The sequence below is a fragment of the Amblyomma mixtum genome, chromosome 1 (assembly GCF_055824585.1).
Source record: "Amblyomma mixtum isolate Tamu chromosome 1, ASM5582458v1, whole genome shotgun sequence".
Classification (NCBI taxonomy): Eukaryota; Metazoa; Arthropoda; class Arachnida; order Ixodida; family Ixodidae; genus Amblyomma; species Amblyomma mixtum.
Window position 1 is genome coordinate 297,578,965 of NC_143012.1, and position 288,358 is coordinate 297,867,322.

Sequence of the window (288,358 nt, forward strand, 5' to 3'; positions counted from 1 at the left end):
GTGCGCGCTTGTGCAAGCTCCTCACGGACCTCGGGGACCTTTTGCATTCGCGATGCGCGCGCTCAGTGAAAGAACGCGCGGTGGAGAAATGTCGTGCGTACCTTTCACCGTCTTCTCTTCCGACACGCGAAATGAGGTAGTAAAGAAAATACCTAGAATTTACAACTGCGTTTCCTGTGGGACTTGAACTGGTAATTACACTTCGCTGCATCAGTGGAAGGGGTCGGCAGGTAGAGCGTCGTTCTAAGCGAACGATAGAAATGATAGAGAGGCCTGGGTCGTTAGAAGCTGCTGGCAATTCGTTCCGGCAGTTGCCACTCAGTGAGAGTGGTTCGCGAGGTATAGAGATTTTAAGAAGCCGAAGACCAATAGCCTGTCCAGCTATACTCTCCTTTCCGAGACAGGGGAGAGGGACGGAAGAACGGAAAGGTATGAAGGTTAACCCACTTGGCTACCCTACACGTAGAGAAGGAAAACTCTCCTACACAGATGACTGCAGTCGCAAGGCTGCATCAATTAGAGTCTGTATAATGTGACGGATGAAGCTTTGCCGCATATTGCGTGCATAGATGCATGAGTTTGGCCTTGCGGTTCTCTTCAAGCCATACTTCACCGTTATTTACTGGAAGAACAATCGTGCTCCACTCCGTATATATTTGCGGCTCCGTTTTTTTTTTTTTTTTGTTGGATCACCTATGCAGCACAGTTTCAAAAACTGCAGCACATTTTTATGACAGTATCATGATCCCAATGCCACGACCACAGTACTACCAACGGCGGCTTCAAGCACATAATTATATCAATTTTTGTAATTTCACCCCACCGAGTTGTTATGAACAAAAGCCCAAAGCATAGACAGTTCACTTTACGCAAATGTCCCGCTCACTCATCCACTCGGCGTATTCAGCGAGTGGTGTGTGTGAAAATGGTAATGGACGTTCCAACCGTATGCACGCACAAGAGGAATAAATAGTGATGCCGTTATTCGCGTCCACCGTGTTCGCGTCATATGCACCCCGTCTTTATGAAGGCAGGCACATTCAGCACGAATAACACGGTACGGTTCGCCGCCATTATCGTGTGCATTCGGACATCTTTCCTTTTCCTTCATTCGGTTATCATGATTGCTGAGCCGAAAGCCCGCAAGCCAGTCTCTTTTCAAGATAACAGCGCACGTCATTCCTGCTACAGGAACGACTTGACCGCACCCTACCTGGAGGATGGCCTATAATTTGGCTTATTTGTCTTGCCTCGCCCACCAAGCTCTCTAATTCCTTGGAATGAAGTCCGAATAGAGCTGCCGCGCTCCTTCTGATGATCTCGGCCATTATGAGTACCGTCAGCGTCATTTAGCGTACCCAGAAAGGCGCTGCAAAAGAACCGTTTTTCTTGTGTGGTGTTTAATGAAATTAATTAATTTGCTTACAAAGAAACACATGTCGTGGGTTACCGTTTTTGAAATGTACAACTTTCCTAAAGCTACAAGTATTGTGTTTATTTTGTCTGCTCATTCAACAAAGAGCCGCAGCGTTTACAACTGCCAACGTGTCGTTTTACTCTGAATTCAGTAGACAACGTACAAACAAATGAAAACAAATAGCAGGAAATAATAAACGCTTCCTCCTTGTCGCCATTCATGAAATCTAGATTAGTATCTGTAGGGTTGCGTCGTACGGTGTTAGGTGTCGCGCTAGCTGCATGTATACGGGCGTCGTTCGAACCTCTGACTTCAAAAGATACCGCGCCTACGGGGTGACCGTATAACCTTCCAGGAGTTATGCGCTTCCCCCGGGGCCCGGCTCCCACAGTCGCGTCATGACCGCGGGCGGCGGTCGTGGTTGGCATGACCCGACAAATTGTTTCTCTCGGTTAGGTAATGATCCGAGGAAATCACGTTCGTCAAAGAATATAGGACGCCGCCCGGCGCGTTCGCCCTTGCTCTTCTCACCGGCTTGTTTTGTGTTTCCCGTTTCGCGCAACGTCAAAAACTGTGCCAAAACCATCGCTACCCGTGCGTCGCGGCCGGCGGTCGTCGGTCTGACTCATCACGAGCAGTTAGGCGCGTCGTGTTATAAACGCGGCAATTAAAGCGCATCGGCCTGGAGCGCGTAGCCCGAGCAACGCCCGTCTTCGCGAGAGGCGCTGCCCTAGATGGAAGATTAAGACCGCGTTTCGACGCCCGTGACCTGAATGAAGAAGCTTTCGGAAAAGTTGTTGCACTCTCTCAGCATGTCGTGCGCAAGCGGGGCAGGGTACGGTTCATTTGATTTGATTTATACGCGCCGCGCGCTGTCAGGGAGCGGGGCCTCTGTCTGAGCTGATGCTGCTGTGTGTATACATACAGAGTGAGTGGGCTGGCGGTATACGGGCCCATAAACCGGCGGAAACTACGGTTTTCGGCTGTGTCCTCATACGTGGGGTCTTGATATGATATGGCAGGTTACGAAAGGTTAGTAGAACGGGCAGTTACAGGCAGACACGTATGCTCTTTGCGAGAAAGCACGCCAGTGCAGCAAAGGCGTACGTACGATTGTGGGCTGCGCATGAGAAAAGTGTACCAGGCGCAGTAATATGCAAGAATACATTAGATCGACGAATTCGTTCTTATTTTAAACTCAGGAACGATTGAATGGTGGAGTTCGTACAGTTAAGTTATAAAAAACGGAATGAAAATAATTCGTGTTTACTGTGAACCATTACATTCAATGATACGGGCGGCCATAGAGCCATAGAGCGTTGACTTATTGCGGATGCACTTTCAAGAAGGCAGTATTTTCTTTCTTTGCGTTTAATCAATTGTCTGATTGATTAGCCATTATTAATGATAGAAAGATGGTCTTTTATATTCCATTGTGGACGGGAAAAATTCCCGTCTTAAGTTCACTATGGCTACGAGGAGCAACAAGGGACAAACCTGTGGCATAGCTCATGTCTGTCTGTACAGCGTAACATATAGAAAAGAAAAGGTCAATGAGCATGACCGCTACTTATCTGAGCTTCAGAAACAGAAGTACGAATGCTGTATTGCTACCATAGCAGTATTAGCGGTGTGTTATTGTGTGGCGTTTTACGACGCATAAGCGGCTATCATACGCCAAACGCAAGTTCTAAGTACGCTGCAAAAAAATTTGCACCCTTAAGGGTGCATTTCCGTGTATATAACTCACACCTTTGCACCCTCACAAGAGGGTGCAAGGTATGCTCGACGCACCCATAGTAAGGGTGGGATCGTAACAGTTGCACCCTTTTTTCGACGATCCAAAAGGGGGCAAAGCATGCTTGTAGCGCCCATAATAAAGGCGTAATCGTTATAGTTGCACACTTTTTCCGACTGCTTCACAGTTTCATAGGTTTTGATAGCTTTAAAAGGCGCTGATCAATTTTTTTCTTATTGGGTAGGGGGCTGCACTCTTGAAGGGAAGCTAAACCTGCTGACGGCCTGTCTAAATTTCCACTACAGTTATCTCATCTCCAACAATAATTATAATACCCAGATATGCCTTTCACGGTTTTTGTGAGCCTCCTTGATGTGAAGTCCCATTTATGATGTCTGCATGATGCTAACGGCGTGATTTTGCTGAATATATTTTAAAAAATGAAGATGGGTGTGCTAATAGGAGGTAAACTGTCAGCAACCCACTCGCATACTAACACGATGCTATAATGTGCCACATTTTTTTTTTGCCAAAGGGACATAGACAGGTATCACCTCAACTAAAACGAGTCATAAAAAGCTACTGAGCGGGCAGAGTTCAACACAACAGACACCACTGCTGCGCGCAATACTTACGCGCATACTTGCCATAACGCGCATGCTTTCTCCAGCGAGCCCGTATTTGGAGTCAGTGACGCTTATCACTTCAGTTAATTATCACCTTATGGGGGCGCAAATCGCAGTCATAGCTGCTCGCATCAAGGCTGCAGTTGTCATTTAATGGAATGCACGAATAACTCACATCATTTTAAAAGCAGGCTTGATTGATCTACTGCTATGTTGATCAACAAGTCAAAGAACACCCGTACACCCTTACGCACCCTTGCACCCGAAGGATCTAAAACACCCTTGCACCTGTGAACCTTTTAAGGGTGCATGGGTGCATTAAAGGTGCTAACGTGCTCAGCGCACCCTTTTTCAGAAAAACAAGAAAAAATAGGGGTGTGGAAAGGGTGCAGTCATTAGCGTGGCACCTTTAAGGGTGAAACATTTTTTTTTACTGTGTACTGGCTGTAGGGCTGGCAACAGTTGTAATAGTAGTTGTTGCTAATTAGTTGTAACGAAGAATTAGAAGTTGCACTCGAGTATGTGGCGAACGTGTCAAGTTCTAAATTATCCTACTGCTTGTTTGAGATACAAATGACAGTCCGGGTTGAGAGATGCGTCGTAACACGCTTCCCCGGAGCGTTCATGATATGTTCTCTCTTTTCGCGCATAAGTAATATGCACCAGGTCACCGAGGGCAAGAACTTTCATACGCCCACCCCTTGCAACGTCTCCTGCGGAGGGATCTCTATTTTTCTGCGTCAAGCTCGCGCTCAATTAGAACGACCACATTCTATTCCATAATACCACGACTCATCTCAATCCCTCGGGAACAAGCCGAATGGCTGGCCGTGACGTTTACTGCTCCGTCACTCGGGGCAGACGCTGGGGCGTAAGGGCGCTTCTAATTCCGTCCCCGGACACGTATCCCTGCCTCGGCGACCAAGGAACAGCGTGGTTCAGACGGCGGGAGGATGGATCACGCGAAGCCAAGACGGCAACGAGCCTGTCATTTGGTCGCCGCAACCGTCGGCGGTTCAGTTTGGGGCGGAGAGGGAACTGTTTATGCCTTCCGGGCTGCCGATGGCGGATCCGAAGACGAAGAGTGACGTCTTAAATAAGCGTCGTCTCCCCACTGCGGACGATGTGGGGAGGCCCGAAATTGCGCCACGGGTTACGCCGTATACCCCTGCCATTCTGCAATCGTCCCCTGTAGTTATGTGCAGCCAGCGTTGAAGCTGAGTAACACCAGGGCGTGCTTATCTATTTGTCTGCGCAGCCTCCGGATTCGAACGACACAGCACAACTGACGCTTAGGAAACCGTGTAGGCCCCATTCGGTTATCAGATGGCTCAACGTTTCTAAGAAAGACTTTCGTTGTTAGCGTTCTTCTCTTGAGAACGTGACATCGGTGCAGATGACCCCAAGGGCTTCTTGCCTGTTGCACCATCGTGGCGACAAACATGGTTTGCGCGAAGCTGAACATTCGAATCAGTAGCTCCAGCCGCGCTGCACGTAACTTGAATGGCGTTGAAGGGCCCGCGCCACATGCTGACTGCATGCCAGCAAGTGTTCTAGCCCCTCCCCAAAGGGGGGTCTCGGCGGTCCAAATCGGAGAGGGTTTATACGGTGGCTTTATGGGTGTCACCGTCTCGTTGATGCTGGTGAATTCTGTATCGTAAGTCGTCGCTGGGGGAGACGCTTTCTTTTCGGTTTGAGTACATCCGGGGGGCGTCGCAGTAGAGTCGCTGACCTCTCGAGAGATTTCAAGGTCACCATATGTGGGCTGACTTATGTACGCTCATGCATGACTTCGATGACCTTGATATGTAAATACCAATGAATGTACGTTTGTGCGTGTTAATGTATACGCCTCTTGGTATAAGAAGGGGCGGGTGTAGTGTAGATAGGAGAAGGCGGCTTATAAAATGAGCCGTGGGCGGCCTTAGGAATTTCATAAAGTTTAAAAGCGGGGAACGCAATGTCACGTCTATTAATGTTGCAGCAATTAAAACTCAGGACGAACTGGCGGGCTAGTTGGTTACACATCTCAAAATTTCCGAGCGGCGCTTTGTGGTGTGTGTGCTTTCTATCAGTCCTCGTTTCATTCTCGTGCGCTCGGAAATTTTGAAATTAAAACTATTTTAATTATCTTTCATGTGTGAAATGTAATGGAAATGTAAGTTTTTACGCTGAGCGCAAACCTACAATTTATTTTAAGCTAGCTGGAATAGTTCTTGTGTATCTACAATTAACATCCTCACAAAGACATCCCCGATGCGTTAAACAATTAAAAAGAAAGCGCACAAGCTTTTATATCATCATGTTCACAAAACACTGTTATGTGCAGTAAAGTTATTAGTTCTTTTTATAGTCCTTAGGCCTCGTGGAAATTGAAATTCAACTCCAGCGTGAATATTTCCAAGAAAATGTTTCTTACAAAAATAACTTTCGGAATATACCCATAAAAAGTTGGAGGATACGCTTAAGCCCCGCGTTAAGGCAGCGTTTATGGGTCAATGGCCACATATGCGGAATGGCTCATTGTGTACTTTACATTCATAAATCGCTGGGAATCCTCATACCACTCCCGACATCGTGGTGCAGCGGTTAAGCGATGCGCCACTGCCCTGCGATGGCAGGTGCTGCCATAGGATGGGGCTTATTCGATTCAAATTGCTCTTCCCGAGCAACCTCTCGGGACCAATCATTAATTTAACTGGATAACTGAATTGGATAGGTTCTGATGACGGCACAAGGTCACGTGATATACGTAGCCCACCTATGCTGTATGAATTTTTCGTGGATTTTTTTTTTTTTCTCACGGTCAACGACGCCGACGGCGACGCCGGCTTTTCTGCGACAAGCGTTCCTTAACGCCATCGCGTTAGCATTGAGAGCATTAGTGCACTCCTCAACCTATCAGAATTCATGCGCAAAAAAAGAGAATCGCTACACTAGCTGTCATTCTTTAAGAAATGCCGAAGGAATGGGTTATACCAATTGCAGAAAAGTGAAAGCTGAGAAGATAAACATTAAAGTTTATAATCCCTCGTTTGCATCGTTTATCGCCTCGTATAGTTTTGCTTTGTAGGGTAGCCTACTAGGCACCCCCTGGTTAACCTCCCTGCCTTTCGGTCCATTTCTCTCGCTATGTTTTTGCTTTTCGTCAGTGAAATGCGTAATTGCAACAATCGCAAACTCCGATCTTCACATCTCTCCTCTTCATGGTAGTACAAAGATAGTGCTGCTCTGTCGTCTGACACTCGCGGAATTTTCGATGCGATGGGACCACCAGAAGAGCGATTTGCTCACAATTTACGTTGACTACACAGGATAGAGAAAACTCCATTTTTTGAAATTTACACGACATATTTCGCTATATTTTTTCCTCACGACATAGATGTAGCCCCTTGGGTTACGTAAAAATAAATTCAGAAGTCGAAAAATTTTCACCAAATTGGCCATTTCATTTTCGATGTCCCCCCTTAACGCAAGTTTCGTGTTGCGGGCGTAAAAGTTCGCCGTCAATTAGGCAGATGAGTACATTAAATTAAGCACTTGCAAACTAAGAAACATCGTCGCGTAAAACGTACGGCACATATCAACAGGGACAGATTTCCGCAGCAGTAAATGTCTCCCGCCGTACGCTTATCCTGGCAGGCTGTACTGAACATAGTACCTTTTCACAGCGGTAGCCCCAGCGATATAGTAACCTGACGAAAGGCAGAAAAAGCTCGCATGATTGTATTTTATTCTGGCGGCGGTAACCGCTTCCGTTATCTCTGCTGTCCAGAGTTACAGCAGCATTTGTAATTGTGCCAATAACAAACAGGTGCAAACACTGTAGCACAATGTTGCACATTGACGCAAGAGCACAGCGTGAGGTGACTAATAGGGACGGCTGGAACCGGAATTCATCATGCGTTCTTTTGGTTTCACTGTGACTTTAACATAATGAGCTTCCCACTCGTTTACTTTCGATTTCACCATGGCCTTGCTTGTATGCACTTGCACACATGCCGGCGAAACATAGCAACGCTTTCTCTGAAGTGTTCTGTTTCTACATACTTTCTTGTTTAACTGCGACCTTGACGATAACGAGCTTTCCGCACACTTTGTCTCGCTTTCACCGCAGCTGACTTGTTCAGTAGGCAGGCGCTTGCCAACGTAACGTACAAGGGTGGACGAAAATTGCGAGGACAGTTTGGCAACTAAAGTGTTGAGAGGCGAAAACCGAGGACACTATGCCGTGACGACTTCCGGTGGATATGACGTCACACCGTTCCCGTGGCTATATCGATACCCAAATTTTACATCTTTCGGGGCCCTTATGTGTTAATTACGCTTAATTGCACATTTTCTATCTAATTTGACACAAATCCGACGTTTCTCCGACAATTCTGTGATAATTTTCACTATGCCGTGACGACTTCCGGTGGATGTGACGTCACATCGTTCCCGTGGCTATATCGACGTCCGCGCTATTTCGACGCCATTTCGACATTTTTGCGTATAATTAATTAACTAATTAGTCTACAGTAATAAAACTTGGCTTCTAAGTTAATTTTTTCCTCCTCTATCTCAAGCAACCATTAGTTTCTTCATTTCCGATAGACAAGGCGTGATTACACTTTGAAAGGAATAACGGCCGCCGTTTAGTTATGTCCGCACTGTACGTAGATTTTATATCAAATGGGCCGATTCTCCTATCAAATCGAGAATGTTGGTTGTATTCTTCCGAGCTGCTATTTGAGCAATATTTTGGCGTTATTGACGTGAAACATTAGCAGCACAACTGCGAAGAAGCTCAGAAACAGGAAAAGTTTAATAATGAAAAGCTTACTTGAAGAAAACATTGTTGGAAGCGTTTGTTCGCAAGATTTAAATTCGATCCGTTTCTGCGTTGATTTTTCTTTTAAGAAACACATACCTGCCGTAAGCGTTTCAACGTGTTATGTTTTCAACGCGTTTTTCTTTTGAAAACATCGTTCTTCGAAGCCGCCAAGGCGGCTACTAAGTGAATCTCTACGACTAACACCACAACGTCCATTCTATGCGAATATTGAACTCGACAAGCAAGGAAACATACTCAACAATTGCTTCTTGGCAAGCCCCGAGCATTTATCGCTAACGCTAATACATCGCCAACAATTCATTCCTGCTACCCGGCACAGTCTTGTAATCACGCGGGCTGCTACTCGTGCAAAAACAGCGCAGAGGTGAGAGAAATTGGAATGAGGCGTACGTGACCGGTGTTGGAAGCAGCGCGGACATTATAGAAGCCGTCCAAGGCGAGCAGTGGAAGGGCCCGAACAATGACCGGTCAGGACAGGCCGTTCCACGGGGCCTACCCGTTTCGGAGGGAGGGAGGCTGCTTAGGAGCGAACTAACTCAATAATCCGCATCAACAGCTGCACTTCTCGAGTAGTGGGCCGCTCCTTTTCCACTCTCCTCGCTGTGAATGAGAAGGAGAAGCCGCCGAATCTGTTCGCGGGGAGAAGACGGTAACGCACTACGATAATTGAACGTGGGCGGCGTGGGGAAACCCGACCTCTTGCCACCTCATCCGGGTTCTCCATGAATCTTCCGCTCGGCTTCGCCACGCCGAGAATGTACTTCATGCGAGCGAGCGCCTACTCCCACGCCTTCGCGCGCGTTATCCCGTTACGGCCTCTTGACTCGGAACGTGGGACACGTGTCCGGAATGATGCCGCACAGGTGCTCAGCTGTGCTCTCCTTCACTGATCCCATGCATCGTCCAGGATGGCACGCACTTTTCTCGGCGCTGATGTGCCAGCTCCTGATATCAGCTGATCAGGATTGGTAGAGGAGCAAAGTGGCAAAAGCTTATCCCGTGTCAGAACACAGTGCGATTGGCTGTGCCTCTGTTTTCATTGAGCTGGTGCAGCGAAATCCCAAACCGCTTCCATGTATTATATTAAGCAAGTGAATTAGGTCTCTCATTAGGAAACTCCGGTCCTCTACTTTCCGCACACTGCACGCACGCTTTAAGTAAGGCACAGGGCTTATAGTGGCTTCGCAAAAACGAAACATATACGCCGTTTGGCGGCGCCGGATGATTTGATTAGCGATTCCGGCCAAAGCGCGTGTGCTGCTGTCTCAGTTTTTTTTTTTTTTTCCGGCTCCGGAGTACGCGTCAGAAGAAAGCGCACTTTTTCCACCTTCCGTCCACGCATCGACGCCTCGCCCTGGGCTTCGCGTCTCGACACAGTTACACAATAACAACGACGCGATCGCGTGCCCCGTTGCGGCCAGCAGCTCCCCCACTGGTTGAGGGCCGGGACCTCCTCGGAGATCGGCGCCGTGGGTGACCGCGCACATCACGTCCGCAGCGGGGAACCGCCATTAGCACCGCTGGTGCCGCCCGTGCGAAATCTGACGGGAGCGTGTTGGGTGTACACGAGTGCAAGGCAACCGCCCAGTTGATTCATGTACGGGGCGAGCTTTTATATCGCGCGCATTCCTCCATATCGCGTCCAGCGTATGCGGTGCGTTGCTCTTATTTGGGGCAGGCGTTGGCTACGCGCATGCGTGGCCTTCGCAAACGGACCAGCTTCATTGACGGAAAGACGGAAGTAGTCGTCCATGCCGATGCATGTGACGCATAGACATGACTTTTGGGGGCTGTGACGTGAGCCGGTTTGTTATTCTCGAAGCTAAAAATAAAATATTTCCTTGTTATTTCCCATTTTTCTGCCCGGTATGCGTTCTTCGATGTGAGTTGCGCTCTCGGAAACATGGAACGGAAGAGAAACCAGCTCTGGTCAGTGCATCAGGTAGGCATGACTGCTGCATATGCAGCAGCCGTCAGGTTAGAGGCAGGCGATTTGAAGCACTGCAGCGACGTTAGACAGGTATACGTATCGTGCAGCGCTCGAGGAAAGCTACCTGCCAGAGATCTCCCACGCATACCATATGCGTGTGTCCCGGAGAAAGCGTAGTTTTCTCTCCAACTAGGTCTGCTAACAAGCACGGCGCATACAGATTGGCCGTATAGAAGGCGCGCAGGCTTCAGAGTCAAGACAGAAGCTGTAAGCGCAAACCTCTATACTGGCAGCAGCAATAAGAAAGAACGTCAGAGAGGAAACATGCACACTGGCGGGCACTGTTTCTCGGCTCTGCTGTAGGTATACGCGGCTGTGCGTTCTTCTTAACCGGTGTGTATTTCGGTCGGTGTTCACTGCAGGACGGCTGTCTGGACGCCCGAAGAAGAAACAGTGTATACCGTCTGCGTGCACGCGCGCTTGCTCCCTCGCATTTAAAGCGTCGTCCAGCTCGTGCCGCTTGTAATACGCATATTTCGATACAAGAGACGCGGCCAGTCCCGCTACATCGATGGCGGCGATGGTGGTGGTCGGTTGGCCGCATTCGCAGCGAGCGTCGGTGTCTCATTCCGAAATCATGCGGTGGTTCTTCCCGAGACTATAGGTCACGCCAGCACGGACGGGCCTACATCGCCGAGATGGGAGCGCCGTCATGACTCTCCCGAGGAGGCGCGCGGGTCGGAGAGGGGGAACGTAGCGAGCCAGCAAAGCATGAAAAATGCATGGCTTCTTCGTCGTCGTCTTGTAACTTGCTCCCGCGCTGCTGCTACTGCTGCTGCTGCTGCCGTGGCGGCAACTGGGTCTGCCTCCTTCGCCCTGCAACGTTAGCATCGCGGCCTGGCTCCGCGAACCCACGTGGCGACGGCGGCGACGACAGGATCGCATTTCATGAGCACGCCGCCGCTCGCTTCCTCGATAAAGAATCGACCACCCCGTGTACACTCCTCCTCCTCCGCTACCACCATCCTTAACCTCCTCGCCCTCGTCTGGAGACCGTCGCCCCGCCGTCTCGTGCTGCTGAGCCGAGGTGGAGACCCATATTTTCATGTTGAGCTATCGTGTACGGTGGTCCCCCTGGGATGGGAGGGCGAAAAGGAAAATGGTCGGCCTCTTTCATAGCCGTGGACACCGCTACCACCACCATCACCAAGACGGAACGAGTAGAGAAATAAGAGAGTGAACGAGCAGCGTTGGAGATTGGGGGGGGATAGGTTGCGGTGCCACAGGCGATGAAATGGGAGGAGGAGGACGAGGAGGAGGGGAGGACGCTAATGATTTTCCAGGAGGCCCGGCCCACCCCTTCGGGCACTACCGCCAAATCTGTTTCTAGGAGGCCTAATGTTTCAGCACCCCCGCCCTGTTTGAAGGAAGCGGAGCTATACCAGCCGCTGGGCCTCATGCAGCGCCTGGCGGCGGTGCTCGCTTGCTTTCCTCGCTTAATGCGCGGGACTGTCCTCATCGCGAACAAGGGGAATCTGTGTTTCATTGATGGGGTATACATATTGGTGCGAGCCAGTGCGGTGCGCGCTTTGTGAATGGCGTTACGGCTTGCGCATACAAATGTCGGGCACGAGAGCGGCACGCGTGCGCTCGTTCTGTTATGTACACGTTCGTTCTCTTTCGAGATCTGTGTCGAGTTGGGTGTTATCGGCCCGTGGAACCACCCTCCCCGCTACCCCAGACAGACCCAGCAAATTTCCTGTCTACAGAGAGCGAAAGCAAATCACCCGAACTCGGCATTCCCCGCTAATGTAAGTCCTGCTAATGAGTCCTTAACTGATCTACAAGCGAGCGACATGGCTGAAGGCGGTTCCTACCAGCTCTCAACGCTCACCCCGAGTTATTCGTCATTGTACGCGGTTTGTTTCTTTTATTTTCTCTCTTGCTCGCGTATTAAAGGCGGTGAGAGCGCGCACTTTTGCCTCCGCCTTCAGTCATCGCGTATATATCATGAGCTCGTGAGCGCTTTTCACCGCGTCCGATCTGGTCGCGTCCTTATTTTAGTGCCGCCTATAATCGCTCCTGCGTCTTTAACCCTTGGGACAATGTCTATTTTGGCTTCGCGCAAGCGCGCGCACTTGAATACTAACGTTTCATTTCGGGGCATTGATTTTTTTTATTCGTGTATATATATTTATATGTGCACGCACAACGGGCGGGTATCCATGTCTTGCGGGAGCACGTATATCCACTCAGCCTGCAGCATAGTCGTCCCAGCATAATAGCGAAACGCGATACGGCTCTAATTTGAGCGTTCCGTGCGGCATGTAAGCCGCCGAGCTTACGGCGCGTATTTTTAATCTCTCTCCGAGACATTGAGCGAGGGTATGCAGGAAACACCGGCAGAGGGTGCGCGGATCTCAGCGCGCTAGTGAGCGCGTGCGTGTGTCCTGGGCGCTCGCGACGGCGCGGCTGTAGCGCGGCCAACAATAGCTCGCAAATAGGTGGAGATTGATGGGGCGACGCACGCTTCTGAATGAATTTACCGGGCAGGGTCCCTGTTTACCCACTGGTCGAGGAACGGCCCGGCGGGCCGACGGTGGGCGGTTCGCGATGATTTACGATTAGCCACGATTCCACCGACCGCCGGCCGAGAGCGCGAGCGCGTGAGGGAAGACACGCGCTGGGCAGGCCAACCACTCGGCAACTTCTCACATAGCGATGCGTAAGGGAGTGGGGGCGAGTCCGCTGCTGTCGTCCTCTTCTTAGTAGCTTTCCCGTTCTCTCAGCCTCCCACTTTTTCTTATCGTTCAGGGCGCCCCGTTAGTGCTTCTTGTTTTTGTTCTCCATTTATCACCGGCAAACCACGTGTCTGGCGGTGGCTAATTCGCAACAGAGAATTCGTTCGGATCATTGAGGCTCGCGGATTTATTGAATCGGCATTCGCGTGGAAGCGGGCATTCTATTTTGGTAGTGTGTGCGGCGGTGTCGGCGGCGCAAGACCGTTCGATCCGGCCAGGCGGTACGCGCGTTTGAACGGTGTCTTGTTTCCTACACGCTTTCTTGTAACGATCATCCACTATACGTGCCCGCATTATATATACTACGTGCTCCAAAGGAGGGATGGCAAGGGTGGTAGCACTTTGCAGGCCTTGCAGCATGCAAGGCTTGCTGTTCTTTTCACGGTTGAACGACCAGTCGAGCAGGAGGGGGAGCTGGCTAAGCAGCGAGAGCGATTATCCCCCCCAGAAGCAGGGCTCTCGCCGCATCTTTTTCTTTCCCCGATGTTCTTTTTATTTTCTTCGTCCGTTTCAGGTCGGCGGCGCGAAGCTCCTGAGAGAGCTGTGCGGCGGTGGTCGAGGCGTGGCGCGTGCGTGAGCTGATCTAGCGCGGCAGTTCAATTGCGCGACAGTTTCGTTTGCATGGACAGCCGTGAGCCCGATCGGGACCGTCGGGTTATGCTCGCGTGTCTATGCCGCAGGGGCCACGACGTGGCTTGCTGTGACGAATGAAGAAACGCACACCCATCGCTCCCAGCCACAGAAGAATCAGTGGGTAGTTCTCAGTGAGCTAATCGTTGGACTGGGCTAGTTTGTGTCACATCTTGAAGGCTGTCTCTTCTTCCATCTTTTGTTCTCTTTCCGCCTGTGTTGTTCGCACTGTGATGTTGAAGATGGTCCCAGATTCTGAAACTGATGTGTGGTTCTGATGATTACGTACTTGAACTCGAGCAAAAAATAATTGCGGGAAGCTTTCATGCACCATCGGGCACAAAAGTAACTGAGCCCCGCTCCAGTTCCGAACCGTGCCGCACTGCATGCGGGCACCACCTGACGATGCCTTCGTTCAGATCTTTCGTGCTTTCGTGCAGCATCTTACAGCACGCCTCTTTAAATACTGCGCCCATAGTGGGGCTTGACGTTTCAATGGATAGACTAGTTCATAGTTGGAAATACTACGACGTCATCCTGGTAATAAAGCGTTTCGCTATAGATGTACAATCTTACGGCTACCATTGTTCTCTGGTACACGCTTGCAGAGTGCACACTGCGCACATACTCCTGTAACCCGGCGTAAACGGTAACAGCATATGGTAACGGTATTGCTAAAATATTCTGGCGGACTGGAAGACGACGAACTGTGCAGTGGCTCGGTCGTGAGGTGCTGGGTACCTTCACCATCCCGGTCCCAGAGCTTCAGATCAATGCTGCCCACCGATGTCTTCTGTGGAGTGCTCGTGGTTTCGCACCTCCCGGCATTGTCCCAGCCTGCCAGGTATGGCCCGACGCCGCCGCTCTCCTCCGCCCCGCCCCAAGCTCCGACCTGAAGACACGACGACTTGGCTACGACCACATTGATCCAAAACCGCCGCCAATGATGTGAGACCCCACTGATCGACGAGACATGAGAACACAGATGACTCGACAACCTACGCCGCCACTAATCCCAGACCGCCGCCACTGACCAGAGACGCCACTAACCAACCACCCACCCATGAGAACACAGCACCCTAGCCCTGCCGTTGGGTGCGTCCATGGGCGTCGGTGTTGGCTTCCGGTTACTGGTGGCTCTTCAGTCTTCGTGGACCTGGCTTCATCCGCTCATCATCTGCTGATCTCTTTCTTCGTGACCGCGAGCCCTTCATTTTCTCTTTCATCCATCGCCATGTGCTGTGTTCCATCGCCCGTGCAATTCTTCTAGTTCGCAAAGGGGAGAATCGTTCGGTGGCCCCGAGTCGTGTAGCGGACTAGAAGACGACGAACTGTGCAGGGGCCAGGCCGTCACCGCCATTAAAGTCATGTCATAACAATCCTTCATGTTACGTCTTCATCTGCTTGCCGTCACGTCACAATATTGTAATTACACGCGAACTAACTTACTTCATACTCTCGACTCCTTTCGCCTATCGATTTCTGTCTCCTGCGCGAGGTGGTTAAGGGTATACTCTACACAACTCTATCCACGTTCTGATCTAAGTAAAAATAGATTCTAAGGCTTTTTCTGGCTATGTTGACGTCTGCCCGGCAGCAAAAGACGCATTTCTCGCTGAGAAAATTGAATTCAAAAACTTTCCCGCCACTGAATTCAAATTGTGACGTCAACACCAAAAAAGACCCTTTGACGACAGTTTGGAACTAAATGGCGATGTAGCGTAGCCTCTGGGATTCGCACTTGAAGTTTACTTGCGAAATCGACCGATGATGGCAACACCTGTATCTTGTTCTTTGATCTTTTATAGCTTGTGTAAGTTGCGTTTCGGTGAGAGTGGCCGCTTTGCGATTAGAACGCAGTGTTGTACCGTTACACACTCTAAACACAAAAACGCCTATATGGGAATAAAAATTAAGTAAGCTGCGCGCACTCCTTTTTATAAAAGGGTAGTGCACTAGAGGAGAGCTTACTCTATTTTTACTCCTTTCTGATTAGAGTGCAAGCAAAATGCAGTTTGTCCTCAGTGTACCTTTAAGTGAAGGCAGACTACTGCAGCATATGAGCTGGGTTTCTGCCCTAATAAGTCGCCAGACGATTATGCCGGAGGTTGTGCATTCATGAACGCTCGTTAAGCATTATGCGGCATGCGTACCAATGAAGAGGAGGAAATGGAAATGGGCGGGGCGCTTAATGAAGCAAGCAGATAACCAGCGCTGTTAGGACAGCATGTTTGTCCGAAGGGAAGGAAAAACATAACGGGGACTGCAGACAATCATGTGGAGAGGGGAGATTAGGAAATTCGCTGGAAAAAAAAAGAGCTATAAATGGCTACCGTTGGGCGAGGCCTCCGTCCTGCAGCGCATGTAACCTGGTTGTTGATGATGGTTATACTAAAGTTTCTTCGTTAAGTGCCCGCAATGTTCTTGAAGCGCTTTTTCTGAGCGCAGACAAAGAAACGAATAGGTTATGCTTTCAAGACAACGCAAACGTATACAAGGGTCAGGTGTTGTAAGTGATTTGCACTTTACTGCAAAGCTTGGCTGGTGGGTGATAATTTTAGATACGCACGAATTAGAAGCACTGTTCCAAACTCTTCCGCCCTCTTGGAAAAGGAGCACGCACTAACAAGTTAGATTTCGTCCGCAGCACGTAACCTCAGCCTTTGGTTTAGTTTATGGAGGTTTAACGTCCCAAAGCGACACACGCTAGGAGGGGCGCTGCCGAAATTCCGGCCACCTAGGTACTTTAACGTGCACTGGCATTGCACAGTACGCGGGCCTCTAGCATTTCGCCTCTGTCGAAATGCGACCGGCACGGCCGGGACCGAACCCGCGTCTTTCGGGTCAGCATGCAGGTAGCACCATAACCACTGAACCACCGGGACGCCTATCTCAGCCTTCAGTGCCGTTTCTCTGAGCAAAACGTTTCGGACTTACGGCCACTTCTTGGTAGAGCTCACTAAAAAGTGTTTTCGTAGAGGAGGCTGAACGCAGCCAGCCACCATGAGTACAGTAAACTTGTCGGAAAAAGCTGCACTGTCTTCCTCTCTATTTGCTTCTCGTGGTCTCAGCAGCGTTCGCCGCGGCCTTTGAGAACTGTGACCTCTGGCAAAAGCGGAGTCATCATCGGTGCTGAGTCACGCTTCTGAAGCACTGCGTCAGCCCAGTCGAAGGGTGAAGCGACGCTGACAGCGCTCGCCCACCTGTCTCAGCTCCGTCGACAGAAGATCGAAAGGGAGAGACGTATGATGGCGTGATTATGACTTTGCGCAAGCTAGGCCTAGCCAACCACCTACCTTCACGAACCAATCAACCAAGCAATTTTGGCCATCTGAAATAATACTCTGTGATGCGGCTTCTAATTATACAAATGTATTTGGCCCTTTAATGTCCCGAAGTTGCGCATGCGCTGAGAGAGACCGAAGTGGCGGGCTCCGAATTATTTTCGACCATCTGAGGTTCTTTAACGAGCCGCAGCACACGGGTTCTTACGCATTTCACCGCCATCGAAATTCAGTTGTCGCGGCAGTGTTCGATCCCCGTTACCTTGGGCTTAGAAGATGAAAGCCACAGCCACCGCAGGCGGGATTCTCATAAATGTATATGCGACCGCTCTTAATGTAGTTTTTTTTTTCTCTGTAGTTTCTGGCTTACACGTACTGGTTGGCATCCGTCATGGTACTCTATCTTAGCCCAAAAAATATGCTGCTTTAAATTTAAATGAACAGTACTTAGCTTTATTATAACCCTTTACCTCTCAACCGCTGCGGTGTCTCAGTGGTTATGGCGCTTGCCTGATGGCCTGAAAGGCGTCGGTGCGATCCCTGCCACGGCGGTCCAATTTCGATGGAGGCGAAATTCTAGAGCCCCGAGTACTGTGCGATGTCAGTGCACGTTAAAGAACCCCAGGTGATCGAAATTTCCGGAGCCCTTCACTACGGCTTCACTCATAGCCTGAGTCGCTTCAGGACGTTAAACCCCAATAAACCGTAAACCTTTCCCTCTCCTTCTTTTTGGAGTGTACTTAGTGCCTCCTTGGGTTCTCTTGAACCGCATAATAGAATTTTTTGCCATATTGAAGGAAAAAAAGCAACAATGGAATTTCAATGAGAACTTTCTTACCGCAGTTCTGATTTCACTTGCTGCGTAAGGTTGATGATCCTCCAGTATGCTGGAGACGGGATTAAATTAACCGCTGAATACATTAGGTGGCACAAGAAAAAAAAAGACAAGGCGATGACACCGTGAGAGAGAAAGTGTGCCATAAAGAGATCAGCGCCTCAGGCAAGCGACCAGGCGAAGATACGATCTCGTCAAGAGGAAAAGAAAAGGCTGCTGACGAGAATGCACTGACGAAGCATCGGTCGATCAACGATGGAGACCACCGCACCAGGCCGAGGAAAGAAGGCCCGATCACGTCTCCCTTACTAATCCCGCGCCTCGTCACCTGCTTGGCCAGCCTTCGGCGCCGACGGCGGACGCGAGGCAGCGAAGCCGTACTGCGGGGGCAGCTCAGGCACCCGCGTTTTAGTTCGCCCAGCCTCCGCCGCCGTCGGACAAGGCGCCACCGACGCTCGTCGCACGCGCCGTCGGCCGCCCGCCGGCACATGCCGCCGCTCTTTGCTGCCTCTCCGGCACACACGCGCACACCGAACGCGCACCGCGCCGGCACCACAGGGATCGTGCAGTGTGCGTGCGTGAGTGGCGGTGAGCGGAGTACACCTCCTTTGAGAGGCGCGCGCTCGGAGACTTCTGGCCGCCTCATCCCGCGTGAGTCGCGCACGAGTTGCTCCCGCTGCTCTCTCTCCCGACAATCGACGAGTTGCACGCCGCCGCCGGAAATGTTCGAGCAGCGCCGGCGCCTCGCTCGCTCCACGTGAGCTGGGCACGTCTCGCGTGACGCTCGGACGCGGTTGTAGGATGCCGATGCCTGGACCGACAGCGGCAGCGCCGTCGCAGAGACCGGAGGAGCGACGCCGGCGTGGACGGTTGGTGCCCGGGTGGCACGCCTAAGCGCGCGAGTGGCCGAACAGCAACTTTGCTTTTTTTTTTGACCCTGCTTTCCCACGCGTCGAGTGAGTGCAGAGTGAAGCGGTGTTTGGAAACAGGTGGTGACACACGACGGAGGCGACCATGGTGCGACGACGACTGGAGTGGCTCGTCTGGTGGTGCGCGCTGGTGACTGTCTGCATCGGATATGTCCACGGACACTTGCTGGTCGACAGGAGCGCCAAGCAGCGGGTGCAGGCGCTGCTAGCGCACCAGAATCCCATCAGTGCGCTGCGGACGTCGGCACCGGTGTCTCCGGTGAGGCTCTTCGATACGCTGCTCGTCTCGAAACGCAGCCCTGTCTGAGTACTTGATAGTATTTGGACGATAGCGCGGTGCCAACTTAGCGCGGCGATAACGTGGCAGTGACATTAGGAGGTGCGCGGAATCGCGTAGGACCCGTAGTTTTTGCGCATTTCGAGCGCTGTGCGTGCAAGCGCAGTATATTTTTTCCAGCGAAACCGTGTTTTCGAGGTTTTATGATGAGCTCTCATTGGTATACCTTCTACTGGTGTTGGGTCTGGCCTGGGAAAATTTTTATTCGATTTGAGCATGGTCTGCGGAGAGCAGTGGCCGCGTGACCTTTAAGAGATAGCGATCTTGATTTTCCTGGAACTGTTATGCGTATTGCGCGGTTTACTCGATAAAAGCAGTTCCCGCGGCTATTTTGCGTATATGAGGGAGAAAAACCCTGACACGCCCTACGTTTCCTGCTACCACTGGAATCTGCAGCAAGGTGTCTTAGCGTATTTATGCTAATCGAAGAAAAAAGAAGAACTACATGGTTCTGACTTACGAATTCACGTTACACGCGGTTGACAAGCCGAATTTTAAAACTTCCTCGTTTTCTTTTCTTGTTTTTTCCCCAAAACCAAATGTCCCTTGGTCGGCATCACGTCACCGCGTTCGAACAACCCCCGGCAATCAGACAGGCGCACATTGCAAATTCCTTTGTGCGCCTGTTGTCGCACGACCTCCGGTCATGACAGCTTTAGATCATTTTTGATAGGCGCGGGGCGTATCCCACGTTCCGGTTCGGCTGTCAGCAATTGTATTGTTTTCATCGCGGCAAATATTTGACAACGCCACCGGTTAACAGCGCAGTGCAACTGCAGTTATAAATGGGCTGGGTGGAGGCAGAATTCATCGTAATCGACCATGACCCTTCCCCCCCCCCCCCCTTCCCTTCCTATTTTCTTGTAGAAAGGCGGTGGCATGTAGCGGCCCTCATCACAAATTAAGCCGGAATGGCAAAACAAGCAGGTGCTCGCTCTTATGTGCATACAGCTTTCTGTCTTTTTTTTTTACGCGGGCCCGTTCGCTTTTTTTTTTCCTTCGCTCTTTTTTCCCTCTACCTGTTTGCGGCGGAGAAACTTTCTCGCGTGCTGCATTTATTAGCGACGAATGGGCTTTCCGTTCACGTAACTCTGCTACGATCACCTGCAGTTCGCACGTTACGCGGACGCATTGAGGGAACATATCGTTAGGCCCTCAGGCCTGCAAGTCGTAAAATTTCCGGTTCGAGATTATCGACTTATCTCTAACTGGAGGCAAAAACCAGCCGATGTTTCTTTTTTTTATTATTGTTTTTCAGTCGTTTTTAGGGTAATCGGAGCACGAAAGGGTTGGGCCGAGAATGAGTAGCGGCGCCCGAGTCGGCAGCCGATGAGCAGCCGTGTCGACACTGTTTCTCCCACGATTCTCGGCTCAGATTGGAGCGCGTCGACGACGTTCGCTCCTCTTTCATCGCGAACGCCGCGCGATGGCGAGATTTCCCACCGCGTTGCGTTTCAGCGGCGCATCCTTGGTGCGCGCGAGAGAGGGAGAAGAGCCCGCCGGCAACAACTCCTTCAAAGCGTTGCCGCCGCCCGGAGCTTGCGTGTCGCGCGAGTTTAGGCGCGAAATCGGATGATGCGTCGGCGGCGTGAAAGCGGCGGGGTTTCTGCTGCAGCCATGCGCGTCGGCGACAAGATTGCACGCGCGCAGAAAAACATCGAACCGTCTGTGTTGTTTGTGCGGTACTCGTTGTTTTTGCGTGTGTGTGTGTGTAAACGACACTCGTGCTCGCTCCTTTCGTTGCAGGAGCACGGTAGTGATGAGTAGATCCGTGTCGGTACATCTGTATACTGATGTGTGCCCCTACTTCTTCCGCTGCTTGAAGACTACTCTCCGCAATTCTTTACCATATACCTTTTCGGCTTATGAATATGTTTCGATTGGTTGCTTCTGATGCGACACGGGAAACTGTATAGCGAACACGACAGGTCGGGTTGAATATGAAAGTCACTGCGGAACCACACCTTGCCATGATGATGAAAGAAAATGGCGCCGACATTGCTAGGTATTTAGACGAGTTTAAGCGATGCATAAAGTGTTGCTATTAGGGTCTACCATGCCTGAGAAACTTGTATTAAGTACGAAGTTGAGCTTACCTTACGCGACACGCGTGTTTTGTCTAAGAAGTGGTACTCATTCTACCATCAGGAAAATTTGGGATGTCGCTGGCTCTTTACTGCGTCATCTCCGAGCCAGTTAATACTGGTGTTTGCAAGATGAAAAACAACTTACGCCGAGAACATTTTTTCATGTTTGAAATGTCAGGTTAATGAGCAAAATCAGCTGATAAAGAGCCATTTTGGGGGGTAGTTCGTGAGGATCCGCTCCTGTAGCGTGTAGACGGCGTCCTGCTTTAGCGCAAGTTTATTTTTCGAGCTTTCTTTTGACGTATAACTAATTTTTCACCGTAATGCTGTCATGTATCAACTCTAGAATAGCTGCGAAGTATTATATGCGCTGTAGCATGTTAGGGTCTTTATGATATATGCATTCTGTCTTCAGTGCTGAACATATTCTGTTAATTAGGAATGCGTAAGCGGCTTACAATGGCAGGAAATTGTACGTACTTTTAACCAGGAAAGCTAGTGACTCGCCGGTGTATGTCTCCTACGATCCTCACCACTTGGTCACGCTGATAACACAGAACAATGCAAGTAGATAAAAGAGCATTCATTACCCAACAAAACGCCTTTCATCGCGCACATTTCTTCTTATTGCTGTTTTGTTTTGCATGAACTTTTCATTCCGTTTCAAATTATTTTGTACTGTTGTTTCTTAAGAAAAAGAGGGAGCTAAGGATGGCAATATTTTTTTTTTATGAAAACCTTACGAGGAAGGCTTTTGAAACAGAAGGCGATGTCTTTGCAGAAAAATGCACCCTCTAAGACTGCCTGTTCGCCAGAGAAACGGACTTTATGAGCAGCTCATTCCATGCAGTTATTGTTACACTCGGCCTTTCTGGTGACATTTCAATGGCGTTTAAGTCTAATGTATTTTAGGGGATTCCCAAGGCTGCGTAAATTTCTAATAAGGGAGCAGTTACGCACTGGCATCCACACAAGCGCAGTCATACTGCTACGAAGGAAAACTGTACAGCTTCCTAGAGGTTTCGGAGTTAAAGAAAAATTCGTCCTCATCGGGGGGGGGGGGGGTGTTCAAACCCGGAAATATCTCCTCTCCGGGCAGTTGCTCTACCAACCAACCACGAAGGCTAGCAGATGGTGAGGCCAGGTTGGTCTCGAATCAGGAACTATGCAAGTCCGATGTGTTTCAGGGGAATCCCCCCAAGGCGAAGTACGTTTGTACTAAGAGAGCAGTTACTCATTAACTTTCCTTTGTAGCCGCACGAAGGCGCTTGGATCGATGCGAGTAATTGCTCCCTTATTCATATATCAGTTGTCACATATTCTAAGCAAGTTGACTTATCAGTAGGGGTGTGCGAATATCAAATTTTTCGAATACGAATCGAATACGAATACTTAGCTCCGAATATCGAATCGAATATCGAATAATCGAAGACAGACGCATTTAATCACTACAAAACATTTATTTGGGCACCCAAGAACATCACAGTTCAACTATCGATGATTAAATCAACACAAAAGGTGTGTGTGGCTGCACAAAAAGTATCAAAGTCTCGAACATTATTCTTAGAAGAATGGGAATATCAGAGAAGATGGCTAGTACACAGCATTGATTAATTAAGGCTAACTTGCCATTAGCACAAAAGCGCGTTGCTGGGATGACGTAAAAGGTTGTCGTGAAGGAAAACCAGCTGCACCACATGGTCAGACAGAAGTAGTTCTTTTCTAACTGAAACGACTCCTCTAGTCACAGAAAATGCCCTCTCACTTGGCACTGACCTGGCACGTATTGCGAGGTACTTCGTGCACAGCTCTGACCACACCAGCTTCGCAGGTATAGCCACAAAAAAGCTCACCAGCGCAGTCAGCTACGGCATGGCCCTTGGAGGAAGAATTTTCCTTCCGTGTAGGCGCCGCCATGTTGTTATATATCTGTCGATAGGGCTTGCGGACCGAAATGAACGCCGGTGCTCACAATGAATATTCGGCTAGATACGAATATTCGCGTCGGGTCGAATATTCAACCAACACGAATACTTGGATTTCGAATCGAATTCGAATACTAAAAATATAATATTCGAAATATATTCGAAACTTTCGAATATTCGCACACCCCTACTTATCAGTGTGCGTCTCTTTTCCCTCGTGTAGAAAAAAAAGGACGCTATATATATATATATATATATATATATATATATATATATATATATATAGCACAATAAGGTAAACGTACTTGGTGGCTAGTTCAAAATAAGATGCGAAATTGAGAAACGCTTCGTTTATTGGGAGTCGACGTTTCGGACAGAGCCTGTCCTTTTTCAAGACTATATATATATATGGCTTTTAACTGTCAGAGGATCGGCTGTGTGGCGCGGGCAGCTCCGAGTGCGTACATCTACCGACCCGAAAGAAGGTCTGAAACAAAGAAACCTAGGAATATGGTTAAGCACTTCGGCGGTTATTTGGTGTTCTGATGCGGAGCACATGAATTCAGTTGTTTGAACCCAGTGCTGCTGCGAGCGCATATAGGATGGGGAGGAACCGATATCCCACTACCGAGGCCCGCTACCGCGCCTAACAGCCGATATCTTCGCATTGGCGTGCACTTGGGGTTATGTTAAAAACAACAACAAAAAAAACTGCGAAATTGACGGTGATGTTGACTTGGGGCCGCTTTTACAAGGAAGAACCGCAGCATACCTTGCATGCACACAGCCGTGAATCCAAGCTTATGACAAATTGTCGTACCAATTTCGACTTTTGTCTCATTGCAAGTATTGAACAAAGCGCTCGTTGAATCCCTGAGCCGAACTTCTCAGCATATCACAGATATCCAGAGAGGTTGTCTCGTCAACGCACACCACAACCGTCGTGCTAGTTGTTGCGAAGTCTGGAAGTTCTGCGCTAGGCAGCTGGTGCACTTCTGAGGTGTGCAAGTATCACAGAAGGGGGGGAGGGAACGCGCCGTGAACAGCGACCTAGTCGAGGGGCTAATGTGCAGGGGCTAATGTCTCGTAGAACCCCTTCCTCTTCCGCCTGCTTGCTATGTCTGTTCCTCTGAACAAATGCGTTTTGAGAGTGAACACTGTATGCTCATTACCTTGGTTTAATAAAAACAATGCTGTACCGCTTGCCCATTAACCGCTGGTAGCACTGTGTCCATTAACTAAAACTGTCTAGTTCCTTGCTTGCCTAACGTGGCTCTCGATCTCACCAAAAGTGCAGATGTAGTTAATGAATTTTCTTCGCAGGGCAGAAAATGTGGTGGAAGGCCACAGCAAGGAGTCTAACCTGTAGCTATTCCCCATTGGTCCTCTCCTAACTCACACTTTCAGAGTCCGCACAGAAGGATGCAATGTTCTTACAGGAACGCCAAATTAAGTTGTTAGAGGGCGTCGTCGTTTTGCAGATAATGAATGAATGAATGAATGAATGAATGAATGAATGAATGAATGAATGAATGAATGAATGAATGAATGAATGAATGAATGAATGAATGAATGGTTATTTTTTTCCAGTGAAATACAAGAAATAACCCGCGGAGAAAGTGAAAGCAGGTCCTGAAATAAAAATGCTTTACGAGCGTGGTATTTTCACTGCCTCGCAAACACTTGTGCAAAGATTTGCTGGAGTGCACCGAGGCATCTCCACGAAGACAAAAACTTGCCTGTACAGTGCGCGCCTTGCATTCCGACGGAGACGTATTTCGCTGCTTGATGTCCTCCTGTGCCCGCGATGACCTAGTGTCTAGGCCATCCGGCAGGACGCGCTTCAATGGGCGCAAAGCGTTACGAAGTCGCTTCCCTCAGTCTTCTCCGTTGCCCTGACTTTAGAAACGAGGGAAATTTACACCACGCAGTCAGATAGTCGTGACAGCGAATTCAACTAGACGGCGCAAAACTTCGACAAGAACAATATTCAAGCGGAAGCGCTGCTGCAGACCTAGTAATAGCGGGATTATCATTGCTTGACGACGGGATTTCGTCACAGCGAGCGTTCGCCGCATGCAGTGCTGAACTCAAAGTTTCCGGTTTCTCTGGACGTCTACTCTAAGCACCGCAGGAGGTGCAGATCCTATTTTCCCGTCGAGAGGTGTGAGGGTGTTTGTAGCAGGAACTAAGAAGTCGGCCTTATTAGCATCAGTGGGGCTCGGTTCTTGCGGTGCATTCCGGAGTCACTCTTCCAAGCACTCGCTCGTTGCTTCCGTTCCGTCACCCTTTGCTCCCCGTCGCACGGCACTCTAGTTCACTGTGTCTCGTCCAGGGGGAGCGGGAGCTATATTTTCGTCTGTCAGCGGCGCGGCCGCGACGCCGGCGGCGCCGACGGACCCGCCTCGAAGCGCGCCTTGACGTCTTGCCAAGGCGAGAGCGCTCGCGTAACATCGAGCGATTGCGCGAGATGCACGCGGCTATTTCAAGAGGGACGCGCTCGCGGCGCCGCGGCGACTTCCTAAGAGGCCTTCCTTTTGTTGCTCTTTATTCCTTTCGAGGGCCGCTTTTCTTCCTGCGCGTATTATATTCTTCAAAAGCATCCTCGACGACTCGAAGACGCCGCGGTCGCTTTTCTGCATGATTGCGTGCTCCGGCTCCGAGCGCGTGCATATACATACACGCGCACGCGTTCTCCTCGCGCTCGCTTAGGTCTGCCGCCGCCGCTGCCCGTGACACGCGATGCGTGCTACGCAAGATGGCGTCGCTCCTCTCTCCGTACCGGCGCATCGCTCACCTGGAAAGTGGGTAGCAATCGTTTCTGTAGTCCGTGTGGCCGCCCTCGTGTTATGTTTTTTCTTCTTAAAGCCTCGTGGCCCTGCAGGTGAACTGCGAGAGATTGTGCTACATTTTGCGCGAAAACGCGAACCGTCGTTACGCAGGTGGGTCGAAAACTGAACTCCCTCTGTGCGCAGACAAGCGTGCATGAGCTTGCACGTTTACCCTGGCACGCACGTACGTAAGCGCCTGCACAAAGAAAGCGCAGCATTGGAGACAGCTGTCCAAAAAAAACAAAAATTATTCAGATAAAAGTAATCGTGGCGCTTCTACGCAGCAGGAAAAGATACAAACTCATTTGGAGAGCTGTCACACGCCGACCTACTTTCCGTTTGCGCGCTCAATTTGCCTTGACGTGACGAAGCGAGCGTCGTTTGCCCAACGGGAGCCGGCGCGGAGATGGAAATATGCGACCCCACGTTTCGATTCCGACCGTTCCTCATCCTTCTCTCCCCCACGACCCATCCCCTCACCACCCTGGTTCCTTCGCTCCCAGCGTTGCGTGGTCAGACCGCAGCTCACGAGAGAGACGCTGGATAAACAAGACGCAAGAGCTGTGTTGTATGTAGGGGCACCGGCGTGCAGAGCGTCGACATCACGGCGCGCAACCTTGAAACGATGACGAAGCAAATGAAAAAGAAAAATAGAGAACGGAGAGAGGAATATACCGGAGCCTCAACAAAAGCTGCTCAGGACCGCAGCAGCTGTCAAAACGTTGAGCCGCTCTCGGGCTTCCCTTCTCCATTTGCCCTCCCTCTCTATCTCGTCTTGCATGCGTGCCTCGTGCACTCCGCTGTTGTGGTGGTCTCGCCGTCACCGTAACGGACCACTGCCCGCTTTCATTTCGACCTCCTGGCCTCCTCGAGGAGAGCTCTTCCACGAGCCCTGTTTTGCTGCTCGAAATGCTAATTCGCCCGGCTGTATATACGCAGAGGCCTTTCTCGAGGAATGGCTGATCCCTTTGCCCGCGAGCTTTCCCAAGCCCCCGCTTACTTATACGGCGGACAAAAGAAGGAATATAGACGGACGAGCTTTCTCTTCGCGTCTTTAGGGTAGCTTCCTCGGAAATTGGGGGCGAGGAGGGGGTCAGGATGAAAGGAAGGAAGGAATCGGGCCTCGGGTTCCGCCGAAATGCTGCTGTCCCTGAGGTCAGCTCATACCACGCACCAGCGCGTCTGCCGGGGCGAGCGAGCCAGCGCAGCTCTCCTCGTCGTATGGGATGACGCGGTATTTGTTTTGGCTCTCCGGAAGTCTCCCGGAATTTGTTATGTAACTCTGACTGCCCCCTTACGCTCGCACATGTGCACACATACAGCCGGGCATCCACGCGCGCGCCCTGTTTGCTTCTCTGGCCCTGGCCTCGCTTTCTTCCATACGGTGTCCGCCTAGCCCCTGCCTAGGCCTCGGATGCCTGCGGAGGCCACGTCAGTGTCTTCAACGCGAGGCTGGCGCGTATCGCGTTTGTTTGTATGTAGTAGGTGTACGTCCCGCGCCACCTCCGAGGCCCGCCAGCCCTCGCTGCCGGTCTTCTTCTCCGTCGCTACTTCTCTACAGGACGTGCTTCTCTATATAAACACAGTGCGCCTGTGCGCGCGCCCCCACCGAAGCGGCTGCGTATACGTGAAATAGAAAGTCTCGGTCGGAGCGAGCAGTTGTAATTTATTTTGCTGCTTATCTCTGTTGGTAGACACGTAATTCCATGCAGATTGCGGTCGTTACGTGAGTGGCCTCTGAATGTGGGTGAGGCGGCTTTCCAAGGTGCACGTGTATAGTATATGCGGGGAGATTGTGGCGCGAGTTGGCGAGGTGAAGCATGGCTCCTGTATCTCTGGCATGTGAATTCCTTCGTCTTGGCAACCTGGAGATTGCGCCGCGTGTTCAGCGCACTGCTCGGCCTCACAGCGCCGATAACTGGTTGGCGGCCTTATGCTTGGGTTCTCTTGCTCCTAAGCTTGTTTCTCGTTAACTTTTGAAAGCGGGAAAGCGAACCTGATCGAATTTTTTTCGTGCCAAAGCAACAGTGTCGGCTGAGAGGCACAGCGTAGTTGATGGCTCTGGATTAGTATCGACCACATGGCGTTCTCTAACGAGCACTGAAATCTAAGCGCACGTTTGTTTTTTGCATTTCTTATCTATCGAAGTTTAACTTCGGCAACTGGAACCGAAGCCATGGCATAGCGAACAGCAAGTGAATGCCATAGCTACGTTGACGGTCAAACTGTGACGTGATAGTGCGCTGAAATTATGGACCTGATTATTTCGCTTCGAGAACTGAACAGACGCTTACAGCAACAAGGGTGTGTAGTGTCCGACATTAGAATGCTGTGTAAACCCCTCCGCCTTCAACTTTTCCATTACTGTTTTACCTAATGTCGACTTTTCTTAAATGCAGCGACGTGCGGGAGCAGGCACAATCGAATCCAATAGGAAACTGTGTTTTTGTTTCTACAACAAAAGCTGTTAAGCGCCGGTTCCTGGGTTTCGCTTTGTCGTCGTCGTAGTAGTATAGTATTAGTAGTTGTACTCCTCGTCGGTGACGGTGGGGAAAACCATGCTGGCAGTTCCTTTTGCAAAGATAGCATCACCAGGACGCCAGGGTCTGAGGTCGACAAGTGGGAACAAGAACGCAACGAATGAAAAGAAAAGTACATGAGCATGTCACCTCGGTGCGAAGCGATTATAGTATTTCAGCGATTGATTAAGGAAGAACACAGACGGTAGCAGTGGCGTCCTAGTAGTAGTAGCCGCCGCGGTGGCTCAGTGGTTATGGCGCTCGGCTGCTGAACCGAATGACACGGGTTCGATCCCGGCCGCGGCAGCCGAATTTCTATGGAGGCGAAATTCTAGAGGCCTGTGTACTGTGCGATATCGGTGCACGTTAAAGAACCCCAGGTGGTCGAAATTTCCGGAGCCCTACAGTACGGCGTCACTCACACCCTGAGTCGCTTTGGGACGTTAAACCCCCGTAAACCATTAAACAAAACCGGTATTAGTGGTGGTGGTAGTAGTGGTAGCTGTAGTAGTAGGGGTAGCAGTAGTGGTAGTAGTGTCGACATGGGCACCATCCTTAGGGGGTTTACCGTAGAAGCAGGAGGTTATGAACTGTGTGGAGGAATCCACAACCGGTTGAGTGTTACCAAGGGAACCATCCGGTAGGTGGTCACCGTTGAAGGAAAAGGGTGGGGCGAGAGCTGAGGAGTCGCCAATCGGAGGCTGATTACAGTGGAAGGAGGGAGGTATGGCGAAAGAGGGAGAGAGAAAAATTTATAGGCTATTTAAATGTTGGACGAGTCAGATGGGCGGACTCCTTACTTCAGGACTACAGCGGCTGGCACTGATGTCTAGACTCGTCGGATGGTCTGACGTTGTTCCTAAAGATCATTGCTCATCAGGGCTGGCTCCAACTGCTCGTATGATGCCTGTGGTGTTCTTACGGGCGATGGATTTCACCTAACTCCACTAAATGTGGAACAGCGTGGGCTTACCGCCGCACCAGGGACAATGGTAGGGTGGTGTCTAGAAAGGTGGATGAGACTCTACAAGTAGAGACTAGGGAAGGCGTTTGTATTCATCCCCAAAATGTGGCCTCTGCTGTGGTGATTTTAAGATGGGGCGGGGGCGGGGGGGATATTTGTTCATATGAAGCATATGGAAGCTTAACCGGAGAGTGCGGAGTGTGGTTACTGTGGCAGGAAGAAAGTATGGCGAGAGCGTAAGGTGTAAGCGAAGGGTGGTTGCCACGGGAACCACCCTGGGGATGGTGAGGGTACAGCGAGAGCGTAGTAATCCATAAAATGATGATGGTTACCAGGGTGACCATCCGGAGGGGGCTTACCGTGGATTGAGGGTATCACAGGAACGGAGAGATGTAGCACGGTCCATTTGCAGCAGCTGTCGCGAAACACGCCGCCCGAGGAGGGGGTCATCGGTGGCCACACAGCGGAGGACTGCAGAGGACAGCTAGTCAGAAAGCTAATATGTGGGGGAAACTAAAAAGAGCGCTGTAGAACTATATGCAGGTATCAAGTCGCTCTCATATTCTCTACCTCAACACGTCGTAAAATGTAAAATACCTCAACAGCTGCCGCTGAATCTCGCTTTAAAGAGTGGCAAATTAACCGCCCTGTAAAGTTTTTAATCAATTGTTACCGTTAACAGTGATAGCAAATATTCTGGCTGCCTGGATTTTTAACCTGAGCTATAATGCTCGCACATAACACTAACGGGAGTCATGTTGAATAGAATAAAATCTTAACAAACCGTATGATGTGAAGTCTGCTTGGAAGTCGTAAGAAAGTGGTCGGAAGTTAGTATATCTGCGCATTAAAAGAAGATACGCCTTGCCGGCGTCTCGCATTCTGTCAATGTCCCGCAGCGCAAAAAAGCATTCACGCTCCAGGTCCAGCCTGTACGGTCATTGTTCAAGCACCGTTATGGTGGTTAAGCAAACGAGGCGATAGACCGGCTCCCTGAACAGCCGCGCTCTTTAGCCACCGACTTCCTGCCCGACGCGTTCGCCCATAATTCATAGGCGGGGGGCATAAAATCACCCCCGGTGGGGAGGCTTCTTGCGTTAGGTCAGCGACGCCTTTAACGCGCGCTCCTAAAACTGGGCCTCACGCGGTGACGCAACGGCGGGGCAAAGGTACGCGCTTTTACACGCACACACCAAGCCTGTGGCCACCGCGCCCACCGGGGTCGTGAAAAGCTCGAGACGGCGACGATCAGGCGTCGATGTCTTCGGGCGCTGCCCACCGTAAGAAGACGGTGCTTCCCGGGAACCCCCCTTCCCTCCCCGTTTTCATTCCCCCGTACACGATGCCGACGCCGCAACGACAGGTGTCCCTCCCACCCCTCCGTCCTAACGTGGCTGCTCGCGTGCGTCACGTCCTGAGTGGGAAAGAAGGAAGGAGTGAAGGAGAGCATACTGCGCGCCTTCTTTCAGCGTCTCATGAATGGCGCGAACTTGCTCCTCTGCAGTGGCCTTAAATACCGGGTTCAGCCGATCGCGTCATCGGCGCTCTTTATGCCTGGCGCATTAGCATGCCGCCTTTATAACCCGTCTGCCTGTCGCTGAAGTATTTTTTATTTTGCTTTATCTTTTACACCCCCCTGCGCCGGCCGAGCACTGCAGTTTACAAGGCTGCCCCCGGACGACCCGCGCTGGAGCTGAGAAGCACCACCGGTGGCTGGAGGCGGTGGCGGCTTTCGGTCAAAAGCACATCGATGCCCGAAGGCTCCTTCCGATCCTTCCGAGATCAAAGAGCTCGCGCTGTGTTCGTCTTGGCGGCCTGTCTGGTTCCTGGTCTCCGCTACAGGTGATCTGAAAAGATATCGGCAGTCCGTTCTTTTTATATTACTGTTTTTTTTCGTCGTCATAGCCCAGGGATGGAGGGGGGATTGGTTCTGGCTTACGTTTCTGTTTGTTTGCTTGGAAACGCAGAGTAATTGGATATTGCCTTGGGGACAACACCTTCACCTTTATCCAATTTGACGTAATTGGCATCATGTTTCCCCACAGAAGAACGCTGGCAGCACGGAGCTTTGATGCCTCGCTTAATAAGCTCCATAACGCTTGATTACTGCGTAATAAGGCCTTAACCAACCGGCCGCGATTACTCCTGCCGCAGTGGCTTCATGAACCGGAAATTGAAGTGGCGGTGCGTGTTTCTCCAAATTGTCTCGTCGCGGGAACTTATATATATGGTATATATATATATATATATATATATATATATATATATATATATATATATATATCGACGGGAGTCGAACTTCCTACTCCGCATCGCTGCACGGACTGCGCTGATCAGAACTAGCGCGAGAAGGGCTTCGCCACAGCTTTTCATCGAGCGCCGATAAAAAGTCTGGTGAGCCGGATTAGTTGGCGCGCGAGCGGGAATGCGGAGGTATGAAAAAAAGATAAATAACAACAACAAAAAAAGCAAGCGAACGTGGCGTGCGGTCTCCTTTTGGAGCTAAATTGCTTCCGCTGTCTGGGTTTCGCAGCCACTTTACTAGGCAGACATAGTTATTGCTCCTGTTTGCGCTTCGGGTAAACGTTGCCTGTGTCCATAGCGATAACGCGGAAACGGTATTAATGAAAGCGGACCGCAGTATTTCCGTTTTGAGGCGTGCTCGACCCACAGTGTCCAAACAGATTCGGGTCACGAGCTTTGTTAAACAAAGGACAAGAGAAAGAGGTTGGATTTATTATGGGTTGAAACAGGCACGCAACAAGCCCGGACACTGTGCAGCGAGATCTTACATCAAGCGCCGCTAATTTGCATACGCGTGGAGTGTGGACTTTTAGGCAGATGTGATCAGTCATAAATACCGGCGCCTGCGTTTGCTGTAGCAGCTAAAGCAGAGTGGGCTGAATAACAAATTTCGCAACCCCCGCAAGCACCCGCCGTCCCGACCGCGAACGAGCCTGGGGAGCGCGTTTTTGCTCAGCGCGAGGTGACAAGATGGGACGCTGGAAGGCGCAGCCCTGGCCTTGGAAAAGTTTTTGATGTACGAGTCTACTCCCGGCTTCTGTCAATAGCGGGCGCGGCGGCTAAGTGCGCCGGGCAAGGTAAACTTCAATTACCATCCGCGACGGGAGCGCCTCGCTACGTCCTCCTCTCGAATGCTCTTCTTTCTATCCTATTTGTTTTCCCGCGTGCAAGCGCCGGACAGTATCTTTCTATTTTTAACGCTCGCCTCGAGGACCCTGTAATGGAAGGAGACAAGTGATAAGGAGCCCTTCCTAATGTGTTCAAGCGAATGGGAAGGATCACGAAGAAAACACTCGTGTCCAATTCTCCGGAGTCGTTTTGTCTTCCGCGCACACTTCAAAAGAGGTGTTACCTGGGCGCCGTGGACTCCTGCAAACGGGGACGAACAAAAACGGGCACAAGGTTACGACATGCGCGAGCCCACGACTCCAACTCGGCCAAACAAACCGAAAAAGTAACCGGCCACTGGCCAGTTTGGTTTCGGAGACAAACGAGAAACAACGTCCACTACTAGCCACAGCAGGAGGCCGGTTCGCTGAAAGATAAGGAAAGAAATTAAAATAAAATGGTCGAAACGAAGGTCCTTCGTTAAAGAGACAACTTCTGAGCGCGCTCGAGGTATGCGGGGAGGTCGACCGGCCAGTTCGTTGGCGCGCACTAATTTGGCCCGCGTTCCTTCGGCATCGCCCGCCCTGCCCATGTGGCGGGTTCAAAGGAGTTGAGAAGCAATGCGTACGTCCGCATCGAAGGCTTCGCTCCTGTTTCTTAATTATTCCCGTTAATTTTTTTCTTCCTCGCCTCAACCGCGGGTGGCCTTTTTTTCTTTCTTTTCGCGGAAATGGTCGCGACAGTCGCTGCGCGGCGACGCTTGGGGCGTTGCGCGAGCAGCCAGCCAGCCGACCACACGTGCGCGGACGCGCCCGGCTTCTGGAAGCCGCCGAGCGGCCCCGAACGTTGCGGCGACGGGCGACGATGGCTGCGAGACCGCTTGCGCCGACCTTCCTGCTCTCCGCGCGGCACGAGGCGACCGCTCCCTATTAATTAACGGCCAATTAGGCAACGCACGCACAGCGGTGCGGCCCGGTTTTGGGGGCTGCATCGGCCCCCTGCCTCTCTCGCAGATAGGACGCGGAGGCGACGACCACTGTGCGACGACTATGCGCACGGCGCTTCTCTCGGGCCTCCCCCATTTTAAACGAATGGCTTCCTTCGAAACGAGCTCTCACGCGGGGTGAGCCTGCGCGCGGCGGTGCCTAAATAAATCACCGCCCGCTTCTGTCTTCACCGAGTGTGTGTGTTGTGTGCTAGATTGAAGAGATTGGGGCGACTAGAGTGTGACTGAGTTCCCCCGTAAACCTGAGATGGTTCGTCTCATCATGTTAATCGAGTGGGCGTTGTGGTTTCCTTTCAGGACCTCACGCGTGCTCTCGGGCTCGCTGGAAAGCGCCCCTGGTGAGGAGACGGCGTTCCGGGAGCTTTGTGTTTGCGGGGGCGCCGATATAGGTGAATGAGGCAACGGAATGGAGGGCTTGCATTATATAGGCCCTGGCTCGTACGGAGAAGGTGGGTATTAGAGGCGGAGGCAGTGTAGGGGGTGCTGCCGATGCTGGAAGTCGCCGGTCACGAAGTGGGGTGTTCTGTTTGGCATGCAGGGTGTCGGAACCCATAGTGGCGTGCCCGTACCCGGTGGAGCGATGCGGCGGGCTAATGATAGTTTTAAGGGGAATGGCGGCTCGTTGCCTTATTTATATATGAACTGTTCCGTGTCGATGGGCCGTGCTCTTTCTGCCCTACCTTGTACTTTCAGTGCTCTGAATTGTGTCTGAGGTTAATGAGCACCGCTTTCGTTTCATTTGTGCATAGCATCTTCCCGGGTGAACTTGCCTGCCTTTCTTCGGAAGGAAGGGTGTCTGTTGACCTCGGCGTCGTTGTACGCTGTTTGTTCGGTCGAGCCAAAGGTCGGACTTCCATGACCGCACTTGCAATTGGTGCTGGTAGTAAGTCCTTTAGCAGTGTCTTTACTCGTCCCACTACACTGGTGCTTATTACTGAAATTCCCGAAGCTCAGATCCGCTAGCTGTCCTCTCCGCAGGGTAATTAATTCCTCTGTCGTAAACTTCTTTGTGCTGTTATATGATTGCACGCGCATAACTTCGCCTAGCAAAGCAAGACGCAACCTTCCGTACATGTTTACTGATCTGTTGTTACGAATTAAACGCATTGCATAAGAACAGACGGCGCGATTTCGCGTCTGAGTATCTTAGCCGTGGGAAAAGAAATCCGGTCTGAATGGATCGATCTTTAATCGGCCGCAGAGACACCTCGCATAAGTTACGAATGCGATCGCTGCCGACTTCTCAGCGGTAATCGAGCGACTGGCCTCTTGCCAGGAACTGGAATAAGGGAACCCAAGTGTCGCCACGTCGATTGCTGGCGACAGCCGCTCTTGCGCAAGGATCGTCGAGACCACCACTCGCACAAACGTTCGCTTTCGTATCCAATAACGACAGCTGCTTTGCAAACGATCATCTGAGAAGACACAGCGGTACCGTTGTTCCAGTCAGCGACGACGTCGGTCTTCGAAAGGCGAGAACGCTGCTATCGCCTACGCGTCTCGAGGCTGTATGCAATCCGAACGGTGAAGCCCCGACAACGGAAGCTCGTTCTTCTCTAACCGCGCCGAAAGCGCTGGCTCCTGCTTCTCCGGCTACCGAGCGCTCCGCTATACAGCGCTTCCGACTGCTGGGGCATGAACATTGAGATTACTGCTTGCTCCGGTTCACGCTTTCCGAGAGCTTACAGGGATGATATTAAGGGACGCCCTCGAGCTCTGCACGAGCTTGCCCTCAAAAGGAAGTGACGCCCCCCGACGTCGCTGCACCCGATATTGTATCATGCGTCCCGTATTATCTTTCGCTCTAGCAACGATATGCTAGCTGAAGCTCGCGCTCGTTGCGTGGTCCTCGGGAGATAAGCCGTGTCTTGTGGCGTTTCGCTCGTCACGGCCGAGCCTTGCGGTCAAGGCGTCGCCCTCGCGAGCGACGACTCCTCTGGTTACACGGGCTGTGGAGAGAATGCACGCTGAACTCGTTTAGCACAGCGATTTCTTAAGAGTCTCGACTCGCTGCTTTGGACTGCAGCAAACGTCGCTTCTTCAATGTACTACGCACTGAATCCCTTTGGCCGTGATCTCTGGCCACGGATACGCGGGGAGAGGTTTCACTGAAGGCCCCAGACGTGGCGCAGTTTTGATAAGGGAAAACAGCAGCTCGCGACTGTGGGTGGAAGTTGGTTCGCGGAGTGAAACTGCTAGACAAATCGCGCCTTGTTCTCTGAACGCTCAACGCGGCATCCGTTATGATTGCCAGGAGCCTTTGGAAGTTTCTTTTCCTCTTTCCTCTAGCGTGCATGCTGCGCGTAAGACTCATCTCGGTTCGTGGTAGAGAATGGCATGACCGTCGTTGTCACTGACTATAGGGTTACACGGCGCTACAGGAGAATATCGTAATGTTTGTCATGTCAAAGAAAGGCAGGGTTCCGCCGCAGCGTTTCTTGCACAGACTTCTCACGCGGTATTTTTCCTGCGTCACCGCAAAAACTCCAGACATGCACTCTAAACACGAATACGCCTGCATAGGAGTAGAAAGTGAGTGAGCTGCTCGTGTTCGCGGAATCTTGTTATCAACCGCGGTGCATGACAGCTGAAAGTTGTAGACCTATTACTAAGGTGGTACGCTCTGTACAGAAAAAGTTAAGAAGGGAGTAATAACAGGATTCTTTTTTTTCAACAAGATTTCAACACGATTTCAACAACAAGGTTTTCAACAAGAATCCGCGAACATAAACTCCAGCATAGCGCATAGACTCAAGAATAACTACAGATGCGACAAAAAGAAATAGAGATGAGGACACACTTATAGGTCTTTCTTATTCAGCTATTTCGCTTCATTTAACTCATTGGATGCTAGATGGGTTGAGATCAAATGGCGGAATAGAAAGTAGCAAAACAGGAAGGAGATTTAGTATGATTACACAGTACGCGGGATATGACCCCGATTTCGTGTCTTTCTTCCCTCGTATCTTCTGCTATCTGCTACTGATGCCGCTGTTTCGGTACAGTACGGCTTCTCGAATTGTCGTTCTCAAAGCGGAAGTACGATTCCACCAAAAGGGTTATAAAGAAGAAACACGCTCGCGTAGAGGAGCGGAGAGAACAGAGCTAGGCACCGAAGAAGATTGGTTTCTTGGCCCTCAGCGTAACATGGTGGCCACTCTCCTTACAGCGTTGCAGGCTATAAACGTAAAAGCATCGTGTAAGCAGAAGAACACACAAAAAAAATATGGCGAGACGACGCGCAGGCGGTTCCTGACTGGGAGCTCGGCTTTCTCTTCTTGCACTGGGTCACGTCGGTCGGAGTGCAGTGCTCCGCGGACGAGGAAGTTTCTCTGGCGGGACGTCCGAGATGGGTCCGTATCGATCGCGGCGCGAAGTGGTGTTAGCAGCAGCGGCAGCAGCAACGTGGGAGGCCGCTACTGGGCCGCCCGTCGCCGGAGAATGCGAAAGTTTTGCCCGCGTCAGTGCAGGGTTGCCGCCCGTGGTGCGACCTCGGTCGCGCTCAGGGTTCGTCGCCCCCGCCTCTGGCGTCAAGCGTTCTTTAATGCATGAGCGAAGTGAACTTTGAGACGCGTCTTGAAGCAAATATTTCTGCTGACGTCCGCGCTCTTCTTTTCACAGAGATGTACACGCGTGAGCAGCGTATAATGTGATGTGTACTGCGGAAGAAGAGAGTTTAGGGACAAAGGTACAGAAAATTGATATTTTTGTTGATTTCAAAATGCAGCAAAGAGGGCGCTGTCAACACGCTTAGACTTGGAACAAATGAAAAAGGAAGTAGAAGTAATACTGAACGTGTGGCATTACCGGTGGCAGTACCGGTAGAGTAATAAAATTATTCTATACATTACTCTTCTCACATGCTGTCAGGTCATTTCACTATTTATACGCCACCATATGTTGCAAATCTGATGCGAAGAAAGTTGAAAAGCAGTTTTTCAGGAAAAAAAAAAAAACGAACACGACCGTCTATTCGGCATCGACAGACAAAGAGGATGCACTCAAGTTTGTGTTTATTGTTACCGGTATGTCTGGCATTAGCTGTCAAAGATCACGGTAGGCTTGCTTAGTGGATGAAAGGCGGGACTTGTTTGCGAAGGCAACACAGGACCGATTAAACTTAGGCTTCCCTCGGATTTCAAGATGGGACCGTGGTTTCAACTTTCATCAGCCCAGAATTCTACTAAACCGCTACTTATAAATTCAAAAGCTACATACTTGAGAGCCCGCCTTTACAGAAACGGACTGTCGGCGTTTCTTCTCTTCATTGGCTGCTATGATCCCACAACGATGACGAACGGACGGGTCGAGCTTTCCTTTCCACCTTCTCTTTTGTTCCCTTTGACCGCCCGTATACGTATAGGGCTGCCAGTTGGGAAATGAACTGCGTGGTGGTGGTGGTAGTGGTTTATTAAAAGAAAAAAAAATAAAACGGAAAAAAGGTCAAGGAACAAAGTGTTGCCGGCCGCGGCAATTGCATCTTAAGCACCCGAGCTGCAGCTGGCGGAGGTGAAAGGGAAAGGATAGCGAGGAGAAGTATAGAGGGGAGCGATAGCAAGAACGGACAGGCGGTCATTGTGCACAGTCACTTACAAATACAGTTTACTTCATAAACTGCGTGGCGTTGCTTTATTCGGACCGTTTTCTTCCTTGCTCCTAGCCATTCAAAAAAATAAATAAATAAAGCAGTGGCCAGTACGTGTTCAGCTGTATGCCTCTATTTACATCGTTAAGCCGTGATTTATGGCGCTATGCTCGGGCACTTCGGCAGATGTCTCGTATACTCGATTCCCTTGCTTTCTCTGTTGCTGTGGTTTCGAGTCCTCGTCCTATCTTCGGCCGCGTTCTCCGAAATTTGTCTCAGCCCTGGAAAGCCGCACATTCCCGTGCCGGTGTCTCACTCCACGCAGAAGCCTCTGAAACGCGAGTGCGCACTTTTCGGTCGTCGGCGGGGTCTCGTTTCAAAGTTGCCACCGGATGGGCGCCGTCGAGACGGAGTAGTCGCGAGACACGAGGCAGGGAGCGGCGACAGCGGCGCGCGAGCTGCTGCTTGTGTCGCGCTGTTCGCTGACGTGTAAACTCGGCGCGATGAATAATCGCCTCTGTCTTGACGGGCAGGCGGCGTCGCGCAGGAGAGCGTGTGTGTATGCGCGGGCTCCCCGCGCCGCGGGCTTGTGTATCGTCTGTCGCCTTGAAACCGATTCCTGGCCGGATTAAATTGCGCGTTTCCATTAATTATGGCCGTTTTGTCTCCTATGCTCGACGACGTCGCACTTGGTGACGAACAGCCTTGTTTTCGCGCTCTTCGTTGCTCCCGAGTATGCAAGATTCAGTGTCACGAGTTTGAAGGGCACTCTCGTGCGCTAAGAGGCAGGCGTCTCTGTTGCGCATTATGTCTGGAGTGATAGATGCCGTTGCTTTCCCCAGCCCTTGCTCTACCGCTGCGTAGATAGAAGTTATATAACAGAGCGCCGGTGTTGTCTAATTTACGTTGAAGTAATTACCGGGAATACATCATGGCTCTTGGATATATTAGGAAGCGAAAGGTGCAGGTACTGCCCCACCAATGGTGGAAATTCGATACGCGGCGTAAGGGAAGGGAGGGAGAGAGCTACAGTGTTTGTCAAAAATACATACCCCAAGTGCTTTGTTTCCAATACGTGTAGCAGGACTCTTAAGCACATTCTAGAGTTCCAAGTATGGGAGGGTTGAGGTCTTATGTTACTCCAGCGTTCGTGAGATTGGGGTCCTTGAATATGCAAAAGGAGCCGCGCTGGAGGGCTCAGAAACAGACATCCTTTGGGCTGTATACTTTTAACAAAGACTGTACAAAAAGAGGGAGTCGCAGTAGTCGAGGACTACAAATAAGTTTTCACCACCCGAGGCTCTTAAACGTGCGCTGGTATTTCAGTACACGCAGCCGCCTTTGAAATTTCGCTTCCATCAAAATGCGGCCGATACTAAATTCCGCGACTATGTACTCAGTAACCGGACGTCGTATACCAGCTCAGCCACCGAGGCCAGTCCGGAATGCATGCAGTGTACTTGAGACTAGCCACCAGAAATCCCCTAATTTACACGTGAGCCTTTGGGTAAATTACTTCAGAATTCCTTTCTGGTCGGAATAACTCATGAGTTTTTAATTGGAAAGCGTACGGTAAAAAGCCGTAGAGTTGTGTAGGCTCCGGTGCGCCAGGGTGCTTTACCTGGATGACCTGGTTTCAAGATTTACGCTAACTAGAGGGAGCAAGCGAAACACTATGATGGAAGCCACAGGTCCATGCACCAACGTACAGTGGTGAGCAGCTTGTCTAGAGCGCTTGGGCGGTGCACTTCCTTGCAAACAAATCCAGATTTTGTGGCAGCCTCTAGGGTCCAGCTGCAACGCTTGCACGGAAGTAGCCTCGTAAACAAAGCAGGCACGAAAACTTTGCCCTGTAATCAGGGGCTGCTCTCTAATTTCGGTTTTTGTTACCAAGTGCGCACTGCTCAAGCGCTCTAGACGAGGCTGCTCACCACTGTACGTAAAATGGCTCGTGATGCAAGTTCTGGTAACGTAGCGTGCAGTGACAAGGTTACATATAGTTCTTGCGGAGCGTAAAGACACGGGCTGGCAGAAAAAGAAAAAAAAACGAAAGAGAAAAACGCCAACATTACTGTCGGTCCTTGTCTTTGTGCGCTAAAACAACTATAAGAACGAAAACTAAAAATAGATTCTATCCGAGAGAGGCGGATTTATGGCCACTTTCGCAGAAGGCGGCTGAAGAGGATGGTTCTATTTGCACTATGCAGTGCGTCGTGAACTGTCTGCGTTCATTAAAAACTACGGAAAACGCGATTTTTCCATTAAAATTTTACCTCTGCCGCACCTATATTCATATCTAAGTTAAACAGCGCTAGACACGGGACGAAGGAAGAACAACACAGCACAAGGCGCTTCCTTTGTCCCTTGTCTATAGCGCTGTATTACTTAGATATGATGTACCAACTTGCCCAAGCCTCCGCCTTAGCACCTATATTCGCCCTTGTGCAATGTGCAAAAGGCGGTCTGCAAAGCATTCTACGCGAAAAAAAAAACTTCCAAGTTCGTCCTGAATCCGCTCACGTGTAACCCGTTAACGTCAACTGGAGCGGGTCCTTGATGCCTCTACTAAGCCACTTCAAGTCGCTTCAGAAAGCCATATACCGCCTTGAAAAATTAGGATGAACGTGCCCAAGGCCTTGGGGGTTCAGCAGTTGCTGTACGCGCTCCACTTCATCATCGTTATTGTAATCACATGTGTGCACTGGCGTAGTGCATCCATCATTCCTTTCTCGAACGAGTCCCTTCAAAATGAGCATTTGGGTATGGTTGATAGGCCGTTTATAACTGCACGGATGGTCTTTACTAACAGCTAATTTTCCGGCAGTACCAGGCAGCGTGTCCGCCTGCCATGATATTGTAGCATCTTCAAGGGGTACCGCCCATCACTAACCCGGCTATCTACGCAAGTGTGATTGAACGCATGCTAGGGGCTTGGGAAAACAGCGGCCGAGTCGTCCACTCCGCTGATCTCAATGTCACAGGCATCAGTCAGTTCATTGCGGCGGTCACTTTATTCCAAGGCAGCTACGTATTCCGGCATCGGTGTGCTGTTCAACGTCTTCAGGTGGCATATAAATCATTTTGGCACCCGCTTTTGCCGTGCTTTTTTTGCCGGCACCGCAATTTTGGACGAAGAACACCTTCTATTAGCCGGACATGACGAAACCCGACGTAACCGTGTAATAGGCACAGCTAAAGTACCATGATTTGCCCTCTGTAGCCGGGAAATAAATATAAATGTATGGTGAAAGCGAATTAACGGTTACAGGACGTTGATACTTCTTCAGTGTCGGCGTGCCTCTAGGGCGTCCTCATTTGCTTCCAGTTCAGCGACCCCACTTTCGAGGGCAAATATTGCATTGTGCATATTCGAGCTCTTTTAGACGCAGGAGATTATTTGGCGACTTTTCTTTTTGTGTCAGAAAGACGAACAACGGCTAGCTATAAGTGCTGATTGCAGAAAAGAGTCATTAGAAGTGGTGAGGGATCCGTCGGGTAGCGAACACGTTTGGAGCGTCATGAACGTGCACTCAACCTTTCGAACTAATTTACGCGGGACATTGACGATCCAAACGGAAAAAAAAAAAAAAACTTCATTTGTGGCAGAAGTCCTATGTAATTTTTCTTGTCTTACTGTATAGTTCAAAAAGTTGCAGAGTTATAGGCAAATTTCTCCTGGCACTCTTGGACCAAATCGCCCTTGCGCGATTAGAATTTTCATTTAAAGCATCAGATGTAAATCTCATTCATGCACTGCACCAGGCTCCTATTGTACCCCGCCATTGCTATGTCGCAGTAGTGCAAACAGCGAGCCTTTAGCTGTGGCGCTTTGTTAAGCCTGACGGGTCGTTAGCCGATTCCCAGCCATAAATGTCAGTTGGGCAGATCTTGAGCGAGTCCTGAACGAACGCAACGCGCAGAAGCTTGAGCAACGACTTACTTTCCCAAGCAACTGTTCACACGATATCTATGCTCGCTGCTAGCTCACTGCACGAGCTGAAAAGAGGTCCTAACTCGTGACGCGACTGCCGACACCGCCACCACCGCCGCTCGCATGGGATGCTGCTCGTCACGACGCGTCTTCGTGGTCCCGACAGAGCAAACGTTGACTCCGCGAGGCGTCCTTGGAGACAGCTGAACCCCGCTGCGCGCAGTGACAAGCGAGTGGGGAGCGGCTTGAAGGCAGGCAGGGGGGTGTGGGGGGGGGGAGGCGTAGTCTTGTCTCTACTGACCGCTCTGTACTCCAACTAAAACTATGCAGTGTTGTGGAAGCCACCACTGGTCCAAAGCAGTCGCGTACCGACTTTCAGAAACCCCTCCACAAGCGTGAAGAACGCCGTTCTTGATTTGACGAACTTGCACTCACCCGCCAATCGCATGAGCAAGCGAGACGGTGTCCAAGCCACGAACCAATCGCGGAGCGTCCTAGCGAGCCATGCCAGAATTCGCTTCCTGGTTAGCTGGATGCCACTTCCGGCTTCCGCAGCACTGCACGGTTTTAGCTCAGAAGGAATGTAGGCGCATTTGCATCCTCGGTGCTGTTCCCCTTGGGAAACCACTGGCGCCTGGCATCGCCGCGCGTTGCGGGCACGGCGCCTTGCCGCCGGGCTTCCCGTGAACGTCGGCAAAACGCAGCCACAGCGAGCTTTTTACCTCGTCCAGCGAGGTTTTGTTTATGCGCACTGCCGTGTTCACCTTGCCTGTGGCCGAAGTCTTAGCCAGGCGGGCAGGGCTACAGCGGGGAACGGAAGGTAGCAGTAAAAAGTGAAAGTTGGCGACCAGGCAATAATTAGGGTTATTATATGTGTTATTGTCGCCGTAAGGCGACGAGAGAAACCTGCGAAGTGTATTCACTTGGCCAGAAACTGAAGTTGCGTTTTGCTTATATTGGCCACGACTGGCCCATGAACAGGCCATGCCCCGTGGGCACGAAGGACTTAATTTTTCTTCTCTTTCTCCATATCTTTGTCGTCCCGCTCTCCATGTGTGGGTTAAACACATTAAGGTCTCCGGACCAGCCTCATGGCCCCGAACTGGAGTACGCATGCACAGATTGGGACCCTCATCGGTCAAATCTTTCCCTCAAATACATCCACAATCGTGCATGCAGCAAGGTTCATTCCTTCCGACTGCTACTTTCATTCAAGTATCACTAATCTGAATTCAACATCTGATATTGCATTCCTCGGATAAAATTTACCTCTCACCACTTGAAAACTGTGTCATCGTGCCTGCTCCCCGCGTTTTGATCGTATTAATCTCAGTAAAACAGTCTGTATACCATGTGCACACACCGCTGCACGTCTAAACGCTTTTTCGTCTGGACAGCAAAGGTCTGAAATCGCCTTGCTTCCGGCGCAGTTCATCACACTCATCCAGCATATTTCTAGGCATTCATTGAAAGACTCATGGAAGGTCTGTAAAATAGCCCAGCCCACAAGTAATACTCAAATGGGGGCATTTGAGGAATAAATAAATAAATAAATAAATAAATAAATAAATAAATAAATAAATAAATAAATAAATAAATAAATAAATCCCCTATTCTTTTTCACCATCACCCTTACGGGGCGCCGATGCGGTGATCCCTTTCTCAGGGGACACTTTCAGCGCCACGTAACTCCCAATCCTTCTCTAACCATCGCCCGTACCAATTTATTTTATTTTATTGTAATAACCTCTCAACGCACACAACACATTAGGGCCCACTGCGGTGTCTCAGTTAGCGCTCTGGAGTGTTGAGCCCGAGGACGTGGGTTCAGTACCGGCCGCGGAGGACGCATTTAGATGGAGGCGAAATGTAAGGAACACGCCGCGGTGGCTCAGTGGGTAGGGCGCTCGTCTACTGAGCTGGAGTTCCCGGGTTCGAACCCGGCCGCGTCGGCCGCGTTTCGATGGAGGCGGAACGCGAAGGCGCCCGTGTGCTGTGCGATGTCAGTGCACGTTAGAGATCGCCAGGTGATCGAAATTCAAATTCAAATTCACTTTATTTCTGGTAGAAATTATTCCGGAGACCACCACTACGGCATACCTCCCTCTATTTCTTGTTTCACTCCCTCCTCTATCCCTTCCCTTCTGTGTTCGGGTGTCCATTTAGATGTGAGACAGTTACTGCGCCATTTGCTTCCCCCCAAAAATTGGCAATGGCTTAGCTCTGGTTAAACCTGGTGGATGGCGAAAGCAACGAGGAGAGAGAGAGGCGATGGAGAGCGCGCGGCGGCGGCCCCGGTACGCTAGCGGGACCTCCACCTAGTATTTGTAAGGGCTGGCCCCCTCTGGGTCAGTTCATGCATAACCTCCTGCGGTATACCTGTACATAAATGTTTTCCACCGCCACTGCGCATGCGCAACTGTCGAGCGCGGCGGCGGCACCTCTGAGTCACCCGCGCCGCGGCGGCGCGCCAGCTGTGCGTCGTGTGACGTCACTGCTCCTCGCCCATGCGCAGTATGGCCTTTCCTCGGCTCCGCGGAATGGCTCGGCGACTAGCGTAGTGTTACTTTCACAACAAAAACCATTTTTATTTTAATTACAAGGCGCCCTTGCGCTTTGCAATGTCACCGCACGTTAAAAAACCGCAGGTGGTCGAAATTACTCCGGAGCCCTCACTACTGCAGCTCCTTCGCTCTTCACTGCAAGCGTCCCTCTTCCCTCCCGGCGCAAGTGAGGTGTCCACCGAGAAGCGAGACACCTGCAACGCCTTCCCTATACTCAACCGAATTAAGCTAGCATTTCCCTGTCTTTACTTTTAGTGCTCTCTCTTCATATCGCTACATATTTCAGCGCTAATTATTCCCTCTTTACAGGAACATACTACTCCACCATCGTGGTTACCCTATAAATACGTCGAACTCAAACACTGCAAGTCGGGCAACCGTCGGGCGCTGATAAGCGACGCGTCGCATGAGCACCCGGGAGAAAAAGGGGCGCACTTCTGCGTCGCCTATAATGCATGCGTCCCGCGTTGCGCGCAGCAGTGCGCAGACAGGCTAGAGCTCGCGAATCGCCGCCTCGCGCGAAGAACGCATCAAAACCAAAGTTCGTATATATACATACTCGCTCCCCGGCGCCTCCCTATGCGCGGTGCACCGCTTTCATCGGAACTTTCATCGGAGCCACCCCGCCCGAAAACTCGTTGTCTAGACGATATCGGCGGCTGCGGCGCACACGGCCGCGTCAGCCTGAGCGGCTGCGGCGGGCGCCTTTGAATTCTGCGCGCTCGGTCGGACCCAGGCGAGAAAAACCTGATCGGCGTCGGCGATCGATGTTCGTAATGGCTGCAACGCCTGAGCGCCGAGGAGCAGCGGGACGAGCAACTTTGCTGAGCCAGCTTTTCAACCACGGCAAACAAGTCGGTTTGTCTTGTTTTTCAACGCCACGGGACCTTGTAAACTGGGCGAGGCCATGGCGCAGCAAAGGCACGGATCCCGCGTAAGCGGGCTATAATCGTCCGCACATCATTGTGACGTGGCCGTGTAGGGATTTCACAACTTGCTTGATGGATTTACCGATTTTCGTGTCCTCAGACAAAACGCGCTCATGAACTGTTGTCACAATTGTCAGTGACAACGCTCGGTCGACAGCCCTTGGGCGTCGCTTTCACACTGCGGAGGCACGGGCTCTCCAAGCTGCCCTTTTACCCCATCCCTGAGTGTGAATCACGTAATAGTGGCTTGCAGGGACTTCTGTGAAATGCTATTAGCAGCGCTTTAGCCCGATGCTCGTTCGTTATTACATTTTGTGAAGTCTGTGGAGGCGTATCTCCTGAACGAGCGGCAAAGTAAACACTTGGGCAAACGACTGCTTCATGGGGTTCCGGTCGTGGGAAATTGAAATGAGGGACAGCAACGCTTTTAGTTGGGGCATCGAAAATTTAACGCTGTCTTTGCCGTTACACATGGCCTTCCAAAAACTTGAAGCGCACAAATGTACAGGACGTAGAAAGAAGACGTTACACACACGAGCGCTAACTTGCAACAAGTTTATTGTGAAATGAAGGAGGAATATAAGCTAATCGTTGCCGGATAATATACCGAGTTCCGGCCAAAGTGCAGATCCCTGTGAAAACTTGGAATGCCATTTTATAAAGAATGCACCACTGTCGCGAGAAACAAATGCCAAATAACCCGCGAGAGTATCGAGGCAGAGAGAGAGAGAGAAAAGGACGGAAAGGCAGGGAGGTTAACCAGGCGATGCCCAGTTGGCTACAGAGGCTACAGTTGGCTACAGGCAGAGTTAATAGATAGGTTAGGGGATGACTGTGCGTCCAAGCCGTCGATCGCTTTACCATCAAAGGAACTGAAATATTTGCGTTGCCATTGATTGGTTCACCTGATGCGCCTGCGTGATGTCCGGCAACGATTAGCTTATATTCAGCTTTCCTTTCACAATAAACTTTCACAATAAACATGCTTAACATCTTCTTTCTACGTCCTGTCTGTTTGTGCACTTCAAGTTTTTGGAATGTTTCGCCAACACGCCCAAACAATCACTTTGCGGAATTATACACGACGGCTACACGATTCAATCTTCTGCTGCCCTATTCCTTAGCCGTTACTTTTTCGATACCACACGCGATCTCCAGCTGCTTTACTGAGTGCCAGCAAACGTGCTCTGCGTACGTATGGTAAATGTGCCCTGCTGTAAACAAGTGCGTCGTGTTTTTCTCGCAACGAAGAGTGGTTTAGTTACGTGGGTATTTGGAACAGCCGGCTTTCGGTTAACAGAAAATTCCGTTCCTTCACTAGAGCAAATGGACAGCAGTGACAGCGTTTTTTGATAGTTGCGAAGAGTCCGGGAGTATAGGACAACGCCCTTCGTGCTCAATCGCTCAAGAGTCTGTGCGAAGGCGCCGAGACATAAGGCATGTTGGAGAGCCATTTTGCCAGGGAACTGGGTGACGCGGCTTCGATCACAGTCACGTCGGCGGCGGCGTCGCCATTACGGTGGAGACGAAGTGGAAAAACACCGCCGTAATGAGTTCGGCGCACGTCAAAGCAACTCGTTAGAGGCTAGAAATAAATCGGGAGCACCCACGGGCCGACACGTTGCGGTGGGCTCAGCATCCTACTTTCGCAATAAACTCTAGTTATGCAATGGAATAGCTGCACTAAAGGTTGATACTTGACTGAGGTGCCTTCTGTACTAACAGCGCACACTCCTCCCGTGTAGTCCTATCAAAGCCGAGCTTAAGAAAAATCACTTTCTACTTTTTCGCTTTCTTACAGCCCGGGGCCAACTGCATTAACGCAATGCGTCCGTACTAAGATGCATGTACAGAGTCGATCACACTTGTCTAGAGCGCTCGAGCGGGGAGCAAATAAAGTTAAATATTATTGCAGCTCGGACAGCAGCTTGGGCATGTTGGTTATTCATTTGTGACGGAACAGCGCAAAACACGGAACAGCGCAAGTTAGTCAGGGAAATAATCGAGGCAGCTTCGATAGCGAGTCTGCGCGACGATTGTGTCAGCACGCCGTCTGTTGCTTTGACTAAGAAAGAATTTGAAATGTTAAAAATGTGATTATAAATCTCTGTGATTATGTATCTTATGTTTTTTTGGACGCTTGAACGATATGGTTGTGACGCATTTGTTGTGTTTTCTTTGAGGGGGAAGAAGGTATAAGAAGCAGTGTTTCTTCGAAATAAAAACCAGTTGTAAGTCAGCGCTTGTCTCTTGTCCCGGTGTTTTGCGCTGTTCCGTCACAAATTATCGCAGCTGCTTTCTTGGGGGTAAGGCGCTGGGCCTGCGTGGTGCACATGTCTATTAGGCTTCTCTCCAGCGTAATTATTATCGGTGAAATTCAGTGCCTACTTTAGAATTTCACTTCATTTTCACCGTACGACACCACCCGAGCGCTCAAGACAAGTGTGATCGACTCTGCACTTAAAAAAAGCCCGCCACCAGGGCTGGGTTTATGAATATAATGCTCAATTAATGGTTCTTTTAGGGCTCCTATGTTCAATCAGCTGGTTCTAAACTGAAATTTCTAGTTCTAGTTTGTAGTCGAGGTTCTAGTTAGGGTAAAAAAATGTGCTTTGGTAACGCTCCCGTGGCTGGCGCAGGACTCGGCCGATTGGAGATGATGAGGGGGGGGGGGGGGGGGGGGGGTCTTGTGACTAGGATTCTAGGCGGGAGTTTGAAATCGTGAATTTTTTTTTATCTCGTATGTTTTGTACTTTTTACTTCTCTAATATTGAATGATTGATTGGTATAACAACATTGGGCTTTAGGGCACGATGTACTGGAGGGCCACCGTGCCAATTTAGACTATATCAGGTTAGCTAATTAGAGAGACATGGGAGAGGCCTTTGCCCTGCAGTGGGTGTAGTCGGGCTGCTGCTGCTGCTGCTGATGATGATGATGATGGAGGTTAGTTAACGTGACAGGAACATCACCCCATAGACATTTCTGTACTTCGCCTTCCTCGAAATGGAGCTGTCGAGGCCGTAATCGAACCCGCGACCGTTGGGGCTACTGAGCCACCACGGTGGGAGCTTTACCTTCTTTTTTTTTTTTTTTAGTTTAGAATTTGGATGCACTGCGTGCGCAAACTGCTTACACTCATCTTCTGGAGACACCATGGCCTGCAGCATTGTTCAAATAAGATGTTAAAGGTTTAGCGAGCGAAAGGCGTGTACGTTCTGAGGGAGACGGATTTATTATCGTTTCCAACGTCGCGCTAGATTAATAGGCAAAAGGTGCAAGGGTCGGCTGGAGGCTCTTCCACGTGATTGGAATTTTCCTTGGGGATGGATAGTAAACACGGGCTTCCTTCTACTCGTGTGGAACGTTAAGCGGTCCTCCGGCGTGGCCCGACCCTCCAGCAAGGCTTTCTCCTGGCGCCACGGGAGCGATTATCGGCGAGACCGAGTGGCGACAGCGCCGCTTGTTTCTGCATAAGATGTGTTTCTGCCGGTTCGAGGTTTTCTGAGTTGAGAAAGCGATTTCGAATGTTAATTAGCCCCCGCTGTTCGCGCTTTGGGGCATTCCCGACACCTGCGCTAATTGGTTCCTGGGAGATGGCGGGCGCGGTGCCCAGAGGATTGAATGAGCTTATGTTTCGCGCTACCTGGTGTAATAAACATGATAGAAACTGATCGCATATTTTTAATTTCCTGGCAGGTGATGATGGAGGAGCATGCCATCCTTTCCGTGCGTGATAGGCCTCTGGCGACGCAGAGCGCGTGCTGCTCTTGAAGGATATGTGTCGTGCCGAGCCTTGGCGTGTGAAGTAAAACCTTTCAAAAAATAATTTGATCGTGCGCCGCTCATGTGTTGGCGTTTTCATTTTTCAATAAAATTTTACTGCTTACGTCTAATCACAAAAAAAAAAAGAGATGGGCTGCTATGAAGACAAAGGAAACTGAGCCAATATTAAATGCGCAGGTCGCCGCTCTGCTCTTTATATCAGCATTCAACTTTATTCCATCGTCACACTGGTCAAGTTGTTCATCTACTGGAAAATTCTGTTACCCATTCAGTGCAGATGACCGAGTCGGTTTGATATAGATATGCATTTTCAACTACTATTTTGTTTTTTGTTCGAGAGGCCGTGCATTTGCATTGCAGTATTAGCGTTATGGTTGTCATCACATTGTCGTCAGTTATCCTCTGCTCAACTCACTGCACGCTTCCCCTTCCTGCAATTGCCGCCGCGGTGGCTCAGTGGTTACGGCGCTCGGCTGCTGACCCGAAAGACACGGGTTCGATCCCTGCCGCGGTGGTCGAATTTCGATGCAGGCGATATTCTAGAGACCCGTGTACTGTGCGATGGCAGTTCACGTTGAACCTCAGCTGGTCGAAATTTCCGAAGCCCTTCACTGCGGCGTCCCTCAGCCTGAGTCACTTTGGGACGTTAAACCACCATAAACCTGAACCTAAACTTCCTGCATTTACTTCCTTTCTGAGGTTGCTTCCCGCAATTTCAATCCAATTTGTTCCCCTTTCCCCCGAAACTTGGTTAGTGTGGCATAGCAGCGCATAAAAGATGGACTCCCATTACAGTTCACTGCGGGGCTAAACGCTACTCTAAGCACGCTGCGATGGTGAAGCTTATCGACTCATTCGACGCTATAAAGGGCTGTGGAATTGCTCGGACTATTGCCGGAAGTATATAAAAGGAGTAAAAAATCCGACCAGTACGACAAAGTCTGGGTCTCCTTTGTGCCGGGCGAAGCGGCGCACAACTCGCCTCTGCGACGAGATTCCTGCGATTTCTTTCTTAACCGTTTCGTTATCTCATTTTTTTTTTTCAACTTCATTTTAAAGCTTACCAGACGCATTGACGCAATTGTTCGCGGGCGCCGGGCGCCTCCATTATATTATATCTAACCATGGCGCGACGGCGGAGGGGGCCATCTTTGTAGCGCGCAAAATAAAAGATGATCCGCTCGCGTCGATGCCGACGCGCGGAGTCGAGCGTTCCGGAACTCATCCCTTTCTCGGTGAATCGGTTTCTGTACCCGGTCTTTGCAGTACAGTGCAGTGTTGTCGAAACTACGTATCTAGGTTTAGCGGCACACTATAGGTTAGCGCAGCCGCAGAAAGCAGGGCCGCCTAGTTTAGGCAGACTTTCGAAGGACGTTCGTCGACTAACGTGGAGAGCTTAGTTCTCGTATTCGGTCCACGCTGTGCCTCCATTTCTTTTATTGAGGTGCCGAGACGACAAAAGCGCGCGGAGTTCCTCCGGTACATGTGCGCACACACACACCACACTGGTTCTTCTGTTCAGCTGATGCGAGCTGCAGCGTCCACAGCGTTGCATGGGTTTAGAGAGGCAACGTTTCAGAGCCTTGCGGGCGCGAGCCTTTCGCGACGACGGGCTTTCCTTCGAGCTTTTCAGCGCGAGCGACGTCGGCGGTGCCTTTGCATTAGCGGCCGGCGCTGCGTCGTCGGCCGAGGCGGTAAAGGCAAGATAAACTGGCCGGGCATTTCGACGGGAGCGCGCCGGGAAGGGAGGGGGGGGGGAAGCGGAGAGGGCTGATGGCGCCGTGTAGTGGCGTTTGGGTGCCCGAAAAACGAGGGCATGCAACGGAGGAAAAGAAAGCCTGTCATCGCTTCTCTTCCACACCGCTGGTCGTCGATGTCTGGTGTTCGCGGGCACGCTTTTTTTACTTTCGTTCTTCTTTGTTGTACCCGCTTGTTTCCCCCGTTTATTCTGTCGGCATTTGCCTTTTGTCCGCTCGGAGTGATGGATCCTGCTGCGCTGTCGAGGGAACAAAGAAAATATGAAAGAATGCGCGTGAAATATAGAAAAGAAAAGAAGTAAAGGTCTCTCTGACGCACTCGTTCATATGTGTTGCATATAGATTGTGCAAGAGACGAGTTTGAAGCGTCGTTTCCGGAGGAACTTGTTCGAATGATCGAAGGGGAACGAAACTGCGCCAGAAGTATATATTTTCTGAGCGCCCGACTTGGCTTGTGTTCAGTTCCAACTGTGTTTATTTGCAAGAAGAAGCGGTCTTTCACTCGCGGAATCAGAGAGAGACGGGCGCAAATCTTGAAAGTGGGCGTTCTTTAGTGGCCAAAATAAACTTGCAAGAACGAAATACGCTACTTGCCGCTGGTGTTTCTTTCTCGATAAACAGTGGCGGCGGGAGTACACCTTCAAAGACCGTTCGAAAAAATGTTACGGGTGTTTAGACCTCGCGAGTGTTCGTGGGAGTTCGGACCCTACCGATTGAATGTCACGGGCGTTCGGTCCCTGCCGATGGATTGTCGTGGGTGTTCGGGCCCTACGGGTCGGTAACGGTCGACCCTACCTCTGGTCCTCGGTGTTCGGTTCGAACGGAAGGAATGTCAGGGGTGTTTAGTCCCCGCCGATGAAAAATCATTCATGTCATGGGTGGGTTATTGTCACCGAGTGATTGTCGTCGAGTGGTTGTTCCTCCTAGTTGGTCACCGGTGTTTGGTCGGTATCGAATGATTGTCACAGGTATATTGATCCCTGCTGACTGAATGCCACGAGTGTTCGATCCGTGCTGGTTGGTCATCGGTTGTTGATCTCTACCGATTGAATGTTGCGGCTGGTCGGTCTGTACTGACTGAACGTCACGGATGTTCGGTCTCTACCTGTTGGCCGTTGCTGTTCGGTCCTTAAAGAATGGCCGCCGCGGTAGCTCAGTGGTTATGGCGCTCGGCTGATGACCCGAAAGACGTGATTTCGATTCCGGTCGCGGTGGTTGAATTTCGATGGAGGCGAAATTCTAGACGCCCGAGTACTGTGCGATGTCAATGCACGTTTAAGAACCCTAGGTGGCAGAAATTTCCGGAGCCCTTCACTACGGCGTCCCTCATAGCCCGAGTCGCTTTGGGACGTTAAACCCCAATAAACCCACCTTAAAGAATGAATACGGTCTGTTATCGGATCTTACAACATTTCTGCTGCTTTATTTCTTAGTTCCCTTCTGTCTAAACATCTTAATTTCGCAACTCATTTGAACTGCATAGTTCCCCTGAGCATTTCTTTGTAGCAATAATTGTTGCCATTGTTGATTCATAAGCTAAAGGAGCTTTGCCGCACGCTTCATAGCTACCGTGAAAGGCACACACGTTTTACAGGGTAATTTACTTCGCACCTCGACACACCCTGTCGGGCCCATGCTGTAAGAGGGCTGATATCCCGGCCTGTATGTTTTCAGCGGCACGTAATAAAGCCTGCACGGTTCCCGCGCTTCAACGCGCCAATTCTTGGTCGCATACTTTCTCTCTTTTTGCGGCTGCCTTTCAGTCACCGTTGGTGCCTTCGTTTGCAACATTACGCAAGACCGTATGATTACGCGCTCCGAGCGAGCATTAAAAAAGCCCTCCTGTCAAGCAGCTAGATTGATGACAGAGCGAGCTCTCCGTTGTTATTTCCCTCCTAGCTCTGTTGCTCTTTCGGCCCTGTCCGGATTCTAGACCAGGCCGTTGTTAAATACGGGTTCTGAGCGATGGGCGCACTTCCGAGTAAGCCGCGTACGAATAGATCGCGTCCGCTATAACGTTGTTGTCGCGCGTCCACACCCCTTATAACGTAATCGCGGAGAAGTGTATGTATAACACCGGAAAACGGAAGGAAGACGACGCCTGTTCCGAGCGGGCCGGCCAGAGGCGTTGTTGGTGTCGCGGGCGGTTTTAAGGCGCAGCGATGCCTCGTAATTCCGTGCGACCCCGTTTCGTGCTCTCCGGGGATGAGTGAACGACGAGTGTTCGAGTTTGGCTCCCTCGTGTAGGTACGAACGCGCGCTCGCACGTCGTCGTGCGCGCACCGGCCAATTACAATCGGAATCTCGTCGCACGCGTCGCTCCGTCCGTGCGCCCGGTCTGAGACGCGCGAGAGCGGAAGAAGCTAAATTGCATTAAGTATACAAGAAATAGCTGAGGAAGAAGGCAGTAGGCAAAGCAGCCCATTACGAATGCAAGCCGTATTCGAATGAGGCTCATTAGACGAGGCCCGCTTCCGGGAGTTCCATCATGGCGGCTCTGTTGGGGGGAAAAAAAAAGAAGGGAGAGGAGGTCTACATATTTTATTTCTTTTTTTTTTTTTTCACCAGCGTGCTCGAGGGATGCGTTGGCCCCGGAGGCAGTGATGAACGCGCTCGTTTTGTTTGATAAACGCCGAGTGAAACGTGGCGGCGGAACCAGTGTGTGCCACGCGGGGCACGAGAGACGGAAAAGGGGTTCCTCGAAAAAGATCGGCCTGGCTCTGGCCGCCGTGTGTAGTGGCGTACTTCGCTGTCTGAGAAGGCTCGGGATGTGCGTGCCTTGCATCCTGTGTCCTCCCTCTAAGAGCCGGCGACCGCGCACGCAAGCACTACACGCAGCGAAGGCTCTGACATATAGGGCCTGTTTCTCGTGTACTACCACTACTCGGCTCGCCAGCTCTAGAGACCGGTCTCTCCCCACTTCTATATTTCTCCTGAGCTTTAACCGCTGAGACATTTTATTTTTATCGCACAGGACGTGATTATACCCCTTCGCAAGCGATGCGGCCAACCTGCTGTGATCTTCTGTCGACCATATTTCTTCGGCACAATTTAGTTAACAGCCGTTATGTCCTTCTACACGATTATATGGTCGGGAGCGAGCGAGGGGTCAGAGCTGCAGCGGATTTTTGAGGCGGGATCCGCGTTGCCCGCTCGCCGGCTCTGAAAAGCGCGTCTAGGGGAAAACGGTGACGCAGCGCGCTGTGCTGTTATTGGACGTTGCTTGGCGGAACCACGAACCGTGGTTAGCGAGCTATCTGCACAAGCCATGATTTTGCTTGGTTTGCTTTCAAAAGAACCCCGATTAGTAGCAGCATGAAGCACCACCCATAAAGGGCTTGTGCTTTGAGACTGGACCGATTTAGGCGATCCGCACGTGTTATTCAGGTATCCAGCAATCAGGTGCTCGTCAACAGCTTCGGGCGATTTGTCCCGCGATGAAAGAAAAGCAGAAGCCAAGGAGATAAGCAAGTTAAGCCAAATCTTTCGATATTGACGCAAACCGGGCGACGGATCATTTAGGGCGACGTCCCCTTCGGTGCGGGAGCTGCTGCACCGCCCGAAGGGTTTCATATGCATAACGACTCGCTTCCATGAACTGCCGGTAACGGGTAAGAGCTTATGCTGGGCGGGTAATTCGCGTTGTCGGTGCTCGCCGCTGCTACACAGTTGCGTTCCCATACCAGACGCGGGGCACGTCAATATGCATATATGCGCGACCGGACTGTCCCGTGAATGCGCAGTCTCCGTCGCCTGGCTTCGAGACGGGCGGTGGAAGGGGGTGGACGGGGGGACGACGTCTCGTTTTTGCCTGTCGGCATCATCCGCACTCCCCAGGTCGCCCACATTGTGCGACAACTCTCCGAGCAGTCGCGGGGACGCCACCGGCGGCGCGCTCTTCTCATGTGCACCGATTGCGCCCTGATCAAAGGCGGGGCGTTATTAAAACGCCGTTATTTCTCGGTGTCTGTGCGTGCGTGTGTGCGATCGCGCGCTCCCTGTATAGACGCTTTACAGCGGCGTATCATGGGGGCTGCCATCTTTGATCACGTGATCACGCCGCCATTACTCGCCTCCTGACCGCTCGGCGCGCGCCTCGTCGCGAAGGCTGCTGCGTCTGACGGTTCGGTTCCGGCAGGCAGTGTTCCGGCTGATACGGTTGTAAAGGAGTGGGAAGATGAAACTATGGTTTGGCCAAAGCTTGGAAGGACATGTGAGAACCCTAATTTGATCACTTCAAGCGTGAAAACACGATCGGACTTCATGTCGCGGAGAGCCGCTGAGCTCTCCGCCTGTTCGAGGCAACGGACGGATCGCCTGAATGCTTGTCTTTGCATGCGCTGAAGACTCTGCTTAATGTTTTTTTGTTGTTAATATATAAAACGGCAATGTTTAATGTTCTTGCGGCCTTACAGGTTGTTGTCCTATTCTGTACATGCATGCAGACACTGGTCTGAAACGCTCACATGCACATCGTATGCATTTGTTTACACCCTGTTAACGGTGCTTAGGAAACCTGAAATATTTCTTACTGGTTGATTAAACATAGAAAAGCGACAAAAATAAATAGACACACAAAGGTTGACTATCATGGTAGCAGTACCATGCATCAAGCAGCCTTCACAAGCTGGCGTGCAACCGTTTCGAAGGATTCCGCGATATAATTGTTATAACGCGCGCATGGCCACGCGTTCATGCTGGACGAATTTTACAAACGTCAGCCTCATATAAAAAATTTTGGTACGCTCGACGCTCGATATGCGGACATGGAAATGCTCGTGGTCTCGTTGGTTGTAATTAATCAGCTTCACTCTGAGCGTACGGAGTCACTTTTAGTGACTGTCTCGCATGGACCGCGAGCAAGTGACAACCGTCCGGCACAGCAGCCGTAAACCAAATGCTGTAATCCGAACACGGTCCACGAAAACCGCGCTACTTGGAGCGAAATTGAACAGTAGCACCAAGACGGCGTGTAATACACGGACTGACGGTAAGCGTTGTCGGCTCGCACGGCTGTGCAGTGCATAACAAACAGCAGGCGTATGAAGGAGCGTAAGTAGTCTTATTTTTTTTCGTTTCTAATTCGGCCTCGGGCGCTCGTTTTACTAATGGTCACAGACCACAACTTACGATCAATGCGGTCTGAGCACAGTGCACAATAACTGAAAGCACGCCGTCATGGTTTCGGTGGCGGAACAGCTTCTTCATGCGGCTGTGTTGTGCACTTACCCTCGACGATTTTCCAAGATCGAAACCTTTCTTAGCTATCTAGCGCTGGCGAACGTGTTTGTTGCATTCGCCAGTTCGGAAAGGGTGCGTGGCGAACGGGCGCGAACATTGGCATTACCTACTTGTGCAGTTCGGTTTCGTGAAGCTCGCAAGCGATCACATCCTGAACCTTTAACTCTCTGTCGCAATTCTTGCAATCCACAACAGAGCATGTGTTTCTTCTGCCTTTTCACATCGTAGAAAGAACACATTCGGCAACCACCCGCGAAATTTCCACTGCTGCGTCGAGGCGTACACGCCGGCGACTTAAGAGGCAAGTAATGGTGCCGTGTTCGGAGCGCACGTGTGGCGCCATCTGGTCTCAAACGGAAGAACTGCGCGCTGTAAACGGTCTATACACGGCGCGATGCGCCTGCTTCTCCCGCCGCACTTCGGACGAAGTGAGCGCGCGGTCTCCGCGAACGGCTGTGGATGCGGGAGAGGAGGGTTCAAGGGGGTGAGGGAGAGACCCCCATTAAGACTTATCAGGCGGGTGTATCTCGCAGCAGCCACAGCAGCGGCGCGTCTGCGCGCATCTAGCCTTCTAATTGGTCTTTGCGGCAATCTGCGCACCGCTGCTGCCTCGATGCCCAACCGTATATATATCTCTTGCTTCGAGTACCCCCCTCCTCTCTGCCTCCCGCTTGGTTCACTTTTTTTTTTTTTTTCAGTTTATCTACTTCGCCTCCTTCTTCTTCTTCTTCAACCGCGATGCTGCTGCGGGCAATTCATCATCCACGCTTCAACGAGGAAGTTGCTTGTGTTGTCGCTGTGGGTAAATGACCAGCTCGCCTCTCCTCCCCGAAGCGGGAGGCGGCGGGCCTTCCTGATGAGAGGTGAGGCCGGCTGCTGGGACTGCACGCAGACGCGACTGGTCTCTGCTGCAGTGTTAATACCGGGGAAAGGGCAGATCGCCGAGGTTCGGTGGAGGGAGGGGAGTTAAGGGGAATGGAAGGGGCACCTCTCGCGGTGGTCTCCCGCTGCCGAGTGCCGCACACGGGAACTCTGTACAGACATGAGCTTTGAGAATCGAATCTGAACACACACACACATACACTTTCGTCCGCGCGGCACTCAATTGCCCGGCTTATCGCATTAAGGGAAGGGCTGCGATATCGGGTCTTGTAATCTGTGTTCTGCACGCGTGCCCCGCACACACCTATGGCCGGCCATACGCGCTGGAGAGCCCAGGCAGGAAACATGGAGCGGCGTTTATTTGAGTTCTCGGCGGGGCTCACTTTGTGCTACCCGGGTGGTTTCGAGCCTCGGATAGCCCGACTGCGCCTACTCATTTATTCCCCTTCGCTCACGTGCGGCTTAGCGTGGCGGTAGCCGCTTTTCTGGATTGGCTGGGCCCTTGTTCCTCAGAGGGATCGACTTCCTCGCCACCGTTTCGAGGATTGATTGCAGTTTCTCTCGTACACGGTGTACGACGTACGCTTTGTGGTGGATGTATAGAGGGCTGCTCGCGCGATCAGCGCGCATCCGTGCACCCTGAAGATCACGTGCTGGCCTTTGCGCTGCGGATATGTACTGAAAGTTGAGAGTGGCATTAAAGTTGTTAGCTGGGCTAGTTGACGACCATGCACTGCATTGAAGTAGTACTGCGCTTCCTACAATGCATGTTCACCATCTAGCTCTAGGTTCGTTCCGTATGCTTCCTTTTCTCTTGCTGCCGCGTCTGTAAGCGCAGTACCGCTTCCTACAAAGCGAGTCGAAAGTTCGTGTGCCCCAGTTAAACTAGGCATTCTTCTCGTTGCGACGAGAACAAGTGCGCAGATAATATGTGACAGCTCGTCATCCCTGGTATTCTCCTTGTCGCTGGGATTGCACTTTCTCCTGCGCGCGTGAGTGATAGCTATCCAAAGAAATAAAAACAAGGAGACCAGTTGAGAGTAGCCAGGGAACGTTCCGCCTGATAATTTTTTTTATTACCCTGTTGTCCTTGCCATGTAACCCTACCCAAGACCAGGATGCACTGTGTTTTCATATCAGTTCTCGTTGCGCCCTGGGACAAGTTTAATTTAGAAGTGGATCACGTAACATATGGCGCGGAGCGCTGCAGAGGTGGCTGACCTCCACAACAGCTGACCAGAATCGCGAAATGAGCGCCTCCGCTCGCAGCATGTGGGTTGCTTTCATAGAGAAATGAAGAAAGAAAGCTCAGCTGCCAGTGCGCGACGCAGCGATAGCACGTTGCGGCGTTGTCCGAAGCAGATGTTGGCGTGACAGAGGCGAGGTTAGAGTGGCTTTGGAAGGGGCTTTGATATTAAAGTTACGGTATGACCAGGATGTTAAAGGGCGCGGCTTGGTGAATATTCTCCAGCAAAATTTTTTTAATACGCTTAGTAAAAGCTGAGCTATCTGTAGTCAAAATTTGAATTTAACATCTTTGCGCCTTTCCCTCTTCTCTCGTCACTTTTTGCACGCTGGAAGGTCGGCGCTCCTCCGTCGGCCCCACGGCCGGGGGGGGGGGGGCGGACTTGCCTGAACTACGCGGCTTACTAACCGCGGCCATGGTAGCTGCCTGGTGTCTGAAAGGATCTGACCAATAGCCATCTCTGAACTGGTGTACGCAGGAGCGTGCGACGGAGGAGGGTGCTAGCATGAAAAAAAAATTCAGCGGGGCACGTTGTTGACCTAAACTGCAGTGAGGCGAAAGCCTTTAGCGCGGTGTTGCTGCCTGTGTCACTGATATGTGGTTAAGATGTTAATTAAGTACACAATTGTTTGTGAATCTTAAATGCTGGAGACACTGGAGGACGTTTGGGAGGCATCCGTCTGATTCGAAGCCTTTCTGCAAACCCTCTCCAGCCTCCTAGACAAGAAGAACTGCATATGAGTTGGGAGGAAGTAGCGTAGATGCATGATAAAGGACTCTTTGTCCCTTGGTCAACAGATTGTTTTCTATGTAAAAAACCTGAAACAATAGATCACGTGTTTTTAGATTGTTGGGATGCGTTTTTCTTCTGGGATGTGCTTCAAAGAACCTTAACGAAAGATTTTCCGCTACACCCGCATGGCATCAGGTTCTTACCGGTAGGAAACAGGAAACAGGACATCCCTTATGACACTATTAATTATGCTCCTTGGCCTCCATAGTTTACGGAAAACAAGGACAAAATTCAACAATGCAGAAGTAGTTGTGAGATCTCCACGCGAGCATTTCATTGAAGGTGTCATACGTCTGAGGGAAGTGTATCAGGCACTGCCTGATCAGCCAACTTGGTTAAATATGTTGGATGACTTGGTTGAACTAAAAAAAATTTAACCTGCCGTGTTAGGGCAACTGTTGCTGACATGTTTTACTTCCTTGTACCCGTTATGAAAATGCAATAAAGAAAGAAAAAGAGGAAGTAGCGTAGCCATTAGCACGCTCGGCTGCGGAACGGAAGGATGGTGGTTCGAATCCTATCGTGCACAAAGATTTTTTTTCTGGTTTGACTAGAAAGGCGTGCCACCTCTGCTGACAACCTTCTGTCAACAACGATGAAGCATTAAAAGCTTTCGCCTTAAAAGTCGCCGGAAAGGGCTTGCCAACTTTCGTGCGTGGTTGCGGGTTTTCGGCTGCACGTAGAAGCGTATAATTCGGCTCAGGTGTTCGTGACAACACAATGCAGTGATTAAGCAAGTTGATGTGCTCTCCTCGGAAGGTGTTTCAGAGCCCCTTTAAAGCGCGCCTGCAATCAAGGAAGCACCCCGTGCATGACACGAGAAAGTCGATTTTGCGTCGCTCCCGGCACATGCGTTTAGTGTACATGTGAGCTCTTTGAATTACACCCTTTACTGGCCTTCTACGCCTTTGCTGCTTAATTTTGATTTCGTAATTGCCAGTAATTATTCTTTGACGGCGTAACGAAAAAAGCAATAAAAATGACGGAGCAAAGTATCTTTAACTGCGCACGTAACTTTATTATATGCCTTGAGCCAAATGCATGCTTCGGCAAGCGGCCCTTCTATAACGCAGCAGCTTTAGCAGCATGCGGGCCGATGTTTCTTCTATTTATTAAATATGTATCTACCATCGTATGAGAAAATTACGAATACCTGCAAGAAATGCAGTTTTCTGAGCCATGGCTTCCCTTATGCTTGCTTTTGATATTACGTCTCGAGTGCCTTCATGGAAGTTCTTGCGTGAAAAGAAATGCTCATGTATGCTTGAGGGGCCGTTCGAGGGGAAGTGCCTGACGAGCACTTGCTCACTTGCCGAGGCGCCAGCGCGCTCAGCGTTGCATTAAAGGGGCTGTGAAAAGGGTTCTCAACAAAGATGCGATATGCCTATAGGATGCTATAGGACGCAGCGTCACAATATCCTCCAGTAAAAAAAATTTGGTGCGTTTCGTGGACGCTGAGTTATTTGTTGACATAATTTGAACTTCCGCGTCTTCGCGCTTTTTTCTCTCTCGTCACTTTTTGCACGCAATGTCGGTCCGCCGGCTCCACGCACTCGGCCCTCCGCCGACCGCCGATGCACGTGGGAATTCCCCAGGGGGCGGAGCCAACGCCTCCTAAACTGGTTTGGCGTCGACGGCGCTAGCCAACACCACCTAGAAGACTTCTAGGTGGTGTTGCGCTAGCGCGGCGAACCAATGATCTGCTGACGTAAAGAGCGAATGCGCGAGGATTCGGGCAAAAGATCACCACCGCTGGTCGCCGCGAGGCGCGGAAGCGGGAGCTCTTGAAATTGTATCGTAAATTATCGGCTCGCTTTTGAGGTCTTGTACGCTGCATGAACGCTCGCAAGCATTTTATAGCCAATCTCCGACACCCTTTTCAGGGACCCTTTAAGAGACCCGTAGGCGTGAGTCGCGCTTCATATTGCGTCAGAAGCGGCCTTGGCCCAGCACCCTGGGCAACACAATCACGAACCACTTGAGCTTGGCCTCAGGGATGAAAATTTGATGCGAACATGTGTCTTGGAACGACTTCAACTTTGATAACGATAGCGGCGAAGTTGGGAAACCTTCTTGTCTTCTGAACAAGTCCCTGCATGTTTTTCTCAGGGAGGAAGCTGCGTATAAAGTACACGCGAGTCGTTCTTAGCACCTGCAATTATTTTTAAAAGCGTTTGTACTGAGTATAAATCCGTTGACTGAGCACCGCGGCGGCCGCCGTCTCGGGATGCGCAGTGAAGGAGAACTGACGAGGATCGTGAAGGCAGAGAATGACGAGAATGTTTAACGCGTGAGCAGAAGGCAGACGCGCAAAATCACTTACGAAAGCGGTAGAACTAGATACGCGGCTGTCTTTCTTGACTGGCCTGAACATCGGGCATTCTCTGTCAGGCCTGATGCAATGGCGGCCTCTGTACCGTGCTCTGTGCGTGGCTTCGCTGAGGGAGTATATACTAGCCAGTAAAACGAACATTGGCAGTGTGACGAACGCGTTGCGACAGCACAGAGCTAGCTGTCAGCAACCGATTTGCAACTAGCGCTATAGCCAATACCAAAAAGCGGCCTTGTTGTTGATCGCTTCTCAAATGTGCGCAAGCGGAACAGATCGGCGGGACAAGTTTTGCTTGCCGAGGTTATGCCATTCCACAACCCCCCCCCCCCCCCCTCCCCTCCTTGCTCTCAGTTACTGCATTTTTCTGTTGTGTGCCTAGCTGTGCAATATGGATGGATCTTTTTACTTGCCTCTGCTCTATTCTGGAAAGATCGGCCATTGAAACTTGTCATGCATCGAAGATAGCTAACGCGTTCACTGCATCGTTGGTCACAATTGGGTCACGTCGTGTATTCCTATACTGTGCCGCACAAATTGTGAGTAGTGCGATGAAGCCGAGGGACAGTTCAGATTTTTCAAAGACCCTGCTAAAAGCACACATGCCAGGCCCCTACTGCCATTCTATTGCGGTTCCAAGAAGTTGGCTTCTCCGATGGCTCACCGGTACGTGGGCCACGACGCACAGAGGTTAGGGCTCGGAAAATCGCAGCCGCAATGAACCTTTTAATGTGGTCGTTCCTTCGCATCCAGCTATATTAAATACCTAGTGCAAAAAAAAAAAAACAACATATATTTGGATCTCATTAGAATCGCGAAACCGACAGAAATACTCGTTTGACGAAAGTATCGATTGAGCTGATACTTAAGTAGGGGAGCGATTGACTCGCCTACACGTATGGATGGGGACGCGCAGCGCGGCGTACCGGTTGATTCACAATAAGCTACAGATGTAAAAATAGGCTTGCCTTGCCTCCTGGAGGCTTGCCTCCTGGGAGTATTGCATGCAAGGCAAACGCAACGCCGAAAGGACGATGCCCAAGTTATAACGAGCGCTTATATCTGTCCTTGATGGACTTCGTTGCCCACGTCCTGTTCGCGTGTGCTTCCCTGTAGACACTCTCGCCGTCGCCCTTTTATTGGTCCTCTCAAAAAAGAGGTAAAAAAACATAAAAGCTTTGTGAAAGACCTGCGTTACGCCATGTTCTGTTCCCGTATTCAAGAAGCCGTCCGTGGCACGCGCTTGTCCCGCCATGTTTCGAAACGACGAACAGCCGGACTAAAGCACGGCGGTGTAAACAGGTCGTGATCTACACCCAGACGCTTTTCAAAAATATACCGCTTGTGCAACCCACGTTACTGAGTGGGTGTGCGACGTATCTCGAAAATGTATAAGCAACTTCTACCGAAAGCGCGCTAGCTTCAAGGCTACACATCTTCATTTCTTTGCTGAAGCCACGCGCCCCCGTGACCATGACAGCGCTATAAACGAAGCCAGCAGTCATGCGCTGTCTCATAGCCTGGTCCAAACTTCATTAAAACCATGCAGGGTTGTAGACGCTGCTCCTGGCGACCGTTATTCACAGGCCGAATCCCGCGAGGCTATTCTCGCCTAAGCACGGTTCATGATAAGCCGACGTCGTGGCGCTAAGCAATCACGTCTTGCTTATATTCGGCTATCATGATTGGTCGGCCTTCGGCGCCGACCTATCACGACCCGGTTTTACACGTGCAAAATCTTTGTTGATTTGACCTCCCATTGAATGGCACTGTCCCTCACTTTCTTTTGTGCGGCAACCAGTTTCGGCAGGAATAGCGGTTTGAGTCAAGGTGCCGGAAACGACAAACGATCTTTACTTGGGACCCGTTATCTTTCTTTATGCGGCCTCTGATCCTTTGGGCGCAATTCGCCTCGAACTGAGACGAACACGTAGTGCGGAACATCGCGATACGCGTGTCATTTCTCGCCCGCCAGGACCATACTCCTCCAGGACCAAACCGTGCCCGCCAGTAACTACCAGCTAGGCCAGCAACGAGTTTTTATACGGGTCTCTTATTGCCAACCCTACCGCCGTTGCAGCCTTCGCATTGCTGCGCGGTATTAGGCGAGTCGGGAAGCGCGGTGAGGCCTGGTATAGAGCGCACGCGCTGCTTACGTAACCGGGCAACGACGACGCCCTCCCGCTGTCCGCGGCGCGAATGGTGCGTGTACGAGACGGCGCGGCGGCGGCAGAGGCGGCGGCTGCCGCGGAAACGGCTCCGAGGGTCATGGTGCCACCCGGCGGCGCGGAACTTGTCTTCCCAACGTCGCTCGAAGCAGCCCTTCGCGGCGGCGGATTTTTAAAGGAGGGGGGCCGTTAAACGCGCGGCACCCGAGGCCTCCGTGGACTGCATCGAAATCGGAGGGAGTTGCCGCCGACGGCTCCTACCGCGACTCCTTTACCTCCTCCTCCTCCAACTCGGCCCGTGCATCGAAGTAGATTTCACACATCGCGCAGCATCTGCGGCGGGGCTAGTGGGATGATGAATGAATGAACGAAGAATAGGAAGCGAGGGAGAAATAATGTAGAAAGAAGTGATATTCAGGCAAACGCCGTTTCCTGACAGCTTGACCTCCGGGCGTATTGCACGTGTATACGGCGGGTGCATTTGGGTCACGCCGTACGAGCAAACGCGTGCGCGAGTTTTCTTGCGTAAAAGTAACAGGAACGAACGACCGGCGAGCACGCGTCGGAGACCACTGTTATCGCCTCGGTTCCCGGAAACGTACGAAGAAAAAAAAAAAAAAAGAAAGGCGCTGAGTTATGTTGCGTAATCGTGTCAGTTTTACCTTTGCTGCGAGCCTTTGACGTAATGGTTACGGACATTCCACAAGCTGGTCTTAGTTTGCTTCGTTGTTTGCCGTCGACGGGAAAAACACTGTGTTGAGCAACCGGCGTAATATTACCTTTTCGAAGCGGCCGCGGCGAAAGTGGATTTTTCTGTCATGGTGTATGCTGCACCCGGGGGTCTTAGGTCGACTCGTTCCTTGGGTGAAAAAATAAATAAAGATACCAGAGGTAAGGAAGTAGTCGGGTCAGTTGAAGTCGAAACTGTGGCAAAACCGTTCTTAGCAATAAAGAAGGCAAACAAAACAAATATGTGAAGAAAACAGGGAAGGCGAAAGACAAAAAGACGACGAAGACGAAGGAAACGAGGGACACGACGCAACGAACTAGAAAACTACTGAATATTGCGTTAGGTGAGTCTATGTTCGACGTGTTTGTGACGTTAATAGCGGCTCTCGTATGCAATGTCCTAATGCTCATTGCCTCTCACAAACACAAGGAAGTTCTCTCGTTGCGGAAACGCTCTTGCTGCTCAAGGAAGCAATAAGGGAAAACAAATGGTAACGTGGAAGTATTAAAATTATTATTATTAATAGTAATTTCTGCAGCTACAGTTGCTGCAACTTTTCTATGAAACTTTGAATTTTAACCAGTGTAGGTTTTGAACTCGATTCTGGACTTCTTTATTGATAAGGCTTATTACTGCACAGAGGAAAACTTGCAGTTTGAGGCGAGCTGAAGCGTATCACCGGGCCTGGCGCCGCTTTTAGACTTTAGGCACGCTGAGCTTATACTGATATCAGTAGCTGCGCTCTTCTCTGTTCTTTACCTAATTACGCACAACTGTGTCGGGATGAAGTGAGACCTCTTTCATTTAGCTTACGAGACCGCTCACTTTCCTTGTTTTGGGACACCCTCAGTGTAAACAAACAGAGGCCGGCTTCTTGGACCTCCCCGAAAAAGCCGGCTCCCCACGGCGCCCGGTTTTCCCAGATAAACACCTTTACGCTCTATCTGGCCCTCGATCGTTGAACTCTTAATTTGACCGCGAGCCAACATCGCGGCTGGCTACCGGATTAAGGTCAGTCGATCTGTCTACCCGTTTCGCTCTTTCCCTCTTCTCTCTCACGCTGCACCGTTCAGCTCCCCGCCTGCGTGATTCACTTGGAGAGAGCTCTTCGCGGAACGCTTCGACGCGCTCTTTGCCGACAAGACCACCGCCGCGGTTAGAAAGCGTTCAGACCGAGTACTTCCTGGCCTCCCCCTCTCGGAGCACGCTACTCTCCATAGTCGTCGGGGCTGGTGGCAGCGGTGGTCGCGGTGGTTTTCGCCGCGGTCCTTGTGAACTGAAAATAAACGGACACCTACTGCCGGCGCTGGGCCGAGTCCTCGAGAGAGAGAGAGTGTGTGTCGAGCGCTCCTGTGGTGAAGCGTTGCTTGGCACTATTTTCGTACCCTCCACCCCCCAGCGCGCGCTTGCGCGGGTCCGCGGAGTGAAACATTCACGCACTGGCGTCTGCTGTGTTTGCCGGGCTGAAGGAACGTAGACACTAGTTGCTGTGCTCCAGTTACCGGTGGCAGGCAGTTTACGCGGCGCCCGCCAAGAAGGATGACAACGGATCGCGAGACCCAGACAGATTCATTTCCTGCTGTCTGGTCGTCGTTCGTCGCCGCCGCCTATATTTAAGGGGCGCGGTGTCTCAGCTCGGCGGATCGGGCCAGTGCATCTTGTTGATGCTTTCACGGCACCCTGTCGCTGCCGGGCGAATGCCTTGTCTCTTAGGTTGTTCATTCGGGCGGTGCTTGTTGGTGGGTGCGCGGCAGGGTCTCACCGCCTGCCCGCCTTCCTGCCTAGATGCTTGCCTGCATGACGGCGTGCAGAGGTGTCCCTACCTCGTGTACACGTGGGACAGGCCTATAGTCCGTGGTACCCCATATATTTGCTTGTGTGCCGAATGCCCCTGCGCGCTCGCGTGATGTTTCCATCAGAGGTGGCTCAGTAAGAGGTCGAGAGCTCTTACGCGGTGGTCTTGCTTGCTTGGAGTGGTTTGCGAGGAGCATATGCCTGTGTCGCGCGACTGCAGATTGGTTTCGCTTCCGCCGTCCGTATCCCCGCTGTGTCACGCTGTGTAGGCATACATACGGGGGCGTGGTTAGACCAGCTTCTTGTGATCGATGCGTTCGCTTTCCTTCGAGTAATGGTCCGCGGAGGGGCGCATTTTTTTACGTTTATTGCGTAATTTATTGCGAGGGAATAGCTCGTGTTTCGATTGCAGCAGAAAGCGAAGAGGTGTTTGCGCCGGGGGTCTTTCTGGGCGGCTTTCAGCATACCCGGTGCATACAGGACCGTTTATCTTCCGATAGCTAGCCCACTCCTGAGAATGGTAGGAGTCCACTCGACATTCCCAAGCTGTCAAGTGGCTTTCTGCTCTGATCTTTAGTTTTTGTCTATTCTGCCTAGCTTAGCTAAAGCGGTGACGTCATAGTTCGTGGCTATATGGGGATTATCTTAGTCGTCTAACCAACGTAGTGCCCCGGAAGTTCCTCAGTGCTTTCTTAACACTTTGCATGCATTCCTGAAGGAACAGAGGATACGTTCATTAATGCATATTGTGCGCTAATGGGAGCATTCCCACGAAGGAGAAAAGCCGCATGTGGTGATGGGGCCTCGATAATGTGCATCCTAACTTGGTATACCTGTGTGGTGCTTAGGTAGTCATGATCTACTAACTGCTATTGTGTTGCAGTCACTTCCAAAGTGAACAAAGCGTAGCACCGTCATCTGATTATTCATCCGTCCACGATAATCAGAATTTAGAGACGTATTATATAGATGTGCAAATGTTGCTCTGATATGCTCGCACGTAGTGAACAGTCTACGTCAAAACTCTTTACGCCAAAGGCTTTTCGTTTGAGCATCATAATGGAGCCACCACGGCATCATTCAAAACCAAATGGGCTTGAAATACTAGGAGAAATTTTCTCGCGGTGTTGAAGTTTGCTATTTTCATTGTGGTTTGAAGGCTTCGCTACACGGAGCAATCAGAGGACCTTCGTTCTTCTACAAGTGAACTCTCTGGTCTGAAGACTTTTTGAGGCGGTGCACGTGTCAAATTACACAAGATCATGCTTCAGTGCACTTCGATGCTGCAATGGGGTTCCGCCGCCTATTGATGTGATTTGTGCATAAGCGTCTGTGGGTGATCATTTCCTTATCACACCGTGCTTTCATTTTTGTTTCTTCAAAGTCTTCGCTGCGCTGTTAATTTTTCGGCTTTAACGGATAGTGGACCAGTCGGCAACCAGTATGCGTTTTTGTTTTGCTTGCTTAACGAACAGAGTCAACCAGCTGACCCCAGCGCTGCGATCAAATTTTGTCTTGTAAATGGCTGTCCTTGCCTTGCTTTTCGTTCCTAGCTTGCCAAGTGTTGTACTTTCTGTGCTTTGACGACAGGAAACGTTCCTTGCGCTACCAGCTGGCTGCAGGATACTGATGCAGAGTAGGTATCTGGAGTATTGAGGAATAATCCTGTTCAGTATGCCCGATACGTATAGCCGCCGCCGCGGCTTCTTTTTCGTCTTTTGCCCTCATACTTCCTTACTTCGCTTTCATCCTTTCCGCCGACTGTGATCTGTGCGCCCGCGCGAACTGCAAAGCGTATTGCTCACGTAGAGATATCTCGTCCATCGCAGGTCGGTTACCTAACGGCCGTGTGCGAACAGAAGTGGGCGGTGTTTTCTTCTCCCATTTGCATTCCTGTGCCCAGTCTTGAACGCTTTTTTTCTTACTTTTTGCATTTGTCGCCGTTATCTAACGTTTTCGCCCACGGATGCGCAAAATGCTCTTGGTGACAGACACTGGAATGAAAACAGGTGCCCTTTTTTTTCCTCCTTTTATTTTTTTCCTACGTGTTGTAGTAGTGGAAGTACGCGGAAGCGACCAAGCGGGGTTTTTCACCGTAGTGTAGTTCAGCCGCTCTTCTTCGCGAAGCGTAGGTGGATAGGCCGAGGCGGCCCACGACCACACTCGCTGGCGCGGTTTCCGAGGCACTTGGGTTGCCCGCTCAGGCGTCCCCATCTCTTTCCCTCCCCCTCTATCTGCGCTTCGGCGCGCGAGGCACGACCTATCGCGTCTGAACGCGCACGACAGCACGCGATATTGCTGCGCTGGCGGTGGCCCATAACGCGACCGCGTGTAGGCGAACACCGGGACCTCGAACTCTTGACAGCCGATTTTCGCGATGGCCTCGGGTGCAATGTCCGCCCGATGCCAGCTGCTGTGTGTTCGCGATTAGCCGCCCCTTGAATCGATCCGTATGGCGCGCGTGTGTCTCTGAATTGATGAAAAGAAGGGTCAAGGAACGGTTAATTTATCTTGGGGTGAGGAAGAAAAGACAAAAAATGCAGGCTCGACGTCGCTCTCAACGTTCGGTACGCTAGGAGAAAGCTTGCCGAGTGCCTTCTGAGTGGCGTTCGTAGGCCGACTGCCAGACCTTGACGAGTTTGAGGTGGCGATGAGCAGCAGGACTGAACGTGGATTTTTCGCTTAGGAGAGATTCCTTTTCGTTTCCTCGGGGATCAAAGAAAGGAGGAGGTGCACGATGTGAAATTAATCTTAAATGTGCGATCGGATTTCTTTTTATGAAAGGTCGACCACTCGTACGAAGCACCTCCGTTCTCTTTAGTGGCTTTACTGTGGATGGTGGATGTAAAATGTAGAAGGACATCTTATTGTGGCGACTCATGAAGCAAAATTTTGAGCCACATCTTTTTCTAATGACGCTTCGTAAATGTTTCACTGTTGTTCTTTGTTTGGGACAGGCATGAAAATACGAGAAATGGAACGTCATTAGCTGAAGGTGACGACATATGGACGCTCGAAAATAATCAGTGGTGCCCTTATAGTATGATCAGCGTGTTGCCATGACAAAGTGCAATGTACAGAACTGCGGGTGCCACGAGCGCCACCTTTCCTGGTAAATTGAATGGGCTCTTGTATTTATTTTGTACTTTTTCTTTTTTTTTTTACTTTGAATTATGTTTACTTCACTCTTTGTATTCTAAGCTGTATTATTTTTATTTCTGCGTTATTCCGGCAATATTTCTGTCCGGCTTTTTCGCCACCAGTACTCGGTCTTCGGTTGCTAGTCCTTGTTTTTAGTGTTTTATTCCTGCTTTCCCTGTCGCTAAAACCTAAAGCTACTGGGGTTCGCTACCGTGTTCGCTTTGATATCTGGGTGCTAGCTTTACAGTCTACCATAGCATATTTAATGCTTTCTGAACTGCTCCCGCATGCTACACAAATATCACCTCCCTGTTCATATTTGGTTCTATATTACCTATTTCTAAGACAACCTGATCTAGCCTCACATAAAAAAGGCGCTGCGAATAACATAAATAAATTATCATATCGGATTTCGCTCTTCCCAGTTCTGTTTTCACGCAATGATTCTTTTGTTTTCATTTTCGTTTGTCTCTTCCAGTTAGCGGTCTATCATTTTCGCGGGCCTTCTTTTGATGTTCGTGATAGCTCGCTTGCCCCTGTTGTCTGCGTAGCCTGTCGTATAAGCTTTCTTCTAATTTTCCTCCATCACGCGTCCGCGTTTTTACTGATAGCTGAAGACTTTGGCTGCTCACCTCTTCTAATTCATTTTTCATAGCCTCTCCTTAAAGGATGTTTGTCTCTGTGCTTCCCGTACCTCAAAGGACGACCAGGCCATATCCCCCTGTACAGCTTCTCTTAATGTCTTTCACGAGCCCTTATAGAGCTAACCTGCCCACTACGCAATGCTGAAGCGCCGCGCATTAAAGGCACCCTGAAATTATTTCGATGGGCACATTCTGGTGCAACTGATCTGTAGAGGTGGTCTTTGCGGGTATTCGAGTAAAAAAAAATTTCACTCGAATACCCGCAAAGACCACTTCTGCAGATCAGTTGCACTGGAATATGCCCATCGAAGTCATTTCAGGGTCCCTTTAAGCATTATAAGAACGGCCGCTAAGAATGTACCACGTGGAACCCTGGAACCGATAGAAAGACACCCGGTCATAAAGGGTCTCTCAGCTCGATCTGCTATATAATGCTTTGTGCAATGCTGCACAGCAACTTAGTGCGGCTGGGAGCTTTGCGCTGAATGTTGCGAGTTGTGCAAGAGTGAACTCTAGTTTAATTGTGCTCTCTTTGCACACAGCATTATGGGTCGCTATGCGAGTTACACGTGTGGGTTCAAAATGAAAATTGACTATACTGTCGAGCCTGTAAACTTTGATGCAGAGTGCGTTTTATTTTACGTAGAACGTGAATGGATTATTCCACCAGCATACGTTTTCTCCCGTTTTTACCACATCCATTTTTTTCTTACTATTTTTTTATACCCACCGTATGAACGCACCCCTCACATCTGTAGAAATTTCTCAGGAAAAATATTATGTTTTTACGAGAGTAGATCGGGTACTGGGAAGCACAAACGTACGGTATCTCTGAAATTGTGAACGCATATGCCTGCACGGCCGGTATTTTCAAAAATCTCTAACCATAATATATGCGCTCGTAACTGCTGCGTTCCTTGTGCCAACGGGCAGAGGCACACACAAGTATAAAAAAAAAGCTGAGGGGAAGCAGGCGCGCGTTCGATGAGGAGCCTCTGCCGACCCCTGTGCGCAGTACTGTCCCGGCAGCAGTCGGTGCGGTCGCGTCGCTCGAAATACTCCGCGGACCCACCGGGTTCGGCGCCACCGCGGGGTGTGCAAGGTGGCCCGCTTTTAGGGCGCACCCAAACAACAAACTTGGCAAAGGAAGACGAAGGCGACGGGGGCCACCCTGAAAAAAGAAACAACAACAAAAAAAGAGACCGAGCTGTTCCGCTTTTGCGCGAAGCTGATCTTTCCGGGGGCTCCCTCGGCAGGAAAAAAAAAAAAAAAAACAGTAGCTTTGGCGTGGTTCTGGGGTGTTTCTGTAGGCAGCGTGAGCTGGTGCTGCTACTGATGAATGGCTGTAAAAAAAACTTGCGAAATAACACAAGACTGGTTGGTTGGTTTATGGGTTTTAACGTTCCAAAGCGACTCAGGCTATGAGAGACCCCGTAGTGAAGGGCTCCGGAAACACTGACCTCCCACAGTACACGTGCCTCTAGAATTTCGCCTCTGTCGAAATTCGACCGCCGCGGCCGGGATCGAACCCGCGTCTTTTCGGGTCAGCAGCCGAGCACCATGACCACTGAGCCACCGCGGCGGCAGAACACAAGACTGGCTATGTGGTGGCGCAGCTCATGTTGCTGTAAGCCCGAATAGTAAAAAAATGTGGTTGCGTAGCACGATTCTCTTTTAATGAGTTGTCATTAGCAGTCAAGCGATGGGTTTGGTCTTGTTGTTTCTTCTCTTACATACGGCGACACGAGGAACGAAAACAGATGCAGCGAGCTGCATTTCAGACGCCTCTCTTGGCATCTGCGGTCAGCTGTCGGCTAGAATAAAACTAAAAGCGGCAGCTCACCGGACGTCTTACCCACCCTCCCAGTTTTATATCGGTCGTATTTCAAAAATGCAAATGCATGGCACGCAAGTCTGACCAGCAGTCGTCTGACCCCTAGCTTCGGGCACTGGCTAGGGACACGCCGGTGCCACCTGCAAACAACCATCAGAGAAGCGGCAGCAAAATAGTCACAAGAAATGATGCCCTGAGCAACGGTGCAGGAATTCCGGAGATAATTGCCACCCGTCGCGAGACCCGCTTTTTCAATTCCTTTTTTATTTTTCTGTGTCCTTCTCATTTCCTCGTCTCTCCCAGCCCTGCGCTTATTTGCTTGTTTTTTTTTTTTGCGCCGTCCAAATTCTTCGCCGCCTCTCATTCCTCCGCTATCTATGGGCTAATCTGAAGCGAGTAATCCGGAGGATTACTTGAAATGCAGGTGCGAACTTACGGGGCAAAAGTGGTGCTTGGGTCCTCTCCCGAAAGCGCTTTAGAAAGCGATAACGGCCCGGCGAGGCGATGTCCAGAGGAGGCCTGCTTCGATTGCACCCCGCCACTTAGCTTTATCTGAACCGAAAACGGCGGATAAGGGTAAAGACGCGCTACGCCGAGGCATGTCAGCGCATAAAACGGGTTTAGTCTTGTGTTCGTTATCTTTGCACGGTGTACGAATTCATTTCGCTTGTTGCGCTCCGGCGGGCTAACGAGTTCTCTCAGTGGGCCACTTCGAGTCTCTAAACTTCGGGCCCGAGCAGCGGATCGCTAAACAAAAAAAAAAAAAAAAAATCGACAGGACGCTCGCGGTGTTTAATGCGCGCGGTGCATTTCAGCCTGTCTGTGGGAGAGTGTAGGCAACCAGCCTCCACATGTTCTTTGGCTTCTCGTTTTGCTTGCTATACATCCAACCCTTCGGGTGCAATTATCTTAATTAAATGAGCAATTATAGTTGGCGAACTTGCTGATAGCATTAGCATTAGGTATACTATAAGGCACGGTAAGTATAATGGCCGTTCTAACCGATCGGCACGGCACTCTTTTAGCGCTGCAGTAATTGGCTCGGCAGCCTTGTGATGAACAAACTGGGCGCTCCCGAAGTGCTGTCAAGGTACCCACCGTTTTCAGCCATTAGAACTCTTTTTGCCTGTCGGAGGCGCCCTGGCAGTGATCATAGAGGACGTGTAACTTCGCACCTGCTTGCCGCGTTAACACCGTCGCTGCGTACGGTAACGCCTGAAACATCATTTATAATCAAGCAAGGGGCACAAGCACATGAAAGCTCGCACTCAAGGAACGAATTTTGTTTTCTTACTTCAGGATGAAATCTGAAAAGCCATTAAAGCGTTCGCGCACTGTATCAATAACTACCTTGGAAAACGTACAGTAATACGACACAAAAGATGGCTCTCGGTCGTACTTGGAGGCTAATCCCTGATATGCTATTGAAGTGTCTCGTTTCGTAATGCCTTGACCTTTATGCTAACGGTGCCTGGGAGCTGCGGTGACCGTTACGAGTTGGTGATGGTGTACCAGAATGTTTGAGTGCTTGCCGTGCCTTCCACTAAAGGTGCCGAATAATCCTTCCTATTAAAGTATGTCATAAATAATGCCCCTACCAATCCTAGTCGATGCTTTTTCGGTTTCCTTCCCTTCGTTTTTTTTTGCCTTTTCTATTTTAGATGGTGGTTATTTGTTTCCTGTATTGCGTAGGTTGGATATGAACTGGTTGCAGTGACCTGAAGTGGTTAATGTAACGCGGCACTTAACTAAGCCAGAGGTAGGAATAGAACCATCTCTGCTAACTACGCATCGCTCGCTCTGCGTGTGCGCGAGACGCATTAAGGCATTCCAACCCTTGTCAGGCGTTATCTGGCGGGAAGTGATTTTCAGTTTATGTGCCATCACATCAACGATACTTACGCGCGTATACACCACTTATACTGCTTCCCTGTATTTATGCAAGTTCAGTCGAGCATCGTTGGCGATACTTGGCAAACTTGAGGTAGAACATAAAGCTAAACAATGAAACCGAACTTATCCGAAAATTTCCGAACATCCGTCCAAATGACATCCAGCAAAAATAAAACATATTCAGCTACGGGAGCGATTTGAGTAACCGCCAGTAGTGGTATGAGGACTCGCCGCGATCTGTGAATGTGACACGTTTTGCGTAGTTACTTAGTCGGAATTGGAATTAGAATTGGGATAGATTGTGGAGGGAAAAACAATGAACTCAGAACTGGAATTGGTTCAGAAACGGAATGAATTGGCGAGTGAAAAAAAAAAAAAAGCACGTTAACGTATTTCCTCCGCATGAGTCTATTTGGTCTGTCCCCTTTTTTGCCTTATTCCCCATTCGTTTCTTTGTTTTTCTTTCGTTCCGATATGCTTGGTTTTCCAGTCCAATATTCTTTTCTTCGTCTCTCCGGGGCGCTCGTCTACTGAGCCGGAGCACCCGGGTTTGAACCCGGCTGCGGCGGCCGCGTTTCGATGGAGGCGATACGGAAATGGTGCTCGTGTGCTGTGCGATGTCGTTGCACTTTCATCATCATCATCATAATCAGCAGTACACTGACTACTCCCTTTTCAGGGCAAAGGCCTCTCCCATGTCTCTCCAATTAACCCTGTCCTTTGCCAGCTGCGGCCAAAACATCCCCGCGAACTTCTTAATCTCATCCTCCCACCTAACTTTCCGCCGCCACCTGCTACGCTTGCCATCTCTTGGAATCCAGTCCACTACCCTTAAGGACCAGAGGTTATCCTGCCTTCGCATTACGTGCCCTGCCCAAGCCCATTTCTTCCTTTTGATTACGACTAGGATGTCATTAACCCGCGTTTGTTCCCTCATCCACTCCGCCCGCTTCTGATCTCTTAACGTTACACCTACCATTTTTCTCTCCATAGCTCGCTGCGTTGTCCTTAATTTAAGCTGAACCCTCTCCGTTAGCCTCCACGTTTCTGCCCCATAGGTGGGTACAACTAAGATACAAATGTTGTATCATTACACTCTAAAGATCCCCATGTGATCGAAATTATTCCGGAGCCCTCCTTTACGGCACCTCTTTCTCTCATTGTTCTTTATTTCCCGCGTATCATTGCACTCTAAATATCCTCGTGTGATCGATATTATTCCGGAGCCCTTCACTACGGCACCTCTTTCTCTCTTTGTTCTTTATTTCCCGCGTATCATTGCACTCTAAAGATCCTCGTGTGATCGAAATTATTCCGGAGCCCTCCACTACGACACCTCTTTCTCTCTTTGTTCTTTATTTCCCGCGTATCATTGCACTCTAAAGATCCTCGTGTGATCGAAATTATTCCGGAGCCCTCCGCTATGGCACCTCTTTCTCTCTTTGTTCTTTATTTCCCGCGTATCATTGCACTCTAAAGATCCTCGTGTGATCGAAATTATTACGGAGCCCTCCACTACGGCACCTCTTTCTCTCGTTATTCTTTTATTCCTGTCTTCCCATCCTTCCCTCATGGCGCTGTTGATGTGTACACCCAGAAGTGCGACAATTGCAGCGCTTTTTCATTTCTTTAAAAACCACTAACCACCAATAATCTCCGTTTTCTCTCGCGTTTCCCTCTCGCTTAATTTTTTTATTTCAGCTTATTAAGGAACACTATAAGATTTGCACATCGCGCATCCTCACTTTTTCCACTGGTTATGCTACACGAAAACGACACTCACTGACTGTAACACCACTAACTACGAGAAAGAATTGCATCAAGTTTTGAAAGAATTGCTGCAAGTTTTCGTTTTTTCCTCGGAAGTATTAATGAATGGAATCATCTTACTAACGACTTCGTAACCCAAGGTTCATTGACGATATTTCAGTAGTATTTGTCTTTAAATAGTGAGTGATTTTATTATGTGCTCTCATCGTTGCCATTTGTGCGTTGTGTCGCATTTCAGCTATTGCTTACCTTTGCATGCAGCGGGTGACTTCATGTGTCTTAAGTTATGTAGCGTCTTTTGCACACTTCGTTTTTTGCTTGATATTTGTATTCACCCTGCTATGGTCTTGGAAAGAAGACCACAAAGTCATTAAATGAATGAATGAATGAATGAATGAATGAATGAATGAATGAATGAATGAATGAAAAGTTATCTCTTCCCTCTTCCTTGCTCTTATCTTTCTTAGATTTTTTTTTCTCTGGCAGTCGCACAACAGTTTGGTTGCCGAAACAGGCTTCGACATCGATATTAAGCGGCGACACAGGTGCATGGATGTGCTTTTCGTCGTCCGCCGTTCAAGGAGACGCACCGGCGTGCGAGTAGCAAGAGGGAACGCACGGCGCCCCCGACGAGCATCGGCGGAGCCTCGCGCGACTTCCTGAAACGACGCCGACCTTGGGAGTCATTGCAGCCTAAAACCCGGCCGTTGCAGAGTTGTAATACTCGTACCTGCACGCCGAAGAGAGGATCCGCTAGGCGCTGAACAGCTACACCGTGTTTGCGCCCCCACGCGTGCCGCGTATGATGCATGACCGGCTAATCATTGTTCTTCCATCCGACACGATTTCCTCTGTCCTGTTTGCGGAATCCCTCACTATACGTGCTACGGCATCGTTAGCTCCAGCCTATACAATGCGTATAAATAGAAAGAGACTCCACCGCGTTCTTTTTTTTCCCCCTACTCGTGTGAGCTCGTGTGAGCGTAATGGTTAGTTATGCATGCAGCGCGGCGCTCAACGAATTGTGCGTACGCGCGCTTTTGTGTGCGTCGCTTACTGATGTCGCTATGTCGACAGGTTGTTCGTTAAGTTATAGGCGCTTGCGTCGGCTTAACGCTTGCGAGATCTTCTTTATCGCTCTAAGTGGCGGCGCACCTCGGCAGATCGAATATGTGTGCTGCGAATGGTGGTGCTGGTAATGGTAAAAGCTATCCTCTGCCACATTCGCTAAATTTAACCCTCGATAGGCAGACGCTTTCTCGGATCTGGCCTTGTGATTCTTCCTCTGTTAGCGCGCCCACTTCCTTTTTCGTTTTTTTTTTCTTTCGGCACTTTCGATGTCGCTTCATAGAACCACTTACCATGAACACACGTGCGCATAAACCTTCGGAATAATTGGAAGGAATAATTGCACAGTCAGGTTATGCATTTTTCACGTTTATCTCGCTTGGATTTGCTTCCCAGTGGTGAACATTTTCATTGACGACGGCAAACGTTGAGTGCGCTAGCGGCCTTGGTTAAGGCGTCCTTACGGCGCATGTAACTTCGCGGACGTGATGATTTCCGATAAGCACCAGCGATCATCACCGATTTATGATGATTGCGAAGTGATTCCTATTGTTTTTTTTTTTCAGGTTTGCAGTGTTCCTTGGCCAGAAAAAAAAACACCGAAGTTGCGTTTACTCAGCTCGAGTAACACTGTAGAGCGGAAAGACGTAATGGGATGTTACTCCGTGTTTTTAGGAAAAACGAACACCACATACGCGTGCTTCCGCACCCACATACGCAAACACATACGCATGAACATGCGCATACACATACCCATACATACACATACGCATGCTTCAACGCGCATCCATACATAATGTTGACAGCATTCCGGAAGGAAGGCTGACTGAGGATCGCCGCGCGTTCCTTCGTTATTGGCGAGCGCCGCAGGTCCGGCTGTTCGTGAGCACCAGTTCAATCACTGCGTTATTGTTGTCCCGGAGGAAAGACGCAGCCATAAGTCATTATTGACGGGAGCACACGCATGCATACTGTGTGCAACATTCAGCGCACCGGTTTGTCCGGGTCGAGGCGGTTGCTCGTCGTCGCACTGATTCGGAGGAGAGTAAGAGAGGGAGAGAAAAGTTACGGTCAGTGGCATAACAAACGGGTCTGGCGGCAGCCAAACACCAAACGCAACCAGAGGTTAACACGACAGGGCAAAACTCGCCGCACTGTTTTGGATGGGCTCGGAGCCCAAGGGCGCAGCAAGTTCCGGCCACTACGCGGCGCGCATGCACGCGTTCGGTTACAGCGGTGTGGGTTGGGAACAGGAGGAGGAGGAGGAAATGGAAGGGGGGGAGGAGGGACGGCCATTCATCACCGGCGACAGGAGAAGAACCACATGCCGCCGTGAGACAAACGCGAGGGAGTTTTGCGTACGACGCGCACGATGCTGTAGCCGCATCTACGTACACTCTGCGGCTAAAAAAAACCGTGCACTGTGGCGGAAGACTGTAGAGGTGGCTCGAAATAGTCAGAGACCGCGCTAGCCTCCAAGCAGTTCACACGCAGTAAATGTTCATGAATGCCTGGGAACTGGTCACACGCACGTGGCAACCACGGTCATTGCCACACAGGGTTGTTGATCGGGGACTATGGTTGTTCATGGTTTAGCGGGGCTTTCCTAATGAATATTCCTCTGCACTCCCTGCTTACTGAGTCTGCGTCTGTCGTCCTGGAATTGCTGTATCCAAACAAAAATCTTGGCAAAAATGAAGATGTACTTACACCACTGGTTAAAGCGGTTTACCATTAGCCGTTGCCTCAGCTGCCGAGTCGTTAGCCGCTCTGAGAATAGCAGTTACGTGCACGAAAAGCTTTATACATTCTTTTCAAGATTACAGCCGACGCCTGCCCATCTAATGTGAACACAGCTGCACGGTTTTACCGAGACGGCGTATAGTTGGCTTCTCCCAAAACAAAAGCCGAGGCGGACAGGAAGCTCGCAGGAAGGCTGAGAGATTGGACGCGTCTCACTATAGCTTCACGCAAAGAACGCTGCCTGCCGGTGATCGCACTGTGCCGCTTATATGCGTGCCTACGTGAGCCCATGCGCGTGCTCCTCGGGGGTACACTTGTTTGCAAGCGGCACTCGTTCCTCGGCGTTTCAGAATGAAGGCGGCTGAGGGAGGGGGAGGAGGGGTCGGCTGTGTACTGGAAGGGAGTGTTCGCGGAATATGCGGGGCCTCGCGTGTCGTAAGCGCCGGAGGACAAAAAGAACCGATTTGCACTTGCATATGTACGCAGCTGCTGCTCGCGGCGTAGGCTCTGTGCTGAGTGAGTAAGAAGTTGGAGAGAGAGAGAGGGGGAGCGTGCGTGGCGGCCTAAGATCGACGACCTCGCCGGTAAAGGTCGAATGCGATTCATTGAACGTCGAGATAGGCTCCATCCATACGAGGGCTTAGCGCTGGCGCAAGCGAGCGAGCGAGCCGGAGACGCGAGCGCCAGCCTTTTATGCCTGCCCTGCCCCGTGCACTGCAGGTCTGTCTGGTGCTGGTCTTCCCATCCGTTTACTTCTTTTTTGGCCATTTTTTTTCTCTAGCGTGCGCTGCTGTTGTTCCGGCTCGTTCTTGTTGTTTGGGGCTGCTGCTGCTGCTGTGGCGGCGTGCCGAAAGCCATTACCCGTGAGCCGAGGCTCAGCCTATACCCGCGTAGCTTGGCTTCGAGCAACGCTGCATGCTGTACAGAGCCGTCCCCTGTCTGAATCGACGCCGCGAAACATTTCCGCGCCGTTTTTTTTCCCGCGCGGCTGCAGTGCAGATTGGTCGCGGCCGTGCACAGGAAAAACAACAATAACAAAAAAAAAATAATGCGACCGAAGAACCTCGGAGCACAGAGAAGTTCCTTCGGGCGGCGGTGGGCTGTCAATACCCGCCAATGCCATGTCAGAGCCAACGGGCTGCCTTCGCGCTGGCATTCGGCGGGACACTCGAGGAAAGTCTGTGGTGGTGGACGGTGCGAGATTGAGTCGTCAGGGCGGAGGAGGGAATCCGATCGACTCTCTCTCTTTCTCTCCGACGCTGTTAATTGCCGTACGCCGGCCGGCCGCTATATGCGCGCGTATCCAAGGACGGGCTCTCTCGAGTCGTGAGCAAGGCCGGCGCGCTGTCAGTTCCGACTGTTTTCGTCGGGCCGTCGTCGAATCGAAGGCTTAAGTGCGGTTTTGTGCGCAAATGGGTTGCGAGGACGCGGCGGGGAAAAGGTGCGCTGTTGACGGTCCGGTGGCGACAGGCGCACTGCTTGACATATTCATTGGTGGCTGGCTGCGTGACGTGTATTTGTTCGACTGTCCTTTGTTGTTTCGGTGAAGTCTCACGGTACCGTAGAAGAGGTCACCTGGAGAGGGCGGAAGTTTAAAGGGAAACTGCATAGGTTTTAGAAATCAACGACCTTGAAAGGGTCGAATGTGTGAAGCTTGCAGGTAAAGCATGCGGAGTGTTTTTGGGCTTGCGCTTGAAATAGTGAAGTAAACGCCGATTAAAATCCGGACACCCTTCAAGCTTCTCTGCAGCGCACAACGCCAAGTGGGGCGCATAGTGACGTTATCGAAGGCATCGGTACATTTCCAACGCACAAACGCCTGCTTTGAAGGAAAAAACCAACGCCACCGAAGGCAAACCCTGCCGAGAGTTGTTTGGCAGCGTCTAACGAGTCAGGGCAGGGTATGGCTGACGACAGCTGTAATTTTAAATCATACTTTCCGTGACGTCACGCTAAATTTTTCTGCACTTCTCCGCTGCATTGAGGAGAAGCGCAAAATTAAATCGTCGATTACGTCACTATTTTAAATTCTAGTGAAAAAACACTTGGCATGCTTTACCTACAGCCTATATAGATGTGAATCCTTGAATATCGCAAAATTCTCAAAAATGTGCTGCAGTTGCCCTTTAAGGCATGAAAATAAGAAAACTGAGAAAATTTGTCATGCAAGTGCAGTGAGCATACAAAAGCTCTGCTCCGTGTCCGTCAAATTGGGGTATCGTTCAGTGTTATCTATATTAGAACGTTTCCGTGTCACTGCACTGTTCCGAAAAAAAAAAAAAATCTTTTCTGTCTAGCACTTCAGCGAGCCCTTAGACGTTGAGAGAAACGCTCTGTCGATCGCCTGCTATCTCCTCCTGGCTGGTAAACGACTTCATGAGTAAAAAAAAGAAAAGATAGTCCTTTCAGGTACGTGCTTTTTTTCCGCCTGAACACATTTAATCTCACCCGACTTTTAATTTAGCGAACTGAGCCAAAACCAATACAGTTTGAAGAGTTTTAAAGGAATACGAAAAGCTTTGCCCGGCCTAGCTCGCACCACTAATGTATCACAGGTTGCGTGAAAAGACAACAAAATTGAAACATAATCGAGAATAATAAACCACACACGGCAAAAGGTGCTTTAGGAAAGTAGTGACAACGCTTGCGCATTTGCAGTTTCTTCTCGGCAAGTCGAAGAAAGGTCACTAATTTGAAAAATGCTTGATTATTCCTGATATCTACTTATTTCACGTTTCTTCAGGCACCCGCGTTCAGTATTTCGTTCTTTTTTTTAGTCTTGCAGCTAGACTTTTTAGTCTAGCAGCTAGACAGAAGTCTAGCAGCTAGACTTTGGTTCACACCAAAGAGAGCTTTGCTTGTTCTGCATGCAGACACCTGTTCCACCTTGCAATATTTTGGTTGCTCCTAGAAGTGCTTCGTTCATGAAACCACTGATGATGCCTTTTTGTTTTCCGCTAATGAGGTTGAAACTCCGAGCTTTAGTGGTTGTACATAAGAAAATCCCCGACAACAGGCTAGACGAAGTAAACTGTTTCTGCTTATGGCCACACGCTAAGAGCATTTCCGAAGAGTTTTTATTTTGCACCTGCCGAGTTCACACAATTTTCTACCTTTCTGTACTTTTATGGTATTAGCTACGTTTTAACTATATGCTTCCGAAAACCTGAATAGATTTGCTTTTTTTTTAATGGCGCAAATGTGCCCTTTGCGATAAAACAGTGTCCGCATCGCGCCAAAATACATGAGCTTTCGAGAAGCTTGCAGGCGAAGAAGCCTCTCTAGAGCATTTAACTTGTCGAAATTACCAAAATTTGTTGGGTCACAGTGGCGAGGGTAACCGCGTTTTCGAAATTATAAAAACTAATTTAGATATTACCTACAGTGGGCTACACGCCTCTCAATAATTAAGGAGCCTATGATATATTTGTCGATGCTAGAAGCGTGTCCCACCAGGCATCGGGTCCAGGAGCACCGCCGCAGTGCCGAAGGAGGAAGGAAACGTGGGCCGGAGACGGGGAGTAGGGGAAGTGAAGGAAAAACTGTATTTACATTATTTACATAGAGCGGGACTGAGAATGGCTCTCAGTGGAAGGGGAACGTCTTCGTCAACCGTAGTCGACTGGAGCTAGCAGGCTTTTCTCGGCCACACTCACGGCCGAGTTAAATATCGTCCGGTTTCCCCAGATCCCTGGCTGGGGAAAAATGGTCGACGAGCACTGTCCAATCGGATGGACCGAAGGGGACCTCCTTGTTACCGCCCACGGCTGGGCAGGTGCGAGCTTGTCCACTCTGTCGCAGCTGGGTCGAAGAGAGGGGAAGATTGCTGACTCATCCAGCCCCGCGGGGAAAGGAATCTCCTGAAGTCTTTCAGCAGGGGAATGAACTTGCCTCCCCGCCGATTGCCCAGAACGCGAGTCGGGGACACAGAATTCTTCAATTATCCGCCAGCGTGACGGCGCCGCCAGGTCGCCTCCGCATTCACGGTGGTTGCTCGGACAATAGCTCCTGGGCCTCGCCTGCCTTCGTCGCCGCTGCACTCCGTTCAAGGAATTTCGCTGGGGTTTTGCTGACAATGGCCCTCGACATTCTTGCTACACTAATCCGCTGAGGCTCGGAGGGGCATTCCAAACATCCCACTTCCCATGGTCGTCGCGGGGTTGTCGACCTTGGTGATTGTTCACGGTAGCTGTTTGATCGGGCCACGTGGTCCGAAGTACGGCTACAACAGCAGGCCTCGATGAATGTTCACGATAGCGGCTTGATCGGGCCCACGTGGTCCGAATTACGGTTACAACAGCAGGCCTCGATGAATGTTCACGGTAGCGGCTTGATCGGGCCCACGTGGTCCGAAGTACGGTTACAACAGCACGTCCGCCGCCCGAAGAGGTCTCGTAGTGGTTGCAGCCAACGCTGCTGCGCGCAGAGACCTGGAGTTGTGTCCGTTCGGCTTTTGGTCACAGCTGGGCCCAAAGGTTCTTCCTGCTTCGTTGACAGCTGTAACGATCTCAACCAGCAAGGTACACAGCCCAACAAGCAGAAAGCGCCAAACCGACTTCAAGAACTGCCAAGCTGTTTTCGGTCAACAAAACCTCTTTAGAGAAAATGAGCTGTAGCGTGAAATTTACGTCCTCCTCCGAAAGTTGACATGTTTGACCAAACCAGAATACCCAGAGCTTGTTTAGTCAAAAGGGAGGAAAACTTTCTAAAATTTTGGGGGGGTGCCGTAGCACAGTTTTTGTCACAGAAAGCCACCGCCCGTGAGAGCACAAAGGGAAGGTGGAGCTGCTGAACACACATACAAAACAGACAAAAAAAAATGATTCCCGCTAAAGCAAAAAAAAAAAAAAACAAAATACAAATTTGCATAGCGGATTAACGTCCGGGGAGTCAGGAAAGGGCATTACACGGGAAAGCTTCGGCTGAGGCCATCAGCGTTGCCATTACTCGCACCTTTCGGCAACGCATGTGAACTGAGTCCCGCAATGCCAAGCTCCGAAATTTCGCTCTCATTTCGCATAGGAGAGTGTAATGAACAAAAGACAAAAAACAAGCATTAAACTCAATATGAGATTATGCGTCATATCCGCCCCTTGCGCGGCCGCGGTCCGACAGCTGCTTTAGCAGATGATACATTGCATAATGCTAGGAATTCCAGCTTGCCTTTCTGTACAGGAGAGTTAAATGAACAAAAGAAACAAGCATTCAACTCAAGACGGGATTATTCCTCGAATCCGTCTGCAAACAGCGTTGCGATCAGAGGAATTTACTGCTTCCTATTCTTCAGCCGCCCCCTGCGCGGCCGCGGTCCGATAGCTGCTCTAGCAGGTGCAACAGGACACAAGGCTAGGAATTTCAGCTTAGGACCCTTAACTGTTCCTCGTCCAAGTCTCGTGGTTCTGAAGTTTGGCTGACGCTCAGAAAGCAGAACGCGAGAAGGGAACGGACGAGTGCGAATACCGTGCCAGCGTATCCGTCTCTCTCGGATCGGGTTCGCGCGTTGTGTTCTCATGGCTTGTGTTCCCACGGGGCGGGTGCGAACTCTTGAGCACCGAGGTGCCAAATTGGGGCGGCTACGCGGTTCGGATTTCAGTCGAGCAGTTAACAAGGGCCGCACTTTCCCCTTCATTAACATTCCCCGTTTGGCCACCTCTATACGCTGCCGCTCTGTGGAAACCCTCGCTGTTGGTTTGCGGGGCGCGTCACTAGCCATCGCGGAACCGTCACACGTTAAGTCGTCGGTGTTCGCCTCATTTCCAATTTGTGATCCAGCCTGCTCTGGCTCACTACCGTGAGAGTTTATAAGGGTTACAGGGTCACGTTTGCACTCTTCACCCGCGTGCTCTGCTGGCGCTGCGAATTCCGGAGCCTTCGAACTGGTAAGGACCTGCGCAGCATTATCTCCAAAACAAAGGCCTTTTTCTTTGGGCAGCATATCCAAGCGATTTGATAAAATCGAGGGATACTGCATAGGCAGGTTTTGGGAGACGGCTGCCTTGGTCAGACGCAGCTCGAGCGGGCTCTCGTTCGCGACGCGGGCAGTAAGTTGGTCGTGTTGGATACCTTTCCTATCCTTATACTGGCGGTACAGCAGGCCAGAACGGAGCTGGAAAGGTATGTTCTTCCGTGACACACCTATGCCACTTTGGTGACTCAAGTTTTGTACGGTTTGGTCTTTCTCTTGCTCAGCGGCGAACGTTTCCCTGTCCACACGAAGGAGTTCGAGAAAGCCATCTGAGTGGGGCAACACTAGATTGGTATTCAATTCCTCACCTAGTCCCAGCTCATCACTTGCGCCTGATTCGGAAGACTCACTATAGCTTGCACTACTATCGGTGCTCTTTAGCCCTGTGCTAGAAGTGAGTAAGTCCTGGGCTGGCTCGCCCTTAGGTAACGCGGAGCCGTCACAGTTTAAGTCGCCGGCGTCCGTTTCATCGCCAGTCTTTACTAGAGCCGGCTCTGGCTCACCACTGTGAGAATTTATAGGCTTCGGGCTTACAGGTTCAGGTTTGCCCTTTTCAACCACGTGCTCTGCTGGCGCCGCGACCTCACGAGCCTTCGAAATGGTAAGGACCTTCGCAGCGTTATCTCCAAAACAAAGGCCTTTTTCTTGGGGCAGCATATCCAAGCGATTAGGGAAAATCGAGGGATGCTGCTTAGGCAGGTTTTGGGAGATGGCTGCCTCGGTCAGACGCACCCCGAGCGGGCTCTCGATCGCGACGCAGGCAATTGGCAAAGACACGCAGTTTTCATTCATGATTTTAATTTCACTTCGCGCCGGAACCTCCTGATTTAATGTCGAATTCCTCTCGGCGCGCTTCGCCAGTAAAGTTTGCAACTCCAAACGCATTAAAGCAAGTTGCTTTTCATCGGCTTCCTTGAGACGAAGACGCTCCTTTTCCATCCTGTCAGCCTCCTTCTTAGCGGCTTCCTTGCGGCAAAGGCGTTCCTTTTCAATCCTGTCAGCCTCCTTCTTAGCGGCTTCCTTGCGGCAAAGGCGTTCTTTTTCAATCCTGACGAACTTCTCCTTACGTTCCTTTTCAACCCTGTCGGCCTCCTCCTTAGCGTTCCTGATTCCCTCCTGAATGACCTCCCAGGTCTCCCAAATTTTGTCACCCTCCTCCTTAGCACCACATTCCTTGATAGCCTCAATCAGCTGCGGCTTTCTGTGACTTTTCCTGGCCTCAATACCCAGCTTTTCACACAGCAACATCAACTCTGGCTTCTTTAGCTTGCTCAAATCCATGGCAACTTCCGAACGAGGACTTTCATAAAATAAGCTGCTACGTGAAATGCTTAAGCGAGCACGTGCAGAAAAACAATCTACAGGTAGTGATAAATTTCCAGAGTTATCAAGCCTGGCAGATTCTTAAAGAAAGTCAAGCGCTCACCACTGCTGAAGCCAGGACCAAGCGTGGAAGATCCCGCCGCTGCCAACCAGTTGATATATTTGTCGATGCTAGAAGCGTGTCCCACCAGGCATCGGGTCCAGGAGCACCGCCGCAGTGCCGAAGGAGGAAGGAAACGTGGGCCGGAGACGGGGAGTAGGGGAAGTGAAGGAAAAACTGTATTTACATTATTTACATAGAGCGGGACTGAGAATGGCTCTCAGTGGAAGGGGAACGTCTTCGTCAACCGTAGTCGACTGGAGCTAGCAGGCTTTTCTCGGCCACACTCACGGCCGAGTTAAATATCGTCCGGTTTCCCCAGATCCCTGGCTGGGGAAAAATGGTCGACGAGCACTGTCCAATCGGATGGACCGAAGGGGACCTCCTTGTTACCGCCCACGGCTGGGCAGGTGCGAGCTTGTCCACTCTGTCGCAGCTGGGTCGAAGAGAGGGGAAGATTGCTGACTCATCCAGCCCCGCGGGGAAAGGAATCTCCTGAAGTCTTTCAGCAGGGGAATGAACTTGCCTCCCCGCCGATTGCCCAGAACGCGAGTCGGGGACACAGAATTCTTCAATTATCCGCCAGCGTGACGGCGCCGCCAGGTCGCCTCCGCATTCACGGTGGTTGCTCGGACAATAGCTCCTGGGCCTCGCCTGCCTTCGTCGCCGCTGCACTCCGTTCAAGGAATTTCGCTGGGGTTTTGCTGACAATGGCCCTCGACATTCTTGCTACACTAATCCGCTGAGGCTCGGAGGGGCATTCCAAACATCCCACTTCCCATGGTCGTCGCGGGGTTGTCGACCTTGGTGATTGTTCACGGTAGCTGTTTGATCGGGCCACGTGGTCCGAAGTACGGCTACAACAGCAGGCCTCGATGAATGTTCACGATAGCGGCTTGATCGGGCCCACGTGGTCCGAATTACGGTTACAACAGCAGGCCTCGATGAATGTTCACGGTAGCGGCTTGATCGGGCCCACGTGGTCCGAAGTACGGTTACAACACCTAGCAGTGATAATTAAAAAGGTAACTATTCAATATTAGTTAAACAGCTTGCTAGTTAGGAAACCCTAGCAGTATTCGTATGCACGACACTGACAATGCTATGCCAAAAAAGCGCTCTTGTAACTAAAAGCATATTTTCAAAAATTGTTAAAAGTCATAGGTGAAACAACCTGTATACATGTGGAGACCTGTGTCTGCTATAAATGCCGACAAGGCCCGGTGTTGCAACGGTGTTGCAACAGGTATGCAACAGCCGTGTTTTCACACTACCCCGTTTCCGCCAATGCCTCGACTGTAACCGTGCTCTATATTTTATTTTATAACGAAGAGCACTGCTGTGCCCACTTTCTTTTACATCTTGACGTAATAGTTGCTGCTGTTTTTCCTCAGAAGCCATATCGTCCCAGAAGACGCCATTATGCGTCATGAAATTGTTTGGCAATCCGACGTGGGCAGGCCCCAAACGGAGAAAATGACGCATCAGGTACGCCACCACCGGCTTATGCATGCGGTGGTCCGTGTGTGACGCTTCTCCGAGTCTTAAAATAGAGGGTGAAGGCCTGCTGCACCACCACGGCACTTCGTCGCACGACGGGAAAGCTTAGCAGATGCGCCCCATCAGTATTCTGCGGCGAAAAAGAGGGGAGTGCGCAGAACGATAAAAAATATCGCCGTCACCGTGGCACAGCGCTACCGACATCGTGCGTTTGTGGACCCCCCCCCTCTTGCCCCGTCTGACTAGCTGCATGTGGCATTCAGGAATCTGGGTGACGTAACTCGCCAGCAGCTTCTTATACTTCGATGTATCGCCGCTCTTTATATAGGTACACCCGTCTCGTGCCGCGTTCATCGGCTTTGCACAACGGTGCTTGGACTCGCTTGGCTTGAACCAAGTACGTCGCGAGGACCTTTCGACGGCAGAAAAATGCGGACAGCTCCTACGTGCCGTTAACACTGGCGGGTAGAGATGGTGGGGGAAAGCGAGAACGAGCATTCTTTACTATGCCATCACTAGGATTCCGCTGAATGCAATGTCAGTAGAGAGAGGAACGTTCTCTTGGCGTATCACTAAATGCTGAAACACGCAAGAAGAGGCTCATATCAGAAGCAGCGCAGATAATCGGCCCAAAATGGGAAATGGGTGAGTTGAGTTGAGTTCTTGTATGCTACAGGTGGGATTAGCCTTGCTTATTCTGCCGGCAATTGCTCCACCGTAGCGACACTTATATGTTAATAATATCCTATAACCGGTCAGATCTGTACCGCTATGCACACAGTCGCTTATAATAGAACATAGGCCACTCCCGCAGTCACCATCTATGCACACATTCACTCACAGCACAACATTATCCACTCCAGAAGCCATCATCTATACACATATTCAGTCACAGTTGAACATAGTCCATTGCAGAGCCACCATCCATGCACAAATTCACTCACAGAATAACATAGACCACTCCAGAAGGCACCATCTGCGCACAAATCAATTCACAGAAGGCCATAGACCGTCCTTGCTTTCACCATTTAGAGTCAAGATCAGTGTCCTGCAGGAATGTTAAAAGAAGGCGTGAAGCCTCTCTTCTGCATGGCTGGTTTCCACTCAGGTAGAGAATGTCCTAAACTGTACTGTGAAGGGCTCCGGATGGATGACTTCACTCTGGTCCTGTGTAGGACCGGTTTATTGGGGTTTAACGTCCCAAAGCTATGAGAGACGCCGTAGAGAAGGGCTCCGGAAATTTCGACCGTCTGGGGATCTTTAGCGTGCACTGACATCGGACTGTATACGGGCCTCTAGAATTCCGCTGAGAGCGGTTCAGTGTAGCCGCCTTTCTTTGTCTTTGGTTGGGGTGTCCCGTGGTGCAGCCAGTGTGCATGCTGCTTCTTATTTCGGCGCACGTAAATTATGCGCCTTAAAACTGTTCGTTGCTCTGATCCATAATGAATTATATATCGTTTGTCATTATCATAATTTGATTTGAAGAGATGTACAAATACATTCAAGCAGTTGTTGGGCCAATAGCGAAGCTAGTTGAGGCCCGTTTTGCAGATATAATCTGCAGTGAAAAGAGGCATGAAATGGAGGCGTGAAATATATCGCATGAACCGCAAAATCTCCCGAGTCAGTCCGTAAACAAGCGGCAACGAAAAAAATATATATTAAGAAACATTAAAAATATAAAACAGCACCTGAAGAAGGGATTTATACAAAAAAAAAGGGATATATAGGATTCAAATACAACACCAGTGTATATCTTAGCTTCCTAAATCAGAAAGAAACAAGAACACATGTAAGAACAGAGCCGGAAATGTGACAATTTTAATAAATTTTTTATGCGTTATTATTGTGAAACAAGTTTCTCGAAAAAGAATCTCCTTACAGAAAATACAAACCTGTCAGTTTAATTTCAAGAAGTATTGTATTCGTTGCACTACTTGGCCAGTTGCGACAGAAATACAAGAAAAGTAATAAATCTCTCAGTTCCGTACCTAGCATAAACATGAAATTTTATGAATAAATAATTGACACAGAAACTGTTTGCTGATCTGGTGATGCACTGCCAGTTCTTTATTGCCCCCAATGTAATACTTTACCAACTTTGACAGAAAAGTATGAGATGTAGTGAATTTGTGCTTTCCAAACTTAAGTCTGCCATTTTGAGCGCCTTAGCATAGTTATTTGGATTAATTTAGACCATATGGATACTTTGGTCAAAATTTGAGAGAAAAATGAACATGGGAAAGACATGTAACGTGAAGAACGGGCGACCGGTTTTCTATTAGATTGTCAGAGTGCACACCGAGGAAAGGAAATCATCAGTAGGATGGAGTGATCGGTTATTTCCCTTAGGGATTGACATGGCCACGGCTGGGCAATAACAGGAGCCCTTGGAGGTCGTGGTAAGAGGTCCTCGTCCTTGAGGGGACTCAATTCGGGCGATGATGATGGTCGTGATCGTGAGGCCGATGACGTTGATCATGGCGATTATGATGGAGCTCTCTAACGTGTACGTACACCTTGGCACTCTGGAATTCTTGCATTCTGTCTTCATCCAAATGCAAGTACCGTCGCCAGGTACCGGCCCTGTGACCGTGCGCTCTGTAGCACACGTGGACCTCTCATCCATCGCATTAAACAGGCCAACCACCGCAGCTCATGGACGACCGCGGGTGATGGAGGACTTGTAAATGCTTTTAGTCCATGATTCAGAATTTATCGGTGGAGTGATATCATAACCAAGGCGCCTGTTCCACTATTCAACTTGCTAAATATACCCAGCAGAGGAGAGAAAAGAGACTGCCGTGGCCTCGTGGTGAATGAATCAGCCGGGACTTGGCTGCCGCTGAGCTGCGCGAAATACCCTCCGACCTGCGCGTAAGGAAAAGAAAGTGCTGTTTATCGCGCGACAGGGCGTAGGCGATCTTTCGGACCGAAGCCTGCGCCGGGCGAGAACGTGTAACCGCGTAAAGTGGCGCGAATTCCGACGAGCAAAAAAGGGGAAGCACCTTCCTCCTCTTTCCGTCGTTGGCATCCGCGCCCTCTTCGCCTTGGCCTCGTTTACCCGGGAGGTGAAAAGAAACAGAGGGGAAGACGGACTCCAGCAAGGGGCACGAAGCGGCCGCGATTCAGCTGTAGCTGCAATAAAAACATGACCGACGCGTATACGTACGCTGGGCACGGCGACGCTCCGGACATAACATCGAGCTGCATGAAGTTGTCATCCTTGGAGACGAACCAAGCGGTTCGGCTCGTGTTTCAGGGCTTAGCGAGCACGCTACGCGTGTGGGAGGATGACTAGGACTAGTGCGTGCGTGCGTTTGTTTTTGTGCGTGCGCGTGCGCGTGAGTCGAAGAGGAGGGGAAGTCAGGGGCAACAGGTGAACGCGACGGCCCCGTGGCGAGAGCATTAGGATCCCCACTCCCTTAATGGGGGCATAATGCACGGCAGAAAAAAGAGGGGGGGGGGGGGGGGGCAAAAGAAAGAAAACGAGTCTCGGGGAAAGCGTCAGCGCACAGAATGGTTGGCGCGTGCTCGAGGAGAAGGCCTGCTCGAATGGATACATCTCTGGTGGTGGTCGGCTTTCTTCTCAATGTCATTTCGGGGAAATGACTCACGCGACTCTCTTGTCTGTGCGGCTGCTTCCTGAGAAAAAGGGTGCGTGCTGGTAGTAAGTAGAGAGATCTTTACGCTATGTCTGTGAGTCAGGAGGTGGAGAGGCGTACGGACAACGCCGCAATTTCACACTCCGTGAATGCACTGGGAGGGAAGCGAAAGGAGTATGGGGGGGAGGGGGGGAGTGGCTGTAAGTGGTGGCGCGCGGGGCCAGCCAACGGCGTGTCATTAGTAGCTGTGCCCTCTTCCTCCGCAGCAGCTGCGTACGCGGTCTCGCAAGGTCTGCGTAGATGCTCGCCTCCGATAGAGCCGAGAAGATTACACGGTACCTGTCCCGCGTTTCGCACCCGCTTGACGGAAGCCGCCGCGCTGCTGGCTGTCCCGTGACGAGCGGGCACTGCAGACGGACGGCGCGCCCCGGTTTTTCTCGAGAATCGGGGGATGCCCTGCGTGGTCTGCGTAAGCGAAAGAGAAAGCGAGCCTCGGTCCTCGCATTTCGCGGAAATAAAACTTGAACGCTGGCTGGCGCTCTCGGTAGGTGGCCGCCGGGGCTGTTCACTTGCAGTCCTCCAAGGCCAAACAAGTCGTTTGCCTCCTAAGAGAGTGATGCCCGGCCCAGCGCCATCAGCGGCTTGACGTTGTCTACCAGGCAGTGTGGATACGGGAAAGAAATTAGGAATGCAAGCCGGCAGGCATGTTTCGGGCGGTAATTATTCGTGCACTCGATTCGTGCAGTACATTTCCCAGCCGATGTCTGCCTGTTCTCTGTTCTGATGCGGCCATGGTGTCTTTGCTCCCCCCCGAGGATTCCTGCAGTTTTCGGACGATGAACTCTCGTCTTTCATCATGCACTTGCGGGTCAGTGCGCCGAGCATTGCATCAGCACATTGCATGCGCACATTAACGGGGCTCAGTTTTGCTAATGTTTTCTTCGCTGAATCTGGTTTAGTTTATGGGGTTTAACGCCCCAAAAGCGACTCAGGCTATGAGGGGCGCCGTAGTGGAGGGCTTCGGATAACTTCGACTTCCTGGGGTTGATTAAAGTGCACCGACATCGCGCAGTACATGGGCCTGCAGCATTCGCATCCATCGAAGTGTGACCGCCGTGGCCGGGATCGAACTCGCGTCTTTCGTGTCAGTAGCCGAGCCCGATAACCACTGAGCCACCGCGGCGACTCTTCTGTGAATATGTCTCAACAAATTGATGATGGCGATGAATTTTTATGGCGCGAGGGCATCTGTAGCCAAAGAGCGCCACAAAGATGGCACAAGGTTTCTATTTGACTCAAAGTGGGCTCCACGAGCCAATTCTTAAGCATTTCATCCTAAAGAAGCCGAGCACCACGAAGGAGAAAGCTTGTACCCATTGTGTCACCGGGGGGTACCCGGCGGTAATGGGTACCGAACCCCGCACCTCCCGTATGCAAGGCTGATGCTCAAACCAATAGGCCACCGCTGCGGTTGAACAAAACTGTTTACCGTATGTAAAACACGATGAGGATTCCCTCTTTGTTAGACGTCAGGTGCAAAAAGTAGTTCTTCTAGCGTAAAGTTTTGTATTATCACCCCACAAAAGTAATGCAGACGAACTGATCTCAGTGGCCCACTGTGCTTTTGTTCGTAGAAGGAGGTATAGAACGGGTAGCTGGGGCAGAAATGCAGTCCGTGACTGCGCGTAGCCATCCATATCACTGAGCCCGTCAGGTTAATACTGTGTTATCCGCGCGACCTCTCGCTCGGTGGGCGGGATCACAGCTGTCCCATTATTTTAACAACCTCTGATCCGCTTTTATGCTTTTTCCGCCTCGCAGCTGCCTCCTGTCGTTTTTCTTCTCCTGAGTAATCGCCGCTCCGAATACCGCGCGCGCGATTTAGGTAACTTGATTTACATCGCCATAGACGTGACTGCAGCAAACTCGGCGATCGTTATTAATTTCTCGGCGCCGCATATCTGAGAAACCGATCGCATAGCTTCGCGCGCCGAACTTCGACGCGGGTCTCGGCTGTTAATTGAAAACTGGACGGTGCTGGCGCGCCTTCCATGCTGCCATTATATATATAAAAAAAAAATGCGATGGGCGCCGTCCTGAATCAGTGAAAAATGAAAGACAAACAGGGCTTGAAAGAACGAATAACAGAAAATGAAATGTGAGGAAGATGGCGACGGGGCTCCCTGCGGAGCTAATAGAGGAATAACGGGGCGTTTGAAAAACTCCTTGACACATCTGGAACGCCCTAATTGAACGGTCCCGACACCGATTTTACACGCTCGCTTGCCGCATCACGTTTCGTTTCCTCGAGAGGCGGAACGCCGCCTCCCCAAATGCGTGCAGCGTTACGAATGGCCTTAGAAGGGCGGCAGCTCCACTCGCGAGAGTCACGAACGCGTTCACCGCACAATTCCGAGTTCGTTCAAGTCTACCTGCCACGCGGTTCCTTTCTTTGGAAGTGCTGTCTACAACTGTCGTTTTTTCGAAAGGGGTTGTTGGCACAGGACTCGTTGTTGCTGTCTCTTTTTGTCCACATTCTCCGTGTCTAATTTAGCGAGAACGAATGGAGCCGCCGTCGTAATTGTTACGGAGATGCGTAGACCAGGAGCGCGGTGCCTGTTTTCACGGATCCAGCTTGCACGCGCGCAGAATGTGAAATGATGTGCGAACTGCCGCCGATATTTTTCTCTAGGCCTAGTTCTTCGCTTCAGGTGCTCTAAAGTGCTTAGACAGTAAAAAGAGGAGGAGGCTTCGGGGCCGACTTCGATGAGGAAAGTCTTCATTCAAGCCTTGAAAGATATGCTAGCGCCGCGAGTTATTGACTACTGCGGTTAGACGCGAATTGCGAAATCTTGGAACCACACAATGTACACACAATGACGCAATCAACGAACGTAACTAACCCCGTAAGAGGAAAAGAGGTCATTGCTAGGTGGTACAGTTTCACATCGTCATAACGAAGTTGAAAGGGCCCGGCGATTGCTTCGTTATAACCGTAGTTTCGTTATAGCTCGCGCTAACCGTGCTTCCAAGGGGGAATCGTCATTTCTTCGTTATATCCGTAATTTCGTTATAAACCGTTTCGTCGTAACGAGGTTCGACTGTTATCTCGTTTTTTCATTTCAGCAACCTTCAAGCTCAACCCCACACGAGCATGAAAAACGCCTACCATCCTAGTTCAATACGCGCTACAATACAGCACGCCTGTTCTGTGGCGAGCAGAGCAAGACGCGCTGATTTAACCCCCGGGTTCAAAAAGCGCTGCATGGAACTAGTGGAGCGCTGTATAACAGTGCCGTGTCTTCACCGGCTATTGTTCGAGCTCACGCCGCGCGTGCTTAAAGGGGCGACGACGCGTCCGAAGGCTGCCTTTCCGCGCGCTCCTTTAGAGCGAGCCGCGAGACTCTCGAGGCTAAGCGAGCGACGCGCTTCTTTCTTCGCCGCCTTGTGTCAACAGGAACGGCACGACAGCTTCGCGGAATGTTGACCGTTGCGCAAGCCGGTCGCGCGCGATCGTGTTGGGCGAGCCGACTTGGCGCGCGGGATGGTTGACTTTGTAGTCTTTTCGAGTGTTGCAAACACGGGCGGCCGCTACTCGTGCCTCGAGCTTTGAAACTGCGCGGAACAAGCATGTGAATCAAGGGGGATTATGTACAGGCGCCTCTTTTACGAGTCCTCCTGGTCTTTCGATCTAAACGGGCGTAGCTAAAGTGCATTCCGTGCTGCTTTCTCGGTACATACAGCACCGGAAGAGTGAATGTATACGTTGTGGGAATCTGGCTTTCCGCCGTCGCCTTTGCGCGGCTAGCCGGCCTCCCGCGTTGTTTCTCCTCTTTCCCTTGCTCCCGCCTCAGGCGGTGGAGAGGCGGCTGGGTGACTAATCACTGTCATTTAGCCACAGCTCCGCCCCAGCTCCCCAAGGGCCTTTGCCATTGGCGCCTTTTGGCGGGAATCCGGGACCCGTTTTGGCGGCCGCGGATCCCGCGACCGTCCGAGCGGGGCCCAGAGAGAGAGATCCCTCCGAGACAGCGTAAGGTGCGTACGTTACTGTTTGTCCGTGCCGGCCTTTGCCGTTCGGACCAGTGCTTACTCGAGCTCGCCCGCACGTGTCCTCTGACCTGCAGCGGCTCGAGCCTGTCCAGCGGGGTCCAGCGACCTCAGACAGGCGTACCTTGCGTTGATTGCCCACTCTCTCTCGCAACCGGCCCAACGGTCGACAAGAGAGAGAGATCACAGCACTGCCGCGGGGACATTCTCCTGCAGCGGCGTGCTAGCGTCGCGCATTGCTCGAGTCGCTTCGTGCGCGCAGCGGAGCCTTGCTCCTCGCGCGCCCCCGGGACGGGGTGACGATTGAGTGTGTGTGTACTGCTGAAGGACGACGTGAATAAACGTCTCCTTTGTGAACTTGGAGGCCTATTTCTTTGCGGCGACTCGCTCTCCTCCCAGCGGAGGTTGAGTGCGCTGCATCGGTGTCCCAGTGTGTGTGTGGTGACGGCTGATCGGGGCCCTTGGCTCGCGCGAAGCTCGAACCCGCGGTGGGTGGTGGCCTGTGTCCACGTAGGAACCCACAACTGGCGCCCAACGTGCTAAGTCATTGGCGCTTACGCCTTTGATGGCACATTAGCCGAGCAGGTCGCCTTGACGATCACGCTTGCGCACCGTGTCTACCACCCCCAGCGCGGCACTCGGCAGCTACATGTCGGCTCCCTACGGAGTTGTAGCGTCGTTTGATCCGCTGGCTGCTGTTCCTTCGAATAGCTAGACACCGTGGTTGGCCGCGGCCCCCATTGGGGTTTACGGCGGCACAACCCAAAATGTTGACCACGTGGCTCCCATTGGAGCTGTATCGGAAGCACCCTGCGGTGCATCCGCGGGTCACATGCCTCAGCTGTGCATGCTTTCCGCCCAGTGCGAAAGCAGTTCGTGTCACGCTGCCGCAACCGGCAGTTTCGAACAGCAGCAGCCGTGCCCGCGAGCAGTCAATTCTGCTCTGGGAACGGCGAGGCGCTGGCCCGGTTCCCTGTGGAAACCACGCCGCTCATCGAACTAGGAGCCTTGCCTCCCTCGTTCGTGCAGCCCACCCAAGCCTCCACTGAGGCAGGGGTGCAGTGCGCTTAGTTGGCTGATGCGGCTCCGCGAGCCTGCGGGTCGGCTGGCGCGCTGGGCTCTCCTGATACAGCATTACGACTTTTCCGTGCAGTATCGAAAGGGGAGCACAAACGTGGTAGCTGACGCGCTATCCCGTGCCCCACTCGCCAGCGGCGCCTTGACGCCTGTAGGCGGAGGGGGCGAAACAGCGGACGAGCCGCCGGGCGGCAAGGAGGGGGAACCCGCAAACGGGTTAACCCATTCCGCTAACCAGGCGAGCAGCGCTTCGCAAAGCGGACGAGAGGCAAAGCTCTTCGTGAGCGCCTCGGAGGTGCCGACGCGAACGGAAATTTTGGCTGCAAACCTGAGTGGGGACGAGACCATGCTCCCCTCTGGGATGACTGGAATCGTTTTCAGCCGTAAGAGCTACTGAAAGCCCAGCAAAATGACCCCTTTTGTCGCGAGGTGAGCGACGGTCTCAGGGAGACGGAGCGCCGTGACGCTACTTGTATTGTAGCGGGCGCAGGGGGGCAGAAGCCAGCGTGTGTCGCGGCGAACCCCGGGGGTTCATATTTGCTGGACAATGACGGGCTCGTGCTGAAGTACATAGCCACCGATGACGAGTCCATCGACCCGTTCAAGGTGGTTATCCCCAAAAGTCTGAGAGGTGCACTGTTGAGATTCTCTCATGACGAACCACTGGCCGGTCATCTGAGTGGCTCCAAAGTTTTTGCAAAACTGAGTCATTCGGTGACGTGGCCCGGCATGAAGCGTGACATTTTCCGCTATTGCCGTTCCTGCCATGTCTGTCAAGCGGTGAAGTCACGGGGCGGCAAGCCGCCTGGAATGATGAAACCGATTGACAGTGTGCGTCCGTGGCAGATGGCCACCTGCGATTTGATGGGGCCTTTCCCCAGGAGCAAGCAGGGGTTCATAGACCTGAAGGCCTACGCGTCACGGTCTGACGAGCTTGCGCCGGTACCCATTGGTATCAAAGGCAAGCGCAAAGGCACAACTGGTGCTGCGGAACGCAAGCGTACGGAGCACCGGTACAATCTGAGGCAACGGTCACCGGTGTGATTGATGCCGGACGGCGGACTTTTCCGCACCGAAGGCACGCAGCCTCAGCTAGCTGGCGAGCTTTCTCGTCAGGCCCTACCCAGGTGAAGCACGGTGTGTTTTTTTTCTGTTGTTGTTTTGGCAGCATGCTCAGTTCCAGCCTTGTGTGTTTTTCAGTTTATTTATTTGTTTGCTTGAGTCAGTTTCTAGCCACTTTCGTTTCCTGCTTCTCTCGTCTGTTTTTGTTCTAACGTACCGAGATTGTACATAGGCAACATGCGTCAGCATTGGCGTTCAGTTTTTTTTACCAGACTTGTACATAGGCAAACTTCAGCCCGCTCGTGCTTGCTCTTATCTTCTAGAAGGAATAGATTGGATTAGGTGTCGTTTGTACAGCGCGCCTTTTCTCATTTCCGGCCCGACTGTGGGTGGTTGGCTCGTTAAGGAGCCGTGTGTCGCGTTGCGAGTTTTGTGCGGCCCGTATGGACGGGAAGTTGGCGGGGCGTTTGGGGCGATGGGGGGGCGGAAAGTGCACCCTTTGACCCTCGCCGCGGCGCCTCTGGACGCTTCTGATGGGGGGGTCGTTGCCGCCGACCAGCGTCCGCGCACTTGCCGGTGTATGCGTGGTTGTGGCTGTGACTGTGTGCGCGCGTAACCATGAGGCAAGGCGACGCCTGTGAGTTGTGCCGTTGTGTGCGTCTGCGTGAGCGCGAGGATGAGAAGGACCCCTCGCTGTGGCCAAGGTTACACACCTGGACGCCGCCGAACGTCCTCGCCCGTTTCAGCCGGCGTGAAGGGGGGTGTCTTGTGCCCGAACGTGATGTCGTGTCCAAGGGCGCGAGGTCAGTGCTCTGCCGCGGCCCCGTCGTCATCAACGCACCATACATCAACGGAAAGAAGACCGCCATCAGTCGTCGGCCCTCCCAAACCGCTCAACTTGAAGTCTGCGAGCGGTGAGTCGCCGACCGGCCCACTGGGCCGCGCCATCGAACTTTGAGGCTGGCATCCACCTGTAACATAGCTGTACAGTTGTATTCACATCTTCTTGGGTACCGTGTATATTATCTGCAAGCTGTTTTGATTTACTGAAGCGTATGCAAGTGTTGTTTGCCTTGTTTTCCCTTTGTTTTCTTACGTTGTTCTGGCTGGAACTGAAGTGTATATAGTTTTTTTTGTGTATTCATTTCTTTATTTTGGAACTGAAGTGTAGCTTATTTTTTTGTGTATTGATTTCTTTATTTTGGCCGCGTGCTTTGCCGATGGGTAGGAGGGCATTTAAGGAGAGGGGGATGTGGGAATCTGGCTTTCCGCCGTCGCCTTTGCGCGGCTAGCCGGCCTCCCGCGTTGTTTCTCCTCTTTCCCTTGCTCCCGCCTCAGGCGGTGGAGAGGCGGCTGGGTGACTAATCACTGTCATTTAGCCACAGCTCCGCCCCGGCTCCCCAAGGGCCTTTGCCATTGGCGCCTTTTGGCGGGAATCCGGGACCCGTTTTGGCGGCCGCGGATCCCGCGACCGTCCGAGCGGGGCCCAGAGAGAGAGATCCCTCCGAGACAGCGTAAGGTGCGTACGTTACTGTTTGTCCGTGCCGGCCTTTGCCGTTCGGACCAGTGCTTACTCGAGCTCGCCCGCACGTGTCCTCTGACCTGCAGCGGCTCGAGCCTGTCCAGCGGGGTCCAGCGACCTCAGACAGGCGTACCTTGCGTTGATTGCCCACTCTCTCTCGCAACCGGCCCAACGGTCGACAAGAGAGAGAGATCACAGCACTGCCGCGGGGACATTCTCCTGCAGCGGCGTGCTAGCGTCGCGCATTGCTCGAGTCGCTTCGTGCGCGCAGCGGAGCCTTGCTCCTCGCGCGCCCCCGGGACGGGGTGACGATTGAGTGTGTGTGTACTGCTGAAGGACGACGTGAATAAACGTCTCCTTTGTGAACTTGGAGGCCTATTTCTTTGCGGCGACTCGCTCTCCTCCCAGCGGAGGTTGAGTGCGCTGCATCGGTGTCCCAGTGTGTGTGTGGTGACGGCTGATCGGGGCCCTTGGTTCGCGCGAAGCTCGAACCCGCGGTGGGTGGTGGCCTGTGTCCACTTAGAAACCCACAACGTTCATTGCATAGGTTGTTTTATTTCCGGTTTGAAGCCGCAGATTTTTTTCCCTGAATGTGAAGAACAAACCCGAGGCCATCATCATCATCATCATCATCAGCCCGACTACTCTCACTACAGGGCAAATGCTTCTCCCATATGTCTCTCCAATTAATCCTGTCCTTTGCCAGTCGCGGCCACTGTATCCCCGCAAACTTCATTCCTAATCTCATCCGCCCACCTAACTTTATGCCGCCCCCTGCTACGCTTGCCTTCTCTTCGAATCCAATCCGGTACTCTTGGGGACCACCGTTTACCTTGCCTTCGCATTACATGCCCTGCCCAAGCCCATTTTTTCCCCTTGATTTCGACTAGGATGTCATTAACCCGCGTTTGTTCCCTCGCCCACTCCTCCCGCTTCCGATCTCTTAACGTTACATCTATCATTTCTCTTTCCATAGCTCGCTGCGTTGTCCTTAACTTATTCTGAACCTTCTTTGTTAGCCTCCACGTTTCTGATAGGTAATGATGTCCTAGTTGAAATTATGAAGAAAAAGGAATGAACAGAAAATTAAAGGTGAGGGCAAGATAAACGACAGTTCTTTTGGACAACGGAGTGGATTCTAAGAGAGGGCAAGCGTAGTAGGGGATGGTAGAAATTCAGGAGGGTGTCTGAAATTAGAAAGTTTGCGAGGGTATGTTGGCCGCAGGTGGAATATAACATGACAAATTGGAGGGATATGGAAGCAGTATTCGTCCTACAGTGGACGTAATTAGATTGGTAATGATCGTGATGAATTTGAAGGCACGCAGAGTGAAGTCATAGTTCTCGCCTCAAATCTGTTAGTAATAGAAGCAACAGCTATTTCTCATAGTAGCTTACAAGGTGCTACTTTTTATTGAAGCTTGTTATATTTAAATGAAATCGTTCATTCCCTCTATTTGTTTCGGGGAATACACTGCAAGATGAGAAGCACAACATGGGCTGAAGGTCAGGCACTTTAGAAACGAGCTGCAGAGCAGAAAACGTTAATCCTGTTAAATACAAGGTGTACAGGAACTAACTGACTGACGGCCGCGGCCTGGTTTAATTGAACAGCGGCGTTGACAGGGTCTCGCGAGAACCCCGATATTACGCGTTATTATATTTTAAGTTACCCTGGGACACAAGATTATCTTCGCTACTTTGTCCCAGCGAAATATGCAGGCGGCCGTCCGCCTTGTACAGCAACACGTAAGCGACAGATTTTATTGGAACGAGATAAGAGCGCGCACTTCCTTGAAAGTTGTCCACACTACGTCACTATCGATTCGTTTTGAACTCCACCCTCTGTATAGCCCAACGTGGCTGCCTAATGCTGCCATACAATTGAGCCTTATTCTTACAGTTCTGGAAAAAAGCAAGGCGACGCTATCCGCCCTTTAATTAGGCCACCGCCTTATTCTGAAAAAAACAAAAACTTATATTCTTCTCTGCTTTATTCTAGCACGTTGCTGCGTTGTGGGCGACGCTTACTACATGACAGAAAGGGAGCACTGACATGCTTCGTTTCATCCTCCCATTAGTCTCGTTCTGAGCAAGGCCAAAACAGTTAGCACGTTTAATTGAAGCACGGCCCGTAATTGGTCGCACATTGCTTCTTAACATTCTAAAGCGGGTTTAATTCTCACGACTAAACCTGCGTTTACTGCCCCATTGCATCTTTTTTCGTTTTCTCATTGCAGCGCATTCTTGAACTACCTTCTTTTCATTACTACTCTTGCTTTCGCAAAATCTCTTGGCCTGATTTTTTGGGGTGCCCGCCGCCACCCTAAAGGAGACTTCCGCCCGCTACTTAATCACTTTGCTCTCTATCCATCTGCACCCTCCAGTATCCAGCACCCACCACTAAACAACCCAACTTTACACTCGAGAGTCCTGCACCCACCACTAAACAATTCTTCTTACACTCAAGAATATTGCACTCACCACCATGGGCGTCCGGAGGGGGGGGCAAGGGGGGGCGGCTGCACCCCCCTGGAAAATCACTCACTCGAACCGTGAGTGATGGCCGCATGCCAGGGGCGGTGGTGCGCTCAGCCAAAAGGGTAAAAGCAGCCCTGCTTCCACGCGTTGGGTCACATCTGCGAAATGCCGCGTCCGGGGGCGCGTCGTTTCGCCGTTTTCAAACCACGCCATCGTTAGCTCTACAAAAGGGCGACCAGTTGCAGACACAGCGGCACCGGCGAGCATGTGTTTCGAGCCGTCTTGAGATGGGTGTCTTTCTTTGATCTTTAGAGAGATAGCGACACGGAGGCGTTCGTACGCCGGCCACCGGTGAATTCTTCAGGAGGGAAGGACAAATCAGCCGTGTCCACCCCCGCTTTGTCGGGGTGCTCAGGGGCAAGCGGGCGATCAGACGACGCCGCCGCCGCCGCCGCTCGCTGTCTCCTCCGATCCTCGGGAGAGCGCAGTGCGGTAGAAGCACCGCTTTCAGAATCTTCGGCAAAGGGGATTAGCTGCTTTTGTTCACGGCGACGCAGTCTCCAGAGGCGCCCCACACCAGCGTTCTTTACGTCTTCTCCGAAAACCAGCGCCTTTGGTCAACGCAGCCCGATGGCGCCTGCCTGGCTCGCCTGTCCCCTCTGGCTGGGCCTCAAATCACAACAGCGCCCATGTACTGTGCGATGTCAGTGCGTGGTAAACAGACCCAGGTGGTCGACATTATCCGGAACTCTGTACTACTCCGTCCCTCATAGCCTGAGTCGTTTTGGGGCTCTGAACCCCATAAAAACACAAAAACAAATTTTCCGACCGGAGTGACGAGTGTCCCTTACCCTCGGAAGTGGTGGTGGTGGTAGTGGTTTATTTAAAAAATAAAAAGTGAAGCAAAAGAGTGTTGCCGGCCGCGGCAATTGCTATCTAATATCTTAAGCACCCGAGCTGCAGCCGGCGGAAACGAAAGGGAAAGGAAGTGGATAGTGAGGAGAAGTATAGAGGGGAGCGACAGCGAGAAAGGACAGGGGAGAGCTTTGTACACTATTTACAAAATACAAAAGTAATCGAGTTCGCGCCGCTCGCGCGCTAATGTCCAAGCATTGTCCGAAAATAAGTGCGCGCGAGCGGCCACTGCGCACAATCACTTACGCGCGGCGTTCCTTTCACCCCCAAAGTGCGCATTCGGGGATATTGCGGCAAGTAAGCCCTTGCACGTGCGCGCGCCTCTGTGTTTGTGCTTCGGTGTTTTTAGTGGCCGGTTGTCAACGAAGCTGAGAACAACCAAGACAGCGGACGAGAAAACGACGAGCGGCAAGCAGTGTGTGTGCGGTTGCTCGACTGTGCTGATGCGCGAGCAAGATGGAAGCGAGGTGTATGAAGCTGCGAGCGTGCATTTATCTTGTAAACAAGTTCTCGTTGTATATATAGTCATCTTTTGTTTTCAACGTACGCGTCCAACCGTTTTTCCAATCAATGTGTATGATGAGTGTGCACCGAGAACGTGTAATGAAGCACAGAAATGAATTTATCACCCGTGTAATCACGCAATTCGCCCAGAAAAATCCGAGGCGCCTACAGTTGCTGTTCAAGGATGACTGACTGAGTGACTGTAGTTGCGTGTTTGTGAACATATTGTGTTGTGTGCTGGTCATCAATCCGGGTGAGTCGAGAACCCGTATGCAGCAAGACTGAGCACTCTTCTCAACGAAGTGACAATATCTTTTTCCATTTTTATTAATTTTAATTGTTTCTTCGTTGATAAACTCCAATGTATCTCTCCTAGCCACGCTTTAATTTGCTGTTTATAATTTTTCTTTCATGTGTGTATTTCAATTATTTTTATTTATATATAAGTAAATAAATTTACTCCGCAAATAGTGCCTTTTTGCTACAACATACCCCCCCCCCCCCCTTCCGGCGCAACAACCAATGGGCCCCCCCCTCCCCCCCCCCCTGCAAAAAATTCTGCGGACGCCCTTGCTCACCACCAAACAACTCACCTTTGGCCTCCACCCACCTTCATCGTCCAGAAGCCTCCACCCACTCATCCACCACTCATATACCCTACAGAATTACAAGCAAACATCCACCTTCACCCTTCAGAAGGCCCTGCCCACCATCCATCCACTCACTTCCACCTTACAGACGGCTCCACTCACGAGTAGTCCCATCACTAGGACAAAAGAGCCGCGGCGATATACAATTCACCCCCCCCCCCCCCCCCCCCCCCCCCCCGCTCGGAGGTGAATATTAGAAGCGAAATTTACAACCAGTACTGCTAATGCACATTTCTGGCATCACGTTGTATGATAGCGTGTCCATTTATTTTTTATTTGCTTGTGTATATGATGTTGCAACAAGGTTATAGAACACAATGCACCCTGCGCAATTTTGTTTCCAGTTTGTAGCCATGCAAAAATGTGCGCGACGAGTTATATGTATACTAATCTTGCAGCTTCCGCATTACACGCGAGCCCTCCTACTTTAATTAAAAACTGCGGGTCAGAGGGCGTGAGAATGAACTGTGCGGAAGCGCTCGCTAAGCGCAGCTTGACGAATGTCTCTGTCAGCGTCCCACGCCGGAGCGCGGTCTCCGCTGACGAGCGATAACGACATCGCCTCGCCGCTGCAACTGGTGACGATCGCGGCGAGAAACAAAACTTGGCAAGTATACAACACTCGCGCTCGCTTCGGCAGGAGTAGCGGCGCGTCACGTTCGCAATTAATTAAATGTAGTACAGCACGCTTTCCGAGCGGCCCTAGCTAGCGGATGCGGGCACCCTAAGGAGCTCGGGCGGCGACGAGCTGCTCCCAACCTCTCTCCAGCTTCGGGAGACAAAGTTTCTCTCGTCCTCTGGCGCGGAAGGGACGTCAGGAGACCGGCGTTTGAGGCCCGGGTCGGCCCCGCGCTAATGACGGAGGGGCCCCGCCAGCTCCCTATGCGGTCCCGGTCCCTTCGTCACGAGCGTAATGGCCGACGCAGATTGAGAGCAAGTGAGCGTGGCTAACGTCACCGCCGGCGCATCTCCGTCGCCCCGCACAAGGAGCACCCTTTCATCTTGGGCGGCGTGCTTCGAGTGTCGACAGAGCGAGCAGGCCACTCGCGCGGCGACGCATGCCGCAAAAGGCGACCGCGCGGACTTTGAGCAGGCCGCTCGTTCCCTTGTTGCTTTGGGAGCGACCGGAAGAGAGGCGGAAAGCAAGAGTGGGACGCGCTAAGGTTTAAGATGGGGCATAGCACAACGATCCGCTATAAGCAGGCTTCGAATATGCGTCGTCATTGTAATCATCGTCTTAATTCGTCAGCAACGAAATCATACAGGCTACCAATCTCTTCTTTGGCTGCTGCGACACATCAGCATTCTTTCCCCTGTCACAGCAACTACATTGCACTGGCCAGACAGTGCGGAGGACGGCTGTGCCTCTGTCTCAAGTCTCAAGCTAGACGGGCGGATGAGATTAAGAAATTTGCGGGAATACGGTGGCTGCAACTGGCGAAGGACAGGGTTAATTGGAGAGACATGGTAGAGGCCTTTTCTCTGCAGTGGGCGTAGTCAGGCTGATGATAATGATGCAAGCTCTAAGGGAGTTATGAGTTGCTCGGCCACCGTTCCACACAAAGGCCTGGAAACTTTTGACGTCACTTGTGCGACATAAGGACGTGACGTGTGCGACCTAAGGACGTGCTTCGGAGTGGTGCATTTCTTGTTGCGGAGTCGAGCTTCGTCGTGTTTTGGAACACTTATCTACTTTTTGATAAGGGTCTCGTTCGGACACCTTATGGACACTGACAGGGTTTGCTTGGACGACTGCATTGAAGCCTCTGTGTTTTTTTTTTTTCCTTTTTTCCTGGACGTGCACGCAGCTTGTCTTATTATCAGCATCTGCTGCTGAAAGAGATGTACTTCTCCCGTTTTGGCGCGGGTGCCAAGGAAGAAAAACTGCCTCGCAGCTCTCGCTTCCTTGCGCACGATTTCCCGCATCCGCAAGCTCGCCAGTGCACGAACCCTTCGTCGCTGGTGGGGGCTGCCTCGGAAGGAAGCCCCTGGCGAGCTTCGTGCCCAGCGGCGGTAATGAAATCCACGCCGTTGGTTTGCGCGCGGCTTGGTTCAACGAAAGCGGCGCTCGCACGGAGGGGGTTATCGAACGCATCGGAGCCAGCGTAGAACGTGCGTGCGGGTAATGCGATCTATCAGCGGGTCGGGCCGCCGTGTGCGGCGCCTGGTTAGGATCAGGCTTTCCTGTATAGGAAACGAGAGGTCAACAACCATCTCCTGCGCGTGTCGTTTCTGGAAGGCGAAGGTTAGGCGCTCGTTTAGGGCGCCGCGTCTGTCGGATGCCTGGTTTCGAAGCGTAGAAATAACTTCTCCAGCCACCGAGCGCGCATCAAGGCGCTCGTTTGTCCCTCTGTTATCTTGGGGTCGGGTTAGTTTGGTTACGGTCTATTTTTTTCTCGACAGCGGGGCTCTTTTCATGCTAGCCGCCTGGCCGGCTTTAACTCGTCAAGACTATTTGATGGCTAATTATTAATTACATTTCGTTGTTTCTAGTCGATTTTGTTAGCGTTAAAGGAGAGGGCTTCATTGCAGACATTTCCGGGCCCGTCGGCGTCATGATTTGTTCAGGAAGGAAGTGCGAAGGCTCCAACCCCTGGGCAATAAACATTTTGTAAAGTGATGGCATAGAGGCTCATGGTAGAACAACAGCGCAAACGTAGAGAACACAGAACAAGAGGGGAGACACTACAAGCGCTTGTAGTCTCTCCCCTCTTGTTCTGTATTCTCTGTCTAAGTTTGCGCTGTTGTTCCACCATGAATTCACACCAACTAGCCCGAATCTCTGCTCTGCTATGGCATAGAGAGGCGTTACCGAGAAAGGCTGGAATATCTCCCTTCCCACGATCATATCCCGAGTTGATAACTAATCAGGACTGGTACACTATAGTCGGATGCAAGTCAAGAACGAAGCAGTGGATGCCCCCTCCAGCCAATATAGTCGACCAATTTTCATGACGTCACGGTTAATATGTTTAAGCCGTGGTTAATCCCTTTTCATCGGCAACCCCCTGCGATGCCACGCTAGCAGGTCCAATGGGTTTAACCATGACGTCATGAGAGTCGGTCGACGCCATTGGCCGCAGTGCATCCTTCGAGGGGCAATCTGCCCCTCATGCCTTGGCAAAATAATGAGGGGCGGCTGTCTCGCGGCAACCACCTGGCTATAACCGGACTTCGCGCCGTGCTTCTTTACCAAAACGGCCTTTGTTTTTATTTCCCTTTGAGTTCTCATTGCCAGAGGTGAAAGAAAATTCGAAAGCTTTGAGCTTTGCTTCCGACGAGGAGGACACCAATGCAATGCGTCGTTGGTAGCTTTGTATCCGACTGTTCTTCTGCAGTAGCACCCAGAGACCGCTGCACCAATGGCGGAAGTTCTTGGCCTATGCTGGGGGTTGTATCGGAAAGTTATGTGCTCTTGAAGGCAGGGGAGGAGCACTTATTTGAACGTCTAATCGTTCAGTTCTACCGCATATAAAAAGGTTGCCGTGCCGGAGACACCGCTTACTGAACAACCATCTATTATTACCACGTATGAAGGAAGCTAACAGTCATCGAAACCAAGGAAATTATGGGGGAATGTTTCTATTTTTTTACTTGCGGTGCATATCAATGGGAAATTAATAGTGTAGTTTAAATAACTGATTGAGAAGTAGAAGCAAAAAAAGAAAACGACCACATGCCGCCGGTGGAATCCGAACCCACGACCTCCGACCTTCGCGTCCGGTGATCTACCAATTCAGCTACGGTGGCGGCTGTCCGACCTTGTATTTTCGGGGGTATTCATGTTGCGCGTAACCTAGCCTTAAGAGTGTTCACCTTGAGCGTGTTCACCAGCGTCACTCTCTTGCACAGCGGTGGACGTCATAACAAGCCCCTTATTTCATTAGCCTTGCTGTTAAAAATTATAATTGTGGTGGTTCTGACAGGACGAGGAAGCAAAATGCTAGTTCCCACCTTAGTTGCGGTTGAAGTGGAGTTTAGTCACCCGTAGTTACTACGGAAAAATATAAAGAGAACAAGCCACTGGCCGCAGCAGTTTCCTGGATGGATTATCACGCCTACTATTTGCAACCAGGACGGACGTTCGGGACGAGGTGCGAAATTGCAAGTGAAAGCGGATAGCAAATCTGGCACCATCGGAAAGCTCGAACTGGGCCTCGCCGATAAGGAGTTTTAAGTAGCCCGCACTGAACGGGACACAGGGCAGTGAGTGGCTGAGAAGCAACTGTGATTAGTACCCCAGTCCGTGTTGCGTCGTCGCAGAAAAGATGTCGTCTTTATTGCGGTGAATGATCTTCTGTTTATGAACTATATTTTTATTTTATTAATTTGCTTTCTGATTAGTGAATCGGCAGATGTCACCATAGAAGCTGGGTCATCGATCACTGGTTGCGCAAGATCGGGTAAGGTGTCTGCAGATGATAGTAGCTCGCTCAAGTGACCGTACATTTTGGTTGTTCGGAGCCATAAGCCAGACACGAATGGATTAAATTTAATTTGTTTGCTTTCGCTATTTCCAGGCTTTGATGTCTTTCTCAGCTGCGTGGAATGACCTTTAGTATATGATGAAGCTACTAAAGTGACGTCAAGCAGCTGAGAGCAGGTATGCTTCTAGATTAACAGAAATCCACTTGTCTTCATGAGTTGAGAGTGAATTTCTCCGGCGGTTGAATTTCTTTGGAGGAGAAATTCGAGGCCCGTGTACTGTGCGATGTTAGTGCACGTTAAAGAACCCCAGGTGGTCGAAATTTCCGGAGCCCTCCACTACGGCGTCTCTCATAGCCTTAGTCGCTTTGGGACGTTAAACCCAATAAACCAACCAACCAACCAAAATCTTAAGCGTACAGGCTTGCTTCTGTTTGACACTAACGAACTACAAAGGACTGTCGGCCACTTTCGCGCAGAGCGATCAGTATATGTTGCGTATTTTAGACTTATTTCATGTACATACAAGCAGAATGTGAGTCATTCAGTATAGTTTTCAGTTCTGATGTTGAGAATGGTTCGAGACTGACGACGTGCGTTAAGGGCACTCATCCTCTAACTCGCTGACGCAGTACGGTTTGTGTCCTTGCACATAGAACGATCACTTTTTACTGGTGGCAGAGCTCTCACCTTTCCAACAGCACAAGTTCGCGCTCGTCCTCTATGATATGGTCACCGCTGCCAAACTTGCTGAGGGAATTGCCTGTCAGATAATCCACTTTTTTTGTGGAACAACAAAAGTTTCTTGAAAGTTTCGGTTTTTGCATTCAGCGATCTTTTCAGCTCGTTGATACGAAGAAGTCGAAGGCACCAACTCCTCAGTATATTACTCAGGCAAGGAACTAATGTAGTTAAGGCAAATCTATCGCCGGGAGGGTAGAGGTCGCAAAAAAAAAAAACAAAAACATACGGAGCCCGGAGGAACGCTCTGCGAAGGCTTGCTCAGTCCATCGAACAGCGTACGCTGCCAGAAGGGCAGCCAATCGAGGAAATGGCCCCGCGCGGTCTCGCGGGCTGCGTTTCCTTCCTCGTTCCGGTCTTTCCTACGTCTTATTTCGCCATGTAGGGATGTGGAGAAGATAAGATATCGCTTGTGGTACTTTTGACAGCGCATAAATTGCATCGTTGGAGGCCTTTTTCATTTTCTTTCTTTTCTTTCTTTCCTTTTTCCAGCCGCACGGTTCATTCGATTTGCGACGACTGACGCAAGGCCTGTAGCGATAATTCAGCTGCCCGATGGCCACAGTCGGTGGGGACGGTATCTTTATCGAAACCCGCCTGAACACACACACAAATGGTTGTTACTCTTAATCGTATCTCCCAGTCGGTGCGATATCTGATCTCACTGTTTAATTTATCTTTGCTTGTCTTTTCTGTCTCCCGGTGTAATTCCTTGTTTTTACAGCGACGACTTCGTTACGTCCGAGTCTTGCTAGACGCTTCGCCCGCAGGCATCTTCCGCTATGGGGCGCAGCTCGCCAAGTGTTCATTATCTCCGCAGGACGAGCAGAACTGCCGATTGTAAAATGTTGCATTCGAAGATGCCTGGTGATGAAAGCTATCACTTGTTTATTTTCTTTATATATTTATTTAATTATTAATTAATTAATTATACCCTAAGACCCAGTACGGCATCACAGAGGGGAGTGGTTACAAAAAAAAATGAAATCAGTTTAACAACTGGAGTTCATGAAACAGAGACAAGGTACAAACATGACACCCTACGCATACATTATTAGCTAAGGTGTTCAGGAGAGAGAGAGAGAAAAAAACTACCCAGTATAAAATTCATCCTAGTTAAACAACGTTAGCTATAACGTTCTTGAATAATTGATGGTCGGTGATGCTGGCCGTCGAAGAAGGAAGGTGATTACACTCATTCGATGTGCGTGGTACGAATGACTGGAAAAAAGTTTTTGATGTGCAGAAAGGGATACCAATCTTATGAATGTGATGTTGTCTTGGCGATACGTACTGATGTGGTGAGATAAGTTCGGCACGAAACTGCGGGTAATAGAGTAATTTGAAAAAAAGTGAGAGGCGAAAAATTTTGCGACGTGTTGTCAAGGATGGTAAGTTAAGGCTAGATTTCATGGCACTGATGCTTGCTGTTCTGGTATAGTTAGAAAGGATGAAGCGAGTAGAATTATTCTGAACCATTTCTAAAGCCTGTGTTAGGTTTGTTTGACCTGGATCCAAAACTGACGCGATCAAATCCATTCGATCGCGCTGAATGTGTACACGTGAAACAAGGATAAGTGCGCGTGTATATTCTAATGGTTTCAGGGTGCTGTTAAGTGTGTGGGGTTAACGTCCCGAAACTGCACAGCTGCACATGAGGCTGGGAGGGACGCTGTGGTTGCAGAGCTCAGGATTTATTTCGATCAATTGCGGTTTTTCAACATGCGCTGACATCGCGCAGCAAACGGTCGCCTTGTTATTCGCGTAGTAATGAAGCTTTAAATCGTAACATGCAACTCGTACCTATGTTTGCGACCAAAGATTTTGCAGCTTTCAGTTCGATGCTCCAAGTGATGCGCACACATTTTTTTTTTTAGCTGAAGAAAATGAAAATAAAAGGAATGTGAGAGGATGGGTCCAAATATTAGTGTGCCAACTACCATAATCTCCCGTGCTCACTTTCACGATTGTTACCCTCTTTTCACAATGCCAGGAAACAGAATTTAATGCGCTTGATTTAAACGACTCGCGTAGTTTCCAGGTTAGGCTGCCGTTGACATGCAGGTACTGGCTGAAGTAGTCGCAGTACTCTGAGGTCAGAATCCACTGCCACACTGTAGCACAAAATGGCCAGTACGACATGCACATGGATGACAGCATACTTGCGCCGACATAGACGCACTCAAACACATTGCGGCTCTTAATATTTGAGGGAAAAAAGCAACTGAATGCAATCAGAACTGATTCACGCGTATTTCATGGGCATTGGGCGGCCTCCAAGCTGTGTGCAACAAAGTCCTATTTGATATTCCTTATAGATGCGGGACGTATGTCCTCTCTGAGAGGAATCTTAAGCATGCAAGTGTGTGCACTACATCTATGTGAGTATACGTCATTGCGTGTTACATCATTATCATCCAGAGTAGCTTTCCTGGTACATTACCGGGAAAGCATTCCTTTTACTGCTAAAAATAGTACTCCTTAGAACTACTGCAACAGCGGTGAACACTCCGTTTGCTTGCTTTCCCGCTCGTGTCTGCGCATAAAGATTTGCCATTGCGGCAACGCGTGAAACGTGACAACTGGTCTACTGTCTCCGCGGGCCCACCCAAGGTCGACGTGACTCGCGTGCTGGTACCGAAAGAAAAGCGGGCAGTGGGGGTGTAAGGGAGGGGGGGGGGGGGGGGGGGGGGACGCTGGAAGAAGCCAAAACGTGATCGGCGCCCGCCTTTGGCGCACGCTGGGCCTCTGGGCCAATGTCGGCTGTGTTTTCGCAGCGGCAGCAGCAGCAGCGGCCTTTGGCGAAAAGGGAAGACGCACCCCACGGCGCCCAGCTGCTTTTCTGCGCCGCGCCTCCGCTATTTTGGACCCGGAGAGTGAGCGGCACGTCGGCTCGTAATGAACGTCACTATGGTGCTTGCGGTGAATCACTGCTCTCCGCCACCTCCCGCATAGGCCCCTTCCTTCCTCATTCTCCCACGCGTTTTTGTTTTCTTGTTCACTGGGCCGGGGCTAAACGCCCTTAACAATATAGGACTGTCGTTCTTGACACTTGTGGCTTTTGTTTCGTTTATAAATGTATGCACGTATTTTTGAAAGGAACAGGCGCTAACAAGGGAGTGCTTTGAGGACAGTGATGTGTCGATAAACGATATTAATGAGAAGCTTCCGGGTGGACTTTTTTTAAAACGAAATGGTGGGAAAAAGAAAACGTGAGCAAAAGAATATCACCGAGCTGCCGCTTTCGGAGACAACTCGCAGAAGTATATGGTTGCTTATGAGTGAATGGTTTTTTGAGTGCACTTATCTCCTTCGTTTCTCGTTTCTGTTCTTGCTTGGCCTGAAACAACGCTGGGACAGTTGATTAATGTTTCGGCATGTGTGGCGGCCAGATCGACGAGTGTCTTTTCAGAGAAAGCCCGCCCTAAGCTAAGCTTCGAAACGGTTCGTCTCGCGCTTTACATACAGCCTGCGCTAAGGATTATAGAGCGCTACAGGCGGCAGGAATTTGCGGAAATTTCAGCGAGTTCCTGGCATGCATATCCGAGCCCTCGACACGGGGCAAACGCTGTGATGTAAATGCGGTTTTGTTGTTTTAATAGCATCGCCTCAGCCATATGGGTGAGTGCCGTGGAATGCACGAATAGAAATGCCTTTGCTTTTGTTATAAACGACGGTTGCAGTGCTTAGTGGGAAGGGGAACCGCGGAAGTCGTGCTTGCTCGCGATAAGCCCGGCATTTTCATGTAGCCCACTTTCTCAGAAACGAAAGCTTTAACTGCATTGGAAGCGGGTTGTTATCAACAACTTCCGGGGCGTTCTGTGACTCGCTATAGGGCCGGACTCAAGAAATCCCCGCTTGTGTTGCTAGTTTCAGCGGGGAATTACGATGGTATATTTCCTCTGCCCTAAAGAGCACGCAATCTATACTTTCGCTACTTATAGCGTGAATTTGTTGAACCAACACTACCTACCGTCACTTGGCATGCTGTCTCATTACTCCCCGTTGTAGTCACGTGTTTAATATGTTTGGTTTAGGGTAGGGCGCCGTGATTTGAAATAGGCTAATAGCATCAAACACTTCTCACGAGAGCTCGCGCCTCTGTCGCCCGCAAACGCGGCGTCGCTGAATAGGACATTCAGATTCCTTAAAATACAGTGATGAATTTTGTTCACTCATTTGCATACGAATCAAAGACGCCCGGTGGTTCACCTGCGCTAGCCATAGCACAGCGCTTGTGGAGTAACTTCTGCAGTCTTATATATTGCACTGGTATCTCTTCAATGGTTGTTTGCTGCCGCCACTCGGTTACGTTCGCTACGTAAAATTGGGTAAATTTCAGAGAGTTCTTTCCAATTAAGCATTGCTGTCACATTGCGCGATGGTTCAACAGGCAAAATGCCCTCATAGCATCTGCTTCTTTGCCGTCAACGCAACTGAAATGCACCGGCAGTGCTCGTGGTCTTAGTTCGCGCGTTGCATACTAAATTGAAAACCTCGCTTCCCTCGTCCCTCACGCCCGCGATGGAGGTCGATGGCTCGTAAAACGCAGGCAACTTTTGTGACAGCACCTTCTTAAACTCCCTCCACCCCTCGCCTGTGTTTTTCGTATACCCGCGCTAAGCCCACTGTGACGCTCGACCTGCCTGTTATCACCGAATGCTTGCGTTCGATAGCCTACTTATTTGTGTTCTTTCTCAGGTTACCCTTTCACGTTGTTCTATCTCCGAAACCGCGTTCTGCGCGACCCCCAGCGAGGGTTATGAGGGCGGCTTGCCTTTTTTGCATGAATGCAGTCGTCGTTGTCGTCGTGTCCCGTTCACGCATTCAGGTGCCAAGATAGCAGCCGCCGCGTGTGAGGCGCGTGGGCTTCTCGCTGGTTGCGCAACATGACGAGGCGGAGGAGGAGGGGAGGCGGTGCTAACGACGCCCATGTGGTCGGCAGGGCGCTGTACAGCTGGCTCCGGGGCGGACAAGAAGAAAAACGTCTCCTTAATGAGGTCGCGCGCGCGGTGAACCCACGAGGCTATAACCTCCCGTGCCGATTGCGTCCGGGTGGCGCATCCATATTCACGGCTGCGGCCGCGCACGGTGGTGTACCGCAGGTAAGAGGGTTCGGAAAACGAGAAAAGAAAGTAAATATAGGTGCAAAAAAGAAGGTGGGGGTGGTTCTGGTGGGCGGAGGTGTTTGAATTTTTAATTAGGTTATGAGGCTCAGCATTCACGGCAGCTTTCGTAGCTATAGCCGGGCCTTTTTATCTTGCCGAAAGCAGCAATGGTGGGAACGAACACGGCGGCAGCAATCCTTCAGGTCTCGTGAGTCGAGATACCATGAGAAGAAGAACAGCTATAGCAAGTAGTTCTGCAATAATTACTGGAGGAAAGGTTGGGAAACTAAGTGATAATTTCGCAATTTTGTGCAATGACTCTGGGTCGAAACGGTGCTCGAGATAATTACCTGAAATCGCAAGACCCACGAGGCTTTTTAAGACTGGTCGGTAGTAACTGAAAAAAAAAAGAGAAAAATTCTGGAATGATCCTGTTTCCATGCATTAACCCAAACATATCCTAATTTACCAGTGACGGAGGTTTAGCGGAGTGCTCCGAACGATAGTGTGTGCAAAAAATTTGCCTCGTACTTCCTTCAGGAAGGTAGATTCGATGGGCCGCATTTGAGAAAGGTAGAGGTAAGAAAACTGCGACGGCTTAACAGCTTCCTTTGTTTGCATGCGTAAAACGTTGGGTGAAGGCGGAACATTTGCTGACGTATAAGCTTTGAACGACTGAAATGGGACGGTTTCTGTCTGATTTTAAAAGAAAACAGTGACTCGTAGTAAGGACTCGCTGCCGGATAATAAACACAGTGTTCACACGGGGCTTCACAAATCGGATGCAGTGAACTGAGGCAAGATGCGCCGGAACCGCGGAATCAGAAAATGAAGTTTCAGGCAATGGCGTTATCTTTAAGACGCTCAGTCATCCGAGACTCGAGGAGAGCAGAGGAAAATGTGACAGTCCAGACGCGAGTACAAATAGAGTGTCATACTTATTTGACGCTCATTCATCTTTAGTTGGAAGCAAAGAAAGGGAATCCTGAACCGCCTATAACGAGGACTGCATCATGAGTGGCTATGTAAAAGGAACCAGGAACCATCGGGCACTCATCGCCGCTGAAATCTTTGCATGCTCCAAAAACCATAAATGAAAACCAGGAATAAGCCCTCGGCCGCGGTGTTATGTGTGTACAGTTATGTGTGTACAGTTATGTGTGTACAGTTATGTGTGTACAGTTATGTGTGTACATTTACGTGTGTACAGTTGTGTGTGATTAATAATTGTTAAAAGTCAGTGTTTAAGGTGTCGCAAATATCTTCTATACTTTTATGCGCATTTTCTCTGTGTCGTTTGGTGTGCGATAGCGTGATCGATGTGCACTGCCAAGCCATCTCGATATTGGAGGTGAGCTGTACTAATTTTCACCTTCGTTCGTCGCCTCCCCAAAATTAGAGTAAACAAAAAAATTCATTGGCGAAGGTAAATGTCAGTTGTATAGCTTGTGGAGGGGATGGGGGGGGGGGAGGGGGGATCAGCGGTTATGGTGTTTGTCTGTTGACTCGCATTTCGATGGAGACGAAATGCTAGAGACCCGTGTACTGGACGATGTCGGTGCACGTGTCGACATGATCCGGAGCCTTCTACTACGGCGTCGCTCATAGCCTGAGTCCCTTTGGGACGTTAAACCCCATAAACCAAAGCATACGCTGGGATCGCAGTTTGTCTTAACTTGTTCCGCTTTTTTTCTTTGCAGTTACGTTCCGCTCAGATTGCATTAAGAATGAATTTTGCGCAGATTATATGTAGAGCACGTCAGGCAGAAACGCTGCTTGTGATTTATTCGTTGCAGCGGTAAAAGCTGTTTATAAACACCACCTTCGTCTTATGAAATGGGAGCGCCCGCACCACCCTGTTAGACCCGAGCGCATTTTATTTTACTTCAGTGAATAATGGAAACATTATCATAAGACCGCGCAGGGCTTGTCCAAGCATTGAGCTCAATTATCTTCGCATGTAAGTTACGACACGCCTTACAGAACCAAAAAAAAAAAAAGGGGCGCACAGCGTTCAAAGGTTACACCCTAACTCGTTGAGGTAATGCAAGTGAGGCAGGGCATAAGAGCGCATGAAAAACTGAAAGGGCGCTTGTTGGGCGCTACATTGTTCGGGCTAGTCTGTGATTCACACCCTAAAACCCACACGCTGCTGAGTTACATAAGTGAACTCCCTAAACAAACGGTGCTACTATAGGCGTGCATAATGGCTGCGATGCCGGGGTTTCGGGCAGCTGTGGGGTGAAAAGAAAGTCAAAGAAAACAGAGGTGACGGCTCGAAAGCCGCTTCTCGAGTCCTTGGAAAACGGAGTGGCAGGCGAGCAGGACTCGAACAGGAAGACTGAGTCAGCGAGTCCTTTAAAAAACAAACAAACATCGCTGTGCCGCATGGCGGCGGGACCATCGCGGGTGGTCTCGCACCCTAGTACGTGATAGGCTGTCTCGACGCCGTGGGCGAGAAAAAAGAAAAAAAAAAATGATCGTTGAGAAACAACGAAGAAGCGGTCCGTTCGCACGGCTTTGGTGTCGTCGCGAATTGGAGAAGGTATACTCTGCTGAGATTTACGCTCGTTGTAGGGAATTCTTCGCGACTGTTCTCAAGAGTAGAGCACGGGACAGCGTGAAACCCTCGCTGTCGCTCTTCTGGCTCGAGGCCCCGACGTGCTGATGGTTCCAGGGCCATACAGCACGCACCAACGCGCGAGGCGGTCGAGTCGCACAGACTTTGATCGACAGATAGTTGTGTCAACGTCGGGGTGTCCCGGAGGACCCCCTCCGCTCCCTCCCTCGCTCCTGTTACGAGACACGAGAAGATCGATCGTGAAAGAGGTCGCCTGACGTCATCTAATCTGCCTGGGATTTCTCGGCTCCTCTCTTCTTCAGCTTCGTGGTTGCCGCTCGCCGGACGAGTCGGCGGCGGGGCATCTTGTATAGCCTGCGGACGCTGAAGGAGGCGCAGAGGCAGTAACGGAAACCCTAGAAGGTTGGGCCTCGGAGGAACAGCGGTTCATCGACCTTCGTCCTCCGGCGTGTACGAAGACCGAATGCCGGGAAAAGAAGAAGAAAAGGCGGCCTAACGGAAAGAAGAGGCACTGGGACGCCCACACACGCACACGCGCACTCAGCCCCAAAGCGCGCGCTCGCGCAGACACGGGCAGACGGGTGGTCTTCGCTGTGGTGCCAGCCCGCTTCTTCTCTGTATGGCGTTTTACGGCTCTGTAAGCCTCCTTCTTACACCCCTTTTCTTTTGTTTTCCCGTTCTTTGAGCAGGAAATGCGAGAACAACAACACACGCGGGGGAAAGAAGACGGGCGCGTGCGCGCTCCTTCTCAGATGCGACGATCAAGATATACGCCAGTCATTACAGAGCGGCGCGCGTGTGCCCCGAGCGACAGAGGCTGTACCCTATAAAAGGGGCCACACGGTTCTTTAGCGTCTTCGTCTCGGTGCTGTGACGGCGACAACGCCTCGGTGCACGCGCGAGAGAGGGCATACTGCAGCGACTGCTCGTAGAGGGCGCAGACGCTGGTGGCGCCATCTTCCGACGCTTCGTTCGTGTTCCATGACAGTGTTTTCATTTTCTCCGATGCACCTTTTACGGGCCTGTTGGGTCGAAGGCGTCGCTCTAATGCTGCCGGTTTGCTAAGAGGCAGAGGGTGCGCGCTTGTCGCGTATACGCCAACCACGCGGTGACTCCGCGTCGTAGTAAAGACGGCAGTTTATGAAGCCGGCTCGGAGCGAGCGCATAACGACTATGCAAATCCGACTCGACTAGGAAGGGCGGTTTCTCCCCTCTCCTTGCTCAGTCGTCGAGCACCGGTGTGTGGTGGGGGTTGGCGCAATCGTTTGCCCCTGAACACCTCTTCTTCTCCACTGCTTTATTTTTTTTTATTTGGATGTGTCTTCTAAAAAGCCGACCCGTGGGACAGATGTCGGATTTGTGAAGGCGCCAGTGCTTGCCGACGCAGCGATCCCCCTCGACCAGATAACGCGGCTGGCGTTCCTGTAGGCGCGGTGCGAGGACGGTTTCTCGGGAAGACGCCGTGCGAAATCTTGATAGTTTTGCAGCAATGTGCGAGCAGTGCTTCTTTCCCTTCTGTTGAGCGCCTTTTTTTGACGGCGGGACGATGATGACGTGGGCGTAAGCGACGCACACTCGCAAACAGGCCGCGCTTGGGTTTTGGTGAGCGAGTGCACCGTACCGGGCCTGTTGCCCGGGATTTTTTCTCAAGCAGGCTGCCCCTCGCATTGAAGGAAAAAGTGCACAGATGTATACGTTGTATTTGAGTGGAACGCGGAAAGCTCATACAAAAGGAATGCGCAGCGCTTTAGCGAAATTGCAAGTCCAACTCTAGCCGATAGAAATAGTCGTTGAGTCTTGCGATGGATATGTTGTTTCACTCTTGACGGAGAGAACAGGTATCGTTCCTGGCCATGAGATTGAGGCGGTTAAATAGGTAGCGCATCTCACCCTACGGAGCTCTTGGTTTAAGCATCGGAAGCGTGATAGAAACTCGACTACACGACCTAGCAGATGTTCTGGCCACAAGCTTGGTAATCTAGATGCTTTTGAGAGCCGGGAGAGCAAGAATGTTTTGAAATTCATTTTCCAGCCTCTCTCAAGTTAAGCGAAGCTTACCGATGTCCTTAAAAGTTAAGTTCCTTTTACATGCCGGAGCCATGAGCGACGCCATAGTTGGGGGCCTCGAAAAAATTTCTAACGTTCAGGGGTTCATTGACCTGCTCCGAAACCTCCGTACACTGAGGTAATTTGCCTTTCGCCTCTGCAAAAGACCAGCGCCAGCACGCGAAAATGGAAGCCGCGACCGTGTGGCCTAGAACGCCACAGCTGCTAGGACACAGCTGAGGAGAAAAAAAGTTCCAAACAAATCTGCCACTGCTTCCCAGTGAAGTCCAAACTTGGAGGTGAACGTGGCTACAGGGTGGGTATCAAAGTAAAGGGAGCTTGGCGGCGGAGGTAGTTAGCCATGTGGTGAGATCTGGCTGGGAAATGCTCTTCGCTGCGCCAGTCGCCGCCTGCGTAGTACAGGGCTATAACTAGCCATCAGTTGGGTTTTTGTCGTGCGTCGGACGTGACTTGGCTGCTGACGACGATTATCATTTCCCAAAACCAATGTAAGGAGAGAAAACTATATCGGCTGATCGAAAAATAAAGGTTGTTTTTCTGTAGGGCCCTTGGGCGCTTGGTGAACGTAATTTCTCTACCAGGAAAAGCCCCGTGATGAATTTTCTAAGATCAGTGTCGGACGGTCCACCTGAGGCGCACGCGACGGAATCAGCGAAGGCTCGCTGTCATCGCGATGCGGCTTCAACGACTGCAGCGCTCGGTTCTAGTGAGTAGGTGGGTGGGCCAGTTTTACTGCTGGCCTGTTTTTCTCGCCCTAACCTCTCCGCCGTGGCCTAACCAACCGAGAATAGCGCAAAACAGTCCTCATTCGCAAGGACGATGCGCCATAACCAAGCAGCGCACACAGGCGAGAACCCATGCAGGCCAACGAATCACGCAGCCCTAAGCGAGGCCCACCCGACGTCTCTGTTGAATTGTCTCGCTCGCCCGGTCCGCCCCGACCAGGGAGCACGTCGTACCGTTTGTCAACCAGCGTTGTCCGCCCTCTGACCTGAACTTTCCCCCCACGCTCGCGGTTCTTGCCTCGGCCAAAAAGCTTTTTCCTTCATCTGCAGCTTATTGGGGTTGATCGGTCAGTGGTCCAGGAAGAAAACAGGCTGGACGCACAAACAGTATTTTCCTTCCATCGGCTTGCTCGGTTTGTTCTCGTCTGGCAGGCGGCGTTTTTTACGGCAGCCCCGTGATTTTGAGGCAGGATAGTGAAGATGCCCCCCCCCCCCCCCCCCCCCCCCCCGGGGAAAGCTAACCGCGCCGCTGGGGACCATCCTGCCCCGTTTCTCCTCCGGTGTACTATCGGGCTCAGTATGAGCTCGACCGCGCGAGCACCTGGAGGGCGCCTTGGCAGGCGCTACGCTGTGTAGCTCATACTGAGCCCGATAGTATGTCCTTTTTTACGACATTAAATTACCTTCGTCGCGTGAGCGCCAAACCGAAGTTCTTTCTTCTTTTCGTTCATGCATGCGTCGAGGCTACAAATTAGTGCATTAGCTAGGGAATTCACACTCTGATTAATAATGCAGGCTGATAACTATAATACATCTGCAGCACACCAGGATGAACGTACTTTATGTACGCAGATTCTAGAGAGAGGGCAGGCAGTTGTTTTTTGATAAACACAAAGCGAACAAGGGAAAGGAAAGCCTTGGGTGCTTGCCAACGTTTCGACAAGAAACGCTGGCAAGAACTCTGAGGCTTGACAAATACTCATGTCGAAAAGTTGGCAAACACCCTGAAGCTTCCACCCCTTCGTGAAGACAAGTCCTCTTGTCGAAACGCTGGCAAGCACCCTGAGGCTTGACAAGTGCTCTTGTCGAAAAGTTGGCAAGCACCCTGAAGCTTCCACCCCTTCGTGAAGACAAGTCCTCTTGTCGAAACGCTGACAAACACCCTGAGGCTTGACAAGTACTCTTGTCGAAAAATTGGCAAGCCCCCTGAAGCTTTCCCCTCCCTTCGTGAAGACAAGTCCTCTTGTCGAAACGCTGGAAAGCACCCTGAGGCTTGACAAGTACTCTTGTCGAAAAGTTGGCAAGCACCCTGAAGCTTCCACCCCTTCGTGAAGACAAGTCCTCTTGTCGAAACGCTGGCAAGCACCCTGAGGCTTGACAAGTGCTCTTGTCGAAAAGTTGGCAAGCACCCTGAAGCTTCCACCCCTTCGTGAAGACAAGTCCTCTTGTCGAAACGCTGACAAACACCCTGAGGCTTGACAAGTACTCTTGTCGAAAAATTGGCAAGCCCCCTGAAGCTTTCCCCTCCCTTCGTGAAGACAAGTCCTCTTGTCGAAACGCTGGAAAGCACCCTGAGGCTTGACAAGTACTCTTGTCGAAAAGTTGGCAAGCACCCTGAAGCTTCCACCCCTTCGTGAAGACAAGTCCTCTTGTCGAAACGCTGGCAAGCACCCTGAGGCTTGACAAGTGCTCTTGTCGAAAAGTTGGCAAGCACCCTGAAGCTTCCACCCCTTCGTGAAGACAAGTCCTCTTGTCGAAACGCTGACAAACACCCTGAGGCTTGACAAGTACTCTTGTCGAAAAATTGGCAAGCCCCCTGAAGCTTTCCCCTCCCTTCGTGAAGACAAGTCCTCTTGTCGAAACGCTGGAAAGCACCCTGAGGCTTGGCTTGACAAGTACTCTTGTCGAAAAGTTGGCAAGCACCCTGAAGCTTTCCCCTCCCTTCGTGAAGACAAGTCCTCTTGTCGAAACGCTGGAAAGCACCCTGAGGCTTGACAAGTCCTCTTGTCGAAACGCTGGAAAGCACCCTGAGGCTTGGCTTGACAAGTACTCTTGTCGAAAAGTTGGCAAGCACCCTGAAGCTTTCCCCTCCCTTCGTGAAGACAAGTCCTCTTGTCGAAACGCTGGAAAGCACCCTGAGGCTTGACAAGTACTCTTGTCGAAAAGTTGGCAAGCACCCTGAAGCTTTCCCCTCCCTTCGTGAAGACAAGTCCTCTTGTCGAAACGCTGGCAAGCACCTTGAGGCTTGACAAGTACTCTTGTCGAAAAGTTGGCAAGCACCCTGAAGCTTTCCCCTCCGTTCGTGAAGACAAGTCCTCTTGTCGAAACGCTGGCAAGCACCTTGAGGCTTGACAAGTACTTTTGTCGAAAAATTGGCAAGCCCCCTGAAGCTTTCCCCTCCCTTCGTGAAGACAAGTCCTCTTGTCGAAACGCTGGAAAGCACCCTGAGGCTTGACAAGTACTCTTGTCGAAAAGTTGGCAAGCACCCTGAAGCTTTCCCCTCCGTTCGTGAAGACAAGTCCTCTTGTCGAAACCCTGGCAAGCGCCCTGAGGCTTGACAAGGACTCTTGTCGAAAAGTTGGCAAGCCCACTGAAGCTTTCCCCTCCCTTCGTGAAGGCAAGTCCTCTTGTCGAAACGCTGACAAGCACCCTGAGCCTTGACAAGTACTCTTGTCGAAACGCTGTCAGGCACCCCGTGGCTTTCCCCTCTCTTGTTCACTTTGCGTGCATACGCATAGTTGTGCGAAGTTGTCTGTAGTCTTAGTTTTCTGTTCAGGTATTCATGAAATAAGAAAGAAAAGTTTGATACGGACACAAAATATCAATGGACATTGTGTGCGTCCAGGAGTTAATAACGCGGGTAGAACTTCGGGCGAGTTGGTTGTTCATGATAAGGGTAGTCACTGCACGAAAAGAACACAGCGAATAGACAGCACGAACTATGCATGGCCGGTTCTTAGGTTCGTGTTGTCTGTTTCGCACTGTGGGTACCCTTATAATAAAATATCTTTAATGGGCTGAGAGGACATGCAAAAGCAGTAGCCACATCGCTTATTTTGTTTGCCGCAGTGTCCTTTGTGCGTTAGTGATATCCTATGCATGAATATAATGGCCATTTTAGAGTAACCAACGCAGGTTTGCCCCTTCGGTTTTTGGTAGTCTCAGACAAGATGCACGAATACTTGTGTCACGAATGTTTACAACAATTCTATGGCTTTTTCATGAAACAAAAGGAGCGTTTACTCCTTTATTGACCTTGATGTCCACTTCTGCTGTACTCCCATTTTATGAAACAAACTGGGGAGTTTTATTCGGACATTGATCAGCACTTTGTGTAATAGCCGTTATGTACGTTCAATCCTAAGCTCTCCGCCGGACGGCAGTAATGGTGACGACAGGCAGACAAATCGAGGCATGTCATGGGATGGAAAGATGACACCAAAAAAGACAAGACACGGAAAGACTTGGCTCAGAATGGCATAACAGCGCAAAGCGGACAACGACAAAGACCGAACCTCTCATTCCGAGAACTTGTGTCCAAGAAAAGAGTAGAGATTGACGACGGTGATAGCGGCATGCATGCTAGGCAGTTATGTGGATCAGATTGTCCTCGGCAGGGAGCTGCGTTCTATTTAAAAATGACTCCGAGCTTTCCACATAACACGCGTACAAGGCAGCGAACTGTTCTGAACATTGTAGAACTACCCAGACGTCATCTTGATTATTCGAGACGATGCACTACGTCCACGAAACATGCAATGAATAACCCGCCGCGCGTTTCGAGCACTGAGTGATGAGAACGTGATTCGGCCGCGTTAAACATAGAACTTGGCGAAAATGAACATACCAGAATATCGTGAGAATGCACGCATCACCGAAAAATTCGCCCGTCCGCGTACCTATAGGACCACGTATGAACCATAGCAGAGCCCATATTACACGTGACTCGGAACGCGGCGACGTAATTTAGTGCTTTGTTCAGCTTATCCCGACGCTATTTATTTCGCCTCCGCCGTACAAGCTCGAGAACTCCGCGCCCCTGAAAGCCTTCTCTTGTCTACGCGCGATCACTGACCGCAGTAAATCAAAGCTGGGGCAGTTTCCGCTTTGATCTTCCTCGTCCCCCCTCTCTCTCTTTCTTTCCTCGTGCATTCTGCGAGAAATGGCCAACGGATGTGCCGCGTGATTTCTCTCTCTGTTTTTTTTTTCTTCGTGCCCTTGCTTCGCTAGGCAGCCAGGTCGCGCGTGTAAAGGATCCCACGATTTGTTTACATCGCGGTGCCGACGCGAAGAGGAAAGCGGCTCCCGGGCTTAGCTTTAGCTGGCACTGTTTGCGTGCGCGTCCGCACTGCGGAGCGCGCTTCGAAGCCCCGCCGTAAACACCGCCGGCTGCTATGTTTGGCCGCCTCTCCCGCCGACCGCCGCTTTGTCCCGAGCGGCGGCGCGCGTCGGGCCAGATTCCAGGGTCGTTATACGCGCGCACGGGGCTTCGGCCCGTCGCGCCAGATTTCAATCTTCGCTTCCCACGAGAGAGGGTGCATAGCGTCGTTCCCGCCGTTGTTATGATTCGGTGGCGGCGGCTGCCGCGCGTGCGGTCCTTACTTCTTTTTTTTTTTTTTCTTTTTTTCGGCGCTGCTGGTGCACCATGCTTGCCGAACACGGACGCGAGAAGAGCGCAGTTTTAATGACGCGCTTGTACAAACGCCCCTTAAAGCCTGTTATGGCTTTCGAACTCTTCCATAGGGGCTGCTTTCGCATCGATTATTTAGCTGTATGTTTGCCTTTGCACGCTGCATAAGGGCGGAACGCCGGTAAACGAAAGCGGTGAAAGTGTTGAAGCCGCGCTGCTTCTTTAAAACGTGCAGCGATGAAGGAAATGTGCTTTCATTGTAGCGTTGCTTTAATGGCTTGTAAAGAAGGGAGCGGAACCCGCTTAACGCCGTGCGCTATTTTTAGACTGCTCACAGTCTGCTACTTCTATCTTCGAAGCGACGCCGGGCTTTGAGTTTTTGTCTTGAAACGCTTTGTCCGAAACTCAGGTCCGCAAGCAAAAAAACGTTTGCCTGTGATTTAATTCATTGAATTTAGTATCGTGGCCAACTTTGTTAGTGGAGGTTGATGGCTTCTCTGGACCAACGATACCAGCACTGAAAAAGCCTTCGGTGGGGTTAATACATTTTTTAAGCATTCACTGCGCTTAACGAGCAAAGAAATTCCCCTCCAGTACTTTCATTTTAACCGTGTTGACTCTCTGAGCTTTTCTCTTTTACAAAACCACGAATTGAACGATCATTGCAAGAATGCCCCGATTCTTAGTTCATTTTGATGGTTTTATCATCTTCTCTGCTTGTCCGTGTTAAGCGGACATAGATAAAAGACATATTGATTAATATCTTCGATAATGTACTCTGACTTTGAACATTCGCTGCTCTTTATAAGCAATGGTTGGTTGGTTGGTTTATGGGGTTTAACGTCCCAAAGCGACTGAGGCTATGAGAGACGCCGTAGTGGAGGGCTCCGGAAATTTCTACCACCTGGGGTTCTTTAACGCGCACTGACATCGCACAGTACACGGGCCTCGAATTTCTCCTCCAAAGAAATTCAACCGCCGCGTCCGGGATCGAACCCGCGTCTTTCGGGCCAGCAGCCGAGCACCATAGCCACTGAGCCACCGCGGCGGCCTCTTTATAAGCAATGAAGCAAAACGAAAAACTGAGCAGAAGGCGAAAAATGGCTCCTCGAAAAAAAAAAAGTGAAAAGATTCAAAATAACTTATATGCGCACCTCTTGTTGAAATTTTTCACACAGTGGTTGTTCTTTTAATGATGAACACTTTATTTCTGCGATGTCCTTCGTATGTGAAGATTCTTTGGCTCACTATTTTATAGCATTTCATTTTGTACCACCGCTCCTGTCTGGGCTTACCAAAATAGAAAAAAAAACACAATCAATAATGAATACTGCTGAAATAATCATTCAATTGCACTATGAAGACTGCTGAAATAATCGTTCAGTTCTACTGTGGTTGTACTTTAATACACTGCACGGCGACTTAAGAAGGGCTTTTTTGCAGAACAAGCTGGCACAGTGGCGAAGCCTTACAACAGTTGCTGGGTAAATTTTTTGTATGTAGCTTCCAGGTTTCGGAGATTCACTGCAAAGCGCGACCCAGTTAAGCACTGCTAAATGGCGTCATTGAAAAATCTTTATAACACATATTGTTATGGAAGGGGTGATGCAGCTTGAGCAAGGTCTTCGTATAATCTGGTTAGCAGTGTCGTTTTGTCGTTAGGTGGAGGATGAGCCTGCTTGATGAGGTAATTTGTGTTCAAGAGGATGTCTTAAGTGTTTATATGTCTTGGGCTAGCCTAAGATTCTTTTAAGATAATAACAATTCTACCACAAGGGAAAAAATGTTGTCTCTACTGTGGTGCCGATTTACTATCGTCAGCGCCACGATTTGAGAAGGGCTGTGAGTAGTTAATGATTCTTGGCTTAAATACAAATATCTTTGAGTAGTATATATTTCGCCGCAGGTGCTATTCGTAATGTGGCTACATTTCGTGCTTTTCTCGTGTCTTATTTCGCCCGCTCTTTTTTTTTACATGTACTCTTCTCTATTTTTTGAATCCATTATTGTCACCGGACAATGGTCTTCACTTCAATTCGCGTCACAATTCCCCTGTGATTAAAATTGCCATTCGGACACCCTAACGTTTAATTTTTGCAGGCCCGAAAGCTGCGCTTGAAGAGAAATAATTGCATTTTCAATTTTAAAATATTCATCCAGGCTTAGAGTAAATATGCGGGCGTATTTATTGGCCAACGCGATTGTTTTGTACACTTCTCGTATTCAACGGCAGAACTCACGCCCCAAGAAACAACTCTTCTCACGCTTTCGCGCACTCAAACTTCGCAAGTGCATAGCTGTCACAGATGCGCGACGCTGTGATCTGTCGTCCTTTGCTGCGCGTTCCGGTGTCGTCCGAATCTGTCTTGCACCTGAGCCTTCTGCGCTTACAAAATTTTTTTTAGACAGTCCATAGACTGTCCTTAGAGTTCTTTCTATAAAGTCTATAGTATAGAGTCTTTGCAGACAAATCCTATAGACTAGTCTATATGCAATACAAATGCTATAGCTATAGATTTATGGCCATGCACTTTTAGTAGACTTTTATCTATAGACAGTCTATAGACTCTCTATAGACAAATCCTGTAGACTAGTCTGCCCCGCCGCGGTGGCTCGGTGGTGACGACGCTCAGCTGCTGGCCCGAAAGACGCGGGTTCGATCCCGGCCGCGGCGGCTGAATTTCGATGGAGGCGAAATTCTAGAGGCCCGTGTACTGTGCGATGTCAGTGCACGTTAAAGAACCCCAGGAGGTCGAAATTTCCGGAGCCCTTCACTACGGCGTCTCTCATAGCCTGAGTCGATTTGGGACTTTAAACCCCAATAAACCAAACCAACCTATAGACTAGTCTATAGGCAATACAAATGCTATAGCTATAGATTTATGACCATACACTTTCAGTAGACTTTTGTCTATAGACTACGAATAGCCAAAAAGAAATATCTATAGGAAGGCAGTAAATTTTACAAGAAGTCTATGGACTGTCTATAGACAACTTTTATAAGGGGCGAGTGAGAGAACTCTCAAGGCGGCTGTCAGGCGACCGCCCCGTCAGTGTGGCGTGAGCGTTCCTAACCTCTTTCTTTCCGATGCAGCTGGGGGTGACGCGGAACGGACCAGCGCCGTCGCCCGCGGGCAGCGCACCGTCCTTCCGGTCTGGCGAGGCACGCAGCGGCGGCGGCAGCAGCAGCAGCAGCGCCGGCGGAAGCAGCTCTGGCAGTTACGCCGACACCGTGCGGCTTCTGTACAACGCCAGGGACGCCCGCGAGGCCAGGACACGGGAGCCCCGTGTCACGCCCGTACTCTCGCAAGGTACGCACATATGGCGAGGGTTAATGCGCGTGGAATGAGAATTTGTGTTCAAAACGTGGAAACGCATTCTCGCACTTGCACACCACATTAACCGCATTTTTGTGTCCGTTGTGGAGAATCCACGAACAGTGCTGGATAACACATGGATAACAACGCAGATCACCCGTGTTTTTTTAAACATCGTACACAAGGCGGCGTACAGCGTACACTGCGTACATGACCGTGTGAGCATGAAACAGGATGATGAAGGAATAGTAAACGAAGTAGTAGGTGGTCCTGATGGAATACATGGTCTTCTGTGTGAGCTTCCGTGAGAATAAAAGCAGAGGAGAGGTTCAGTGCACCGAGACCAATTTCAAAACACTATCGGTGGCAATGAGCAGCTTTTGGACGGTAAGTCCCACGTAACACACACGACTACCTGAACAGGGCGTTCATGCCGTCTAATACTAGCTGGTAGCGTCATAGCAAGATTAAAAACGCTAATCCCTTATGCGGATGTCGTGAAATTCTTCGAAGCGTAACTGTAGCTCTGTAACGGTCAGCGTAGTCGTTTGGGCATAACCGGAGCCACAATTCCAAGACAGTCAGAAGTGGGTGTGCTGCTTTGGAGTGCCGTAGTAGGTGTCTTTTTTTGCTGGCTACCTAGCCGTACCCATGATCCGGTTCCGAGATGGTGTTCTGTTTTCAGCCGGGATCTCGTTATCGTCCCATGAAACCTTTGTCTGCTTTTGCTTTCTACGGAGAGCCTTCAAGAAATCTCAAACGTTCGCTCTCTTCCTGATAAGATGACCCATATATGGGTCACGTCGAAGTTAATAACAATATCGCGAACGTCCACTGTTTGGCCCAGGCGAACGCGAGAGTTTTTCGTCACGCCATACTACGATGGCTGGGCAGAATTTGACGCGGTCTACTCTTGAGAGCCTCTTCCTTACACAGCTGTTCCCGTGAAAGGTGTTGGAATGCAAGCAGTCGCGGGCAACAACACATGCAGCGTCTTGCAACACGCAGCAGCCATGTTACTGGGCTGGATCTGGTTGACGCGCATTTGGAAATCGGCTCATTGGCATTGCGTGGCTACTGCGCATGCGTGCTGCAGACCGGCTGTGCATTTGCCCTCGGCTGCTTTATGCCTAGCTCATTGATTTCTGTGGGACATCCTTCGCATTGCTGATGGGCTGGGCACTTTTCCTCGAGCGATGATCGGCTCGGCTTCGGCTCTGCAAGTCGTTTCGGTGGCCACGATAATGGCGCGCGGCATTACGCCGCGCGCATCGTATGCATTACGAATTATGCGCCAAATTCCGCCCGCGTACGTGACACGGTTGAGAAGCGAAGGGTGCCTTTGCTGCGAAGAGCTCAGATATCTCTAGCCGAAGGCATTTGAGTTTGTCGTCGAGCAGATGCGCCGTCTGATAGCAACGTGCTGCGAACGGCTCATATATGTTTACAAGGAGAATTCGAATTCCTACAAAGCCGGAAAATACGATCAAAAATGATGCTATGTAATAGGGAAATATTAGCAATATTGCCAACTTCTCTGAGGCTGTACACCGTCGTGTTGTTATGCTATAAAAATCTTTCTTTCTCAGTTGTCGTTACGTAAGCTCACCACGAGGAACATAATTGCGCTCAACAATTATCGCACCTTGTTCATGCACATACGTTTTAATGACTTTATTTAGCCCGTCTTCGCTTTGATCTTTCGGCTTCAGATCTCTGCGGCTGTCAAGCAATGTAGGCCACTAAGAGGTTGTAAAATAGCGGCTCAGTGACTCAATGCGGTGCATTGTCTGCATAGCGGGCGGATCGGTTTAGTTTGGTTCATACTGCAGCTGACGCTGCAGTGCTCGTGCGCGTTGGCCGCGACCTCGAAAGGAACCCGCCGTGTAATCTGGGATTAAAGGTCAACGTTTCATACAGAAAGAAAAGCTTGTTCAAAAGCCGGTTTTTCGGCTAGTGCGACGGTTGATGGCGAGGATATCAATTTGGTTCTTCCAGTCAGGTTATCTTCATTTTAGTTTCGTGTTTTCGGAATACTTCGCGTACGCCAAGCCCAGCGATGCGACGAGGTCTTGCAGCGCTGTGGCGTGCGTGGTACGAGATATCGGCCTCTTTGCTCGCTCGACCAAACGAAATAACTTTGAGCTCCTGAATTACTTGGGGAGTAAGGTGGAAATGGGATCATAACCCAGCACCTCCACCGAATGTAAAGGGGTGTTTATTCGGAGAAGCTTCGAAGCAGGAGCGGGGCCAGCAGCAGTCCGAGATCAGTCAGTCCAACCCGGAGCGTGCACTAGGCGATGGCCATGCGGCTCGCGCGTATGCATGCTCGTCTTCTTTACAGGGGTTGTGGTCCTCCGCTCTAAGCGTTAAAGGAAAAATATTGTTTAATAGACTGAGTACTTGCTTCAGCTTTTAAGTCTGTTTAAACTTGGTATACTCACCGCACACATGTTGGAAACTTGCACACAAGGTCGCAGCTCTTTGGTCTTTGCAGTATTTCTGCATCCAACCTTTAGGAAGAAATTATATCAGAGGCATTAAGATTTGATGTGAATTCGTGGTGTGGCCCAGATAAATAAGCTGCAGCCTGAAAGTTATCAAGAAGCCCGATGCACTTCAAATGCTTTTAAATTTCGCTTACGCAGAGCTACTGCTTTCTGCTCAGTACTAGGGGCATAAAATCGCTTGCGTAAGCGAAGCTGCGTGAAGACAAAAGTGCATTGGTGCAAAGGGCTTTTAATTAGAAATGTGCGCCGTAGCTTTATGATGTACTCCTTGTATATGTAGCGGCAGCGGTTTTATGAAACACTATGTTGCAGCTTTTTCCAGTCTAATTAACTTGGCTTAACGGCGACCTGTAGCCGTTTTTCTTGGAAATCGCTTTGTGCAGCGGCGACTGCGTCTCATGTTTGTCACATCTGCCATTGTCGCTTTTGCTTTTTTCGGAATGCAAAGGCCCCTGGCTACGCTGTGACGGCAGACGGCTCTCTACTTTCTGCCAGTGCTTTCTCGTGCCTCGGTGTGGAAACAAGATAAGCCGGGTGAAGTAAACAAATGCGTCTACTCCAACTCTCGCAGCAGACGCCCGCCAGACAGTGATCTGTATCTTTTTCCACCGATCCATCACTCTGTGTCTGCTCTTTCGTCGTTTGGGGCCCTTGACACCGTTGGTCGTAACCCTGGACGTCCAACCAGAAAAAAAATAAGAGGGGTAAGAGCGATCGGTGTGGTTACAGCTGGTGTGCCGAGCGGTTAGGCGCCGACAACTTTCGTGGAACAGAGTTGCCAGCTGGAATGCGAAACGGCCGGGTAGTTTGGTGGTATAGCCGCTGCGCAGACTCTACGCCACGAGTTGTCAATCTAGGCAAAGCTTGTGGGAAAAGGGTTGATTGAGCAAGACACGTGAGAACGGGCGAACGGTTGTGTATGCGCGACGCCTGGCGGTCACCGACACGGCGGGCTCTAACGGGTGCTCTTCGCGCGATGTCGGCCTTTCCATGTCGGAGGTTACCGTGCCTTGTTTTTTTTTTTTTCTTTCCTAATAACTCGACACAAACCACCCACTAATGTGAACTGTGCACGCCCAAACATGTTTTATTGAACGTTGTTCTTATAAAAGGCGAGTGTTTGAAGATCGGCGTTGAAAGCAGGGACAGAGACACTGGTCCTGAAGGAAAAGAGAAGCCTTAGTTAACGACACTTGGATGAAACCAAACCTCTATGCAAGCCGAGCTTGCGTTCTGCCTAACATGACGTCCAACAAATATGCAGACTGAAATGGCTCCGGGCCGCCGCGGTGGCTCAGTGGTTATGGTGCTTGGCTGCTGACCCGAAAGACCGGGGTGCGTTGCCGGCCGCGGCGTTCGCTTTTCGGTGGAGGCGAAATTCTCGAGGCCCGTGTACTGTGCGATGGCAGTGCAGGTTAAAGAACCCCAGACCGAAATTATCCGGATCCGGAGTCCCTCGCTACGGCGCCCCTCATAGACTGAGTCGCTCATTTGGGATGTTAAACCACGTAAATCAAACCAAAGCTAAAATGGCTCCCGGATTTTTCACACTGTATTGAAAATTTAAAAAAAAAAAAATTTTGAGGATAGGAATCGGCGCAGTATGTCTCTTATCTTGGTGGGCATCGGCATTTCCTTAAAATGCTTCCCACAGTTCGTGACTCGTCCCTCTTGTCGGATCCCCTGTGATATCTTCATTCGCCGACAGTCTCGGTGTCCATCCTTGGAGCCCACTCAGGGGTTCCCATCAATCACACGCCCCGAGTGATTGCGCAGGGAGATGCACGTGTAAGTGGAGATCTCAAAGCGGCTGATAAGAAACCTGATACCTCTGGCCTCAATTCGCCCAAAGTCCGGTTATAGCGAGCTCTCGATCTGGGTTATCAGCAGAAGCCAGGCAGTCATTCTTTCATTTCACTGAGTGCCGAAGCAGCTCAGTAGAAATTAAAGAGAACAAACAAGCAAAAACGAGCATACTCGCAAGGCGCAACGTTTCCAGGTGTTTTACGACGCTTTCAGCACAAATGCGTACCTTAAAAAGAAGCCGTATACGACGGCTGATAGCCGGGCGAGAGGTATCTACTTCGAAGCCCGCTTTTCCGAGTTGTCGATTTCGGCATCAACGATACAAAGAGCACGAGCCAGGAGTGAGGGGAATCCTATCTCCCTGGATCGCCGCTTCTGGGGGAAAGGGACGACCAAGCTAAAAACGATACTCGAATTTTCTTTCAAGGCTTGCCGCCATCGTCTTGCTTGCTTACAGAGTAGGGACGAACTTATACGCAAGCTCAAGAAGCATACCCGCTGAAATAGTCTCCGTTGCACGGACGTCGAGTGTGTTTATTGGCTGCGGGAGCTCCCGTCGTGCGCGGGCAGTTTATAGTAACTTTCTGGGACAGCGGGTTTCGATAAACCGCAGGTGCCGCGCAGATGGAGCAATCTTTTTTTTTTTTTTGTTTACCAGGAACGTATTCTTCTTGTTCTGTGCACGGAGCACACTGAAACCGCAGTTTGAAACTGAAGCTGAAAGCCCTGTTCACGCGAAGGCTGTATTTTCTTCTTATCGTCGGGCCTGCAGGGCAATACCTGATTGGCGAAGATGTCTCAGCGAGACAAGCCAGGAAGTGCGCGTCGCTCGATCCTGAACGGCCTGCGCGAGGCACTTTTCCTGCAGTATCAATCGAACGAGCGGTGCACCGTCTATACCCGTGCTCGTAACTACGCCCTGATCGAGATGATTTCAAGGACATTTCGTTGCTGCTGCCCGCTGTTTTCTTTGTTGCGGACGGGTACGAAAATAGCCACTACTGTGCCCTCAAAGTGGTTCTGTTTCTGTCCTGCAGGAAATTTTGCGCCTGGTTCGTTACTGTCGAGGTTTTTCAGGCTTTCGCGGTGACGTGAGAAGTAATAAGTACTTCTGTCGGAACAGCGCTGTATAGTGTCTACTACCAGCGCTCTTGAGCACTCCGCCGCAGTTTAAAAATAAACAAGCGGCGACTAAAACTTCGGAGAGAGGCATACTGATAGACCAGGTGTGTGACAGGGGATTGATGAAATGAAGCTTTAACGCTGACTTGAGGGAAAATTCGTGCTACGGGTTGTATGAGATACCTTTGGAAGGATGGTTGCGTGTCATCTCTCGTCTATCGCATGCGCATGGGGCGGTGGAAGAGCAGTGACGAGAGTTACCAAAATTTTGTCTAAAACCAGAAGAAAACGCAGGTGGTTAGTTATCTGCGAGTATCTCTTCCTAGTTGGAAATCGACTTCAGAACGCTAAGAGTAGTTAGCGAAAACGCCCAATTTATACTTCTCACGTGCCCTATATATGTCTTGGAGCTTATATCTACTGACATTGCTTTCATAGTGGGAGCAGTCTCCGTAGGTGGCATGTTCCGCCGCACCACGCTGTTAGCAGCCCAGTGTTGTACCTACCACAGTAGTCACGCATGCACCGATTTTGTAGACTGAGAGGTATTTATTAAAAAAAGAAAAACAGAAGCCAAAGGGGATGAGGAGATGTATAGCTTAGGTATGTGAAATAGCTCCTATTGCGATGAGCTTGCAGCTGAAGGCTGCAACATAAGCGAAAATCGAACAGAGAAAGAATGAAATGCTGTATTGCGCCTTTAAGGCGAAAGCCTTCAATGTGTTATCGTTGTCGACAGAAGGCTGTCAGCAGAAGGTTGTCAGCAGAGGTGTCACGCTTTTCCTAGTCAGATCAGAAAAAAAAAAAAATCTTAGTGCACGTTGGGATTCGAGCCACCATCCGTCCGCTCCGCAGCTGAGCGTGCCAATGGCTACGCTACTTCCTGCCGTCTCATATATAGTTCATACGATTTCAGCAGCGCGAACACGGTTAGGAAAAGACAGAAGGCGGACAGGACAGAGCGCTGACAGGTCAGCGCTCTGTCCTGTCCGCCTTCTGTCTTTTCCTAACCGTGTTCGCGCAGCTGTAATCGTATGGATTCCCACCAACTAGCCCGCCAGATTGTGTTATTCATATATAGTTATTGTCTAGGACGCTGGAGAGTGTTTGCAGAAAGACGTCGAATCAGACTGATGCCTCCCGAACGCCCTCCAGTGTCTCCAGCATTTAAGATTCACAAACAATTGTGTACTTCATTAACATCTCAATCACTCGTCAGTGGCACAAGCAGCAACACCGCGCAAAAGGCTTTCGCCTCACTGCACTTTAGGTCAACAAAGTACCCCCCTGAATTTTTACAAATATCCTTAGGTCGGATAGAATTACACTGCTTATCGAAGCTTCTCGGGGGACACTGCCGTTGGCAGCGAGTACCGAATTCCTGCTACTTTGATTTCTTGCAAAGAACTGATCTTCTCCTTTCCTTGTTTTTTGCCTGCAGAGCTGGAGGACGTTCGGAGCGCCAACGAGCACTTCCTGCGCATTCGGACGACGGCTCGGTGTCGGGTGCCCCGCACGCGCGTAGTGCATGTCAAGGAGTTCTACCAGGACCCGAGCAAGGAGTACCTGCCCCGCTGCACCATCCTGCACCGGTGCGGAGACGACGCCGGCTGCTGCGACAGCGATCAGTACCAGTGCGTGCCGCGAGCCATGCAGGAGGTCACCCTGTACTTCTACGTGAGTGCACGGCTGTAGCCGGCGACGGCGAGATGGGTAGGGTAGGGTCAAGGTGTTAGGCACTACATAACAGGGTGTCTTTTGGCTTCTCAAGTACGATGTTTTGAAGACGCTACATGGTGCTAAGCGAGCCCAGTGCCTACGTAGGGTGCAACGATAAAGTGTGAAGAGCAGAAACATTGTTTCTATTCCACGTTCTATTCCGCGAGCTGTTCCACGTTGCACGCTATTTTGGAATGAAATGCTATTGGACGGTGCACGTGAATGTACTGGTAGTCTTCGCGAGGCTGATATTCGGTAGCTTTTGTTGGCTCCTGTCTCAGTGAAACTATGGAAAATTCGCGAATTATGAGCAATAAACATCCTCTTCAGATCATGGCCGCCTGATTTCTGAGTCCGCATCGACGCAGCGGTAGTGCGTGCGAAGTACGTTCTACGGACGCAGATTTTATGTTCCCATTTTCCAGTTTATTGGATGGGGTGAGACGAGATTATTGCAGTGTCGTGTTCGGGTACAGATAGCTAGAACCACTGAACGGAGGTCATGCCGCCGAGATATAGTCAACTGTGCGTACCGTTGCCGTCGACCTGCCGCATACGTTCCACATACAAGCGCCTTCCTTCTTTTAAGTTTCATTTCTTCAATGGTACGCTCTTCAGTTACAACTAAAATGTTTATTGTGTTTAGTTTAAAGAACATAACTAAAGTGCATTGAAAGTTGGCGGTAGTTTCTGTTAGGGACAGAAGTCACAATTCGCTGATGTTGCTCACGGTTCTAAAGCAGCGAAAGTTGTGTGACGAACGTACCCAACCGATCGTTATACCTAGTTATCTTCGTGCCGTTTCTATATTCTTCATTGTATACCTTGCTAACGGTGCCTTTAGAAGAAGCAACCAATTATGTATTCTACCCGTGCGGAAGACAGCACTGCAAGAATCGACACTGTGCTCTCGAAGCTCTTTCCAGGACGCGACGTCTATGCAAAAGATTAAAGATAACTCCTGCGCGCATCGATGATTAAGTACATGTTAGAGACCCAAGTGTTCTTTCCAAATGTATTCGCTGTCCCCCCCTGTGGCCTGCGGCCGCTTCAGGTAGAACGATTGCCGTTCTTCCTCCATTGCTTCGGCAGACGATCCACCTGCACAACCAGAACAGTGGCGAGGTTGGCCTGCGCAACTCGGTGACCAAGCTGCTCTTCACCAACCACACCGAGTGCGAGTGCCAGCCGGTGAACGACATTCCGCGCATGGCGGCGCGGCCCTCCCGGCTGGCCCACTCGGGCGAGCACAACAAGGTGTCGCTGCACGCGCCGTCGTCCGAGGACCCGGACATAGCCGCCGGCTCAGGCATGCACGAGGAGCTGCCCGCCGGCCCACTCAAGTGAGTCGCTCCGCCCGCGGGGTTTCTGCAGGGTGGCCGAACGGAGACACGTGCTCCTTGCAACTGTTGTTCCTACTATAAATGGCGGGCCCAGAGCGTGTCATGTATGATTAATGGCGCTTTTGTTTTGTTCACTGTTTTCGCCTACATTTGTGTTTGCCGCTGTGAGTCCAAAGAAATGCAATAGAATTTTTTGATCGAAAGCGAGAAAATTTTACCAACTAGTGGGTAGTCTGGAGTGTCTTGTACGGATCAGAAAAGGTGGAGGAGGAGACTGTGTGGCCATGTGATCGGCCACACATGGGAGAGATGTGGAAACAAGGCGAAAATTGAAGTAGACTCGGTTTGCTGATCGCTAGCTATGCCGCTTACGCACAGGTGCACATCTGAGCTTTTCTTGAGGTTTGGCGAAGACGTGGCCGTGTATGAGTAGACGGACTGCACGTTCAGAAATAAAGGAAGGGAGCAGGCGCAGGAATTCTCGACGGATATTACGACACTATCTGATTTGCTCGATTTAATTTGCCGGGAAACGTAAGCAGCAGCGTCAGTTGTACGGAGGAACGCGTGCTGTCTTTTGGAATCGCGCCGCTACCTTCGTCAAGGGACCGAACCGATCGGCCTTCTTTGTGCGTAACGATGGCCATCCGTTACACAGTGAGTGCGTGGGGCCGGCGTAATCGGCTCCGCGTGGCCATAATAGGAAGCGGAAACGAACACGTGTACGCGAGGCGATCGTTGCTCCCAGTGTCGAAACGAATCGCTGAGACAAGTGAAAAAGGAGCGCGCCATCCCGCACCACATCGTCATTGTTCAGGGCATACTCCCGAGGCAGGCTAAGGCGCACGCGACCTTTTCGTTTTCGCGGTCATTCTCGCCGAGCGATGGGTGTTTAATAAATGGACCTCAATTACACGGACTAATGCGGACTCCGGCGAGGGCTACCCCCGCCGTCCGCCTACTCGCGTTGTCCGGGCCACGCCGCTAGCCAGGCGCGCCGGTGCTCGCGTTGTTGCTGCTCTGCGGCCGCGCGCGCGTCTGTGTGCATTGCCCGCGCGCATACATGCAGGCACGATGCGTGCGGGAGGTGCACGCGCGCTCGATCAGCGCTGGTGGCGGGTCGTTGCACCGCAGATTGCTCGTGTCCTAACGGTTCCCAACTCTATTTTCCCAAACAGGGGTGGCCCACCGAATTTAGAACGGCCACTTAGGGGGTCTGCCCCTCTCCCCACCCCTCACCACCCCGAACGGCGCTTGGGCGCAGAGCACAGCAGCCTGCGGGAAGAGCAACAACAACAACAAGAGCCGCAAAAGAGCCGTCGCCGATTAGGTATTCTGGGCGAGGCTCGGACGCGAAGGAAGAGCCGGGAGACGCGGGGGTGAGTTGGAGAGGCTGGCTGGCTGCGACAAGATAGATGGCGTCAATATGATCGGGACCGTGCATCTGCGGCGGCTTTTTTCGGAAGGATGTGGTTCCGGCGCGCGCTGCGCGTTGGGACGGTGGCGGCGCATTGGGGTCCGGTGGCGGTGCGCTCGGCGCGCGCTTGCGTGTCGGAGCTTCGTGAAAGGTAGTTACTAACTGCCTGCGCCGGGAGCCTGCAGAATTAGCACCGGGAAGCTTGTTTTTTTGGTGGTGACGTCTTGCAAAGCACTCGGCTGTCGCGCAGCGGTTTGACACGATGGCTTCGAGGCGTTTTCAGAAAAGCCTTGGAATAGAAGATTTTTGTGAGCCGAATGGAAGCGATATGCCGAGAGGGACGGAAATAGACCTGTCTTCGGGAAAGTAGAGGGGCTGACCTTGTCATACTCACACTCCGGTTTCAGCGACTACATCGATAGCCATTGGACCGCAACCAAATGACTCATCTGGATTGCGCCACCGAGTTTCTGTAGCTTTTGCCTCTATCTTCAGAAATTTTCCATGCAAGGCGTAACACCTGTTATCAGCCGCTTGCTACGAAGGAAGAGTGGTTGTATCGCACAGTTCGTATTGGCACAACTTGAACCAGGAGCAGTTTTTAGCCCAGCAGAGCATCCGTTTACCTGAGCGACATGACGAAGCGTTAATCAACCTAGAAACCATTAAGCCTGCCTCTGTCTCGGCGATGCCATACGGTAACGGGAGCGCTTAGTTGGTCAGGCGTACTCCCTGGAGCTTACTTCTGTTTTAGTTACGCTAGTGCTGTGCAAAAAACGCATGCCTGCTCCATGGGCTTCGTATAGTTCGTAATCTGAGTTAAATTTCGTTATAACGAAGTTGAAGAGACCCGGTGATTACTTCGTTATATCCGTAGCTTCGTTATAGCCCTTGTTGACCGAGCTTCCAACTTGAACCGTCATTACTTCGTTATATCCATTATTTCGTTGTAAACCATTTCATTAAAACGAGATTCGTCTATAAAACTTGCTACTGTCATATGCATATTGCTGCTCGGTGGATGACGACTGTCGTTCTCCTGCACATGACACGTTCATATTGCGGAAGGCGCGCTAGACGCGTAAGATTAGAAGCTCGCGGTCGACCTCTCTATCTGTAACTAGCCCAGATCAGATGTCCGGGTAAACGCGCTCACTGAAAGCCAACTTTACACCATGACCGCTTAAAACCACCCTATTATGTCAGCTCTCAGCGGGGGATATAGGGAAATTGTACAGGATATTGAAGTAGACTAAAAAAAAAACAACAACGGTTGTTTGCTTCTGAATCAAACAGTGAAGCTTTATGCAGTTAGCTCTAACGAGTATAAAAGTCAGCGTCATTGTGCAGGTGCTCTCTGGTACACGTACTCGCTGCTGGCACTTAGCAGTCAAAGTATGGGAGTTTGTATGTGGATAGAAGTTTTGTTGACTTAAAAGGCCATTCAGCGCTTTGATAGTGGCTCCTCAGTTGTATGTACAGCACAGAAAACTGTCTGGTTGAAATAATCGGATGTGAGTCAACTGTTATGCACTATATGACTGGCTTCTCTGTTAAGTGGACTACACTCTTCGTAACTGCAACGTCCCCGTTCTCTTTTATTACCTTGTGGCTTATGACGAACTCCTCAAAAAAAGGGCAAACACGAGATAGCGAGCAACCTTCGTAAGGTTATCCGCATTCCGCTTCCTTGTGAGTGTTCTTGGATGTGGGCTCCAAAACCCTGCCTCCTTCTTCACGCAGGTGCCATAACTGCCCGGAGCCCTTCTCAAGACGGCTGTACGAAGACGGGCGCTGCAGCTGCGACTGCTTCGAGAAGCAGAGGCGTTGCTTGAAGATCAAGAGGGGAAGAGAACCGCTGGGAGATCTGGCCAGAAGGCACGTGACGCCTTCCTTTTATTCCTTGTTCGTCGAACTTCCTTTGAGAGCGTTAGCTCTACTGGTCGCGTTTCGAGCCTCCGAGTTATGCTGATTTCATGGATAGAACCCAAGATGGCGGCCACCGTAGCAACGCCATTCTATCACAGTGGTTTCTATGGTAAACGAAGTTGTTACATAGTGGAATAAATAGTCACAGGTGGCAGCGTGTTGCGCGAGCACCACAATTCGAAATTGAACTGCGTCGATCTGATATATATATATATATATATATATATACACATACACCCTTTTCTCGCAGGTGTCAAAGTAGGGCTACTTAGTCCCATGGTTAAAGAATGCAGCGCTGAAATACAGGACTGGCGCTGAATACCAACACATTTATTCAGAGAAACGAGCAGCTTTTATAATGCCATCCAAGACCCACGTGGCCAGATAACGCAGCAGGCGTGGGAAAACTATCTGCTCGTTTCTCTGAATAAATGTGTTGGTAGTCAGCGCCAGTCCTGTCCACTTCTTCGTTTGTCCTTGTCTTTTCGCGCTGCATTCTTTAACCACAATCACTGACCAACAAGCCCAAGGAACCACTTTAGTTCACTTAGTTCTGTTGTTCGTGTAAAATTTGTAGACCAATCGTTTGCCGCAGAATGTTCCGGATGGTGTCATACGATTCAGCATTTAGTGCAGCACAAACGTATTTGTTAAGTTAGTCTATCTCACGGCAGGGATTTGAACCGGCGACCTATGTTAGATGTGTTAACGCGCGATTTTCGGTCGCTGCCTTCTCGTCGGCTCATTTTTTTTCGCCCTGAAGGCTGCGGGATGCGGAAAACGGCGCTGCCTCCTAATAAGTACCGTAGAAGTTCCGGCGAATTGGTCAGGCTTGCTTCAAAAGCGACAACTGGCGTAACCGAAAACGACAGAGACGAAGACAACACACACAGACTACCGAAACACCGAACGACACACATGGCGCTCATTGTGTGTGTGTGTAGTGTCGTCATCGTGCACTCGTCGTCTTCTGTTGTGCCAGATGTTGATGGTATTGGCAAGTTCTTCATGTACTATTATTCCCGCAGAGGTCTTGGAAGTGCTCGCACACGCAAACAGGGAACCACAAGTACAAAAATGCATCTTATTTATTTTCAAAGCTGCTTCGTAGCGACATTATGCAAGCCGGTATCAACCAGCATGAAAGCACTTCAAAAATTCGCCCATCAGTTAAGGACGGCTTTGTGATGAAGGGCAGGTTTCTTGAAACTCCAGCATCCTATGTGCCATCATGTGCATATATAACCAATTTTGAACTGTATGCCCCCCCCCCCCCCCCCCCTATGTAATGCCCGAAAGGGCCCTTAGGGTAAATAAATGAAATAAATGAAATAAAATCAACCCTCCCACACAGACGCACGCATGAAGCACATACACACACATGCGTCCGTGTGATAAACGATGAATTCATAGTTCATAGTTAATAGTGCGCTTTGTTTACGTCATGGCTGCAAAACCATCTGCACATTCAACCTATAAAGGAAAGGGATTATTCCTGTAAACCCCAATTCTTCCTCTAGAGTCACAATAGAGCCAAGGCTTGGTTAATTGGGGTTTAACGTCCCAAAGCAACTCAGGCTATGAGGGACACCGTAGGGAAGGGCTCCGGAAATTTAGACCACCTGGGGTTCTTTAACGTGCACTGACTTCGCACAGCACACGGGCCGCCGGGATCGAACCCGCGTCTTTCGGGCCAGCAGCCGAGCGCCGTAACCACTGAGCCACCGCGGCGGGGCATAAAAAAAATAGAGCCAAGGCATCTGTGAGTTTAAGTATTAGTTACCGCGTCTGTGGCTTGCGACGTCGAGATGGTTGGGCGTTCCTTCTGTGTCTCAACGCTTAGCTTTCGACTTTTCAGCTTGAGAGACATGGTGCCATACTGGAAGCAGTGCTGTGCAAGCCATCGACAGACCGGCTTCCGCGGTGCAGTAGCTTCCGTCCGCTCGGATTGGGAACCAGACCGGTCGGGTGGCGCTCTCACTGTTTGTGTGCTCTGGCATGATTGAAGAGGAAGATCGTTATCGTGGCAAGGCGACAGACGGTTGTATATTTGCGATGTCGAGGGGGCAACGCCTTTCAAGGCTGGCTGTGAGCGGCCCTCCCAGAAAGGCGTTCGGTGTCGTCCGCCTGCCTGGCGGCGGCGTGCAGTCGGTCGGAGCTGGCGGCGGGAAAAGCGCGGCCAGCTGTTAGCGCTCTCGACACAGGCTTCGGAGGGAGCAAGGAACTCTTCTAGATTACTAATGAGTTGTGTGTCGCTGACTTGAGGCCCCGCTGCTGTAATCGAATCGGCAAACTTTACATTAAGTTTTATGCCCAACCACCGTCGCGGATGGCATCCTATGCTTTTAAGCAGCAGTTATAAAAGGTCTTCACTGAAGGGAGACATGGCTGCGAAACAGAAATGACTGACTCAAAAGTACATGAAGTCCTCCTCACTGACCAAGAGTAGCTCAGTATTCTTGCAGGGTGAACCACTGGAGCGATTTTATTGAAACTTTCAGGGCTAGTTTACAATGCCACTAGGACCATCTCTCCCGAATATCATATTTCTAGATTAAGTATGAAGAATGTTATGCAACATATACGATAGGGATGGCTATGCTTGCTTAGGAAAACTATCGTACGGAAAAGAAAGACCACTTCCTAACCTTTTTTGTGTAATGTGGGCTTAGTAATGTCCAGAGCACACAACTGGGAAAATATTTTGCTTAGTTTCGCTATCTTTTTTAATAAGAATGCCACTATGTAAAGAATGGCACGGCTGTTTAATTTCCACCATGTTATTATTAACTAATTTTTTAGCATGCAAAAAAGTCAAACACCGATAAACTTAGCAAACATTCGTGTTCCTCGCAAATTGTCGCCCCAGAAAATCCGCTACAATTCTAACATTATGAACTAATATTAGAACGACAGGTTTCCTTTACTGAGAAACATCAAATGGGTAAAATGGACTCACAAGATTGAAAATCACCCCACTTTATTTTCAGAGTTCCAGTGTTATTTATTTATTTTATTTATTTATTTATCAGTTAACTGCATCGCCCCGTAACACCCCAGCAGTAAGTAAACCCCCAGCAGAGTAACGAAATTTGGCAGAGGTGGTCCTAGCAGTAATATAAACTAACCCCGCAAGTTTCAATGAAATCGAGCGAGCGGTTCAAAATTTCGCTCTTCGGGGTAGTGTCGCTCCTTAAATACTATATATTGCGCATCAGAAATGTACGCACACAGAAGCTAGTCAGCATGATGAGTTTATGGCTTTAGCAGTTCATTCGACTCTGTTATAAATAGGCAAATACCTTATTTTAGTTTATATTGTTTTATCTCTATTTAAGCTTTAGACTAAAGTATTTGCTTTTCACCGTGTAGAAACCATGCACAACATAACCTTCAACCCGTCGAACACGTTGCTGTCGCACAGACTTACCCGATATTTATGTACAACTATATGCTTAGTTTAGTTTTAATGTATTTACCTCTGTGGTGCTTTAATTTTCCGCGGAAACAAGTAAAAAAAATCTCTGCCTCTCCCGTAACCGAGAGTAGAGTAAGCATGAAATGTTTACGGGCATAACACATTGGTTGCAGATGGTACTAGTCAAAATCTTGAAATGGGTCTATTGTTCAACACACCACACCACATCACACTATTCTTGTTGCGTCGAAGCGATCGCCTGCAATAGTGCGGGCTTAGGTAGGCAGCCGCGAAGCGCGGCGGCCTTGTCGCTTTCGGGAACGGCCGCATAATCATGGCGTTGTCGGCAGGGGCGAGCAGTCTGCTGCTGTGTCGTATCACTCGCAAAGCGGTCGCTTTCCGCAAGACGCGTGAGTGTGGGACCGCAGCGCCATCCTTGGGATGACGCGGAAGCAGTTTTTCAGCCCAAGGCCCATCTCGCCCTGGAGCTCCCCTCTTGCTCTAAGCGGCCCTCTCTCAAAGCCCCTAACAGATCACGTATAAGTCTCGTTAAATCGGGTACGGTGCCCGGATGTTCATGTTTCAGTGCCCGGATGAGTGGAATTCAGTGCCCGGATGTTGGCTCTCGGTCTCGGCGTGACGCCACCACACTGCCGACAACAGGAGCTAAAAGCATTTCATGCTTAAAACGACCATAAGCGTACGGTGATTAGTTTTGCAAGTGCAAATCTTTATGCAGCAATTTTTCCGCAGGCACAAACTTACAATTAATCTTGGCAGTTGGACACCTGTTGTTCGAAAGACAGGCGAATTGTTGTATTGACTCAGGGCTGCGGATATAGACATCGCACAGCAGCACTGGAAGGGCCACATAAAGCACCTGTTCTCGGCTTGTGACCGTCACCCCATAAGAGAAACACGAATAAACATACAGGCAACAGTAGGGTGCACGTGCTTTGGACAGCAGCGGCGTTCTGGTTGGACTGCGCAATTTGGGCATCGCGATCTGAACGCGGAAGTTTCATGAAATGTCACGACCGACAGCATACCATCTGTCCTGAAATTGCAAGATGTTTGCAACGTGGTAAGGTATTATTCTGATTTTCGTCTCTTTTTGGAGAAAGTAAGCCGCATTACCAGAACGCGGAACTGCGGTTTACGCGTTTACAAATACATTACTGATACGATGCTCTTGCCAATGTTTTAGCGTTTCCCAATTTCCGTTGTGATTACAACACTAATAAAAAACACACATTTGATAGAATTTAGTTCAAATTTTTAGGCGCCATTGTGGCTGCAGCCTATGCCACGATATAAAAGTAATGTTGAAGCAAAGTTGGCTCGCACTGGGCGAAAGAAGAAAGTTCACAACAACCTACTGGTAGGTTAGTTGGTGTTGCACACTTGGAGAATATGCCGGAGAATATGTATGGCAAATACGAAGATATAGCCTGTGTTCTGTCTTCGTCTCTTAAGTTTTAATCCATTCGGGTATCAGAAAAGTGTTTATTTTTCTAAATTATATCGAACATCATCTTGCGGGCCCCTTTTTCTTTCCTGCGAGGTTTTTTGTCATTTTGCATATAAATTGCAGAAAGCACTTGTCCTTGTGACTGACAAAACTGTTGCGTGAGGGCGGTCATGCCTGGCACTTGGGACAGTGTCTATTTCTTCAACAAAGAGGCCAAAGACCGCTGGCAGTCACTGTTGCCTTATCTGGAACGAAATCTAGTAAATTTTGTATTATGTAAGGCGAAATTATCGTTTTACGAAGTTGGGGCACTCGCAGGCCATGAATAAACGCCCTGAGAAAACTGGGAAAGAAATGTGTGAAGCAAAGTATGGCGTAGTATGGAGTTGCTGAAATGAACTGAGCAGGAAAGTGATTTTTTTTTATATATAGGATATTTCGGGAATATAAAACCAGGAAGATAAACAAGCAGGAAGGCAACTACATCTTGAAGAACAATTTCAAGCAGTATTTTTTAGGCACGAAAAATTACCTTTGAACCGGTAACGACTTTAGACCTCAGCCGCAACATTTTTTTTTGTGGTGTACGGAATCTACATGCTTAAAAGCTGAAATATTTCGTGGTATATAACGTACTACTTAAGGTTTATTAGCAATACCCCGATTATACGAAATATACAGCGGCTTGAAGTAAGTGAATGCGTTTTTTTTTTTTTTTTTGCAGTCGTGGTTGGCCCTTGGCGACTGTACTGTCCGCGTAGATTGCATGAAAGAAAAAAAAATACGGTTTCGTGGTCGTGCGGTGACATTTGCTTGCTGTATAATTTGTTGCTTATCCCTAGCGGCTGGTAGCGGAACCATTCGTGGGGTGGAAACAGAGGACACGTGCCTGGTTGGCAGCTGGCATTTGACCGACTAATTAAAGTGAGCTGAAAATAAATGAAGCCCTGAAACTTATTTTCTTTTTGTTCTTCAGTTCATGCGAACGCAGCGAATGAGACAGGGCTCTCCCTGAGCGCTTGAAAGATGGGGGACAGTTTACGCGCGGAGTACGGAGGTTTAACGTGCCGCCAATCCGTGCTGTGTTCAATGCTCGCAGGTGCGTCGAGATACAAGACTGTCACGTGCCCGAATGCGAGTACGGGTTGTACGACGTGGACTCGGGCCGCTGCCCCAAGAGACCGGACTACTGGCCCAAGCACGTCGCCGACCGGAGGGTTCACCCGCATTCCCACAGAGGGCAGTTCTTCGAGCGCGACTGAGCACCGGCCGAGGACGACGAAGACCATGTCTCCGCTGCCATTGTTGTTTCGTTCGTTCATTTTTGTTTCCCCCCTCGCTCCGTCTCGTCTGCCGGCAACAGCGCAAGCATGCGGTAGCCCCGCGACCACCGGGCATTCCAGTCTGACCAAAACCGAGCCCCGCGTCGTGTTCGGCCCAGCTTTTGGTCCGCTCAGCGGACGAGTCCTTCTCGTGAACTTTGAACTGCCGGTAGGCGAAGGAAACGAGCACGTCAGGGGTTGCGAGAGATGGAGGAGGTGAAGACGACACACCGCGAATATCGAAAATGTTGTGGACTTCTGTATGTGTTTTTGTGTGTGCAAGCTGGCGACTTCGACGATGCCATCGCCCGTTGCGGCGTTTGTTTTGTTTTGTGTTCGTACGTTTTTTGTGTGTCCTTTCGTTATTTAAAGTTCGGCTCTGTGCAGAGTCTCCGCACAGATCCCTCGCGTCGCCAACGCGCTCCTACACCAGTGTATAAATCTGCACACATCGAGAAACACATGCACACACACTCACGGAGTACTTTTTCTATGTAACCTCGGAGCTTTTACGTTATTTTTGTGTTTACATAAGTGTTCACACTTGCTGCACATGGACCTTTGGAAGAGTAATGGCACAAGCCAGTGTTTTCAGTTCTGCTCGTTTTTAAAACGATAATGAGCGACACAGATTTTGACGCCAAGTTGTTATTACCAAACTGTGCAAGCGAGAGGTTGTCTCCAATTTTCGAGGAAGGAGCCCGTCGACCTGCTTTTTTTGTGTTCTAAGTTAATTGTGCTTCACTAGAATGTATGTTTTTCTTGTGGATACTTTTTATAGCTCACTTCCGATTTCTTCGATAAAAATAAAGAACGATTTTTTTTTAACTGCGGCTTTGCCGTGGTAAGGAAAGACATAGCTCTCTCTACAGAAAGAGAAGAAATGAAGTGTTGCTGAGTTCATGCAATATATTTAACGGCTGCTGCTTACAGTTGTCTGTTAAAATGTTAAGAACAATTACAGTCATGGAAGTTGACGAAGACTTGCGTAAACTGTTACACACCTGAGCTTGTTACGAGTCGTTTCTGCCTTCGGTCTGTTAGCATTGTAGACCCTGTTCTGAACCTTGCAGTGCTCCATGCCAGCTAAATACGCCTTTTCATTCGTCATATCGTTGTCTGTGTGTTCGTGCACAGCCTAGATATTTGCCCTCGTACAAAAAGGGTGTTCCTTTGCCTGACATTTTAACTTAAGCTCTCTCACTGCCTGACTTTTGTACTTTTCATACCTCGTAAAACAACAAAAAAAGCGCAAGTATCTCTCCGGTGTCCAATAGTAGCAAATGAGAAATAGACACGAAGGTTTCGCCTTTCCTCCCAACTGTAGATGCTTTAGTGAGTCACTTCAGCAAAGCCTTTAGTAGTGTAATAATATCTTATTCAAGACGTACTCCCTTTCACCATCTACTATCTTCACTGTCGTTAGCTAAATTGTAGTAGCTTATCATTATAGTGTTACCTAATAGCCTTTTGTAGCTATACTGTGATGCTGGTCAGCCTTTAATAAAATATGCTAAGGTGTCTGGTTAGAGGCGATTCCTGTAGGCAGCCTGTAGGCTGCGAAGTATCCGTTTGAGAATAACTTTCTAAACTAACATGCTATGAAGCCTACAATTACAGCTCGATCCATTTGGCTATGAGAATACATGTTCGTCAGCACCAAGTACACTGCGAATACGCTGCGCTAAAAACCTCCCTGCCAATTTCGAACGTTTAGCTAGCTACCAGTTACGGTGCGCATATTCAATTCCCAACTTCAGCGTTAGAGAGAAGATGCTTCGCAGTTGCCCTGAGCAAAATGTCATAGTTACTTAGGCAACTGAATTTTTATTTTGCCTTTCAGTTCCAGCTCAAGCGCTGCAGCGTTTTTCTGCGAACTCTGGAGCCAAGAGTCTCCCGAAGACTATTTCCATTTCCACAGTGTGCCGCTGTCGGAGACACTGGCTAAGCGTGCCATGTTTGGCTGCTAGTGCGCTTTTACGTGCGAAAATGTAACGCGCACTTTTAGAGTCTGGAATAAAGACGTTCTGCTTGTGTTTACGAGAAACTTGTGTCGCTTTCGACGCGCTTTATCTTCCAAGTCCGATATGTTATTGGCGAGGCGGCTGGCTTCGCACAGGCGCGAATGCTAAAGAGTTGAGATTAGAAAACTGCGTACGCAATTTCTTGCGGCGAATTGAGCAAGGACAAAACTTGGGAAAAACATCGGCTCCTTGCGTACTTCGGATGCCAGAAGTGTGCCAAGACTGTTAATTGCGTTCTCAGCTTGATGTTATAGACGAAAATTGTCGCAGAGAAAAGTAATGAAACGATCTAAAGAAGATTCCGAACTGCCACCACACGAGAATCGGCCGCACAGTGCACTTCGCGATAAAAAAACTGGAACCATAATAAAACGTATACTAAAAGAATAAATTTCGAAATGCGTTCTGACTGCGAGGATTCGGAGAGCTCTACCGCACATCTATATTTTATTTGTACTAAAGAATAAACTTGCAGGCACGTGATTCGGCAAATTAACAGCGCTGCGAAGTTCTGTTCTCATCAGTCGTACTCGAGCTTCGTGGGAAGTGTTCCTACGCACACGAGGAGGCAAGTTTAGATATGCGTTTTAAAAATCTCCAGAAGAAGTGCCCTTTCGGTATTCTGTTGGGCTATTCTGTGTGCACAACAGCCATACGGACTGATTTGAGAATACTGCGTCTTATTATTGAAGTAAAGGGGCATACTACACAGTTTTCTCCTGGCGACGCACTGCGGCGATTCAGTTTTTGCTTTTTTAACTTCCGCTGAGCCTCCAAATGTTTGAGGTTGTAGCTGATGGCACGGGCTCTAGCTGCATCCCCTCCACGGTTCTTCCATGTTTTGCTCTGGAATGATCCCCACTCCTCGAGCCACAGCGGTGGCTCAGTGGTTACGGCGCTCGGCTGCTGATCCGAAAGACGCGGGTTCGATCCCGGCCGCGGCGGTCGCATTTACAGGCGAAATTCGAGAGGCCCGTGTACTGTGCGATGTCAGTGCACGTTAAAGAAACCCAGGTGGTCGAAATCATCCGGAGCCCTCCACTACGACGTCGCTCATAGATTGAATCGCTTTGGGTGGTTAAACTCAGTAAAACCAATAAACAAAACCACCTTTCTCGGTCTCTGGTAGGGCCGCTGAAGGCGCTCTATGGTATGTGAGCACGAGGACACGGTGTCAGTTAAAATCAGGTGAGTGCAATGGTGTTGCATGCATTAGCTCTGTTCTACTGTAAAACGTTGTCGGTTTTGTAGCTTGCTTCTTTTTCGTGTTTTTTTATTAGAACTACATGCTTTCAGAATTCGCGGGTCTCGTCGTGCGGATAATTGTCGCATTTCTGTGCGAGTTTTATATATGTTTAATTATTTAGCGCATGTTACTGTAACTTTTCGCGAAATATAATTTTTTATACGCAGTTACGTAGGTTTATACTTTATCTTTAACAAAAATGGCATTAAAGGCGTCTGTATTAACATTCTACTAAAAGAAGTACGGTTTTTCCGTTTCGATGCTGTCTAGGGTTGAACTACGAGGACAACTGTACCTTGACTTTCGAAGCTGTTTATTGCAATTAATAGTAACCTTAGTTGCAATTAACTACTCTCGAATGCGAGAGACAACTGCCATTGTTGCTCAGCTGGCCGAGTACCGCACGGGACATGCGGAAGTCGTGGGTTCTTTTCCCATCGATGGCGTCATTTCTTATACTTTACGTAAAATTATTGTTGTACTTCCCGAAACCTGGAAAACATTCATATTGTTTTGTATTGGTTTTAATGACTGCATGCTTCTTTCATACATGATCTAAAATAATGCGCTTGTTTCATTACTTTTAAACTTTTCTCTAACTTTGAATGCTTCCATTATTAAGCGGTGCATTCCCACTAAAAGATGTGATGATTTTAAAGAAAGTTCTATATTTTTCCCATTTTTCGGAAACACCTGAGAGCTCCAATGCATTTTCTCTACAGAGCGTTTCGAAATGTTTTCACACCAATTCTGTTTACAACCCTTGCAGTTTTAACGTATAAAAGCATACCACCGCGGAGATCGATGCAAGAAGCGTTTTTTACACTTCTTCCTGCATTTAGGATGCTTGAATACAAAGTGAAAATGTTCGAAAAACCTAGTGAGATAAACTGAACATGCCGGAAAGTCTTGTATCCCGCTTTGGTGGATAAATAATGCATTGATTGCACAAGTAAAGTTTATTGGGAGAGCCAAAGCTATCGACTTTCTGACCCCTTACACAGCTCGCCCATCTCGACCGAGGTCGCTATAATCGCCGTCGCCTCGGCACGCCACTTATCCTCCGCCGTAAAACGCTTCACTTGTTGCTTGCGCAGGACGTTTTAGACATGGCACGTCCGACTGCTCAGCGGATTTTATCTTCGCATGCACCTTGCATACTAACAAGGGCAGCAGGCGTCCGTTGTATGTAGCTACAAACCTGTTTTTACCTTTGTACAAGCCTTTTACAAACAAAAAAGAAATTCAAGGTCAAAGTTGACCCCTTCTGCCACGCGTACGACTCAGCCATCAGCCAGGTTGAGTCGGACGTGGAGTGGAAAAGAACTGGTCGCCTGGAGAACGCCTGCGTGGCCATACGCCACTGGTCCCAGCAGAAAGCCAACGTGCACATGTCACGAAGCTGAGTGTCGAACGCAGAAGGCTCATTGAAAAAAGACGCGATGAATGATAGCGCGGGCTCTCTCGGCTCACTGGTATCAATTTATATATGATGTATGCCCCTATAAAACAGTATATTGAGGGGTTGTTGAACTGGGAGTGCGCTGACGGGGAATGGCGCTGTCCGCGTGGACTGCGAAATTTTTAAACATGTTTGAAGCAGATGAAGTTTTGCTCGTTATCACCCAGACACTTGCCATTTGTTCTGCTCTGCCACACTTTTTAGATGGGCACCGAAACCAACCGAGCGCCCGCGCGCGCGCGCTCGCACGCACGCACGCACGCGCGCACGCGCGCACGCGCACGCACATGCGCACGCACGCACACGCACACGAATTCGGAGGTCGCGGGTTCGAATTCCACTGGCAGCATGTGGTTAATTTTTTGCTGCTTCTAATTATTTTTAAAGTGATAGATAACTACACACTCAATCTCCCATTGATCAACGTCACAAATATACCGGGTGTCCCAGCTAAATTTAACCAACCTTTTAAAAAAGACGAAGTATCCTAGTCCAGTGAAACCAACTAAAGGTTGTTCAGAGTCGCATGGCCTAGTCTAGAGTTTTTTTTTTTCATTCGTCACAGTTAATTAACTGGTGAAGCTTAATTAGCAAACTTTTTAATTATTGACTTGAGGAAAAAAGTGTCAAGGAAAATGTTTTAGATCGCCTCGAAAAACCGCTAGTAGTGCTGTTTTCATCACGGTACGATTTACGTAGCTTTATTTATCGGCCTTAAAAGAAAGTTATCACGTGACCAGCTGCTCGCTCGCATCTCTACCCCAGTGTGCACCCAAAGTCTCATTGAGGAGAGAACTTTAGAAAAAACGGATTTTATTCTTTAAGGCGCATCTTGGGACTTTGAAGTGGCACCGTTGAAGTTTTTTCTTATTGCCCGAATTACGGTTAAAGGCCGGTAAAAAAACTACTTTACGTAAATAGTACGTTGCTGCAAATGTTTCATTCAGCTGTTTTTCAAAGCGTTCTACAACTTTTCCATTGACACTTTGTTCATCAAGTCAATAATTAAAAAGTTAACTAATTAAGCTTAACAAATTACTTAACCTTGAAGAACGAAAAAAATACTGCAGACTAGGTCACGCTACTCTAAAGAACCCTCAGTTGGTTTCAGACAGCTACGGTATCCCGTGTTTTTTAAAAGCTTGGTTACATTTAGCTGGGACACCTGGTATATGGAAACGTTCCATTATGCTCCTTGGTTTCGGTTTCTGTTGGCTTCCTTCATATGCACTCTCTTAATGTATGATATAGGCACTGCAAGAAGAAAGGAGTAAAAAAATCACCCAATGCTTATTCTTGCGTTAATGCGAATTTTAGCGATAGACGAGGAGGGAGGGGGGGGGGGGGGGGGCAGCAGTTTACGATTCATATAATGCGCTTGTTGGGTAGCTTACATTTTTTTTATAGAAGCTGCATTAAAAGAGGTTCCGTCGTTTTACCTTTACCGCCCTTTAATACAATTCGAAGGGTCCCTCATGCACACCGAGACTAGTGCAAAAAGAAAGAGGAAAACAGGCACCTGCGAACGAATACTCTTCCACTTATAAAACCCTAAAAAAATATGTTCATTCAAAGATGGATATTCATAGTAATTCAAGCGCCCATTTCATTCACCCAGCGAAGGAAATGACTGCTACTGACCAGTACCATGCTTTGCACACAGGCAGCGGAACCTGAACCTAGTGTGCCACATGAATTGACTGCCTTGCCGTGCCAGCCCGCAGCCCAAGCCACAGGCCGTGCCCTTCGACGGCGGCGTCGGTCCGACCCTGGTCGTGCAGGTTCTGGAGGCTGGGCTGGTTGGAACGCAATGGGGCTTCCCGATCCTTGCTTATAATCCTTTTTGTGCGAGTAGTGTACTGGTACCTTGGAAAATTCTCTTCCCCACAATATTTAGTTTTTCCATTTGTTTCATTCCTTTTCTTTCTGGCCACGTGGTTAGCCCACTGCTCTATATATTTAAAACTCAGGCCTTCGCAACGAAGATTCTTGGCAGCACATTTCGCGCACAAAATTTTCAATGATGTCCGCACTTTGAATGATCGTAAGGAAAGGAAAAGATGCACCCAAGAAGATGTATTTGATGCATCCGTAAAGTTGTAGCTTATCACTCTCTAATGAAGTAGTTTGCCGCAAATTGGTATAAGGAAATTTTATTTTGAAGAACTCATTAAGACGGGATGGCAATAGTGAAATGATACTGCACACTTTCTCCTCTCACATCCTCCTCCCACTCCTGTCCAACTCTGTCTTTCCGGTTGCGGTGGTTTAGTTGGTGTTTTTCTCGCTGTGGCGAACATACTGTTGCAGCGGTCTTGTGTTGGGCCTAAACCGAGCCACAGCCACTGTGTCGCGGCGCACTCGCTTCCTCCTCGTTCTCCTTTTATTTCCTCCTCTCCGATCTCTTCCTCGTTCAATTCTTCTCGGAGCGGCCACCGAGGGACAGATAAATTTTCTTTGCTCGAGGTAATCTCAAGTGACAAAGGCCACTGGGATGCTACTGGTTGTGCTTTTCCTGTTATAGTTGCGTGATCACCTTAGCTGGATTAAACGTACTCCCCAGGGCCGCATACTGCCAGTGAATTTCCTCATGTAATGGCTGTACCTAACCTCTGGTTTCCATGACGGTATTCACACTTTCTTGATATCCCTTCTGATACTCTAGCCGAACACTGGTCATCTGTTGTATGCATCATATGATCTTCCTTACTCCACTACCTTTCCTTAAACTCCATGACAGCCCACTATTGTATGTTGCTCTCTTCCGTCAGTTAACATTACACTTATTAGTTTCTTTTCAACTACTTTTAACTAATATTAACCAGCTACATTCATCACATGAAAATATCTGACAAATATGCTCTAGCTAATTCTTGTTCGTCTTCTAATCTGTTACGATCCGTGTCTCCAGTCAATACTTGGTCATGTAGACACGCGAAATCTACTTCGGGCATCTTCCGAACTATGAAAAAAATTAGTTTACAGGAATTACCGCAACTTTAGTACATTAGTTTATATATATTACAATTTTCAAACTGTCTGCAGTGCCTCTTCAGCTCCTGGAATATTTGCTGCAAGCCATGAACAAAAATTTCTATACCCTGATTAATGTCGTAGACATGATGTATGGTCGACACTAATATGTAACGATATATGCTGCACTTCACTACTTTCGAGATTAACTCAAGCAGGTTAGAAAATTACCGTTTAAGAGAAATCAATCCACCGTTATTCACGATTACAAAAAGCTGCGCTCAGCTGTACTTGTAAACATTACAATGAGCAAATAAGAGCACTCTAGTCCACTGATCTACTAATACTCGTTAACATTTCCCGGTCATAAATACATTATGTGAAGCAGTCATGGCCTAGTCGGTCTGACGTGGTCATTTTTCTCACATTTATCTCAAGCGGCGAAAGCGTTCTACGCGTGAACATTACCGTTGTGTGGTGAAGTCTACATAACAGGCGTGTAGTTGCGAATTTTTGCGCAAAGAACATTCCACTGCCTACAAAGTTCATCTGGCGACATACAATCTGGTAGACATATGCGCGCTAAACGAAATTTAATGCTCTCCAATTATCAACTATTTCGTGCGCAGAGTTGTTTAACTTTTTTTCACATGCCTGACCGGGTTCCTGGGCTTTTAATATAGAGGGATGCCATGCAGCTAGCTTTCTCAACTTCTACCTTCCCTACTCAACACGTGCATTAGCATGAGAACAGGGCTACACGCTCAATTCTGCGGGGCTGTAGCATCACTGAGTTGGGCGCTGGGCACAATTGTGGCGGCACGAGTTTCGAACATTTCAGCTGCGTGATCCCCGCGAAAAACAAACTACGTTGTGTAGCGCTTCTGTTCATCAAAAAGGATTGACAACGCCACTTAATTAACTCTGTTCAGACGTTGTTTCCCAAGGAAAGCGTTCAGAAAGGAAAGCTAAGTACGACATATCGCTGCGATCACTGCATGCACTGCTCTAAGCTGCACTGGTACCTGCAGATGTGGCTTTCCTCGATCTTAAGAATGCTCACAATTTTCTCTATAACCACTGACTTCAAATAGCATGTCGTAGTGTTATCTTTCACCCATCGATACGATACGATACGCTCTTTAAAGTTTACCTCCAGCAAGAAGAGAAGCAATGCTAGGATTTTTGCGCCGACTTTTTGCGCCGCATTTTTGCGCGGATGTTTGCGCAAGGCATGCACTTTGCCGGCGACGGAGGCAACACAGCGAGGAGATCCACGCAAACAATAAAGAAGAAATTGTGCTGTTTCACGTCACGAAACAAGTGGTCTATGAGGGAAAAAAAATACCTGCGATGGGTCTCCGTCTTATAACGTAACCAGCACAAAAACGACTCTGGGGAGTTTGTTTCTCCATGCAAATGACATACGCGAACACAGCCCTGTGTAAAACCGAAACTGAAACTTTCCGGAGTCACTTTACGAAGGCTTCACAACACTACAACCAGCGGAATAGATGTCATGTCATGTGATTCCATTCTGGGCTTCATCTGCCCGAGTGCGCCTAGGGGATAAGTTTTAGCAGTACGCAGCCAGGACCCAGCATGAACGGCAAAGGGACGGGGAGGGAGGGTTGGAGAAATGGGTTTGAATAACATGTAGAAAATACGAGGAGAGGCGGTAGTGAGTTTGGAGACGTCCGATGGCCGCTGTCTGAACTTCCGAGGCGTCTATGAGTGGGGGAGGAGAGTCACGCCCTTCGCTTGATTTGGCACTTCGAGGCTTCATGAATGAAATCCTGAGGAGAAAGCGCGTACGGGGCTTGAGGGTCTACGTCCTGCGACCACCTCGGGATATAAAATTGGTCGTCAAGGTGGGCCTCTTAGTGTCCCGGGATAAGGCGGCCCCCAGGGGTCCAATGCAACTTCACAGATGTACCTCGTTGTGCAAGTTCTGGCCGGGCGTTAATGACGGCCTGAGCGACAACGGAATGTTGAGCAATTCGTCTGAGTCTGTTGATGAGGTCAGTACAGTCAGTGAAGATGTGGACGGTACTAGACGGTGTGGGTGGGTCAGTGGTATTCCGCAGATGAAGCACTGCCAGAGCCTTGGGTTGAGTGGGCGCTCGCGCATGTGATAGGAGGAACGCTCCGGTGTGTAAGGAGGTGAGAGAGTGGAAAGCACCCGTAGCACGTTGGTCGTTGATCGAGGCGGCTGTCTACTCTGCCTAAGTGAGGCTAAGGTCAGCTTTCCTCACCTTTGCGACACCTTTCTTTCGCCATCATGAACCAACTTGCCCAACAAGGTATGCTGCTTAACTGAGAGGTGACGTTTTGTAATGGCTTGATGGTGACCGCGATCACGATCGGCATGCGCGTATTTGGGGCACGGGCGCTAAACTACAAGCGGCGTGATGTCCCCAGGGCGTGGAGGTACCACGGCGGGTTCGACGGGATTGTCAGGGATGCAGATGCTGTCCAGGATACGAAGCCCAGCAGAGGAGGTTTGAAGCCGCGAGAGTTGATTCTGGTTGCGCTGCTCAATTAACTTGTCAAACGTTGGAAGTAGATTAATTTGACGGAGGGTTGTGATTTGCGTGAAGAAAGGACTGCCTGTGATCAGACTCCGGCCTGCATCATATATAGATTCTAGGCTGGCAAGCTGATTGGGCGTGATGTTCGCATAATGAAGGAAGTGCACTATTTTGAACGTGAGGAGGGAGGGCTGTAATCGTGTTGCGTATACTATCCTTCGAAGGGCCATGTGTGTGACCTGCGAAGCGACTGGCATCCGCTGATGAGCGCTGCGCTGTCTTCATCATGGTCAACAGCTGATTCCGGCCTGGAAGTAGCTTTACGCACACTTCAAAACTTAAAAAGTGGGCCCGCGCATCGAGACACCCAAGCGTGCGAAAGCACATTAAGCCGCCTGGCGGCAGCCTTCGAGTCAGGTCGTGCAAGTTTGGATGTTGCAGCAACAGATGGCGCACCAAGGCTGAAACGAGTCAAATTCCTTTATGGGCTCCTAGTACCTACTTTACCTGCGCCGCTCGCGCCTCTGTTGCCCGAACGCTATCACGTGGTAGAAAATCATCCATGCATTGCGGAGAAGCCAACTCCTTTGCATCGTTTAGCACAAGTTCATTGCTGACAGTCCTTTCGCACCTGCACTGTTCGCGTGCTTTGCGGCATTTTAGTGCGAAAACACTATTCCGATGGGTAAACCCTGGGAAAGATCTTGCGATGTTTGTGGGTTTGTGCCAAGTGGAAGAAATAAATACAAAATCGAATAAATATCCGCGACTGGTATTCGGACCCATGGCGGAGCAAACAGATCAGCTTCGCTGGCTGCTACACGAGAGCACCAGGCTATCGCCGCAGCCAAGCACACCTCGCGTTAAACTGCAACATACCCTCGCGTTGTGCGTTGCACGTCAACAATTAATACTGTAAAAACAATATTAGCTCTTTGAGCTATGTGGCGATGGTGACAGAGAGCTGTGCGCTGCATGCGTTGCCGTAGACAACGTTGTGGCAGAAACACGGCACTAGAGCAATACGCGTCGGTGTTGACAACATTGCTGCAGAAAGGAGGCACTGGAGCATTTAATTGCAGCCGGCATACATTGGGTAACTTAGCATTGACGATGAAAAAGTTGAAGACGTGCATACCTGGCTCCTTTGTGCAGTGGACACCTAAATGGTGCTTTGAGGCACTTGCGGTGGCGTCCACCTGCATGCAACTGTGGACGGGGGTTTAGCAATGATAAACCACCAGCCATTTTCACGCGATAGCGTTAAAGGCCCCCTTCCCAGAAAATCCGGTGTCGACGTTACGACCAAAAAATCACTAGCATGGCTCTATCAGGTGGTCCCCAGGGAGCAACCTTTTCCTATTGCTTAGTGTATCTCGTTAAAGACTAGTCGAAAACTCATTTCATGGAATTTACCACACCCCACAAGCATATTCGTAGCATAATTTGTCCACACACGGCATCGCTTGACTTTGCGCCCACTGATCGCATTGCATTGTATTCTTAGGAGTAGATGCTCGATGCTCCCCTGGAATTTACGCATCATGTTTCTTTAATTTCTAAAAAGATCGCATTCGGAATTAGAGCGTTGCTTCGGGCTCGCCTTTATTCTGACTGCCAGACTTATCTCTCGCTATATTATTTATTTATTTATTTATTTATTGATACTATTAGCCCTTTTTGGGCCGATACAGGGTGGGAATTCAATGACTTTTTTTTTATATATACAACACAAACACAATGCAGTAAATACGACATAAGTGCACAATTCAAGCCAGCGCCAGTTTTCTATATACACAATTTTCTTGATGGATACACTTCCAGTCAGCTCGCCGTACAAGAACACAATGGTAGAAAGGTAGCATCAAAAATTGGGGTTACAGGGCTATCAAAGGTGCTACATTTCAGGTTACAGCGCACTTCGTAAATAAAAATAACAATAAAGGGGAGGAAGGGGTATCTGTCTGACTGCTATACTGTTAATGTATCAGCAGCGAAGTGGTGGAGGATAGAGTGTTCAGATTGCTCAAGGGAATTGATTTCTATTATGTCGTATGGTATGGAATTCCAAAGTTCAATTGTTCTTGGAAAAAACGAAAACTTAAACGTATCTGTTCTTACCTGTAGAGGAAGGAACTGCCTAGGATGGCTACCGCGTACTGGACGTGATGATTCTTTTATAGACAGTCACTTCTCTTGCTGCAGTCGTCCTGGGGTAGAAAATTCACATCACACCTTTGGCCGTTGATTGGAATTCATAAGCACTCCGTTCTTATTCTCACCTTTTCGCATTTCACCGCACCTTCATCCCCACTTTCTGTTCGTCATAGCGTTCTACCTGTCGAGAAGATCGATATGTTTCTGTCGCCTGTTTATTGTTTTCAATATTTAACAAACAACTTCATAACCTGCTCCTTCCAGCTGTGAAAACAAATTACAGCAAACAGATGTTGGTTTTTGCCGGCAAATCTGTTTGGAATAGTCTTAGTTATGGAATAAGAACTGACACTAGTTTATCTAGCTTCAAAAAAGAGCTTGAGGAATTTCTTTTTGCAAGCGTACTCTAATTTATTCATTAAGAGCGGTTATTTGCGGTGCCGTTTTCTACATCAATTGAAACGCGTTTTTTTTTTTTTGTGCGCAATAGGCATTCAGTTTAGTGGTAGTTTGCGGAAACCAATTGTTTTGTTCTCCTCTTTGTGCGGTTGGTTGTTTATTCGATTTGTAGTATAACGAGCTTGAACTGTGTAACATATTATGTGTATGTTCGCTCTGTGTAATGTACTTTCTCACATTCAATTTATAGAGGAGTTCCTCCCGCACTTCCACTCTGGGACTTCTTGCAGAATGTTATCGTTAAATGTGTTTCAGGGTAAGCAACAATAAACAACCGATTGATTTATTGAAACAAAAAATCCGTGTGAGTCTCACGAAGAAAGCCCCCTCTTCTCCCTATTCTACGGAGTTTGCTTCATGTGTTTATCTTCCCACTGCTGAATAGACACTGCTCTGCCTCACAGCTGTTGTGCGCGTGGAGTGGTAACCACAGCGCCGTTCATGTTTCGTAAACAGGAAGCTGGGTTAGCCTACGGGGCAGACTGATGAAAGAAGGCCAGCTGTAGTTTCCAAACGCGTTGTATAAGCTGTAAAATGTCAAGAGTTTACGCACAGATAGCGAGAGCGATAGGCCTGCTCTGCACTGCCCGCAAAGGAAGCGAATCTGCGCCGAAGGAAACAGCTGGGTGTGTTCTTTACCTGCCAGGCCCGTTCAGACATTTGATAAAAAAAAAAAAAGCCCTGGAAAAGCTAAACCCATTTTAGCGCCAGTAGTAATGACCTCAATACAATGTTAACTTGAAGCAGTGGATGTTCTTGCACTATAGTTGGCTATGCGGGACTGAAAAAAATAGTGCTCTCTATATAGCAGGGATAATGCCGTTTGACGAGAAAGCGCCTGAAAAAAGAGCTGGCACGCACAACAACGCATAACGTGACTTCTGGAGACGTTGCTACGATCCCTACGGAGCGGACCACAGCATCGTTCTCCACACGGAACGTCTCCTTAAGTGGGGAGGCGCCGACCGCAACATAAATGAACGAACTCGGGATATATCGACAAATCGGTGCTGAATTCATGTAAATATCTTGCTGCACAATTTCTTAGACCATTATAAATTCTGTCCGACAGTTGACCTGCAGTGTCGTCGCGGTTTCCATGATGGCGAACCACGCTGGGCTCCCAAAATGCTTTGCATGATATCTATATGCTACGAAGGCTAGACTTAGGGCGATTCGTTTAGTGTAAAACCTGGTTGTTCCCATTTTGTGCATCTTAGGAGAGTGTCCGAAAAATGCGATAAGCCTGATTTATTCTCGAAAACTGCTTTTCAGAAATCTATTTTACCTCTGTAAACAGATGAAGTCAGCGAAAATTAGGAACTAGCAAGAAACTAAGACTATTCATAAAGGTTGAAATTCTGCAGAAAACAATTTCCTTATGCCTTGTGATTGGCACATGATGGCTTTAGTTGCCTATGTGCGATAAAACTTCTGAACCAGATTTTTGGACCTTCTCTTTTACATGTAAACAACAGTACAACATTTTGGGCGAGTTGGTTACCTACATTCATTATTACAGCGCAACGACAGCACAAAACAAGAGCGGGACACAACAGCGTTGACTGTCAACTAAATTTTATTCGAGACCAGTAGGGTTTTTATACCACCTGACGATCAGAACAGGAAAAAAACATACATGAATAGCTACGGGCATGCGCAAGGGTACAAGAACGGCGGTTAGCCGGCACGTGTCAGATTTCACATTCTAGATATTTGATCTCTTTCTAGGACAACGCCACTGATGGTGCTCTTATGCACTCGTCCTGCAATCTTATAATCACACAAGCTTCTATTATCTCTCTTGTTAATGCGTGTCGGTGTTTCACTATGACACTGCATTGCCTGTACATAGGTTCACATTTATCGTCGCTGCCATCTTCTGCGCTGTAGACCCTACAATGTTTGGCTACGTGGCCTGAGGTAGCAACACGTGCGACATTGTCACTGTGCTCTTTTAGCCTTTTGTTTAGACAGCGGCCAGTCTGCCCGATGTATTTTTTCCCACAGGACATGGGCAGTGAATACACCACACCACGGGACACGGACAAAACATTTTGAATCGGGACAAAACGATCGCCGTGTTTAACTTTAAACCTGCGCGATTTGTAGTCGTGCAGTTAACTTTTTTGCACAACCTGCAAAGTTTTTCCGGCGCTGAAAATACTACATCAACCCCTGCCCTACTTCCAATTTTCCGGAGGTTGTGCGACACCTGATGGAGGTGATAATGATGATGATGATGTCCTCGGGCTGAATGGCAAAACAACAACCTTTCTTCTTTCCCTTTGCCTAACCGGTTCGCTAGTGTAGCGAGGTCTTAGCTAAAATTTTCAGCTGCTTTTCTGCCACTAACACTAGGACATCGGACGGATAACCAGCCATCGTAAGGCGATCAACTTGTTTCGCAAAGCTTTGTCCCATACTATACTGGTAACACTTCTTAAAAACATTATTAAACACAGAATGAATAATGACCCTTTTTACAAGTTTTAAATGAGTGGTGCATATGGCAGGATGGGTTTTTTTTTGCTCGAGGCTCGAGCTATGAACACACATGGGACGGAGTGAAATGAAGGGCGAGATCTAAGAACCTGATAGAGTCATTAAGTGGGGTTTCATGTGTTAAAACCAGTGGTTCAAGACACTCTGTGAACACTGAATGAATCTTTAGGAACTGCTGCTCAAAACTGAGGTTGTCGTTCTGTACCAACACAAAGTAATCGTCAACAAATCTAAAAGTGCGGCACACTTTTTGTTGACGATTTTTTGTTAAACACGGGGATCATTTTGTCCCGTGTCAAGAAGGTGTGGTGTATTCACTGCCCATGTCCTGTGGGAAAAAATACATCGGGCAGACTGGCCGCTGTCTCAATAAAAGGCTAAAAGAGCACAGTGACAATGTCGCACGTGTTGCTACCTCAGGCCACGTAGCCAAACATTGCAGGGACTGCAGCGCCGAAGATGGCAGCGACGATAAATGTGAACCTATGTACAGGCAATGCAGTGTCACAGAGAAACACCGAGACGCAGTAACAAGAGAGATAATAGAAGCTTGTATGATTATAAGATTGCAGGACGAGTGCATAAGCGCACCATCAATGGCATTGTCCCAGAAAGAGATCAAATATCTAGAATGTGAAATCTGACACGTGCCGGCTAACCACCGTTCTTGTACCCTTGCGCATGCCCGTAGCTATTCTTGTATGCTTTTTCCTGTTCTGATCGCCAGGTGGTATAAAAACCCTACTGGTCTCGAATAAAATTTAGTTGACAGTCAGCGCTGTTTGTTCCCCTCTTGATTTGTGCCGTTGTTGCGCTGTAATAATGAATGTAAACAAGAGCTTGACTGCTAAAATTGATAAATGCGACAAGCATAGGGAAAAAAAAGGCGGAAAGCACGTTTTTATCGCGATTTATTGCCCTATCGTTGCACCTGGCGGCTGCCTGGGAAGCTGCGACTAGACGTCGTAACACTCGCGCACCCTCTGTTCCCGCAGGAGCACGATTGGCATCACTTCTCGCGGGTTTTCCAGTTTTGCTTCGTCCGCTCGTCGTCTGTGTGTCGTCTGCTCACGGAGTACACAGATATGGCAAGATGTTAATCGGTGCTGTCTACATACCGTAACCGTATTCACGCTTACGTACACTAAATGCAGAATTTTTTTTTCCGGACCTTACGCCATTTCTAGCATTCTCACTTTTAAAACAGAGGCGCGACGATGTTTAGGGCGCCATCCGGTGGTTAGGAGGGGAACCATTGCTGTCAACAAACCGACGCTCCTCTGAAGCCTAAAGTGGGTCGAACCATCACTCTAAATAAAAATGGAAGGAAATTTATTACTCGTACGTTTTCTTATGGGCGGCAGGAGATGAAGTGAGAGACCGGTGGCACATTTATGGCCATTGACCGCGCTGAAGAAGGCAGTAACGACGACGAATCCAGTCCGAAGCGAGGCGTCATTCATCGATAGGCGCCGCCATATTTGTTGCCACGGGAATGCAACTTGGTACTCGCGGAAATTTTTTTCTGCGGCAGAAATCGGTCTCGATGGGGCTTTCCGCTGGATATTTCGGCGGAATCTTTGCCGCGGTGGCGGATTCCGCTCGCTCTCGCCGACCAAAACTGCAGTGCGACATCGCGCTTCGAGTGACGCGACCGGTTGCCTGTCGGACGAGGGTGACATGACGTCACGCCATTCACCTCGCGCCGGCCGGGAGGGCTTGGCGCGCGCTCATAATACATCGAAAATAAAACCATCCGCTGAAAAATAGGCGCAGTGACGACTAGATTTCGGTGTAATCACATTTCGAGAATCCATTTTCAGCGTTTTTGTTCAGTTTTAAGATTTTGCTTTTTAATATTTATATCACTTTTCAGAGCACCAAAAACTCGATTGCGTTGCAGCTCAGCAAATTTTGGCCTTCGCTCACGCGTTTCAGATATCGTGCGTCTTTGCTGCGCGCGCTCTGTATAATACGCACCGATTCATGTTATTCCGTTAAGCCACGCGACCTTCTATTTCCTGCTCCATAGCGGGGCTCACCTCTGCTCCAGAGCGTACGATAGAGTGAAGATCACGTGACACGTACTATCGCGCTCAATATGAGTTGCAACGCGCGGTCATCGACCGGGGCTCGTTCCGTGGTGTGCCTCCTCCAAACAGTCGCTCGGAATTCTGGGAGAAACTGCTGTTCCAGGTAACAACAGCACCCCCGCTCTGGAAAAAGTTTCTTCCAGAATTCCGAGCGACTGTTTGGAGGAGGCACACCACGGAACAATCCCCGGTCGATGACCGCGCGTTGCAACTCATATTGAGCGCGATAGTACATGCGCCATGGAGTGACGGGAACTGGTCGGCGTTACAGCGTGCGCGCCAAACGCACGATGTTTGGAACGCGGGAGCGACGACCCGAAATCTGTTGAGCCACTGGCGTTTTAGAAATTCTGGAAAGTGACATCACAATTGCTAATGGCTAACTGGATATCTCTAATTGCAGTTCTCTAACCGCAACAGTTAAAAGTTTACTGCTAGGAATTCACTCTGTTGCTAGTTAACATGACGCCCGTTTTATGACGTCCGTTGACACTGGCATTACAAAGCCCCAAAAGCCATGTCTATACCTCAGAATTCCTATTCCTAAATACTCTCGTTCACTTCGCTGCAACTTCCTCTATAATAATAGAACCACAGAACTCTGGGACATTTACAAGATGAACCGGCGCCCAGTTTTCACCCCTTGAGTTAATATATATATATATATATATATATATATATATATATATATATATATATATATATATATATATATATATATAGAACTCGAAATGGAAAGACCTAAACTTTACTAACATTGCGCAGGGATTTTTTCCCGAAAAGAAACCGCAAATTTTTTTCTAGTTAGTGCCTCGCTTATTTATTTGCGCGCTGGCGCAACGTGGTTTCTGCTTGGTTGCAGTTGGCGTGCGCCGGTTTTTTTCCTTTCCACGTGGCCGCAGCTGCCGCGAGACCGGTTTACATCCTTCTCCAGGAAACCGCCACCTTCCACAGGACGTATAACGGCTTTTTCGTTAGTGACCCACCTAGCCTACCGCGTCTCACCTGATAACCATGGCAGGTGGCAGCTGGTAGGCGGAGACTTCATCCGCAGACAGGACGGCTTTTTCGCTGTAGCGAGGCATCTGGTGCCAGCGCAGTACAAAGTTTCATGTTTCAAAATTTTCACAGAAATGATACAAATGGGAGGTTAATAATAAAAAAAATTGGCAGTGGTTTAGCTCTGGTTAAACCTGGAGGATTGCGAAAGCAACGTGGAGAGAGAGAGAGGCGATGGAGAGCGCGTGGCGGCGGCCCCGGCACGCTGGCTATGCGCCGCTAAAACGCCGCTAAAACGCCGGTAAAACAGACGAATAAAATTTTGATTTGATTTGATTTACTGCGCATGTGCAATTGGCGAGCGCGGCGGCGACGCCTCTGAGTCACCCGCACGGCGACGGTGGCGGCGCGCCAACTGTGCGCCCTGTGACTTCACTGCTCTTCGCGCATGCGCACTATGGCCGTTCCTCAGCTTCGCGAAATGGTTCGGCGACTCGCGTAGTGTTGCTTTCGCAACAAAAATTTTCGAAATCGCATGTCCTCCTGATCATGGGCGTCCGGAAGGGGGGCAAGAGGGGGAGGATGCCCCCCCCCCCCCCCTCCCCCCCTGGAATTACGGATATTATTTATGCACTAGCAGAAAACAACCACACAGCTTGATTAGCACGCTTAGGTGATATTAAGTTATCGGATTTTGCTTACTGAGTTCAATTCTTTGTTCATTAATAAATTCTAATGTTTGTTCTCCAAGCCTAGCACTAATTTGCTGCTTCTAATTTTTGTTTCATGTGCGCAGTTTAGACCACAAATAGTTTCTTTTTGGTGCTAACCTACCGCCTACCCCATACCCGGCCATCGGGTGCACCCCCTTGTAAAAAGTTCTGCGGACGCCCTTGCTCCTGATATTCTGTTTTTGTGATGCAAATATTGTTCTCGCATATTGTCTGATCAATAGCTTAACGAGGGCCTCTGTTATGGCAGTCTTGACTCCATATATAGGTAGCATAAGAGGTTTATAGCATAGCTTCAGCTCTCTCCGTTCGATCACGTTCCATGTCATGTTCGCGGTAATACGGGACGTGCAGTCGTCCACGCACTTGTCAAGAGCGCTCGACCTATTTCTGTGGCATTCATGAACGAATGAAACGTATGACTGTTTTTTTGTTCTGGCTCACGTCATGCTTTTGATACCTGCGGGTTTTTTTCATCGTTTGCTCGGACTCGTTTTTCGCTCTTTGTTTCGACCACTGTGTCATTGCGCTGTGCTGCAAGTTTTAGCCGCGTGGTATGGAAGGAGTGCTTTCATATGTTATATTGAAAGTGAGCAAGAGTATGTGTTATAGATGCTTCTGAGCACAGAAGGCATCGGCTGATGTTCAAAAAAACTTTTCTTGAACAAACACCACTATAATACCCCCCCTTTTATGGATCTTTTCACTGTTTGCAGCTTGACTGAGCGCGCGTGCGTGTTTAACTGTGCGGCGGATGCGTAGTAGATGCCTGTATAAAATCCGTCAATCACGCTACTGGCACAGCCTAGTGGAAATATGGCTGCGCTGAAAAAGGCAAACGTGAAAAGGCATATAGGTGCAGCAAGTTTCCAAGCTCACTGTCTCTGAGTAGGTCAGCAAGCTGAAAATTTTGGCAGCGACTGCTTAGACCTTCTTGCTTTGTGGGGCCTAAAAAATATAGGCACGATTTTGAGAAGCTAATTCACTTGCAAGTCGTCATGATCAACGGTGGACACAGATAAAGTGGAAGAAAAGAGAGCTAACAGTGCACAGCACCGACGTGGGCTGGGGCAGAAGCGAGACAGGACGTGAAACAAACCAGACCGGATCCTGGAGACGCCAGACGGTATAGGGGCGTTACAGATGGCAGATTTTGTCAAACAGGCTCAGCCAAGGCCCTGTCCATGAACCGCACTTGAATTGTGAAGAGAAGAATGGCATAGTGATGGCTGCGCTTTGAAAAAAAAAAAGCAAAGGACGGTCGATTTAGTGTGGTTAGTTCAAATGCGAATTAGGGGAGCTAGCACTTCAATTTTCACTTTGGTTTCATTTCGAGGCTCAGTTTTGAAGATCAAGCAGGCTTTGCACCTGCATAGCGTGTTGGGTTAACTCCCATATATGCAGAACTGGTCATTCTCTACTTTAAATTCGTTGATCTCTGGGAGTCCTCTTACCCCTCCTGCGGCGCAGTGGTGCAGCATTTAAGCGATGCGCCATTGCCGTGCAATGAATGGTGCTGCCACTGGTGGGCTTGCGCGAACCCGGTTGCTCTTCCCAAGCAACTTCAAGGTCGCGGAGAGAGGCACGTTTACATGGTAATAAAGGCTGCTGGCAGGTTGCCCACAACGCGGTGGAGAGGCTTCTGGCAAACACTGGCGAAATCTGTGATTGGGGGTTTTAACGCTAGCGGACTGAAAGAGCGAAAAAAAAAAGATGTAAAAAAAAGGAGCCGTTACGGGCAGCCCAAGGGGAAAAGGTAGAGAGTATAAGCAGTGCCGAAGGGGCAAATAACATGGATCAATGGCTTGCAGAGGAGCAGCCTTATGCTGTCCAGAAAGGAACGGCAGGCCAACTCGAGGCCCGCGAAAGTTAAACCGCGCGCGTAACGGTAGACTGGTGGAAAAGAAGACAAATCAGCCACCGCACCCGATGGTCCATCCGTGCAACCTTACGGGGAACCAGCCGATCTGCGGTGAGGGCTTGAGCGCTTCGCGAAGAGAGTGAGGCCACTACCCTCTTGAATCGGGAGTCTTCGACCCATCTCTCTGGAAGCGTGAGTGGTGTTTTCAGAAACCTGCAGTTCACAAAAGGCGTATGCCAGAGGACGCAGGACTGGATGACGTTCTTGATGCGACAAAGTCAAGGAGCCCGTGTAGCAGAGAAGCAGGCGTCATTGTTGGCGTCGTTGACCGTGAGTCAAAAATCCACGAAAAAAATCCCCAGAGAAGCAACCTACAAGCCAGGTGGGCCACCTAGGTGGAAGAGGTACTTCACCTTGTGGAGTAATGAAAACCTGCCACCTGATTCTCAGCAAACTGCCCACCGTGCCAGGTGGCAATGATATTAGTCATTGGTCGCGAGAGGTTGCTGGGGAAGAGCCACCTTTGTCGCACAAGCCCCACAGGTGGCAGCACCTGCCACCGCAGGTCAATGGCTCATCGGTTAACCGCTGTGCCAGTGCGCCCGGAGTGGTGCGAGGAATGCCAGTGATCTATGAGTGTAAAGTTGAGAATGACGAATTTCGCATGTACGGGCAATAACCAATTAACGTTGTCAAGTCATATCCTTAAGGCGGAACGCAAGTATCCCCTCCATTCTTTTCTTAGTCTGCTGTAGAGATGCAGACATACAGTCGGAACCTGCTGCCCGGCCAGCTGCTTTTGGTGGCAGCGATAATATCGTGGACTGAGTTTTGGCTTTACGAGATTATATTGCATTAACCGTGCATTCACCTCAGTAGCGCAGTGACAGCGGCTTCTGATTAAAAAATCATGGAATCGGATCCTGACCTTGGTGGCTGCACTTCTGCGTCTCATCATGAGAGAAAAAAAAATGAAAATTGGTTTTTGAGGCAAGCAAATGACGCAGTAATTGTCTCACATATCTCGGTGGACAATGGAACCGCGCCATAAGGGACGGGAGGAAGGTGGAAATAAAAGAAGAAAGGAAGGAAGAGATGCCGCAGTGCAGGTCTCCGGAATAATTTCTGCCGCATGGGGATCTTTAACGGGCACTGACGTCGGCGCCTTTTGCGTTTCGCCATCATCGATATACGCGGCATCATGGCATCGGTCATAACCGATACATACCTAGAAATTCTAGACAAGTGCATTTTTCAAGGGGAAACATTTTTTAACGCAACTTTTTGATATATCGTAAGCTTCCACTGTATTGATCAACATTTCCGCCAAAAACGTTCCTGATTGGTTTACATTACCGATGACCTTGATTGGTAATGTCATTGTGGATTGATAAGAGGTAACGCTGATTGGTAACCGGTGATTAGTGATTGCTGACCAATAATTGGGATTTGTACTTGTTGATTAAATGCGCTTTATGATTGGTAATGAATACCTGCGATTTCGGAAGCCACTATCGCGCCTACTCTTAAGGCGAAGCTCAAGCGCCCGCCTATTTTATCGCTTCGTTTGAACCATGGAAATATGCTGCTCCATCCCTGCACAAAAACCTTCCAAAACTACACATTGGCTCATACTACACTGATCTCATCCAACAAATTTTGAGTGCGTAGTGTCGTTATTGCACCGCAGACTGCCCAAAGGCTACCTTCTGCGGCAAGGGCAGCGGCCCAATGCAGATGTAGACTCTGAGCTATTTTTGTACCTGGTAGCTCTTTTCCTTCCTGGAAGGAAAAAAACTAGTTGGTTCTCTGCGAAACTTTCGCCACAAACCATCAACCCAATGGTAAGCAGATGGCGTTCTTGCCGCTGCAGGCTGCGCCACCGACTACCTAAAGCGGTGGAGGTTTCGTTTGACGACGTATAGGGCGTGGGGGTCGGTGTCGTACAGTAACAGCAAAAGCCCATAAAATGGCTATGATTTAAACGTGTACATAGCGCCGTGTCCCAGCACAGTTGTGAAACTTGGCATGACGCAAAAACATGCATGAAAGCAGCCGCCAATTGCTGCAGCGAAAAGAGGGGAACAACCGGAGAGCAAAAAGAAAGAGCATTCGCCAAGCTTGGAGGCAATGTCGCCGGATTCAGCGCTTTGCACACGTCACACTTCGTCCTCCTGCCCCTTATCTCTGCGTAGTTGAGTGTTTTTTATACTGTGGTTACTTACCCTCTACCTACTGATCGCATTCAACTGCAGCAGACGACATAAATAGTCCCCTGACATCGTTCACCACGAGCCCAGCGAACGACACATCTGCGTTTGACTTTCTAATTTTGCGAGTTGAACGTACGCCGGAGCGCACCTGCTCTAAAACCTTCCCTCCCACGGGCCAGTAGCTTGGTGCACAAAAAGAACCGCAATGTGAAAGACACAAATTTTCCTACCAAAAGGTGTCTATTCTCTTTAGTCATAATAAATGACTTTTAGCGCAACGGGGTCACAACACAGGAAAGCGGACAACACGGGCGCTTACGGGTGTCCCCGTTGCGCTAAAAATCATTTGTTATGTCTGAAAACCAGCTAGCTCAGCAGTTAACCCTATTGAAGTGTATTTTCTCTTTAGTCTTTTCGTATTTTCAGATTTTTTTCTTCCATTGTCCCGGTAGCACCTCTCATGTTGTATAGTAAAAAGTCAAAATAAATAAATAAATAAATAAATAAAAAGACGCGGTACGTTGCATTTCTTTAGAGATGAGCACGCGCTACTCTTGCAAGATACTATGGAAGCAGGCAAAGACGAGGGTCCTTGGTTCGGAACCGAGCTGGCGTACGTGCCTATATGCCGGAAAAAGCACTCTTCTAACTGAAAAGTCTATTTTTAGAAATTGTGTACAACAAAATGAAGAGTTATCGCATGAGAAAGCTATGGAATGTATCACTTTAAGACTCGCGGGATAAGCGTCGCTTAAGTAAGAGCGGTTTTACCTTGAAAGAACTCTGATATTTAGACGTCGCGTTTACGAACTTGCTCAAAAATGAAGTCAACTTTGGACTAGTCGGCACACTGGCATTAACTTGCTGATAGGGATACTGGATTGGAAGAAATGCCTTGCCATTCGGGCCCCTCAGTTATACTGTTGTCGATTTTGAGTGAGAGAAAGTACATCCATCAGCTGAGTAAAGACAGCTACGTAAATCCTCAAAAGCCAATTTACCAATAAAGGCCTCCAGCTTGCGCGTTCTTAGCTTCGCTATCTCTGTCAAGTTTTCTGTAACTTGGCGGAATTTTCGCATTTACTCAACTTTACTTTGCTGTTAACAATAGGGACTCTGAAAGAATGCAAATGGAAAAAATATGACGAGGTGTGCGTTAGATAATTTATTAGAGCACTGTTTCTCGCCCTAGAATTCCAGTTCCGTGTTCAGCGGCATGAGACGTCAAAGTTCAGCCGACACAACAGCCGAAAGTCACTTGGCCTCGCAGTACAGTGACCCATTCACTGCACGGTCGTCTCCTGCGATTCGCACAAGTGCCACCAGTCCCGTGCGCTTGCAGCGCACAACGGAGTTGCAAAAGCGTCACTGTCTTGCGAGCTCACGTGTACCGATACTGACGTCACAGCCCGAGCAAGCTGAAATTAGGGAAGAAAAACCACCCTGTTATAATATTTACAACCCGCTATGGCACACATTATGCAGTTATTTATTTGTTCCTTATAGGCCCTGCGCGCGGTTGTCAGCAAAAATAAAAAAAAAAAACAAACAGAAAACATGTTTATTTTACCTTGAGTGAATGACCGAGAAAATGTGCTCGAACCATGATACTTCTATTGTCTTTCTAGGTGGATCGCGAATGCTCTTGAGAAGCTAAAGCCCAAGCACGACCAGCACCTTGCCGCTTACGATACCGGGAAGATGAAGCCAAACGATGAGCCGCTAAACGGCTCTCTGCTGGCTACCCCGACTGCGGAATTCGTAGCTGACTTCAGCTCAAAGTTGGTGTGCTGCCCGTGCCTAGACAGACGAAGCTGGATGGCAGAGGATTCTTCGAGGACCGCAGACCGGGCGCTAACGTTGAGCCATACAAGGCCATCTATGCAAGCGCTCGTCGAAACGCTGTGCTTGTCCAATTAAGGGTTAGTGAAAAATGTTTCGATAGTACCGAATTGGAGTTTTTTATAGTCTGCCAGGCTTGAAAGGGCCCTTTGATGTTGGCAGAACAATGCCCACGAACCTTTAGACAAAAAGCTTTTAAAACTGGAGGCCCTCCAGGGGAATTTTACTGTCCCCTCCAACACGCGCTAATGCACAGTTTGCTCTCTGAGTGAGTTTCGAAAATGCGTTCCTCATGTTCTTCTGGATGTTAGAGCACAATGTCGCTCAAGTGTACTTTGCCAACTGCGCTTGGCTATAGGTAAGCGTACTACCAGCCATAGCAACACTGCTAAAGCAAAGGGATGAAGCACTGGGTGTACGGAGAGATTGAGAGATAAGGTTCAGGATGGGCAGGGAATAATGCGCTGCGAATTCCAGTGAACCTACCAACTGAGGCTACACGCTGCCCTTGTCGTTTGCCACTCTTTGTAATTCTGGGCACCTGGGGCGCTTAGGAGCCAGCAATAAGAGAGAAAGAGAACAAACTTATAACAGCTATAACAAGTGGCGAAGTAAAACCACACATGGTATCGGACCTAATAAAAAATTGACGGTATATTTGCGTAGTTAGGCCAAATTTGCGTAGTTAGGATTTCATTTCGGTTTTCACTTCGGCTTTCACTTCGTCTCCGGTGTTCGGATCCACTGTTCACGGATGGTTGTTGTTCGGATAGCGATATTGGGGTTGATGCCTACATGTTCGGAACTGCTCATTCTGCGGTCAGTACCGCCGCAATATGCTTTCACAGTATGCTTTCAGTGCGCCAAGCGATGCTGCCTTCGAAACCAACTCGCGTATGCGAGTATTTCAAAGCATGCGTCTCGCTTGTGGCTAAAGACATGTTTGTTGATGCCCGGAGAGTAGTTCTGCACCTTTTCGACCTGTTTACCAGAAGGAAGTACCTGGCGCAGCTCTGCATCACTTTCATTCTACGCTCTACAGTGGGCAGCAAATAACAAGGCGGGTACGGCGGCGACTGCACGTTGGCCTATTAAATGGAACCGAGAAAGCACGCGGTATAAAGGGAAACTAATCGTCTACACTCTCAATTTCTGGGGCGATAAAGCATACCCGATTGCTAAGTAGAAGAAGCATACGACGAGGCGATACACGTGAAGTAGGTTCTTCACATGATGAACATTATGATGTGCTACCTGTTTTGCCGAGCCACTTAACCCCGGAAAACGCGGAACATGGCTGGACACTGAAATCATACGCTTACTATGTATAAGGTAAATACGATCTCTCTGTTCTCTAGAACTTTGTAGAGTGCGCAGCGAACCTAAATGCTTTATTCTGCTTGATAAAATCGACATATGCGGTCGGAGTCGAGGTTTCGCTCCATCCGTAGTGTCCGCAAGAATGCTCTTTTTTCTCTTGGCTTTGGGAGAGCTGCCCAAGCGCATACATGGACCTTTTCCTCGAGCTTCCTCTCAAGTCATTCTGCTTCTTATTTCAGAATTTGCATTCAAATGGGCGCCTTATTTCGCTTTCAGAGTGACCTTTGGTATGGTACTTGCTGTTTTCGCCACGTTCTGATCGATCTGCAACGGGAAAATTCTAGGTAATCTTGAAAATAAAACTGTGCGTCTTTGCCGAGATTCTAGCGACGTTTAATTTTTCAACTTAAAACAGTGCGCAGGGACAGGACACAGTCAAGAAACACACAGACACAGCACTGTGTCTGTGTGTTTCTTGACTGTGTCCTGTCCCTGCGCACTGTTTTAAGTTGAAAAATGAGCCAACTCGCCCCGCTACTTCCCAAGACGTTTAATTGCTTTCCTAAAACCGGTGTTGAAAAGAAACGCCTGCAGAAGCTCGCGAAAGTAAAAATAGAGAAAAACTACTCGTCGTTCAGGCTACTACCCCAGCCCAGTGCTGTTTCAAACGTCGCGTTTTGTCGCTCGCTATGAACGACGAAGGCGACTGGCAGCAGCTGTTCTTTTCTTTTTTTTTTGCGTGAAGAGATGCCTGGCACGTGGTCCGGGTGATTGGCATCTCAAAAGGGCCCCCTGAGTCTAATTTACGGTCACACGCACGTGGAGTATCGCGTCTAAACACGTCACAAAGAGAGCCCGACAGAACGCGAATGAGTTGCACGCGTTGATTCTTGCCCTGTTTGCGGCGCGACTGAAGGGCACCTATATGCATTAAGATGCGCAAATTATATCAGATTTCGATGCAGAAATGCAATACTAGCCGCGAAGACAATCCATCGCTGAACTTTTCCCGCTCCATAGCCGGCTATCGCTCTCGCCTCTATCTGACCACAATAAACTTGTGGAAACTTATGCCGCTTCCTTTCTTCTGCCTTTCGGCTCAAGCATCCCTCACCACAATTGTCGGCATGTCGCGAATTATGTTCAAGAACACGCAAGCGTCGCACACCGAATGCGCCTGGTCTCGCCTTTTGCCTACACAACAAAAGTCACTGCTCACATCAGCGTAACCGCATCTCCGTGACGTCACATCCTGGCACTTGTCTAAAGCCAGCACAAAGAGAAGAGGTTCCTTTCGTGTGGCTCCTGCCGCACGAGAAGGGGATTTCCCGCAGAGATTGTAATTTAATGGCGGACTTGGGAGCAACTGCGCCCCTTGCGGGAGTATACATCGGAACTCGAGGTTAAAGGGTGTTCCAAGCGACCTCTCGTGGTGGCTACAACGTTGGGCTTCTGACCTCGACTTCTCAAGCTGAACGCCGGCCGGCGGATTTCGATGAAGGCGAAATGCAGTAACTCTCGCGTACTGAGATTCAGGTGCGTGTTAAACGACTCCACTTCGCGGAATAACCCAGAGCCCTCTACTACATCCTGTCCGCGAAAATAAAAGAACTTTCTTAATTAACGGCATGCTGTAGCAGCACCATAGATATTAAACTTTTCATCGTATATCCAAAAACCTTCGTGAAGACTCGCTTAGGGGGCATCGTCTGGTCTGTGGCTGACAGAGCACAGTATGATTTATTAACAGCGGACACTGCAAGGGACCCTTTTGTCGACTTGACAGCTCCGCCGCATCGCTTTACCGCGTACAGGGACGATCTGGTTTATTGGTTTATCGGGGTTTAACGTCGTAGTGAAGGGGTCCGGAAATTTCGACCACCTGGTATTCTTTGACGTGCACTGACATCGCACAGCACACGTGCCTCTAGAATTTCGCCTTCATCGAAATTCGTCCGCCGCGGCCGGTATCGAACCCGCGTCTTTCGGGTCAGCAGCCGAGCGCCGTAACCACTGAGTCACCGCGGCGGGTTGGGGACGATCTCGTATTCGCGTAGAATTGTGCAAGGTTGACCTGGACAACAGCTGTTTGGCGGCAGAGTTCCTAGCCAAAAGGCAAAATAAATTCATAAGCTTCGAAAGCGCTCGCCTATGTTCAACAAAATGGACAGGTTGAACAAACAAGTTGTCATACAATTTGAGCTCTCTTCGCGCAGCTGTGGCTGTGCATGGCCCGCCTATGTTCATGGACGAAGTGATGCAGTACTCGACTGCAGCTGTTGCAAGTAACATTTTGCGGTATATAAGAGCAGGATGTTGGTTCGTGCGTGATAAAACACTGCATTCGTTCACTGCAGCGCAAACTTCCCTACTGCTGCTTTCTGCAGATCTACATGGTTCTACATCGAAGCCCTCCCTCAGCTTTCTAAAAGTACAGGGAAGGCGAACGCCTATAATACTCCGTGGGTTTTTTCGTTCCATAACGTTCACTACATTACAAATTAGAGATGGCAGCGCCGAGGCCAGATATCCTCAAGATGTACCTGGACCTAGAGCAGCCCAGTGACCAAGTGTTCTGCACGTACGTATTCGTCGATGGATCGCTGGAGACTCTTCGGTCCAAGATGCTGGTGCTGGGCTACGAACCATCGTCTCCTGCAGGTAATATTTTCGGTCACTTAGTTTTATAACTTTAATACCATTACGACCAATTTGGGTGCATATTATGAAACCCGTCATTTGCTTTTGCTCATTCTGGAAGAGCCGAGACGGTACGTAGCTTTTATTTCCGACGATCCAACGGCATCTAATGCAATTCTATTCAACAGATGTCTATGGGCGAGTTTGCTGTTGACACTGTTTTGTTCACTTGGTTTACTTACTTATTTACCTCTTAATCTCTGGCTCCAGGTTGTGTATTTGTTCCAGGTATGCTTAATTCGGCAATTTTGTTTTTGAAATTAGTCTTGGGAACTATCAAAGCGTTGTTAAACTGGGTCGTGCGGCAAGCACCTGAATCAGTGGTAGATTAATTTAATGTGAAATGGATGTGCAAAAAGACACGTCACGAAAAATTACAATTTTTGCCACAATACAGGAAACAAAACACGCGCAAGGTTTAAGCAGGTTCTTGCGTTTCATCATTTGCTACTAAAAAAGAAAATAAATATTCTTACAAATGTACTTAAGCCGGGAAGTTGCGTGGGGTTTGGTTTCTGTAATTTTTATTTCGGCGCAAAATGAGATAAGAGCCACCCTGAACAGGCTAGAAGGGATTATAATAGACCTCTAAATGGTGCTGATTTTGCCCCCCTTTTTATCTCGCTTCCAATTTTATTCATGGTTATGCAGAATGCTGAAAAGAGAGCGCACAGGAAAATTGTAGAGGACACTTAAGATCCGCCTTCAGGTTATGACGAGATAACGTTAATAGTTAATATGTGCGGAATACGTCATCCTCTATCTGAAATTGATAGATCGCTGGGGGTCCTCACACCACTCCTGGTGCAGTGGTGCAGAGGTTAAGCGATGCTTCACTGCCCTGGAATGGTAGGTGCTGCACCCATGGGGCTTGTGAGAGCCATGCTGCTCTTCCCGAGCCAGCTCTCGCGAACAATCGTTTATAATACTGCCACCTCTCATGATGGACACTTTTCTCACAACTCGGTGGACAGGTTGTGATGACTTTACAAGGTCATTTGACCTAAGTGGCCCACTTGCCACTGGGTTGCTCACCTGGAAATTTTTCGAGAATTTTTCGCTCACTGCGAACAACGCCGACGTTAAAATTCACAGTGGCCTACATTTTGAAAGTCTACAAGCAACCCATCCTAATTGAAACGTTGCTATAACTCTCCAACATTGAGTAGGGGGTCGCCGGCTCCATGTGGGCCGCAGCGTGCTCATTTGTGCTGAGATCAAATGCGAACGTTTTCGAGGGCTAAGATTTAAACGCTCGTTAAGAACCTACTATCGTCAGAATTGATTCTGAGTGTACGGGTGGACCGAGATTTAGTTGTGCGCAAAACTGCAGTAATTTAATTTAACTGCTACTAAAATACGCTGGACGGAAATTCAATGAATGGTAGGAGTATGCGGCTGTTGCACTGTTTCTTTAAACTATCCGGCATCTCTTAGATTTCGTCTGGCAGCTAACAACGTGCAACCTGTAGATTAGCAGACTTCTGATTGTTAGTCGCACATTGTTGTCGACTTTAGTAGCTCATACGCGTGCGAAATATACTTAACGCGAGTACTGAGAAACGCACCGACGGAACTCGCATTGACGTCAAGCACCCGCAAAAAACAAACAAACAAACACATTTATCGATAGGATTTGGTCGGAATGAGCAAAATTTGCCGGTTCCCTTTCACTTTGAGTGCATGGATAAACCTTATCTGCAATTACTCCAACATTACTACAGCTTCACAAGTCACACCCTAATCATCTTTTCCTTCAGCTTACACAATCTACTAGTTTACTTTTATTTCATTTCTTTATTTCTTTATTTCAAAGTACACATGTAATTACACAAAAACACTCAAGGATCCTTTGCCAGAGGCTAGTCTAGGATCCCAAAAAGAATACAAATAACTCTACTGACGATTCAGGAGAAAAAAAAAACATACATATTTGTCGGTGTAGAATGAAACATTTGCAATACAAAACAACATTATACAAACTGAAACACTATCGTATGGCATACATATAACCAAAGAAAAAATAAAATCATTCTACATTCAGACTGCCACATTTTGTGGTCGAAAATATAGATAAGCCATCAAAAAATTTCAAGTCACCGGCTGTTCCAGTTACTATTACATACCTCCAGGTATTGAACCTGGTTCCATGAAAGCAGGTGCCTGTTCAGAATTCTGCCTTTTAGATTTTGTCTTAGTGTAAGGTGATAGGCATCGAGGCGCAGAGATGAATCGCCCTAAAACTATTTTGTTGATCCCAAACTGGTTACAACAATTACGTTACATTTTTTGAGATTGTCTAACTACCATTGATTACTGTTTAATTTTCTTTTTATTTCATGTCAGAGTGCCCGAAAGCTACCTTCTGCGGTCTAGGGTCTGATCAGTGGCCGGACGCAGACGACAAATCGGAGCTCTCTCTGGTCCCAGTAGCTCTGTTTCGGGATCCCTTCCTCAAGGGACGCAACAAGTTGGTTCTGTGCGAAGTTTTCAACGCGGACCACCAACCAAACGGTAAAAAGAAATCTTTCTTAGCCTCCTTGGTTGAGTGAACGGGAGAACAGATTTAGACGAGTGGGTGTTGAAGATTAATAGTAGCAGCCCACAGTACAGAAAGAAAGTTGTAGAGTGCATTGTCTGCTGCACTGGCGGATATCTGCAGCAAGTATGCCTTAAAGACCACTACATATGTGACTCCTTCGACGGATGCATCAAAGTGCACCTCGAAGTTAAAGCTTACGCTGCAGTTAAGTTGTGCTGATAATAACTGTAGCACACTCCTTCTTCCAGTCTCCCCACCATCCCCCATAATCCTTCACGACACTCATGCCATTTGAGTCCGTCTACTGCCAGGAAGGCGTAGGCCATAGTACCGCACCCCACCACGGAGGGGGGGGGGGGGGGGGGGGGACCGCAAAAAAAAAAGAAAAATGTCTAAAGCCGCTAAAGATGAAGCGACGCCGTATGAGCCCAGTCCCGATGTGCACCTGCGTATTACGTACGTGTCGCGATGGTAGAAATAGTCACTAGCTGCCTTTGTAGATGCAACTAAGCGGCCGTAAACGTGAAAGAGCCGCAGATTAAAAAAGCTTCGTCGTAACGCGATGCTGCGAAAGTGAGCGCTATGTTTGCGTATCCTTCGTCCTCGTCCCCATAATTGGGCATGGTCGCGTTTTCTACTGACAACGTTAAAATGGCGTTAGAAAAGTGTGTCGTTGTTAGAGCGTTTGCCGCTGCGTACAATGGAAATTCCAATTTTTGTACCCCCGACTCGTTCGAAACGAAGTTTTATACTAATGACAGAACTAGTTCTGTTAAAATGACCGGAGATGATGGCGAACTGCGGGAAAAAAAGAAAACGTCGTGAACAAGCAATTCTGAAGCTGACCGGTGAGTGTATTTAGTTTAACTGCGATATTTAGTGGAGCATCTGCGAGGGTGCGTGCTCGGATCTCGGCCGAATGGATGGCTTTCAATCAAGCCACACTCTGTGTTTATATAAGTAAAATAAAATGAGAAAACTATCAATTTTTCCTACTTTTTAAAGACTCAAACACAATTCATTAGCAAGGAATGGGTAGCGCAGCTGCAAATAAAGATTCATTTTTATTGAAACGGAATACCACGGAGACACAGTGCTTTTAATTATGGGAGTAGCCACTCCTTACCATCAACTTTAGCGCTGCCGCGAGGCTACGGACGAAGGCTACACCACTTTCTTAGAAATTTATGTAGCTTTTTTTTTTTTGAGCCGTATATATGACTCAGGTGTGGTAATGAGCTGCTGTTCTCTTTCTAACTGAAACCTGTGGCACTCTGGAAGGTAAAGTGGAAGGAGAAAATAGCCAAGGGAGGAATTAGCCGGGCCGGTTAGTACATGACGTAAAATTAGCTGCGCAGCAACTCTGTTCCGTTTGCTGCGTTGATAATTTTACCAGACAAGAGAGCTGAATTGAAAATGAGTGCCAGGAAAGGAAATTCAGGGTACAAACCAGGTACTTTGTCTTGGTTAATCTATCTGCCTTTCCTTCTCTGCTCTGTCTCTCTTGCTCCTTGTACTCCTACTTGGCAAGTTTACCCTAATACATGGTCATATTTTTGCAGAAACAAACACCCGGCACCCTTGCAAGGAAGCAATGGAAGCAGCGAAAGACCAAGAACCTTGGTTTGGCATCGAGCAGGAGTACGTGCTTCTTGGGCGAGATGGCGTTCCCATCGGTTGGTCTGGAAAGGACCATGTTCTGAAGCGCTGTCGTGAGTCCACATTCTGTTCTTTAAAGCATGCGCAAATAATAGATCTTGACAAGCCGAGACAGAAGCGATTCAAGATGAAGCTCACTGCGTTTGCGCTCAGTAGAGTGAAAAATTTAGTCTCGAGGGAGATGAAAATAAGTCACAACTGCACATCATATAAGTAACTTGAAGACTGATACCATGAGTGTCCCTGGAACGGAAAACTCGCTGCTGCGACTATACTGTTATGGCGTAAACGTAATACTAAAAGACCACGGTCACAAATATACGCGTACGTCACCGTAACTGGCGTCTTGCATATAACCTATTATCCTAGGTATCGTGATAGACAAATGCTCGAGGCACTAACAATACCGGTACTAAATGCTGCGTCGCTGGCACTATATTTGGCTAGGGAGGCCAAAAACGGAACATCTTGCGTACCTAGTCCTTCACTTTGCAGCCTAAATCATGCGTATCTCGTTAAGCATTTTAAGAGCTCTCCTTATTCACGTATTTTCACTACTCAGAAACCTACTTCTATGCCGTTGGAGCCGAGAACATCGCTGGCCGACAAGTCGTTGACGCGCATGCCAAGGCATGCGCTTACGCCGGCGTCAAGCTCCATGGAACGAATGCTGAAGCCACCATCTCTCAGGTAAAACGCAGACCATTTTCAACTGACGCGTGAATATATCTCGTGAATGAGGACCTTCACTGACAGGCGCCTTCTCTAACACGCGCGCCATGAGAGGACTTCAGGGAGGCTGATTTCGGGAGGACGCCGTCATACGATATTGAAGACTAGCACCAAAGGAGTAGTGTTCAGCCAAGTCCCACATATTGGGGCCGCTTGTTGGGATTAAGTACCTACACAGACAGTTGTGTTGACGTAATAGGCGTACAACAAATCACGCAGTGCGGAAAAATATTCATGATCACAGACATTTGAGGGACGCCATGAAAGTGCGTCTGTTTTGTTCTGTACTATAGATTGGCATATATTGGTATCTGTATATTTACGCAACAATGGTATATATTGTTATATATACCATTGGCCGCGTCCTTACTGCTTCTTTTGTACTACAGTGTACTTTAACTGCTTCTTCCATTACTTCCACTGTCCTTTAGAGAGTGGTAAAAAATACAACTATGAGGAAGTAAAATTATGTGCACCTCGAAATACACATATGTCAACAAACGGTAACCCAGTAAGTGAATTAGGCGCCAAATTGACGAATGGGCAACCAGGGCCGGATTCAGAAAAATGGGGGCCCTGTGCTAATGCGCATGTAGGCCCCCTCTCCCTTTCCCTCCACTGACCCCCCTTACCCCTGCTACGCTACTGGAATATATCCCATGTTTCATGGCAATTCCATCTAATTAAAAAGAACGAAGTGCGATCAATAGTATTCATGCAACAGTAACACAGTAGCATTAGTCTTACAGCGCACAAAACACAACGGGACTCTTGGAACGCGCGACACGTGTCCGTCTGTGGCCGAGCGCCGAACTCCACAGAAGAGCCACGTGAGCCGACCGACAACTTGCGGGGCTGCATTGCAGCGCGCTGCAATGCCTACTCTACTCTTTCAATGACACCGTACACAAGCCGACAGACGGGTTTTTGTTCGCAGCACTGTTTTTAATGCTAACGCATCAAAGAAAAGCAGGCTGAGCTAGCTTCCTACAGTTGAGCTGGGTGCTCCGGCAGCGACTAGGAAATAGAAACACTCGTTAATTAGTGCCCCGAGAACGTATTATTAAAAGTTATTAAAATTAATTTGATTACACGATGAACATTTACTACTGCCCTTATGGGGCACATTTAAATAGCAGAATTTCAGTACTGGATCACTGGTGAGTACCCGGATTCAAACCCAGCCGCACGGCGGCCGCGTTTTGATGGAGGCGAAATGCAAAAAGGCGCCCGTGTGCTGTGCGATTTCAGAGCACGTTAAAGATACCCAGGTGGTCAAAATAATTCTTGAGCGCTCCACAACGGCACCTCTTTTTTTTTCCGCCGCGGTGGATCAGTGGTTAGGGTGCTCGGCTGCTGACCCGAAAGATGCGGGTTCGATCCAAGCCACTGTGGTTCAATTTCGATGGAGGCGAAATTCTAGAGGACCGTGTGCTGTGCGACGTCAGTGCACGTTAAAGAACCCCAGGTGGTCGAAATTTCCGGAGCCCTTCTCTAAGGCGTCTCTCGTAGCCTGAGTTGCTTTAGGACGTTATACCCCCATAAACCAATAAACCAACAGCACCTCTTTCTCTCCTTTCATTCACACGTTCCTCCCTCCTCTCAAGACACGGTTGAGGTGTCCACCTAGAAGTGGGGCAGTTACTGCGCCTTTTATTTCCTCAAAAATTAAATTTCACCTGGCTCTAGAAAACCAATCCCCCAATAAAAGAACGAACAAAATAAATTGCCGCGGCGGTCACATTGGAAACGAAATGCTAGAGACCCGTGCACTATGCGATATCAGTGCACTTTAAAGAAACCGAGGTAGTCGAAATTATCCGGAGCCTTCCAATACGCCGTCCCGCATAGCCGGAGTTGGTTTGGGATGTTAAACAACATAAACCTAAACATAAACCCATAAACGAGTGTTTCGCCTTCCTAATGGCTGCCGGAGCACAAAGTGAAATTGTAGGGCTTCCAAGAAGCTAGCATAGCCTGATTTGTTTTTCAATTTTGTAAAGCTAAAGAAGAAAGCCTGGTGTTGTATAAAATAATTCTGACGACCAAATGCTGTGCGAAATTCGAACTCGAACAAAACACCCGTGTAGCATTCTACTGTGCGCGTTTATTTTCTCATCAGTCTGTATATTTATGAGCCATGCAGAGGGCGCAAAGCAAGTATTTTTTACATCTTGCACCGCACTGCATACTAGCGGATATATGTGTGGTATTAAAATTAATTAGTGGATTTTTAACGGATTATGAAAGCAGTTCCAGCAGAATGCTTGGCGGCGAGGCGGGATGTCCTGCCTGTTATGCCGACGCCAGGATTCTCAAACACACTACACCTTCAGACGCCACTGGACGGGGGGATTGACACAGAACCACAAAAACCTTTCCGCAATCCGTAAGCAAGCGCATATATTGCTTCGTAAGAAAGGCGGCCCCCTCGGGGTGGCGGGGAATATTCCTGTTTTTGCAGCTCGACAAGCTCTCCCCAACTGATTAGGCTAAGCGAAGTTACATAAGGTGGGGGCCCAACTCCTCATTCTGGTTTTCTTGCTTCATACGTGCCGCTCAAAGTTTCATTGCCCACGATTCCAAGTACTACGCAAGTTGGAATAAATGGGCCTCTTCTCCTGCTGTCGGAGCTGAGGCCCTGGGCTGCAGCCCCCTTAGAGCCCCCCTTAATCGAGCGCTGTGGGCAACAGCCCTTATTATGCATTCATGTCTTGCTTTGGTCTGCGGCTCGAAACTGAAACGCTTTTTCCTGTCTTTTGTAATGTGCTATGTAAACCTGTTTATTCCCGAGTATGACGCATTAAATAATTCGTTTTCTAAGCCTATCTTACGTACCTGCTCTTCTAGTGGGAGTACCAGGTTGGACCACTACCCGGTGTCGAAGCGGGCGACCACCTCTGGATCTCTCGCTACATCCTGCAACGGGTGGCCGAAGACTTCGACGTCGTGGTTAGCTTCGAACCGTGCCCTTTCTGGCACCACCAAGTGCCTGGCTCTGCGGGCCACATCAACTTCAGCACCAAGGCTTCGCGCGATGAAGGTGGCCTCGGGTAAGACTTGAGATATAAACCATGATAGGCAGGTAGTGGCCGCTGGCATGTGGGGATAGTAGAGACCGGGAGCACGAGAGTGGAGCAGCTAGGAGAATAAAAATTGCGTGCAGTGCATTTGGAAGGTACTCACAGATCACGAAGAGCCGCTTCCTGGTATTTCTGGAGAGGAAATTGCCTAGTAGTTCATTTTGGTGTCACTCCCCTACACCACCGAAACCTAGAAGCTAACAAAAAGGCTTGATAACATCCAAAGGATGTTAGTATTTCTCTTTTTGTTTTCGTAGGAATGAAGTGTTCAATGCAGGAGGGGACAACAGCTTCAAAATACCTCACAAAAGCATTCGTGTCATTCGTTATGATTCGTGTTTCAAAAGTGTCGAAGCGATCAACCAATGCATCAATGACAGAGGTATCATCAGCATGACTGACATCGCGAAATATGGTAAGAACGAAGGATTGTTCAGGAACAGTCCCCTCAGCAAGTTACCCATTTTTATTTCCTTTTGTCTCTTTACTTACGCACCCCTTTATTCATTCGTTAACTAATTTAGTGAATGAGTGAGAGAGACGCCGAGCGAGGGAATTAAGTACTAACAAGTAAAAGTGATTTTCTTTATTATTTCAGGTGGATCATGGAAGCGCTGGAGAAGCTAAAGCTCAAGAACGACGAGCACCTTGCCGCCTACGACCCCAGGAAAAGCAAGCCGAACCAAGAGCGGCTGAAAGCAGACACGCTGGCGACCCCGACTCCCGAGTTTGTTTCTGGCTTCAGCAAATTGGTGTGCGTGCGCGTACCCAGACGGACTGTTGAAGACGGCAGAGGATTCTTCGAAGACCGCAGGCCGGGAGCAAATGTAGAGCCATACAGGGCCATGCAAGCACTTGTCGAGACGCTGTGCTTGGCGAGTTGAGGATGCAGAACTCCTCCGCCGCTTTTCACATGTTCAGAACGGCTTCAGTGCATCGAATACTGAAGAGCCAGTAAGATACAGACTCAGTAAGATACGGGGAGAAACACTTGTCTTTACAACCCCCTTTAAAGAAAAATAAAAACTGTGGAGAGAAAAAATTGTGACTCCGCATGTATCACTTTACTGCTGTGTGCTGTCTGTGCCGTTAGCTCCCCCCCCCCCTCCCCCTTCTCCACTCTGCTTTTATGCTGACGGCTTTTCTCGGGCAATGAGGCGTCAGAGGGATGAAAGGGCAGGCTAATAAGTAGACGAGCGTTTTTCGGAACTTACCTTATTTCTGAAAATACCCATTGCGGAAAACAACAATTTGTGACTGAACAAATAATGCTACTGCTGTGTGCTACCCGTACAGATAACTTCAGGGTGCTCACTCTTTATTATCCCCTCTCGTGTTGTCCGGGTTTGTCTCGCACAATGAAGGGCGATGGCGTACAGGCTAAATGTGTGCCAAAACTTCCGATGCTAACTTTCTCCGTGAATGTGCACGTAGCAAATAGAGGAATTTGATACTGAGCAATGCTCACCTTTCAACTTTCAACTTCAACTTCAACTACTGCTGTATGCTAACTATATACCACCGGCTTAACGAAGGGTCCGAGGTGAGGCCATCTCGTGGGCTGGAACCGAACACCGGACTGGTGAGAGAAACGCATCCGCTGACCGCGCGCCCAAGCTCCTGCACCCGGTGACAGAGTCACGTCGGAAGCCGTCGTTGATGACGATGATGTACTAAGGCTTAATGGCACATACCCACGGCGGGGGATGAGACAGATCAGAGAGCCGGGCTCGTCGTCGGTACTTTGAGTCGAGGTCGAGCAGAAAGTCGGAGACACCTACACCGGAGACCGGAACAGGCTGGCGCCGTGGTTGAAAATCTGGCTAACCCAGCCCTGGCCAAACAAGGTTTTGTGCATCCATGGATTCGGCGTCGTGAAATTGGCAACCTCCGCTTTCTGGCACCAGCCGCGTCCAAGGAGTATCGGCCAGATTGGACTGTTCGCCCCGACGATGAAACGACAACGAAGTTGGACCACGCCGTGACGATGATGACGAAGTGCAGGCGTGAGGTATAGAGGGCTGCAAAACACACTCCAACAGAGGCCACCAGCAACGACAAAACGCAGACAGTCGCGTCTACCCTGCGCTTCTGTTCACTCATCATCATCATCATCATCAACCTGACTACGTCCACTGCAGGGCAAAGGCCTCTCCCATGTCTCTCCAATTAACCCTGTCCCTCGCCAGCAGCGGCCACCGTATCCCCGCAAACTTCTTGATCTCATCCGCCCACCTAACTTTATGCCGCCCCCTGCTACGCTTGCCTTCTCTTGGAATCCACTCCGTTACCCTTAAGGACCAGCGGTTATCTTGCCTTCGCATTACATGCCCTTCAAGCCCATTTCTTTCTCTTGATTTCGACTAGGATGTTACTATCCCGCGTTAACGTTACAGCTATCATTTTGCTTTCTGTAGCTCGCTGCGTTGTCCTTAACTTAAAGCTGAACCCTCTTCGTTAGCCTCCGCGTTTCTGTCCCATAGGTGAGTACCGGTAAGATACCGCTGTTGCATAATTTTCTCTTAAGAGTGGCCTTCTACTCCGTAACACTATTAGAAAGGCAAGGGCATAAGAACGCAACAATGAGCTAGGACCTAAGTCTATCAAGGAAACATCAAAACGAAGCTCAAAATTGGTTGTGAGATAGCCATCGCACTCTTGAATTGGTAACGCAGATACTGTAAATACAAGCGAACACTGTAAATACAGCGGAGACAGTCACGAGGCTCAATCGAAGAGAGGCAGTGACTCTAAGATTTAATAATTCAAATAACATCTAGCGGTTCCTAGGGACGCCGCTGTCCTCGAGAAATGCATTAACTTTCTACTATTGCTGCTATGAAAGCAACTGGAGATATATCGGTAATTGTACTAGAGTTTACAGCTTGGCTTACAACCTTTAACTCATCATCATCATCATCATCATCAGCCATACTACGCCCACTGCAGGGCAAAGGCCTCTCCCATGTCTCTCCAATTAACCCTGTCCTTCGCCAGGCGCGGACAGGGTTAATTGAAGAGACATGGGAGAGGCCTTCGCCCTGCAGTGGGCGTAGTCAGGCTGATGATGAAATGATGATGAAGAAATGCGATTTTACCATCTCCTACACATATAAGGACACCCGAGGTCTCGTTCTTTATTATTGAAATTTCTGAAGTGAAGCCTATGGGGCAAGATTGATTTCAACAATGTGTGATAATTTACTACACTGATGAACGTTGACGCAGTTATTGCTTCTAAAGTCGTTAGAGCAGTATTGCCTCAGATTTCGACTGTGATTTGATTACAGATAGCGCCCTATTTTCTACGTCAATATATTTATTTTGTTCCGGAGTGCGAACAAAAACAAAGAGGACAGCGTATCAGGTACAACTGTGAGCGCAATAATTCGTAGCGCATAACAAAATGCAACAGGTAGTCTTCTGAGGGCGAGATAAAGCGTACATTTTGAATTTCCAGCCGGGGTCGGCTGTTTGCAGGTCTGTGAATAGTATAATATTCCAGCAAAAAGAAGAGCCCAAATTAATAGCAACCTGTGCACTGGCCTTCATAATGCTATTTCATTATACATGTAAAAACAGAAAGGCCGCCAGAAGGAAGAAAAAAAGTTTCTCTTTTTTTTTTTTGAAGTGAGATAGCATTAGGAGGAACACGAAGGCAAGAACTGTCCTCTGGCGTCGGCACCTGTGTGAAGCCTTCACCTGGCAACTGTGACAGGTGGTTGTTAATTAGGGGGATTTCTCTCACTTCACCTGCCGCAACAGCAAGCCGAGGGCTTTTATTTCGAGTTTGCGAAGGTCCGCGTCTGCAAAAGGCGTGTTGCATTGTGAATGGCAGCATTCGCATAGTACCAGTTATCTCCATGTCGGAGCGCGATAGCAGCCCAAGTTCGCTGCCCCTCTCGGAACCCGAGGCAGGTAAATGAATGCTTCTGCGCTTTCACGCCCGGTCACGTCTTTACGAGCATAGCGCGACCATCACCCCGCCGGCTTGTCAGCGCCTTATCACTGCGCAGAGCGGCAAAACAAGCGACAGTAAGCGCACTTGTTTCAGATGCGCTTATTCTCACTTGTTTCGCCGCTGCGTGCCGTGGCGATGATGATGATGAGCGTGAAAGTAAAACGTCCACGTACTATATCGAGGTCCGTGGCTGTTGTGACGTCCATGTACTATATCGACGTCCATGGCTATTTCGACATCTATGTGTATTTTTAGTGTTTCTTCGCGTTGTATTAGTTAACTAACTAAACCTCATCAACCCAATTTTTCCCACGGCAACATTTTATCGCACACTATCTGTCACAATCCCACTTTCACACATTTTTTTAAGAGAAAGACGTAACTGCGCGGACAAATTGAGGACACATTTTGCTGACGCGACAGAGCCATATGATGCTCTCCCATAATAATAATAATAATAATAATAATAATAATAATAATAATAATAATAATAATAATAATAATAATAATAATAATAATAATAATAATAATAATAATAATAATAATAATAATAATAATAATAATAATAATAATAATAATAATAATAATAATAATAATAATAATAATAATAAAGCGCTGACAAGATGGTCGCGTGGTACTATTAAAGAATTGGACGAGTATACATTCGACGGCCTCCCGGCGTGTTGGTCGAAGTAGTACTTCAACAGCTGGCACGGCAGCAACCCAAAAAACACATTCAAAGCCGTCATATCGTCACTATGCAACAGAAATCTGCGCTTTTCTCACGTGGGATCGTCACCAACACAGCAGGTATGAACAACAGCTAACAGCAGGGCAGCCGCAACTACACGCTTCGTTACCTGCTCGACAATTTAACTATTACGAGTAGTAATGCGCCCTTGACTCGCATGATGGGCTTCGGCTTTGGCCTTTACTGTTCCGAAGGCGCACACATGGGTGTAAACAGAGATGTAGATGGGGCGTGCAGATGGAGAAAACATAGCTCCTTCACCAAGAGCGACTTCACCACTGCAGTTTAATTCTAAATAACATTTATAAAAAGCACACTAACAAAGAGCGCGCCTATCGCCGCCACATACACGCCCTGGCAGAAAAGCGACGAGCCTGCGCTTTTATTTTTTTTTATCTGTGACCATATACAGTAGTTTTCAGGATGGAGGTTCGCGGAAAAATAATTATTTCTGTACGGTCAGGCAGCTTAGGTAGTTTAACGAAACTAGTTCGACTTCAGCGCATGGGAATCTGAGAACCGCATCGACAGTTATCGGCACGCCTGCGCACAAGCTACGCCTGGATAAGCTGTGACGTCAACGCATTTGCATCTATAAAACGTGACGACTGACCGGACGACTTTTTACAAGGCGGCTGTGGCGTGAGTAGCACGGACGGCACTCCCACTTACCTGGCTATCCCGGCTCTTTCTTCTGCAGGTTGGTGCTTTGAAAATTGTGACATAACCGCTCGTTCTGTACTTTAAAGCTGCTACGCCACTGCTGCGATTTTTTTAATGCCACTGTGTCATTGAAACCGCGTTCCTCGTGCAATCATGCCAAATAAGGATTTGCTAAGTGCGTTTGAAGATCTGAAGAATGAAATTAAAGGTGACTGGAAAGCTTTCAAAGAATCCCTTGAGCGGGACATCCGCTCGGAACTCAGAGACATAAAAAGCAGCCTGAACTTCATAAGCGAGAAGTACGATGAAATGAAAGATGACCTTAAGATATCACTTGATGAAAATGAGCATCTGCGAAAGACGAATGAAGCATTACAAGAGCGATGTGACTGGCTAACAACTCAGACTAGAATCTGCGAGGCACGCTTGGTGCAATGTGAACAATATTCAAGAAATGCTAACATAGAAATCAAAGGTATACCCGTTGAACCGGAGGAGGATCTAGCTGAAATCATGGGAAAAATCGGTAACGTTATTGGCGAAGAAATCTCGGCCTCAGACCTTGATGCATGCCATCGCGTTCCTGTGTATGGAAACCCTTCTGCATTTAACGTTGTTGCCCAGTTCGTCCTCCGCAAAAAACGCGATGCAGTCCTTCTAAAAGCGAGAAGCAATAAGAGCCTTTCCTGCAAAGAACTTGGGTTCAAGGAAAAGACAGAGGTGTATATAAATGAGCCTTTATGCCCTGATCGCGAGCGTTTGCTAGCACTGGCAATCACCAAGAAAAGTGAGGCAGGCTGGAAATTTGTCTGGGTCCGTGGAGGTCAAATCTACGCACGGAAAATGGAAAAGAGCAAAGTGCTAAAGATTATGACCACTGAGGACGTGAACAAAATGACCTAAGTCAGTCCACTAAATCGATGGCTCCTCTTGAAAATGGAGAGTTATCATTTGCTTGCTCCGGTAGCTTTAAACAAGGTTGCCGAGGAACCAAGTCTGAAGATTTTTCATTTGAATTGCCGATCGGTGAACAACATGAACGATGAAATACAGTCACTTTTCGACTCTTTTAAATTTTCCTTTGAAGTCGTAATGTTCACAGAAACCTGGTATCATGACGAATCGAACTATTTAATTTTAGAGGGCTACACGCATTTTGCCCTCAATAGATCTGACCGCAAAGGCGGTGGGGTTTCAATCCAAGTTTTGAATACTCGCGCAGTTACAGAGGTAAAGCAGTTCACTTTATCTACTGCTGACTACGAAATGCAAACTGTTGAGCATGATCGCGAAGTTTACACTGTTTTATATCGCCCTCCAGACGGTAGTTTCGAGAAATGCCTTGATATGCTTGAAAGCCTTTTTGATTATGTGTCCACCAATCGACAATCACTGGTTTTAGCGGGTGACGTGAACGTTGACATGCAAAGCATCTCGACCAGACAAACAGAAATTATGTCCCTTTTTGATGCTTACGGGCTTTCGAACCTTATCAATACTCCCACTCGCATAACCTGCTCTACATCTTCCTCTCTAGATATCATCGTTACTAACTCGAAAATTTCTAATGCAAAGGCTGGCACACTTCTATCAGACGTAAGTGACCACATTCCAACTTTCGCTTTCATTCCTGCTGCAAGGTCCAATTCTGCCCGACAAAAAGTTTGCAATAGCTATCAGCGCCTAGATAGGATAACCCTGGAACGCTTCCGAACGGATATGTGTGCAGCTAGGTGGGATGATGTGATGCGCTCAAATGATGCGAATGACGCATACATCACCCTGGTTGAGAAACTAAAGGCTGTGTACGATAAATGCTTCTTGGTTGATCGTCCTCGCAAACAAAACGCTAAAAAGCCGTGGTTAACGCAAGACCTACTGCGCAAAATAAAGGTTAAAGAAAAGCTGTTCGCACAGTTTATTAAATACCGCGACCCGTCAAAGCGAGAGAAATACAAGAAATACCGCAATTCTTTTAACCGAGAGCTGAAATCCGCGAAGTTTAATTACTACAACAGCACTTTCTCATCCATGCCTGGTAAAAATGTGAGTGCGAAATGGTTCCAACTAAATAAACTCTTAAACCTAAATCCCAAATCTCCTGTTACCTCAGTAATGAAAGACGGCATCGTTATTACCGGAGACGATCGCTCAAATGCATATAATGAACATTTTCGAGTATCACGAAAACCCTACTCTCTTCCACCGCACCGAATCCCGGTTACGCTTTGCAAACACCAATTGTTGCCGAGTCTATATTCCTTTTTCCCACAACTGAAGCTGAAGTCGTAACAGTTTTTAGCAACCTAAAATATAGCAGTGCAGAGGACAAAGATGGATTCCGCATAAAACCTTTTAAGTTTATTATTGACTTACTTGCTGCACCGTTAACTCACATTTACAACACTGCTCTCGCTACAGGGATCTTTCCGACAGAAATGCAAGTCGCAAAAGTTATTGCCATTCATAAAGGAGGCGACACATCAGAATTATCAAATTACCGGCCGATCTCGATCCTGCCTGTGTTATCAAAGGGTTTAGAAAAAATGTGTTCCAGAATAACTAAATTTTTAGATAAGCATGGTGTCCTATCTGACCAACAGTTTGCAGCTTTGATTAAACAAAAAGAACTAATAGTTGAAGTCCTTGAGAAGAAATGCCTGGTCCTTGGCATTTATGTCGATTTTTCAAAAGCATTCGATTTGCTCAACCATAATCTGCTGCTGCAAAAACTGGAACACTACGGAATTAGGGGAGTCACTTTGTCTCTGCTCAAATCATACTTAGCTTATCGCAGACAAATGGTTTCTCATAATAACAAGTTATCTAGCCTTGAGCCACTTCTCTCTGGTGTTCCCCAGCGCAGCACAATGGGGCCCTTACTATTTCTTGTTTACATTAATGACATCTTTTCTACCCCTGCCGTTGACCTTGTGGGCTTTGCTGATGATATTACAGCACTGTTGTCGGGTAGCACAGAAGCCGAATTATTTTCGCGAGGAAATAAGTTTCTGGAATATCTTCACAAGTTGTCAAGTAATAATCATCTAAAAGTTAATTCTGAAAAAATGAAGGCCGTCTTATACCGAACAAGAGACAAAACTGTTCACACCAATTTCACCCTATGATTAGGAGGCAAGCCAATTGCAATCGTGAAAAACATAAAATGCTTAGGAGTTATCTTCTCAGAGTGTCTCACCTGGGATGAACAGGTCAATCATGTTCGGAAAAAACTGAATCGCTTCAACGGTCTTATTTGCCAACATAGGGACACACTTCCGTCTTGAGTAAAGGTCCTCATTTATCAAGCATTCTTTCACCCATCACTGACTTACTGTCTCACAGTTTGGGGAACGACGACCCAGCACAACATATCCAAGCTAATAACCGTACAAAAGCGGGCAATTAGACTCATAGCAAACGTATCGTGGCAGACCCACACACATCCATACTTCATTAAATTTGGCATTCTAAAGTTCACTTCTTTGTTTCCTTTCAGATTGCGATCAATGTACAAAACTGCGGTTTTTACTAACAATGAAACCACTCTCTCGCTTCTAAAAATGTCTCGCTATTCAACCGTCTACGATACCCGCTCTCATTTTCCTTGGTCACTGCCTCTTTGTCGGACCAAATACGGTATCCAATCTTTATCTTTTATTCTGTCAAAATACCTAAACATTTTAGAAAATAACAACATATCGCTAAAAGACATCACGGTAAAGAGCCTAAAAACCATTTTGTATCTTTTTGAAGACGTTTAATTACAACTTGTTCTGAACTGTGACTAAAGCTGTAACACGTGTGAATTCTGCTTATGTTGTACACCTGGTTGATGTGATGCTTTTGGTTTTTGAGTATTTATGACGCTTTTTGTTGTGATTGTGATACTAATGTTGAAGTGCCACTGTAATTATTCCATTCATGTTGATACTTTATTTATTGTTTTCGAGTGCCTCACCTGTAGCTGTCTTGTAAACTAACAACTGAGGCAATACGTTGCCTCAGCAGTGCGGGCGCAGGGTGCCTCTCAAGCTGCGTTCAAGCAGCTTTTTTCCCTGCGTCCTCTCTCTCCCAGTGATACTTGTACCACTAAGAGCGACAAATAAACTTCAACTTCAACTTCAGGTTAACGTAAAACTTGGAAGCATGAAGAGGCATGCATGCTATACATCGGCTCACTCAGATTCGAGCTGAATGGGTATCGGGACAAACAAAAAATGAGTATATTTTTACCCCTAACCTATATTCCATAAATTTTGTCTATTACTGCGCACGTGTTTATTCCTCTGAACGCTGAAAATAATTGATTTATTGGCGTTTTGTGCAAGCGTGCTTTTTAAAGCGATATATCGTTAAAGGCCCCGCTGTCCAGAAAATCCGGTGTCGGCTTTGTCGACGTCGAGAGCATGACTCTGGAACGTGGCTCCCAGAGAGCAACCTAGGAGGCAGGTGGGCCACCTACGTCACGTGACCTTGTGACGTCATCACAACCTGCCCACTGGATAGTGAGACAACTGCCCACACTGGCAGCCCTTGATTGGATTGTCATAGTCCCACTTAAGTGAAGGAAACTTTAACGAGGAAAATAGGGGCTGCAATCAAGTGAGCAACTTGAATAAGTAGATCGGGATGTCACACGTCTTGAGAAAGCGGAAAAGATTTCAGAAATGCAGTGACTGGCAGATATTTTGCGACGACGAAAAAAAGAATGCGATATAAATATATCGCGATTGAAACTTGCATAATAGCAGGCGAACTCTAAACCTTAAAACAGCAATCGTAGTTTATGTTTCATTAATATGAAGACTGCATCGCACGATTTCTGACATCTTATTCTTGGAAACAAGAATTCCAACATGCTTCAGCTGAATTAATGTTTTGGGCTCTAATAAAGGTTGAAAAGTCTGGCGAAATATTTACTTCCAACGCGCTTCGCACAGTGTTGGAGCCTACTGTCAATCAATACCGTCAATCAATAAAGACTGCAAGAGAGTATCGATAGGCTTATCATGAGGCGCTTAGGAGATGACTGGACGATGTCCGAACACACGCTTTCGCGAGCGCAAAAAGAATTTCGAAAACAACCTCTCTGATCCACACGTTGCAGCCCACTGTCCTACGTGCAAGGGGTGCTCGCCAAGATGTAGCTCAGCAACTGTTGTACAAACACCTGGATAAGACAAGGCGGCAGATAGTAGAATCGTATCATATCATCAAAAGCCGGAACACGCGCATGAGAAGTAAACATGCAATTGTTCAAAAAAAGATAACGAGATAGCATGCTGATTTCACTATGGACAGTTTTTCATCTTTATTCGTTCATACTAATGGAACTTTTGGTTTCCTTTCTTCTCCTGCGATTCGAGTCTCTCATGCTTATAAGCATTGAGAACGATGGCGAATAAAATTAGAGTCAGCGTTCATCGTGTGCCTTCGTATGTTTGGTGCTTGGATTTTGTCGGGCTGTTTTTCATAATAGATCGTTACCAACTCGTGAAACTCACTTTTATTATACAAGCAAACATCCAAACGGAAATCTAGAGCAAAGAGAAGACGCATTCGGTGCCAAAAAATTGGACGTTTAGCTAGGTATAGAAAGCCAGAAATTCTTCGGCTTAGTTCACCTTGTTCACAGCGAAGCTTGAGGACAATAAAGTTTTATTTCGAAGCACAATTCGGGCATTGTTTATGGCTTTGCGCCAGGGATTATATATATATATATATATATATATATATATATATATATATATATATATATATATATATATATATATATATATATATATATATATATATATATATATATATATATAGACTGCTTATAAGAATATATAGCGAAGTATACGCTTCGTTAAAGGAAACATATTTATTAAACTCGACGTTTCGATCGGAAGACCGATCTTCTTCAGGAGTGATTTTACATAGTGAATGCATCCCCTTTTATAGGGGCGGGCACAGAACAGGTAAGTGGGAAACACAAAGCACATAGCAGAAAAATACGCATAAAAAATTATTAGAGGCAGTGCGACCCACACACACATACACCAAAAAAAAAAAAAAGAGAGAGTGCGAGGAACAGGTACTCAGTCAGAAAATACAACGTCCAGATGCGGCCTCTGCTTTGTTAAGCACCACAGGCTTGCTTATTGACAGTCGTGTCCAGCTGGGAGGTGCTTGACAGGTGCGTGGCCGTGCAACAACTTTCGTAGAAAAATGCGAAAACTTGTTCCTTCTCCTGGCCGCGAGAGCAAAAAAATAAAATATGACCCTCCAACAGAGGGAGCAGACAACAGAAAAAAAAGAAGAAAAAAAAAGAAAAAAAAGGAAAATGAACAGAGCAAGGAAGAAACCTCGAAAAAAAAAGTGAAATAGGTAAAAGAAAACCTTTAAAGTAGTGCTTTTTCTTCGCACCCAGCTATAGTGCACCCACCCCTGGTTGAGGGGAAGTATTGGAAGGAATGTAAAAAAAGAAAAAAATATAAGAAAAAAAATGTGAGCTTATATTTTTTTTATATTTTTTTCTTATATTTTTTTCTTTTTTTTACATTCCTTCCAATACTTCCCCTCAACCAGGGGTGGGTGCACTATAGCTGGGTGCGAAGAAAAAGCACTACTTTAAAGGTTTTCTTTTACCTATTTCACTTTTTTTTCGAGGTTTCTTCCTTGCTCTGTTCATTTTCCTTTTTTTTTCTTTCTTTTCTTCTTTTTTTTCTGTTGTCTGCTCCCTCTGTTGGAGGGTCATATTTTATTTTTTTGCTCTCGCGGCCAGGAGAAGGAACAAGTTTTCGCATTTTTCTACGAAAGTTGTTGCACGGCCACGCACCTGTCAAGCACCTCCCAGCTGGACACGACTGTCAATAAGCAGGCCTGTGGTGCTTAACAAAGCAGAGGCCGCATCTGGACGTTGTATTTTCTGACTGAGTACCTGTTCCTCGCACTCTCTCTTTTTTTTTTTTTTTGGTGTATGTGTGTGCGTGTGGGTCGCACTGCCTCTAATAATTTTTTATGCGTATTTTTCTGCTATGTGCTTTGTGTTTCCCACTTACCTGTTCTGTGCCCGCCCCTATAAAAGGGGATGCATTCACAATGTAAAATCACTCCTGAAGAAGATCGGTCTTCCGATCGAAACGTCGAGTTTAATAAATATGTTTCCTTTAACGAAGCGTATACTTCGCTATATATATATATATATATATATATATATGGACGCATATATATATAGCGGACGAGCCGCGGCTAAAAGCAAGAAAAAATTGTAAACTGCGAGGTTTAACATCTTGAAGCGACACATGGGCTACGCTTAGAAGTTTGAATTTTCGGTCTTTAGTTTTTGAAAATTTGGCAGAATCTTTTTAGTGTTTACTTCAGAACAAAGTTTTAGTTTTTTTTTGGCGGACAATGTTTCCTGCGAGTGAATTACTTGTTCTTTTTTTTTTCAGTAGTATTCCTAAGTGGTGAGATGTCGCCTACAGTTTGTTTTGTCTTATTTGCGGGCACCAGCATTACCAGTGAATAACCAGTTATAACAGTACATACGGCTGTCCTTATTGAAGGAAGTGTTACCGCCATTTAGAAGAGCAGCGGAAGTTAGATGATGGAACCATCAGCCAAAAATACAAATTGAATTTTATTTCCAAACACTGGGTTGTCAAGACCTTGTTGAGCTGCTGCGCTTGGTTGAGCGAGAGGGCGGGACATTATGTGATCTGCGTGTTGACTGCAATGATGAGACTGCCGCTGAACCGTTGCAGTCGACAGATCACGACAAATTTTACTGACGCTCATACTTAACACTGATACACGCAGTGGGAAAACTTGCCGAAACATTGGCTATAAGCGAGCGATGACAGTGAATAACATTGAGGTAGCGGACGAATTTGACGAGGAGTGGGGCATCGGGTCTGCAGAGGATTGTAAGATAGCAGAACGTGTTCTGAAAATGCGCAAATGCGCTTCCGCACTTTATTGGTTTTTCCTTTGATTTACAGTAACTCCTACTCAATAGCGAATAAACTATGGTGCGCATGGTGATGATAGTGATCCTTCTTCCGTTAAAGCTGTTTTTCGGAAAAAAGAGTTTGGCTTATTTTTATCGGTGTTTTTTGGTTTAAACCGAAACATCCAAACCCTTGCTATAAGTTCAAGAGGCGTAGCTTTTTGAGCCAATTGGTGCATGGTTCAAGGTGGAAAAGCCAAAGAAATTCTCGAACAAAGCAGGGCGCACGCGTCCTGTTGAGCTGATTTTTTACCTTGAACTCTCGCTATGAGGGACGCCGCAGTAGAGGTCTACGGAATAATTTAGAGCGCCTGGGGTTCTCCAACATGCACTGGCATCGCCCAGCGCACGGGGATTGAAGTACGACCGCCACGACCGAGATCGAACCTGCGACCTTGGTATTAGCGGCCGAACACTGAAGCCACTGAGCTACCGCGGTGGATAAAAAGGCAACATGGTTGCTGATGTTTACTTACTGTTTACAAACTTGATCAGGAAGCATAGAGCGCAAAATTCCGTAACGAATGCTTTGAACAACAGGCGTAAAAAGAGCTTTTCTCAAGTCGATCTAACCATCGGAGAATGGTCTTTAAATGTGTTGTCGCCTGCGCTGTTTGCTCAGAGGGCTGTTCGGGCTATGGCGACATCAAAACAGGTTTGCCTCCCGTCCCCTGGTGCGTTTGCTCATACCGAGCAAACAGAACAGGAAAATCTTGCTGAGGTGAATGGCACCTCTCGCAATACCTTCAATGCCATTAGCGCTACCAGGAAAGAGTTGCACGGGAATGTCGTTCCTTGTCCTTGTTTTTACATAGACGAGGTGTAACCTTGACACTATTAGCCTAACTGCCCGCCGGCATCGCCGCGCGGCGGAACAGGTACCTATCGCCGACCGACCGCTCAAGCGCTGCAGTCGGATCGCCGTCGGCAGTGCCCGCCTATCTCTATAGCCGTCGGAGGCTGTTGCTTCATTCAGGAGCCACTGGCGGAGATGGCGGAACACAGGGAGGCGGTACTGCGACGCTACCTCGACCTCGAGCAGCCCGATGACGCCGTATTCTGTACATACGTCTTTGTCGACGGAACTTTAGAAAAAGTGCGATCGAAGATCAAGACTCTGAACTTCGAACCCAAGCGTGTGGAAGGTAAGAAAGCCTCTGTGCACTTTTTTTTTCTTTTGTTGTACGAGTGTCACATTAAGCGTCTGGAACACGGGATAGACACGTAGAATGTAGATATAAGAAATACTGTAAACTATATTTACAAATAAATTCACAAGGAGAGTCTATAAAGCGGTCATATAATGCCCGCTTAGTGTAGTCACATATGCCGTTCCATCGTCGGCCCTACCTCACTAGCCTATGCACACCGGCACTTTCGATGAACGCATCCACTGAAGAATTTCCTCAATAACACTTTTGAGTCTTCAGTTTTTTCTATTCTGCTCTGTTGAGTCTGAGTTCTGTTCATTTTACAGGACAATAGGGGCGCCCAGAACTTGTTTACTCATGATACAGCTTCGTTATGAGCAAGATGCCTTCATTTCTTTCATACACGGTGTTGATTACTGGGCACGCGCAGAAGCGGCGCTTAGTGCTTGCGCTGCAGTGAATAGGAATAAATTCAATAACGTGGAGTTGTGCAGCGTGCAGAGTGCAGCGTGCAGAGAGCGTAGAACATTTCTGCATTCACCCAAGCCGAATACGGCTGCTAAGAAACGAGGGTGGCGTCAAACGCAGGAACTAGAACTCATTAGAAGCAGCTCCTTGGGTGGATCTGCTTTAATTGTGGTTGAAATGTTAGTGAATGTCCAGCCTTCAGGTGTGACCTATTTGCAAGGATCAAGTGCATTAGTGAGAGACAACCTGTCTTCAATGAAATATAATCATCGAGATTTCGGCTTTGCACAGCCCCCAAACCCAATCCGCTGTGTCATTTTTTTGGTTGCAAAATCTATTCGTCCAGCCTGAGAGAATGAATGAAAATTACCTAACTGTTGGTGCAGACACGGGGATTCCTACGGTCGACATCGGACGGTGGTATCCGATTTGTCAGTGGACCAACCAACATATTGCGCAAGCCTAGCAGTGTCGTCACGCTAAGAAATTAAACATTCATGCCATCGGCTGCGTATCTTGCAAGCTTTTCTCGAGAAGTGGGAGAAAAAAAAAAAACTCAATGATAATGTGGAGTTTTAGTTTATAATGCGTAACACTAAAAGTTCGTTAAGCTGATCCGAAAGCAGGAAAATGCTTGTGTTCATAGCAAGTGCGACTAAGTGCACAAGGAAATAAAAAGCACATTTTTAGAACGGACAATAAGCTTAAAAAAAAGAAAAACTATCAGTAAGAGATGTGACATCTCCGGCGATTTGGGAGTTTATGTGTGAAAGCTTATCAAGGAGACGTGAAATCTGCGAACAAAAATGACAGTGAATGTTTGCTACATTCGAATCAGTGCGAAAGCACGGATTTGTGCTACGTAGAAGACGACAATGAGGGTGCAGTGTTGCACGTACTTCGAACCCAGAAAGGTGGATAAAAGGCGCCAATTATCCAGATGCTGTGCTCGCACGCACGTAATGCGTTCTCAGAGGCGGTAACCTAGCGATTGATTGATTGATTGATGACCTCATTGATTGGTTCGATGATTCATTCATTCATTCATTCATTCATTCATTCATTCATTCATTCATTCATTCATTCATTCATTCATTCATTCATTCATTCATTCATTCACTTGTTTGCTCGTTGATTCACTCTTCACTCATTCGCACATTGATTGATAGATTGACAGGTGTATATATATATATATATATATATATATGCGCTCGTGAACTGTTGTATGTGTTTCTTTCTGTGTCCTGTCTAAGTTGTTGTGCAATTCACTTATATATATATATATATATATATATATATATATATATATATATATATATATATATATATATATATATATATATATATATATATATATATATATATATATATATATATATATATATACATATATATATATATATATACTGCCTTTATTAATTTCTTGATCCTATGCAGAATGCCCCCAATGGACTTTCTGCGCACTAGGAAGCTACCAGTGGCCGGACGGGGGCCCGAAATCTGAAGCCTATCTGGTGCCCGTCGCACTGTTCAGGGATCCGTTTTTTGGAGGGCGCAACAAGATCGTCTTGTGCGAGGTTCTGCAACACGACCGGACACCAATGAGTGGGGTTCCTATCTTATTGCTCTCTATTCGAGCAGTGTTCGGTATATGAATGGACTGTACTGCAACAGTATCAACGGAACTATTTTAGCGCATTATCCGAAGTGTTGTTACCACTCGCTCGCATACTGAGCATTTTAGTCGTTTGAATTTGGTTTTATTCACCGCGTTGTACCAGCAACAAAGATTGAAGGAATTGCCCTAGAAAGCTGACCCTCCACGCGTTCATGCCAGCTTGCTCCGCTTGACATATTTTTTGTTTGCCCCTTATCTTCTAGCACTTATCAGAGCTATGCTTCTGTGAACTTTTAAATCAGTTATCTCAGTCCCACTCCTGCTCTACAAACATGGTGTCAACATATCTTTAGTGTGTCTTGACGTCATAGCCAGGTAGAGCTGCTTTCCAAGCATGTGACTAGTCACCGATTGTAGACTATTGTGTATGAGGTCGTTTTATCGCGCTTCACTGACTGTAATTGCTGCGGGAGGAGTGTATAGGATAGGGTACAGCCAGTGGCGTCGCTTCGCCGGACGCGGTTGTTGCGACACGCGTCTTTTTTCGCTCTTTCCTCTTATATCTTTCAACCCTCCTCTATCTGGACGTGGAAGTGGCTGTGGCTCAGCATGAGCCGGCAGGCACATGCAATTTTCTTTTCATCATTTTTTTCAGTTGCAACAACAACAACAACAACAACTGTAATTCGATGAAGAAATATTGTTCCAGGTGGGCAGCAAGCATATTGTTAAGAACGAGTTGCACAGACAATGACGAAAAAAAAAGGAAAGGAGAAAGACTCACTAGCCCCATTACGAGAAAAGCCGGCGACATGTTTGCGTTAATGTGTTAATATGTGTGCGTACTCGTAGATGGTACAGAAAATCATAGCACTGGCTAGAAGAATACGGTGACATCATCAAGCGGCCGTAGGACGCACACAGCAAGCCGAGCGGCGCAATTTGAGTCAGTCATGTACTTTATGTTTATTTTATTACCTCCCCACTGGCCGACATCAAGTGGCCCTTGTTTTCCTGACTACATTCGCACTGAAACCGTGACGAAACTGTTAGTCGTACAGCGTTCCTGGTGGTGTCGTACGATTTCTCATTGCACATAGCTTACCTGTGCTAGTCAAATTGTAGGCTAGCTTGCGACAGGGATTCAAACAGACGACATATGCTCCTTCAATTGTATGCCTTCCCAGACTACCTCTTCTCTTAAGGCGACGTTGAGGTGTCTACGAAATGTGAGACAGTTACTGCGCCGTTTACTATCCTCAAAAACCAACTTTCTTATCAATATTGGGATTCAACCGTTTGTCGTACAGTTTTCGGGGAGGGGGGGGGGGGGGGGGGGGGGTCATACGCGTGCGCGTGTATGTGGGTGGGCGGGTGTAAATTCACCCAGGGGCAGTATAATGCTTTCACGTTTCTACACGTAAGCGGTCTTAAGTGTCTCTGCCGAGTTTTTTATCGAAACTTTGTAGACACCGTGCAGAAACTTGATCTAAGCGCTGTGACAATTACAACTTGTTTGCTTGAATGACAGCAGAAAAACTGGCAGAAGGAACTGAGTTCTACCTTCGCCTACTATCCCCATTAAAGTTCCTTTCCACAGACAGACAGAGCAGGCTTGTCTATGAGGCCTGACATTCTTCATTTGATGGCTTGATATGGAGTTCACCCTTCCAGCAAGGAAATCCACTATCGCTGCTGACGCGCCCACCAAATTCACGTAATTCTTTTCATTTTCCAGAAACCAACACCAGGAGGAGCTGCTACCAAGCAATGCAGAAAGCAGCCGACCAGGAGCCATGGTTCGGCATTGAGCAAGAGTACGTCCTAACTGAAAAAGACGGACACCCGTTGGGCTGGCCGAGACATCCGAGCCATACAATAAAGCCTCTAGGTGAGCTCTAAGTAGAGTGTAGAATAGAACATCCCCGGGAAAAACGTCCCCGGAAAAAAGGTGCCTGGAGAAAATGTCCCCCGAGGAAGCGCCCTCTAGGAAAAAATGTTCCCAAGTGAAAAATTACGCAAAGAATAATTCCTTCTGGGAGCCACTTCCAAAAAAAAATTCCCTCTATATTGGACTGTTCCTTGAATTTCAGATTAGATGCAAGCATGAAGTATTTTGCAGTACCAGATCATGCAGTCTCCAATCGGAAAATAAATGCCACAGCGTTTAAATCAATACCGGGACAAGTATCGACCTTTTAGTGCTCTGCATACCGTTACAACACATCTGCTAACCCGTACACTTACCTTGCAATCGCTGCTCAAGCATGAAGCTGCTTTCTGCAGGTGCAGTGCGTAGGTGCTGAGCTACCACCTCTTAAATATTCCATCAGGCTCATGCGATAGCCCGATGGTTTTGTACAGGCCATGCGAAGTGCTTGTTCCATGCTATGATTAACCTATAAATACGACGCCCAGCATTAAACGCATTTAGCTTATATCTATTCTGTGCATCAAGATGTCCTTCTCATCTAGTGTTGTTCCGAGCCTTGAGCGATAAACCACAGCCACAGTTTCGTTGTGTTGACCATACAGTTGCGTTTGCGGGTCAGTCATTCGTTCCACCGTCAAACAACTTAAACTCACCGCATGGGGCAAGAGCCTACTAGTGGGATCTCTCGCATGCAAGGTTGATGCTCAAATCCCTGCGGGTTACGAGGCGTTTGATGGCACCTGTTTGGGGGCATTTTTTCCTACTCCGCAAATGGGGTCATTTTTACCGAGGTCGTTTTTTCCGAGGACCTTTTTTCTGGGGACGTATATTCCGTGGACGTTTTTTCCGAAACTCCTCGTAGTAGGCGACGCCAGAGCACGGCGTGGAGGAGGCCGAGTTTTATCCTGCAGCTCGTGGGACGCATGCGCAGTCCTGGTGGCACTGGATGAGCGAGGCGACAGCGCTGCGCTAGTCCCCGTTATTACGTGATGCGCGGCGGGGGCACAGGTATTGTGGCGCCATCCACCAGCAGTGGCAGTAACCAGCTTTAAGTTGTTTTTCGATATGTGTGGTCCACGGAACGGAGGCGGCCGCTTTCAGCCGAGGTGAGCGCCTGTGGTGTGGGTGTGTGTTCTCTCCCCTTTTCTCCGTCGTCCTGGTTTTGCGCTACAAGTGCCAGCGTTCTGTGTGGAACGTACCGGAATTGCCATATCTTCTTCGGCACTTTACGAGCGCTCGTCGCGCGGGTCGTCACAAATAAAAACCGGCAATGAAGGCCCACAGTGCGGTGTCGTTCGCAAACAAAAGCTTATGGAAGAAGAGGCTGATAACGGATGCTCCTCAAGAGTGGAGTGCGCCCAGCATTATCTATGAGCTGTCCTAAAAAACGCGACGGCTATCCCGCAGTGCATTTGGTGCTATGAGGCAGTCCGGGGATTATATCTTGCTCAAACAAGTGACGATACCCATCCGTGGAAGACAGCATGATCAGAAAAGTTTTTATTTTTGCCAGCTCTTGTCTCTTGCGTTATTCGCTTTAGCGTTTGATTTGATTTGATTTATTGTTGTTTATCGTCCGAAAGCGACTCAGGCTATGAGGGACGCCGTAGTGAAGGGCTCCCGTAATTTCGACCACCTGGGATTCTTTAACGTGCACCGACATCGCACAGTACACGGGCCTCTAGAATTTCGCCTCCATCGAACTTCAGCTTTGGCGTTCAATTTAATTAAATTTATTTAGCATTTCTTAGAAGACCCGTAGTCAGGTCCCATAGGATTATTGCTATGGGCGAAGTCTATCGTGCCGGGATTAGCAGAGCTGGCAATTATTAATCAGCGTAGGATGAATGGACCACGCAAAAACAGTAAAAGATTCGTTCGAAACGAGGACATGCATGTTGTTCCGTCGGTGAATGTCTCGCCCATTGCTATCCACAAAATGTGCGCTCCTGTTCCATTTTCTTTCTGTAATTTTGTTAACTATGCAAAATGGTATTCAGAACTGTTTTTAAACGCATTTGAAGCCATAAAGCTGGGCAATTCATACTAGAAAAAGTAGTGAAAAAAAAAACTATCACTAATTAATTAAACTTTGAATCGCTTTGCAAAGACATATTGCTCGCTACAATTAACGCGGTAAGGTATACTTACTGGCTTTGTACAACTGAATTCTAAAAAAAAAAAATTGTCACTTAAATAGTTTAAGAATAATTATTCAACCAAACTGGAACAAAACTTCAAAGTACATGGACGTTCAGTTTTGCACCCCTTTCAACAACAGTCATGAGCTTGTAGGTAACAACACATTTATTTAAACATTCATTTCTTCCTTGGACCATTTTTGAATTAATTTGTTTTGCCTGATAATGTGGTTTAAAGCAAAAATGCGGGTTCCCTTTCTTGTTTTGCTTTGGCGCTTATCACGCAGTGCACCGCGAACAATCAGAGAATAAAAAAATTGAAATGATGCGACCGTTCATCCTACTTTCTTTATTTTCTTTCTCTTTGCTTAGGACCCTACTTTTATGGAGTTGGCGCTGACGTCGTGGTGGGAAGATACGTATCGGACGCCCACTACAAGGCGTGCACTTACGCAGGAGTTAAAATGGCCGGCACGAATTGCGAGGGTATCTTATCGCAGGTAAAGCTCCTTCTTTTTGGAGTCGATCAGAAATGCGTAAGTAAAGGTTTCTCTCGGTTTTGTCAAGCTTACCTTTTCGAGACAGTGCCTAGTACTGCATTCAGTCACAGCCTTATTATCAAAGGAATAGAATCACATCTTAAAGTCAATGAGCAGACAACTCCGGATGAACTGTTTCGTCATCTCTATAGTTGTGGGGTTGCGACAGGCGTGCATTCATCACAGTCAATGTTACTACTTCGAATTGGACCATTTCTTCAATATCAGCGTTCGCTTCTCACATCCGACGTCAAAAGCGGCAAAAACTTTTTGCTTACTGCGTAATTCTTTACTTACTCTGTAGGAAGACGTGTAGAGAGGTCAGCTTCAAGGATGTGCTCTGGCCTGGCGCTCTTCACTGGGGAAACGGGTGAGACGAAAAGAACTAGGGTGATGACGTTTGGAAATGAGACTAGGAGAGGGACGCAAATAAATAGAAGAGCACCGGAAATCAATGCTTTCAGAGTGCTGTGCTTTTCATGTATGAAATCGCACCTTACTATCGAGTTTGATTTCTTGGGGCAGTTTAGGAACAGGCGCTGACAGAAGTCTATGATTAAGGGGGAAGTTGCTGTGGCTTTCGAGCTTTACTGATGTAATTATTGTCGTCGTATTGCCAAAACACATTGACTTGGGGCAAATTGTGTTCAGGCCTGAAAGCTTTTAATATACTGCTGCTGAAGTTGTCCAGAACAAAGCAGTTTGATTCAGCTTGTCGTGCTGCTCGCGATATCAAAACGTTTCATTTCTGAAGGAAACGCTCAATATGCCATCACACGCAGCGCGCAGAAAATTAGCTCGATTATCTTTGCTTTTTTTTTCGCACATGTGTCACAGTAACATATAATTTGATCAGTCACATATTTTAACCATAACCTCATCTCCCTATCTCGATGATCGTGCCTACAAGGTTAACCATATTTTTGCCCGAACTGAATGTCTTGCCATTGTGACATCGGCGCCATCCTTAGCCATAAGTGCTGTATACTTATTTACGTATGTCTCTCTACAGTGAACCCTGGAGAATGCGCCATTCATCGGCTACTTACAACAGGGTAGTGCCTTCGCTTTTTTTTTTTTCGTTTTGCCGTGGTCTCTACGGCAAGAGAGGTCACCATTAAGCTGCACATTTCACAGCACACAAACTTCACTGGGCCCGAATTGGCGGCTCTTCGAGAAGCTGCTCATTACCGCAGTCAAGACCCCTGAATAAAATCCCAATTCCCTGATTCTAAAGTTGCTACAATACGTTTTAAAACAGCTTTACACTATGGACATCACGAGCAACCATTTAAAGATACCAGACAAAATAAAACATCGCACACATTAAAAAGGCGACGACATAACTTTACAGCGGCTTGCAGGGCACACTGGGACTGTCGGAAACAATCTAGCTGACCGTGCTGGTACGCCGGTCCTCGGGAATGCGGAAAATTCTCGCGTTCTACTGTCAAGAGCGGAGACTGCAAGGCTGCTTCGTGTGTTTGCCCGCGACGCGACTTTGGGGTCATGGAAATGAAAATTGGTTAAAGTTTGAGAAATGCTTCCGGGGCTCAATGCTTGAGGTTCAGTTATTGACTGTGCAAGTCGCATGCTCAGAACTAAGTGCACGTCCATTCCTCATGTAAAATGGCGAAGAAATTAAGATTTCTCGCTAACTCCATGACTGTGAATTTGCCAAAAGTAACCGAGCAGCAGGTTTTTGCTCCTCATCCGTATAACGGAGCTTTTGCGGCGCCCCTAAAGACCGAAAAGTGTCAGAACGTGAGTACAAGGGTTCACCTTATAAAGGTTCACCTCACGAAGGTTTACCTTACTTTACACAGATTCCATTAAGGACCAGCGGTTATCTTTCCTTCGCATTACATGCCCTGCCCAAGCCCACTTCTTCCTCTTGATTTCAACTAGGATGTCATTAACCCGCATTTGTTCCCTCACCCACTCCGCCCTCTTCCGATCTCTTAACGTTACACCTATCATTTTCCTTTCCATAGCTCGCTGCGTTGTTCTTAACTTAAGCTGAACCCTCTTTGTTAGCCTCCACGTTTCTGCCCCATAGGTGAGTACCGGTAGGATACAGCTGTTATATACTTTTCTCTTCAGGGATATTGGTAAGCTACCATTCATGACCTGAGAGAACCTGCCATACGCGCTCCACCCCATTCTTATTCTTCTAGTTACGGAGTGGATTTCAAGAGAAAGCAAACGTAGCAGGGGACGGCAGAAAGTTAGGTGGGCGGATGAGATTAAGAAGTTTGCGGGGATACAGTGGCGAAAACTAGCAAAGGACAGGGTTAATTGGAGAGACATGGGAGAGGCCTTTGCCCTGCAGTGGCTGTAGTCAGGCTGACGATGATGATGATGACACAGATTCAGTGCTTAAGGGCTGCCCGGTAACCGTTGCCCGGTTACTTTCGGCAAAGACGGTACATGCCCAGCACTGTCCCAGGCGCCCCCTTACAAAAATTTCTATACACAGTCCATAGACTTTCTATAGACCAATTCTACAGTCTCGTCTATTGGCAATACAAACTCTATAGACAGTCTATGACAATGTATAGAATTATGACCATGCACTTTATTTAATAGACTTCTGTCTATAGACAATTTTTAGACTACGAATAGGCAAAAGGAAATATCTATAGAAAGGCAATAGAGTCTACAAGAAGTCTATAGAAAGTCTATAGACTATTTTTATAAGTGCGGGAGGCGGCACGTATATGAGCCTGACGATGTACTCCATGTCGCTCAAAGCATGGCTGCTGTGATTCATGTATCTGTCAGCATCGCTTGCAATGTGTCTGTGGTAATTCGAGAATCCGTTTTTTGGCAGTGGGAGTACCAGGTAGGTCCCCTGCCTGGCGTCGAGGCGGCTGACCATCTCTGGGTGTCGCGGTACATCCTGGAGAGGGTGGCCGAGGACTTTGGGCTGCTGGTCAACTTGGATCCGATGCCGTTCCCCCAGGGAGACTGGATCGGCTCGTCCATGCACACGAACTTCAGCACCCAGGCGACGCGGAGTGACGGCGGCATAAGGTGCGTAGGTAAACACAAACGGCGTCGGTTAATTCATGTATTCACTGACAGCACGAGTAGAAAAAGTAGCTAGAGGGGCAGACACTTGTTTCACGGTAACTAATCGGAAGGACAACATGATATTATAAGAAAATAAGCTCCAATAAAGGGGGCACTTGTTTTATTAAGCAACTAAAGAGCTGCAAAAGGCCGATACCCTCGTGCTACACTGCTTCGGGGAAATACACTCGACGTATATTTTGTGCGCACAGCTGGCAGTACACGGCAACGATGCACCCAAAGCGGTTCACGCGCGGTTCAGTCCTACACAATCCAACAGATCTGTGACTGAGGTGGAGACACAGTGTTGGACCATGTAAGTGCTAAGGCGGTTATGTTCAATAAAATGTTGAGTTCCCGCACTGTCAGCTCAGCACATTTTCTGGGTAATAAGGACGTCATAGGAGATGCTAACGCAATCTCTAATGGATGTCGGTTGGAAAGGAACCTTAACGAGAGCGCTGTATCGGAGGAAGCGTCCGAGAGTATTCGTGGGCTTCCTCCCCAAGAAAATCATCCAGTATAGCAGACTTGCCTGGCTTTCCAGCGCATTCGATCCCAGGATTTTTTCCTCCGATAGTCCTCATTATTCTTCCACGTGTTGACGTGTAATCTCTCATATCTGCTAAATATTGAGTAAAAGTAAAGGAAGGAATAGAGCAGGAAAGAAAAATGTCTAAAAAAAGTCTGCTTCCAGCCAACTCTCTAAAGAGAGCTAGCAAGACCACTGCGCAATCCGTACCTACCTTCCCTCCCTCAGTGCCATCAGAGACGCCATTGGGAAGCTGGAGGGCAACGCGGAAGCCCTCCTCTCCAAGTACGACACCGCCAGGGTCAAGCGGAACAAGCTGCGCATGGAGGCCGGCATGCTGTGCACGCCCAGCACGCAGTTCTCATCCCACGAGTGCTCCAAGGAGGTTAGCGTACGCATACCGCGCCCCGTGGTCGATGCCGGCAAGGGCTACTTCGAAGATCGCCGGCCAGGAGGCAACGCGGACCCGTATACGGTCTGCGAGGCGCTCGTCAGTACTGTGTGCCTCGACTGAGAGCCTTTGACTATCTTGAAGGGGAAGGAAGTCCCATGCCGCGCTGCACGCGCGTAATAAAAACGACAAGCTTCAGACAATTCGAGCTGCCAAGCTGATTTAATAACGATTAAACAAGACGCATCCGAAGTCGCTTAGGCCATATTCTAGTGGCAGAATACTGGCATCGGAGAGATTAGAATGGGGCCAACGACAGGTTCGATTCTTGAAAAGCTGTTGGAACACTTGAGCTCTGCTTTAAGGGTATGAAGCGATAGTGTTAGTGGGTGAATGCCATATATGCGCTATTCGTCATTCGCTACTTATTTATTTACAACACAACCTGCAGCGCCGAAGCATTACAGCAGGAGAGTTTGCACAAATAATAATAAAAAACAATACGAGTAAGCAAACAAAGAAACGATTGAAAAGATGAGCAATATTCAGAACATGTTATGCAAGCCACAAGAACAGCACAGTGCAAGGAGAACTCTATAAAGTACAAATTATTGATCGGTTGAGCGACGTGGACACCGCCAGCTGTGTCCTTCTCCGCTGGTTAAGTGTCCCTTACAGACAATGGTTTTGCGAAAAAAGAGAGTTTCGTGTAATTTGCACGACACTTAATTCCTCTAATTTCACAGCTGTGATCCCTCTTGCTTGAGGGGTAGTGGGGAGGCTTGATATATTCGATGGGCAGCTCCAGCTGCACATTATGTTTTTGCTACTCCATTACCTGTGTTTCCTATGTAAAATATCTCGGTATATGAATAAACGGCGATTTGTCCTGGGATACACACATGGTTTACTTGAGCAAGAAGCTTTGAGGCATGACACGCTTGTTGTATGCTCCTAAGGTCTACCTGCTATTTGCCGTTTGACATTTAATAGCACTGTCTCTGGGATGTGCTCTGCTTAGGTATGGCATATGCTGTTTCTTTAACCATTCTCTTACATTGAAAACTGGGATAAATCGTATTCTTAAAAACAAGGCTAAAAGTGTTATATATTCAACACCCAGCAATTCACCAAGTTTATTACTCTCCTCTGGTCTGCCTTCCTTTGACACCTTATTCGAACAATTTAGTGTACAGCGGTATCTGCGGCTGGTCTTTGCCAGACAGCCACATTTCATTTCGTCCCTCTCCACACTGAGCACATGATTCGGCGAGCGGTGGCACAGGTGTTACTCGAGGCGAGGGGCGATCGAGTGCAACTGCGGCGCGACGGCGAGCGAGGCACGTGATCTGACGTCACAGCTACACCTCCGCCCCTCTTCCTGGTTGAAGGTCATTGTCAAGCGGTTTTGACCTTGAGCTTTGCATGCGGAGAGTAGAGCTTTTCGCTGTAAGAATTATGTCTGACTAACTAAATCGCTGCCGCTGCCGGACGGCGCCCTACAAGCCCAGTTGTTGTTCTGGCGTGTCCGCGTCCTGTATTATATCCCTGCTTTGAGGAAAGTATTAATATCATTATTACGAAAGGCCTTCGTGAAGTCGAGAAATATTGCATCTATTAGCCAATCCTTATCTACGCATGCTAAAAAATCGCTAGTAGTGTGAATTATTTCTGTTACTGTTGATAAACAACGCCGAAATCCTTGTTGGATACAAGAAAATAACTTGCTGCCTTCCAAAAAAAAATCTTAAGTGCTTGAAACTAAAAAAAAAAAAAATATTAGTTTTCTAGTCGAGTGGAGTTATTATAAATTGCATGCATAGTGTTTCAGCTGATTTTTCCTCCGCCATCGGTCAAGAGGGTTGATTCCAATGGTAGTCTTCATTTGTGTGACACTGGCTCCTCGAAATATTGTGTTAGTATAGACCTCACCACACGATTCTGAATACCTTCAGTTTTATCGATGATCAATCTTTGTTGAGAGTCCGACAAGCTGGACACGTATTCTTAGTACGGTCTTACTAGTGATCGATACGCAGCCGTTTTCAGTATCTGAAGAACGGCATGAAGACTCCGAATGACGAGGCTGATATGCTAGTTGTTTTTTGCACGGTGTTATTAATACGCTGATAGTTAAAGATCTTTCGAAAGATGCACGCCTAGGTATTTGGCGTCGGGGACTTTTCTGAGCACTTTATTGCCGGCTCTGCACGTTGTGTTCAGTATACGCTTCCCATTGCAAAATGTTACGTGATAGTTTTTGACAGCGTTTTTAGACCTTGTTCCCATGCTTTACATCATAAGGTGATATAATCGAGTTCTTTTTGAAGTGACTGCATGTCCCTATCTGTACTGACTGCTCACTATATTATGCAGTCATTCGCGTATAGTCTGACAGTGGAAAAAATATTAGACGCGAGGTCATTTATGAATATTAAGAATAATAATGGCCCCGGTACCAAGCCTTGTGGCACAACCGAAGTTACTTCCACAAATCTAGATTTTTTACCACCCAGTACGACGCATTGTTTTCTGTTATTGAGCTAATTTCCAATCTATTTCAAAATACTTTGATCAATGCTGACAGCCGATAATTTGTGCTTTAATAATTCAGGCGAGACAATCGAATTCATTATTGCATCAGTCCGCAATCTGTTGTCAGTTGCAGTGGCAAGGTCATGGAAGAGCTCTATTAATTGGGTGTTTCATGAGACACCTGCACGAAACTCAAGTTGGTTCTGGAAAAAAAATATTAGCTTCTAGACGTCTCATCATATTACTATATACAATATTTTCAAGGCTTTCCCTCATAGCCTGAGTCGCTTTGGGACGTTAAACCCCGCAAAAAACCAAAAACCAATATGTTCAAGTATCCATTCAAATAGGTGTCATCACTCATTTTTTGAAAATCGTATTAAGTTAATTTTCCTTAATTTGCCCTTGACAAGGACGACGTAAGTAGGTCTCTTCTCTCTCATCGTACGCTTTTATCCTCCCCTGCTGCACTTTTTGAAAGTCAACCCAAGGTTATACTAAACAAACGAATGATCTGCTGATCGAGGCGTGTGCTTAAATGACAGGACTGCAATCGCAACTTCTTTATACAGCTGGCTCGCGAGTCAATGCCCTAGGTGACAGCTGTTCAAATCCGAGGCAAGAGGATGCGCGTTTCTGGGACCCTCTAGCCAAGTCTGCGACATCATCATTGTAATTTCATCCTTAGATTAGATACTCCGTATGATTAAAATAAATGAGTTAGAAATAGTTCAGCTAAACGGAGCCAATTACAAACCAATCGAGATAACGCGAGAAAAGAACGTTGAACTTCATTTTAACTGACAAATAATAACCTCGTCAGTCACGCAGGAAGATTTGGTGCCTCGAGAGCATGACGTGTAGCTCATTATCCTTGTCCGCATCCATCCCATTAGCAGACTGTCCGGCTGCATGTTCGAATATCACTGGCCTATACATATGTCCATGACGAGATTGGATACTTTGATATTTAGTAGCTTTCCTTTGTCTCTTCCTCCGACTGCCAGTAGAAGTTCGGTATTGTTTCCCTTATTCATAGCTACGGTTTTGTTAAAACTTTTGTCATTTTAGTACTGTACTAAATTCGGGTGTTTATAATGTTTTCCTGGTAATTTAAGTCTAGCGAAGCCCTTTAGGACCTGACATAAAAAAAGTTCCGAGAACTTACGGCGATAACTGTAAACCAAAGGAGATATCCCATCCAGCAAAATGTAAGCGATATAGGAAGTCGTGAGTTACATTCAGTATGTCAATTAAGTAAATTCTGTAACTAACTACATCTACATAATTGTAGCAACATGGAATCAGGGACGTATATGCACACATGTAGACCTAGTCAGTGCAACGAGTGCAATTAAGAACGGTGAAAGTAGAAACAAAGAAAGAAATAAAGCAAACAGATTAAGTAAAGATGTTCGTAAGTGAAAAAAAAAAAAATAAAGCCCTTTGATGCCCACAACGCTCTTCCTTTTCATTTTTCATTTGATATTCCAAGAGATTGAATAAAGGGAATGAACAGTGAAGCTAGATAACGAGATGTTCTGCTTAAGGGTTCATGGGAAAACTAGGAAAATGTGCGGTGATTATCTCAGATGAAAGATAACTCAGCCACACCATTGTAAAAAAGAGGTGGATTAGATGAGTGGGTATGAAGAAATGATATAAAGTAGAAAATAAAAGGTCCGAGTTATACCGTGCGACCTATAAGGCGGACGGAAAGTAGCAATGGTGTTGCTTGTGCGGAAGGGTGGGTCGGGGGCCTTCTGTTTCCTACATGAATGGCCCGCACATCGGGCAAGCGCTCTCATTCTGCGGGAATTAGAACCCTGCGCCATTACTCTATGGAGTGGTATGCCTAAATGAGCTCGCATGCGCTCAGAAAATAATTTGCCACTTCCGTTGAAACACCGCCCTTTGATCAGTTCTACCTGCTACCGAAAGGTCTAGACGCTCTCTATTAAGTTTTCCCGTAACGATATACCGCTTTCCGTCGCATTGTGGAAAAAAGTCATTGCCCACTTTGTCGATGAACCGTGCTTTGCACTGGCGAGAAAGTCAGCTGCATTGTTGCGGCTGTGCGACTGCGCGAGGGGCTCCACTGGTGCAGTACACGGCAACCGTGTGCAGCTCTTTCAACTACTTGACAAGATTTTACACAGTCAGTGAACTTAGTTGGGCGGGTTTGGATGCATCCTATGTGCGAGAAAATCCGGGATGATAACCGCAGCAGCTTGAGAGCTATGTTGCAGCAGCATACCTGTTAAGCTGTTCAAAAAAGTGAGTTCGGCCGTAGCAAGCGCGACAAGCAATGGCACACGCACTGAAAGTCACAGGCCGCTGCAGCTGTAGCCCGCACACCTTGTGGGGCGCAATAGAAGTGACAACAACGGCAATGACGCGCTGGGGCCGTAGGCTCCTTACAGTCTTCTGCCACCGAGATGGAGGAGAAGGCTGATCCACGTATGCGCCTGTAGAGCCAACCTTCTATGCACATATGTTCGGACTGACTGGCCGTTTAAACTTGAATTTTTGTAAACTTGGTAATAGCTACCTATTTGCTTATTCGCTTCTTCTCAATTGCGCCGGCCTTAAAAGTGCGTGCAACTGTCAGAGCTCTGCCATGTTATTTCTTCTTCGCTTTCTGCTCGCTTTGTTTAACGTCAAGTTCATTTATAGGTAAATTATTTTTATTAATACTTTATTTGAGTGTCGACTTTGCCGTTGCACCGCCGTTATTAGTGCAGTTTTATTTGCACGCACGTTCCGCGATACTTTATACAGGGAACCCCTGGATCCTTTCAAGACATATATCAGCGGCTTCTAGCATTAAAATGTTGGAGTTTATTTTTCATAAATAAGCGAAGTATAAATTTAACAGCATTGAGAAACACGTTTCATCAGCACCATCCATTATCAGCTGAGGTCTTGCTCCTTTCTGTTCAGAAAAAATTTTATTTACATATGTACACATGCCAAGATTACCAGATACATTCACATTTACAAGAACACATGACACATGTAAGGCGAGCCAATTAAAGGGGTACTATAAACATTTCTAAGTAACTAACAGGAATAGGCGATGTAAAATAGGAATGCATATATACCGATTGACAGAAGAGCGACAGTTTGGCCTAAAAACCAAAACAAGACGACCGTTATTTACAGAAATAAATGGGCATGACCATTGTCGGAGAAACTCTTCCTCACCCAAGAAAAAGAGTTCCTCGGACAAAAAACTAATCAGCTCCCGTCGGAGACGGCCGAGAATTGGCCACACAGCGCGGCGTCGAAAGCCACTAGCGACCGCGGCGCATCGACTGCGCCATAAACTAAAAAGTCCTGCAACTATTAACAGGCGAGCAAAACGGCCGCTGGGGAAGCGGCCGCGGGAGACGAAGCACGAAATGCCCTGCCCACGAAATCCCGCATGAACCGCGCGCCAAAAGACACGCACTGCAACACAGGTGACTGTAGCATGGCGATTAGATTCCGGGAGCGGGCAATTCGGACAGGTACTGGAACGTAACACACCCCACCGCTCTAACCGATCACAAGTAGGGAGCACTGCCCAGACAAGTTTCCAGACAAAGTCACGTAGATGATCTGGGAGAGGTGTCGACGCTAAACGCGCCCACTGAACGCGGCGCATAGGTGAGCGGCGAGACGCCGGCACAACAGGTAACAATAGCGTGCCCATAATGTCCACCACACGGTCTGCAACGATGTTGACAGCAGGTGCTACTGCTCTTACATGCCTGTAAAAGGCCACTGATGAAGCGTAGAAAGCGGTAGGTTGCTCTGACTGGGGTCCATGATTAACAGGGGCCGCCGGATCCAAAAAGCGTAAAGAAGGGCCCAAAAAGTACCGAGCCAGGATTCGCGCCGGAGACGCGTTTCCTAGCAGGATACGGAAAATACTCTTCAACGCTAACAGCGAGGACGTGACGGACAAATTTGGAAAGGCAAACCCTCCTCTCTCCCGAGGTTGTCCAAGAACAGCACGGGCCACAAGCTCGGTTCCGCCTGACCAAAAGAACGAAAAAACTGTAGTCTGCGCTCGCCTTATGACACGGAGGGGTGGTTTAACAGTGTAGCAGAGGTACCAGAAGGCACCGAGTATGACGGACTGAACCAGGTAGCGCCTCTCAAGCAGAGGCAACTCGAATGTCTGCGCCCTTCGCACACGAGCTGTAATGTCTTCGACGACCGAAGACCACACACCATTCCATATTCCAGCACAGTCGTAGGTCACACCTAAAATGCGCATCTGCGCGCACCACTGCAAATGTATTGAAGATGTAATACGAGTCTGGGTAGACCCCACAAAAAAGTAACAACTCTTCGAGTAATTAAGAGCAGCCCCAGACAAGGAGGCGTACTCACGGAAAACATTTAAAGTTTCAAGCAGGCTGCGTTCATCAGCTAAGTACAGAGTGATGTCGTCTGCATAAGCAGTGACGCGTACCGCTTCGCTGCCTGGCAAAGCCAGACCTCTAATAAAGGAGTGGCGATTGACTGCCAAGAGGAAAGGCTCTAATGCTAAGACAAACAAAAGGGGGGAGAGCGGACAACCTTGACGGACGCCGCGGCGAACATCAAATGCGGTACTTTCCCGGCCATCGAGGAACAGAGTGCTTGAAATATCTCTGTACATCTCTTTAATGAGAAGCACGAAAGAAGGTGGGAAGCCGAAAGCATCCAGCATCCCGTAAATGTACTCGTGCTCTAAGTAGTCGAACGCCTTTTCCTGATCAAGGGAAACAAGAAGACCCTGTGCGCGCCGTCGTAAAGTATACGCTAGGATGTCTCGCGTTACAGAAGATAAACTATGTATTTCACGGCCTGGGATGGAGCAAACCTGGTGGCAGGAAATAAGTGACGGGAGGAGAGCTCGTAGACGACGAACGAGTAATTTTGCTAATACTTTGTAATCTGAATTTAGCAGGGTGATAGGGCGCCAATCTGCCGGACATGTCGACATAGGAGACTTTTTAGGAATAAGGACAATGCGGCCTCTTTTGAATGATTCAGGAAATACGTGCTCAGTAAAGCATATTTTTAATACTTCCGAGAAAATAGGGCCCACAATATCCCAAAATTCTAAATAGAACTCCACAGGAAGGCCGTCTGGACCAGGCGCTGAGCCTCGTTTCATGGAGTCCAACGCCTACTTGATTTCATCTGTTGTTGGCACAGCCATAAGGCCGTCATGGAGTTCAGTGGAAACCTGCGGCAAGCCTGCTAAAAATGGGGCTGCGGAAACGACATTGCGATCGACTAGAATGACCGACTGAGCAATACCCCTGAAATGGCTAAAAAACGCACTGAAATTCTTGCCACCTGGTTGGGACGTAACCCCGGCGGAAGATGTAAACGCAGGGGCACCTTGAGTGTACAACAGCTCTTGGCGGGCCAACCGAAGCACCTCGGGATGAGCAGTTGGACTGCGTCGACAACGCCATGCAGCCGCTGTCAAAGAGGAGGCACATAAAAGACGCTGTAGGCGCTCCGAAAGCTCCTCTTTCCATGCGCACATAAGCGACGAAGGCGACGGGGTGCGTTGAGCAATACGTAGCTTCGCCGTCACCACACGCACCTCATCTGACACGCGAGCCCTAAGGGCTCGACCAGATGCGGCGCAATGGTGACGCCACTGCTCCTTCAGACGGTCCCAGTCACCAGGCAGCGCCCCAACAACCGAAAAACGCAAGACCCGTGTGAGCCCGTCTTTAGTGCTGGCGTCGTGAAGTATGCGTACATCCAACCGCCATGGTCTATGGGGCGATACTGCAGGCGCCGGAACCGTGAGTGATAGAAGAAAAGGGCGGTGGTCTGATATGTGCACCGGCGAGGATGGCAGCGTCAGTACATTAGCTACACACACTGACCGCGAAAGGCTCGCCGGAACGTACGCCCTGTCTAGCCTACTCGACGATAACCCGCGACGCCAAGTCCACACAAAGACGTTGCCATAGAGGAGCTCATACGCGTACGTGAGCATGAAATGGTTCACTAAGCGGCGCAACTCACGCGCATTCCAGCCTGGCCTACCCCTACCAGGGCCTTGCACATCGGTGACCGTGGACTACATTGGCTTAAGGAGCTGAAAGGTGCCGCTTATTCCTCATTTACATAGCCTAGACGACTCCTGGCGAATTGTTCGATCAAAGTTTTGTTCATTCCCCCGTTAAACTCTTTACTTGAGGTCTTCAATTTTATACACTAATTAGCAGAGGTAAGGGCATAAAAAGCAGGAGGGAACACATATGGTCCCCCTTAAGGGTAGGAAGCGAAAGCGTAATGGGTTGATTCCCATATATGTAGAATTGGCCAGTTTCTACTTTACATTCATAGATCCGTGGGAGTTCTCATACCACTTCTGGCGCAGTGATACAACAGCTAAGCGGTGCGCTACTGCCCTGCTATTGCAGGTACTGTCACCGTTGGGTCTTGTGAGAGCCACGTTGTTCTTCCCGAACAACCAATCGTTGATTGCATTGCCACCTGCCACGGTGGGGAGTTTACTCCCTATCCGGTGGGCAGGTTGTGATGACGCCGCAAGGTCACGTGACCTAGGTGGGCCACCTGCCTCGAAGGTTGCTAGCTGGGGACCACTTGCCAGAGCAATGCACGTGATTTTTCGCCCACAACTATGACGCCGAAATCGCCGACGCCGGGACTTTCTGGTGAAAGTGGCCTTTAACAGTTTCGCTCGAAACACTATACCTGCATATTACGGACATGCGAGCCTACCGATACGCATACCTATGCACTGTTGTCGAGAACAGTAAAAAAAAAAAATGGAATAGCAAGCCATGTACAGTATTAGAGCAAGCCTTATACAGTCGCCCTGTACGTAAGAGTTAGAGCGAATAAACGCTGTAATGTCCCTTCACGTATATGTCAGGTACGTTGCCTGATCCGTAGGTATAAGCAAAAAAAAAAAGATTATCATGTCATGTAGTGCCATTGGGGGCATTGATTACAGCAAGCGTCGCACAGTTGCCCTGCTTCATGCCTCGCCTGCATTGCTTGGTGCACCTATGCAGGCAGCCACCTACCACAACGAACCTATTATAGAAGTGGTGTAAGCTGCCCCCTCCCCACCTCCATTTCTGCAGCGTGTTTTTTTTTTGCCCAGGAGAAGAATTCAGTTTGAAAGTTTAGTGTCGACCCACGTTGCAGTACTGCGGCTTGGAGGTATAGAGTTGCTACGCAGGAACCTTCTGCCACCCGCAAAATCTGAAGGGTCAGATTTGCACCACGGAAAAATGATGCAAGGGGAGGGGCCATTATCAGTTCCTTTAGGACTGGCTTCGTCTAGCCAGAGTTGGTATGCATGATCGATCAGTTGACACACCTGCTGTGCAATACGTTGTCAGCGCAGCAATGAATCTCTGTCTTCCCAATGAGACCACGTGTTCTCATTTGAAAGTGTGCTTGGCCGTGTGCTTTGCGATGTCAGTGCACGTTAGAGATCACCAGGTGGTCGAAATTATTCCGGAGCCCTTCACTACTGCACCTCTTTCTCTCTTTCTTCTTTAACTCCCATCTTCTTCCCTTTCCTGACAGTGCGGTTGGGGTGTCCACAGAAATGTGACACAATTACTGCGCCATTTCCTTTCCACAAAAACTAACCAAATAATTACTGACATCGTGGAGGCGAACGAAAAACTTCTATTTAACCAGTGAATGGTTGGTTGGTCGGCATCCTCTTCGGGCGGTGTCTATAGTCCAACTTTGAAATCGGAGCAAGCAAGCAAAAGTTATTCCACTTGAAGTAACAGGCAAGACAGACACAAAACTTTATTGGCCATAGTTGTCGGGAAATAGTGCAGGTGGGTCCTGTGTGGCCTCAGGTCGGGGCGACGTCTTGAGCCCAAGAAATGAGTGCAAGTTGAGGGATCTTGTCTGGCTGTATGAGGAACTGGTCCCAGCTTTCAGCAGTGGGAGCTGGCAGGAGAGCACGTGGGGGCGGGCTTTTTTTCCCACCTCTGCAGAGGATGTGCGCCTGAGTGGAGGCATTTCCGTGGTTCCAGTTTGGACAAGTAGGGTCATATTTCCCATTGGTGATTAGTGATAGCCTTGAACAGACAAAGGTAGCTTCTATAGAATACATAGGCGTCGATGGGCAAAGAATGGATATTGTATTCACGCAGCCGTTTCGCGGCGTTTCGTATGCGTGTATGTATCTCTATAGCATCTGCATCTGGCGTTTTTTTATGTGAATTTGCTCTCTTGCGGCAGCTGCAACTCGTGTTTCGTATGCTCGTCTGCAATTTTTTTCTTCAGCTCCAAGGGCACAAGCAGGTTTGCTACCAGTTCCGTGCTTCTGGTGACCTTGCGGCGTATAATGCATGACGTAAATGCTTGCCTCCATTTGAAATCACGTCATTCCTTGCACGATCGTTCTCTAAAATCAAGCATGATATTTTCTAAGACTTTTTCAGAACGCTAGATTTGCGTGGTGAATGTATGAGCATGCCTTATTTGCGCCAGAATTCGAAATAAACTGTTTTCTTTTCTAGAGGACGTCGAATATACATAGCCAGGTCTCATTTTTTGCTGGCCTTTTTACAGCATTAACGTGACACGGCGACCGCAGCTATGCTGTTCCTCTCTTTTCCGACCCTAAAAGTTGGTAGTCGCGCGGCCTGTCCTTCTTTAATTTAGTCTCGAGGACTGACACCAGGTTGTGTCTGACTCCTTTCTTCCGAAATGCCCCTCACCTCGTACCCAGAGAATCACTTCCACTACTGACGCTGGAATGGACGAGGCATGAGAAGAGCATGCCAGTCTTACTCGCAGTAGGGGTATGACGTAGGATCTCTGGAAGGGGTGGCCGTGGGCGAACACCTCTTGATCTCCCGTTGCATCCTCAAGCGCGTGGCCGAAGACTTTGACGTGCCTAAAGCCACTCGATAAAGACAAGCTGTGCAGCTCCGACGGACGCGCCAATTTCAGCACAAAGGAGAGTTTCCAGCATGGAGGCCTTACGCAAGCAACGAATTGTGTTCTGCTTCTCTTTATTTTGTACGATAATTCACAACTTCTGGGTAACTTGCAGGAATCATTCACACGCATGGGGCACTGGGTGCGGCGAAGCGATCGCTGATTTCATGGTAATGCTGCAGAACACGCACGCACGGAAGCCTTCAAAAGCAGAAAAAGAGTATAGAAATTAACACTTGTTACGGTCGAAATAAATCGACATTCCATACTCTGTAATGGTGCTCCATTCTTTTTTTATATTCGTTAAGGTTTGTTCCTACGTGACATTTCTAGAGGAGCAATAACGTTTCTTAGCAAAGACTTTGCCATGGAAACAGCACTTGAGACGGTGGCTTTAGGCCTCCTTAAGAATTAGCGACACTAACATAATGCTGCAAAAATTGGGAAACTAAGCAAGAGCTAGCGGAAACATTGTTTATTTCATACCTGCCTCTTCAACCCACTGTAAGGCTGCTGCAATGCCCTTCCTTCCTTGTAACTACATACAACCACTACGCGTAAGTTGCCACAGACTTGATGGTGTTGTCAAACAGAGGCGCATGTGTGGGAAGCGTATTGAGCGCAGGAAGCCAGGTAAGAGGCTCTTGCCTACTTGCAGCGTCCGAAAAGCATTTCGAAGCCTTTGGCTGCACCTTACGACTACATGTTCCACCCGAGAGAGAGAGAGAGAGAGAGAGAGAGACTCTTTAATGAAGAGCAGATAATTTAGCCGGCGTTTAAAAATCGCTGGCATGCTACTCTACGTAGGGAGGGGAATTTGGGAGATAAAGACAGAAGGAGAGCAGAGTGGAAGAGGTAAAAAAAAACGAAGATAAAATGCGGCCATGAAATGGGTACTAAGGATGCAATGGCGAGTATTGATGTAACCTATGGAGCGATGGAGTGCATAGTCCGTCAAATGGGCTGACGAAGTTCACTGCATGAAGAATGCATGAAGGTGACGTGCAAGTGAATTTAAAGCTTATCGAGATGTCCAATGTCTTTTAAATATGTGAATAGAAAAGTCATTGCAAGTCTCTGTTGCCTAAGGCAGGCTAAGGGACCTAAAACTTTGTCCATTGTAAGGGGCACTGAGCAGAGCTTCTGCATTCAATGTTCATAGTACGCACGCTCGTTAGCATATGCAGGGCACTCAAGCAAGATATGCTCCACAGTTTTGTTCCACCCGATGACGATGAAGGTTGCACGAGGCTTGAAGCAAAGGCTGCGTGCACGATGTGGTCATCTGATCGCGGAACGACGACACGTTGGAGTGACGTACACGCAAGCAACAGCTATCGCTGTAAAAAAACAAAACAAAAAAAAACAAGAGAAATGAGCGCTCGTGAGACATCATCCGCTGCTTCTGTCTATTAATGTGGCCGTTGTGGTTGCTCCCTGTCAATTGCCAAACGTTGTGGCACAACACAAGCCGATCCGAGAGTAAGCTTTGTTAATCCGAAAAAAAAAATACACGAAGAATGTAACATGTCTGTGTTAATAAGCGCGTGAACTATGGAATCTCGGCCGACGAATTGTCAAAGAGCAGTAACTGCATGACGGCTGCTATGTTTGGCCCCATTGGTACTCTTGTTTTGTGTACTTGAGAGATCGTGCGACTGCTGCTGTTGATAAGTTTCAGCGTAGAAAACAGCCTGATGCCTCTTTTGTAGTTGCAGAGATGTGAAAGGACGAAGTACACGCGAGTTCCTTTTGTTCAGGTTTCTGGGGTGTGGGCCGGTCCTTTTGTTTGGATAAATGGGGGACCTGAGAGTCAATTTATCTAATCAATGCTAGTATTGTGAGCGAAAGTCCTTTATCTACCTTTCTGCAGAGCATCCTGTCCCGCTCATCGCTTACTGCAATGAGTACCTTCACTGCTTTGTGAGTGCCTCCTTTATTCACTTTTAATTCACTGAATTGTAACTCGGAATTTCTTGTACATAGATCGCTAGTTACTAGTAAGCTCTACTATTAGACTGTTTTTGAATCATTAAAATCATTTTTTCTTGAGTAACATTTGTATTTTGCTGTTAGCCCGTGCGACCATGATTCGGCGACTGAATGTCCCAGCCCAGTTGTGAGTGAGGACGGCTGTCGACTTGGAGGCACATCTAGGATGCGCCGAAGAAGCTCACCACCAACGTTGGGGAGCACTTAAGGAGCTACGAAGCGCGCAAAGGATGCATGGCCAACCGGAGCCGACTAATGACCAACATGCTCGGCGCGCCCAACTGCACTTCTGTGCTCACGGACAGCTGCTCGCAGGTGGCTAGCATGCGCATCCCTCACCTCGTACAAGACTCCAACTGCGGCGACTTCGAGGACGGGCAACAACGTGGAGCCAACATCGAGCCATACAGTGCCACTGAGGTCGTCATCAAAACCGTTTGTCTCGATTTGTAGCTTGACCTCATTAGCGCTGTCCTGCGGTGCAGTACTCCAGTGTGTGCCATTCTTTTAACCATGAAGAAAGCTGCGCTACCTTTATTTTTTTCATGTTTTAGATCAGCCATAAATTACTCGTTACCAAAGTTGCTGCTTCATTCTCTCTGTAGCTCTTCCCTATCCTATCGTTATCGGATGTGCGCTGGAAGTTGGGGGGGGGGGGGGGGGGACACGTAAGGTACGGCAATATTACGCTTCTAATCAAATCAGCAAAGTTCATCAAATGTTGTTTGATGTAAGCTGCTATAGTTACCCAAATTTACTGCAGTAAAAAACAGCTGGCAATTAGGATTAAATTTCATGGGCTAAAGCTCATGTTGTAGCCATGAATAAAGTTCATTAAACTGAGGGAAGTTCCCCAAGGTATTCACCGTATTTCCCAAGTCCGTCGTATTGCTTTCTCGTCCTTGTCTTGTCTGTGCTGTTTTGTCACGATGCATTACCAATAAGCCCGTTCTTCCGTATTATCAAACCCCAAGCTAGAGTAGGCTTCACTTGGGATTGATAACTCTTTATCACTCACCCGAATTTGACCGTCATGACCGCACATAAAGGAAGGCGTGATGGCTATAAGAAACTTAAGCAATGCTGATAGGAGTGTATAGATAAGAGTAGCCTTCCCTATTTAGCACCAAAGTTGTTTAATTATCCAGGAAAAATCCTAATCTATATATTATGTGGGTTAACGAAAATCATACTCTTAAATCTGGCATTAGATTTGAATTTCATAGCTTTGCAAATTGCGTTCTCGACGTCACTAATTCGCGACACTTGGCACCGAGTATACATAGCGCAACTAGCACGAGCTCCAATGAGCAGCTCCCAGGCTTGGGGTCTTGATCTTTCTTTCTCTTTCTCTTTATTTGTTCCTTTCCGTTACAGAGTACAGAGTGGCAATTACAGAGTACAGAGTACAGAGTACAGAGTACAGAGTGGCAAATCATACCAAGTTTCATCGCTCTCTAACATAGAAGTGCACATTGAATCTGTAGGAAGCAGAAATCTATTCGGTTGTTGTATTTCAGCTGCTTGCCACAGTTTCAGTAATGCGATGTTTTCGGTGCCACTTACTCCCATCAACTTCAGCTGTTCTTTTCAGTAATGCGAAGCCAAAATTTCCATTGGTGTTTGTTACTTTCCATTTGTTTGTTACTCACTAGTAACATTTCAGGTATAATCAGACTTTATGCTGATGACTGTTGTATCTACCGCAACATTTCTTCTGAAGCAGATGCAATTTCACTACAGCATGACCTCAACTCTGTATTCTCTTGGTGCAACAACAAACAAGAAACAATTCTTCCAAACAGACTATTTCCTTGGTAGCACTGAATTATCCACAGTTTCAACTTATAAGTACTTGGGAGTCTTTTTTTCTACTGACCTATCATGGAATACACACGTAAATTACATATCTGCGAAAGCCAGCCGCACATTAAACTTTCTCAGACGTAACTTTAAGGACGCTCCCCTTATGCTGAAGGAGACTTTATACATGTCTATTGTACGTCCGATACTTGAGTATGCTTGCGCGGTTTGGGACCCGCATACAAAACTGAATATTGAGGAGCTGGAGCGCGTCCAGAAACGGGCTGCTAGGTTTGTGTCTGCCGATTACGATTTCCAAAAATGTTCTTCTGGTTTGCGCGAGAAGTTGGGATGGCCGTTACTTGAAAACAGGCGCAAATATTTGAGACTCTCTTTCTTTTATAATGTGCTTAATAATAAAACTGGAATTCCAAAAGAGAAATACATTAATGAACCCAGCTACATTTCCGCCCGCACTGACCACCCACTTAAGGTTCGCGAGTACAATAGCCGTATAAACGTATTCAAATAGAGTTTTTTCCCACGAACAGTGCATGACTGGAACTGTCTCCCTTCTCGGGTCGCTACCGCTCCTCCTACATCGTTTCTGGCCGATTTGCAAAGCCACCTGTCAATATAAGTGCAATAATTCTAGTCCGAGTGTATCATGTTGCTTTTTTTGAAATTTTTACAAAGTTGATTATTCCTAAAGCTTATTATTCTTTATTCTTTAAGCAGTGCTGTATTTTAAAATGTATCTTTTTGTGTGTGTGTGTGTGTGTTTAGGGTATGTTTGCCTTTCTACAATGGTTTTCTGTATTTTCTCTGTAGACCGCGTCATTTGCCTAATTTATTGTGTACTAGATGTTTGTTCTTATTTATGATGTTTCCCCCCTACAATAATGCCCCAGTGAGGGCGCTGTAGGTACTGTGTATAAATATATAAAAAATAAATATAATCTGCCAGCTCCTTCCGAGCAGGGATGGAACCAACTCCTCAGAAGGCCAGAGAAAAGCATCCAACTGACACTCGTTTCGTGGGATCAGGAAGTCGCCCCACCTGGCGTCGCACCAAGCCCACCTGCCCTAAATACCGACATTCTGTGACAGTGAAGTTGTTTCTATCTCTCTCTTTCTTCCTATTCTTGATGCTGCTCATATTGTCCGCATTTAAAGATTGTGTAAAGGGGACATGTAACAGTTTGGGACATGACAGCTGTTGTCTGCCTTCTTCCTCTGCCACCCGCCCTCTGCCAACAGCCACCGTGAGAACTTGTAGCATGCACTGTCTGTCCAAAAATCCCTGAGATTACACCCCAGTACAACCAGCATGGGAAATCAATGAAATTGATTGATTGTAAAACATTTTATTCGCCGGAAAGAGCTTGGCAAGAGGTCGCGTTAAGTGGTCGAGAGTACGTAGCCCTCGACGACTTTGTCAGCCCACTCCACCGCCAAAACTTGCGTTCTGGGGTCAGAGCTAGCCAGCACGGTCTCCCACCGCTCGAGAGAAGGAGCTGTAACTAGATCACCCGGAGGTGGCTCAATTCTGCAGTCCCACAGGATGTGATCGTAGGTAGCACGTTGGCCACAGTGTTTGCAGTTTGGGTTGTAAAGATCTGGATAAATGTGCGCGAGGAGTGATGGGGTGCGTATCGATCTCGTCTGTAGACGACGCCACGTTACCTCTTGTTCTTTAGTAAGTCTTTTGTCTGGAGGGGGGAAAATTCTCCTCTCTAGTTTAAAATGATTGGTGAGATCATGATATGTGATCATGGAGTCCTTCGTGAAATCCAGGGAGCCAGACTCATCCACTGCCCGGTCGACGAAACCTCGGGCTTTGTTGTGGGCTGCCTCGTTCCCCGAATTCCCCGAATGGGCTGGGACCCATATCAATTCCGAATAATTTGGTGAGAATTTGGTTGCGTTAAGGATCCTAAGGGAGGTGTTTGTAATTCGCCCTTTAGCAAAATTATTGATACCCATTTTGGAATCGCTGAGGATGATGCTCCCTTGGGTATGCGCTAGGGCGAGGGCTATAGTCGCCTCTCCTGCAGTTTCAGAGGATTTCGTTTTGATTGTCGCCGAGACGATGTGGTCACCATTCTCGTTCACAGCCACAATTGCAAAGGCATTGGTATGTTTGTATTCTGCCGCATCTACATAAAGTGTTCCAACGCACTGTCTGTATTTGTTATGTAAGGCTTTGGCTCGTGCTTGTCTTATACCCTCATGATGTAAGGGATGCATGTTTTTGGGGAGTGGTTTGATTAGTAGGGCCGTCCTATAGTTGCGGGGTAAGTCTACTTTAGCATCTTTATTCGTAGGTTGAAAGTTAATTCCAAGCCCGGTAAGAATACTGCTGCCAGTTCTGGAATTGGCTAATCTCGCTGTTTGAGCCATTAAATGGTCTTCTTTCAGTTCATTGTAGGTGTTATGTATTCCTAACTTCATAAGCCTTTCGGTTGAGGCATTTAGCGGGAGTCCTAACGCAGCTTTGTAGGCCTGCCGTATCATGCTATCCAATTTGTCCTTTTCTGCTTTCGCAAATTTTAGATAAGGGGTGGCATAGAGTATCCTGCTTAGGGCAAAGGCCTGCACTAGTCGGCATAAATCTCTTTCCCTCACCCCTTGTCTGCGGTTAGCTATGCGGCGGATTAATCGCGCCGTCGCTTCTACCGTGCGTTTTAGCTTAGTGAGTGTGTCAGTATTCTTTCCATTTGTTTGTAAATAAAACCCCAGTATTCTCATGGTCTGTACCTCTTTGAGAGATCGCCCATTAACGTAGACGTTTATTTGCGGGGGGGATGTCGTGGTACGCCTATGAAATTGAAAAAAAAAAAAAAACGCCGAATTCAAAACTCGCGCGCAAAAGCGCCGCTTATAGGAGCTACCGCGAGGCGCGTTTTCAAGTCATTCTTGCGATGCGCAAGCGGTGGCGCCACAGCCGTGCTGGCCAAACCTGTAGCATTTTTCTTCTCCATGCCTGCAGCCAAAGGAGTCTCAGCCAAATGAATTTTTTCATTCCTCCATGCTATGCCAACTGTATGGCCATGGAAGAAATGCGTATGGCCTCTGCACTGCAGCCAAAGTTCGCACCGGGGCCTGCCCAGCTTGCCTTTGCCTGCCGTATCTTTCTTTGGCTAGAGCCGTGGTAGCGCCATCGGGCGCTGGTGGAAAGAACCGGCAAAAGTAGCAACCTCTGGAAAGCTCCAAAGGATGGCGCCCGCAACTTGTGGTACATAGTTAGGGTTATTCGTTTTCGGGTTTTATATTTTTTCAAATTCGGGGGGTAAAAATCGGGCGTTATTTTTCGGCTTGATAATAGGGGAGAAATCGGGTTTTTGGGGGAAGATCTCCGAAATTCGGGTTTTATCGGATTAAATATGCAAACTAATAATTTATTCCATTTGCTCTAACCAGTGGGTAACAATTAGGGCTATATTTTGGGCTGATTTCAAGAAAGTATTGCAAAATTTGGCACTTCTTTGGTAATTAATTATTACTCGCAGTGAGAGGCAACGGTCAGTTTTGAGGAAAGAAACATTTTATTCACGAGAGCTGGTCATCAACGTTCTACACGTCCTTATTAACATACATAATCATCTGCATGCGCAACATCTCGGTTTCCATCCGAATCTCGGTTTCCATCCGAGACCTCTCTGGTGTCTGCAGGTACCTTAGCTGAGAGAACGTTCGCTCAACGTCACAGCTGCCATTAGCTAGGCACAACAATGATAACGCTGCATTTGCTAGCCTTGGGTAACGCACAGTTGTGTCGTTCCAAAAGTCCATCACTTCAACACCTTCATTTGTGGGGCTTGCTTCCAGCAAGTAGCGGTTGAACTCCTCGCGAAGCGAGCCTACATCGTCCATCACGGAAATAAAGAGAGGTCGGTAGTCATCAAACGACTGACTCAGCAGCCGCTTCTGGAACGGATCAAGTACGGCTGCCAGTTTCCACAATGTCAACTGGTTTTCTTCTTTGTCTGAGACTGGAGGCACAGCAATTCCGTGGGCACAATTGTTTCAGATATCGGGAAAAATCGGGTTTTACTCGATATTTTAGGAATACATTCGGGGTGCAAAAGTCGGGTAAAATCGGGTTTTACCCGAAAACGAACAACCCTACACATAGTGGCACATAGTTTAATATAACTATAGAGGGAAAGGTGGCAGCGCACCTACCGTGACTAGAATTCTAGGCACGGTAACGCTGCATTGTATCCACCATGAAGAGACGCAGGAATACCGGGAAGACAAGGTCTCTTACTTGACTTGGCTATTGTTGTGCATAAAACGTGGTGACAGCCGTAAAAATACAACACTTCTCGAGGCAAACCTCAAAGTTTCCATACCAGCCTAACACCAAACTTTCACTAGCGTTAAATCTATTTAAGAAGAGAAAAACGCATTATCGAGAGTACTTAATCTGCGCGCAGAGGAGAGCATTGGTGCGCAACTACCAACCTCAAGGTACAATCCACGCTTTCGGCCAAACACTAGCCAAGCCAAACACCAAACCTCGTCTTTCCGGAATGCACGCAGTGGATGAAGTGTTCTTTAAGAACTCGCGTAGACGGTGGCGCCAGTTCTCCCTCTAGGTAATACTTATATACTCTATGGAGGCATAGAGTCAAGTACCTGTAGTTGTGCTTAGGTCTGCAGAGTTGCCGTAGAAAGCATCCAAGTTATGCGGCAAAGCAGCAGAAGGAGACAAGGTTTCCGAGTCTTTTACTCAGTATAATTGTATAAATCAGCTGTTTATACAGTAAAATATTGGGAACGTGGTTGTCGAAGTTAATCGCTCGGTATTTCTCTGTCCGACTCCCGCCGTATAAAGTCTCCTGCAAATGCGCAGTGCTGCTTTGCCGCATAACTTGGAAGCTTTCTGTGGCAACTTGGCAGACCTACGCGCAACTCTAGGTACCTGTGCAGTAGCTCTAATAATGCAAGTTGCGAAAATGTTTGCGCGAAAAATTTGAATTCTTATGAACGTCCAATTGGACTGGGACGCCTGCGCCCGTCCCGTCTTCTTTCTTGTGATTGTTCCATGTGCGCATCCCATCTTTCTAATGCAATACTAACCAACTTGCCGAACAACGCATCCTGCTGCATTCTTATTATGGAATGCTCATGCTCTTGGGCGAAAAGAAAGCTCCCCGCTTGCAATCTGCGAGAGCGGACTGGTGTATTTATTACTATACCGAGTGCAGGCTCCTAATGTGCACATGTTGTGCTCCTAATGAGCACAACGACTCTTTAGGTGCCGGCGTCTCTGCTTGCTTTAGGTCCGCATGATTTTAGTATGACCAAGCGTGTGCGGTGTTCATTTTGTATAGAGCCACTGAAAGTTTTTCGGTGACTGTAGTTCAGCACAGCCTGAAAAACAACAGCCTGGGGCCCTGCTCTCAGGATGGCCTTTTCTTGACCATGCATACTCGCGTATCCCTGCTATCACTGGACGGCTGGCAACAAGAAGCACGCGACAGCGTTATTGCTGCCGCACTATGCAGCTGACAATTCTTTATTTTTTAATTTTTATTTTATTCGAAAAGTGAAATAAGTGCAATGAAACTATATACAATGGTACTGGACCCATAGCCAAGGCTAGTGTAGTGTCCATCACAAATATACCTTGCAAATGCAGCAGGTTGAGAGAACACTTCTCGCATAAATAAATTATTCTCTCGATGTTTGATCGACACTGTACCTGCACGTAGCCGCTTTAGTGGCAGCGTATTGAGCGATTTTTTCGTTACTGTGGGGAACTTTGGTCACACGACTTCTTTTAGGTAGTCCAGCAAGACTTACGTCATTGGCTGTCTATTGTCGCATCACAAGAACTTCGACAACACAGAATCACCAGTAATACGCTCTATATTTGCGAAAGAAAGGACGAACAAAGCTTCTCGCGATAGACTTATTTCCAGCACGAATAGACTGATCCCTACAAAAGTCCTTGTTCCCGCGATCCAGTAGAAAGAAAACAGGCTCGGTGGCGTGAAAAAGGCTTAGTGATCCGCGTGTTAGCGACCAAATATCGTAGGGTTCTTTCCTGCAATCATTTGTTTCCCCAGTGTCGCGTCGCTCGGAGCTGCGGCGGCTGCGAGACTCGCTTGTCGGTTCGTTCGTACAAAACACCGATAAGAGGTCGTACCCCTCTACGCTATTTATCGATGCTCTCAAGGCCACTGAGCTGCCGCTTCCCCTGTAATTAGGCCATTTGTCTCCGAACCTCGACGATGGCGATAAGAGTGCGAAAGCGGGCGATTGCTGCTTGTTGTCAGTCGTCCAGTGATAGTAGTGCAGTGGTATCCAGCGTTGTCTAAACAGCGCTAATTGAACGCCCCATTATCCACAGCGCACCAGAACTCATTGGATCGGAAAACAGCGCGTTGTTTTATAATGCAATGTATGCTCTGACAAAGAAGTACAGTAATCTGATTCACAATGTTTTTTCAGGCATGAGGCCTGTTCGCCGATTTGCCGAATATGATATGGTAGAGTATGGTACGGTATGGTATGGTATGCATGGTATAATATGGTATGATGGCCTTTTATGGTGTGGTTTACCAGGTTTAACGTCCCAAAGCTACTCAGGCTATGAGATATGGTATGGTATGGTACAGTACGGTATGGTACGGTGAAGTAGGCTATTGTATGGCATATGGTATGTGATTCACTTGACGAATCTGATAAGAAAGTATACAATTCTCCATTTGAAAATTTCGACTATTCGCACGCGCCTACCAGTGATTATGTTTTAGCTGACTACTGATGGGATGCTCTTCACTGTAGGACACTTCAAGCCAATTGTTGCTTCGCCAGGCCCGCGCATGTGTGGTCTAGATATGCAAATAAGAGAACTATTACTATTAGTATCAGTGCATACGCAGTCACTGGCAAAGAAATGAATGTGTGCAGGAGAAGTTATGTGTATTCGGAACAACGTATTCCGAGGTAATACGTAAGATGGCACTAATTCGAGTCAGAAACCGCCAAGTCGAAGCGTAAACTTACTATCCGCAGTTGTTCCTTTGCGAAAAAATGCAAATGTTTCGTGAAAAACCGAACGGCGCACTAACTGTCACATTATCAGTGGGCGCCCCAATTTCTTGAAACGCGCCATGAGGGAAGGGAAGGAGAGAATGAAGAGGTGATCGCCGCAATAGAGGGCTCCGGATTAATTCGACCTACTGAGTTTCTCTCAGATCATGAATGGCAGTTTGTCAATATCTCTCAAGAGAAAAAGGTATAAGAGCTGTATCTTACCAGTGCTTACATATGGGGCAAAAACGTGGAGGGTAACGAGAAGGGTTCACCATAAGGAGAGCGCAGTGAGCTATGCAATGAAAAAAAAAATGATAGGTGCAACTATAAAAGACAGCAAGAGGGCAGAGCGTGTCAGGGATAAAACACTTGTTAATGACATCCTAGTCGAAATCAAGAGGAAGAAATTGGCTTGGGCAGGGCATATAATGCGACGGCAAGATAACCGATGGTCCTTAAAGGTAACAGACTGGGTTCCAAAGGAAGGGAACCGTAGAAGGGGATGGCAGAAAGTTAGGTGGGCGGATGAGATTGGGAAGAAATTTGCGGGGATAGGGTGGCCGCAGCTGGCACAGGACAGGGTTAATTGGAAAACTATGGGAGAGGACTTGTTCTGCAGCGCGTAGTCAGGCTGATGGTGAGTTTCTGCTGGTGCTGCTGTGACCGCATGCAGAAAGAATAAAGTGCACGAGCCCATCGACTGACGCCATTACCATTGTCACTGCTGTGTAAAGATAGTAGGAGTTGAAAGGATGTGAAAAGGATTAATCTGATGGGTGATCATACGGTGCGATGCGAGAAACCTGCGCTAGCTCTATTGCTTTTCACGTTAAAGAACCCCAGGTGGTCGAAATTTCCGGAGCCTTTCACTACGGCGTCTTTCATAGCCTGAGTTGCTTTGGGACGTTAAACACCATAAAACCAAAAACCAAACCAATCTATTGCTTTTATATTTCACTTCACATTTTCTCCTTTAGGATGATCGCTGTCCATGCGCGTCTTTGAATTTGATTTCACAGTCGCTCTATCGCTCCGCTGCTTCGTGGCCTTCTGGAGGGTGGCGGCGTGTCGAGAGGGAATGTGGGTGGGGGCTTCGGGCTTGTAGACGGGGGTGTTTCCGCCGAATGAGGGCTGTAATGCTAACGCAACAAATAAAAGAAAAGAAAAACCGGCAGCAACTGCGGACACGGAAACGACGACGACTTCGTGAGATATTCCTTCCTACTGTTCTATTCTGAGGTGCTTTGTGGACCGACATTAAAGAGTACGCCGGCATCTTCTGTGTTTCGCCTCCATAGAAACGTGGTCGTCGCGGCCGGAGTTGAACCCGTGTCCTTGGGCTCAGAGGCCACCACGAGGGCTAATTTGCTCGGCTTTGGCAATATTCTTAGTGCAGCAAATCACACGGAGAAAATTCAGGGGGCACTTTGACTGTCTAAAGTGGGTAGAGGCGGAAGCGTTTTCCGCACCACCTTCGCTGTTTCTGTGGCACTGGTGGCGTCACATATAATTGAGTACTAATTACTAAGTGATGACAAATCACTAATCAATGGTTAATTACTGATTAATGCCTGAATACTAATTAACTGCTAATTAATGACGCTTAAGCTTCGCCTTTCGGAGTGGAACGCGACAGCGCGTTGTAGCGCTGCCAGGGAGTCCACGGAACGCCACCACCCGTTCGGCGCGATGACTTGCCCTTTGAACGCAACGCTTTTTGAGGAAAGGAAATGGCGCAGTAATTCTCCGTCATCTCGGTGGACACCTGAACCGCACCGTAGAGGAAGGGAGGAAGTGGGAGTGAAAGAAGATAAAGAGGAGCCGTAATGAAGAAAATGAAAATTGTATTTGAGGAAAGGAAATTACGCAGTAACTGTCTCACAAAATTCAGGGGGGCACTTTTTTGACCTAAAGTGTGGTCACTGATGTGTGGTTAAGATGTTAAGCTTCGCCCCTAAGAGTGGAACGCGACAGCGTCTTGCAACGCTGCCAAGGAGTCCATAGAACGCCATCGCCCATTCGGTTCTACGCCTCGCTCGTCGGTAAATTGGTTTTTGAGGAAAGGAAATGTATCTGTCTCTCATTTGTCGGTGGACACCTAAACCTCGCCGGAAGGGAATGGAGGAGGATGAGAGTGAGTGAAGACACCGTATTCACTAGACGCGCCTTTGTTCATTCCAAACCATCGAGCTGGCATGGCGTAGTGGATAGCATGCTCGTCTCTCACGCCGAAGACCAGGGTTCGATTCCTTACCTCGACCAATTTCTTAATCGGTTTTATTTATTTATGTGGCCTGACTAGTAAAGCTAATTAGGCTAATTGGGTAATTAAGCAATTAACTAAGCTCGGTCCCACTTACTTGGAGCAGCACTATACGATACTAGCCAAAGTACAATTGGCCCCGTTTGAAATTCGCGCACTGTGACGTCACGACCGTTTCCACCAATTGAAAAGCGTGACATTTTCTGTCGACAACTGCTGCTTACAACGATGGGACATTAAAGGCTTCCGCCTTAAAAAAAACAAGAAACAGAAGATTGCGGTGGTTGCTCCGGAAATTCGACCACCTGGGGTTCTTTAACGTGCACTGACATCGCACAGTACACGTAGTACCTCTAGAATTTCAAGAAACTTGTTTGGATGAGCGACAGCTAGCGGGAACACAAACATGTTACGCTGCATGAAACACGGAAGCAAATGTTTCTTTTCCTTATCTCGCAACAGTCATTACTGCCGCCCGCCTGATGCCCTGATTTGCAATGGTAATTTAACGGTGGCACAGTGCTGTGCCCCGGGTGGCTGTCTTGAATTGGCTCAGCTGAAGCTGTGAGGCCTGCAAGCGCCCCCTAACGCAGGTTGTACTAACCTAAGTTTGCTGTGTAGGCTACATGGGCCAGGGGAGGGCAGGCTAGTTACCGTAAAAAGAAGGGAACTCTTTCTTTTTTTGTTTACAGCTGCGGTTTATGTATAGATCGAGTTATCTTCGCCCACGCTTGCAGCGCTATACATGACAGGCAACCCGTTCAGTAGAAAGATAGTTTAATGCCCTGGACTGTTTTAAACCGTTCAGTTTCTTGCTGCTCTGTGGCATGCTAAGGCTGTCGCTTTAGAGTCAGAAACATTGTCAACAGAACATTGCGGACCGAGGGCAACGCTTGTGTTGTGTCATTGAGTCGTTTCGCTAGTCTTGCTGCCCTTCCCAAGAAATGAACTGATGCAAACTGTCCAAACTTCGACTCGCATGATGAATGACTTGCTGAAATAAATTCGAAATTCTTGTTTCTAGGGAACTAAGGAATCCTCGGAAGTTCCTCCTCGGATTAGTAGGATAGAAACTTCACTTTACTTTATCCGCAAGGAGCATGCACAGTCAGCTACGGCAGCACTCCTCCGAAGAAGGTTCCTCCCATGCCTAACTGTTCGGGTTATGTGTGTTTTTCTTTAATTACGAAAGTAGGCGTACACTGCTGTTTTACGCCCCATTCAATCCTCTCCTTTGTCAGGGCGGCTGGCTATACCTTTCAATATCCAGCTGCGTTGTTGTGAGCGGTGCCTTTTCCTTTACGCCCGGCATAAATAAAGCTGTCAATTAGCGACTTTTGCGCAGGTAGGTAAGGAAATTTCTCCCGAAGGTGGCAGGTCTTTCATTGAACTCGTCGCTCAGTGTGATTAACGCACCTCAGAGTGAATGGAGTGGCTGTGAAAGTAGTTCAATTCAAGAAATGGCCCATTGTTAAAGGTCGTTAGTCAACCGCTTATCATTAACGGCGTGCTCGAAGGCCACCGGACGAGAAAGTGTTTTCAGAAAAATTGCGGCTGTGCAAAGCGGCACTAAGTGCAGAAGTTACTTGGCCAATTATTAATAGATCTTTATGTGCTAAAGGAACACGGCAGAATATGAAGCTTGCGGCTGTGGAAGGCCTCGGTTTAATTTTGACTATACGAAGTGTTTTAAAGCTGCATCGAATTAAGTGCACGTTACCAAACAAACCCAAGCGTTCTCAAAGAAAGTGCCTTGAACATTTTTGAAACGGGCTTATAAATAATATTTAAACGCACTAAAGACCAGTATATACTAATATACCAAACCATCGTCGTAAAAAAAGGAGAAGAATAGTCGGGCAGACTTGACTCAATATGTTTCTTACAACTGTCTGGCGGCACCTTAATGAACAGCAAAAATATTGCATCGGCCTAATTCTACTTGTAGTTTTGTCTCCATCTTAATGTGGCGACAGAGGCCGGGATTTTATGAAATCGAACTGCAAGAGGCACCGCGAGAAGAAAGATACGACAATACAGTAGATAAGAATCAACTGGCCATCATTTCTTGATCGGTGTCTAGCGCAACAGGACTGAGTCGCCGCTGTGTCATTAAAATCTGATAACACTTTCACAACACCCCTCCTTAACCCTCCCATCCTTCTCCACTCTGTCTTTACCGCTTCTTGTGAGCGGCCACGGATTGACTTCAGGGAAACTAACAATATTTCAACGAACTCGATTCACTGCCCACCGTAGCGGTGGCCCAGTCGTTTCAGCATCCGCCTCGTATGCGGGAGGTGCGAGGTTCGATTCCCAGTGCCGCCGGGTACCCACCAGTGAAATAATAGGCACAACCTTTCCCCTGCCTGGTGCTCGGCTTCTTTAGGGTGAAATGCTTCGGAAATGGGTCCTTTACCCCACGTTAAGTAGAAAAAACAACCTTGTGCAATGGCGCTTTTTGGCCACAGATGCCCATGCGCCATAAACATCATCATCAATTAATTGCCTGTCTATTCATACCCATAATATATTATTAATATTTTATTACACTGATATGATATTATTAATAATTAGCTGAAACTGAACTGAATTGGCACCAGACAACGGAGGTATGCATTCCGCGCGTGTCGGGTTCCGCGACTGTTGGCTCGTGTCCAGCGCTCTCGTTGTGCTTATCGCTCTACGTTCGACTGCCCTCTATATTAATAACTGATGCCTGACTGATTCATGTATATTAGTGTCTAACGTATCATATGAAACCAACAAACGCGCCAGCAAAATTATGATGTTTATAGTCCTTTAAGGTAGGCATCAAAACGAACTACTTTTGGGGGAAGGGGGTGAGGGGGAGCAGAGGGTGACGGACTGGTGGAAACAGCTCCTAACTGCCAATTAAAAGCCTAAACTGTATTGCACAAGCTACTTAGTTTAATGACATGGAAAGTGAAGTCCGAGAAATATTATTCGCTTGTAGTCATTCAAATGGTTTTCACAGTACACAAGTTCAAAATTAGGTCACTGATCACACCTGTCGTCCAGACGCGAAAGTTGAACGCCGAATAAACCAGGGCTATTTTCAGACGCACTCTCAGGGCTTCTTTTTCGGCGCGCTCACAGTTTTCTCCTCCATTCTATTCGATTAGCGCGTTCCTCGACCGCGTTGTGTACTGAAGAAACCAGTGCTAAATGAAAACAGTGGCAATAGTTTGCCAGGAAGGCGGTCATACGGGACGCGCAAACACTTGTGGGGCTGCTGGGCGTGCCAAGCCATGCACCGAAGGCGTGCTTACGCATATGCTCGGCTATTTACGTGTTCGTGGACTTTATGGCCTCGGCTCGTACCGAAGAACGGCCATCCGCCATCGTCGTAGGCGAAAGAAGCCGCCGTTGCTGCTCAACAGCTGCATGCGACGCAAGGAGGAAGGTAAAATAAACAATGAAGCACACAGCGAGCAGCCATTTTCTGGCGGTCGATGCATGCATAATGAATTCTGTTTTCGCGCGATTACCTAAACACCTTTCCCTGCTAAGGCCGTGTTGTGTTAATACTAGGCAAGTAGGCACAAAAGCATGCCATCTTTAGCCACCGCGATCGAGCGCGCTTTTGGCCCAGATTGGATTCGGCTGGAGGTCTTTGCTAGGCAAGCTCTAGCGGAGAATAATTCTGCAAACTAAAATATTTGTGAAATGTCGCTCGTATTACTTTCCACCTTTGATCACTCATTTGCGAAAATGGATGTTTTATAGCGGCTTTAGCTAGGAATGGTGTTGGTCTAGCTGGCCCATTATTGTTGGTGAAAAGAGAGCATGATATAAGGACGAAGAAACACGAGCCATATTTACGCCAGTGTAACGCGAAATTTTGCGACTGCTGGCGCGAGCTGAAATGTAGTGATGTCGGCAGTAGGAAACGCCATTAAAGCCTAATGTGGCAAGCACACGTTGATACCAGGAGGTCATTGCGGAACCACAGACGACTAAACGCAGAGAAACTGTAACCAAGCGGTGCTTTACCAAGTTGGTTGCGAAACGGCTTCGCGTCTACTGGGTCTGTCGGCACGCACTTCGGCCCGCACAGTGGGGAATTGACGCTGAAGCCGCCTTGGCTCAACTTCAGCGTCCCGCACTGCAGGATATTCCCGTCGCATCCTCTTTGCTGGGGCTTCGGCGGCTAGTACTGCAGGGTATAGACACTGACGTCTATTGGTCTCGCGTTTTGCGCGGCGCTAGGTGCGAGAAATTGGCGGGCTCACCGCTTTATTTCCCGGTCTCAAGAACGTTGTGATGCTAGTGTAGCAGCAGAGTCTGTAACCGGCGGTTTTCCCTACGCATTAGAGGGAGGCAAAACTGCGCAACAAGCCCTCCAGCTTGCCAGCAGGTGTGAGCGCAGAACCCTCATGTATACACTCCGCCTCTAAACGGGGGTGCGCTCAAGCGTTATGCACATGCCTACTCCTGCAGCTGCCAGTTTTTTTCTATTAATGCGACCTAGGAAATGGAAGCTTGGCCGCCACTTTCCCCATAAATGCCTCCCATGCTGGCGTTTTCACAGGTAACAACAGGGAAAGCTGAGAAACTTGTTCACCACAGAAAACGAGCCCTTCCTGTATGAGTGGGCCTCTCCATGATAATATAATTCCACGTGCGCAAGTACTGCATGTAGAAGGGCCTCACAAAAGAAGCTAGAAGGTGAAGGAGAGAGGCTTTGAATAAACACGAGCACCGGAGGGAGCACGAAACTTTAACGAACGACAAGGGTTCCGGCAGAATTTACATACATATTGAAGTTTGCAAAAGGCATCACTTCGTGCCCGACCTTTAAAAGAGTGCTCTAATGTGCTGGGGGTTGAATGTTGTACGCGTCATGAGTTAAAGGACAAAGCGAGTTTCATTGTAATTATTCGCACACGTGTGTTGGGACTGCTCAGTATTAGTCTTAAGTTAGTTTTCCTGTGTTACTTCATTTTCCTTGCCAAAATATGCTTTAGCAAGTAGCGGCCCCATTTCCTTCTTGCTAAGCTGGCACGACTCATCTTCTTTGCTCGATGAATCCTAATTCAATTACGAAGCGCTCTCGTCTCTGGGCACTTAAGTGTACCTATATGTTTCTTTGTTTCTTTTGTATTATTCCTTCTCCCTCTTGTGCTGTCACTTACTCAGAACAATTCTTTTTTTGCAAGTATCGGCTTTGGCATGGGGCTCAAGGCAGTTCAATGCTTGACGAGGTTTTACCGCCTTTTTGGCTCTGGCAATGGTACATTAAACGCGTATAATGCAAAAGCAAACATATTAATTGTAACAAAAACATCGTAGTCGATAATTACAGTTACACCGCCACCGAGTTGATGCCTTGCAGTGAAGGATTTTTAATACCTACCGCTTAAGCTTGGTAGGATAATGCGTTAAATATGATTTGCGAAGTAATAAACTAGGCTCCGGTGAAAGCGATCATTCTTCCTTTAAAGTTCAACGGAACTCGGCCGGTTCCTAATGTTTGTGCGCCCATTCCTCTTTTCTTCAGTGCTTGAAGCGCCGGACGAATTCAGCAAGCCAGAGTGCGAGGATGCATAGGCATTGTTGTTTTTGTAGCGACCCAAGAGTTCTCGTCCCTTATGTCGTAATTGGCGTTATATTAATGTATAGCACGTGGTGCATGGGAAGCGTGCTAAATGTGTTTATGAAAATTGCTATAGCCAGAACGTCGAACAGAAAAAAAATGGTGGCCAGCGTCTTCAGTTTCTTTTATCATTTTTACATTTTGAAGAGTGCATAAGGCGACCTGATGGATCCGCTGCGAGTAATCGCAGGTCATAAAAACGAGGTGAACGAGGAACGAAGGAACGAAAACGCGTTGATTATGAGGCGTGCCTTATCTTATTAATGAATGCGTTTTTGGATCCCTATCATTCATACGTCGGAGTAACAATAGCGACGGCGACAGTCTCCGGACGAATGGAAGATACAGAAACACCAACGATGAACCCCTTCCCGTCGCTTACGGGGTTCTTTCTTCGGTTACACAAACACTGATTGTATTTGAAGGAACTATAAACAGCTCATGCTATCAAAAAAAAAAAAAAACAAAAAACGTCGCCCACACCTGCGCCAGCTCCCGAAGTTCGAGCCGAATTAGATTTCGCAGTGAGCTCCAGGTAAATTGGATGGCCCCAGGAATCAGCGCAAGTCGCCGCGATTGACCGAGGGCTTCTTACGGGAGGTCGAAGCTAGCCGTGGAGGCAGATTCTTGTTCGGACGGTTGCTACGTGTGCCAGGTCAAGCGCACATTCGATCACGCACTGCAGCGCCGTCGTCGTTTCTCGAACACACTGAAGCCGTGCGACGGCGAAGATCGATTGGCTGAGTGCAGGCACCGCTCGATATAGCGCTGTGGGCCCTATGCGGCTTCCTGCGGGCGGCACATTTCGCGCGGCGCACTTCGTCGTCTTGTTGGCTCTAGAAGTGTTGGTAGCGGAAGCTTGTCGGTTCGACAGTCGCTTTAAACCGAGAAGTAAAATGAGAAGCGAAGAAAGAAGAGATCGCCATTCCCGAGTTCGCTGTAGATTTGTATAGTTTTTTAAGCAGAATAATGGGGTATTAATTACAATTTAGACGCATTGCCACGTAGCCTCGCTTCCATGCTGTACTAAACTGTTATATGCAAATTTCAAAAGTTAGGTAATTGCTAAAGCCGGTTTGAAAAACTGGTGACGTTCGAGAGGCTCAAACATTAAAATCTCCGATACGACTACATGATATAATTAAAATAGCGCAAGGCCCAAAGCCTAAGAGAAGAGCTGAAGAAAGGAGGAAACGGACAACACAGCGCTGTTGCCTCTTTTCCTCTGCTCTCTTCTTAGGCCTTGTGCCTTGAGCTGTTTCAGTTATATCATGCATAACTAACTCGCCCATCAGTTTGCGCTTTCGATACGACTGCGTGCTTTAAACTTAAATGCGCGCTTCATTTGTACAGTTTCCGAGCTGAAGTCGCTGTCTGTTAGTGTTTAATGGCATTAGGAATCCGCCTTCTCTACTCATTTCTAACCACCATGAACAAACTGCATGCATTCAAGCTCTTTAATTTTCACCCTTCATTGCCCATAGGCAACGCAAATGCCAGATAAAGGTTATAAACGTATTGTATTTCTCAATTACTTTGTTCAAGACTGCAGAAATGTAAAACGCTGCTACATTTGTGAAGATAAACATGATGCATATTTCAATACTAAGGAAAAATATTATCTGAATACCAAATAACAATATAGCTGGGCACATGCACTCAGGTACTTGCAATAGTTCAATGGAAAAAAATTGTTCCATTAACGACAGATGTGGCAGTATGCCCATCAAAATTTTACGTTCATTTTCCAGTAGCTTAATGTTTTGCCGTGAGTAAGCTTTCGACAGTCCTGCACCTGTGGAAGCTGAAACTTTGTCTGCGCATAAATACGTTCAGAATAAAACGCAGCACAATATAAGTACGTACCCTCTTTGCCAAATGTAACTGAGAAACGAAATTTGCAGGTGAGCCGTATTGTGGAGCCCTTACTGCTGTTACACAGACCAAATGGTCCCCAAAGGCTTAGACAAAGGTTCTCCTAACCTAACCCATATTTGGAGACTGCTAAGAAACAAACTCTGTTGATCGGTTACTTTTGCTAAAGGCTGCATATGCAATACGTTTAGGGGTGGACAAGCGTAAGTATGAACGCTCAATTAGCATCGCGCGTTATAGGGCGGGAAGTAGAAGATTAAGATGTGAAGTGCGATTAAAGAAGAAATGCTTGAGAAAACGACGCAAAAGTACTTAAACTGAGCTGAAAACGCTACAGAGTCGACTGAATAAAAAGCCCTAATTCCGTTTAGCAAAAAGCCTTGAAATATACGTCATCTAGGAAAAGGCCTCCGAGTCTGTGACAAGCCGTTGCACTCTTTCAAAGTGCCATTTCTGCGTAGAAGAAAAAGGAACGCTGCACAGATTGAAGCCAGCGTAACAAGACGTACGTTGACGCTGATCAATTTTATTCTGAAGATGCCTGCTCATTCGTCTCGAGATTATGCTTCCTTTTTGCACTTGATGAATTATTATGAAAGAAAAAAGAGCGCGTTTTGTTCTTACAAGCGCAAGAAGTGTAGAAGAGGAGGAGGAAAGACAGTCACGAGTATGGAAGACACTGATCCATATCGTGACTGATCTGCGCACTGTTGAAGGAAAGAATGATCTCTGCGACACGGCGAGGTATCCTCATCGTCGGCCTCTCACTATCAGGCAGCAAAATTGAGCCAGGAGACGAATATCTTCTACTACTACATTAGAGTCGAGCATGCGCGCAGAACAAAGCCGAGTCCTCTCCGGCAAGCTGTCAATTTTTCGCAAGGTAGCTAGCTGCTCTGGACCGAGGTGATTTCTGCGAAGTCCAAGAGTACAGAGCGGTGGATGTGAAGGGTGCGAAGGGAGCGCTCCCAGTCCACTTTATGCATTGAACTTGGGGACATAGGGCGTAAATAATTCTTAGTAACAGTTTTCGAGTCATGTATAACCACTCTCGTGCTTCTTTTTTTCTTTGGTGCCTCACAAACTCTTTCTAAGCATGTCTTTGTTTTAACAGAGAAAAAAAGCGATGAGCCTGCTCCATTTTCTTTTGTTCCCAACTGCCTGCATCATATATATTCACGAAGCCTGGCTTGTTTCACCAATGCTTCGAAGAGAGGGCGTCCAAAGTGATAGATGAAACAGGAGAATGCCCTGAAATACTGCGTACCGAGAGGCAGACATAAAGCATAAAACTACCTACGCAGCCGAACACGACCAGATATGATGTGGCCTGAGCATTCAGACAGCAAAATCAGTTCGGCGGCAACGCTTGCGAGGAAGCTGTCTTCAAATGATGGCGCTTTGCGCAAATAATGGAGCCTTAACGTAAAAGAAACTGTGCTCTCTAGATCGAATAACAAATTTGTGTTAAATATAGGTAGGATAGCCTGTGTTAGCTGATTTGTTGTATATTAATACGTTCTCTTTGTTGAATCCTTATTGCTTGTCGTTTCCAGTCTGCGATTGGTTAGAGTGTTCTCGTTATTCTAGGGACCGAAAGATTTTTAAGCTACCAAGAGCCTGTGCTCTCGATTTCCTTGTCCATTGAAGAGCCTCTTATTGAAATTGATTTAAATAGACGAAGGAAGGAGAGACATGGAAAGAGAGTAATAAATAGGAAATAATTAAGGAAGAAATTACTGTTTAGCTTCCACATGAGCAGTCTTGTAATGAAAACCTATACGGAATTCTTAAATTTGTCAACTGTAGGCAAATTTTTCAAGGTCCGGGGCTCGAACTCAGGACTCCCGTCTATTGGGGCAGTCGCAGTAGCAATTACGCCAAGCGTGGTGATTCCGGCTTCCACCTCCTAGGCAGGGCGAGTTTTGAAGAGAAAAGCTTCACTACGAGGGTCGAAGCCGAGCTTCGCGTATGCCGTGAAACCGAAGGGCGAGTTCTGCGCATGCGCGAAACCGAGTGACGTCATGCGCGGCGCAAGTGGCCGCAGCCGCCTCCGCTGCCGCGTTACTACTTAAAAAGAAACTGCGTCGAGGCTGGGAATCGTACCAGGGCCTTTGGCATTTGAAGCGGAGACGCTACCACTGTGCCGCGAATGCTCAAGGTTTGAGCATGAATAAAGGCGCATCTAGTGAATGCATGCGTTTCATAAATGAAATAAAAGGAATAAAAATAAAAATAAGAAAAAATTCAAAACAATCAAAAAAGAAAATAAACAGAAATATAGAATGGAATGGAAAAAATGTAATATAAAGAAAAATACACAATACAACTAAAAAAAGGAAAACAAACACACAATGAAAACAATAAAATATGAAAAATTGACAAACAAAAATAGATAAGAAAAAGAAAACAAAGAAAAAATAATAAAGAAGAAAAAACGACAATGATAAGAACAGAAACAAAAATAAAAAATATAATGCAATAGCCCAATAGGGCTACAGTACGTATAAATAAATAAATAACTAAATAAAATAAAATATGAAAAAAAAGACAAACAGTGCGACAGTAAACGCTTTCGCCTTGCAGCACTTTAGAGAGCCAAAGTGCCCCCTGAACTTTAACCGCGCCGTTTTCCGTCTCTTCCTCCGCCTCCGCACAGGCAGTATGTGGACGGCCGAACGCCTCCACCGTTACCGTGGTGCTCCCAGTGCATTGTGTGCGAACTGCGAGAGCCATGACGTCAAACCAAGCGTAACTGAACCTTTTCGCTTGTATATCCAGGCTTAACCGGAGCTAAGCCACCGCCTAATTTTTCTTCAAGGGCAAAGTTTAAGAAAACTGCATATGTTTCCCTTGTAAGCCTATGCGTGCTCTCATGCGGATGGTGATGAGTAATTGCTTCCTTTATTGGGATCTATTCCATATTCCCGGATTTCCTTAAACACATTGGACTAATAGGAATTACGTTTGCAGTGACGCCTTCGGACTCAGCGCCCATTGACGAGCTGGCGTTTCGAGTGCAGTTTTTAATGAGAACAGACGTCAGAGCAAGAACTGCACAAGCGGTAATGCCTTCAACTCTTCATCGATCTCACCTGATCTAGCTTTGATATGTTGGTACTTTTATGTTGCTGATTTCGCTGAAACAGTCAGTGTAACGGGAATAAAGTAAATGGGTGCTGTTTGTATACAGACTAAGACGCATTAGTTGATGACTTGATAAAGTTGCAATACTGAAAAAGCCGCTGCTAAGTAATCCCGCTCTCGACCCAATCATGTATTCTCATATTTTCTGCGGACTACGACCTCTCACATATTACGAAACAACGAAACATTTCTCTTCTCTTCATGCTTCAACGAAGCGTTCTCTTGCATTTGCTGTTTCAAAAGCCCTACACCTCAGCTCCTCCTTTCCCTTTCCCTAGGAACAAATATGTACTGTGAACGTTAGTCGGGAACCCTGCACTACGCAAGTTGCTAAGCCGACTCCGGGTAATGGCTCGTTCTGAGTACTTGTTCGGTTTATTGATTATCTAAAAGCCTGGTTGTATTTTTAACGTGTGCGGTAACCTGGAAGAAATCTGTACTTTTCGAAAGATAAAAATTATTATCATAACAAAATCAAACTCTATAAGAGAGAAAAAAAAAACAGAATCGTTCTGCGAGAAATGAAGTTCAGTTCTGCTGCCAGAAGCAACTCAAAAATGGGTGACAAGGGGATCCTTAGGAGAAAAACAAGAGCTTCTTCAGCGAGCAGCAGACACGGTCAACGCATACGCCCGACACTGTGGACTCGCATGCTCCCCTGAAAAATCCGAGGTACTCAGAGTCTACAGACAAGGGTATGATCTGCAAAACTCCATAGATATCTACATAGGGGAAACGAAGGTTCCGGAATTATCGAAAGTTAAGATCCTCGGCATGTGGATCCAAAGCAACCGTCGTATTGATCACACGGTCAGACAGCTAGCAAATACCACAGCACAGATCACCAGGATGATTGCAAGAATTTCCAACAGAAGAAGAGGTATGAAGGAGGAAGACACATGTAGGCTAGTACAGGCCCTCGTGGTCAGTAGGATCTTATACGGCGTCCCCTACCAAACACCGCTCGAGCAAGAAAAGGAGCAGTTAGAGGCAATTCTTAGAAAAGCATACAAATGCGCTCTCGGACTGCCGGTCAACACTTCGACGGAGAAATTCCTTAAACTGGGCATAAACAACACAGTACAAGAACATATCGAGGCCCACCTTCTCGCGCAGAAAACAAGACTGGTACTGTCCGCAACAGGCCGAAACACGCTGCGGTTGCTCGGCATGAGGGACGCTTTGAAAGAAATCAATAGCACAGAGAGCGTTCCAAATGAAATCAGGAGGATCATTGAGATCAGCCCGATTCCTAAAAACATGCATCCCGATATACATAAGGCGAGAAGAAAGGCAAGATCTGAATTCCACGAAAGAAGCTTCGCCGGGGCAAAAGACGTATTATACGTTGACGCAACAACATACAGACACCGATACGGCTCGGTAGCCAGCGTGGTGGATCACCAGCTCAGGGAAATCAACTGCGCTTCGATAAAAACCAACAACATCCTCGAGGCTGAGGAAGCAGCAATTGCACTCGCCATCACCCAGCAGAGTGACGAGCCCCATGTACACATCATTACAGACTCGCAAGAGGCGTGCAGAAGATACAGCAGTGGACGCATATCCACTGCAGCCATTCACATACTCAAGGCGAGGACGATCACTTTTACGAGTTGCTTCATCACGTGGACATCAGGCCATGGGGCTGTGAAAGGGAACCAATGTGCGGACGCCAATGCCCGAGGATACGCCAACCGGGAGGCGCGCACCGAAGGGGAACTGGACGCAGTCACTAGACGGTATGGAGCCATCTTAGAACACCAACGAGCCCTCCGTAGGGCCTACCCTCCTCCCCACAAAGACCTTAGTAGAGAGCAGTCGGTTGCCTGGAGACAACTGCAGACTAATACATACCCCAATCTGAGTTTACTCAGCAAAATTTATCCTTCCACATATGCCAACAAATGCCCGCTATGCGGTGAACACCCAACGCTTTACCACGTTACATGGGCCTGTCAGAAAATGCAGGCAGTGCCGATAAACAACACACCAACACCGGAGCAGTGGGAGGCTGCGCTGTCCAGCTCGAAGCCTGAAGAGCAGCTCAAGCTGATCGACAGGGCTTGCAAGACTGCAAAGGCCGCTGGGGCCCTGGACTGAGGGCTCCACCTACTCTTCGATAAAGAACACTTGTTGTACAATAAAGTTTTTCATTCATTCATTCATTCATTCATTCATTCATTCATTCATTCATTCAAAAATGGACGTTTTTTAGTTTGCTTTTCATCAAATAGCGACGGACGCGCATTCCTGTGGTTAGTTTAGAGGCACTTAGGAAAGCTGCATGCCGGAAACCGTCAGTAATATCAGCAGTGAGCAGAAATTTCGCTTTCGTGAGGCCGGCCGGGACAGACAATAAGGGGCCCGTCTAGGCTCTACCTCCATGGTGTCTGCACGGCGCGCGCTGCTAAGGATTGTGTAGCGTGCTCCCAGAAGACCGTCGCCAAATCGGACGCTGGTGTGCGAGACGACGCCAAAGCAGCTACATGCCAAACCGGTTGAAAAGAGGACAGCGGAAGGAGTCCGAAACGCGTACTTGTTGATTTCGAGTTTACAGAACAGATTCCCCAAAGAAGTGCGCCCATCGGCATTATGAGATAAGGTGAAGGATAAATGTTGGACGCCAGGGTTGGCTACCTGAACGCGATAAAAGACAGTGCGAAGTGCGTCCCCCTGAAAAGAAGAAAATATGGGTCTTGATCCATATTGCGCACTGAAATGCACCCATGGTTGTGGCGGGCATCAACGCGACCACGTTGTATTTGTTGTGAAGAAATATAACAGAAGCCTTTTTTTTTGTTGTGACCTGCATCCTCGAGCTTTCTCAACCCCCCTCCCATTTAAAGATATATATAGAAACCGGAATAATGAGTTATGTCTTCACACGTCTTCTTATCTCGAAACGCGTATTCGGTCAGCCTGTACTGTGTATGCGGAAAAGCTTAGCTCGCATCTCTATTCCATTTGCGTCTGCATGGTACCTTACCCGTCGGTAGTCCTAGCATATTGTAGGCAGGAAATTGGCATGGGCTACGTGTCCACCGCTTGATCTTCTTGCTTTTCCTCCTAATGCGCCAGCAAGCGAAACGAAATGAGTAAGTCAAAGCTCGCTTACTGCGCCTTAAAGAAGCAACGCCGCCACTGCACACTTGGTTGCAGCTGTCAAAATCCTTAGAGAGAATATTGAAAGCGCGGAAAAACATACGACCGGAACCACTGTTAGAACGAGAAGCTGCCTAAGTGCATGAGCTGAACAGATCAGCTGCCACTGGCAGTTGTGAGGGATGGTAGGTGTGTAGCTACTGCGGCTGTCTCGGCAGAGAACAAATTAAATCTCCGTCGGCCAGCAGACGTAATGAAGCGCGTAGCTAAAAAGTGTGATGCACCGAGCCTGTTCATTTTCATCAGATTTGAGAAATGACGTTGTCAATCTATGTTGCTTCTTACCTTGTTCTCTTCGGGCTTTTTTTTGTCCTTTCCACAAACGGTTAACACAAATTCTTGTGCGGGAACATAATATATGTCTCGCTTTTTAATCAGTGTTAGGAATCAGATTTACACATCTTCTAAAAACCATGTACTCGCTACCATGTGTCGCAAATACAAACAACCGTGCCAACTCTCCATTCAGACACATCTCAAACGAACGCGCGCAAATATGCGTGCACTGATACTACAAAAGTTAGGTTATCAACGTCACAACAAAAAGTTATGCTTTGCTGGAAGTCCTAAAGATGTCTATTGGTTCATAAATCTATTTGCTGCTTTCTATTTAGTGCATTGCCTGCTACATAGAAATTCCGTTGCTGTGAGGCCCGATCTTTGATGTCTGAAAGTAAATTTTATTCCTACTTTTTTAGCCCACGGCATTTGTCAGGTCCGTTTTAGTGCGAATATAATCCCAAATAACTTGCTCGTTATCTGAAAATCAAAGTTTTTTGTTGTTTACGGAATTCTTTTCCGCCTCGTCATCGTAAATGCTTCCTCGAATGCGCATTTGTTTTGTCATTCTATCGGACTTCGGTGCAATGAAAGATTTTTCTCGTTCGAAGTAAGTATATCGACTGCAGTTTTCTCTCAGTGATTTTTGTGAATGCCCAGGAGTGACTTGTGTTTATGCGAATGGAAGCCCACCGGAAAGTCCATTAAGCGGAAGTTTGACTGAACGAGATATCTGCAGGGTTAACTAGTGGGTGTGCATTGGCGAGCTGGGTCTACAATTTATCAATAAAATTCTCTGCGAACTTTCTGTTTTGTCCAGCCCAAAACTTCTGGCTCTTTAGGGGCCTGCGGCAAGAAAACAATGAACGCGCGTGCTCAGGCATGCTAGGTTTTATGCGCTCCTTTTACGTAACTGTCTACGTAACTGTACAGTTTGATGAATTGTTGTTTATTGTATATTCTTGAAGAACCATTGATTTACTGCATTTCTTCATTGCCTACGATTTCTAAGCTACTCTCTAAAAAGAAGCGATACCCAGACACGGAAGTTAGATGACGATCCATCATGTCTGAAAAGGAACCTTTTTTCTTAAGATACAGCAAACAAATGATTAAAGTGCTTGGGTGGAGGCACACTCAAGAGACCGATTCAGATCCCGCAGCGAAAATGAGAACCTGGGGGCAAGGAATAGCATCAAACCAGAGAGCACAAACGTCGATAAAGGAAGGCTATAAAAAAAATAACGAAGCTTGTGCAGGAGAATAAACACAGCAATATTGTCTGCCGTGTTTCAGCAGGAAAAGCAAAGAAATATAGGAGATGAGGGCAGTCGCTTTTTTTACGCCGTGATGAAATGCGACTACGGTAGCGCTAGCAATCACTCAAACGCTGAAAATGAAGGAGTTCGGTGGAATTCACTTTTCTCGTTTTGTCAACACTGCGCTAAGCGTGGCTTCTTGAAAGTATCTTGTTCAGCTAGAAATAGGATGCTTTGTCATTTTATACGTTGTAGATTTCGTTCAGTTGACTTTGAGCGATAGCAAGCTATGTAGTTTCTAATTTTATCTTCACACGGATTTGCTTTGGGAACTTGTTCATGACTGTTTTCAGCCGTAATTTTGTGCCGCCGTTGCCCGTTTCGATTACACTACTGGCTGATAAGCTCGCTATTGCGCGCTCTGTTCTCGCTGTTCTTTATTGCGTCGAAAGGCAAAAATGCCGAAAAGCCTAGATTAACTGGCAGCCACTGGGCAGTCCCTCGTTTCTCGTTTCCTCGTTTCTAATCCGAATTATCACCTCGCTGTAATTGGGGCAGCGTAGTTTTGAAGCGATCAGCCTTACAGGCGGTAATTAAATAACGCCGCGTATAAAGCGGTTTTATGTTTTCAATGCGTTCATGGGAACAACTAAGCCTTTATAATAGTCATTACATAGTTGCGTCTTCCAGTGCTAATAATTTCATCTATTCCGATGTGATAGCCAGAGTCTGTAGTGGATCAGCGATTTTATCGACCCTAATTGGTAAATTTATGAGACCTTGGTTAATAGAATCCTGCTATGTAGCTCATCCCAGATTACTTTGATTTTGCCCGCATTGGTATACAGAGGTAACATTTGCCCTTTTTTAAAGCTGGTGGGGATGGTGTACTTTTTTTTTGTTTGAAGCGTATTTGAAGCGCATAATAATTTCATACGAATAGCTTGGAAAGGAATATTTGAATTACTCTTGGCAAACAAATCAGGTTGAATGGTGCGAAAGAAATTTTCAGAACAACGTATTTTTCTACCACAGCAGCACTAGAGGAAAAAATAGAAAGAGTGAACTAAAGTTTTAAGACATTTAACTTCTGAAACAGAGCACTTGAAGTGCATGGCAAACAATGCTCTTTGACTAGGCAATACAAAATTGATATAAAAAAAAACGTTAGTATCAATGCAAAACAAAATCTTTAGACAGAACCAGGGTTATAAAATGCAAAGTACGGTATTCAAAACTCTAAACCGAAACCATATCAAGGATGCGTCCGGGCAATGTTTCTTGCTTTGAATGAGATTGGCTTCGAGATTTTGGATACCAGTCATTTGGATCGAATCGAATACCGAATACTTTCGTATTCTTCCGAATATTTAAAATTATGGATCATTTGAACAAGCCCAGTCTTTCTACACGAAAGTGCCCTGCTACATACTTCCCGCTACATAACTTCAGAGGTGGTAGTGGTCGTTTTAAGGGCTTGAAAAATGGCCAAGGTAACTTTCAGGGTGTAAGCGATTTCTTGTAACAGAGTCGCCGTTACCGTCCTCTTTTAATCTTTGATTATTTATCTATTTATTATTCACAGATTATGCTTTACATTTAAAACAACATTTATATCTACGAGGCACGTTGTAGTAGAGGCTCTCGATTATTCCTACCCCATAGAGGTTTAGTTTAATCATTTATGGGGTTTATCGTCCGAAAGCGACTCAGGCTACGAAGGAGGTTGCTGTGGAAGGTTTAAAAAAACTTCGACCCCCTGGTCGCCTCCATCGAAATTCGGCCGCCGCGGCCGCGATCGAATCCGCTTCTTTCGGGTCAGCAGCCCAGCGCCATAACCACTGAGCCATCGCGACGGCCGCTCACCACAGTTAGGTGAATTAGGGATTATAAATGTGTATAAACTGCGCCTGCTTCCTCAAGGCTGCAACAAGAATGCCATCAAGAATGATCAAAATAATATGTAACAGAATACAAGAATAGTGATGTGATTATTTGTTTGTTTGTCAAGTGCAGATGTAGCCGCTCTGGTGTCTCAGTATACAGATGCGAAATTTTATTGTCGTACACCATTGTTTACATTTGGTGATTGGCCTGTTCCAATTCTGTTTCTTCTTTTGTTGAGTCGGTTGAGTATTATGCAAAATACTGTGTTCCTTTGAGTCTTCCTTCTTCTGTGAATCGTCTTTTCTCATTTGCTCGTTCTTTTTTAGCTGCCTCGCTTTCCCTCCATTTTGTGTAGCGCCACAAAAGAAGCTTTGCAAAGAATGCTAAATAAAACTATGTCGGTCACATTAATAATCAGCTTAGAGTAGCTCAGTGCGTAATTGATGAGTAGCTGCTGACGAGCTTAGCGTTAAAACATGTGCCTGCTGCTCTTTCCTTTGACTCAGTATCTCGCAGCATGCAGCCATGCAGTGCACTTACATTGGCAGTTAACTTGTTTGGTTGGTTGCCCTCAAATAAAATCCAGTACACGTGAATTTGTGGGATTCTTCCTTTCCAGCAGCACATAGCAGCACGAGGACAGAGTATAGAAAGACGCGAAGACGAAGAAGCGCTAAACTTCAGCTTTAATTCGGGAAATTTCCAAAACACCGGTATATACTAGATCTTGCTGCCTGTGTCGGTATAGGACCTTGGCAGTATCATTCGTTCGACTTCTCGATCTTTTACCTTTGCCTGTGCCACCTGGATTTGGCGACACCAACTAGCCCGACAGCTTGTCCTGTTCAAGTCAAATTCTCGTTGGCTTTTTCTGTTCTCAAGCCTATCTAATTATGGGTACGTGCCAGCTTATTTTCATCGAGTTGACACAAAAGATGGCAAACCAGAGGAAGATAAATAACCATGTATAGCTCTGCTGTGATCTTGGCTTACAGCTGGAATAGTTTCAGAGAATTTTGTAATAAAAGCTGCTTAAACAGACCGCAAAGCGCTAACTCTCTCGCTCTCTCTGTGTTGCTACTTATTTTCCGCGACAGTAAGCAAAAACAATGAAGGAACAGGAGGGAGGCTTGACGGTCATTTTCCCTTAGAATACAGCTTTTAAAATAAATTATCACACGTGGTAGTTTATTCAATGCTAAATAAATGGTCAGGAATGAAGTACGCATCAAATAATTATTATGTGCGTTAACGGGCTGCAAAGCACGAAATTAGAGCTTCTGGTTTTCTTTCAAAAAGGTTTAGTCCAGTTCTGTGGAATAGTTACTCGCGAATGCTGTACTGTGCAGTGTGTCCGGCTGAACCTTGGCATCCTCTCCTCTGCTGGCGGAGTTTCGACTGCGCCGCCGGATGTTCGCACCAGTGGCTGAAGAAACTGAGCGAGCATGTGACGCCGTAGCTTCATCTTCAGTAGCCGCCGGCCGTACTTCACCATCGACAGGCGTAGACGGAGGCTGGACAAGGACCCTCGGCTCTAAATGGTCCATACGAGAATTTTTCGCCTTGGGCACAAGTATCGGCGGTAGCGCTTGCTCAGGAGCGGTGCCCACGGCCTCAGAGTAAAAGGCCATTGGCTGCCCGTAGATGATCACGATGGCCAAGACGATGGATACCAGGAGACAAGCCACCAGCCAGGAAGCGCACCGCAAACGTGAGGAGATGATCGGCGCTCGCTCTGCTCCTCGCTTGCCCGTCTGAGCTGGATGGTCGTAGCCCGTGTCAACGAAATAGAATCCCCTGCCAACAGCTTCCTCTTCCGGTTGGTCGTTGTGGTAACGGTGACCGGCGCAGGTCCAGCGGTCAGCCTTACTATTATTGCTGAGGAACTGAGGCTCACCGATGGTCCAAACCTCTCCCAGGCTGCTTCCTACTGGAGAGCCTTCGCCAGCAAGGCGTTGCAGACGTTGCAGACGTTGCAGACGTTGCAGGAGTATAACTTCCCTCGTCTGCATGCCGCTACTCGAGGGATCTAATTCCATGGTGGTCGGAAATTCGTTTTCCACATCGCCGTCGCGGATGCGACTTTGGACGCTGTCAGTTGGATAGGATGTTCTGTTCGGAGGATCTTGGCGCATTTGGTAGCAGTTACGTACTTGGATGGCGGAGACCTGTGCCGAGAGCCAAAACGGAGGAGGGCTGTTTTTCGTCTGCTTCTTCTTTCTACAAAGCTCTATTTTCATCTGCTTCTTCTCTTGTACGGAGCACTGTTGCTGTTGTACGGAACACAGACACTTCCTGCTTCCTAGAGAATTTTTCTGGAAGGTCAGTTACTGACAACCGCCGATGGAGAATTGTCCAAAATCCGAGATTAGGTTATTTGAACGGAGCTAGTAGTTAATTTTCTGCGCCCCTTAAATACAGTACCCAAAACCGCTCTTTCTGTTGTCAAGATCTCCTCGTCACTAGCTCACTTTTCATGTGCTCACATGTCGCACAGAGTGTGCTACATTCTTAAGGTTGGCTAATTCCAATTTGAAAATCTTCTTTTTAATATGTTCCCGGAGAAAGAAATTCAAGGGGGATAAATTGAGCGACCTATCGGAGGCCAGGCCGTGGTTACACCACCGCCAGACGCTCCCTGCGACCGGACCTTGCCACCCGCAGCTAAGCCACTGTTTCTCCCCACTCGCTTTGCTCTTTCCTTTGTCCTGTCGCTCTTTCTTGTCGTAACCTTTTGTACAGTATAGCTTTATTCTTGTAACATAGTTGTATAGTTCTTGCCCTGTTGTTTTCCTCCTTTTTAATAGTTGTTTGTGTTGCTTTCTCATTCTGTGTTTGTAATTTGCGTCGCGCCTGTGTACGCACGCTACTTCGTTGGGCTCTGTTTTGTACATTTCGTGTCGTCCTTTGCCCAAGTAAAGGTGTTTGCTTGTTAGGGAACTTGCCTACGCCTCATGCCTCCAGTCAACGGCTAATCAGGCGTGGCCCCTATCGCCGGTCAGCAGTCGAACCTCATCTTTCGCACGCGGGGTGGAGAAGTTTGTCGCTCCTCCCCCTCCAAACTTACGGAAAGTGCAGTGGTGGGCAGGTTGGCCCGAATAATTATAATTTTGGCGCCAACCAAACATCAAGCCGCCCACAATAACGTGACAACCTCGTTAGTCCAAAGCACTCTTTGGAGCGATTCCATGTCTTCGTCGCATTGAATCAAGCACCAGTTGCAAAAATCAAGCGGTTTTGAAAGGCGCATTTGGTCTCAGCTCTTGGTGAAGACACACGTCATACGGGTGGTAGCTCTGTCTTGAAAGTGACTTCTAGACATAAGCCCGGCAGTCTGCGTATGCGCTGGCAGTTTTCCTGACGCTTGCTTCTGGCCTGGCGGAGATGTACGCTAGAAGATCGATGTCAAAATCATCTGTAGCAAGGCCTGGCCCCTTCCCTTCTGAGCGGATTGATCCAGTGTTCGTAAACCGAATGTTGGACAAGTCGGCACGCGAAGGTCTGGATTTTGGACAGCATGCATGCTGTCTGGATGCCAGTACCGCGTCTATTTGCGGATTTGCGCTGGCGCGGCCATTCTCCAATATTCACGCTGCGACGTTGAAATTTTGGTCTTTACACCGGCGACGTGAGACTTCCGCCCATTTAAGTAATTTGAGAGCCCGACACTGCAATAGCAATGTCGCCCGCGCTCTACCAATCATTTTTTGCGAAACTGGCGTTACAAACCAGAAGAGTAGCTGCCTAATACCCTACAGACACTGCCGCTCAAGCTCTCCTTGCTTCGCGAACTAAACTTTATTTTGTGCGATACATTTCCTAACACGAAGGGATTAAACACGAACAGCAGCTAATCTTGAAATTTAATTGAACGGATGATGACGCCTCATATCTAGCCCGTCTGATAGTCACATCAAAAGTGGCGGAGACAAAGAAAAAGAAAACTGTAGGCTGCGCTTATCAGAGCAAATACTCCACTCCTTGTACATGAGTGCATTTCTATCAGCTATGCACCCTGGTGGAGCATATATGAGGTGGAGCGCTTATAGCAGGTTCTCTCAGATGATAAATGGCAGTTTACCAACATCCCTCAAGAGAAAAATATACAAAAGCTGTGTCTTAGCGATACTCACCTATGGGGCAGAAACTTGGAGGCTAACAAAAAGGGTTCAGCTTAAGTTTAGGGCAACGCAGCGAGCTATGGAAAGAAAAATGATAGGTGTAACGTTAAGAGATCGGAAGCGCGCGGAGTGGGTGAGAGAACAAACCGGGTTAATGACATCCTAGGGGAAATGAAGAGGAAGAAGGGGGCTTGGACAGGGCATGCAATGCGAAGGCAAGATAACCGCTGGTCCTTAAGGGTAACGGAGTAACGGAGGGTAACGGAGAGAAGGCAAGCGTAGCAGGGGGCGGCAGAAAGTTAGGTGGGCGGATGAGGTTAAGAAGTTTCGCAGGGATACGGATACGGTGGCCGCAACTGGCACAGGACAGGGTTAATTGGAGAGACATGAGAGAGGCCTTTGTCCTGCAGTGGGCGTAGTCAGGCTGATGATGATGATGATGATGATGCACCCTGGCCAATCCCCGCCGTGGGTATTTGCCCTTAAGCCTGAGGGCACCCTCAACATCATCGTTTTCCTTGTTCCAAGCGACGAAGCAAAAGATAATGCGGCCCGCAGTGCAAGATGGGCGTCGAGGCTCCCTAGTCAGGAAAATTGCCACAGACGTTTGGAGTTGGGCAGCGCAGTCCTTTCAACAGTTCATTAGCGGATGTTGCTTTTGCAATAGACTTCCTGCGCTCTTCATGCATTGGGTTTCGGTTTGGTGCAAAAAAAAAAAAAAATTTCTCGGGTGGCAGGGCTTTAGAAAATGACTTTTTCTTCATTTTAAAAACTGATACGGCCCCGCCTTCTCCGTGACTGGCAACGCGTCATGGGCAATAACCACCAAACCTGATTAATTAAAAACGTAGCTAGTCAATTTCAGTTAATAGCTAGCTGATAAGCATGTTTTTAAATTACTGACGTCCACCCTAGCTGAAAGTTTCCTCCTGCAGAGATTGTCTTTTCTTTTTTTTTGTTGAGAAGTCTATTTTGATGAATTTTGAAAGTGTTGGCTGAAACACCCGGTGTTAGTGCTTTATTGTTTGCGTTGTTTTTTTTTTAATTTTAGTACTTTGCACTTGAAAACTTAGCGTTACACTTGGTCACCATGTTTCACATTGTCTTAGTAATGCTAAAAAAAAAACAGTTTGCTCTCCATGTGCACTCATCATCGTGCATCCTCACTTTTTTTCTTGGTTATCACAGCCAGGGACCCCCGTTTCCTTCCTGCTAATTAGCTTCACCGCTCAAATCTTGGGCACTCAAGCCTTTCATCGAAAAGAATAATGTACCTGTAATACCGCAGTGCTTGGGTTGTGTAAATTTCTGTGTCCCTGCTGTATGTGTTTTTTGCATTGTGCTAACAAGATTTCACAACAACTTGCCCAGTTTTCTGTACTTACATATCTTAGCAAAACGCATTTGTGGAGTCATTAAATGAATGAAAAAATAAATGAGTGTACGAAATGGACTGAGTGTCGACAATTACTTATGACTATAAAGGAATTCCTTAGTGTTGGGCGAACTATTGAAACTAGGAAGACTTATGGAGTCATATCAGCTTCAGTAACTTGCAGTCAGTATTTTATGTCATCGCTTTTACTTCAGCAGATACAGTGATGTTTTTTAACTGCTTGGGACCAAGGCAAAGATAACTGATGTGTAATGCACGAAACTATTACTCCCTGACAATGACAGCTGAGGACTTAACAAACAAACACTTTCCCAGCATTTTATGCTTTCACACTCCAAAGCGCCAGCGTGAAGTTATTTGAGTTCTCTAATACTAAGAAGTGAAAGTTTTTTTGCAATGCGAACGGTTGGAATCGTAAATTTTTCGGGTTCTGAATAGCTCGCTTCTACTTTATGATGTAGTTACCAAACGTATAAGATGTGTTTTGCCGATCTAAAGTGTTCTGTGGTCTCAGTTGCCTATACGCTTCTCTAAAGGTTGCATACGCTAGGTGGTAATTGAACAGCTTTCGTGAAAAGTCTCATGCTGCACATTTTATAAGTGAGCTACGTACATATGTTAAATTGCAGTTCTTTATAAATACCTGTTTTCATACTAAACTACTGAAGTTTCCCTACCACGCTCTCCTCACCGTCCTTTAAAAAATCTGCTGTTATTTGATCTTCACGTGCTACTTTGACCATTAGGAAGAACAGCGAAATTTAGGGCAAAATAAAAATAGACTTTTCCTATTTTAGCGCCCTTCTGTGGCGCTAGAGCCCGGAGGAAATACTCTAGATGTGCACTTCAGAAAGCAGCATTCCACTGCAGCCAAATTAGCTTCAGAAGCAGGCAGGGAAATATACTGTGCACCTACTGTTCAGTAATCTCCTGCGGTGTGCAAAGCTCACTGAACGCGTTCTGATGCCACGAAACCTGGCTAATAACCTCAGTACACGAAGAAAAACAGCGTCTGCCGGATGCTACGTGACAGGGGCCACGCGCTGCCTGGAACTTCGATCAGAGCATCCTTGCCCCCTTTGTTCAGCGTTCACTGAGTCTTCCAGCCGTAATCCCAACAATGGGCGGGCCGACAAACGAGCTCCCGTTTTCCCCGCCACCCAAACGGATCGATACGGTCTAACACAGAGGCCGACGCAGCCTGAAATTAGGCTAGGAAGAAAAAGCGACACAGTGGGCGAAAGCGTGGAACAAGTCGATGGTTCTCGCAGTTCGCACGTCCGCGTTCCTTCTCCTTTCCTGCAGAGCGAATGTTTCTGGCACGTGCGAGACTAATGGCCGGGACAGGACGTGAAGGAAAACCAAGGTGGTACAGCTTTACGTTACAAAATAAAAACAAAAAACAAAAAGAGATGACAGGTCTCGTATGAGGGAACCCGGAGCAAGGCACGACCCGTAAGTTCACCTCGTCTGGCTCTTACCGTTGCTTCAGAGAAGCTTGCTTTGAACGTGATGCAGTTTTGAAACGAAACAGTTATTTATGAAGCAGCTCACAGAGCGAGGTACCTGCGAGATTTCTTGTAAGTTGCTTGTACGCAATGCACATCGGTCTTCATTCACAAAGCACGTTCTTTGAGATTTGGTTTCGTTGTCTGAGGGGAAGTCCTCCGTGGCTGTGGTTATTAGAATTTGTCGTTTCTTTAAATCTCCCTGAGTATGATCCATTGTAGGAAAGAGCCAAACAGAAGAATGCAAGCAGGAAATGGAGCTTAAACTCGTTAGTTTAATTTAAATGAAACCTAGAAACGACCATCAACCAAGTTTTGGCTGTCACCTTGACGCAATTTTATATCTCTGATCAAGTCGCTAACAGAATATTGCAGGGGTTGACGTCATCAGCTAAAGCAAGTATCGCGCGACTTCACACAGAGCGCAACAAATCTATAAGTCAGAATATTCTTGAGAGATCGGATGGCAATGTGGGAACAGAAAAGCACACGGGAAAGAAAAGGAAAGCATTTCTTGCTAATGCAGCTGTACGCACTTACGGCCAGAAGAAATAATGTAAGAGCTGTCATTTACATCACTTGCGCATCCATACATACATTGTTTCCAAAAACATACACCTTGAAACACGACTTTTCTGTTTTGCTTTCTTGTGCCAGTAGGATGGCAATTTCAGGCAGTTTATTGGCTTGGTACACACAAGCTTAGAACTAAAAACATTTAACATTGTCAATGCCACGTCTGAATGTAGGTCAGGTGTGCATGACACAAAACTTACGCACGTGCAACTCCGCATGCACAACTATATAAAACATCCATGTTTGCGCTAGAGCGGATTCATTAAAAAGGATAAAATGTGAGTGGAAATTTATTTCGGCGCTAATCAGGATGGTGGAAGTGTCGCTTACGCAATCAACGTCCGGCACGTACAAACATACGCATGACTGCCATGCGTCAAAGAGATTTGGTAAAGAACACCCTTGGCAAAATCTTCAAAACCCATTGCGTGTTTTTCGTGGCATCCCAGCTATTTGTTATCGTCGGAGTTGAGATGTTTTAGCTGTGAATGCTTCGAAGGAATAGCTTGTTCAGAGACAGTTGGAGAATGAAATCCGTGTGTCCCAGCCTGTTTCCCAATAGACCAGAATAGTTAGCTAAAAGAGAACACAAGGCACTTGCGCGCTCTTGATAGTGATTTTGTTTGTGCTTTTTAAAATGGTGCTCCTCCGCTCGGCTTCCTCCTCTTCAGGCCGTTAGCCTGCGGCGAGTGGCGTGTTCACCATCGCAAGCACAGGAAGGTTTTTGATCCCGAGCTCGTTTCCCGTAGTTCAGGCCCAATGTAGGAAAACACAGAAGAACGAAAACACAGCTGACATAAGAGTTGCCTCGTTACGGTGGTAATTTGTCAGTTCTAAGACTAATGTTCTCTTTCTGTCACTGTTTCGCCTCCGGATATGAGCGTGGCTTGGGCGCTAGCACCAATGACAAGTTGTTTATGACGGTCTTATAACATCATGAAAGCCGTAATTCTTCCTTTTTCCAGAGCGTAGAGGTAGGACGATATGGAACTGCACCGAAGTCTTTACTTGCCCTCTTGCTTACCACTCTGAGAGCCTAACATGATAGAGCTCCGGAAGAGAACATTTTGCCGGAAGCGGTGCTGAATTGACTGCCGCCTGAAGTCGGAGGCATCTACGGAACCTTAAGCTAAGCTCAAGATGAAGTGAGGCACCAAGGCAGCGGATGTAGAAGCAGTACTCGCATCAAATGCAAAGCTAGCAATTTAATGAAAAAAAAAAGCGGAATGTTGACTTCTGCAATGGTTGTTTCAAAGAGCTAGCGGTAAATGTTATAAGCAGTTCAGTGGAAAACCGTTCAGGAAAAGTGTACCTGTTATAATAGCTGTAGCGGTGATTAGCTTTACTTAATCTCCTGTTTTTTTGCCAGAAATGAGCCCAGAAGGGGCCCTTTTTCACCAAGACCTTCCATGCAGACATTGTATTTTCTGTCCATGTGTGTCAAATTCGTTTCACGAAACGCCAATATTTTTTCTTCTTTTTTCGGTGCGAGCACTCCCATAGGAGCGCTTACAAGAGTGATTTGAAGATACCTTGAAGATACCGCAAATTCGTAAGGTCTCAAATTATCATGTTCGAGCAAAAATACCTTGTTGTTTCTTTACATGCGTATGCGGAGGTCACTACTCAAAGTGGCGCCCATTTTCGACACGGATGCTTAAAACACTTGACAGTCATTATTTTGGCGTTCTGCCATCAAATAAGAGTGTAAATGTCGTGTTCTTTAAACATCAGGAACAAAAAAAAGTGCTCTAATGACAGCTTTCTGACACCGTTCATTAGCTCGCGACTGGGCGGGGCCATCAGGTAAATGAACAACCGACGCGACCTATTCGCAGAGCTGCGACATCATTCTTATCGCAAACATATTGGGCTCACACGAGCGAACGGTTGAGACGACAAGTGCAGTGGGTACCAAACTTGTTTGGATTGCCCGAACGTTGCCGTGTCGCTCAACGAAAGTGAATGTTTAAAGCAGGTCTTCGGTTCTAGTAGCAATGCTTGCGCTGGAGTGAAGGCGCAGACACATACCATTTGCCCTGGCTATTGCCCTATAACAATAGTATGGCAGCTAAACCAAGAATTGGCTTTCCTTTTTCCACAGCATACCCCTCTAGTGCTCCAGACAAGTGTACTGGAGACTTATATAGGGAGCCAAGGAAAGCTAACTGACCGGTAAACGAGCGATGGAAGCCATTGCCAGTGAAGCCGCTGAAGCCAAGTGGTCACGTACAGCGCTCCACACTTGTTCATAGTCCATTCTCGGATGGTACTCAAATATGCTGCGGGTATCCAGCTGTACAATCGCGAATGAGCTGTGGAATCTATAGACCCCACTGACTTTGTCTTCGCCTAGTGCGGAGTGACAACGATCTGTCTCCGTCACGGAAACGTTCGATGCCAAAGCCCGCCACGTTCTCATGACCACACCTAGCGTATTTTTCAGCGCGCACACTGTTCAGAGCACTGCGTCCCCTCAGATAGCATTCTTGTCGAACCTCATGGCCCGGCGATGGACTGCCTTGGTCATGTGACCATCCAGACCACGCAAATTTTCGAGAGCACGTGACTGCGGCTCACCGGAATAACATTCCCCTCGCCCTAATACGTCAACGGAGGAATTTTTTGGGACGACGGACGGCCACGAAACCACTCAGCTTAAAGGGAAGGGGGGCTAGGTCACAAAGATGCTCGATCAAGTGTCGTAACGGCGGCCGTAAGCGACGTCTTGTGCAGCAGTCAAGACCAGTCCTATGCTTGCAGAGTGACATCCAATAGCTTTAGGCACTGAAAGAACAACGGAAAATTGCTTGTTTGCATAAATGCTCTTTGAAAACCCCCCGCGGAAAGAAATAAAGGATAAGGAAATAAGGATATGGGTAAAGAGATAAGGAAATAAAGAAATAAAAGATAAGAACAGAGTAAGCTCATAAAGCGATTGTGGTAGACTCTAAACTGTGCTGTCAAGATACATTCACAGACACAATATTGCCACTGTAGATGCGGAAGACCGGTTTGCGCGTTTCGGACTAACGGAAATTAAAAAAAAAAAACCCTCAGATATAGAGGCCTCGCGGTTACAGGTCTTAGATCACTCCTCGAGTACGGCGAGAAGCTGTCCTCCATTTGCCTGCCATTACGCTCTACAAAAATGGAGCTATAAATATTTTAGTAGTGGCGTGGTCTTATGCCAACCACTAGTTTGGACATTAGCGGTTTATAGAACGGCGCAAGACGACTTATGAAAGATTCAACGAAGGCGGTATTTGAGGAAGGCATTTGCCCTCGAACACAGTTATCGAGTGTCGTTAAGAAAGAATTAATAGGCACGACTTATTCGCCATGTGATTCAGTTACGCTCTGATGAGAGAGGTGCTTAAGTGTTTGTGTCTTGATGCCCGGATATAGGTTCTCCCGCAGACACATGGGCTGGAATGCCCGCGTACTGCAGTAATTCATTCTGAGGCCAACCTGTAATTAGGGCATTTGCTACTTGAAATAAAAGCACAGATGGTAATATAAACCGTGCGATGCTTAAGACTAGTTCGTCTTACTTTTTTTCTGAAGCAGGAATATAATGAGTTCCTGGACGAAAAAATATCAGCACCTTTATTTAGATCACATTCTGTCGCTGGTTTCCTGGCACCACGATGGCTTTTATTTATTTGGCTTTTTTCAGGAGCTCTGGATTCATGGAGCGCGCCTGCTGTAAACTTCTAACGTTCCGTATACCTGAGATCGCTGCACCAATCGAGAATTATGAACTGGCAAGATGGCGGTGAACATCCATTTACTGGCCATTTATTTGTCCTTTGGATATATCAAAATATTAGCCCTTTAGTATTATGGACACTAATCTACAGGTTTCGCAAATGGAATGTGGGCAAACACAGCAACACACTCAGGAGCACGACAAAAACGTCGGACAAGCACTGAAGACAATCAAGGTCTCTAATCAATTGTCTTGGATTGTGTGGCAGCTGTGACATACGTTGAGCCAAGCATTGCCCAACAGTTGCAGGTCAGTGAAACGAAATATGAAAGGAGCGCTCAGACCCAACAGCACTTGAACTGTTCAAGAGCACCTCAAATTTAAAGCACCTAGCAGAGACCGGAAATTACCTGAACATGATTTCTATCGTATATCTTGGGCTGAAAATACAGGAAAAGCATCTTATAGTTGGTTTGGTGAAGTTATTTTAGAATAGCTTCATTTTCTGCTATTCCACGTTAAAAATCTTTTTAGGATGTCTGGAATAGATTTAAAAGTTTCCTTTCGTTTAAAATGTAGGGATTGCAGATTAAAATGTGAACAAACGTGCAGACGGCGGCTTCATTGTATACACCCAGATCAAACAGGATGGACCATCGGCAGAGCGCACATACATGTAAACCGGCAGTATAAGCAGTAAGTACAGGCAAAGGAAAGGATGCTTTCGTAGAAGATTGCCCACATTGCGTTACAAAGGGCACCCCTCGTTCGTTTCTCCCTTTTCAACGCATCTTGAATGGTAGCTGAGAGCTATCGTATGGCTCTGTTAGGGCAGCGTCTTCCAACAGACTAGGTGTGACTGCAGTGGCGTCCACAGCCTGACGCACAGCTAAGCTGACTTGGCAAAAATGAATTGTAAGGCTTTGTTCACTCTCATAAGCGTTGTTGTTGGTTCATTATCATCAATATCACTGCGAGTTTTATTTATTTACTCATTTATTTGGGAGATACTCATCCTCGGAAGACCTAGCAGGTGGGAGCATACAGATACAAATTCTAACATAGGAGCGCTTTCAGAAACGTACTTGAAGCGCGCGCTTTGTTTAAGCGTTTTCTTCTTTAAATGTGCACCACACTGGGTTTTATCCGTGTTTCGCCATTCCGGGGCGTACACGAGTAATTACGGAGGGCGCCAATTCAAGGACTGGCTGAAAAACAATTCATCGATAGTTACCACGCCAGTGTAACGCGACACTCTGCGTGCGACAGCAGTCTGCGGTGGCCGTTATATATTTACTCATATATTTACTCCGGAAATTTCGACCACCTGGGGTTCTTTAACGGGCACTGACATCGCACAGTGCACTGGCCTCTAGAATTTCACCTCCATCGAAATTCGACCGCCGCGGCCGGGATCGAACTCGCGTTTTTCAGGTCAGCAGCCGAGTGCCATAACCACTGAGCCACCTAGGCGGCTGTTGTTTCTGTTAATCTGTGTGTTTGCTTTGTTCTGTCAAATGTGAGTAGTTTTGCTTTGTGAACTGTGCAGTGGTAGTGAATGGGTTGGCTTCGACGCGACTAGGCGAGAAGGAGCACCGCACTCGAATCGTTGAAGCAGTAGTTCTCACCGCTGAGTACAGAGGACGCCACGAATCCATAAGCTGCATGGGAGCCCTGGTCTGCGCCGCTGCGCACAGAGGGTACCACGGATGCATGAAGTGGCGTTCGGCGCAGCTTGACGCATGAAAGGTGAACCCAGTATATGCGTTGCCTATTATGCTAGTATGCTAATGATTAGTGTGGTACTGAGTAGGTGTGTCATCAGGAATTAATAGTAAAAATTAGAAAATAAAAATAAAAAGGAAATAAAATAAAAACAATACTTTCGCATACAAAATTAAGCAGTCTTAAGTGCCCTCCGTAATTTTGTATTTGAAGGCAGAAATCTTCAAAAGCATGTCAGACTCGGTTGGCAGCAAGCCTCTCAAAGGAAGAAATCCTGGAGGTTTTATGTCCCGCTGTTTAGAGGAGAATTTGATTTTTTTTCTTAAGGAGGGACTGCAATTGGCCGGGGAATTAAGCTTTATGCAGGTGGTGCACTCTTGCTTTGTTCAGTCACACGGCATATTCTGCTGTTGTACACAGTTTGCAGGATGCCGAGCTACCGGTTCTTATTTTGAACTACAGCGTATAGTCGTTGTCTATATTTGGTTTTGTCCCAATTCAGGTTTGCACTTCAAGACGTCATCACAATCTGGCTATGAAAATACGCGCGCGTTTCGGCTGCCGCACCGGGATATGTGTTTTTGTCGCACTTGGAGGTTTGTTCAATGATTAAAATTGTCAGGAGCAATGAAGAAACACAAAATAATTGCGGCATGCTTCCTTTCTCTGCCTCCTGTAGGAGACGTGCAAAACATACAGTGGAAATTGCGAGCCACTGGCAAAATTTGTACTTTAGGCGAGAGCTGCTGAAGTAGGTCCTTTTTGTTTTATGTCTATTGAAATTTTCGCTTGTTTCCTCCCTGGATTGCCATTATAGAAACATTGTTTTCCTTTTCATATTAGAAATAAATAAAGCTGATAAAACTGGTCTTTTGAACATTATTTGAAGCGTGAGGTCACATCTCACTGATCAGTGCGGGCTGTAGTCGGTTTCTAAGTGAGAAAAAAGGACTCCGCCGCTGCACGTTGGGCAGAGAACAGGTGAACGACGGGTTAGTTAACGCAGCACATTGTATTAGAAGTGAAGAAAACTAGTGGCAAGTAGAAAGTCATGCGGCAGGAGAGATAAAGAAACTTGTTACCCGGAAAGTAGTAGAACAATTTTCTCATTCACGAGCTATGCCTATATATAATTTAGACTAGGCCGCAAGGCCGCTAGTCGAATTGAATGTATTAATGCTCATGAGCTATCCGAAATATGAAAGGGGATAATTATTTTTGATAAAGAATTGAACGCGATGAAGAGCAGGGTTTCTAAGTTTTTTCATGACAAAACATTCAGGAAAAAGGGTCCAGGTAACAATGAGAGTTGATACATTTAAAATATAATTTAGGCTGGGGCAGCCAACTTACATTTGTTTTCTGTACGGCGTGATTTGCACAATACAGCACGTACTCGTCGACCGCATCATCCATTTATGCAATTATTTTTTTCTGCTTAACTATTCAAAGGAATCTTTGGTCTGCGAGGTATTTGCGCTTTATATGGGGGAAGATCTCATCAAGCAAGGAGAATATAATCCCAGGTTTGCATGAGAGAGGGGAAAAGAATAATGCTGTACTCTGCCTAAGGAGATCGCTTACAGGATGAACGAGAGTGTTCATGTAGTTCTGAAAGCGGTCCGTCCAACTCCGTTTGCAATAGGAGGAAAAAGTGGTAGAGTTTTAACGTAACCAAACTGAATAGACGCGCGAAAGCATGAGCCTAGTTGGCTCATGGTTTTGCTTTTTGCTCGGTCGTCGGCAGGTCTGGCAGGACGGTATTAGACTCAGGTTATGCTCTGATCGAGGTTAATCTGATCTGGTCTGTTCGCGCCGCAGGTGGAAGTTGATGAAGACGACGATGTGCAGTGCACAATGCGACACCCTGGCCAATCCCTCGCCGTGGATATGTGCCATTAAGCCTGAGGACATCATCATCATCATCAGCAAGAGTGTGTTGAAGTTTAACAGGATGCGTGGTCGGTTGCGGCAGATAGCAAAGTGCTCTCCTGCAGTGGCCAGCGAAGATCATCTGTTCGCGATGCGGCGGGTTCGAAACACAGTCGCGGCAGTACTTATTTCATTTCTGCATGGGCTGTTGCTGCGCTAGGTTTCACCAAGGTCACCTTCAAGGTCAAGCTTCACATTGACTCCAGGAGCCGGTTAGACCCCAGTGAAGTAGTGCCTTCGCAATAAAATAACGTAAAGAAGTCCAGTCAAGAGTAGGACAGAGTAGGAAGGAGAGCTACGCGTCCACTATGTTCGCCAGGAACGGCAGCTATGCACATATGGGGGAGATCCGGGCAAGTCTACACTGCGCAGGCAGTGCTGAGAACCCCGCAAACAGGCGAAAAATGCCTGCAGGTGGAAGTGTCTGCACTGTTTCTACAGTGGAGACGAACTGCCATCTCACCCGGCACACCGTTTTTTGAAGTATGATCGAAGTGGCTGGAGCCATTCTGACAACGACGTTCCGCTCGTGCCGATGATCACTTTCATGTGGCGTGCATAGCAAAGTGGCGATGAGGAGGCTCTCAGGGGCATTGGCGCTGCTACTGCGTCTACAACCTAAATGGTATCCGTATTCGTTCCTGCTGTTGACCATGCTTGTACCGCTATAGTAAAGATCGCAGGAATTTCTGAGCGTGTTTCCTTTTCAGAAAGCCTTGATACGAATTGTTTCCCATCTTTTTCGTTTTTCATCAAGTAGAGATGATGAGCGCATGAAGGTTTCTTTTCGATCTTTTCTAGTAGCCAAACGTAAACAGGATGAAGTACGAACTATGCACTAACGTTTATTGTAACGAGAAATGCAGTGGAGTTTAATCGAAGCAGATGGCAGGGCATGTTCGATTAAACGAGTGAGCCATGAAAATTTGTATGAAAAAGAGAATGTGCTGCAACATGTCTTTTTTTCTTTTGTATCAACTTGAAATTCGTAGACAGAAGAAGCGAATCCTGCACCTTTTCATGATCGGAAAGTGTTGTTTTACCTGTCGCATAATCAGCAAGTAGGACGGAATTACAATCAAGGTCGTTTGAGCTGCTGGACAACTTCGTGGAGACAGCAGGGGGCTAAGTTAAGAGGATTAAAAGAAGTACTCGTTTGCTAACTGAATCTTTCGAACCGCTCACTTTATATATATATATATATAAAAACAACTTTGCGAATGTATTGTGACAGTTATTGATAACGGCTGATCGCGTATTTTAGGCGTTCTTTTACAACACACCATTTCCTGCAATACAGTTGACACAAAGCAAGCAGTAGAAGCTCTAAAGCGTCCGCTTCTGTATAGTGAGTAGACAAAAGGACTTCTTTTGTAGATAAATTTTTTGTGTGTGTCATGGGTGGTAGAGAGCGTTTGCGCGTTATTTTTTGTGTATACCTTTTCAAAATAACTTTTGTGGTTTCCCTGCCTTTTCTGAACTATGAAAGTGAATTTTTTTTCGTTCGATGGTTTCACTAATGCATTTGCATTAACGCATTCTTCGTTTCAGTTGCGTTTTGATCACGTACTTACGTTTGTATCTCTTAACACTGCGTTTTCTTAAGCACAAAATACAGCAAACAGTCGAGTGTTGCTTTAAGTTTTGGGGAATAGCTTGCAACTTTAGTAAAGGGCACATGCTGTAAAACTTGCTGAGGTGGTTCCTGGTTTATCTTTCTGAAGTCGATTTCTTTGTCCAAAAAAATAGAAAGTAGGGCGTAGCTGTCAGTTTAAATCAGCTTTCTAGATTTCAAACAACATAACAGCAACGTGACTTCATTATAAATGTGCAGACTCTTAACCTAGTCTGCAGCTCACGCTGTGGATCAGGTTTCGCAAAAGGAACTGAAGGTATTGCTGCTATCCGGATTGAAGCAACCATTTATAATATAAAAAGTAAGCACCCCTCCGATTCGTGAACAGAATTCACTGGGCGTCAAAAGCGAAGAGCCAGTGCGACTGCAGCTATAACAACCGAAGCCCGGAGATATGCGACGCAGGGAATAAGATATCTGTGCTGTATGGCACAGGGTGTATTGCACAAGGGGTTATCTACGGCAATAGCTCACTGACATGGGCTTTTATCTGCTACTTTTATAAGAGCAGGATCGAAATTTCTGCGTGAGAGCAAAAGGGGCGTGCTTGTGTGTATGTGTGCACGTGGGGAACGGGGGCGGGAAGCGGCGATGGCACTGCGGAGCGATAGCGTCACCTGTTGTGCAACTATATCAAAAAGTAATTTGTCAAAGGACCTTTTTGGCAGGAGTGTCGAAAGCATTCTGGTATTGGTTCACTCTGAAAGGGGGGTGGTGGGCAGAAGAGAGGTGCGAGGCGTTTCGAAACGATGTTCTCGCATGCTGAATATGTAATGTGAAGGTGCTGCTCGCAATGCGGCTCCAGATTGGTGGAAAGAAAAGGAAAAGAGAAGAAAAAAAAATGCGAATATAGAGAGCTCTTTGGACCGGCTTGTACCTCTTCGCTCCCCAATCCCCATCCCTCCCCCGCCCCCTTTCATCACATGGAGACTGTTTTCTTTACCGCGCGAGAATTGATCGGTTAATGACATATTTTGCCGAGAAAACGTTCTAATGCTGCGGTGGTGCTGTTGACCAAAATTCAGAGTAATATCGAAGGGCTCTCCCTGACAAGGCGTCCTATAATAATGAGGAACTAGAAAGTAACTTGATTCGTCATAGCCACAGTATTTCTCCTTTGTGAATTGTGCATGCTCACGGAACACGGCATACGTCTAGAAATAATTATCAAAGAGGAGAAGCGCTTTGTAGAGGACGATAGTTTTTGTGAATGAACGAAAAGAAAGAGAAAAGGTTGGTCACCTGATGTGCCTGGAATAGAAGGCACATATAACACAACACAGCTAGAGTCCTAGAAAGCTGAAGGGATGAACCGACACTAAATGTAGTCATGTCTGGATAAGTTATAAGCTCTTACATGGGCGGTATAAGACATAATAAAGTTCTTGCTGCTGAGGTCACCTAATACTTTTGGAGAAAGTGAAGGAATTTGCTGATAGACTTCCGGAAATAAATCAGTTCCTGACAAGCAAGATTATTTTCTTATCAGTTTGATATATAAAACAATGAATAAAATTAACTGAAAAGTGAACAAATTTCAAACTGCCGCTTTGGCGTTTCTGTACTGTTGCTTGCTGCGCAATATATAGGGGAAATTTTCATCGCATCAAGAAGTATACACAAAGAAAGGAAAACATGCAGGCTTTTTCGCCGCAAGAAACTTATTGTGGTCACATCTAAATCATCCAAGTGACAAAAGGAAATTATTTAACACTCGGACATGAATGCTCCGTACTATGTAAATTTATGAACTTCAAACTGACCTGCGATAGAATTAGCTACACTACCCTCAAAACTAAGCTACAACAGTGTGGTTGCATGGAACATTTCTGTCGATTTTGCGAAATTACTTAAAATCACCAGGAAGTACAGGCAAATAGTTGCAAATCTTATTTCGCATGTAAGTGGAGTGGTGTCCTTTAAGCCAGCATTGTCGGACTGTTATTTATCGAAGGCTACAAATGGCCCAGCAAACAATGATGAAGGTTCTAGATTTATTGCATATGCCGAAGACACAAGTTTATTCTTTCCAGGAGTTAATTTGACTGAGCTCGTACTTAAAATCAATAATGTTCCTGCGCTTTAGCAAATCGGAGCATGGAAAATTTTCCATTCTTAATGTTTCTAAAGCGAAAACCGTTTTATTCCGCCCCAAAACAAGCGGATGACCGTAAACTTTAATCTCAGCCTAGCTGGAAACGATGTAGAAGTTGAGTCAATTGTTGAGAGTTCTGGTGTTCTTTTGCGAGAAAACATGTATTGGGACGCTCATGTCCAGATGACTTGCTGCAAATTAACCCTTATCGTTGGGCGGTTATCGTGTCAGCGATTTTTCTTACTGCAAAATGTAGAAGTTTTGCTTTATAATCGGAGCTTTTTTTTCCCGCACTAAGATATTGCCACTGTGCCTGGGGCAATGCAACTGCTACCATGGTAACTAAATTATACAAGTTGAAAAAGAGAACTGTCCGAGTAACTTCGCATGCTGGTTACGATGCTCACAAAAGGCTAATCTCTCCAATTTAGTTTTTTGTCCGATGCAGAATAAGCTGTAATTGCAGGTTGAGAATCTGCAGCTGGGCTTTTTCTTGAGAGCAGCTCCTTCTCAGTACCGTTCCTTCGCCTAATAATGAGTGGCGTGGCCGAGGATGAGTACAGGATGGCAGTGGGGAAGGGCTCGGGAGCTAAAGCGCTCGGCTTCTTAATACTGGTGAATGGGCGAGGTAGCCGCTTATGACCGAGAGTATCTGGCTCTCTGCTGCGTATGAAGCGGCTGCCGCACCACTGGCCTCTGTGCCGGTCCTTCGTGCATACGGGTTAACTTGGGGCTGGCGGCAGCGGTTTCGATATTTCGATCCAGGTGTCGCCAGTGGAGCGAACTTCTAAGTTTTAGCCACTGAGAAGCCAGCAGATGAGATGAAGGTCATCTGTGAGTGAGGAAGGGAAAAGCGTGAGGAGGTTGGGCTGTGTTTATAGGCATGGAGGGCAAAGGCTGGTCGCTTCCTGTATTTTATGCAGAAAGTTGGGAGAAAGCCATGCAGCTTTCTTTCCGTTTAGATATTTACCAAACTACTTCGTTTCTTTTTTTTTTTTTACCAGTCTGTGGCAGAACTCTCTTGTTGTTGGAAATCGGGACCTACAAGGCGATATCGTGTTTCTTTTTTGTACTTTTTTATCTGCTTTGCATTTGTGCAAAAGAGAAACAAGAACTACCTCCTTACAGCTCGCCCTAATAGGCTTACACTTGGAAGACCAGCCCGTCGTGCGGCGCGATGAAGTTGACAAGTACTGTTCTACCGGCTCATGACGGTTGAAGAACTTAGTTCTTCCCCATTAAATATGTCTTTTTTTTGCAATACTATTATAAGTTGAAATAAATGCTCCACAAGCACACTTTCATGCCTCATGAATTACATGTTGGTCGCTTTAGGGCTGGTACGATATTTTGTGCTATTTATATCCAATAAAAGGAGGTGACCAGATTTTAGCTTCACACTTTGGATAACGCAAAGTGAAAGCTTTCTACCTTCTTCTAATGGATCCTTCATGTGCCTTGTACCCAAAATGAGGAAATGTGTGAAGCCAAAGAGGAATTTACGTTAGAGTTTTCCCGAAATAACCTTCCACAAAACTGCATAATGCTAAAATATGGAGTAATGCTGACGCAGGAGTCTATTTGTTCAAAGTTCTTCTTCACCAGGGAACCATTTGATAGTCAAGTTGCAAAAATAAGGCTGGCAAAAGATGTATCAACCGGCGAATGTTTTCGCTTGTCAACTTATCACGGTACAATATCCATGCAGCCACAGAAAAAACGCCCGTTTTCTTTCAAAATGGAGCTTTATTCAGCACGTTGAACAGCAGTGAAGAAGAGACCTTTTCCCTTGAATTATATGGTCTTTAGAGATTGTGTCATATTCACCTTTCTGTAAGCGTAAGCTCCTATTCATAGAATGATGAAATATCTGCTGATTACCCGGCGCTCCCCGTCCTCGAATCTTTTCCTCTTAGATAGTCATAATGAAACATGAGGAGCATCAGCGGTCAACAATACCTTAAATCTGTGCCTCCTGTAGGAGCCTCCCGACAGGTTCTCTTTTAACAACGCAACCTGTCTTACCGTCTTTCTCCGGTTTAGCATAGTCGCAAATGTCGTCCTCTCCGCTTCGGGCCTCGTGTAGAGTGTTACTTTCGCCGTCTTCAGAAGTAGGACGCCCGTTCACGATCACGTGATCATCCCTCGTGCAACCTTCGTCGTACTCGGGTCGAGTGCACGCAACAAGATGCCGCAAAACGGTACGAAACGCCTATCAGGGAAGCACCCCGAAATTCGTCAAGTCCCACAGCGCGGATTTTGATCCCTCTATCAGAATGATCTTATCTGCCTACTTCAACGTCAACGTCACGATGCACGAGCAATTCATCCTCGATGTCGCTTAAGGGGGCTTCACGCTCTAAATCACTCCAATGATCCCGAAACACTTGGAACGATCTGGAGTTCAGCAGGCAGTGCGGTGCGAACGCGTTTAAGCCGAAGTGTACTCATTGCCCTGGCCGTAAAGAAGGTACCGTATCAGGGGGAGAATATAAACGTAGGTTGTAAACGCTATAATCCGCATTTGCGTGAATTAATTGTTAACCATCAAGCAACCATAACCAAACTCGTTCGTGCAATGTTGCTTGCACAAAGGTACGGTCCCTTACGTACTGCAATGCTTATGCTCTGACCAATAAATTGACTTACTGAGACGTTCGATCAATTTCGATCCAATGAAAATCAGCAGCTGCTTTTGCCGACCACTTTGAGAATCTGGGGCCGCATTTTGTCAGCTTTTTTTTGCCGTTACTTTGTTCACATTTTCTTCATTAATAGCGTGTGCCTGTGACGTAAGGGCTCAAAAGGGGCAGCAGTATCGCTCTTCAGCTCTCTTATTAAAGCCAGCGCTCACAAATCGCAAGGCAGTGGAATGAAAAGAAAGGAGAAAAGCCGAGAAAAATGCGTCCGCCAATATCAAATTTTAGAGGCAGGAGATAGGACGTATCTTCAGAACGAGTGCGCGGGGAAGTGTTGTTATTTGAAAAAAGAAACTACGCAAAGAGGAAGATGAAAGTATCAATCAACTAAAAACTAAAAACTAAAAACTAAAAAATAGTAACAGCGAAGAAATGGCATCTCACCAAACGTGCCCGCGACTTACATTTCAGCGCTTGCTAGGAAAATCAAATCAATGCAAGCAGATTGCTAAGGCGCAGGCTTATCAAGCAGCGCATTGTTTCGAACTAGTCACGCTCCGAGGGCTGTTCAAACCACTCATTCGTCATTTCATTCCTGCCTTCTCTTTATGGATGCTCGTTTGCTTTACCATTTATGTTATCGTTCACACTAGTTATGCAGTTTTCTTCTAGCCTGTACGCCTGTCCCATCTACAGCACTGGTGCTGGTATGCAGTTTTCTGGAAAAACATGCCATGAACGTAAACACGAACTCCATTAAAAAAACCCGACGTAGGCTGATTCTCATAAATTACCAGCAGCAAGAAGCTAAGAGGATGCGCTTTTTCTTTAAAAATCGTAATTCGATTGATTTTTAGTGGTGTAGAGTGAAATAAAAAGAAAGCGATTTATATGCGCAGCTTAAGGGCCCAATGAGATGCGAAGGGGCTCCCTAAAGAGCGAACGTTATGGCCGACGAGAGGGCCTTTCACAGAATCAGTTTTTTGTGCAGAGATCTTGTTGAGCGGTGTTTAAGCTGTGAGCTTTGTCATAGCCTAGAGGCAAAAAAAAAAAAAATCGTGAAAGCGTCCTAAAGCACGAAAAAAAAAAAAAACGCCATTTCGGAGAAATGGAATCGCAGTCATTCGAAAACTTTCTTATGGTTCATGACGGTGCAGTGACGGAATGTAAAATTTTGAATCTCTGTGCGACATAGTTCTGTTCAGGAGAATCGCTATTTTTGATTCGTGTCTCGTTGTTTCTTTCAAATATGCCCTCGAATTTCCACTCAGGGGTATTGCATAGGAAGGAGGGAGAAGGAAGAGCTAATACACCTAAACTGAACACAAAAAAGAAAATTACAGGCGTTTACAGAAGGTAAATCGGTATGAAATGCCTCAAAATAATTTATAGACGCGACATTACATGGCATATCGTTCGAATATATATCGGCTAAATGCAGAATTGCGAATTTAAACAAGTTATCCCTGAAAAAACGTTAGAGATGCTCTGAAAGAGGGATCAGTGAGCTGAGAAAGCAGGGCGAATGTGTTCGTGTCGAAAAGAGGAACTGCTAGAGCAAAGTTTGAAGAAATGTTGAAGCAAAAAGAGAAGAGTTCACTGCTTGAAGAGTTTGATGATTGAAGGTGTTTCGAAGCTCTGTGTTACTGTCACGTGTGAGTTGTTTATAACGAAATGGACCGCGCAATTATGTAACGCTGCTATTGATTGGATTAAGGTTTTATAGAGCTTAACTTCCCAAAGTGACTCGGGCTATGAGGGATGCCGGAGTGGAGGGCTCCAAATAATTTCGGCCACCTATGGTTTTTTTTTACGTGCACAGTAAACGAGCCTCTAGCATTTAGCCAGCATCGAACTTAACTGGCTTACAATACACCGGATACAGAATTTGTTTTGGCGCCTAATTAAAAAAAGTTAAGCCAGTACTCACTATCAATTGCCTGCTAGTAAGGGAGGTTGACTTCTCTGTTTATAGGGGTAACAAAAAACTGGTTAGGTCTTTTTTTGGTCATCTTTAGTGGCAAAAATGATTTCACTTGACCACTATTTGAACTAAGACTCCATCTTTTTTTTTTTTTGTCGCCAGCTCTTCTTATTTGCCACCCGTTTTACCGCGATTATTTTATGCGTCATTTCCCACGAGCTTTTCGGAAACCTAATCACGAATGTAAATGCAGACTACGTATTATCAAAGCACGAGCCGGGTTCGAGCGAATTATTCGCTGCGCCTGCAGCTTCTCATTGGTGGGTACGAGGTGCTAATGTTGATTTTGCTCGGTGGACGGAGATGAATCGGCATACCTATCTCGCCACGTCTGATTGGATCCCGTCTGTTTTCGCAAACAGTTGCGGCACTAAGGAAAGCACTCGCTATTAATGCGCCCGATAAATGCGCGTCCGTTCTCTGGCTTGCTCGTTCAGAGTGAGCGGGAGAACCAAGGGGGTACTGCCATGTGGGATGCGAATGCCGACTTTGAAAGAATTTCTCCTGCACGTCTCTACCCTGTTTCATATTCATATGATCGGCCGCGGTGTCAAATGTATTTTGCTACCAGAGACATCAATGTTGAAATAACCTTCAAGATTCCGTATACTCAGCCTTCTTTCAGCCTGAAGCATAAAGGCTGCAAACAAAAAAAAATGGAAATCTATGTTATCAAAAGTTATGGATATTACTTAACAGAAGTTTGTCCACAATTAAGTGCCATACCTTTAAAAAATAAAGAATTATTGCCATGAAAATCTGAGCTGTGGTAAACGAGGTATTTAAGTAGTTCTTTTTTGCTGAGTTTATAGAAGACAATGTAAAATTAGTTTATGGATAGCGGCTGTGCACGAAGCTAGTGGTGCTGAATTTTGGCGTAAGGTGGTGGGAAGGGAACCAACAGATATGCCTTACGTTTACAAGGACGCAGATACAATATGTTTGTTGTTTGTAAGAAGAAACGGTGTAATACTGTCGGTCGTGTGCCAGGCTGTAGTACGAATTTAAAAATGACAACCTGGGCCGAAAGAATATTAGTCCGCTTTCTTTTCCCGAAGTTTATGGTCAGGAGATGTCATCATCGACATATCATTTAAACCATCTTGATTTATTAGAATATGGCCTTATCCCAACAAAAACTTAGCGCAGTGAAGCATAGTACTAGTATTTTTCTAAAGTAAGCGCTATGACAGAAAAAAAAGAACATCAACTTGAATCAAATGGACACTGACATGCCATGTTGTACGCGGGTGACTTTAGTGAATAAAGATTTTATCTCGCGGGAATAGATAGCTGCTATTGTTACGCAAATACCTTTATTTGATTTTTACGATAGGCACTTATATTTGCAGTAGCTGCGTTCTCTCTACCAATAAGCGCGAAGTAGAAAACGTAAGTCGTCTGGAAGAAACGCAACACACAGGAAACAAGGCGATGAAGAAACAGACACTGCGCTGATGGACTGGTGAGCCAAATTATTAGTTGAAAGTCCACGCCAGTGAGTGTATTAAGGCGGAAGCCTTTAATGCCTCATCGTTGTAAGCAGAAGCTGTCGACAGAAATGTCAGGCTTTTCAATTGGTCGAAACGGTCGTGTCGTCACAGTGCGCGAATTTCAAACGGGGCCAATTTTACTTTGGCTACTAACCATGCAACCAATTAAAGGGATCGTATAGTGACGCATCAAGTAACTTTGACTGAGTTTAGTTTATTGCTTACTGAACCAATTAGTCTAATCAACCTTTCTAGTCAGACCAGATAAATAAAACCGAGTAGGAAATTTGCCTAGCTTGGGAATCGAGACCAGGTCTCCGGAGTGCGAGTCGAGCACGCTACCACTCCGCCATGCCAGCTCGATGGTTTGGAATGAACAAAGGTGCGTCTAGTGAATACGGTGTCTTCGCTCACTCTCATCCTCCTCCCTTCCCTTCCGGCGAGGTTTAGGTGTCCACCGAGATATGAGAGACAGATACATTTCCTTTCCTCAAAAATCAATTTACCGACGAGCGAGGCGTATTTGTCCGCGTTTCAGATTGGTCCAAATTGTCGTGACGTCAGCGCGCTCGAATTTTGACGGGTGTCCACCGAAATATGTGAGGCAGTGACTGCGCAATTTCCTTTCCTCAAATACAATTTGCATTTTCTTCATTACGGCCCCTCTTTCTTCTTTCACTCACACTTCCTCCCTTCCTGTACGGTGCGGCTCAGGTGTCCACCGAGATGACAGAGAATTACAGCCCCATTTCCTTTCCTCAAAAAGCGTTGCGTTCAAAGGGCAACGCATCGCGCCGATGGGGTGGTGGCGTTCCTTGGACTCCGTGGCAGCGCTACAACACGCTGTCGCATTCCACTCCTAAAGGAGAAGCTTAAGCGTCCTTAATTGGCAGTTAATTAATGCACCTACAAAATGTGCAGTGAACAATCGCGTAGCAGAATCCAGCACTAAGGCTTTCGCCTTTCACAACTTTAGCCGCTAAAGTTCCTCGTAATTTTTTGTGTTCGTCTTCGTTTCTTTGAGTTTGATTGCTTCCAATCGATATATGCAACTAACTAGCCCAGTAGTTTACGCTAGTAGATAATGTATGGATGCAATGCTGGACGAAAGAAAATCAACAATGGGTTCTGCTCACACACAAACAAGGAGGAGAAGCGTGCGCAACAAGCACAGACTCGCGACTGATTGCGTGCCCTTCTCGTCCTTATTTGGGCGTCGCAGTAGCCTTCGTTGATGATTGACTGACTCGCCCAACAATTCACTCTATTAAACTATGTAAGAAAACGTTTTATATGCCCCCCCCCCCCCCCCTTTTTTTTAGACCAGTAATTTCCGTTGCCAAATGATGTGATTATCTGTATACTGAAAATTTCGGCCCTATCCAAAGCTTCGAACTCACGTGTTTAAAATATAATGCCTGTCTGAAAAATGTTTTCAGTTCAAAATACTCTAGTTACGAAGCTAAATCGATAACGCGTATTGCACTGTTCCTTTGATTACGACATTTTGTTAAAGAACTAAGATCATTATATTGAAAAAGAGTTTCTGGTGGCTAGAAGATAAAATAGTTTGTACTTTTCCTTGTTTTTTTTGTTTCGCATAGATTTACAGAGAAGATACACAGAAATCATAGAAAGTAAAAGAATGGGATGTTAACCACGCCAATGTAAGTTTGAAAGACATAATGTACTCAACGCTAACGATTTTTAAAATGAACCATTCTTAAAAAAATTGCTGAAAGGTGGACCACTTTTGAAAATGTCCCTTAACGGCTCTTTCTCACAAGAAGAGTGCTCTTAAATGTAGAAAAAAAGAACAGCTAAAGAATTGTCTAATCGTCACGTGGCACTTCGGAGGAGGCCATGATGAAGGGAGCTACGGCTTAGACGTAGCTCCTTAGCACTACTTAATAACGGCCAAAAGGCGGTCGGCAGCTGGTAAATGACACTTTATTGAATTGCTGCCCTTCAGCGAAAGAGGGACCCTCATTGTATCAAGGAGTAAGCTCGATCACCGCGGCTTCATGAACCCCGGGCTGCCGCCCTTCTGTTGTCAGCCCAAAAGCCTCATCATTTTCCTTTCAGCCAGCCTGTTATTTTTTTGTTTGGTACAGTCTTCAGTCTTTATGTGCTCTGTGCCACACCACGGTGTTAATAATGACCGCAGCGGCACAAAGAGCCCCGCTGTTTGCTGGATGTTTTAGAATTGCTGTGTCCGGGATCAAAGCAAAAGGGTTAGTTTACGAAGGCTTTCTTTTTTTTTTTTCAGATTTAGCAAGTGGCAAATGTTTCCCGTTCTGCCAGAAAAGCAGCGCGTAGCAAGAAAGAACAACAATGCATTGTCTTCTGGAATCGAGTAAAGTGCTCTGAAAGCCTGGCAACGCGAATTGTGCAGTGATGGATTTCTGGCCACTCAGGCATGATTGATGTGACGCTCGGAATAACAAAGGGAAGTTTCGCTCTTCCCAAGCCACTGTTTTGTCTTGGCGGTTTATCAACAGACTGCATTTTTCCTTACCATTGTCCATTTTAAAAAAGTACACCGGGGAGCAGTGCTAATGTTTCTGGATACGTGGCAGTCAATTTATTTTTCTTCCCAATCTACCACAATTTTTGGCTCAAGACAGTTAATGTATACGCGAAGCCAATCATAAATTAATCATGTAAGCTTCACTGTTCATGCCAGTTTTTCTAAAAGTTGCTGGGAAAATGCATACATAAGCTTGTTCGCATACCAGCCTTGGGCACAAACTGTCACAGAATTACTTTTTTTTTTTCGCATTTTGCGGTCGTAATAGTAGCCCTTGAAATGGCCTAAAGTTTTCACATCAGAAACACTAGTTCTGAAAACTTAATCGCTATGTGTTTGAAAGAGGCATGGTTAGAGGTAATGGACTTGAAGGGAAAGCGGATAAAAGTCTAATTTTTGAAGATATGTTATACCCACGGCTGCATCATCCTGAAAGCATGCATGAATACAGCTAACAATGCACTTTTGCGTGTATTTGATTAATAAGCTCACTTATGTCCTCGGAGCCCTTCTTAACACTTTTTTTGCATGATGAACAAGGAAATTCCTTTTGTTTACACAGAGGTGAATATATTTTGAAGCCATATCCTAAAAAAAAATGTTCCAAGGAAGGAAAGAAGGATGAAGGAAGGAAGTCAGGTACAAAAGAAGGACAGAAAGAAAGACAGAAAGACGGAAGGAATGAACGAAGGAAAGAAAGCAGATAAAGAAGAAAGGCATAAAGGAAAGATTGAAGGAAGAAAGACAGAAAGAAGGAAAGAAAGAACAACAGCTGGAGATGAAAGATAACGAACGTATACATAGCTTATCGTGTAAGCTAGCCCATTCTCCATGAAGCGCTCGCAGTTAAATTTTGAAGTACAAGATGGAATTGTTATTAGAAATCCAAATCCCAACAAAACATTCAAAAAATAAAAATTAGTTGTAGTTCTAGCCGAAATTGTCGTCAACAGTTGCTGCCAGGCCATAAAGACGCTGGTCAACGCCGTCTAGCGCAAGGGTTCTGAAGACTGTAGCCACTTTTGCACACGCTTTGTTTTATTTTTCCTTCGCCACTTCAGTGCTTGAGGAGCTCTCCGAGTTGATCTCTAGATTTTGAACGACGAGGAGGGAGGCGGAAGAATCTGTCATGCGTAATGTTCCCACAAATGTACATCATCCCAGCAAAGCTTGAGGGTTTTCATTTAATAGGTACTTGTGCATGCAAAAATTTTCACCGGCTCCTAAGTTTTGAGCTTTATGGCTTTGACAGCTTTGCACAATGCTAGGAGATGCTTTTGTTCCGAGTTCGAACTTTTACGCAGCTCAAGGTTTTATTAAAAAAGAGAACAACCACCCTGACGCGCAGCTGCACCAAAAGTTTCATATTAACTATTAAAAAGCGGAAATCACGAGAAACTAAGTTGAGAAAAGCGGAAAAATAGGGAATACTGGCAAGAAAATCAACATTCACCCCAGCATTTCGGTGTACACAACACGATGCCGTAAACTTGAAAACAATAGATGGGTACGGTTGCGAAGTTAAGTGCTATTCAACATAGACATACTTCTGACACAAAGCATATCAGGTGTGCGTTGCAAATATTCAAAACCAAAACGCTCCGTGATTTCGGTCGGGTAAACAAAGGTGCATGAGCGCCAATCAGCGTCTTCACTTTTATTTCTCATTTGTTTATCGGCAGAATGTAATTGTTTACCACTGTTACAAATGAACAAAGGAAAAACTGAGAAGGAGCAGAAAAATGGACGCATTGTTGCTCTTGGGACACAAAGCGGATACATATACGAAATAAATGACTACATACAGAACGTATGAGCTGCAGCGCAGGTGTCATATGCAGGCGGCATGTTTATGCGTCGTCCTGACTGCTTACACTCGCCTGGGCGTTATTACCCAAGCCGACAGCGAGGTCTACCCTCAGGCGTCGTCGTCGATAAAGAAAGCTGTTTTGCTGTCGCTCATCTCATCTCCCAGAAGTGCGTTAGGAGGTAAGAATAGAACGGAGTCATTAAGCCTGCATATTAGGTGGGAGCGTTTAAGCGTGCGTTATATGCATAAAAAATAACGCGGCCATGGTGTTATTTAGGTCAACTCTTTTTTCCTTTGCTGTTGTTACTATGTGCGAAAGAGTGTTTAGAAACCATGGAGATGCGTTGTTATTTTGACAAAGTTGTCCTGCCCTCGTTTTCAGTAAATGTCAGCAGTTATGTGTTGCAGCAATTATGGGCTGTAACAACACTATCTATATCGGTAGGGACTCGACAATGAAAGAGAGAGAATAACGTAAAAGAAATACAGTTTCACTAGCCCAAACTCTACGCGAAATGTACAGAAGATGGTGAATAGACTGGCGCCATAGATTGCCGCTAATATCACGCGTTTTCATTTTGACTTGAGCTTACCGCAACCTTTATTTTGCTGCACTTGCCGCAAAGAAGCATGGCGGGGTTGTTTTCCACAGTGCACCCTAATGGCAAGATTGAAAGTGGAAGTTTATGCCTCATTATCATTGTTTTTCAATTGACATTGAAGCTTTCAATGAGCTTCCAGCAGCGATTACAGCTCTGTGGATTACGTGCAGAAATCACCAGTGACCATCGGCTGAAGCAGCAATTAAAATTAAAGAACGACAGCGCAAGGTTTGAGTCAATTATTCTTTCTTTTGACAAAAACGGCATTGTTTCGCCCAGTACGCAAACCTAAAACAAGGAAGGAGGGGGTGAAGTAACTGAGGTCGTTCTAGCTTTTAGCAGGCAAAAGACGGAAGAGTTCTTCAACACTGCTAGAACGAAAAGACAAAAAAAAAAGGGGAATGGAGTGAAGGGACCAAGTGGTGCCGACAGCAGTGCTTGCTTTTCCATGTTATGCCTGACTGCAGTACAAGGGAGTGCTCGTCGCTCGCAGAGCATTTTCCGCTGCTGGCGGTCGTTTTGTCGCACCGTTTTAATTGTGTTATGCCGACCCACAGGCGCTCGTGACTGCGTGGAAAGTAAATTATATTTAGCGAGATCCGTTCGCGGTAAATACATGTCATAATAAGGCTTTTCAGCGTTCCCTTCATTCTCTTTGCCATGTGATTTATTAATTTCTAGAACAGTTGTGTTATTTAGGTTTCTCCGTCAACTTTTCGACTTTAGACGCTGTCATTTTATTTTGCATTTCTTAATCCTTAACACTCGGCGCTCCGGGTAAAAGGTACCCACAACCGTGCTTTAGATTTTGTTTTAGCGAATTTAGCATCGGCATTTCTCTCTTTTTGACAAAAGCACTACGGGAAAAGCTACACTGTGTGCTCATTACTTCCTAGCTACTGCTGCTATATAGGCGGCGAATTTTGTAGGAAACTAGCGCTACACTGCTCTTTGCGAGGCGTGATCGGGCAGAGAGAACACCTGTTCACTGTCGAAAAGGTTTGGCTTATGGAGTTTAATGGCCCAAAGCGACACATGCTATGAGGGGCGCCATAGTGGAAGGATCCTGATAATTTCAATCAACCGGGGATCTTAACGTGCACTGCCATCGCACAGTACACGGGCCTCTATCACTTCGCCTATCGAAATGCGACCACCGCAGCTGGCATCGAACGAGCACCATAAAAGGAATGGGCGAGCACCTCATATGTAATCAGTTCTGTAAGTTCGGTAATGAATGCGTTGAAATAAATCTCATTTCTCCACAAGAGCAGAGAAATGGTCAAGGAGATAGAATAGAATGTCCGAAACTTATTTGATGAGTTGCCTTTCTATTGTTTTTATTTTTAACGTGATGCAAACAAGAAACTATCATCTCGCCTTTTACAGTCACAGGCTGTGTAAGTGGGCATGACTTTTTTGTTCGTGCTAAACATGTCCCCCCGAATGCTTCATAGAATGTGTTTTTAGTGAAAAATATCAAGTAGTTGAGTTGCATGCGTTTCCTTAAATCGACTACCACGTGTGAGAAGTTGTCGCAGTTAAGGGCTAAGAACGTCGCGAGAAGGCGCCGAAGGAAATGATCGCGTTACCAGCGGCTTAGGCTCTTTTTTTAAATTGCGCAGAAGGTTTCCTAAGGGTCGCTACAGGTCTAGCATCTCGCTAGTTTGTCTTCGGAGCGGAGTGCGGATAAGAAATTCTCGCTTCCAGTCGGCAAAATTTTTTGTTTTTACCGCTAGCACTTTAGCGGCTGCTTTCAGTGACTAAGCTCGTCGCCTGGCTCCTGTACTGGCAAAGTTTGCCGAACACTTTTATATACCTGTTTAAGGTTAAGCAACTGCACGCGGAATTTCTCTGAAACGCCTCGCTCGTGTTTAATACAGCACGGTACCGCTAATGTTTGCTCGCATACAGAGCCCATACGCAGGCCCAGGTGAGCAGGCGATGAAGCTCTTCGAACAATGCCGGACACCTCGCTGACAAGCAGCTATCTAGTACAGGAAGGCGCACCTTCAATTCCTGGTATATAACTCATCTGTTTCAACCAGGAGTTGAGCACTGTACAGTTGACGAGCTTTGCGCATTTGTAAACAGGGGTGTTTTCATAAAGCACTGAAACACGAGCACACGGATCATGGGTCTACCTGCTCAGGAAACCTGATTAATTATGATGGGCTCTTAAACCGAGTGTTATTACATACTTTCTTGTCCTATCCAAGTGAAGGCAAAAATTGCGATTTCGATGGTTACAAGAATTCTGTCCCTTTGGGAAGCATCAAAGAAAGGTTGAGAAAATATTGATGGGAAATGCCTTAAGTACATCCGATGAAAATAATATATTTGATCATTTGTTGAGTTCCATCGAATATTTCATGAATGAGTTTTTGGCCACTCAACGCGATGGCTTATAGCACAAAAAATAAACAGCTCGTATATTAATGTCAAGCAAAAAAGAAGAAAGACATGGAATCTCCCATGGTGGAGTACATTTGAACAGCTATTGGCTGTATAGCTTTCCTTTGTAGCCGTATGGGTGCACTCGGGTGGATATCAATCAGTAATTATATTACAGATCTACTCCACCTTGGGGGATTCCCCTAAACATTTGACTAACACTGTTCCCACTTCGAGTTACTGATCAATTCGCTCTCGCCCTACCATAGGCTTGCCGTCCCGGTTAGCTCAATTGGCAGAGCGCCTGCTCCGGTGAAGCGGTGGTCCTGCGTTCGAACCCGGACCAGGACGAATTTTTCTTTAACTACGAAGTTTCTCAGAAAGCTGTATAGCTCCCCTTTGTAGTCGTATGGCTTCGCTCGGTTGGATGTCAGTGAGTAATTACTCCCTTATTACGAGCGACATGGAGTAGTAGAGGCTAAATGTACTCTGGGATATAATTATATGAAAATATTGTTTGAGAATACGCAAACCCCTCAACTGTTTTGTTCAAAAAGTGAGCAGTCGAGATAGAAGAACAGGGCCGCAATAGGACGAAGAGGAGAAATTCGCGAACTCAGAAATGAATTCTCTAGGTATACATACCCAGAAATTCTGGACAAGGACGTTTTTCTTTGTTTAAGGATGCAATTTTTTCATATATCGTAATATTACACTCTAGTAGTCAATATATTTTTAGATCTTCCCCCGACAGGCTTGGAATCTTTTGTTATAAACGTATTCTCTATCGTCAAAAGCGTTCCCTTTGATTTTCGATCGAAGTTTTAACTAATTGACGCGAGCGATGAAGAAACTTTAAACGAAATATTTTGGTACGCATCGGGTAAATGGATCATTTCTTTCAATATTTCAGTAACAACACTTTATAATATTTCACTGTTGCCTTACAATTAACTTTTGATGTCTAGGAATTCTGGACTTGAAAAATGCAAGCAAGAAAGAAATTTTTATTTTCGTATTCCAATATGTAATTTGATAATAAAAGTACAACTGCTGGTCAAGAGCTAACTTACTTCCCAGCATCTGAAGAGCGTAGAGCTATTGCTGCGTAAGCAGTAATTGCGCTCAGTTACAAAAGGCTGTGCTTAAACCAAGCAGCGCCCTGTGTCTTTTTGAGTCCACGTCTTTAAGATGTTCCTATAATATCACAGAGAAAAGGAGCCGATAATGTTATAGGGAAAAGGAGGCAGAGAGAAGAGAGCGAAAGGGTGGGAGGCGACAGGTGGACAGAAAATTTCGCTGATTTGCATGAACATGACTAGGATTTATCTTACGGCTGACGATGTAGGTTACACTGCCAACACAGGGATAAACGGCTAAACCAAAGCTACTCAAGAGCTGTTGCTTAATAATGCGCTACGCCAGTAAGCTTAGCTTTAACATATATTACAGTTTCGTTGAAACGTTTGTAGGATAACAATTTTAGTCTTTTAAGCTTTTTGTCGTCGATGCGGAGTGACTCAGAGGTGTGATCTATGCTCTAATGTTGTTTCCTTTACAGCCACCTCCTCTACCCCCTCACAATAAAGTCCATAAGGGCGCTTTAGGTGTATAAGAAAACGATATATAATACCGTAGACTTGTCTGCGCTGCATATTAGTAGCACTTCAGACATGGCAGTTGCGCGAAACACACACATACACAAGACAGGGTACGGGACGAGCGCAAACTTACAACTGATTTTATTCAAAGGACACAGCATGTATTTAAAAGAAAAAAGGTAAAAATACTGCACTTTGAGCATGCGCAGCGCAAGGATACATCATGTGGCAATCAGTAACACACCATGGCCTCTTATCGAGAAAGGCTACCTCCCTATTGAATAGTACAATCGAATAATCACTGATACATGCATCTCCAGTTGTAAGTTTGCGCTCGTCCCGTACCTTCTCTTGTGTGTGTGTGTTTGGCACAACTGCCATGTCTGAAGTATTGAACCAACTAGGCGGACAACACGTTCTACTTAGTCATATTAGTAGTAGTTCATCAGCATCATCATCAGCCTAACTACACCCACTGCAGGGCAAATGCCTCTCCCACGTCTCTCCCAGCAGCAGCGCCTACCGTATCCGCACAAACTTCTCAATCTCATCCGCCCACCTAACTTTCTGCCGCCCCTGCTACGCTTGCCTTCTCTTGGAATCCACTCCGTTACCCTTAAGGACCAGCGGTTATCTTGCCTTCGCATTAAGTTCCCTGACCAACCCCATTATGGTATCACTTCTGTGTGCAAAATGGTTCATGAATCAGTTCTTTACAAGCCAATGAGGTCTGCCTTTATATACTCAGAGGACGCTCAGGATCATGATGCTGGATCGTCTCCTCATCGTTGACGGGATGATAACGAAGGTCCGAGAGAAATTATTCAGTGAGCATCAGTGCGTCGCCCAGAAAAGTTGAAAGAAGACAATTAAAACGTTGTTATACATGACAATAAAATCAGTTTCTAAAAAGCCTAACTGCCATCACTGAAAAACATCCTTCTCAACGCATCGATACCTGTGCGCCAATATCTCAGATGCGTTTTTTTTTATCCGTTTCTTATTCACAGAAAATATACATGCTAACACGAATACAGTTTGTAGACTAAGCCCGACATAATCAGTGGCACAGGAATGGCAGTCATTACATTCGGATTCCGTATTCGCCAAAACGAAATCGCGAAAACGAAAAGAAGGTTTGGAAGGAAGACAGACGCAGGCGTCAGCAGAAATGCAGCTTTCCTCAGCACGGGGGCCAGAGGCGAAGAACATACCGTTCATATAGTTTTTTTGTTTCGTGGTTTTTGCCCACATTCATATACTCATGGTTAGACAGACTCAAGCTTAGGGCCTCCCATCGAATTCGGTGAGCCTCCGCGAAAAGAGTTAAAGCCACTTGTGTGCCAAACGACAGCAGAACTGCGAAAACGAGCAACAAAGTGCTCCAAGGTCTTTCCAAAGACTGGCGCTAAGAGCTCTTGAAGGAACATGGCATGAAGGTAACTTCGGGTGCGCATGTACTGATCTGCGGTAAACATAAAAGCTTTTCATAAGACGTTACAAGGATTAAGAGATTGAGGAAGTTGGACGTACTGCGAAATATAAGAAAAAACCAAGAGTGGACACATTCAGGGTGATAAGCCGTCGGGATGTACGCAGGGTGGAATAGCATTCCTGCTGACGTCCAATGAAGCATTCCTAGTAACTGTGGAGACGAAGGGAGCGGGGGTTAAGAGCAGTGCTTCTCTCTTCATTACAAGTCGTAACGCAGAAAGGAATAGCCTCAGAACTTCGTGTAAAGGCTTTCATGAGATGACTTGAAGCTGTGATAACAAAAATTGTATTATTGACAGGTACGGTGACACTCATTATACCTTGAAACTCGCAAAATGCTACTTTAGAGTTGTGGAATGAACCGTGATGCAAGCTCTAGGAAGCTCTACGCCTTTTATTGGCTGCTAGATGAATAACTTTTTATCTCCATCACACTCATCCTGACTCCTCTAGGGACCATTATGCTGGTTGCCACTCCACCTTCGTGCCAAAATTCAGGCAAGGTTAACACAACTATAGTAACTGTTTTTTCCCCCTTAATTAGAGAATACGTAATCGCAAAATGGTTTTCGTGGGGACTTTGGAGTGCAATGACTCCACTTGAACTGTGGTGCGAATGGCTTTCTGGGGAAAAAAACATCCATTGCCTATGTTGCGTATCTAATCAGAACACAGTCGAATACTCTGAGGCCATAAGTAACTCACGAGGAAATAAACATAAGAAAAGAAGAGCAGGCTGTCGTTTATTTTCTCTCCACTGAATGCCATTAATTCAGCACTCTCAAGCAGAGAACGAGAGGACGCTGCTCGCACATCAGTAAGAGAGTCGACCCGGGTAATAGTTTGTTTCGAAAACAATAAATCATCGTAGGATAACCCGTTTTAGTCCTTATTTATTTTTTATTCGTATCGTGCTCTATCACTACCCGTCGCATCGTGGACAGCAGCCCCTCAACCATCTACATCTTACTATGTCCGTTCTGACCTAGTTTCGGACACAGCAAGCAAAACAAGATTTCTATTGCCATTGCTGAGATTTTCTGTACCTCCTATGAGTACACACACACGCCGCCGGCTTTTTTCGTAATGGGGCTTGTGACACATTCGCTTCAATAACATTTGCTATTCGAGAGCCGGATTTATGTCTTGTTGCCGCAGTTTTATGGCCCTATGCCTCGTTAAGTTGCAGGCTAAGTTCCCACAAGAAGGCCTCTATTTTGGATCACGATCCTGATGCGTGATGCAGGTTGCGGTCAGCGGTGTAGTGGTTTCATAACAGCAATGAAGAATATATATTCAGACCTCATTTCCTGAAACGCTGAAGTGTGTATGATGGCGGAGCTGAAGGTGGCAAGGAGAGGTCAACAAGCTGGTGACGTGCAAAGGACAAGCAAAATAGAACTACTATGTGAAAAAATAGAAAAAAGAACAAACAATTTAATGAAAGCAAATCAAATTTAATCAATTTTGGAACCATATGAACACAGCCAAAGTTTCAGACTGTGGAATGCAGACCGTGCATCCGTGCTGCAGTTGCACGCGAGGTTCTTCGTAAAACTTCATGGCATAATATGGTCCTCAGAGCAGCGTTGACCATATTTTACTTTCAACTAAACTTTGCGTATTTGTAAACACATCAGGAAGAGTTGAACGATAGACGGTCAACAAGTTGATATGCAATGCAAAAATAGCGCAATAGCAAATAAACTGCAAAAGAGAGTTCATCGCTCTGGCTCATCGCTTGGCAGCCTGTTAGTTTCCTTGTTTCATTCATTTCGATTTCTGCACCCACTTAACCGTTTAAGAAAGACAGTGGGCATATGCTCGCTGCTTCGTAGGCTTCGTATGAAGGCTCCTATGAAGTTGGCTATCTACTCGGCGGTAACCACTTTGTTTCAGCGCTGTCAAGCATATTTTTCATGTTTGTGATGACACCTAACGTTCTTTGCTTCACTTTTTCGTTGCAGGCTGTTGATCAGTCGCGGAAACGAGGGTCACAGTTATGTCGATACCACTGGCTAAAAAATCATCGACTCGGCCATATCATAGCTTGAAAAACAAGAAAAGGGCGTCATTTTCTATTCGGGCATGAAATAAATTTCGCCGTTTTGCACATTATTTATAAATTTCCCGATGTCTCAGCTCCCAGTTTCCGGACTATCGGCTATTCCCCGAATGATACTGGCACCAGCGCTTTCATGCCATGCCATGACATGAATGCCATAAGTAATACCAGTGGATCAGCAGCGTGATAGAGGAAATTTCAGTTCTCTGCAACATTGTACCAGCTAAAACACAGCGAATCGCACCGACCGCCAGTGTCACCAGCCAAAATTTGCGTTAGAAAACGCTTTTGCAATAGGGATAACATACCAGAGAAACAAGCATATGCTTCCAATTTCAAAAGCATAGCGCTTGACATGCAGGTTTTGGGGAAGGTTGAATCCTACATATCGCGTCAAAAACATACCAATACAGTGGTGTTCATGAGAATGTTACACTACAACTAAAAAAAAAAAAAAGAATTACCGGACGCATAGGCAATGCCCAGCCTGGTTGGGCTATATAGCACAAGGATCTCGCCTGGCTCGAGAATCACGACCTAGACCAACCACACATGCTCCACACACGATCTAATTAGTCGCGGTGTTTAACGTCTCATCGTTTTTGGCGCGCGCCGCTAGTTCAGTGCCCACGTGGCCTCTGAGGGCGCCACCGTGACTGCTAAATTTAGCGGTGGAACCCTGGCGAAGCTGAGCGTCTTCCCAAACCGAGCGTTACGGCGCACTTCAACTTCACGAGCAGACGTGTTCCGTAAGCTTTCGCTTAAAAGAAGTGCGAGAAAAAATACGCCATGAACGCTTGTTGTCAGAACTTAACCCCTATGGTTAACTACTTGCTTATGACGTAATAACCTCAAGCGTGGTCAGTACACTGCTTTCCATGCATCTCTTTGTACCGTGGTGTTATAGCCATTGAAAGTAGCCCACTCGCGCCTGGATGAAAGGTGGCGGGTGATGCCCAACTGGCCATCCCCTTTGCGTCTACCCGCTTCTTTTGATCAAAGAGAACGACCCTAAAACTAGTAACTGCCGCTTTTTCGAGAACCCATTCAGCGATTCTTGACCTTGACGCAGCAGCTAAAGCTCGACGCATACGAGCTCAAGTCCTGGCGCCACATCGACGTATCGAGTGAGTTATCGATCGACCGATAATGAATTGCACGCCTCCACTGAAAAAAGAACTCTATAGGGAAACCACCAGTGCGACCCAATGTCGCGCAGATCCCACCATCTAATAAGAACGGACGGCTGGGATAAAAGAGAGCGCAGATGCACCAAAAAGCACGCCGGAGTACTTTTCGTTATTTTCTTCTCTGGGCGCCTTTACACACACACAAACACACACATTGGTGCGCGCACACACTCACGCACAAAACGACCAACAAAAAGGTCCGGCCCCATGACCCGGTTGTTTCCAAGAATAGCGAAATGCCGCACGCCGTCCTCGGACTCCCTTCCTTACTTATTTTTTTATGCCCTCGTTAGCACGGCAGAGCTATCGAGAACCGATGGAGCCTAATCACCAGGCAGCGTCCGAGCGCAGTAACGCGTAGCGACTTGCTGAGAAATAACTAAAGGCAACGAAACATCTCTTCAACGCGGCTTCCAGTGTGGCTTCCGATATACTGTCGCCTGAATGAAAAAATTGACTACAAGCAGCAGCTATGCTAGGTCCCGAATGGCGGGAATGAAGGCCGTGTTATGACTGATTCATGTTTCGGTGGCCCGAAAAATTCTTAGTGTGTATTGCTTCTGAAAATTACTGGCTTAAACTAGGCTACGGCTTAGTCAAAAAAAAAAAAAAA

General features: G+C 47.8%; 3 protein-coding genes and 1 long non-coding RNA gene across 4 annotated transcripts; 3 read left to right on the plus strand and 1 right to left on the minus strand.

Annotated features, from left to right (window-relative positions):
- The first annotated feature begins 18,577 nt into the window (after positions 1–18,577).
- On the plus strand, positions 18,578–147,105 carry LOC149372177 (uncharacterized). The gene is made up of 6 exons (XM_089566576.1): positions 18,578–19,286; positions 126,779–126,995; positions 133,881–134,116; positions 135,251–135,501; positions 138,662–138,796; positions 144,836–147,105. Exons 1-6 carry the CDS (start codon positions 19,113–19,115, stop codon positions 144,996–144,998), a joined length of 1,176 nt encoding a protein of 391 aa, XP_089422702.1. The 5' UTR covers positions 18,578–19,112; the 3' UTR covers positions 144,999–147,105.
- Positions 147,106–171,710: 24,605 nt separating this feature from the next.
- LOC149372178 (uncharacterized) lies at positions 171,711–196,142 on the minus strand. The gene is made up of 3 exons (XR_016286963.1): positions 196,041–196,142; positions 174,060–174,129; positions 171,711–171,798 (listed from the first exon to the last, which is right to left on the minus strand). It is a non-coding gene; the product is annotated as an uncharacterized LOC149372178 (long non-coding RNA).
- Positions 173,356–183,192, plus strand: LOC149372179 (glutamine synthetase-like). Its single transcript, XM_089566577.1, has 6 exons — positions 173,356–174,135; positions 176,521–176,688; positions 178,279–178,428; positions 178,938–179,065; positions 181,958–182,160; positions 182,789–183,192. The coding sequence occupies exons 1-6, from the start codon at positions 173,982–173,984 to the stop codon at positions 183,072–183,074; spliced, it is 1,089 nt and encodes a 362-aa protein (XP_089422703.1). The 5' UTR covers positions 173,356–173,981; the 3' UTR covers positions 183,075–183,192.
- Positions 196,143–196,462: 320 nt separating the features above from the next.
- Positions 196,463–207,615, plus strand: LOC149372180 (glutamine synthetase 2, cytoplasmic-like). The gene is made up of 6 exons (XM_089566578.1): positions 196,463–196,709; positions 198,621–198,788; positions 200,540–200,692; positions 203,248–203,375; positions 206,248–206,450; positions 207,250–207,615. Exons 1-6 carry the CDS (start codon positions 196,556–196,558, stop codon positions 207,533–207,535), a joined length of 1,092 nt encoding a protein of 363 aa, XP_089422704.1. The 5' UTR covers positions 196,463–196,555; the 3' UTR covers positions 207,536–207,615.
- Positions 207,616–288,358: the final 80,743 nt, after the last annotated feature.

Coding starts and splice junctions, on each gene's coding strand:
- LOC149372177 (XM_089566576.1), top strand. CDS start 19,113: ATGGTGCGACGACGACTGGAGTGGCTCGTCTGGTGGTGCGCGCTGGTG. Junction 135,502..138,661: donor CTGCCCGCCGGCCCACTCAA/GTGAGTCGCTCC, acceptor TTCTTCACGCAG/GTGCCATAACTGCCCGGAGC. Junction 138,797..144,835: donor CTGGGAGATCTGGCCAGAAG/GCACGTGACGCC, acceptor CAATGCTCGCAG/GTGCGTCGAGATACAAGACT.
- LOC149372179 (XM_089566577.1), top strand. CDS start 173,982: ATGGCAGCGCCGAGGCCAGATATCCTCAAGATGTACCTGGACCTAGAG. Junction 176,689..178,278: donor CGCGGACCACCAACCAAACG/GTAAAAAGAAAT, acceptor ATATTTTTGCAG/AAACAAACACCCGGCACCCT. Junction 182,161..182,788: donor CGCGATGAAGGTGGCCTCGG/GTAAGACTTGAG, acceptor TTATTATTTCAG/GTGGATCATGGAAGCGCTGG.
- LOC149372180 (XM_089566578.1), top strand. CDS start 196,556: ATGGCGGAACACAGGGAGGCGGTACTGCGACGCTACCTCGACCTCGAG. Junction 203,376..206,247: donor GCGAGGGTATCTTATCGCAG/GTAAAGCTCCTT, acceptor GTTTTTTGGCAG/TGGGAGTACCAGGTAGGTCC. Junction 206,451..207,249: donor CGGAGTGACGGCGGCATAAG/GTGCGTAGGTAA, acceptor TCCCTCCCTCAG/TGCCATCAGAGACGCCATTG.